The sequence below is a fragment of the Rhinoderma darwinii genome, chromosome 13, assembly GCF_050947455.1.
Source record: "Rhinoderma darwinii isolate aRhiDar2 chromosome 13, aRhiDar2.hap1, whole genome shotgun sequence".
In the NCBI taxonomy this organism is placed as follows: Eukaryota; Metazoa; Chordata; class Amphibia; order Anura; family Rhinodermatidae; genus Rhinoderma; species Rhinoderma darwinii.
In genome coordinates, this window is record NC_134699.1 from 67,290,667 (window position 1) to 67,579,024 (window position 288,358).

The 288,358-nt window shown below is 43.4% G+C and overlaps 1 protein-coding gene and 1 long non-coding RNA gene across 7 annotated transcripts; one reads left to right on the forward strand and one right to left on the reverse strand.

Annotated features, from left to right (window-relative positions):
* Positions 1 to 18,676: 18,676 nt before the first annotated feature.
* LOC142665474 (uncharacterized) lies at positions 18,677 to 173,989 on the reverse strand. 5 transcript variants are annotated; one of them, XR_012851512.1, is made up of 6 exons: positions 173,905 to 173,989; positions 133,230 to 133,307; positions 119,842 to 120,045; positions 41,043 to 41,171; positions 20,998 to 21,113; positions 18,677 to 19,664 (listed from the first exon to the last, which is right to left on the reverse strand). It is a non-coding gene; the product is annotated as an uncharacterized LOC142665474 (long non-coding RNA). The 5 variants fall into 5 exon arrangements; XR_012851513.1 differs by lacking the exons at positions 18,677 to 19,664; positions 20,998 to 21,113 and adding an exon at positions 29,583 to 29,669; XR_012851510.1 differs by lacking the exons at positions 18,677 to 19,664; positions 20,998 to 21,113; positions 41,043 to 41,171 and adding an exon at positions 58,412 to 58,537.
* On the forward strand, positions 66,393 to 91,648 carry TRIM16 (tripartite motif containing 16). Of its 2 annotated transcripts, XM_075845177.1 has the most exons (7): positions 66,393 to 67,096; positions 73,130 to 73,225; positions 75,870 to 76,103; positions 76,508 to 76,679; positions 84,702 to 84,758; positions 85,513 to 85,608; positions 90,511 to 91,648. In XM_075845177.1, exons 1-7 carry the CDS (start codon positions 66,581 to 66,583, stop codon positions 91,275 to 91,277), a joined length of 1,938 nt encoding a protein of 645 aa, XP_075701292.1. In that variant the 5' UTR covers positions 66,393 to 66,580; the 3' UTR covers positions 91,278 to 91,648. The 2 variants fall into 2 exon arrangements, with proteins under 2 accessions (XP_075701292.1, XP_075701293.1); XM_075845178.1 differs by lacking the exon at positions 84,702 to 84,758.
* Positions 173,990 to 288,358: the final 114,369 nt, after the last annotated feature.

Here is a 288,358-nt window from a genome sequence, read left to right on the forward strand (position 1 = left end):
ATATTTAGACAATGTTTTAAATAGGCTCTCTCTACTATTGGTCTTTTTCTTTAGTACTGAGTGGATTATATGTACTCACTGCTACAAATAAATTACTATCTCGGTATCCTCTACTACTGTTTACAGAGACGCACTACACTGGGAACTTTTAGACAAAACTTTTTGACACAAGTGTTTTGTTAGCCTTGTTACATTGCTCTAGGGACATGACTTAGAACATATATGTTTTGATAAACCTCTTTTTGGGAAATTTTCCCGATGAATGTGACCAATAAAAACTTTATTAATTAAAGTAGCTTTGTGGCCCCATACTGTCTCCCACCTTGGAGATATGCAGTTTTTGGGTTTGTAGTCTTTTTTAATAATGTATGTTTGTATTTGTTCAATAAAATTTGCAATTTTTCTATACTTTGTGCTTCTTGTTTAAATAGTCTTGACTCCTTTTCTCGTGTATTTAGTATATGATGTTTGGAGTTTCTATTTCCATTATTGGGGAGCTGGGAATTTTCGCACTTGCTGGTAGCTCAACCCATATGACATTGTAGTCCCATGAGACATTTGTTTATCATAACCACCCTAGATGCCAGGTATACTCATATTATCACGCTCTCTAAGCCACTCTAGATCACCAGGGGTATTAATATTAACCCCTAGCCCACCATTGATATTGTTTATTAAATCCCTACACTACAAGGGTGTTATGATGAACCCTATAGATATATTGCAGGGGTCATTGTAGCTTCTGGCAATGGGTCCAAACTAAATGATCAAACCTCCCCGGTACATGTCCTATCCAGTTTTATCTACATCTACATAAGGATCAAAGAACTGATAGAGAAGTGCGATTCTATTCCTTACTTATGCATAGATGATCTCGTAAGGTGTTTAGGACCGAATAGTTTCCTGAATGTCAGTCCAAATATTACCACCTAGACCATCAGGGATGTCATTATTAACCCCTAGACCATCCCAATTATTACCCAACCAGTGGACCTTCAAGGATATAGACCAACATGACTGACCACTCAAGGAATAAGGATGGCAATAGATCTAATGGATTATGAAGGAAGGGCACAATCCATTGAACTATCATCTATGGTCAATCGTTTCAGGTACAGGGTGCTACATTAATGAGTCACCAGAGAGCAGTAGTGGCGGAGATATTTCTGAACTTGAGTCCCAGGTCTTTTAAAATACCCTTGTATATAGTTCATCGAAGCTATATGCAGTATAATCTCTTGAAGCTCCACAAAAGTGTTGGTTCACTAGAGTCAGCATTTTCTCTTGACCTCAGGTGGTCTGCAAACTTTAGTCCGTTTCCCAGTATTTTCTTCTTTATTGCTTGTCCATTGTTCTACGTCCGCAGGAGTTATCTGTAAGTTGATTTTCCATGTCAAGAATATACAGTAACCGTTGGCTACTGCTGAACACAAAAGCAACAAATTGATGTCTTCTCGCAGCAGATGGAGCCGACGTGAGGTTACTCTCGGCAATGGAAGTGGAATGCAAGATCGCAAATGAGCCGTTTTCCAGAGAAAATGAGTCAATGTGGGGAAAAGAAAATGGCATGTAATAAATCAGATTGTCTGACCGTTGAGGTGATGTGGTTGAATGCCGGGGAATATTGTGCCTTTATTTTGAAATTTATTCTAGATCATGAGAAAAGGGATCAAAGTACATGAAAAAATGGAACAAGAGTTCAACTCAAAAATAGTTACTAAAAGTATTAAAATGAATAAACAACAAGGGAATCGTTGAATTTGAATGTTTAATGTCTCGGATCAAAGTTTTCCCAGTCAACTGTCTCTATAGGATTGAGGTTGTGTATTTTATGACACATTCGAACTATGTGCCAAGCAACATAAAAATTCACTTCATTTCAGGCAAATGTAAAATATTTTGTATGGCTACCGTCCCGAAAGGCAGAAGTGCTCAATGAGTATGTAGGAAGATGGAGATGTGAAGAACTTATCTAGAGCTGCCCCATCAATCAGGAAATCTTTCTCCCAACTGTTTTGGCTGGTAGTTATCCCCCATATCCCCCATGAATATGCATATTCAGCATGGATGTTGGGTTGAGAACTACCAGAAGGTATATATGACAGGCCCTTTAATGGACATGGCACATGCGAAACCTTTTTTTCAGCTTATCAGCAAAATAGGTTTATGGACTGGGCACGGAGCAAACAATTGTGTAAATGAATACATTCGACATGTGCCACTGGTGTGAATATTTCTGTGTGATACAGGATTAAGATGGATCCTACACAGGGGAATAATTTGATCAGGGCGTGACGAGCATTAATATGAGAAACCGAACACATCTTGTATTTACACAACGGGTTGAGCGCTCAATAGGTTTTGTGCCGACACTGACAAATGCCTCTCCTTAACCCTTCACTAAAGGAGTCATACATTTTTGGAAAACATTACTATTTTTGCTGTACTAATAACCCCTTAATTATATATCTTTAGTATATTGTGCTACGTTGTACAACATTTACCACTCACCTCAGTATAAACACACTCATTCAACTGCAAATTTGTCAATTTACCCTCCCATCCAGTGTCAAGGCCACCCTCAACCTTCCCACAATCCTTTAGAAGAAATAAATCAAAGATTTCCCTAGACCCCACATTGCTAGCTGAATTCACAATCTTGTTCCCTTCAGGGTCAAACAGACCAGTTACTCACTTGGCGGAGGTTGAAGGATCAACAGCCGAGGTGCCCTATGTGCTGCTCTTTCAACCTATGCACATGGTGTTGCCCAGTGATGGACTCCCACCTGAAGCTTTCCACTCCACTTATGTGCAGTCGGCCATGGTGATAGTCTCAGTTTAGGGACTTGAGGTGGTCTCAATCTAACCTTGGTTGCTCATGAATGCTATAGAATAGGAGTAGAACCAAGGCAATAATTCCATATCATACCACATTATATAATGTATTTACAGTTGTATTGTTGGTCTTGTAGATATTGTCTACGTTCCATAGATGAGGATTAATGTGTCAGATATTTACAATCTCACATGTGATCTGACCTCATACACCTGAGTGATTCTCATTCTGGATACTGTGGAAGGAAAATATCCTACAATATGTTGAGGTCATTAGAGACCAGGCTCCGGTTTTGCTGTGGATATAAGGAGGGAGGTTATCTTTCTTTACTATACATACAGACTGGTCATCCTAGCACCTTTCACCTTAGATAGATAGCACTGACATGTAGGTGGTTGTCAAAGCTGGAACTGAAAATAATTGCAGTCCCGGTCCTTCCACCTCACGGGAACAATGCAATATGGATGCAACCCTTGACAACACTTTAAGGTTGTCATGACTACTAGCCAAGGTTCTGGGTGGCCCTGGTTTGAGATGCAGAGCCAATCTCATTTCTCTGTCTGCAGCCTATCAGAGCCAAGAGTGGAGTGTTTGAATCTGTTCAGTTTTCTCATTGTTGCTTGTGATTTTCTTATGTATGCATGTGTCTGATCAAGCTCCTCGTTACTCCCTGTATGACCCTGACTATTTGGACTTTTAGTATCTGCTGGTTTTGTACTGTGCTTGCGGATTACCCCTCTGGCTTGTCTGGTTATCCGTTCTGGTATTGCCAGCAGTTGCACTTGCTGTCCAACACCTTATTCTGTAGAAGCAACCTGGGTTCTTGCAGGCAAATCCAACCTGCCTTGCGGTGAGCTCCAGTGAAGACTATAGGAGTAGCCTTAGACTCTCTGACCAGAGTGGTGACGGACTTGAGGTAGCAAGCTTTACCTGCGATTCACCTGCACGCTTAATCAAGACAGTCTCCAGCTGCCTTTGGGGAATTGCTCGTATACCAATCCCATAAACGTACACTCTGGGGAATTGCTCAAGTAGTGATTCCATGACAATACGAGACTACAAGCATATTAAAGGAGCACTAAACCAGGAGTCTATCTACAGAAAGTGAAATGCAAGCAATTGATCCTTGTTATCAGGCTGACTGTAGTGTACTACAATAGGAGAAGTGACAGAAGGTCCAGAAAAATTCCTGCCCCCCATAATCACCACTATGTCACATACAGCCAGTGCAGCAGCCCCTCTCATAATGCTGCTCATCTTCCATCTTTAGATTTTGTGATTCTCTTTTAGGACACCCTACACGTTCTGACTGTGCCGGACAATAGGACGCTCCTATATACAGAAATCACGTCTTCGAAATGTAAACCAACATTTGATAGCAGTGAAAAGAAAACATGAAAACATCACAAGCGCCTTTGTTGTATGTAATCTGCCGTTGTAACGTGGTGATGGCATGAAACAGAAAAGTCCCTTGTTCCTTATGTTGCCCCTTTAACAAAAGTTGCAGAGGACAGCTTAGTGGGAACACTTGTAGGGTATTAAGTCACCATTCAAAGGGAGGAAACTAAGAGAAACCAGAGGATTTGATGTCGCAGGGAGTCAATGACACTTTAACTTCTCTCCATCTGTTTCAGCGACGCTTCAAAAAGTCACCGGATACTAAACAATTTGCGATTTTAGCTTGTATACAGTAATACTCTAATGAGAGTCTATTTGTATGGGATGTGGGTGTTAAATGACCACATGCAGAAATAAATACTACTTTTGGAGGATAGAAATACACAAATGATTGCGTAATAATATTTCCAACCACTCAATAGTCGAAATAGTCATAATTGGCTACAAGGGACATCTTTAATATACAGTTGCCAGAAAAAAAGTTAGTGAACCCTAGAATTCCATAACCTGATGATCCCGTTTAACAGCAATCACCTCCTCCAAATATTTACTTTGAGGAGGAATTTTGGACAATTACTTCCAGCAAACATGTTTCAGTTCATCAGTATTTCTGGGTCGTCTTGTGTGAACAGTCCTCTTCAGGTAATGCCACAGCATCTCAATAGGGTTAAAGGGATTGTCCAGTTTGGGAGCGGTCTTTCATACTGATGACTTATTAACAGGATAGGTCATCAGGATATGATCGGTGGGGGTCCGACACAGGGCCGGGCTTAGGGGTGTGCGACCTGTGCCATTGCACAGAGCGCATCACTCCAGCAGGTGGAAGGGGGCTCTGCGCTGGCTGCCTTCCCCTGCTTGTTTCAGAAGCTCCCGGGCTCAGCAACTCAGCAGCCGCCTTTCTGCCCGGGCACTTCTTTACTCAGTAGCGTCCCTACCGCTGTAGCAGCCATAGCTGCTGCTAGCGACGACACCAGGCATGAGGGTGCCCGTGCCATCCATCGGCGCCGCTAGCGTCCGCTGTGGCTGCTACAGCGGTAGCGACACCACTATAGCAGAGCAGGGAGGTATCTTTCTGCTCTGCTATCTACTAGCGCCACTGTAGCTCCCTGAAGGAGCAGAATCCCCGTGTGGCCGGGGATTCCGCTCCTGGACGGAGCGCATGATGTCTCTGTCCATATACGGACAGTGACATCAGGGGCAACTCCTGAAGAGAAATTCCCCATCCGCAGCGTTGCCGAGGATTCCACTCCAGGAGAAGCCCTTGACGTCACTGTCCATAAATGGACAAAGACGTCATGGGCTTCTCCTGGAGTGGAATCCCCGACGCTGTGACCAGAGATTCCACTCCAGGAGAAGCCAGTGACGTCACTGTCCATATATGGACACAGACGACAGAGGCTTCTTCTGGAATGGAATCCCCGGTCACAGCGGGAGTTGGACAGAGACATCAAGCGGAGCGCCCCAGGAGCGGAATCACCTGCCACACGGGGATTCCGCTCCTTTAGGGAGCTACAGTGGCACTATCTACAGGAAGGGTGTGCTATCTACAAGGGGGCTGTGGGCTGTGTGGCACTACCTACAAGGGGGTCTGTGTGGCACTACCTACAAGGGGGTCTGTGCGGCACTACATACAAGGGGGTCTGTGCGGCACTACCTACAAGGGGGGCTGTGCGGCACTACATACAAGGGAGCGGTTTGGCACTACCGACAAGGGGGCTGTGTGGCACTACCTACAGGGGGCTGTGTGGTACTAGCTACAGAGGGCTGTGTGGCACTAGCTACAGAGGGCTATGTGTCACTACCTACAAGCGGGCTATGTGGCACTATCTACAGGGGAAATCTGAGTTGGGGGCTGATGGTCATTGATGGTCTACAATGGGGAGGTGGGGGGCTGTATGGCACAATCTATAGGGGGGCACTATCTACAAGGGGGGGGCTGTGTGTGGCAGCCATGGGAGGGGACATTATACTCTGTAGGGGTACTACAAGGGGTATAATACTGTGGGGGCACAATTAGAGGACAAAATACTGTGTCCTTGAAGGAGTTATAATATATTATATTATTAAATATTAATATTATTATACGGTATGTGGAGCACGAAAAGGGCATTATACGGTGTGGGGGTACTGTATAGGGCATTATACTGTGGGGGAATTATACTTTTTTTATGGGGCATTTTTTTTTATCATGGGCGTGGGGCACCGAAAGATAATTTGCATGGGGTGCCATCTATCCTAAGGCCGGCCCTGGTCCGACACCCGGACCGTGCACCGATCAGCTGTTCCGGCTGCCTCCGGCACCGGAAGTTATGTAGTGTTTAGTGCCGGAAGTAGATGGCTCCGGTCACTGTATAGTTGCTGCGCTGGGTTACTGCAGCTCTGCTCCTATTCACTTGAATAGTTCTGCAGCACGACCGCTGTACAGTGGTCGGAGCTATCTGCTTTCAGCACCAACCGTGCTGCCCGGAGGCAGCTGATTGGTGTGGAGTCTGGGTGTCGAACCCGCACCAATCATATACTAATGAACTATCCTGTGGATAGGTCATCCGTATAAAAAAAAAGCCTCGTGCCCAGACAACCACTTTAAGGTAAGAACTGTGAATTGGCCATTCCAAAACATATTTTAATATTTTTTGTATTTTTATATTTTTACTGTTATTAGTTTAGTTAGAATGTGTTTGTTTTATAAATGCGACAGATTACGTTTTATTAGTAATCAATGCAGAAATCCAGGTAATTTCTACTTTTCTTGCTAACTTCAGTCTTAAGCTGGCCATACACATTAGAGAACTTTCTTCCGGCTGACGGCTTTCTTTCTCGACTCCCCCACAAATATGCATGCTTACATAGGCCAGTTTGGTCCATCCCAGCGAATCGTTTGACTGACTTTCATCTAATGTCTACGACCGGCTTTAAATGACTTCTCACATCATACACAACACCTTTTATGTTGAGTCTGCGGGAGCGATCAGCCGATCGACGCGGGTCCGGCTCCCGACATTTCCAGCAAACAGCCGATTTTGCCAGGAGCAGCCTTCTCTGCCTAGACATTTTCCCCACAGCGACCAGATAAATAACCGTCTATGTAATACATGATGGCTTTAATCCACCAGAATGCGCTCTCTGGCTCAGAGGGGGGGGGGGGGGGTTCCAAGCAGAGGACCCTACTTTATGATGTCCAAATGGCCTAATACGGCATTTTGACAAGATTTGTCTTCATGGCAAAACTCCTTTATGTTTATAAGCTGGACAATGTTATGTCTGACAGCTATCATCCCCAACTCCCACAAGCAGAATGGGGAATATTAGGACTATAGCAGAAGAGTAATAACTGGCTGCCGAATGCTTTTGTTGTGTGCATTCATTGGAAAACAATCGAATCGTCTCGGTTGCAATCCAAGCTGTCAATCACCGATTCTCTTGACATCCCCATAGACATGAGATTATTGGTGGAACCCTCCGAAATGGTCAGGACCCATCAAGAAAACCTCATGTCTATGGCCAGTGCTCATTGTAAACCATAACATGATCTATACTCTATGACCATACAACAATAATCTGAACATATCTTGTAGACAACAGTAATACATAAAACTCACGTACATGGATTATATCGTTACCCATCATGTATAGGGTGTAATACTTTGCCCTATAGTGTCAAAGCATGGCCCACACCACAATACGTCACTTCTTGCCTAAAGGGAGACTAAGATTATAACTAAATCACATTGAGTTTTGTTAATATTACATGTCTTCTGAGTAATAAAACGTTGAGTAGATGAAAGAGACGTCCTCCTGAGAAGTGGAGGAGGCTCCGGAGAGATCTCAGCTGCTCTTTCCTCTGACTTACAATACAGACATTGACTCCTCATTTGCTACAAGCTCTTATCACAATGAGGTGGGCTGTGATGACCATATCTTGAAAGCCCAGGGGATTTAAGAGAGAATGTGTGGTATAAACAATTCTGACTGCAAGGTTCTTTATACTAAGAAAATATTGGGTGTAGTATTTACGGAAAATGTTCTACAAATATCTGGGTGGATAATTGCTCTCGTACCTCATGCACATGTCAAGCCATAAGCCCGGAGACTGTATGGCGGCATGGTTTGGTATTATGGCCATGTGCAACGATGTGGTGCCTCTATGGGCAAAGCTGTAGCTAGTTTGCTGCCCCCGCACTGTATCTATATAACCTGGCCAAGGCAAACTGATTTGTTGGTGCTCCCTCTGGCACGCAGCACACGGGGGTATTGCCCGATAGCACTTCCTAACTATGCCTCTGCCTTGAAGCGCCATCTTTTCACCTAGAGGCAATGAAAAAACCTGCATGATACAGTATGAGATGGAACATAGGAATCGTTAAAATGATCCTTGAAAAAAAACCAACCCCTATGTATGTCTCAGTATGAAATCGTAGGCACACAGATTAACAATATGACATTATAGAAGTCTTTGGGTGCCATATTACAAATCCATAGTGCGCTGTGTGTATGAGGCCCTTAGCGGGTCAAACATGTAGAGATTTCCTCCGTTCAACTAGAATTCGTAGGGTCCCATAGCAATCTGGGATAATGAATAATAGATCCATATATAAAAACACCCACATAGTAGCGCTAACACAAAAATGAAGGATGTTCTGAGCGGACTCACTGGGCACTATAGTATATAGTTATGCCTCCGATCAGAGGAGTCTTCCAAATTTCTTCTTTATACCTAAAGCTATTTTGCAAAGTGAATTTTTACAATACTGCCTTTTCCTGGGTCCTCCTGGGTAAAACCGGGCACGACATAAAAGACAGCTGGCTGATCATTTGGCTGATCGCCCTTCCTTGACATAAACATGCCCCCTGTATGGAGGGAGATAGAGAAGTAACAATATAATCAGGCGGATATAACCCAATCTACCCTGTCCTACTCCTGATGGCTGACGTTGGGGGAGAATCGGGTTACCTCCATCGACATGAGTTTGTTGGTGGATTTTCTCGACATCAGTCTTCTCAGGAGAATTCGGTAGGGATTGTTACTTCCCTTACCCTTAGGAAAGGATAATTCTCCTAGCTTGGTAAAAGTAAAAGTGCCTGGGTGGGACTTCATAATCTATATGACAGATCTCTGCTTGCAACTTTATCTAGAAACATGTCATTTTCAGTAACCACTCAGAACTCTTTCCCCGTATTTATGAACCTTTATCCTATAGACCAGTCTGTGTTTTAACGTCAATGATCCTTCAGCGCCTGGAATTATTTTACATTCAACCCAAAATGCCACAAGTATTAAAATAGAGAAAACCGAAAGAAAACGGTGACAGAAATGCTACCCTGTTCTTGTGGTTTTGGTAAAGTTGGTATTTCATAGAAACCCTATTTAGAAAAAGGAAATGATGGGTTGTTGAAATAGACCGTCTAAATTTAGGTAAAAGAAAATAAAAAAATCATCAACCTTTGTGATGGGAGAGAGAAAACAGACAGCTGTCATCTCTGCAGATGAGGTCAGGACGTTCACAACCACCCAGGGTCATACAGAGAGGTCAAGTACCAGGGACCCTCTGGCACCGGAGCCAAGGTACACCCCCTATAGCTACCCCCCATGAGTGGAGGGGACCCTCAGACAATTATGTTGCTGGACGCCAAACGAGGGTGAAAAATATCCAGGTTTGAAGGCTATGGTAGCCTGTAGGTTTAGAAGTAAGATGGCCACACATGTCAACCAACTAAAGGTATTAGAGGTGGTTCTCAAACCTTCATACATTATTCCATGTCTGGATATTATTTCATGTCCAATGGCGAATGTAAAAGAATTGACCTAAAGAAAGTTCTTGTATTTAACGAGTTTATGTATTCAAAATAATCAGTCAATGCTACAAATGGGGCAGGACCTTCTAAGGGTGCGAAGATGGATTTTGAAAAAAATATTTGTTTATGTGTTTTACAACAAAATATTTAATTGTGAGGTATAGGGGGTGCAGACACAGCAGTCACACCTGGGCCCTAATGCCTCAGGGGGCCCCTGTGCCACATAAGAGGACACCAGTATTATAAATGGCACATGGCGGGTGCGGGCCGTGTTACAGATTTCACATGCTGGGCCGCCTCTGATGAGAACTGTTACATTGTTGCAACAATGTAACAAAACAATGACAGAGGACGGGAGTGACTACTTTCTTTTCAGAAGAGACTGTTCAGGGAAAAACTTTTACAAATGGCTTCTCCCTATGAAAGGTAAACATAATAAGTCATAAAAATATAAGGAATTAATATGATATTGTATGGGAGAGGATACTGATGAATTAAAGAAAATCTGAACTTCTCTTTTAAAGGGGTTGTCCATGATTAGGATTTCTTCATGTCCACAGGTGTTATTGCAAATCTGTCCTATTCACTTCAATGGACCCGAGCTGCAATACCAGACACAACCCATGGACAGGTGTGGCGCTGTTTCAGGCAGACAGCAGCCATGTTTTTGTAATCCTGTACACGTCTTCTGGGCAATGATTTTTTTTATTGGCTTTTGCGGTGAATATTTAGGTTTGTAGTATTTGTATATTGGTCAGCTAATCAGTGACAACATATAAGAACGAAAAGAAAAATAAATGCCTTGCGCTTGCCCTGTGACTATGTTTCTCTAGGTCTGTCTTGAAGGAAGTGGTTGGAGAATTTGCCTTATTGTCCTGACTCATGAGTACTAATGACTGTTGTTTTTTTTAGGTTACTATACAGGTTATGGCCTACAAAAATATCACAGCCCCCACTACTCTGCAAACAACAGATAAAAGAGTCAAACAGGGGTCACTGCCAAAAACAGAGTTTATATCTGCCAGCCTCCCATACACTATTCAGCTGACTTCTCTTCCTCCCGACGTCCCCATACCTATAAAAGGGGAGAGGGGAAAAAGCTTCTACCAGATACGTCTTATCTCCCGCCCAACAATGGATTGGGCATGTTGAAACCCAACGTGCATGATTGTTCTTTACCCCGACATCTGCTGCCGGGGGAGAGGCCGCCACCGTACACATTATTTTGTTAGCCATTCCCACAGAATTCGACTGGTTTCGTCCGACTGCCTTGTCCATCGGCATCTTTACATTCCCTGCTTTTTTGTTGCTGCTTAATTAAGAGAATAGGCAAGCTGAGTAATGCCTCATGAACACAACCGTTGTGCCACTCGGGCCGTTTTCAACGGCACCCGATAGTCTTCACGGACCCATTCACTTTAGCGGGTGAATCGGGTCCGTGAAAAATGGTCCGAGTCTCCGATCCGAGGAAAGTTATAACATGTCCTATCTCTCCTTGGATCACTGACGGTACTCGGACGGCGCACACGGTCGCGTGCATGAGGCGTAACAACCCTGTTCTCATCTAATCAACGAAATTATGTGTCTATAGAATTCCGCAAAATCTAAAAAAAGAAATTCCTCATTTATAATAAGTACAGAAATATCCGCACTGCGGTGTACGGAGAGCGACTGTATATGGATGGAGATATCTTTTTACCTAGTTATCCCAGGATATGGGCGTTGCGGATGCATCACTGCGTGACTAAGCCATTCACCAACCCCAGCCTTAATCTCAGACCTACTTGGGCACCACCAGTCGGGGGATCTACAGATGTCATCTGGAAGACCACTCATGACCTGCCCGGGATCCTGTATAGGGAAGGTCTGTCCCTGTGTGCCATGATTAATTCTACATACAAGTTTCCAGGCGGGAAAAAAATTAACTCGAATTGACCTAAATTAAAAAAAATCACGTAACTTTCATTTCCTATGTATGCACGGTGACCAGAACGCAGTCACATGACCATGAAGGGCTTGAATCGACAGACTTTCCCACGACCTGATCTCCATTGTAGAATAACGTCTTCCTAAGTCCTGATGTGATTTTGCTCTGTATCCAGACACAGCGTTTACCCTCCTGGGGTTAAGCAAGCATTGGATGAGGTTATATGTACATTTTCTCACTCCCTTTCATGCAAATTCTGCGGATTTCATATTCATTGAGATTTCTGCATTGTCACAAGAGATGTGCGGCCCTTCCAATATTTTCTTTGGCTCGGGTTCGCAGCCCTTAGGCCGCTGTTGCAGAAATTTCTCACTGCTGGGCCCATTCCCGTGTCGGATTAAGGGGCGGATAAGAGGAGAGGTACGACTGATTTACACATCGTTTCTTATGCAGTCAGGGTGAGACAACTGGAGGGCGTCCAATGTAGGGCTATGGAGATAAAGCAGCAGCCGTGAGACCTGGATGTTGTATCTCATTGTTACCTTGCCCCTGGCACTCAGACAATTACTACAATGTCCTGCGCCAAGGCAATGCGTCCTTCAAGACGACCAAGAAAAGTTGGTCCAACTCCCATATTCCCAGGTATCTACAGACTAAAGGAAACACATGAGCGAAGGAGAAGGAATCGATTCAGTGGGATAAACTGGGATTATGGGATATAGAATCTCAAGGATCAATATTAAAGAAGCTTTTCATTTCCTCAGGGGTAAATCCATCAATCTTGAAAATGATAATAATAAGGTTCAGAATGTAATTACACGGGGATGTGATATAAAGAGTAATGGTTGCATTTTATCCAGCCATACAGAGAGGACCCCATAATAAAACTCAAACAGGGCCCCTTCAAGGTGCTGGAGCGGGTTTACGACACCACTACCCCTATCATCCCAGAAGCAGCCATTGCATGTTCACCTCCACTTCCTAGTCCTAGCATTAGGTTTGGTTACGTCGAGGTTTCAATTCATAGGAAAGGGTGCTGCCCCCACATCCATGTATCCTTCACAGGTGGGACCTTAAAAACATGAATTTGCTATAGGACTACCTATTCCAAAGACTTCAATGCTAGCAAACAAGGTAGGGGGGAATAGGCACAAGGGGCATCGAAAGGGGATGCAAACAAGTACCAGGCCCTTCTACCCTGGTCGGCAGTCTCTTTTCCTCTACATATGGTCGGAGTCCCCTCCGACCATATATAGTCTCCTCCTCCTTTCCTCTTCATATGGTCGGAGTCCCATCTGACCATATGTAGTCTCCTCCTCCTTTCCTCTACATATGGTGGGAGGCCATTCCACCCTGGTCGGAGTCTCCTTTCCTCTACATATGCACCTGGTGGAGCTCTATATAGCTATTTGGGGCAAAGTTAGTAAGGAACATGAGTCTTTTCCGAGGTTGGGAGTGGGACATCTTTCTTACATGAACAGAAGTAAAGATGGTAGTCAGGATTTGTTTACAGTCTGTAGAGACAGAATACCTGGTGTCTTAGGCCACAAACATCAATATATCCACATCCAATTCAAGCCAAAGCTGACCCTAAATAAATATGTGCTCCCCATTTATACTAACAAACAGAGCCCTTTAGCAAAGGACTGGGTGAATGTGGCCTTGTGTCTTGTGCCTCGTACCTCACTAAGAGCCTCAAATATTTATGGGTAAAAGGTAAAATCTTAAGATGGCTCTATAACAATCTGCACATTGAAGTTTTTGATCATGGAATCTTTTTCCTTGGCAGTCAAGGGTTAAAGTTTCTTAATATCCAGTCTTGGAAATATCAGCGTTTCGAGGAGACCATGACATGAAATCTATGGGGTCAACCACAAATCCACAGCAAAAAGAACATCACCAAGGGGAGCAGGAAATGAGAGCCCAGCTTGTCTCCAAGTTCCCACAGAAATCTCTGATGACCCCATAATGTTTCCTGCTTATTTGACACGTCACTTTTAATGATGGATTGTTCTGATTATTACTAGAATTTATCCTATTTTTATACAAATATCTTAGATGAAATGATACTCTATAGAAGTCAGATGGATAGAAATGTGTTCTTAAGAACGACCGGTTGAAATGGTAAAAAAAACAAAAAACAAAAACAACTTACTTCATGTTATTGTTAGAGACCCGGAGGAGGTAAATATGAGCCCAGCCCCCCCCCCCCCCCCCCCCGAGTAGTTACCAAATAATTTCCAATTGTTACCCAGATAATGGTGACATGTGGCCCCCAAAATAATGATACCCTACATTACCCAACTAATATTGCCAAACATTTCCCAAATAATAGTGCCATACAATCATTATATACTACTACTCCACAGTGCCCAAATAATAGTGCCATACAGTCCCAAATAATACTCAGCATTACTCAAATAATAGTGCCAATCATTGCCCAAATAACAGAGCCATATTATTCTCAAGTAATACTACAATGCCCAAATAATACCTTATATGAGCCAAATATTTGTGCCATACAATAACAATCCAATCATGTGAGTGGTTATATAACAGTGCCCTTATTATAGTGCCCGCCACACTGCCCTTATAATAGTGCCAGCCAGTGCCCTTATAATAGTGCCTGCCACAGTGCCCTTATAATAGTGCCTGCCACAGTGCCCTTATCAGAGTACCTGCCACACTGCCCTTATAAGAGTACCTGCCACACTGCCCTTATAAGAGTACCTGTCACACTGCCCTTATCAGAGTACCTGCCACACTGCCCTTATAATATTACCTGCCACAGTGCCCTTATAATAGTGCCTGCCACAGTGCCCTTATAAGGGTGCCGGCCACACTGCCCTTATAAGAGTACCGGCCACACTGCCCTTATAAGAGTACCGGCCACACTGCCCTTATAAGAGTACCTGCCACACTGCCCTTATAATAGCGCCTGCCACACTGCCCTTATAAAAGTACCTGCCACACTGCCCTTATAATATTACCTTCCACAGTGCCCTTATAATAGTACCTGCCACAGTGCCCTTATAATAGTACCTGCCACAGTGCCCACCTAACTACAAATTAGACATAACTAAATTATTCTTGTATGATGTTTTGTTCACTCACCAGAGCTGAGAAATAGTCAGCCAGATAAAACAGTTTACTCGCCAGTTTGTCTAGACGCGGCGCACAATAATAAAGTCTTAATAAAGTTGGCTCCTTACTATGGGACTGTATTAAATAATACTGAATCCTATATACTATTTATTACACTCCACACAGGAATAAAAGAAAGAGGTGAGGATCAGGGGGATCAGTCCTGACTGGAATTTATTACAAATGTTTTCTTCTTTTCTATGACTACATTTTAGGGTATCTGTATTATGGTCACCAGTGTGTATTTGGATCATACCTGTTGGTCTTCAGGAGGTTACAGTACATAGGGGACATAGGGCCTCATAGTAAACGTCGCCCTCACATGATGCTGACGCATTCTGCTATAATCCCCCATCTTGGGAGTCGGGACCGGAGGGCTTGGCACGACTCATGTGCTTGTACCCTCATTTCCAACCAATGGAAATCTGGTACATCACTTAAGGGGGTGATATGCCACTAAACATGCCGCCATAATAGTCAAATAGGTGAATGTTTGGACAGCTGGGACCCCTACTGATCTGTAGAACAAGGTGCCGGATCTCGATTCCTGGTGGTACTTGGCATGTGCGATCTCAAAGTTTTTAGGGCTCGAATAAGAATGAAATTATAAAACTACATTAATTAGGTTTACCTGCCCTGGACACTGTAGCATGTTTGGGTCATTGGGGTCATTGGGGTCAGTGTAGAGACAGGTCTTCTGGCCAGCTTCAGTTGGCGCTGCTAGGTAATGGTACCTTGCCCAGTTATATTTCTCAGGGATGACTGGCAAGGCTTGTGGTTGCACACAGTGTTTGTTTGGAGAGGGTGGGCCTCAGGGATGTGAGACCACAGGATCTGCGGAGTATGACCATGTTGTCTATCAAGGTGTGCTTATTTACATACAAAGTACTTTCTATAAGGAACAATCAAATAATCGGCTACGTTTTGTTTGAGAGCCTCAGTATGAAGCTTAGCTTTGCTATTCTCCCAAGACTCCAATGTAGACGTGACAAAAACGTTCCCACCGCTTCTAATAATCACAGATCAAGGAATAAACCCAGGTACATCTGCAGGGAACGTCTCCATGAGAAGGTTCGAAACTCTCACTGGGACATGTCGAAAGACGGCATGCACACGTGGTTCAATATATAGCAACTATCACCCCCAATCTCAATCCATATAGGTTTATTATTGTGCAATCAAACTTCAGGGTAATAATGCCACCATTTCACCCTTTGACGTCTGCATTTTCAACCTGAGAATTGCAGAAGAATATGGCAATTCTAGAAAAAATGTTGTGTGCCAGATTATTTTACTGCCATCCTACACAAATCATCTCTCATAGGGCAGGACTAGGGTCTGCGGGCAGCCCCCTTTATTTCTTTGAGGGGCGATTGAGGAAAATAAGAGTTGTACTGCTATATTTCTGCCCAACATCAAATGATAAAGCCAAACAGTGCCAAATTTCAGTACCATACAGTGCCTACTAAATACAGCGCCTACTAAATACAGCCATATAGTTCCTATAGACTAGTACCATACAGTTCCCCAATAATACTGCTATATAGTGCCTACACAACAGTGCTATATATTTCCCATGTTATACTGCCATATAGTGCCTACATAGTAGTGCCATACAGTGGCTACACAACACTGCCATATAGTGCCTTGATAGGTGGGCCATACAGTCCGCACATAAAACGGACATATGGGGGGTTAAAAATCAGTGCCATACAGTATCCACATAATAATACCATATAGTGCCTAAACAGGAGTGCCATACAGTTAACATATACTGACATAATGCCGACATAGGAGTGTCATACAGTGCCTAAATAATACTGCTATATAATGCATAAATAGGACGGCTATACAGTATCCACCTAACACTGACATATAGTGCCTTATTAGGAGGGCCATAAGATGCACACATAATACTGACATGTGGCGGCTTAAAAGTAGTGCCATAGAGTTTCCATATAATACTGCCATATAGTGCCTTCACAGTAGTGAGATACAGTGCCCACATAATACTGCCATATAGTGTCTAAACAGGAGTACGTACAGTGCCCACATAATACTGCCATATAGTGACTAAGCAGGAGTGTCATACAGTGCCCACATAATAGTACTATATAATGCATAAATAGGAGGGCTATACAGCATCCACATAACACTGACATCGAGTGCCTTAATGGGAGTGCCATACAGTGCCCACATAATACTGCCATATAGTGACTTCACAGTAGTGCCATACTGTGCCCACACAATACTGCCATATAGTGCCTAAACAGGAGTGCCATACAGTGCCCACATAATACTGCCATATAGTGTCTAAACAGGAGTGCCATACAGTGCCCATATAGTGTCTAAACAGGAGTGCCGTAAAGTGCACACATAATACTGACATATAGTGCCTACAGATTAGTAACATACAGTTCTCACATAATACTGACATATAGTGCCTACAGAGTAGTACCATACAGTGCACACATAATATGGACATAGAGTGCCATACAGTGCCCAAATACTACTACTCTATAATGCATAAATAAGAGGGCTATACAGTGTCCAAATAACACTGCCATATAGTGCTTACATAGGAGTGCCATACATTGCCTAAATAATAATACTATACAGTCTCATGGCCAGCACCATTATATAGGGAGGTATTGTAGAGTGTGGTGTATCTGGTAGGGATTGGATGGTGGAGGCTCCAGAGCAGGTGCCCTTGCTGCCTATAAACAAAGGCCCTGATACCATCTACTTTAAACCTTTATTAGCTGTGAAAAGAAAATAAATATAACATATGGGCTGTTCCAATGTATCATTACTAAAATAAATATTCCTTGTATACTTCGCCTTACTTATACATGCCCTGCATCACATGCGTCACTGATATTCTCACGCTGCCAGTCAGTAGGGATGTCGGAGCGGAGTGCGGGTGATTCAGTAGCTTGTAATACAGCATGTATAATCGAGTAAATTTGCTTAATTCAGGAGGAGTCCGGCTTTGTGTATATTGGCTTCACGTGGGTATTACTTTAGAAAAATGTCTGCAAAAAGTAAACTGAACAGTGTCAGCGGTGTGCCAATCAGATGCACTTGTCTGCCAGGGTGTTTAATTTAAAGGGAAATAACCAAGCTTAAAAGGGCTGTTTGCTTTAAATAATGTGTTTTTGTACGATGGGTTCCCCCAACAAGAAGTTGTTCACAGGTTATCCCGCTGCTGGGACTCCCAGCGATCAGACGTAAATCGGTGCAGCAATCCAGCATAAAGTGTTCAGTTTCCCTGCAGCGCCACCCCAGGAGAAATGAAGCATGACACCGTTCCCATTGAAATCAATGTAATGCATGAACATGCTGGGTTCTAGATAAGGAGTTACTCTCTGCTCCGGCTAATAAATGAGGGTCCCAAATGAGAACTCCCCCTCCCCATATATTTACTCCTTAAAGGGCTTGTCCAGGCACAGACCAATTTTTCATACGGATGACCTATACGCTGGATAGGTCATCAATATGTAATCGTGGGGGTTCGATACCCGGATCTCGCACCGATCAGCTGCTCCGGCTGCCTCCAAACACAGGATATCCGTACCGGAAGCAGACCGGCTCATGGGGTTAACGTGCTTTGGGCTCACGGGGGGTCACCGGAGTCTGAATTAGCTGAAAGACGATGTAACAATTCAAATAAAAACTCTTGTGCGTTCATTGCAATATGAAATAAAATTGTTATCTGGGTGAGATCTTTTCTTTCATTATTCAAGTTTTTTTTAATATGTTCTACAGGATAGAAACTGCAAAATCAAAACTCTACAGACTATAGGGAGACTGATACTAAACAGCTCGTGTTAAGATGACCACCCTTTTCCATGTGATCTATTGGGGCATATGGACATCATAGATGGGGGTCCCTTGTATGGGATATTCCTTTAGAAGTCAGAGGGGGAGCAGCTGTTACCTAGCACTGGGGAAGAAGTTCTGTGTTATACCACATTACCCTGCAGCGGCTGCAGATTCTCCCAGGAATCATAGCCAATTGTCAGGGGTCTCAGGATCCGAACCCCTGGAAAAAAAAATAGTAATACAAATTATGTTTACCTCTACACACCAAGTGTCATCATTGTATAGTCCCCCCAAGTGTCAGTGTATCATTGCCTTGTCCCCCAAGTGTCAGTGTATCATTGCCTTGTCCCCCAAGTATCAGTGTATCATTGTCCTGTACCCCCAAGTGTCAGTGTATCATTGTCCTGTACCCCCAAGTTTCATTGTATCATTGTCCTGAACCCCCAAGTGTCAGTGTGTCATCACAGATTCCTAATCCCATTGAAGGGCCTGACCTCCAGGTTACACCTCGGTTGTGAAGAATCATGAAGTCATTATCTCGACATCTGTAGAGTAAATCCTGTTGGTTTCTGCGGTGTCAGGCATTATTGGCTTTGTTGAGGTCTCTTATCAGATGGTTATGGAATGTCTGGTTTACACATTCATCATTTGTCTTTAGTTCTCGGTCTTCCCCGGCACTATACATCAATGATCCGCCACTGGTGTCCAGCTCAGTATCACCTGCTCCACCTGTTAGATTGCCTGGTAATAGGAGCACTGAGAAGTCAGACAATATCCCCTATGAATACCATTTTATAGATCAGTGGTTTCCAGCACTATCTGACATCCTGAGTCTGGGCATGTTGGGAGTTGTAGTTTTCAACAGCAGCAGGTTGAAGATCGCTGTCATATATAGATGATCACGTCACATGATTGTTAGCTGACATACCCAGGGGTCAAGAGCTACAAGCCTAACCTCTCTACACCCTCTTCTGCGCCACTACAGGAGAAATAAAGTATTACACATGCATGGATCTGCCAGGTCCTCCAGAGAAAGAGATGCACTTTGTAGGACTTCCTACTATAAATACTATAATAGGATACTAGAAAATGGGTTTCCTACACTAAACAACCCCTTCAATCATTACGTACCCCTAGTATATAGCGTAATGTTTATAAGTTATGCCTTTAATACTTTCTGTTCATGCCATATAGGGTTTACATTCTAAGTAGGCATTGTGCCAGCATCAGACTCATACATCAAAGAAAGAAAAGAACCACAGGACAAAAAATTGCTATATGTGCAAATTCCACAGGAATAAAAAAAAACTACTTTTCTTTGTGTTACTGATCTTTTACCATGACCCTCCTATGGGATTAGGTTCTGCAAGGCAATTTCTAAATTCAAAGGGCTGCGGTCATACAGGACAAGCCACGGAGCTCTCTGAGGTCAGACTAGGACAGGACTTGGCTCAGCAAAGGACGTGCCCTTCACACCTATCACATAATCAGTCTCATTGTGTTACAGTTAAAGATCGTGTGATGTTAACACTGGAGCTGGAAAAGCCAAAGAAAAACTGATTTTTCTAAATTTTAGATTTAATGCAATCAACATGCATTTAATTTTTTTAGGTATGAAATCGTTGTATGGAATAGCGTTGTCTATTACGCGGAGTCACGCAAAAAAGTATACCGTGCCATATATGTTTTTCTAACATGGGAGCCTATGGGTGATGCATGCCATATAGTGACATGCATCATCCATAGGCTCCCATGTTTAACATTCTTATACCACGCACCATAGGTTTAACGTATACGTCATGAGCTTTTCATTATATATGTTAAACAGATGCCATTATATTCCTATGGATCCCTACTGTATACGTCAAATGTATCCCATAAAGTTTGTGTGATGGGTGCCACTGTTCACAATCTACGTTTACGTTGGGAGCTTTTCCTTTCTGTGTGGGGAAACAAATTGGTGGATTTCTACTTCCTAGCACTTGTATTTGGATTTTACTTTAAAGGCTGATGTACACAAATACCATTGTACTTACAGTGGAAAAAGGTCCCATAGCAGAAATTATAAACTGACCCTTAACTGGTGCCCGGGGTGTAAGTAGACTTCACAGGGCCCCATAGCAGGATGGGATGGGCAGTAGTGTCAGATCTTTTGCTTACAGTCTGTTTTTTTGAATGGGTCCAATGCATCTGAAATTAAAACGGAAGCGACTTGTGTTAACAGCTCCTAGGCAAACATATGGATCACCAAGGTAACAGACAACAAACAACCCCTGTGTAGTCATAGTCTTTCTCATCTGTTCCCTATTTCTTGCGAGATGGTAGAGAACAGATGGAAGAGAGCATAACGGCAGGATCAGACTACACAGGGGTTGTTTATAGTCTGTTACCATGCAGATGAATAGAAGCTGTAAATACAAAACAATATGACATTTTTAAATTAAGACCATTTACAAAGTTGCTTTTTCATTTCAAATGAATTGAACTCATAAAAGAAATTGGTTGCGAAGGTGGACATAGCCTTTCTACCAGGGTTCTCAAGCGATGGACACGCGATGTCAGGGTCTTCCCCAGAGCGGAGTCCCGGGCAGAGCGCTAGCGTAGGCTGGGGATTGCACTCCTAATGGAACTCCTAACATCTACTGGGGGCGTCTGTGGCACTATCTACAGAGGGCACCGTGGCAGCATCTACAGAGGGCACCGTGGCAGCATCTACAGAGGGCACCGTGGCAGCATCTACAGAGGGCACCGTGGCAGCATCTACAGAGGGCACCGTGGCAGCATCTACAGAGGGCACCGTGGCAGCATCTACAGAGGGCACCGTGGCAGCATCTACAGAGCGCTCCGTGGCAGCATCTACAGAGGGCTCCGTGGCAGCATCTACAGAGGGCTCCGTGGCAGCATCTACAGAGGGCTCCGTGGCAGCATCTACAGAGAGCTCCGTGGCAGCATCTACAAAGGGCACCGTGGCAGCATCTACAGAGGGCACCGTGGCAGCATCTACAGAGGGCCCCGTGGCAGCATCTACAGAGGGCCCCGTGGCAGCATCTACAGAGGGCACCGTGGCAGCATCTACAGAGGGCACCGTGGCAGCATCTACAGAGGGCACCGTGGCAGCATCTACAGAGGGCTCCGTGGCAGCATCTACAGAGGGCTCCGTGGCAGCATCTACAGAGGGCTCCGTGGCAGCATCTACAGAGGGCACTGTGGCACGATCTAAAAAGGGGCTGCCTAATTTTGACATTTGCGTGTCTGCCAAACGCTGCCAACTGAGCTGCATTTAGTGACACTTAAACTGTAAAAATGGATTGTTGAAATAAGCACGTGGAGAAATCTTGCAAATTTCCGGTAAGTTTAAACCTAGCGCTATTATTATAGTAATGTAGTATTATAGTAACGTAGTATTGTTATAGTAATGTAGTATGATAGTAACATAGTGTTATAGTATTTCAAATAACGAATTAATTAACAATAATTTTGTAATGTATCAAATTTGAAAGTAATGCGGCCCGTCAACTTCACATTTTTTCTATATGTGGCCCACTTACCCGGCCGAGTTTGAGACCCCTGCTTTATACAGAAGATTTAATACTACTTCCAATCCCATTTTGCCATGGAGCCTTGTGAACTCTATTAACACCCTGTGCTACTTTTAAAATTTTGCTATGGGACCTTCTTTATTGTAATGTACAATTTTGTTTGTGTACATTACTGACTTTTTTTTGTAACTTCACAAACCTGGACATAAAACACAATGCAGACCATCTAGAGAAGACCCTGCTTTCCTTCATACTGCCCTTCCACTATAAATTAGTCCCACACCGGTCATCTCAACACTGTTTGACCTAAACAAGCCTCAAAAGCAGATCCAGACGTTCTACTCCTTGGAAGCATGGATCCTTTGAAGTTTTTTAAGAGCTCACCAACCGACACACACATTATAATGTGTGTGTGTGTGTGTCAGTGGCGGATTATCATATGGGCGTTTCGGGCGGCCGCCCGGGGCCCGAGGCTTCCAGGGGGCCCATGGCAGCCCGAAACGCACATTATCTCGTAAATCTATTCAGCGCGCTAGCGCTGCTAACGGCCGAAGATGGGGAGGAGCAGGGAATTCGCCGGGATCCAGGGGTAGGACACGCCTCCCTGACAGTGCGGGCCGCCGCCATTGAGTAACAGAACAGCGACGGACGGCTGTTCTGTTACTCCAAAGCAGCAAGAGAAGAGCCGGCGGGCGGTCACCGGCGCTGAGGTCAGTACAGGATTATCCTCCTGCCCAACTGGTTCCCGACCGCTGGCTGTATTTTTACGGCCAGCGGTCAGGGACGGGTGCTTAAAACCCGAGCCATAGACTTTCTACGGCTCGGGTTTTAACTTGCTGCCCGCGCGATCGGGCAGCTGAATGTCGGGTCTCCGGCTGTCAGTGACTGCCGGGGACCCTGAGGAGAAGACAGAAGCAGCTTTCGCTGCTTCTGTCTTCTCCGATGTCTTCTTACACAGCGTTCAATGAACGCTGTGTACAGGAATAGAGACAGCAGCAGCGGCGCTGTCTCTATTCCTCCCGGTGATCATGTGACAGGTCACATGATCGCCGGGTGCCGTTAGTGGCAGACTGTTGCTGGGTCTTACTAGACCCAGCACAGCCCTATTAGTGACAATCGTCACTGTGAGAGGGCTGATTTCCCCTGTAACTGGGGCTGCTGTGCAGCTCCAGTTACAGTGGAAAAACATGGTGTAAAACAAAGAGAAAGTAGATATAAGGTTCCCCAAAGGTCTTTTTTGACCTTTGAGGATCAGAACATAGTAATAAAAAATAGTAAAGTGCAAAAAAAAAAAATAATAATAAATACACATAAAATACCCACCCCAAAAAAAACGTCCCCCCCCCGCCAATCATTGTTGTAACGCTAGCGCTGACCCAATTACCCTAATATAGACATGTAATATATTAAAATTTACGGTAGACAATGACGATCACAGATAAAAGGTCTATTTTAGGGTAAAACAATGTTATTACCAAAAAAAAATAGCTGAAACGTAAAAAAGCTTCTTTTTTTACTATTATTTTCAAACTTTATGAATAAAAATTCTAAAATGGCAAAAAATGTGTGCATAAAAACGATAAAAAACGAAACCTGCATTGTCTACGGAAAAAACGTCGCAAAAATAACGTCGGTTTTATTTTTTTTTAATAAAAATGTGTGTTTGGTGCAACTTTGTAATTACGTTTTATTAAAAAATATTTTCACTTTTTGAGATACAGCTGCTTTGTATCCTGTATCCGTCAGGTCAGCAGGACTGACGGGATCAGTGAAACGGGCCCTGCGCTAAATTATAATCTTAGATGTGATAGATTTGAGGTGGATCCTGCGTGTCACTGATCCCGTCAGTCCTGCTGACCTGACGGATACAGGATACAAAGCAGCCGTATCTCAAAAAGTAAAAATATTTTTTAATAAAATCAATCAATCACACTGATACACAGACATACTATATATATATATATAATTATAATATAAAGTTTTTAAATGTGTACATAACCTTGTGGCACTATATACAAGGGGGAGCGCTGTGTGGCACTATATACAAGGGGGAGCTCTGTGTGGCACTATATACAAGGGGGAGCGCTGTGTGACACTATATACAAGGGGGAGCGCTGTGAGGCACTATATACAAGGGGGAGCGCTGTGAGGCACTATATACAAGGGTGAGCGCTGTGAGGCACTATATACAAGGGGGAGCGCTGTGAGGCACTATATACAAGGGGGAGCGCTGTGAGGCACTATATACAAGGGGGAGCGCTGTGAGGCACTATATACAAGGGGGAGCGCTGTGAGGCACTATATACAAGGGGGAGCGCTGTGAGGCACTATATACAAGGGGGAGCGCTGTGAGGCAAGGGGGGGCTGTGTAGTGCTATCCACCGTGGTATGTGTGTGGCGCTCTTTATAGGGGGGGCTTTTTGGTGCTATTTACAAGAGGGGGAGGGCTGTGTGGCGCTCTCTACAGGGGGGCTGTATGGCACTATCTATAGGGGGCTGTGTGTAACGCTCTCTACGAGGGGGATGTGTGATATATAGAGGGGGCTGTGTATGGCGATATCTATGGGGGTGTGTAATATCTACAGGGGCTGTGTGTGGCACTATGTACAGGGGGCTGTGTGTATGGTGTTTTACAGTGTGTGGTATTATATTCAGGCGCGCAGTGTTTGGTGCTATTATATTTAGGGGTACACTATGTGGCACCATGATAACTTTATTTTCGTTTATAGGTGTGGAAATGTTGGAAAAGTGAGGAGACGTCTAAGTGGCAAATTCTGCAGAAATGAGTCATGGCCGGGAGAAGTCGTCATGAGCGCTGGACCGGATGGAGAAGAAAAAAGGAAAAAAACTACTAGAATCTGAGACGTCGTCACCTGTGAGTCACTAGATTTATAGAGAATCTGTCACCTCTCCTGACATGTTTATTATAGGAAATCCTTGTATTTCACAAAAAGTCTTTCTGCGGTCCAGGACTGATAGACAATTCCCCTTGTCAGAAGGTTGTGTCCCTGCACAGTGTGATCCTGTCAGTATGTAGGGACACCGCGCTGTGACAAGGGGAATCGTAACACTGTTAATGCTTGCCCAAAAAGGTAGTGTTAAAAATAGTTACGGTGAGGAAGGGGGGCCCAAGTTTGGGTAACAGCCCAGGGCCCATGGTCTACTTAATCCGCCACTGGTGTGTGTGTGTGTGTGTGTGTGTGTGTATGTGTGTGTCTGTGTGTATCCTTATCCAGAGCATCCTATTAATCAACATGCTCGTCTGTCTCTGGACTGATAACATGGAGCAGCCCATTAGGGACCAAGATAATGAGTGAGGGGATAATTCAGATGGAAACACAAAACAGCAGCTAAAGCCTAACCTCCCCCTGTCAGCCGCCCTGACATAAGCATCAGCCGCCACGTTCCAGGCCCTGGAAGGAGGTTACAAGGTTGTAAAACAGATTTTGCTAATAATCTGTTAGTGGAATATTTCTGGATCATTCAATGAGCCGACGTCACAAGCCTTGTCAGATCACGTCCATGCGCTATCACCACGGGACGTCATCACTCATCAGTCACCTGCGCTGTTTACGTGTCCCAGCTTCACAATAGAGCGTGGAAAGTGCGGTCGGGTGAAATCAGGGTTAACGCAAAGCAAGAATATTTTTTTTTACTTTAATGTGGAGAGGACAGCTCCTGAATGATTGAATTAAAGGAAACTCACTATTATATAATGTATTTACCGTCTACTTGGCAAACAATGGGAGAAGCTGGGCAAAACCGGACAAAGATAATATTAATTGAGTGAGGAGAGTGGACTGGCCGACTATGGAGTTTCCCCCGAAATATGATGTATAAAGTGGAGCAACCGATTTGGAAACAGTTGAAGTGAAGGAGGACAACCCCTTAAATAATGGTGTCAGAGTATAAAATTTAATAAAGTCTCTTAATATTTACTGTCCACAAGAGGCGATTTTCCAATAAATCTTGAAGCAAACAAGTCTAGAGGGCGTGTCCATCTTTGAATGAGTCTATGTAGTGAAGCTTGTAGACTTGCTCAGAGGAGGCTTTTCGGTTGTATAGATTTCTTATTTTGGAATTTTGTAGGGTACGAGGATCTAGTCATACATTATTATTTTTTGTTATGGCAGGAAGGAGGGGAAGGGGACAAGTGAGCCCTAATCTACCCACCGCCCTGTCCCTGCCTACTTGCAACGACCCGCCCTAGGCGACGGGGTACAACTGGGCGGCGGTCCCTACGCTGACTAAGTGCAAGGGAATACAAACAGGGAACAAGCAAGGGAAGGGGCAGTAGCCCACGGAACACCGTGAGGAAACCAGAGTGGTGAACGAGCCAGTCAGGATCAGGATGTCACGAAGTATACGAACGCAGAGCAAGGAGCAGGAAGCAAGCCGGGGGCAGAGCGAAGCAGGATAAGCGGAAGCTGTAGCAAGGCTGAAGCAAGGCAGAAGCAGGCTGGAGCAAGGCTGTAGCCGGGCCAGGAAACCAGGAAGAATCACAAGCAATGAGGAAGAGAAAACGGCAGGTATAAATGGACAGGGGGCGGAGCTAACTCCGACTGACCAGGCCGCGATAGGCTCTCCCACTCCTGAGCCTGCCACCCTGATTGGTGGGAGCCGGAGTCAGTCTAAGAGGTCCGGCCTCAGGTGTCGATTGATTAATCCTGGGAGTATCCACAGACGTAGTGCCTGGCAGATCCTTTACAGTTTTGGTCCGAAAAGATGCCACAAAACTCAGTTTATTTCTTTCTTAAGGGAATGTAAAAACAAATCCTTTGTATAGAGTATCTTTTGTATATAAATATTTAAAACATGTCTGTTAGGCTATGTTCACACGGGGTATTTTGCCGAGTTTTTTGACGCGGAAACCGCGTCGCAAAACTCGGCAGAAACGGCCCGAGAACGCCTCCCATTGATTTCAATAGGAGGCGTCGGCGTCTTTTTCCCGCGAGCAGTAAAACTGCCTCGCGGGAAAAAGAAGCGACATGCCCTATCTTCGGGCGCTTCCGCCTCCGACCTCCCATTGACTTCAATGGGAGGCAGGAGAAAGCGTATTTCTCGCTGTTTTATGCCCGCGGCGCTCAATGACCGCGGGCGAAAAACGGCGCGATAATTGCCGCGAAAATCGGCGTGCAGGGAGAGGAATATCTGCCTCAAAGTTCCAAACGGAATTTTGAGGCAGATATTCCTCCCCCAAAATACTCCGTGTGAACAAAGCTTTACATTTCCCACCATGAATACTGTAACCCAAAGCTTGTCAAAAAGAGACATGCAAAGAGACCATAATACATTACTCTATAGGAAATTATTATGAGTAACTGGGTGATGTAGATTCTTTAAAGCGGTTGCCCGCTTTGTACATTCACTTCTCATTACAGGGGTCCCTCTATATTAAAGAGGCTCTGTCACCAGATTTTGCAACCCCTATCTCCTATTGCAGCAGATTTGCGCTGCAATGTAGATAAGAGTAAAGTTTTTTGTTTTTTTTAAATGAGCATTTTTGGCCAAGTTATGACCATTTTTATATTTATGCAAATGAGGCTTGCTAAAGTACAACTGCGCGTGTTTACAGTAAAAGTACAACTGGGCGTGTATTATGTGCGTACATCGGGGCGTTTTTACTTCTTTTACTAGCTGGGCGTTGTGAATGGAAGTGTATGATGCTGACGAATCAGCATCATCCACTTCTCTTCATTACCACCCAGTTTCTGGCAGTGCATCAGCGTTTGCAGGTAAGTAGCTACATCGACTTACCTGCAAACGCTGATGCTGCTGCAGAATCAAATGTAGCCTCTGGTGCCGATGTGTCCTCGCTGGTCCGACACGATGCAGGACCTGGGGCAGGAAGTGAGTGACGTCACAGCGTGATCTCTCGAGAACACGCTGTGTCTGCACTGCCAGAAGCTGGGTGGTAACGAAGAGAAGTGGATGATGCTGATTCGTCAGCATCATACACTTCCATTCACAACGCCCAGCTAGTAAAAGAAGTAAAAACGCCCCGATGTACGCACATAATACACGCCCAGTTGTACACACACAATACACGCCCAGATGTACGCACATAATACACGCCCAGTTGTACATAACTTTAAACACGCCCAGTTGTACTTTAGAAAGCCTCATTTGATTAAATATAAAAATGGTTATAACTTGGCCAAAAATGCTCGTTTTAAAAAAAACAAAAACGTTACTGTAATCTACATTGCAGCGCCGATCTGCTGCAATAGGAGATAGGGGTGCAAAATCTGGTGACAGAGCCTCTTTAAGCTGATCACAAAGTGTCCTCCTGCTAAGACCCCCAGCGATCAGCTGTAATCTGTGGGGAAACCTGGCCGTAAGTGCTCAATTTCTCTACAGTGCCACCACAGGAGAAATTACGTATTACACAGTGTTCATTCTAGAAATGGTAGTTCATGTCTTGTTGAGGAGGAAGGTCCTGGCAGGCCAGTACTTAGCTATTTCCTATAACAAGGTCTTCAGAAATCAGTGGTGCTCTTAGCTAGGAACCAAACCCTTAAAAACACAGTTTAGACCCAGGATTTTCTCATATCAGTATTATTATAAACCCTATAACACTCACCCTGTGCTTTTATTTATCAGAGGAGGTCTACTTTAAATAGAATTTCTACCCAGAATAGATTTATACACAGATGCAATAAAAATTCATGTATAAATTTAGCATTAGGGCAATTCAAAATCTCTTCTCTTAGATGGGGCAGGTTTTACGGTTTGGTTGGGGTCATGTTCAGAGCAGCAGTTGTCCCTCTTTATCACCTATTTGGGGGGAGGGGTGGAGACTCCCATTGCAATTAACAGGTAACGATGTTCTGTACATTATGTGTTGGGATTTACATTTTTAGAAGTATGACAGTTTGTAGGACTACTGGGTGATTAAATGCCTATGAATTATAATGGAGGTGTGCCGGTCTAGTCTAATATCATCAGAAATATAATTTGTATGAGTAACTCTTAAGTATTTCATATAGGACACAGCTGGAAACCGGCCCGGGATCCTTGAGTTTCTGCCTAGACATGAGCAGATCCATGTGTCTCCACTTAGACGACATAATACAGAATTTTTTGTTATGATGTACATGCGTCTCTCACTTACAATGCAGTTTATTTAGTCCGGGAGATAATCCTTGTAGCAAAACCGGATTTTCACATCCAAGACATCTTGGAATTTATAAAGTTTCAGGTTATCCTAGTAAAAAAAGAAAAAAAAAAACTGTGCCGAAACTCTTTTAATGAATCATAAACAGGTAGGACGGGTTGTGAAGAAGTCTTTGTCACTCACTCATTATCTTCTGGATGTTACCCAGGATAAGAAGGAGAAAATCCTTTATAATGCTCTCCAAGCTAAATACAAAAATTTGCTGTCAGGCCGGGGTAACGCCCTCCTGCTAGAAGGATAATTGTTATGTTTTATGGCTCTCGATTTTACAAGACTTGGAAAGCAGCAATAATAATCCAATTTTTTTTATTTTCAGTAACGTGGAATTAAAGATACGATATATTTAGAACACTAAAATTGGTGCACCTTACCCCACCCTGTGGGACACAGATTTATTAAGGCTCAGAGGTCTACACCTAAATTTTAAAGGGGTTGTCCACTTTTGAGCATCTCGTTTTCCCATCGAACAACGGTATTCTGCAGGGGAACCTAGGAGTATGTGTTCCTGCAGTGCCCCCACAGGGAAAATGAAGTATTACACAGTTACTATTAAGATTAATTGTATAAAGTAACATGTCGGGTCCTCCAGAGAAAGACGTTCTATGTAGCTGTTCTCTGTTCCAGTTAATTGACGGAGGTCCTAAATAATAAAGGTTTTATGTAAATAAAGCTTAATAACTGTGTTAATGGAAAGTTCCACAACTTTCTAATAGACTGGGGGGTTATTAATCTTTCGGTGTCAGTTTTCTGGCGTGGAAAAGTCGCAAAGGGCCCAAAAAAAGTGGCAATTTGCGGGGTAAATGGCGACTTAGGGCATTTTACGCTGCCATCACAACTTTTGAAAAAGGCGGCATGGCTTAACAAAAAGGGTCCACCCACTAACATCTTGAAAAATGTGTCGAATTTGAATATAAAAGTATACCAGAAAGTTGTAGAATTATTCATTTACACCATGTTTACCCCCCCCTTTTTTTTTTTTTTTTTTACATAAAACCCCTTTCGCTCAAAAAGCCCTAATAGAATGTTTTCTAAAAACAAAAATATGATTAATATAGAAATATAGTAAACACTAATTTGAGCACTGCCAGTAATCCGGACCCCTTCTCAGGCCTCAGTGCTGTGCCATAGAGCTGGAGTCCTGAGCCAACCTGGTTGCTGTGGACACATTCCTTGTCAACCCATACAAAGTCTGTCGTTGTTAGGCAATACATTCATACCAACCAGTCACACATATTCAGATGTTCTACTTTGTCTGTGTGCCGACAGTGGAGAAGAGCAGCCAGGTAGCAGTCATACCGTACCATTCCCCATTTCAGTCGGCATTAGTAATCAGATTTTTTTTTCCAAAGAAATAAATTCAGATGGAGAAATCAGCAGCCTGTGCTTCCTAATCTCAACTAGATTGAATGTGAATGACTTCTAAGGCTCAGAATTAATAATGGATTGAGATGATATCACAAGGGTGAGTGGGAGGATTCACTAGAGAGCCATGAGGGCAGCGTCAGACTGGGGGTCCTAGGGCCCACCAGGGTAGATGATCCTAAGGTCCCCCCTTCATCTATATAAAACATGTACACATTCTCTTGTAATTTCATTGTAATCTTTATTGTTATCATTGTACATACGGGACAGATCATCCCTAAGGAATAACAGGTTACTTGTGAATTAGCCCATAAGAAATAGACCCTAGTGGTAAGTGATTGGCTCGAAAGTCACCTCCAAATATCTACAGCTGGATCATTGGGGCCCATTATTATTATGTCAAAGCCCCCTAGGGAGTTCCTCCAGGTACACTGGTGGGCCAGTCCAACCCTGCATGGCTCTATGATGGCCACCTAGCGGAATACTCCGGTACCCTGGTGGGCCAGTCCAACCCTGCATGGCTCTATGATGGCCACCTAGGGAGGATCCTTCGGTAGGCCAGTCCAACCCTGCATGGCTCTTTGATGGGCACGTAGGGGAATCCCCCGGTACCCTGGTGGGCCAGTCCAACCCTGCATGTCTCTATGATGGGCCCTTTGCCTTTATCAAATCAGCAAGAGGCCCAAATAATGTTCTTGCTCTTTGTATCCGCCCCTAAGGAGCCGGTTTAATAAGAAGTTCATGGAAATGTGAAAAACCCCATTTAAAATTATTTTCCTAGTCCTTGTGAGCAGCTCTACATCTATGCAGTACATTGACCTATGAATTTAATAACTCATAATGTATGTTCTTCAGAGATGAGTAATTATCACAGGTACAGCCAAGGCGTTGTCTTTTTCTGCACCCAGTACAACTGCGGTTGTAGTCTTACACACCAAGGTGAGAGGGGAGTCATAGTGACATATCCTTTCACGACACTTTTACAACCCACATGCTATGAGCTGACAATACTCTACATTTACAGGAAACCTTTAGTCTTCTGCTTTATAAGGGAGAAATAAAGCTGTGTTGACTTATCATTTGTCACTTATATAGGGCGGACAGCGCTGCACAGCAGATGATGCCTCGGACGCAATGAAACCTACAACACCCATTCTGCAAGCCGTCAGTGGGTATATGAGCCACTACTATAAGTAACGAGTCCATTGCAAACACAGAAGTGCAAGAGTGACTGTTAAAGGGGTTTGCGGTTTTATTTAATCACTTTCTATATCAATTTATTACCAGCTCATCTGCTGCAAATGCCACATCCATTTACTTGCATCTGCTTCAGTTCAGTAGTGGTGCTAGTTCGGTGGCGGGTGGCGGGTATTGTGTTGTGCCACCTCCATACGTACATACTCTTACTTGCTTTGTTTATGGCCATCAAATACTGAGGTGTTCTTTTTTATGATTTAAGATCTCCTATTTTATTAAGTGGGGGAGCCCTACATGTATGAGGAATGGGGTCAACTTAAACTGTACCCCATGTCCCTTTAAAGAGGACCTGTCACAAGGTCATATAAGTTGTACTGGTTTACTGATCTGAATAGCGACGTCTTCCACATTCCAGCGCTGTTTTTTGTTTTTCCCTGGACCCCGCCCCCCGTTCCAGAGATGTTGTGTTGGCTCTCTCTATGCTAATTTGCTGCAGTTAGCCAACAGGGCGTGTACTACCTACCCTCATGGTGCCTCGTCCTGATTGGTCAGCATCAAAGGCAGGCAAGCTAGCTCCACCCCGTTGGCTAACTACAGCAAATTAGCTTAGACGGAGCCAACACAACAGTGGGCCGTATCTCTGGAGCTGGAGGGTCCAGGAAAAAAAATAACCCAGCACTAGAATCAGGGAAACAGCCCTATTCAGATTGGTAAACCAGTTTTACTTATATGACCTAGTGACAGGTCCGCTTTAAAGGTAACCATAGCAGTGGAGGGGTCCTCCTATATGTACCATTGCCCGGTTGCGCTTAGACATCACTGCCTTAAATGGAGTGTTCTTTCCTATGGAAAAGGGAGCACTCTACCTATAGGAAGCAGGGATACACCTATTACAAATAAGGATAGAGTCCTCTGCTATCCTATACTAGCCATAGCACCTGGAGGATCTGCCTCTATGGTATTTATGCCCATATTCTCCTTAGATATCACTGCCTTAAATACATTGATGTGATTTTTCCTAGGTAATGAGATGCTGTACACCCATGGGAAGCAGCCAGAATGGGGTAACAACGAGGTGTCCCTTTTAAGTACACATAGCAGCTGAAGGTTGGTGTGGTACCTGTAATAGGTCTCGCCACGATCCAGCACCACCCTAATGCTTGTGACTGTCGCGTGGGGTCTCGGACGTCACAATGACGTCACGCAGTGGCAGACTTTAAAAAGATCGGCCTGGATACTTTTGCATGTGGACTAAGGTACATTCTAAGTTGTTTGCAAATTTTGAGTTTCGGAGTCAGCAGTATTCATTGTGATATATTTATCTCTCCAGCTGATCTCTTGTGGGTTTTATCCTACTGTACTATATGCTATAGATCTTTATATCTTGGACTTTGAATATTTAACTTATCTAGCAAATGGAATTTAACATACTTTTTAATTAATAAATAATTTTGTATTCATTTTTTAATTTGTTCTACCTAGAGTGTGCTGGTTGTGTCCAATTATCTTTTTTGTTTTGTTTTTTGACATTCTAAGTTAGTTAACCTGCATTTTGACCCTCGCTCTGGCCCGGACCTTAGCCCTCCCTCTGGATTTTGTCTTTGTTGCCAGACACTTGTAGTTTGATCTTCTGGTTTCGACTCCTGGTCTATTTAGGTCTTTGTCTCTGGTTTTCCGCATCCTTACTGCTCTCCTGGTGACGATCCCTGGCTTTCCTACACACCCGATGCCAATAGGTGACTATTCTGGGGATCACACCAGGGACAATGACCGGGAAAGACCAAAACCCCCTGTGGATGTTCTACGGTGAAGAACGGGAGATACATTAGACTCCGCACCTCAGTTGAGCCATCATCCAACATGACTGTGTACTGAAGTGATCCCACCGCTGCCACCAAGGACAACTCTTCAGAAGTTGAGATGCTCTTTGGAAGTTGTGGATGATTGGTAAATCAGTAGATCGACTCAAGTAAAGGATCTAGATGGCTGACGATCCTGACACTTAGCCAAAAGTTTTCCCCTTTGATCAGTGACTCTAGAGGTATGATATTCCTGACTGCGGGACACTTTCTATACATACAGAAATTCCACCTATTGTATACAGAGGTATTTTCCTGACCGCCATCACAAGAGCATGCTGCGTCCGCAGATTAAACTTTTTTTTCCCTCTTATCCCGACCCGGCTTTCAAACAAGGTCTCTTTTCATCAGTTCTCTAACAGGATAGAAAAATCAATAACAGGCTGAATAGGAGAGCGGGATTAAAAAGATTCTTTGCTCTGTTTTCCCACAGCTTGGATTCTGACTGATTTGTGGCTGTGGATTTTAGAATATGACTTAACCCCTTTGTGATCTGGACAGACTGAGATTCAGGCGTATAGATAGCGCTTAATAAAATGGGGTTAGGACTGAGATTGTATTGGAAGCTGTGACCCAGCAAAAAGTTAGGAAACTTTTCCTAAATGGTCACGGAGGTCTGGGCTATGCGGAAACTTTGGATGTTGTGTTTATAGGAAAGTATTGTGTCCAAGGGTGTACAGGCCAGGCAGCTGCTATGGGGTCCTTGAGATAAAGGGGTCCCGCTCACTGTTCCCCCTTTCCTATGCACTGTGTGAACCTGAACAGGACTCCCTCACAGCAACATTGGCGAACAAGTGACGGAGATAGAGACAGAAGTTCATGACACCCTTTCCTCCTACATGGGATGAGAAGAGGTTAAAAGGTTTTAGGGCTCTTGCACACGACCGAGTGTCACTCGGGCCGTTTTCACAGACCCATTCACTTCACTGGGTGACTCTCCGATCAGTGAAAAGATAGGACACGTCCTATCTTTCCACGGATCACGGATGGGATTCGGGCGGCACACACAGTCGTGTGCAAGAGTCTTTGGACACCATGAACGCCAGGGGGCCATCTTGTTTTTTGTGTTGGAGCCACCTTTGAAAAAACATGCACCGACATGGAGTCTCCCAATGGGTACAACTTAATGTGGTCACGGCAGAGGATCTCATAGAAGTTGCAACCGGCAGCAGTCACATGAAAGTCGCACCCAAGTCATGCAACATTCGCCATTGGAGTGGCATCAAGGTGTTTGACCCACTGCCAGAAACTGTAGTCGTAGTCAGGCAGTGTAAGTAGTCAGAGGTGTATTTAGTGCTTCCATTTTAAAACCTTCATCTGAAAAACGAACATGCAAAGAAATCCCTCTCAGTGTGGACAACCTGTTGCTCTCATCTCGACACCATATCAGCTCCAGGAATCTATTTTTCTTAACCCTAGTCCATATTTATGGGACTTGCCTTCTTTCTGGAGTTCCAGGACAATAACACATTGACACTTATGATCCTAAGTGATCGTGGCTGCCTTAGACGCAAGTAAGGTTAGGGTTACAGGGTCACCTTTTATTGGAAATGTCATGGACCTATCGTGGGGGTAATTGTGACGAATGTTGCGGTTATACCACCCAGTTAATGCATATTCTTTACAGCATTAATACAGACACAAACATCTCTAGATGACCGACCTTTACGTTGGATGGTGCCCTGTGCAGTACTTTCCGCATACGGTCTTTGGTCATACATTATTGTGCCCATATCACAGAACCGTATGTTCACCAAATAACACTTCCATACGGTTGCCTAAATAAGTGCCGCCACCTCTATACACTGCAAAATGGGAAAAAAAACTGGACATTGCCTGAGTAATAGTGCCACGCAATGCCCAAGTAAAGGGCACCCTGCACTGCTCAAATACCAACATACTGTCACCAAATAAGAGCTCTATGCGTGATCTAATAAGAGAGCAATACAAGGAATATTAAGATAGGTGGTGGTCGCAAGCGTCCCTAAGGTGCCCCCTTCAGCAGAGGCAGTGACATACCCCATGCGACCACACGGTATTATCATATAGAGCCCAAATGGCCACAAAAAGAAAATGGACATGCTCCCATTTTATATAGTGCTGTAGGCAGATGCCTGGTTTTCCTGTAAAGTATATATGGTCATGGCAGTGGTATATCATAGAAGCAGCTATAGGGCCTATATCTGGGTTGAGGAGGGGAGGGGGTTAGGACTGGAAGTAACGCACCTGTCTCTATAGAGTAAATTCCTATTCCTATTTACTACTGTAATCAGGAGAGGGTGACGCCAGGTCTCATCCAGAGTCCCAGGACCCGCAGTGCTTGGATAGTGGATGTATAACCAGCGCCACCATGTGGGCATATTTTGGTTTATTAATGAGGGTACCACAAATTTTGCCTTAATCTGTACCAGGATCCCTTAATTTATAGAACTGCTGTTCTCCGATGTGGGTCTCTCTACAGATAACAGCGCCACATGCGACTGTAACCTCTGCACTTATAGTCAACGATGAGAGCAGGTGGAGCAGACCTATGTAACTTTAAGACCTATTTTCCTGAAACAATCAAATCCTTTTTTATGTACAGAGCGAGAACGTTTTGTGTCCTCAGAGAAAATAAAAAAATACAGATTTCACATAAGCCATTTATCTCCTCATATGACCTTTCCTTAGAAGTACGCTCCTGTAGATTGGATTATAGGATTCTGCTCATTGGTTTCTTATGTAACAGGGAGAAAAGCTCCTCGGTAACAAGCCGCCCCTATGGTGTGCAATAATCAGCTACTTATAGAAGTTCTGGAGCCCTGTCTGGGGGTTACTTTAGGTCTTTAAGAAAAAAAAATTAGTGGGTATGCAGCGCCCTCTGGTGTTAGAGTTAGGAATTAAAAGCCGTTTTAATTTGGTTTATTTAGATAGCTCAAATATTTTGTTATTTTCAAGGTCTCTGCTTGCTGTCAGTGAATGGGAAAATTCCTACATACAAGGGGCTGAAAACCAGTCCTGATCATGTTCAACTGACCGCAAGGATCATTACAAGAGAGGAATCTGATACACTAACGACCCGAGTACCAGTGGTCCGTTCCACACGAAATTTTTGGCAAAATCACGTGACAAAAATATTCTCAATGCTGGAGCAAAATTAATTCTAATGGTTGACTTACCTTCACTTATCTTGTACTGATCTTGAGTTGCGCCTTGAATTATACCAGAGGTCACCAACCTGTGGCTCTCCAGTTTGTGTGAAACTACAACTTCCAGCATGCCCTGACAGCCGGTTAATTTAAGGGCATGCTGGGAGTTACAATTAGAGTATAAAAAGCTTGGGGGTGCAAGTTCTGGGTGTCCAGGCCATCTGGGCCAGTGGCGCCAGTTCATGAGTGACAGATGAGGCAACCTGTGCAACCGCCCTGAGCACGGATTAGTCTGCTGATTTCCTGTTAGCTCTCAGGCTGCAGATCCCATGGCCCTCTCCTGGTTCAGTGTTGCCACAAAGCATGTTCTGCAGTGAAGAAGTGATTTATTGGAGCTGAGGTGGGTGTGGCTGTCAACAAAGTATTGACAAATTCCAATAGGCAGCCAGTAGAATTGTGAATGCAGCTCTGGATGTGACTCTAGATTAGTACAGGATAGCACAGACTTTTTTTCACATGTACATTTACATTGTAGAGAAGAAGTGATGCACCTGTCGTCCAGCGCAGTGTTAACTTTTCTATATGTTGATAATACAGCTGCGTTGCACATTATAACAGACTTTTATAGCCTGTAATATCATTTCTCTGGGACCAGCACATTTTTTGCTGTGTTGTTTTATTCTATCCCTTTTCATTTGTCTGCGGCGGCCAAAAATAACAACGTCGTTCCACTTCTGTCTGTGAAGTTCTGATCTGGTTCCACCCTTGGCTCCAAAACAAGCCACAAGTGTAAAGATCTCCAGTCTTACCCAGCGAGGACCTCGTAATTACAGGGGTCGTCATGAGACTTATTAAGCAATTGTGCAGGAATGGACAGACAGTGCTCTCCCCGGGAAACATGAGAGGTCCAGCAAGAGGGGAGTAGAGTAATATAGAGACATAGCGAGCTTATATACAGGGCACAGGTACATACAACCATTCATAGTCGTTTAACTCCTTCTATGCTTAAGATGTGCATGATATTACTCCAGAATGTAACCGTCCTGTCATTCTTTGATATCAATAACAGATATGACAATCCATGGAGTGTAGTTATCGGACACACATAGTACAGTATTATACTCCAGAGCTGTACTCACTATTCTGCTGGTGGAGTCACTGTGTACATACATTACATTATTTATCCTGTACTGATCTTGAGTTACATCCTGTATTATACTCCGGAGCTGCACTCACTATTCTGCTGGTGGTCCCTGTGTACATACATTACATTATTTATCCTGTACTGATCTTGAGTTACATCATGTATTATACTCCAGAGCTGCACTCACTATTCTGCTGGTGGAGTCACTGTGTACATACATTACATTACTTATCCTGTACTGATCCTGAGTTACATCCTGTATTATACTCCAGACAGAGCTGCACTCACTATTCTGCTGGTGGAGTCACTGTGTACATACATTACATTACTTATCCTGTACTGATCCTGAGTTACATCCTGTATTATACTACAGAGCTGCACTCACTATTCTGCTGGTGGAGTCAGTGTACATACATTACTTATCCTGTACTGATCCTGAGTTATATCCTGTATTATACTCCAGAGCTGCACTCACTATTCTTCTGGTGAAGTCACAGTGTACATACATTACATTACTTATCCTGTGCTGATCCTGAGTTACATCCTGTATTATACTCCAGAGCTGCACTCACTATTCTGCTGGTGGAGTCACTGTGTACATACATTACTTATCCTGTACTGATCCTGAGTTATATCCTGTATTATACTCCAGAGCAGCACTCACTATTCTGCTGGTGGAGTCACTGTGTACATACATTACTTATCCTGTACTGATCCTGAGTTACGTCCTGTATTATACTCCAGAGCTGCACTCACTATTCTGCTGGTGGAGTCACTGTGTATATACATTACATTACTTATCCTGTACTGATCCTGAGTTACATCCTATATTATACTCCAGAGCTGCAGTCATTATTCTGTTGGTGGAGTCACTGTGTACATACATTGCTTATCCTGTACTGATCCTGAGTTACATCCTGTATTATACTCCAGAGCTGCACTCACTATTCTGCTGGTGGAGTCACTGTGTACATACATTACATTACTTATCCTGTACTGATCCTGAGTTACATCCTGTATTATACTCCAGAGCTGCACTCACTATTCTGCTGGTGGAGTCACTGTGTACATACATTACTTATCCTGTACTGATCCTGAGTTACGTCCTGTATTATACTCCAGAGCTGCACTCACTATTCTGCTGGTGGAGTCACTGTGTATATACATTACATTACTTATCCTGTACTGATCCTGAGTTACATCCTATATTATACTCCAGAGCTGCAGTTATTATTCTGTTGGTGGAGTCACTGTGTACATACATTGCTTATCCTGTGCTGATCCTGAGTTACATCCTGCATTATACTCCAGAGCTGCACTCACTATTCTGCTGGTGCAGTCACTGTGTACATACATTACTTATCCTGTACTGATCCTGAGTTACGTCCTGTATTATACTCCAGAGCTGCACTCACTATTCTGCTGGTGGAGTCACTGTGTATATACATTACATTACTTATCCTGTACTGATCCTGAGTTACATCCTATATTATACTCCAGAGCTGCAGTCATTATTCTGTTGGTGGAGTCACTGTGTACATACATTGCTTATCCTGTGCTGATCCTGAGTTACATCCTGCATTATACTCCAGAGCTGCACTCACTATTCTGCTGGTGGAGTCACTGTGTACATACATTACTTATCCTGTACTGATCCTGAGTTACATCCTGTATTATACTCCAGAGCTGCACTCACTATTCTGCTGGTGGAGTCACCGTGTACATACATTACTTATCATGCACTTTAAACCCGCCCCTTGGTTTAGACACCTGTCAACACTAAAAAGAGACAGATGATATAATGTTACAAAACAAGCCAAGTTAAATTGCCCATCGTCATGTAAATATTCAGTAATAGTGATTTAAAGGGGTTTTCTATGACTGGATTTACCAAATGAATTATACTGGAAAGTTTATTATTGTTTGATTTTAAAACAATTACTGCAAAAAAATAAAAAAAACCTTTGAGCTAAAAAACCTATATCTGTAAGTGGTTTCAAAATAGTAGATAAAAGACAAAAAAGCTCCTCTGATCCCACCGTGTGCACGGAGTGAATACAGGCCCACTGCAAACCCCTCAGATGGCAGGTATAGGTGCGCGCGCTGGGTGTGCCAAGTCTCACCGTAATGCCACACGCAGCGATAATGCCACCTGAGCCTGAACAAAGATAAATCCCATGTTTTTGGAGCCGTTTTTCATTGACTATTGAAAAATAGCTCCAAAAATGGCCGTAAAAATGCAGCGAAAAACGCGAGTTGCTCAAAAAACGTCTGAAAATCAGGAGCTGTTTTCCCTTGAAAACAGCTCCGTATTTGCGTGTGAACATACCCTTAATCTCAGTAATTTCAGTATCCAGTCTTGACAGTCCTCTGTGAGGTAAAGAACTTGCTGCTGACGTGTAGCAAAGCCACAGTTGTGAGAAGTATGAGGTCTGAACACGTATTCCAGCTTTTGAACTAAAACATGAATGCTCTGATTCACTTACAACAAGCAGAGATGTTGAACATGATAAGGAGATAAAAATCCAAAGTATATAAAAAAAAAGTTTCAGAACTTTTTATAGTACAAGGACTGTAAAATTTACATAAAAGTAAAGGAAATCTTTAAAGGGGGTTGTTCATTTAAAAGAGACCCTGGGGAAAATTATTGTTATACAGGAGGGTCCGCCACTTAATAATGAGGAGAGTCAGTGCAAATGAAATATAAACCCACCGGAAACATCTTCTAATCACTATGGGTCCCAGCAGTCTGGAGGGAGCAGTCCCGGGTGTATAAACCCTCTGATGTCGCAATTTTACTGCCATCTTCTAAATCAAGATTTTTTTCCCCTTTATTTTTCACCTGTTGAATTAAAAAAAAGAGAAAATGTCACAAACTCCATAAAACAATCAATCAAGGCACAGCATGCTGCATTACTCCAAAAAAGTGTTTGGATGTCTCCTTTAAAGCCCCTCCCCCCACCAATTCACATCACACTGACTTTGTAGAGTTGTAAGGCTTTACCTACGATAACTTGGATGTTGTCAGCAAATTTCAGTACAGAGGGATTATCATTACTCAGCCCAACTGACTGCCCGACATTAAAGAGAATCTGCGCAAATCTCTCATCCTTCTTTATGTTTTACTTTGATCTTTGTCTTAATCAAAGTGTTCTGTCTAATCAGTATGACACCTGTCAAATATACAACCCCCCCCGAATTATATAATGACTGCACCACGTGTCCGCCAACAAGATATAAATAATAGATGAAATATTGTTACCTAATAGAAGCATGAGCAACTAACAGACAAAGATAAACGCTGGACCATATATATTCTTACTTGTATATAGGAGCAGTTTTATAGTAGTTATATTCTTACTTGTATATAGGGGACAGTATTATAGTAGTTATATTCTTGTATATAGGGGGCAGTATTACAGTAGTTATATTCTTGTATATAGGGGCAGTATTATAGTAGTTATATTCTTGTATATAGGGGGCAGTATTACAGTAGCTATATTCTTGTATATAGGGGCAGTATTATAATAGTTATATTCTTGTATATAGGGGGCAGTATTATAGTAGTTATATTCTTGTATATAGGGGCAGTATTATAGTAGTTATATTCTTGTATATAGGGGCAGTATTATAGTAGTTATATTCTTGTATATAGGGGCAGTATTATAGTAGTTATATTCTTGTATATAGGAGCAGTTTTATAGTAGTTATATTCTTGTATACAGGGGCAGTATTATAGTAGTTATATTCTTGTATATAGAAGCATTATTATAGTAGTTATATTCTTACTCGTATATAGGGGGCAGTATTATAGTAGTTATATTCTTGTATACAGGGGCAGTATTATAGTAGTTATATTCTTGTATATAGGAGCAGTATTATAGTAGTTATATTCTTACTCGTATATAGGGGGCAGTATTATAGTAGTTATATTCTTGTATATAGGGGCAGTATTATAGTAGTTATATTCTTGTATATAGGGGCAGTATTATAGTAGTTATATTCTTGTATATAGGAGCAGTATTATAGTAGTTATATTCTTGTATATAGGGGCAGTATTATAGTAGTTATATTCTTGTATATAGGGGCAGTATTATAGTAGTTATATTCTTGTATATAGGAGCAGTATTATAGTAGTTATATTCTTGTATATAAGGGGCAGTATTATAGTAGTTATATTCTTGTATATAGAAGCAGTATTATAGTGGTTATATTCTTGTATATAGGAGCAGTATTATAGTAGTTATATTCTTGTATATAGGGGCAGTATTATAGTAGTTATATTCTTGTATATAGAAGCAGTATTATAGTAGTTATATTCTTGTATATAGGGACAGTATTATAGTAGTTATATTCTTGTATATAGGGGGCAGTATTATAGTAGTTATATTCTTGTATATAGGGGAAGTATTATAGTAGATATATTCTTGTATATAGGAGCAGTATTATAGTAGTTATATTCTTGTATATAGGGTCAGTATTATAGTAGTTATATTCTTCTATATAGGAGCAGTATTATAGTAGTTATATTCTTGTATATAGGGGCAGTATTATAGTAGTTATATTCTTGTATATAGGAGCAGTATTATAGTAGTTATATTCTTCTATATAGGGGCAGTATTATAGTAGTTATATTCTTACTTGTATATAGGGGGCAGTATTATAGTAGTTATATTCTTGTATATAGGGGCAGTATTATAGTAGTTATATTCTTGTATATAGGGGCAGTATTATAGTAGTTATATTCTTGTATATAGGAGCAGTATTATAGTAGTTATATTCTTGTATATAGGGGCAGTATTATAGTCGTTATATTCTTGTATATAGGAGGCAGTATTATAGTAGAAATATTCTTGTATATAGGGACAGTATTATAGTAGTTATATTCTTGTATATAGGGGCTGTATTATAGTAGTTATATTCTTGTATATAGGGGCAGTATTATAGTCGTTATATTCTTGTATATAGGGGGCAGTATTATAGTAGTTATATTCTTGTATATAGGGACAGTATTATAGTAGTTATATTCTTGTATATGGGGCAGTATTATAGTAGTTATATTCTTGTATATAGGAGCAGTATTATAGTAGTTATATTCTTGTATATAGGGGCAGTATTATAGTAGTTATATTCTTGTATATAGGAGCAGTATTATAGTAGTTATATTCTTCTATATAGGGGCAGTATTATAGTAGTTATATTCTTACTTGTATATAGGGGGCAGTATTATAGTAGTTATATTCTTGTATATAGGGGCAGTATTATAGTAGTTATATTCTTGTATATAGGGGCAGTATTATAGTAGTTATATTCTTGTATATAGGAGCAGTATTATAGTAGTTATATTCTTGTATATAGGGGCAGTATTATAGTAGTTAGTAGTTATATTCTTGTATATAGGAGCAGTATTATAGTAGTTATATTCTTGTATATAGGGGCAGTATTATAGTAGTTATATTCTTGTATATAGGAGCAGTATTATAGTAGTTATATTCTTGTATATAGGAGCAGTATTATAGTGGTTATATTCTTGTATATAGGAGCAGTATTATAGTAGTTATATTCTTGTATATAGGGGGCAGTATTATAGTAGTTATATTCTTGTATATAGGGGCAGTATTATAGTAGTTATATTCTTGTATATAGGAGCAGTATTATAGTAGTTATATTCTTGTATATAGTGGCAGTATTATAGTAGTTATATTCTTGTATATAAGGGGCAGTATTATAGTAGTTATATTCTTGTATATAGAAGCAGTATTATAGTAGTTATATTCTTGTATATAGGGACAGTATTATAGTAGTTATATTCTTGTATATAGGGAGCAGTATTATAGTAGTTATATTCTTGTATATAGGGGCAGTATTATAGTAGTTATATTCTTGTATATAGGAGCAGTATTATAGTAGTTATATTCTTGTATATAGGGGCAGTATTATAGTAGTTATATTCTTGTATATAGGAGCAGTATTATAGTAGTTATATTCTTGTATATAGGGGCAGTATTATAGTAGTTATATTCTTGTATATAGGGGCAGTATTATAGTAGTTATATTCTTGTATATAGGAGGCAGTATTATAGTAGTTATATTCTTGTATATAGGGGCAGTATAATAGTAGTTATATTCTTGTATATAGGAGCAGTATTATAGTAGTTATATTCTTGTATATAGGGGCAGTATTATAGTAGTTATATTCTTGTATATAGGAGCAGTATTATAGTAGTTATATTCTTGTATATAGGGGGCAGTATTATAGTAGTTATATTCTTGTATATAGGAGCAGTATTATAGTAGTTATATTCTTGTATATAGGAGCAGTATTATAGTAGTTATATTCTTGTATATAGGAGCAGTATTATAGTAGTTATATTCTTGTATATAGGAGCAGTATTATAGTAGTTATATTCTTGTATATAGGAGCAGTATTATAGTAGTTATATTCTTGTATATAGGAGCAGTATTATAGTAGTTATATTCTTGTATATAGGAGAAGTATTATAGTAGTTATATTCTTGTATATAGGAGCAGTATTATAGTAGTTATATTCTTGTATATAGGGGGCAGTATTATAGTAGTTATATTCTTGTATATAGGAGCAGTATTATAGTAGTTATATTCTTGTATATAGGGGCAGTATTACAGTAGTTATATTCTTGTATATAGGAGGCAGTATTATAGTAGTTATATTCTTGTACATAGGAGCAGTATTAGAGTAGTTATATTCTTGTATATAGGGAGCAGTATTATAATAGTTATATTCCTGTATATAGGGGCAGTTTTATAGTAGTTATATTCTTGTATATAAGAGCAGTATTATAGTAGTTATATTCTTGTATATAGGGACAGTATTATAGTAGTTATATTCTTGTATATAGGGAGCAGTATTATAGTAGTTATATTCTTGTATATAGGAGGCAGTATTATAGTAGTTATATTCTTGTATATAAGAGCAGTATTATAGTAGTTATATTCTTGTATATAGGAGGCAGTATTATAGTAGTTATATTCTTGTATATAGGGACAGTATTATAGTAGTTATATTCTTGTATATAGGGGCAGTATTATAGTAGTTATATTCTTGTATATAGGAGGCAGTATTATAGTAGTTATATTCTTGTATATAGGGGCAGTATTATAGTAGTTATATTCTTGTATATAGGAGCAGTATTATAGTAGTTATATTCTTGTATATAGGGGCAGTATTATAGTAGTTATATTCTTGTATATAGGAGCAGTATTATAGTAGTTATATTCTTGTATATAGGGGGCAGTATTATAGTAGTTATATTCTTGTATATAGGAGCAGTATTATAGTAGTTATATTCTTGTATATAGGAGCAGTATTATAGTAGTTATATTCTTGTATATAGGAGCAGTATTATAGTAGTTATATTCTTGTATATAGGAGCAGTATTATAGTAGTTATATTCTTGTATATAGGAGCAGTATTATAGTAGTTATATTCTTGTATATAGGAGCAGTATTATAGTAGTTATATTCTTGTATATAGGAGAAGTATTATAGTAGTTATATTCTTGTATATAGGAGCAGTATTATAGTAGTTATATTCTTGTATATAGGAGCAGTATTATAGTAGTTATATTCTTGTATATAGGAGCAGTATTATAGTAGTTATATTCTTGTATATAGGAGCAGTATTATAGTAGTTATATTCTTGTATACAGGGGCAGTATTATAGTAGTTATATTCTTGTATATAGGGGGCAGTATTATAGTAGTTATATTCTTGTATATAGGAGCAGTATTATAGTAGTTATATGCCTGTATATAGGAGCAGTATTATAGTAGTTATATTCTTGTATATAGGGGGCAGTATTATAGTAGTTATATTCTTGTATATAGGAGCAGTATTATAGTAGTTATATTCTTGTATATAGGGGCAGTATTACAGTAGTTATATTCTTGTATATAGGAGGCAGTATTATAGTAGTTATATTCTTGTACATAGGAGCAGTATTAGAGTAGTTATATTCTTGTATATAGGGAGCAGTATTATAATAGTTATATTCCTGTATATAGGGGCAGTTTTATAGTAGTTATATTCTTGTATATAAGAGCAGTATTATAGTAGTTATATTCTTGTATATAGGGACAGTATTATAGTAGTTATATTCTTGTATATAGGGAGCAGTATTATAGTAGTTATATTCTTGTATATAGGGGCAGTATTATAGTAGTTATATTCTTGTATATAGGAGCAGTATTATAGTAGTTATATTCTTGTATATAGGAGCAGTATTATAGTAGTTATATTCTTGTATATAGGAGCAGTATTATAGTAGTTATATTCTTGTATATAGGGGGCAGTATTATAGTAGTTATATTCTTGTATATAGGAGAAGTATTATAGTAGTTATATTCTTGTATATAGGAGGCAGTATTATAGTAGTTATATTTTTGTATATAGGGACAGTATTATAGTAGTTATATTCTTGTATATAGGGAGCAGTATTATAGTAGTTATATTCTTGTATATAGGGGCAGTATTATAGTAGTTATATTCTTGTATATAGGAGCAGTATTATAGTAGTTATATTCTTGTATATAGGGGCAGTATTATAGTAATTATATTCTTGTATATAGGAGCATTATTATAGTAGTTATATTCTTGTATTTAGGGGCAGTATTATAGTCGTTATATTCTTGTATATAGGTGGCAGTATTATAGTAGTTATATTCTTGTATATGGGGGGCAGTATTATATTAGTTATATTCTTGTATATAGGAGCAGTATTATAGTAGTTATATTCTTGTATATAGGAGCAGTATTATAGCAGTTATATTCTTGTATATAGGGGCAGTATTATAGTAGTTATATTCTTGTATATAGGAGCAGTATTATATTAGTTATATTCTTGTATATAGGAGCAGTATTATAGTAGTTATATTCTTGTATATAGGAGCAGTATTATAGCAGTTATATTCTTGTATATAGGAGGCAGTATTATAGTAGTTATATTCTTGTATATAGGAGGCAGTATTATAGTAGTTATAGTCTTGTATATAGGAGGCAGTATTAGGGCATGCCCAGACGTGGCGGAGTTCTGCATACACTGTCCGCATCAATGCCGCACAGAATCTGCGTTGCAGATTCTGTTGCGGCTCTGCTTAAAATGGGCATTAAATTGATGCGGACTAGACATTGCGTATTGAGGGGAAGAGGGCTTCCGTTCTCTCTATTAGTGCAGGATAGAGAGAAGGGACAGCCCTTTCCCTAGTAAAAGTAAAAAGAAATACATACTTACCCGGCAATTGTCTTGGTGACGCGTCCCTCTTTCGCCATCCAGCCCGACCTCCCTGGATGACGCGGCAGTCCATGTGACCGCTGCAGCCTGTGATTGGCCTGTGATTGGCTGCAGCCGTCACTTGGACTGAAACGTCATCCTGGGAGGCCGGACTGGAGGAAGAAGCAGGGAGTTATCGATAATTATGACTTCTATTTTTTATACAGGTTGATGTATATTGTGATCGGAAGTCACTGTCCAGGGTGCTGAAACAGTTACTGCCGATCGCTTAACTCTTTCAGCACCCTGGACAGTGACTATTTACTGACGTCGCCTAGCAACGCTCCCGTAATTACGGGTGCACACACGTAGTCATCCGTAATTACGGGAGCCCCATTGACTTCCTCAGTCTGGCTGTAGACCTAGAAATACATAGGTCCAGCCAGAATGAAGAAATGTCATGTTAGTAAAACCAATACGCTCCGCAGCACACATAACATCTACATAACATCTGCGGACTTCATTGCGGAATTTTGACTCTCCATTGAAGTCAATGGAGAAATTCCGCAATGAGTCCGCAACAAGTCCGCTACACGTCCGCAACAACCATTGTATGCTGCGGACACCAAATTCCGCACCGCAGCCTATGCTCCGCAGCGGAATTGTCCGCAACGTGTAAACGAACGCTACTAAAAAGCTGTGGAAGGCAATGGAGAAACGGGGTCCGCTGCGGATTTCCAGAGCAATTCCGCCACGTCTGGTCATGCCCTAATAGTAGTTATATTCTTGTATATAGGGGCAGTATTAGAGTAGTTATATTCTTGTATATAGGGGGCAGTATTATAGTAGTTATATTCTTGTATATAGGGGCAGTATTATAGTAGTTATATTCTTGTATATAGGGGCAGTATTATAGTAGTTATATTCTTGTATATAGGGGGCAGTATTATAGTAGTTATATTCTTGTATATAGGGGCAGTATTATAGTAGTTATATTCTTGTATATAGGGGCAGTATTATAGTAGTTATATTCTTGTATATAGGAGCAGTATTATAGTAGTTATATTCTTGTATATAAGGGGCAGTATTATAGTAGTTATATTCTTGTATATAGGAGCTGTATTATAGTAGTTATATTCTTGTATATAGGAGCAGTATTATAGTAGTTATATTCTTGTATATTGGAGCAGTATTATAGTAGTTATATTCTTGTATATAGGAGCAGTATTATAGTAGTTATATTCTTGTATATAAGAGCAGTAATATAGTAGTTATATTCTTGTATATAGGGGCAGTATTATAGTAGTTATATTCTTGTATATAGGGGCAGTATTATAGTAGTTATATTCTTGTATATAGGAGCAGTATTATAGTAGTTATATTCTTGTATATAGGGAGCAGTATTATAGTAGTTATATTCTTGTATATAGGGGGCAGTATTATAGTAGTTATATTCTTGTATATAGGAGCAGTATTATAGTAGTTATATTCTTGTATATAGGGGGCAGTATTATAGTAGTTATATTCTTTTATATAGGAGCAGTATTATACTAGTTATATTCCTGTATATAGGAGCAGTATTATACTAGTTATATTCTTGTATATAGGAGGCAGTATTATAGTAGTTATATTCTTGTATATAGGGACAGTATTATAGTAGTTATATTCTTGTATAGAGGAGCAGTATTATAGTAGTTATATTCTTGTATATAGGAGCAGTATTATAGTAGTTATATGCTTGTATATAGGAGCAGTATTATAGTAGTTATATTCTTGTATATAGGGGGCAGTATTATTGTAGTTATATTCTTGTATATAGGAGCAGTATTATAGTAGTTATATTCTTGTATATAGGGGCAGTATTAGAGTAGTTATATTCTTGTATTTAGGGGGCAGTATTATAGTAGTTATATACTTGTATATAGGGGCAGTATTATAGTAGTTATATTCTTGTATATGGGGGCAGTATTATAGTAGTTATATTCTTTTATATAGGGGCAGTATTATAGTAGTTATATTCTTGTATATAGGGGCAGTATTAGAGTAGTTATATTCTTGTATTTAGGGGGCAGTATTATAGTAGTTATATACTTGTATATAGGGGCAGTATTATAGTAGTTATATTCTTGTATATAGGGGCAGTATTATAGTAGTTATATTCTTGCATATAGGGAGCAGTATTATAGTAGTTATATTATTGTATATAGGGGGCAGTAATATTTTCGTTATGTTCTTGTATATAGGGGGAAGTATTATAGTAGTTATATTCTTGTATATAGGGGGCAGTATTATAGTAGTTATATTCTTGTATATAGGGGCAGTATTATAGTAGTCATATTCTTGTATATAGGGGTAGTATTATAGTAGTTATATTCTTGCATATAGGGAGCAGTATTATAGTAGTTATATTCTTGTATATAGGGGGCAGTAATATTTTCGTTATGTTCTTGTATATAGGGGGCAGTAATATATTAGTTATATTCATGTATATAGGGGACAGTAATATATTAGTTATATTCTTGTATATAGGGGACAGTGATATATTAGTTATATTCTTGTATATAGGGGGCAGTATTATAGTAGTTATATTCTTGTATATAGGGGCAGTATTATAGTAGTTATATTCTTGTACACAGGGGGCAGTGTTATATTCGTTTTATTCTTGTACATAGGTGGCAGTATTATAGTAGTTATATTCTTGTATATAGGGGGCAGTATTATAGTAGTTATATTCTTGTATATAAGGGCAGTATTATAGTAGTTATATTCTTGTATATAGGGGGCAGTATTATAGTAGTTATATTCTTGTATATAGGGGGCAGTATTATAGTAGTTATATTCTTGTACATAGGTGGCAGTATTATAGTAGTTATATTCTTGTATATAAGGGCAGTATTATAGTAGTTATATTCTTGTATATAGGGGGTAGTATTATAGTAGTTATATTCTTGTATATAGGGGGCAGTATTATAGTAGTTATATTGTAAAGGATCGGCCAGGCACAACTTCTGTGTATACTCCCATAGGTAATCAGTCTGCACCTGAGTCTATGTCTCTGAGACTGTCTCCTTCTTCCACCACTCAGGATGGCAGGCTTAGGAGTGGGAGAGCCTATCGCAGCCTGGCCAGACGGAGCTAGCTCCCGCCCTCTGTCTATTTATACCTGCCTTTCCTGTTCCTCCTTTGCTTGTGATTCTTCGCGTGTGGTTTCCTGGCCCAGCTACAGCTTCTGACTATTTGATCCTGCTCCATACTGACCCTGGCTTTCTGACTACTCTCCTGCTCTGCGTTTGGTACCTCGTTCACTCCTGGTTTGACTCGGCTCGTTCACCACTCTTGTGGCTCACGGTGTTGCCGTGGGCAACTGCCCCATTTCCCTTAGCTTTGTGTACCCTTGTCTGTTTGTCTCGTGCACTTACTGAGCGTAAGGACCGCCGCCCAGTTGTACCCCATCGCCTAGGGCGGGTCGTTGCAAGTAGGCAGGGACAGAGTGGCGGGTAGATTAGGGCTCACTTGTCCATTTCCCTACCCCCATCATTACATATATTCTTGTATATAGGGGGAAGTATTATAGTAGTTATATTCTTGTATATAGGGGGCAGTATTATATTAGTTATAGTCTTGTATATAGGGGGCAGTAATATATTAGTTATATTCTTGTATATAGGGGACAGTATTATAGTAGTTATATTCTTGTATATAGGGGGAAGTATTATAGTAGTTATATTCTTGTACACAGGGGGCAGTGTTATATTAGTTCTATTCTTGTACATAGGTGGCAGTATTATAATAATTGTAGTCTCGTTCATAGGGTTCAGTTGTATAGTAGTTATATTTCTCCCCCACTCTTTTCTTTTACATACACATTACTCTGGGAAATGAGCTCCTGCCAGGAAAAATGTAACATAAATTTGAGTATCATTCTGGTGCATGATGGGAGTGATTCTCTTGTTACAGCACATGCTGATGGGGGCAAGGTTTCACCAAATTCTCAGATTATGTGTGTCTTTAGCTTAGTAAACTATAGAACAGACAGAATTTAAAGCACTAACTGCATTAAAATAAAAACAAACAATTTCTGGAAACTTTTTTATATTATATTGTGGTGGTAGAATACTTAGATTTTAATTCTTCGGGCGTAGAAACAGATATGAACTGGAAAATGTCTGAACTGCATAGTATTTCAAACCTATATGACTAACAAAAACAAAAACATTTACAAGCCTGAATAATAAATCAGGATCATGTGTTTAATGTCAGGTAAATTACTCTAATTACACTGGACTTAATACAGACTCAGACTGAGACCGCCATGGGTCCCTTGGGCATGGATTAGTGAGGTCACAGTTTCTGGCAGGATGTCACTTAATTTTGAAACACTCAGTGATCGATTTGCTGATTGTCATAAACTGTCAGTGGAAAACAAATTAATTTACTACTTGAAGTCCACAGAGGGTTCTTTGGCTAGTAGGGGTATGTGTACGTGCCCATAGCTGTACTCCTCAATTGCTCAACCACTCAGTCACTATTACTAACAATTTCTATAGTTATTGTATGGTTGATAGTAATCAGCGCAGTATATTAACCCCCTTTGGACTGATTCTGTGACTGTCAGTCAACGATCTTGTGCCAGACAGTTTATGAAAAGCCGCATAGCCATTGCCTTCTAATAGGTGATATTTTTGCCATAGATCCTGAATTCACGGTTTTACTTGTTATTTTTTATCTGGTAACTACATCTATTCCTAGGTAACAATTATGTGGCCGACATCTGATAATAAGTGCAATAGCTTTAATGGTCCTTTCTTGTTTTTCATCAATTTACTCTTATTAAAGCGGCTCCACCGAGGCCTCCTGTTATTATCATAAGACGTGATCAGACTTTATAAAAGTTTTGCTTCTCAGAAAAGGTTCCGGTGTGTAAACTTAACCTTCCAGTCATAATCACAGTCATTTATCTCATGAGTGGCCAAAGATTACAATGACTTAATATGAAATAAAAATAAAAATCTGTACATTGGACAGTTTCATAATTCATGAAATAAAGGAGTGAAGAGTTCATTGAAGAGTTCATTGTGTGCTCCTATACTAAAGAGAAATCTTACCTATATATGAGGAAACTGCATAAATAGCAATGAGCTCATACAGAGTCGAATATGAGAATTTCTGCAATCACTGACTGGTGTGTGGGTTTAAATGATGATAGAGGGGATAGATAGAACCACTAATGCAGTACATGTATAATCATTACGGATAAGTTTGTGCCCCCCCCTGTTCTGTAATACGGGCATGCTCTCACATTATTAGGACACCCGGGAAATGTTGGGAGTTTCACGACAATTGTTTATCATAAGATTATCCAAAGTACAATCTCATCATCTGCTTCTGATTATCCCAACGCTTCATGTCCGCAAATCACATTGTGGTCTGAAATCGGAGCCTCCTCGTGTTTTTCCAGCCCCCGTTCCAGGACGCGAGTCATCCGTGAAAAATGATCGTGGCCCGTCTTATAATTAAAGGGAACCTGTATGTCAGAAGCACACAGTAGCTTCTGCCATACGTACAGATGAGCCAACATCTTCACATCACATCACAGCACTAGGTGCATTCTGCTAGGACATGTAGGACTCTCAGAAGTTTGTACAGCCGTTTCGGCTTTGGACCGAAAGTCAAAATTTTACTTTTTGGCTGGTGTTAACCCCGTCCATCTTATTTACTTGAACTACTAGTCAGCAGGGGTGGATAAAGACGGCAGAGGGACGCATGGAAGAACTTGGTATGGGCCCCTTGCTCTTAGAGGGGTCACCGAAAGTGAGGTTATATTGCTAGGATACACCAACACTTAGCGATCGGTGGGGGTCCAACTGCCGGGACCAAGCGAGCGGAGCTGAAATGACTCGCAGATCCTCTTTAAGCCTCTCTAGTAATCCACCAGTATTTGTGAGCCATAAAAATCATTAAATCATTATCTTTCATACAGTAGGAGGCCGTTTTTAGGGTGACAGTAGGCTACTGTGCACAAGACATGTCTGATGAGGTCTGACCCTAAAGAAGACGCCATGACTACTATTGTCAACACATCACCTAGCAACAGCGTCATTTTAGAAGCGGCCTTTTCAGGCATGAGCCCTTTATATTGTATGGTTGAAACTTCAGGTTTATAATGTGAAATCTTTGTTTCATGCTCTTATAGTGACCTCTAGTGGACACAGCCGGTATTGGATTTTAAAAAATGGAACATCTAAATAATCCTCCATATAATCCCCCACCTCTTCCATGGTGTAACCCTATGCCGAGCGGACCGTAGTGCCCCCCCCCCTATAACACAGCCTGCCACAGCGCCCCCCCATAACACAGCCTGCCACAGCACCCCCATAACACAGCCTGCCAAAGCACCCCCATTACACTGCCTGCCACCTGAATATTCACATTACACTGCCTGCCACAGCGCCCCCATAACACAGCCTGCCACCATATTCACATAACACATACCTCCCAACCATCCCGGATTCTGGGTGGTGTCCCGCTGTCCTGGGCTCCCAGTGGTATGTCCCAGTGGCAACTGTATCTGCATCCTTAGGACGCAGATTCAGTTGAATCCAAAGCTGAATCAAGAAACCGTCCGCCGCGAGCCACTCTGCACCGATAGGCGCGATCAGCGGCGTAGCTAAAGGCTCATGGGCCCCGATGCAAAAGTTCTTATTGGCCCCCCCCTGCAAACTTCTCATGGCCGACGGTCCGCAGCTTTCAGCTGCATCGCTGGGTCTCCTAAGTGATCCAACAATGCAGCACTAGCAGCGGGGGCGTCACTAAGGACTTAAAATGTCAGGGGAAATAGCCCCAATACATATGTGTCTCCCAGAAAAAAATGTGTGTGTGTGTATAGGAGACAGCAAATCTATAGCACTACGACCCTATCAACTATGGATAGGATACATTGGCTCAGCCGACAGTATCACACATGATAGGATTAGATACAGCAGCTCAGCAGACAGTATCACACCTGTTAGGATTAGATACACATGCTCAGCAGACAGTATCACACATGATAGGATTAGATACACATGCTCAGTAGACAGTATCACACATGATAGGATTAGATACACATGCTCAGTAGACAGTATCACACATGATAGGATTAGATACAGCGGCTCAGCAGACAGTATCACACATGATAGGATTATATACACAAGCTCAGCAGACGGTATCACACATGATGGGATTAGATACACAAGCTCAGCAGACGGTATCACACATGATGGGATTAGATACAGCGGCTCAGCAGACGGTATCACACATGATGGGATTAGATACAGCGGCTCAGCAGACAGTATCACACATGATAGGATTAGATACAGCAGCTCAGCAGACAGTATCACATATGATAGGATTAGATACAGTGGCTCAGCAGACAGTATCACACATGATAGGATTAGATACAGTGGCTCAGCAGACAGTATCACACATGATAGGATTAGATATAAGGCCCAGAAGACAGTATCACACATGATAGGATTAGATACACAGCTCAGCAGACAGTATCACACATAATAGGATTAGATACAGCAGCTCAGCAGACAGTATTACACATGATAGGATTAGATACAGTGGCTCAGCAGACAGTATCACACATGATAGGATTAGATACAGCAGCTAGTATCACAAATGATAGGATTAGATACAGCAGATCAGTATCACACATGATGGGATTAGATACAGCGGCTCAGCAGACAGTATCACACATGATGGGATTAGATACACAGCTCAGCAGACAGTATCACACATGATGGGATTAGATACACATACCTCCCAACTTTTGAATTCGGAAAAGAGGGACATTTTAAGCCACGCCCCTAACCACGCAAAATATTCCGCATAAACACATCAAATCACGGCCAGATCCTTCTGCAAATAACGCGCGCACATTCTCACTGCGGATCTCTGGACTGTCTGGATATCACAGATATTATGGATCCGGTTATGTCGTCTTTGTGTTATTTTTCCTATCTTGGGTATAACATTTGCTCAATCACGGCGGCAGCAGCTGCAGGACAAACCAAAAGGCTGAGAACAATGAAAGTCAAGAGGGAGACCCTGTGGTGGATGTCTTTTCAATTGACAGGTAGCAGAGTTACATGATGGGGATTTTTTTTTCCCAGTTGTGTAACTCTGCTACCGATCAATGGAAAAATCATCCACCAGAGCCCCCCTGTAGATAGCTCCACACACAGCCCCCCTGTACTTAGCGCCACACACAGCCCCCCTGTACATAGTGCCAGACACAGCCCCCCTGTACATAGCGCCAGACACAGCCCCCCTGTAGATAGCTCCACGCACAGCCCCCTGTACATAGCTCCACACACAGCCCCCCTGTACATAGCTCCACACACAGCCCCCCTGTACATAGCTCCACACACAGCCCCCCTGTACATAGCTCCACACACACAGCCCCCCTGAACATAGCTCCACACTCAGCCCCCCTGTACATAGCTCCACACACAGCCCCCCTGTACATAGCTCCACACACAGCCCCCCTGTACATAGCTCCACACACAGCCCCCCTGTACATAGCTCCACACACACAGCCCCCCTGTACATAGCTCCACACTCAGCCCCCCTGTAGATAGCGCCACACTCAGCCCCCCTGTAGATAGCTCCACACACAGCCCCCTGTAGATAGTGCCAGACACAGCCCCCCTGTACATAGCGCCAGATACAGCCCCCTGTAGATAGCGCCACACAGTCCCCCTGTAGGTGCCACATTGCCGCCAGAGCGGTAGAGGTAGGCTTTATTCACACGACAGGGTCCGAGTGTCGGCCAATAAAAACAGTCGTTTTGGGACGTTTTTCCTGGGTGTTTTGCATCCGTTTCGATTCTGTTCCGGGCCGTGTTGCTGTTTTTAATGGCCGATTTGGACCCGTTTTGCATCCGTTTTTTTTCCCTGTCCGTTTTAAAATCAGATGAATTTCAATTAAATTTGTTGCCACACACAGCCCTCTGTAGATAATGCCACAGCCCCCCTGGTAGGTAATGCCACACAGCCCCCTGTAGGTTGCACCCATCCCCCCCCCCCTTCCAGGAGAAGTCACTGACTTCAATGTCCATATCTTCTCCTGGAGAGGAATCCCCGGCCACAGGGTCGGAGATTCCGCTTCAGAAGTGAGTGACATCACTGTGTCCATATATGGACAGTGTAGTCACTCACTCCTCCTGTAGCGGAATCCCCAATCCCCGGCCGGGGATTGGGGATTCAGACTCCTACAGGGAGCAAAAAAAGACCCTCCTCCTCCTCACATGCACTCTGCGCTGTGAGGAAGAGAGAGAGCGCGAGCGACGGAAGACACGGCCGTCACTCGGGACACGTCACTCACCGTCAGGAGTCTTGCAGCGTCGTTCTCACTGGTGTCGATGCCGGTCCGGGAGTGAACCAGTCCAGTCACCTGACCGGTGAGGTCAGGTGACTGGACTGGTCCACTCACGGGCCGCCATCGATCCCAGTGAGAACACCGCCGCAAGACTCCTGCTTTCTTCTGATCGCTGCTGCAGTCAGCAGCTCTCAGCTGTTCTGATGCAGCGCCCAGCGGGACAGTTACAGACCGCCCGGGACGGCGGGACAGCGGTGAGAAACCGGGACTGTCCCGCCGCATCCGGGACGGTTGGGAGGTATTGATACACAGCTCAACATACAGTATCACACATAATAGGAATAGATACACAGCTCAGCAGTCAGTATTACACATGATAGGATTAGCGATAGGGCCCAGCAGACAGTATCACACATGATGGGATTAGATACAGTAGCTCAGCAGACAGTATCACACATAATTGGATTAGATATAGGGCCCAACAGACAGTATCACACATGATCGGATTAGATACATTGGCTCAGCAGACAGTATCAAACATGATAGGATTAGATACAGTGGCTCAGCAGACAGTATCACACATGATTGGATTAGATACAGTGGCTCAGCTCGCTGACATTGCGGCTCCAGCGCTGGACCCAGGAAAGCTAAGGCTGGTTTCACACAACCTATTTTCAGCCGTAATGGAGGCGTTTTACGCCTCGAATTACGTCTGAAAAAACGGCTCCAATACGTCGGCAAACATCTGCCCATTACTTTCAATGGGCTTTACGATGTTCTGTGCCGACGACCTGTCATTTTACGCGTCGCTGTCAAAAGACGGCGCGTAAAAATACAGCCTCGTCAAAAGAAGTGCAGGACACTTCTTGGGACGTAATTGGAGCCGTTTTTCATTGACTCCAATGAAGAACAGCTCCAAATTACGTCCGAAAAAGACGCAGTGAAAAACGCGAGTACATGGCATTACGTCTGAAATTCAGGAGCTGATTTCTCCTGAAAACAGCTCCGTAATTTCAGACGTAATTGCAGTTATTGGGTGCACATACCCTAAGAATAATAATTTTGCTTCTTTATGTGTTACTAATTATTTTTGTGTGTTTGTGTTTTTTTACAAGTTTGGTTGTTGGACTACTTCGGATAAAATGGTTAATGGGGGTCGTTCTTTCCAAATATTTTTTATTTTATTTTTATTTTTCATGACCAGCCAGATACAATAAAGCAGCAGCAGCCTAGCATCACCAGGGTATGAAGGGCCACTGTTTCTGGCCTGTCCGTGCCTGATATTACCAGCCTGCGGCCGCCCCATTGCCCGACCATCACTACAGTGGAGTGGAGTACAGTGGAGTACAGTGGAGCCTCTGCACCGGCTAATACTAAGCCCCGCCTTAGCAATGGATACTGTCAATCAGCCGGCGGCCATTACTAAGACGGTAGTAATATAGTTAAAAAAAAACAAAAAAACAAAGACATAGAAAAAATATTTTATTGAAAGAAAAAAAAACCCGCACAACCCTCATTAACCATTTTATTGATAATAAAAAAAAAAAGCCGTCATCGAAGTAGTCCTGGAATCCGCCGTAGTCCAACGACCGGACCTGTAAGAAAACACACAAAAAACTATTAGTAACACGTGTTAGGCTTAGATACAGGGCCCATGTGGTATACTGTTTGTAGGACCCTGTATCTAAGCCTACCACACAGGGCCCAGCAGACAGCATCACACAATCTGTGATCCTGTCTCATGGGCCCTCTAAGCCTGCTACATCGTAGGCTTAACCCCTTCCCGACATCCGCCGTATATATACGGGCTGAGTCCGCTCCATAGAGCGAGTGTGTCGGCTGTGTGTTACAGCCGACCCTTCCAGGTTACGAGCGGGATCGCGCTTTAGCGCGATCCCGCTTGTTTAACCCGTTAAATGCAGCGTTCAATAGAGATCGCGGCATTTAAATTACTAAAAACAGGGGGGCGACCCCTTGTAACGTCTCAACGCCCCCTCCCCGCGTCAGACCCCCAGGCAGCCGTGTGAACCAACGGGGGGGCGCCGAAGTCCCCCAGGTCCGCCATCTTGGTACTCCTATGAAGCTCTGCCTTCGGCAGGGCTTCATAGGAGACTGTCAGAATCACGATATACTGCAATACATTAGTATTGCAGTATATCGTGCAAGCGATCTAACGGTCGCTGGTTGAAGTCCCCTAGGGGGACTAATAAAAAAATGTAAAAATGAGTTAAATAAAGTTTTGTTTTTTTTTGTGTAAAAAAATAAATAAAATTAAAAGTTCAAAAAACCCCCCTTTTCCCATTTCCCCCCTAGAGCATAGTAAAAAATTAAATAAATAAACATAATTGGTATCGCCACGTCCGTAAAAGTCTGAACTATCACAATATATCATTATTTAACCCGCACCGTGAACGCCGTAAAAAAAAAAAAAATTGTAAACGCCAGAATCTCTATTTTTTGTTCACCTAATCCCCCACAAAATGAAATAAAAAGTCATCAAACCATCACATTTACACCCAAAATGGTATTATTAAAAACTACAGCTTATCCCTCAAAAAATAAGCCCTCATACCACTTAATCGACGGAAAAATAAAGACGTTACGGCTCTCGGAATTTGGCGAAACAAAATAAATTTTCTTTTTTACACTTCGGTTTTTACTTGTAAAAGTAGTAAAATATAGAAAAAGCTACACATATTTGGTATCGGCGTAATCGTATTGACCCATAGAATAAAATGAATATGTTGTTTTAATTGTACAGTGAATTCCGTAAAAATGGCGCGCAAAAAACCATGGCGGAATCGCTGTTTTTTTCATTTTCTACCCCACCAATAATTTTTTTCCCGTTTCCTAGTACATTATACGGCAAAATAAATGGTGCTACGAAAAACTACAACTTATCCCGCAAAAATCAAACCCTCATAGGACTATATCGACGGAAAAATAAAGGCGTTATGGCCTTTGGAAGGTGGGGAGGGAAAACGAAAATCTGAAAAAGGGCTGCGGCGTGAAAGGGTTAAAGGGGTTGTCCAGTCCCTAAACATTGATGGCCTATCCTCAGGATAGGCCATCAATAGCTGATGTGTCGGGGTCCGTCTGCTTCCCCTTCATTTCCCCTACTCGCTCACACTGTGAATCGCCGACACCGATTCACAGTGTGACCGGAATGAAGGGGAAGCAGCTCTCGTACGAGTGCTGCGGCCCCTTCAAAACAGCTGATTGGCGGGGTCTGACTCCCGGGAGCCGGCCAATCAGCTTCAGCAGACAGGGACATTAATCTTACCAGGAAGGTAAGTACGGTCTGTTACTACAGTAACAGGGGCCCGCGGCACTATAGTAACTTTTTATTGATTTGGTGAGGGGGGCCGCGGGCCCCCTGGCTTCGGGTCCCGGTCGCAATTGCGACCGCTGCGACCCGTATAGCTGCGCCACTGGCCACGATACAGTGACGTCATCGTGCCGGTCTGCGCCGGGCCACTCAGTACAGAGCGGAGGAGCAGAGGGATCTCCTCCACTCGTCGTGGGAATGGGGCTACGTAAGTGTTTCTTTTATTAGTACTATGGGGCATTATACTGTGTAGGGGCAGCGGTCAGGAATTATACTGTATGGGATCAACTAAGGAGGCATTATCCACAAGGGAGAGAAGAAAACGTGGAGCGCACATCCACTTACTCTACTGCGGCTCAGCAACATATAAATAACGTACAAACAGGAGGTAAACATTGGGATCAGACTGTATGAGCCACTCGTCACTTCACAGCAACCTCTTTCAAGTGGGCCCCTACCAAGTGTAGTATCCCATGGCAACCAATGCCGCTGCAACACCGCACCCGCAGAGGGAGCAACCCAGGAGACGCAGCACCCATGCTGCCAGTCTATCTCCCCCCCCCTCCGACCACCAGAAAAAAGTGACCAGAGGAAACCGCTCACCTCTCCATGTAGTCTCAGTGGCCAAACTGAGGACAAATAGGCCGAAAACCTTCTGCAGTTCTCTGCTAGTTATAAACACCTGGGTGGAGTGCTGGGACCAGAACAAGAGACAGAATATATATATCCACGGGGAAAGGAGAAAACCTGGAGCGCACATCCACCCGCTATACTTCATCTACTGCAGCTCAGCAAAATAATGTACCAACAGGAGGTCGGTTCTTAGTAAACATTGTGACCAAACTGTATAAGCCACTTGTCAGGGGGCATTATACTGTATGGGGGCATTATACTGTATGGGGGCATTATACTGTATGGGGGCAGCTATGGGGGCATTGTACTGTGTGGGCTGAACCAGGTGTGTATGGGCGGGGATTGGGTGGGATTAGAGGCGTGGCTTAACAGAAATAAAAATTGCCCCTCTTTGCAATACTTGAAAGTTGGGAGGTATGTAACAGAGCCTGCCGACATTTCCATAACACAGCCTGCCACATCTCCCCCGTAACACAGCCTGCCGACATTTCCATAACACAGCCTGCCACATCTCCCCCGTAACACAGCCTGCCGACATTTCCATAACACAGCCTGCCACATCTCCCCCGTAACACAGCCTGCCGACATTTCCATAACACAGCCTGCCACATCTCCCCCGTAACACAGCCTGCCACATCTCCCCCGTAACACAGCCTGCCACATCTCCCCCGTAACACAGCCTGCCACATCTCCCCCGTAACACAGCCTGCCACATCTCCCCCGTAACACAGCCTGCCACATCTCCCCCGTAACACAGCCTGCCACATCTCCCCCGTAACACAGCCTGCCACATCTCCCCCGTAACACAGCCTGCCACATCTCCCCCGTAACACAGCCTGCCGACATTTCCATAACACAGCCTGCCACATCTCCCCCGTAACACAGCCTGCCACATCTCCCCCGTAACACAGCCTGCCACATCTCCCCCGTAACACAGCCTGCCACATCTCCCCCGTAACACAGCCTGCCACATCTCCCCCGTAACACAGCCTGCCACATCTCCCCCGTAACATAGCCTGCCACATCTCCCCCGTAACACAGCCTGCCACATCTCCCCCGTAACATAGCCTGCCACATCTCCCCCATAACACAGCCTGCCACATCTCCCCCGTAACACAGCCTGCCACATCTCCCCCGTAACACAGCCTGCCACATCTCCCCCGTAACATAGCCTGCCACATCTCCCCCGTAACATAGCCTGCCACAACTCCCCCATAACACAGCCTGCCACATCTCCCCCGTAACACAGCCTGCCACATCTCCCCCGTAACACAGCCTGCCACATCTCCCCCGTAACATAGCCTGCCACATCTCCCCCGTAACATAGCCTGCCACAACTCCCCCATAACACAGCCTGCCACATCTCCCCCGTAACATAGCCTGCCACAACTCCCCCATAACACAGCCTGCCACAACTCCCCCATAACACAGCCTGCCACATCTCCCCCGTAACATAGCCTGCCACAACTCCCCCGTACCCATAGCCTGCCACAACTCCCCCATAACACAGCCTGCCACAACTCCCCCATAACACAGCCTGCCACAGTACTTGCATAGCACAGCCTGCCACCATGTTCACATAAAACAGTCTGCCACCATGTTCACATAACACATTCTGCCACAGTGCCCCCATAACACAGTCTGCCACAGTGCCTCCCTAACACAGCCTGTCACCATGTTCACATAACACAGCCTGCCCCAGTACCTCCATAAGACAGACTACCTTTATAACACAGCCTGCCATCATGTTCACATAACACAGCCTGCCACAGTGCCTCCATAACACAGCCTGCCACAGTGCCTCCATAACACAGCCTGCTCTAGTACCTCCATAAGACAGACTACCACAAATCACCTATATAACACAGCCTGCCACCCTGTCTCTATAAGGCCCTGTTCACACTTATTTTCAGTCAGAAAAAATCTGCTTCAGAATTCCTTCCTGCCTGCACTTTTTTGCCGTGGTTTTAGCGACGTTTTTGACTGTGTTTTTCGGCCATGGCCATTGAAGCTAATACAAGGACCGCGGGTAAAAAATACGGCAAGAAAGGACATGCAGCTTTTTTTTCCGCGAGGGGACCAGAAGCCTCCCGGGAAAAAAAATGCAATGGGGGGCGATTTCTGCATTTTTTTGGCACTAATTCTGACGCGGTTTCCACATCAAAATCAGCGCCAAAAAAATCCAGTGTGAACAGGGCCTAACAGCAGCACCACTAGTGGGTTACATAGGAGTCGCAAATCAGGCAACAGCATCTGGTACTAACATTTGTTCAATTAAGGTCTAAACGATTTCTGGATCATTGGATGTCGGACTAAAAGAATTATTATTTATAAATATAATAATGTGATTCACGGACAATACGCCATCTCTAGAAAGTCATGCAGAAATAATCGTCATCATAACAGGATGTCCTAGAATATGTGACATTATTGTGGACAGGAAGCGCGGAGAGAACAGGGACGGGCGGCCGCTGGAATTCCTACAAGTCATTGTTTTATATCAGAGAAGTGACTTCTGACTAAGCTGAGGCAAATTCTTCATGTTAAAGGGGAAGGACCCTCATATCCATTGTACATGACCTCTACAGCCGCACATAGACCGGCAGCTGATATTTAGGATTTATGACCCGCGGCTGGGCTGGGGTCTCATTGTTGTCTTATCTTTAACCACGCGTTGGTACCACTGGAGACATCTTGCAATCTGCGCACCAACTTGAATTAGTAACATCATGTGTTTGGCCGTGGCAGCCGGCTACTCGTATGAACGGACACCAGCACTCCATAGAAGTACATAGAAATTGTGGTTGACCATCGCAGTGTTGCACAATATTTTCACAACCGCTTCATCCTTTGTATATCTAGATGTATACCTGCCTTGTCCCAAATACAGAAAACGGCCCTATAACAACAGACAGGGTCCCCCAATAACAACATGCAGAGTGCTGCTGTAACGCTTCCATCTTTAGTGCCGCCATGAATAATGCCAGCCAGAGTGACCCCATGAATGGTGCCAGCCAGAGTACCCCCATGCATAGTGCCAGCCAGAGTACCCTCATGAATAATGCCAGCCAGAGGGACCCCATGAATGGTGCCAGCCAGAGTACCCCCATGAATAGTGCCAGCCAGAGTAGCCCCATGAATAGTGCCAGCCATAGTGCCGCTATATGCCAGCCAGAGTGCCCCCATGAATGGTGCAAGCCAGAGTACCCCCATGCATAGTGCCAGCCAGAGTACCCCCATGAATAATGCCAGCCACAGGGACCCAATGAATAATGCCAGCCAGAGTACCCCCATGAATAGTGCCAGCCATAGTAGCCCCATGAATAGTGCCAGCCATAGTGCAGCTATGATATGACAGCCAGAGTGCCCCCATGAATAGTGCTAGCCAGAGTGCCCCCATAAAATTCCAGCCAGAGTGCCCCCATGAATAGTGTCAGCTAGAGTGCCCCCATGAATAATGCCAGCAAGAGTGCCCCCATGAATAGTATCAGCCAGAATGCCCCCATGAATAATGTCAGCCAGAGTGCCCCCATGAATTGCGCAAGTCAGAGTGCCCCCATGAATAATGCCAGCCAGAGTGCCCCATGAATAGTGCCAGCCAGAGTACCCCCATGAATAGTGACAACCAGAGTGCCACAATGAATAATGCCAGCCAGAGGGACCCCATGAATAGTGCCAGTCAGAAAGTGAAATCAGAGCAGCCACGGTAGATAATCAGTGGATCGACCACTACTCCTTGTGTTCAGAGTCCCAGCTTTGCGGGACGCTTGCTCATTATTTTGCAGGTCCAGGAGGTCTCCCCTTACCGCGAGAAACTCCAGGATAATCTGGGAGGGTTGGCAAGTATAATACTAGGTCAGGGGTGGGCATACCACTAGTGCAGCCTATACAACAGAATATGGGCCCTGTAGAGAAGGGCACCCGCCAGCACCCTTAGGCTATGTTCACACGGCTTATTTTCAGCCGTTTTTCAGGCCGTAAGCCCCCCTTGAAAAACGTCTGAAAATACGGGGGCTGAAAGCCTCCAAACATCTGCCCGTTGACTTCAATGGGAAAAACGGGGTTCCGTTCCCACGGGCGTTTTTTACACGGCCGCGTAAAAAAACGCCTCGTAAAAAGTACATTTCACATCTTGAGCAGTTTTTGGAGACGTTTTTCATTGACTCAATAGAAAAACAGCTCCAAAAACAGCTGTAAAAAACGCTGCATAAAGCGCTAGTTGCTTAAAAAACGGCTGAAAATCAGGGGCTGTTTTCCCTTGAAAACAGCTCCGTATTTTCAGCCATTTTTTGTTAAGCGTGTGAACGTTTAAAGGCTTAAAGGGGCTGTCAAGGATTAGAAAAATATGTCTGCTTTCTTCCTAAACAGCGCCACACCTGTCCATGGGCTGTGTGTGGTATTGCAGCTCAAATCCATTCACTTCAAGCTGCAATACCAGACACAACCCATGGGCAGCTGTGGCCCTGAGCAACCCATTTATGTTGAAACTCTTGGGCAAACGCCAAATGTAAAAAAGAATACCCAGAAAACATCCAGAGAATACCCAATTTTAGTCAGGCCCCGATCCCTTCTAGACCTATTTACGGGTCAATACTGCAAAAATGATAGTTGGGAGATATGATGTGTGTATATCGTATGTGTATACATTGATATAGATGGGGTATTGTTTCCACACAAGATCCTTATGACATCACTGAATGGAAAAAAAATCAGAAGGGACATGATGTCATCAGAATCTCTCAGTAGTGCAGCCTTAGGCTTTGGGCCTCAAACGTAATTTATTTTTATCTACAATAAATACATGATTACCACCTGTTCTGGATTGACCTGGTAGGACTGACCATTAGCCTGGGCTTCCAAATTTTTGTCACATCTCAATCCTCCAGCTTCATTCAGGGCAAGAGAGACACCTGAGGTGCACGTTGCACAAATCCTTCCTTCTCCACTGACTCATCTCACATTTTTAATAGGATATCATTTTTATTACTCAGTTTGCAAAACATTTTTGAGGAAACGTTCAGCCATAGTAATAAAAACCTTCAGACACTCAAAAATTCAAACTGATACATTAAACTTCCACTGATACATTGTAACAAACATGTATTCAGTTTCCAAACATCACCCGGACTGTATACAAATATATCCAATGAGAAAAAAAATAGGTCTGTACTGGTTTTCAGGTTCTGAATGTAAATAAGAATGTTTCAATTCACTGATGGCAAGCAGAGATCATGAGAATTGGAAACACGAAGTAGATTAGAAAGTTTCAGAACTTTTCACCATGCAGTGATTAGGCTTTACAGACATAATAAAAATGGACAAGTCCATTAATTTTAGGAATGTTCCACTTTCCAATCTACCCAGGGTCCGTATCTCTGAAGGGTAATAAGAAATCTGTAAATACTGAGAATAATCTTGGGCATGTTCATAGGGCAGACCAGATGATGTCAGCATTGTCCACGTCCTTGTTTCTGCAAATCGACACATAACTAAAATTCACACGCAGTTTGTTTGCCCAAGGAATGAATGACTAGAAGGAAGGATCATCTGCTCGCTCTCCGTCGTTTCTGGCACACAAGCGGTTAAACATTTCTGGCTGGGTTACTCAGTCAGGTGTGGCCCTGTGTAAACCTGATATACAGAAAAGTTAGCAATTTGAGCTGGTAGCTTCTTGAACATGGCCGACACAGAAGTGAATTCCAAGCTGGTGTCCAAATGCCAAAGCTGCGTAGAAATCTCATCCATGGTCCACGACGAGAAGGCTAAGGTGGCCAAAACGGCTAAGAGCCACTCTGTAGCAGAGCTGGGATCGCTGAGAGTCACTGCTCCTGCAGCTGGAGAGTCCGGAAGAGTCAATGATCCTTCCCCGCAGAAAAGTGAGGAGCCTGCGGGTGATGAGGTCTGCTGTGACTTCTGTTTGGAGACCAGGGTCAAGGCTGTGAAGACCTGTCTTACGTGCATGGTCAACTACTGCACTACCCACCTCAGACCCCACCTGGATAACCCCAAGCTGCACTCTCATCAGCTGGTGCCCCCCGTCAGTGATGCCGCCATGAGATTCTGCATCTTCCATAATAAACCCTTGGAGTGGTTCTGTAAAGAACACTTGATGTGTATCTGTGAGGAATGTGCCACGGGGGACCACAAAGACGACAACCCAATCTCTTGTGCGAAAGCCAGAAAGTTGGTGGAGGTAAGACGTGTCATAGGAGGGTTTCTTGTAGATACATGTACTGCTAATATCCTTCATAGCTGACACATTGCATGTTCCTCTCTAGTCCTCTGAATATGCCGCAGTCTTCGTATTGACAATGTAATCGCCCCGAGTGACAAATGTGGAGTGCTACTCCTTAAAGGGGTAGTCTGGGTTAGACAACGCCGTATCATTTTGTGGGTCCCAGTTCCAAAATGCAGATCAGGAATGGGCATGTCTTTCTATTGGAAGTTCCCCTTTAACATCTCCAGCCCTGGCCGAGTCTAGAAAGTGTCGCTGGAACATGGCGAGATCCGCACCGTTCCTTTAGAAGAGGCAACATTTTTGTTATCTTCTTTTCCAGAGGGGAAGAGCAGATGAGTGATGTCACTGCAACCCGCGTGATGTCACTGCATCCCGCGTGATGTCCTCACTAGAAGTGTTTTTTTTTTTAATGTCATGTCAATAAGATATCTATCAATGTGTTATTATTAGGTATCCAAACACTGGAACCCCCACTAATACCTGGAATAAATAGGGCTGTGTTACAATAGGTACAGCAACTTGAGTTAGTGTGTAACATTTTAGAAGCCTGAGCAAGTGTGTACATGATGTGTACTGGTGACTACACCCCGACATGATGATGCTTGTTCTAATCATCACTGTTAGGCCAGGTTCCCATGGGTTGGATACACTGCGTAAAAACTATGCAGCGTAACCGACCTGTGAACCGCAGCACATTCCGTCCGAAAAACCGCACCACAATGTGGTTTTTCAGACAGAATTTCTATTGCAGTGAGCAGCATAGAAATCTAAAAAAAAAAACATACCTAGGCCATTGCCATGGTGACGCGTCCCTCCGTGGCTGTCCGGCCTCTCTGGCTAATGCAACAGCCCATGTGACCACTGCAGCCTGTGGTCACATGGGAAGGTCCACTGCTGAAAACAGCGGTAAAAAAACCCTATACTTACCCGTAGTCATGCCGACGCGTCCCTCTGACATCCTTCAACCCGGCCTCCTGGGATGACCTTTCATCCCATGTGGCCACTGCAGCCTGTGATTTGATACAGCGATCCCATTGGATTAAATGTCACCCCAGGAGGCCGGACTGGAGTAGGAAGCAGGAAGTTCTGGGTATGTTCTGTGTTGCGATTCCGCCGCAAACGTCGCAACACTGGGCTTTCTGTTGCAGGTTTTGCAACCCCATGAAATTCAAAGGGGAAAACCCGCAAAAGAAAAGCAACGCAATGCAGCATAAATTGACACTCTGCGGATTTAAATTCCAATTTATTAACTTGCACAGAATTCCGTAGCCCTAAGGTGCAGTCACACACAGCAGATTTTGTTGCAGAAATTTCTGGGCCTGAAAATCCGTTCGATTCATCCAAATAGAGCTTGCCATAATCCATACGCCTGCTGCGGACACAACCCCATTCAGATGAAAGGAATTCAATTTCAGTCCCCGAAATCTCTGCAACAAACTCTGCCGCATGTGACTGCACTCTTTACATCTATAACTACAAACTCAGTGATGTCGGTCACCTAGTTATAAAAGCCCATGGTCTCTATATAGTGCCAGTGAATTCAAGGGAAACATCACTCACAACTGAAAATCACTATAATACTGCCCCCCATATACATGAATATAACTACTATAATACTGCCCCCTATATACAAGAATATAACTATTATAATACTGCTCCTATATACAAGAATATAACTACTATAATACTGCCCCCTATATACAAGAGTATAACTACTATAATACTGCTCCTATATACAAGAATATAATTACTATAATACTGCTCCTATATACAAGAATATAACTACTATAATACTGCCTCCTATATACAAGAATATAACTACTATAATACTGCCCCTATATACAAGAATATAACTACTATAATACTGCCCTCTATATACAAGAATATAACTACTATAATACTGCCCTTATATACAAGAATATAACTACTATAATACTGCCCCCTATATACAAGAATATAACTACTATAATACTACCCCTATATACAAGAATATAACTACTATAATATTGCCCCTATATACAAGAATATAACTACTATAATACTGCCCCCTATATACAAGAATATAACTACTATAATACTGCTCCCTATATACAAGAATATAACTACTATAATACTGCCTCCTATATACAAGACTATAACTACTATAATACTGCCTCCTATATACAAGAATATAACTACTATAATACTGCCTCCTATATACAAGACTATAACTACTATAATACTGCCTCCTATATACAAGAATATAACTACTATAATACTGCTCCTATATACAAGAATATAACTACTATAATACTGCCCCTATATACAAGAATATAACTACTATAATACTGCCCCTATATACAAGAATATAACTACTATAATACTGCCCCTATATACAAGAATATAACTACTATAATACTGCCCCTATATACAAGAATATAACTACTATAATACTGCTCCCTATATACAAGAATATAACTACTATAATACTGCCCCCTATATACAAGAATATAACTACTATAATACTGCCCCCTATATACAAGAATATAACTACTATAATACTGCCCCATTATACAAGAATATAATTACCATAATACTGCCCCCTATATACAAGCGTATAACTACTATAATACTGCTCCTATATACAAGAATATAACTACTATAATACTGCCCCCTATATACAAGAATATAACTACTATAATACTGCCCCTATATACAAGAATATAACTACTATAATACTGCTCTTATATACAAGAATATAACGAATATAATACTGCCCCTATATACAAGAATATAACTACTATAATACTGCCCCCTATATACAAGAATATAACTACTATAATACTGCTCCTATATACAAGAATATAACTACTATAATACTGCCCCTATATACAAGAATATAACTACTATAATACTGCCCCTATATACAAGAATATAACTACTATAATACTGCCTCCTATATACAAGAATATAACTACTATAATACTGCCCCTATATACAAGAATATAACTACTATAATACTGCACCTATATACAAGAATATAACTACTATAATACTGCTCCTATATACAAGAATATAAATACTATAATACTACTCCTATATACAAGAATATAACTACCATAATACTGCCCCTATGTACAAGTATATAACTACTATAATCCTGCCCCTATATACAAGAATATAACTACTATAATACTGCCCCTATATACAAGAATATAACTACTATAATACTACTCCTACATACAAGAATATAACTACTATAATACTGCCCCCTATATACAAGAATATAACTACTATAATACTGCTCCTACATACAAGAATATAACTACTATAGTACTGCTCCTACATACAAGAATATAACTACTATAATACTGCCTCCTATATACAAGAATATAACTACTATAATACTGCCTCCTATATACAAGAATATAACTACTATAATACTGCCCCTATATATAAGAATATAACTACTATAATACTGCCCCTATATACAAGAATATAACTACTATAATACTGCCCCTATATACAAGAATGTAACTACTATAATACTGCCCCTATATACAAGAATATAACTACTATAATACTGCCCCTATATACAAGAATATAACTACTATAATACTGCTCCTATATACAAGAATATAACTACTATAATACTGCCCCCTATATACAAGAATATTACTACTATAATACTGCTCCTATATACAAGAATATAACTACTATAATACTACCTTCTATATACAAGAATATAACTACTATAATACTGCCTCCTATATACAAGAATATAACTACTATAATACTGCCCCCTATATACAAGAATATAACTACTATAATACTGCTCCTATATACAAGAATATAACTACTATAATACTGCTCCTATATACAAGAATATAACTACTATAATATTGCCCCCTATATACAAGAATATAACTACTAGAATACTGCTACTATATACAAGAATGTAACTACTATAATACTGCTCCTATATACAAGAATATAACTACTATATTACTGCCCCTATATACAAGAATATAACCACTATAATACTGCCCCCTATATACAAGAATATAACTACTATAATACTGCCCCCTATGGACAAAAATATGGACCTGAATGAGTCAAATAATTTTTATCTTCCGGTTAGTGAATTAGCACATTGTTATTTGGCTTGCTATGTCATATAAACAAATGCGATTAAAACAAAGTAATTTGCGTTGCGCTCAGAACACTATAAACTATGAGACGCACAGGTCGGTTTTGGCTATAACCTCAGATGATCGTGTGGTGTATGACTATGTTGGGTGACTGCACCTATTTAAGTGAGCAGTACTGCAGCCTTGAGACATCAGCACAATTGATAAGATGTTGCTCTCTGCTCGTTGCCATATGTCCTTGTGTCTTTAGTCACTGACTATAAATATACTCTCCTGCTGTAAACCAAATATCTAGTTTACAGATGAATGCAGATACTTTTTTTTTTTTTTTGTCATTCCAAAATTCAGTTTTCTTGGCCCACAAGTGTGGGTCCATCATGCACTGCGGTGGAGCATTGTTTTTCCAGTTTGTGCGGCCATGTCACAAACTGAATGATACAAAATAAAATCCTGAATGACCCCTTTAAGGTTTTGTTTTGCACACTGTAAACAATAATTTGTCAGTCTGTGATATGTAATATTGCGTGTTCCCGCTGATAATACGGGTGCAAGAACCAGATGAGCTTGTTCCTTGTGATGAGTGATTTATCCTATGTTAATGACAATATTTGTTGTGTATTGACTGTTGGCACATAGTTTTGTGTGTAGATTTTGTATATCCAATGGAGCGTACCACTGCAAAATTGTCAAGTGTTTCCTCTACCACTCAGAGGTGTAAAATTGGCCAACGTTTAGTGCCAAAGAAGGGGATTGCTATTACTTCAGGGGCGGACATACCCTATGTACAATCTGCGGAGGGACCCACTGCCATCCTAAAAGCAGCCGGCAGATTGCTACTGTCTATTAGGTTGGAGGTAAGAGACTGAGCTAGTTGATGATCTGACTGACAATTATTGGGGAATTGTTAGAGAGATATAAGGGGGTGCTTTACGATGAGTTATTGAAGAGCAAGTGGCCCATATACATTTCTTGCACAGGGAGGGATCCTCTGCAGTCTCTGTCCACTCCTGACCAGTTTTATGGGGTCAAGTGGCAAGACACAAAAGAAATGTGCCCCATTCTGTAGAGTGAACTTACCAGTGACCACCAAACCAACCCAAAAAATGGCACCATCAGTGTTATAAACTTTTTAATGGAGCAGCAGGGTTCATCCTCGACCGCTAGGGTCATGCGGTTGGGGTTCCCCTGTTCTAGCCATCACTAGGGATCCCAGTAGTAGGGGGGGCCCCCACCAATGTAACATTTTATCCCTGATCCAGTGGATATGTGATCAATGCTTATGGCTGGAATACCCCTTTAATTCACACTGAGTTGGAACATCCATTGTCCTTTCGTAAAAAAGAACGCATTCGAGAACAAGGTAGTAGGGAGACATTGAAGAATATTTCCCTTTTCTTTCTGGGATTTGAAAAAACAATTGACGGGAGAATAGATCTCAACACCGTGTGAAATAAGAACCAGCTGGAGAAAGTCTGACTAGAGAAGCACAGCGGCAGCAGGGCGTAAGGCTTGGCATGCTCCATGGATACAACCACACCCTGACGGTCAAACTGAAAAATGATATCTCATTAATAACAGGGCCGAGTTGCGTACAATAAACACACAAAATAAAAGGTGTGGCTGTGACGACTACTTTGCATATTCATGAGATGAACGTGTATAAATGAGGATGGTGGAACTCATGAACGTGGCATGGGTGTTATGTGATGCATTTTCTAAAACTGCATATATTTTTTACATTTTCTGCTTCTTTATGTCAAGTCTTTTTATGTAGAGCTCTGTAAAGGTTAGAAATCCTCCAGTGGAAACTTTCATGTATTTACCAATGAATAACGCATCTCCTATTTTATCCCTTCAGGCAGAAGTTCAAGAGATGGTCACAGACTACGACTTTAAGCTGAAATGTGCCGAGAATGCCATTGTCAAGCTGGAGGCAAACACCACATCTATACAGGTAGTAGAACCACCATCATTCAAGAAGATGAGCGGACGACCAATGTACTCAATTTGGGGGACCCAGCCAAAAATACCTGAGTTGCCGAAGCAAAACTTCGGCACAATAAGTGGTGATCATGGACCACCACCCTCAGAGTGATCACCCTTCGGTATGGTAATCAATACGGTTACAACTTGCCGACCATCTCCTAGAGAAAGAGTGATGGTCCATAGTATACGGTGACCTAATAAAATTATATTGACTTCTCCACAGTCAGATACGGTGTTCAACTCCACCACCTATTGTGGGTTGGATGTTTGGCAAAGTTTGGTATTTTTGGAGCTGTTCTGGTTCTCCGATTTTGGTAAATGAGACTTCTTTACCTCAGTCGCTTGGGTTTATACATAATGATCTGAATATTTCGGGGCAGACGGACATCTACAGTGGAGGAAATAAGTATTTGATCCCTTGCTGATTTTGTAAGTTTGCCCACTGTCAAAGTCATGAACAGTCTAGAATTTTTAGGCTAGGTTAATCTTACCAGTGAGAGATAGATTATATATATAAAAAAAAAAGAAGAAAATCACATAGTCAAAATGATATATATTTATTTGCATTGTGCACAGAGAAATAAGTATTTGATCCCCTACCAACCATTAAGAGTTCAGCCTCCTCCAGACCAGTTACACGCTCCAAATCAACTTGGTGCCTGCATTATAGACAGCTCTTACATGGTCACCTGTATAAAAGACTCCTGTCCACAGACTCAATTAATCAGTCTGACTCTAACCTCTACAACATGGGCAAGACCAAAGAGCTTTCTAAGGATGTCAGGGACAAGATCATAGACCTGCACAAGGCTGGAATGGGCTACAAAACCATAAGTAAGACGCTGGGTGCGAAGGAGACAACTGTTGGTGCAATAGTAAGAAAATGGAAGACATACAAAATGACTGTCAATCGACATCGATCTGGGGCTCCATGCAAAATCTCACCTCGTGGGGTATCCTTGATCCTGAGGAAGGTGAGAGCTCAGCCGAAAACTACACGGGGGGAACTTGTTAATGATCTCAAGGCAGCTGGGACCACAGTCACCAAGAAAACCATTGGTAACACATTACGCCGTAATGGATTAAAATCCTGCAGTGCCGCAAGGTCCCCCTGCTCAAGAAGGCACATGTACAGGCCCATCTGAAGTTTGCAAATGAACATCTGGATGATTCTGAGAGTGATTGGGAGAAGGCGCTGTGGTCAGATGAAACTAAAATTGAGCTCTTTGACATTAACTCTACTCGCTGTGTTTGGAGGAAGAGAAATGCTGCCTATGACCCAAAGAACACCGTCCCCACTGTCAAGTATGGAGGGGGAAACATTATGTTTTGGGGGTGTTTCTCTGCTAAGGGCACAGGACTACTTCACCGCATCAATGGGAGAATGGATGGAGCCATGTACCGTCAAATCCTGAGTGACAACCTCCTTCCCTCCACGAGGACATTAAAAATGGCTCGTGGCTGGGTCTTCCAGCACGACAATGACCCGAAGCATACAGCCAAGGCAACAAAGGAGTGGCTCAAAAAGAAGCACATTAAGGTCATGGAGTGGCCTAGCCAGTCTCCAGGGCTTAATCCCATCGAAAACTTATGGAGGGAGCTGAAGATCCGAGTTGCCAAGCGACAGCCTCGAAATCTTAATGATTTACAGATGATCTGCAAAGAGGAGTGGGCCAAAATTCCATCTAACATGTGTGCAAACCTCATCAACTACAAAAAACGTCTGACTGCTGTGCTTGCCAACAAGGGTTTTGCCACCAAGTATTAAGTCTTGTTTGCCAAAGGGATCAATTACTTATTTCTCTGTGCACAATGCAAATAAATATATATAATTTTGACAATGTGATTTTCTGTTTTTTTTATATATATAATCTATCTCTCACTGGTAAAATTAACCTAGCCTAAAAATTCTAGACTGTTCATGTCTTTGACAGTGGGCAAACTTACAAAATCAGCAAGGGATCAAATGCTTATTTCCTTCACTGTATCAGTATGTTGTTGACATGGAAGCTCTAGTTTCTCCCTACAATCCTTTTTACGTCCGAAATGCCCTCGCATGTTCTGGAGTTTTCCTGTGCAATACCGATGTGTCTGTTAATTTATATAAAGCTCAATCAAATTTTTGGAGATCATATCTCCTGATTTGTACCAGTATTGGTGGTGGGCACTAGTTTCTGCTTTACAAGTAGGACAACTTCATACAGATCTGCCTTGATTCTTATGAATTCTTGTCATATAGATCCGTAATATGGCACCCGTCAAAATCTATGGGCCCATATTGTACCTCTGACTTCATATGGACACATACTAAGATTTCTTTTGTCATGACTTTATACATGGCATGTTCTATCACTTGGCATAGGCTATTACGCAGGTGGTGGAGAAGCCAGGGTCATATGGACCGTAATGTCATGGGCAGTGCTGGCATGGAGCTGTTGTCCTTTTACTATAGCATTACCAAAAGACTAGAGTCCATATCAGGACAAGTAGCAGATATTAGTTGTAGTCATTGAACATTTGCAGACACCTTGGAGATGCAATAGATAAAGTTCATCAGATGTTGGTGACGTCTGGTAGAGTCTTTCTTTCTTTTTTCTCTTGTGTATTCGCAGAACTCTGTTGCGGAAGCCAAACGAGCCACGGATCTTCAATTTGAAGAACTTCAAAATGCAGTCAAGAAGGCACATTGTAAAGTGCTAGAGTTCCTGGAGCAACGAGAGAAAGCCGCCGTTAACCAGTCCAATGGTATTCAGACCCACCTCGAGCAGAAATACAACGAACTGAGGAAGATTAAAGCCAAGGTGGAGGGGATTGCAAATCACACGAGTGAGTTCTGCTTCCTCCAGGTATGAGGTGCTACCATGCAATGAACACAAATTTTGATAGGGAACGGAACACAAAATTACAATTGTCATATGCCAATATGGCCACTAATCGGAGGCGGGGATAGACAGCAGAGCGCCCCTGTACAAGAAGAGTATACAGGGCCATTGTTCTCTATATAAAGTATGTGATTTCTAACCAGAATAGCCTACAAATGACTTTGTAAAATAATTCTCATTGCCACCTTGTGGTCAATGGTGGTATTACATATTTTTTTTTTTTGGCATATTTAGGGGATTTTGTCTATACAGAGAAGACACCAGATTCATGTCATGGTGCTGGTAGTTTTGGTCAATTTAGACATTTAGTTTTACGTGAAATTCTTACAACCTCTAGAAATGCCACCTGTTGTCTGTAATTTCTGCAGGAATATTGTGAATTTAAGAAGGCCACAGGAGACGACACCCTCCCCAGCGTTTACATCGGACTTGTAGACAAGTTGTCGGGGATCAGGAAGGTGGTGAGAGATTCAACCCAAAAAGTTATTAAAGACCTGCAGACGTCGTACACGGATGATCTTCAGGAGTTTGCGAAGGAAGGTAAGTCTCCTGACGTGGTCATATATGGAGACGAGGAGCATTTTGATTTAATGTTATATTAAATCTTCAATAAACCCTAAGCCTAGATATAACATTGACTAACTTTGCAGAATTTTACTTATGTATTTTACTCCATTCACATCCAGAGCTGCAGTCACTATTCTGTTTGCGGCCACTTCTTCCAATATACTCACAGAAATAACCAAATAGTTTAGTTATAAATGCATTGCACTGTGGGAGATGTGTTGCTTCTACGATTGTACAGTACCTGGTGTTCACACTATGTCCCCCACCACGCACTGTATATAGATTCTGAATAAAAAGGTGGTGGGGGGAGGAGAATTGATCGATAAAGCTGAGGTCATGAAACCTGGAGAATTGGAACAGGACTTCTACGTTTAGTATCCTCACCAAGCCCAGAGCTATTGTATTCAGTTAGGTGAAGGTACCCTTTAAATCCGTAAGTCAAAATTTTTATTTCTAAATCAACAAATACAAAGTGGTATAAACTAAGAACACGAGGTGCAAACACTTCAGGAGAGCAAATATTTAAACTGGTATTTAAATAATTCCTTTTACAACCTTGAAAACAAACATGAGGAAAACCAGGCGGAGAGACTCTGCTTAAAGTGGTTGTCCAGATTAAACCATTATTTATACACTTTATTAACTCCTTCCCTAATAGAGGGGGGTCCTTTGTTTAGGATCCTCATCTCTTGGTCAGAGTGGAGAGCGGTTACATAGTGTCTCTGGAGGACCTGTCCTGTATTGCATTGCTATGATTGACACTGTGTAATACTTAGTTTCTCCTGTGGTGGCACTGCAGGGAAACTGAACTCTGATTGCCAGGTTTCCCCACAGATCACAGCTGATCACTTGGGGTCCCGGCATGAGGACACTTTGTGATCAGCTTATTGTTATGGGACCCTTCTAACAAGTAGGGATTGTCCATAGCGGAGATCCCTTTTAAGTCACAAGTGAAGATGGCTCCTAAGAACAGACATCCACACTTAAAGGGGCGCACCCCTTGGCAGGTGTAAATAGTCCTGTCAGTCAGCATAGACTCATTATGATGGCAAAAGTTAAAATTTCAATGTGACATTCTAAAGGACAACTCCGCTTCCGAACAAACTCTGTAGTCAAAATGTATAATTTTGAGGAGCCCTGTCTATAATTTGACTTTATTATGATTTTTGAGTTGTCATGTTTTCTTCTCAATGCACATTCAGAGCTGCAGTCAGAATGGTGCTGATGCATTGTGGGAGTTCAGGAGAAAGTTACACATAAGTTTACATGTTTGACAGCGGGCTGATGCTAAACTGTTGTCTGTTTCCAAGGGCAACCAGCAAAAGTTTGAATGTATCTATGTACCAATAGAGCAAATGACACAAAATAACAGGAAACGAGAGCCATTAAAATATTGTCCACAAACCGTTTTTTAAACCTCCGCCCTCCTGTAATCCATGCCTGTTTATGCTCAAAACTTGCACAGACGACTACGAATAAATCGGCGAACATGCACGAGCTTTAACCCCTTCCCTCTTTAGCCACTTTTGACCTTCCTGACCAAGCCTCATTTTTCAAATCTGACATGTTTCACTTTATGTGGTAATAACGTCGGAATGCTTGTACCTATCCAAGCGATTCTGAGATTGTTTTCTCGTGACACATTGGACTTTATGTTACTGGCAAAATTTGCCCGATACATTCAGTATTTAATTGTGAAAAACACCAAAATATAGTGAAAAATTGCAAAAAATAGCATTTTTATCAATTTAAATGTATCTGCTTGTAAGACAGGCAGTTATAACACACAAAATTGTTGCTAATTAACATCCCCCATGTGTCTACTTTAGTTTGGCATCGTTTTTTGAACATCCTTTTATTTTTCTAGGACGTTACAAGGCTTAGAACTTTAGCAGCAATTTCTCACATTTTCAAGAAAATTTCAAAAGGCTATTTTTACAGGGGCCAGTTCAGTTCTGAAGTGGCTTTGAGGGCCTTATATATTAGAAACCCCCAAAAAGTCACCCCATTTTAAAAACTGCACCCCTCAAAGTATTCAAAACAGCATTCAGAAAGTGTTTTAACCCTTTAGACGTTTCACAGGAATGAAAGCAATATAGAGGGGAAATTTATAAATTTCGTTTTTTTTTGCAGAAATTCATTTTGAATCCATTTTTTGTGTAACACAGAAAGTTTCACCAGAAAAATGCAACTCAATATTTATTGCCCAGATTCTGCAGTTTTTAGAAATATCCCACATGTCGCCCTAGCGTGCTTATGGACTGAAACACAGGCCTCCGAAGCAAAGGAGCACCTTGAGGATTTTGGGGCCTTGTTTTTATTACAATATATTTTAGGCACCATATCCGGTTTGAAGGACTCTTGCGGTGCCAAAACAGTGGAAACCGCCCACAAGTGACCCCATTTTGGAAATTACACCCCTTGAGGAAATTATCTAGGGGTATAGTGAGCATTTTGACCCCACAGGTTTTTTGCAGAAATTATTGGAAGTAGGATGTGAAAATGAAAATCTACATTTTTCACAATAAAACGTAGGTTTAGCTCATTTTTTTTTCATTTCCACAAGGACTAAAAGAGAAAAAGCACCACAACATTTGTAGAGCAGTTTGTCCCGAGTAAAACAGTACCCCACATTTGATCATAGACTGCTGTTTGGACACATGGCAGGGCTTAGAAGGGAAGGAACCCCATTTGGCTTTTGGAGCTCAAATTTAGCAGGAATGGTTTGCGGAGGCCATGTCACATTTGCAAAGCCCCTGAGGGCACAAAACAGTGGAAACCCCCCACAAGTGACCCCATTTTGGAAACTACACCCCTTGAGGAAATTATCTAGGGGTATAGTGAGCATTTTGACCCCACAGATTTTTTGCAGAAATTATTGGAAGTAGGATGTGAAAAATGAAAATCTACATTTTTCCCAATAAAACGTAGGTTTAGCTAATTTTTTTTCATTTTCACAAGGTCTAAAAGAGAAAAAGCACCACAACATTTGTAGAGCAGTTTGTCCCGAGTAAAACAGTACCCCACATTTGATCATAGACTGCTGTTTGGACACACGGCAGGGCTTAGAAGTGAAGGAACCCCATTTGGCTTTTGGAGCTCAAATTTAGCAGGAATGGTTTGCGGATGCCATGTCGCATTTGCAAAGCCCCTGAGGGCACAAAACAGTGGAAACCCCCAACAAGTGACCCCATTTTGGAAACTACACCCCTTGAGGAAATTATCTAGGGGTATAGTGAGCATTTTGACCCCACAAATTTTTTGCAGAAATTATTGGAAGTAGGATGTGAAAATGAAAATCTACATTTTTCCCAATAAAACGTAGGTTTAGCTCATTTTTTTTCATTTCCACAAGGACTAAAAGAGAAAAAGCACCACAACATTTGTAGAGCAGTTTGTCCCGAGTAAAACAGTACCCCACATTTGATCATAGACTGCTGTTTGGACACACGGCAGGGCTTAGAAGGGAAGGAACCCCATTTGGCTTTTGGAGCTCAAATTTAGCAGGAATGGTTTGCGGATGCCATGTCGCATTTGCAAAGCCCCTGAGGGCACAAAACAGTGGAAACCCCCCACAAGTGACCCCATTTTGGAAACTACACCCCTTGAGGAAATTATCTAGGGGTATAGTGAGCATTTTGACCCCACAAATTTTTTGCAGAAATTATTGGAAGTAGGATGTGAAAATGAAAATCTACATTTTTCCCAATAAAACGTAGGTTTAGCTCATTTTTTTTCATTTCCACAAGGACTAAAAGAGAAAAAGCACCACAACATTTGTAGAGCAGTTTGTCCCGAGTAAAACAGTACCCCACATTTGATCATAGACTGCTGTTTGGACACACGGCAGGGCTTAGAAGGGAAGGAACCCCATTTGGCTTTTGGAGCTCAAATTTAGCAGGAATGGTTTGCGGAGGCCATGTCGCATTTGCAAAGCCCCTGAGGGCACAAAACAGTGGAAACCCCCCACAAGTGACCCCATTTTGGAAACTACACCCCTTGAGTAAATTATCTAGGGGTATAGTGAGCATTTTGACCCCACAGGCTTTTTGCAGAATTTATTGGAAGTAGGCCGTGAAAATGAAAATGTAAATTTTAACCAATAAAACGTAGGTTTAGCAAAATTTTTTTTCATTCCCACAAGGACTAAAGGAGAAAAAGCACCACAACATTTGTAGAGCAGTTTATCCTGAGTAAAACAGTACCCCACATGTGGTCATAAACGGCTGTTTGGACACACGGCAGGGCTCAGAAGGGAAAGAACACCATTTGGAGTTCAAATGTAACTGGAATGGTTTGCGGTGGCCATGTCGCATTTGCAAAGCCCCTGAGGGGTCAAAACAGTAGAACCCCCCCACAAGTGACCCCATTTTGGAAACTACACCCCTTGAGTAAATTATCTAGGGGTATAGTGAGCATTTTGACCCCACAGGCTTTTTGCAGAATTTATTGGAAGTAGGCCGTGAAAATGAAAATGTAAATTTTAACCAATAAAACGTAGGTTTAGCAAAATTTTTTTTCATTCCCACAAGGACTAAAGGAGAAAAAGCACCACAACATTTGTAGAGCAGTTTATCCTGAGTAAAACAGTACCCCACATGTGGTCATAAACGGCTGTTTGGACACACGGCAGGGCTCAGAAGGGAAAGAACACCATTTGGAGTTCAAATGTAACTGGAATGGTTTGCGGTGGCCATGTCGCATTTGCAAAGCCCCTGAGGGGTCAAAACAGTGGAAACCCCCCACAAGTGACCCCATTTTGGAAACTACACCCCTTGAGTAAATTATCTAGGGGTATAGTGAGCATTTAAAAAAATGTTTCAATTAAAATCCATGGATGTGTGATAAACTTTGAAGCACTCTTTTATGCACAGGCCAGGTTTGTCGGGACAGGTTTCACAATGATAAGTTGTGTCTCGTCTTCTCCCTCTGTTGTAACACACTTTACACCTTTTTTGGCTCCTTCCCTTTTTACCAGTGGGGGGGATTTCGCCAGGAAAGTGTTGCCCTGGTACAATACGTGGACCATCGCTTCTAGAAGTACTGGGGCTCTCCCCTTCCTGGTCCCCAAATACAAGGGCCTTGATAACCGCTTCTTGAAACTGAAGGAATGTCCCTGTCCGGCCTGCACATCGGTATAGCACGTAAGCGTTATACAATGCCATCTGTACCACGTGCACGGCCTGCTTTTTGTACCACGTCTTTGTTTTACGCATGGCACTGTACGGCTTCAGTACTTGATCAGAGAGATCAACACCTCCCATGTACTTATTGTAGCCGAGGATGCAGTCTGGCTTGGGGGTCATTGTGGTGCTACCTCGGACAGGGACAGGGGTGATGCCACTACCGTGTATTGTGGTCAACATAAGGACGTCCCTCTTGTCCTTATACTTGACCAGCAACAAGTTATCGCTGTGTAGTGCCCTGCTTTCTCCTTTTCTTAGGGGTTGCCCAATCAGATTTTTAGAGAGGCCTCTCTGGTTTTTGCGCCCGGTGCCGCATGCTACAGTACTTCTGGTGGAGAGGCATTTAAATAGTGGGATGCTGGTATAGAAGTTATCCACGTAAAGGTGATAACCCTGGTCCAGCAGTGGGTGCATCAAGTCCCACACTATTTTTCCACTAACTCCCAGGACAGGGGGGCATTCTGGAGGTTCTATCCTGGTGTCCTTCCCTTCATAAACCCGAAACCTGTAGGTGTACCCTGAGCTGCTCTCGCACAGCTTGTACATTTTAATTCCATACCTCGCCCTCTTGCTTGGCAGGTATTGGCGGAATTTTAGTCTCCCCTTAAAATGTACAAGGGACTCGTCTATTGCTATGTTCTTTTCGGGGGTGTACACTTCCTGAAATTTGGTGCAGAAATAATCAATCATTGGCCTGATTTTGAATAGGCGGTCGTATGTGGGGTCATCACGGGGCGGGCACTGTGCATTATCATTATAATGCAAAAATTTCAGAATAATTTCAAATCGTGCCCGGGTCATTGCCATGTGGTATAATGGGGTGCTGTATAAAATGTCCGCACTCCAGTATTGCCTAATCTCTGGTTTTTTTACTAGGCCCATATGTAGGACAAGGCCCCAAAATTTCATCATCTCCGCTGCCTCTATGGGGGTCCACCTAGCAAATGATGACGTGGGGTTTTGGGCTAAAAATTGTTGGGCATATAAATTTGTTTGGGCCGCCATTACATTAACAAAATCCTCAGTGAAAAACAGATTGAAATAGTGAATTTCTGCGAGGCCTACAGTCTCAAATAGAATTCCAGAGCTCCCTGTGAAATCTGGAATGTGAGGCTCATAATTATCAGGGGGTGGGTTCCACAGGGTATCGCTCATTTGGGGGGTTGCCTCAGCTGATGTCCTGGGGCGTCTTTGCGGGGGTTCCTCATCACTGGATGAGGATGATGAGGTCAAGATGAATGGGGCAATTTCCTCTTCTCCCTCGCTGGCCGATTCAGTGTCAGAGGCCAGGATGGCGTATGCCTCCTCAGCGGAGTAGAGCCTTTGAGATGATTGGGCCATTTTTATTAGGGGGGTATGTAGTGCTTCAACACGTGTAATACTCTTTATAGAGGTGGTTTTGTATGTTGTGCTTTTACACGTGTAATATGAAATTTATAGGAAAAAAAAAAGAAAAAGAAGAGAAGAATAAGAAAAATTTAGGAGAAAGAAATTTATTGAACGTTCAATATAGAACTGTAAAAAAAACTGAGCTACAACTGTGTCGCTACGCTATCAGAAATTTAGTGAACAAATTTCAGTTAAAAAAAACTGAATGTATGTCACTAAATGGACGCTGACTATAAGATGTAAATTTATACTAAAACTGTCGCTACGCTATCAAAAATTTAGTGAACAAACTTCAGTTAAAAAAACTGAATGTCCGTCACTAAACGGACGCTGACTATAACGCTATAAATTTATACTAACTGTCGCTACGCTATCAAAAATTTAGTGAACGAACTTCAGTTAAAAAAAAACTGAATGTCCGTCACTAAACGGACGCTGACTATAACGCTATAAATTTATACTAACTGTCGCTACGCTATCAAAAATTTAGTGAACGAACTTCAGTTAAAAAAAACTGAATGTCCGTCACTAAACGGACGCTGACTATAACGCTATAAATTTATACTAACTGTCGCTACGCTATCAAAAATTTAGTGAACGAACTTCAGTTAAAAAAAAACTGAATGTCCGTCACTAAACGGACGCTGACTATAACGCTATAAATTTATACTAACTGTCGCTACGCTATCAAAAATTTAGTGAACGAACTTCAGTTAAAAAAAACTGAATGTCCGTCACTAAACGGACGCTGACTATAACGCTATAAATTTATACTAACTGTCGCTACGCTATCAAAAATTTAGTGAACGAACTAAATGTCCGTCACTAAATGGACGCTAACTATAAGAAGTCAATTTATTCAAACTGTATAAAAAATATATAGCTAGAACTTCTGCTATATATCTTTTTTTACAAAACGGACGTCAGTAAACGTCCGCTACTCTAATGCTAGTCTTTTTTTTTTACAGTTTTATAAAATGAAGAAAAAAAGGCCAAAAAAAAACCTGCGTAAACAAATTACCACTGAGGCTGATTATTAGACTCAGCACTCAGTAGCCGCAGGGCGCACGCAAAAAAAAGGTGCAGTAATAAAAAAGGCCAAAAAATAAAAAAAATTACCACGGATGCTGATCAGTGATGGCGGTCACTGATCAGCACTCAGTGGCCGCAGGGCGCACACAGGGAGGTGCAAAATACAAAAAAAAAGGAAGTCCTGTGCCAAAAATTGGCGGTCAGTGATGGCGGTCACTGATCCGCACTCGGCGGCCGCAGGACGTAAAAAGGGAAAGATGGGGAGGGTGGGATGGGGGGGGAGGGTACAGGGATAAGAAGTTTAGGAAAAAAAACAAGTGCTGCTGCTAAAAAAAAAAAAAATCAGCAGCAGCACAGTTGATGATGATGACGGTTCACTCTTCTGCAGGAAGCAGTCGGATGAAGACGTCACAGCAGGATCGCAGCACAGAAGGCCTCAGATTCGGTAAGTTGGCTTCACAGACGGTCACACCAGCTCTGCTCACCGTTCCTAACCGGAATGAGGTGGGCAGGGCTGGTGTAGGGTGTTTCAAACACCCGCCATGGCTGCGATTGGTCGGTCGGTGCTGACCGACCAACCATAGCGATCTGGGGGCTGGCATCACCGCCATTTTTTACATGGAACATGGTAGTCATTGGTGCTGTCCTAGACAGCACCAATCACCACCATATCACTGTGCCCTGTGGCACAGTGATTGGCAAAAGCCGCAAACAGCCGCAATTGGCCGGTCTGAATTGAACGGCCAATGGCGGCGATCGCCGATGCGGGGGGGAGGCGACACCCCCCTGGGCATCGTGTACAGATGTCCTGCTGTTATGAACAGCAGCCATCTTTACTTTAAAACTTTTATTTTTGATACGGTAACCCCTTCTGCATTTGACGTACATGTACGGCAAGATGCGGGAAGTCAATGCTTTCCATGACGTACATGTACGGCAAATGTCGGGAAGGGGTTAATACTGATATTATTTACAGGAAGTCCTGCATACATTAAAGGGACACAGCGGGCAAAACTATTATACCAACTGCAGGGTCTGAGAATGTGGGGCATGTTCCTGTTTCTAAAGAACACCAAAAGAAAGAATCCTGTGCCCTGCCCCTCAGGCCCAGGACTAGTCATAATGCAATGTATCAGTATTATATGAAGTGTTCCTTTAAGATACTTTTTTCACACTTTTTTTATTTTATTTTTTTGCAGAGAATGTAGGGATAAAGACCATGGTATCTGCAATCGTTTCAAAGAACCACAAAATAACTGCTCCGGACCCCTCAACTAGACAGGACTTTCTGAAATGTAAGTGTGCTGTAGTCTAAGGACCATTGATGTGTTGTACCCAGGGTGTGCGACCTGCCCATGCAGACAGGGGCCACAGATGGCCTGACACCCACCAACAATCTTATTATTATTATTATTTGCATACTAGTTTTATTACATTACTTTATGTATAAAGCTGTTTTTGAGCGCTGTATGTTGGGATCTTAATGAATAAAACCGTTCACGCCCCTGAGTTTCCCATGTCCGTGTAGGAGATGAGGTGACATTTCGACTGCCTTGTTGGGACCCCCGACCTATATGTTCACCCCTGATGAATAAGGGTCTTATTTGATTTCCCCCACGGAGTCTAACCTATTTGTAGCAGAAATTTTCACCGGCCGTGTAATTTCATCCTCCCAGCTGTATGTAGGTCACCCTGTCCTCTTATCGTGATCTGTACACAAGGTTCTCTGAGACGCAGTCACCGGTGATAATTGACATTTAATATACTTGCTTTACACAGCTCCTCTGTTGGTTTTACAACCTCATAAAACGGCGCTGATGCGGTTTCTGTGTGTTTAGCTCTGAATGAACACTCCATACATTCTCACTGACAGCATGCAGCCCGCACTGACGGAGGACAATGCAAAAGATTTCATGACCTGGGGGTGTTGTCTGCTATGGCGGAGGGTCACCTGATTGGACCTTCCTCAGAAAGGCCTCTAATCCTGGAGGAGCACTGGCATCCAGTACATTAGAGGGACACCCAGGGCTGGTTTTAGGCAAAGTGTGGCCCTCGACAAAGTTAAAAGTGGGGTCATAAATGCTGAATTAGGGCCTGTTCACATCTGCATCGGCGTTCCATTGATGGCTTCCGTCAGACTTTTCTGTCAGGGGAACCCATGAACGCAAACCAAACTGAAACCATAGCTTTACAATTGCATTACCACTGATTTCAATGGTAATGTTTCCGTTGCAAATTGTTTCTGTTTGTCTCCGTTCCGTAAGGTTTACGTTTTTTGGGCGGAAACCATAGTGCAGTGGACTGAGAAATACTCCCATACTATTACTGAATAATACCACCACACCATAACCACATAGTGACTGAATAATACCCCCATAGTGTTACTGAATAATACCCCCACACCATAACCACATAGTGACTGAATAATACCCCCATACTGTTACTGAATAATACCGCCACACCATACCACCATACTGTTACTGAATAATACCGCCACACTATAACCACATAGTGACTGAATAATACCCCCATACTGTTACTGAATAATACCACCACACCATAACCACATAGTGACTGAATAATACCCCCATACTGTTACTGAATAATACCGCCACACCATAACCACATAGTGACTGAATAATACCCCCATACTGTTACTGAATAATACCCCCACACCATAACCACATAGTGACTGAATAATACCCCCATACTGTTACTGAATAATACCGCCACACCATAACCACATAATGACTGAATAATACCCCCGTACTGTTACTGAATAATACCCCCACACCATAACCACATAGTCACTGAATAATACCCCATACTGTTACCGAATAATACCCCCATACTGTTACTGAATAATACCGCCACACCATAACCACATAGTGACTGAATAATACCCTCATACTGTTACTGAATAATACCAACACACCATAACCACATAGTGACTGAATAATACCCCCATACTGTTACTGAATAATACCGCCACACCATACCACCATACTGTTACTGAATAATACCTCCACACCATAACCACATAGTGACTGAGTAATACCCTCATACTGTTACTGAATAATACCAACACACCATAACCACATAGTGACTGAATAATACCCCCATACTGTTACTGAATAATACCACCACACCATAACCACATAGTGACTGAATAATACCACCATACTGTTACTGAATAATACCGCCACACCATAACCACATAGTGACTGAATAATACCCCCATACTGTTACGGAATAATACCGCCACACCATAACCACATAGTGACTGAATAATACTACTGTACTGTTACTGAATAATACCAACACACCATAACCACATAGTGACTGAATAATACCCTCATACTGTTACTGAATAATACCAACACACCATAACCACATAGTGACTGAATAATACCCCCATACTGTTACTGAATAATACCGCCACACCATAACCACATAGTGACTGAATAATTCCCCCATACTGTTACTGATTAATACTGCCACACCATAACCACATAGTGACTGAATAATACCACCATACTGTTACTGAATAATACCACCACACCATGACCACATAGTGACTGAATAATACCCCCATACTGTTACTGAATAATACCGCCACACCATAACCACATAGTGACTGAATAATACCCCCATACAGTTACTGAATAATACCGCCACACCATAATCACATAGTGACTGAATAATACCCCATACTGTTACTGAATAATACCTCCACACCATAACCACATAGTGACTGAATAATACCCCCATACTGTTACGGAATAATACCACCACACCATAACCACATAGTGACTGAATAATACCCCCATACTGTTACTGAATAATACCGCCACACCATTCCCACAGTAACTGAATAATACACAAGTGCCCCATCATTAATCGTGCCCCCTGTAGATAGTGCCACAGTGCCCCCACTTAATATAGTGCCACACAGCCAGCTCGCCTTGTAGATAGTGCTACACAGCAATCCCCCCCTGTATATTGCCACCCAGCCCTCCCCAAAAAATATTGTACTTACCTTGCCCCTTTCCCGCGATGGATGGAGTTCTGCACAGGCTCCGGTCGGGACACATGCGCAGACCAGCGTGATGCAGTGACGCCGGCCTGTGCAGGGTGTCTCCCCAGCGCCTAACGTGGCCTGCAGCCTATAGTATTCATTTGTATCTGCATCCTGAAGACGCAGATACACGTGAATGTGGCTGTCGCTAGCGCCAGTGCCCCCTTCCGGGGTTAGCGATGCCACCGAGCATGAGGGGGCCTGTGCCGCCTGGCCCATAAATGTTATGGGCCGGGCGGCGTGGGCTTCCTCAGGCCCCATAGCAGCCGCGGGCACGGGGCCCTGAGAGGATGGGGGTCATGGGCAATTGCCTAATTTGCCCCCCTCCCTAACGCCAGGTTACGTTAACACAGGGCACCTGCTGAGTCGTTCTCCTGGTAAGAAGAGTTTATTGCGGAGGGTAAATGACCTTGGACTAGACCAGCCTTCGACTGGGTTCACACGTAGAATAAACGCACAACGGAATTCTGTACGGAAATGCTGCAGCATTTACAGTAGCAGCAAAGTGTATGAGATTTAGTACATTTCATGCCCACGCTGCGGAAAAAAAGCAGCGTAAATGTTAATAAATTGATCTGCAGTGCGGAATTTAATTCCACAGCATGTCAATTTATGCTTCGTTTTTGTTAATTTTCCGTTGCCCTTTTCCCCCATTGAATTCAATGGGGTTGAAAAACCCCCAACAGAAAACCAAGTGTTGCGACTTTTGTGGCGTATTCGCAGCAATTACGCCGCAAAAATCGCAACTGCGGAAAAAACATACCCAGAACGCTCTTCTCCTTCCTGAAGTCCGGTCTCCTGGGATGACCTTGCATCCTATGTGACCGCTGCAACCAATCACAGGCTGCAGCGGTCACATGGGCTGCAGCGTCATCCAAAGAGGCCGTCCCGGACTGCAATGGAGGGACGCGTCCATAACATTGACCTATGTAAGTATGAGCGTTTTTTGTCGCAGTGGAAATTCCGTTTGAAAAAATGTTGCACAATAATTATGGAAAACCTAATTTTTGTGTTGCTGCTTTCTGAAGTCCATAATCGTATTTTTTTTTTCTTTCATCTACGTAGCCATATTAGGGCTTGTTTTCTGCGGGATTAGTTGTATTGTTTTATTGGTACCGTCTTGAGGCACATATAATTTAGTGATTTCTCTTTTTCTTTATTATCTTTTTTTAGGGGGATGCAAAAATAGACAATTTCCACGTTCAGAGCGCAGTCCACGTCCAGTGCAGTACTATTACATCCCTGGACATCAAGGGGTTAAAACGAATGTCCACCGTTAAACAGCATGTTGTCTATAGGTCCAAAATTCTGTGCTGCTTCATTTCTTAGTATGTCTTTATGATGTTTGGAGCTCCCCCTTTTCTAGTGTAGAGCTGCAAATCACCTTCATAAGCTTAGAATAGAATAATAAAACTCTGCCTGCAGCTGCCACAAGAGGGAGTATGCGCATTATTATTGAGCTTAATTTGTAACCGTATGCAGCTCCCTCTAGTGGTGGTTGCGGGAAGCCAGAATGTTATATTTTCAATCTGTTTATACAGGGGATTTGGAGCTCTGTAACAAAAAAATGGCACCCTGACTACTCTAAATTTATATTAAGAAATTATGCAACAGAACTTGGACCTTATTTGTATTGAAAAAAACCAAAATGCTGTTTAAGGGGGACTTTTACTTTAAGGGGATTCAATAATAAGTAGAAATGAGGGAATCCGTGTTAATGCAGTTTTATAACATATAAATCTAGCTACATAAAAATGAAGCTCCACCTTTCAACAGCGCGGCATACTATCGCCACATGGCACCCTATGGGCACCCTAGCATATTGGATATGGTCAATAGACCTGTTGATTCATGTATTATTAATCATCAGATATATATATATATATATATATATATATATATATATATATGTGTAATAATGATCAGGGCGGTCCTAGGTATTTACACAAGCCATAGTGATCTAAAATCCATCAGCAACAACTAGCCTGCTTGTTTCCAGTCGACAGGTATGACTTGGGCAGCCCAATGATTTCCAGATCGTAGAACAATGACTGACTGGTTGTCATGAGTTATATAAAACTTTCTGTTTTTTTTATATTTCATGTTTTTGTGAATATAGATAAATCCAACGTTACCCTGGACCCGGTGACCGCTCACTGCTTCCTGAGGTTATTGCAGCACAACCGTAAAGTGAACAACGCATCCCCGTGGCAACAGTCTTACCCAGAACACCCAGAAAGGTTCGAGCACTGGCGTCAGGTTCTTAGTGATGAAAGCTTTTATATGGGTCGCCACTACTTCGAGGTCGACTTCAAAGGTGAAGTCATCTACATTGGCGTGACCTACAAGTGTATCGACCGGAAAGGGACCGAAAGCAACAGCACCATAACTGGCAATGATTTCTCATGGACACTCAAGTGGAATGGTAAAGAATTTTCGGCCTGGCACAGCGATGTGGAGACTGCGCTCAAGACAGACAAGTTTTCAAGGATTGGTGTCTATATAAATTACCAGAGAGGCACGGTGGCATTTTATGGGGTCAAGGACACCATTGCCCTCCTACACAGGTTTGAGGGAACCTTTTCGGAACCCCTTTATGCCGCCTTTTGGCTTCCCAAAAAGGAAAGTTCAGTCACCATACTTAGTCCAGACGACATGACCCAAACTGTGCCGAGCATGGACACCAAGGTGTTGACCGGCGCTCCCAAGGAGATTGTCATGTTGACTACTACGAAGACGGAAGTCTTGGTCAATACCACAATTCAGACCATCAAGGTGGAGACAAGTAGCAGTCAAGAGGCCACTGATTCTGTCACGTCTTCTGTTGTGGAGTCCAATGGAGAATCGGAGGCAGGCCACCCCATCACTAAAGTCACCATGGTTTAACATCGTGCATCAGTACTTGGTCTGGAACTTTCCAGGTTCTCCTAGTGAAGAACGTTTTCATGATTTAGGTTGAACTTTAGCAATGAAAATGTAAATCTCCAGAACCACGACCACCACATATATAACCGAATGCTTCCCCGTAACAATTCCGTATAGTATTACCTGCACAATTATTAGAGAACTTCTGGTGACGAGGTGTGAAATGCGACAACTGTTTTTGTGAGCCAGAAATGTGCCCAGATAAGTTGTTCCCCCCCCCCCCCCCTACCTGGCTGCTAGTACAGAATACATTACATAGGAGACAGGAGTATTCTTTATGAAGATAGTTCTCTCACATAGTGTTATCTTACAATAAATAGCATTTCTGATAACTGGCGTCCTAAAGGGACCTGCAATGGCTTATTTGGTTATTTTACAGGTGGTTATCACTGTGGATATCGGGTGTAAATCCGACCAGGGGAATGTTCTCCCAGTGTAGGCAAGGGTTTCATCCACGTTCTACGTTTTCCCTCCCACACTTCAACAAATGCAGAGGATTAAACTGCTTTCCTATTAACTTGTATCCAGTAGCCCTATATATGTTTCTATCTTCTGTAGTACCACATATTGCCACAAGGTGGCAATATAAAGTCTGCTATTACGCAACACCCGGTGACTTGCTGCATATAGGGTAGTTCACACTTTCTGCACCGTATTTCATAGTGGATAATCTGCAGCGTAATACAGTAGCAACAGCGTGTGTGAGATTTGAACAAACACGCTGCGTAAAAAAAAAAACGCTGAAAAAACGTTAATCAAATTGACGTGTGGTGCGTTTTTAAAAAAAAAATCCACAGCATAAATTGACATTTCGCTGGTTTTCTCTCGAGTTTTTTTTTCCCAGAGGATTCAATGGGAGGTAAAACCTGCAACAACTAGCAAATATTGCGATTTTTTTGCAGCGGAAAAGCTGCAATTCCGCCGCAAAAATTGTGACAAAAAAAAAAAAAGATCATACTTACCCAGATTGCTACACTTCTCCGTCCAGTCCGGCCTCCAGGGATGACGTTTCATCCCATGTGATCGCTGAAACCAATCACAGGCTGCGGTGGTCACATAGGATGAAACGTCATCCCAGGAGGCCGGCTTGCAGGATGTCAGAAGGACGCGTTGCCGTGACTATGCGTACTACCACATTTCAGAAGTGCGGCTGAGTTCTTACGTTTGATTGGGGTCTCCTTTGTTGTGTATGTCATGTGACGTCAGGACCCCGAAACATAAGATGTTACCATTGTGATCCTAAAAAAAACGTTCCTACTACTGCTGCTTCTATGTGAATGGCGACTTTTTTGCAGTTTCCACATAAACTTCTAAACCATTGGAGATGAATTTACATAACCATGTCAATCATCTGCGAAAAACCCCCCAAAACCTCCTTATTTCAATGTCACAGTCTATGTGGTTTGCAGATTTCGCTTCAGAACTTGCGCACGTCCGCAGTCCCAGAGTGGTGATCCTCTTTATTACCCACGTTTAATGTGAACGGTTCTGTCTGCTCGTTTTCTGACACAAAAGTAGAATTTATACCAAATCTCCCTGGAAAATCTGTGACATTTCGACTCTGAAATGCCAAGTGTTCCGCTGAGCTTTCCCTGATTCTTCTCCGCGTTCGAGAGGAAATTGCAGCTCATTTCTTCTTGATTAGCTGAGTAATTGTTATGTGCAAACGCAGCTACTTGTGATCTAAAGGCGGCACGTAATGAAATGAAGCCGCTTAGCTGGTAATAGGCTGCAGACGGTGCTTGCCCAAATGGTTGAAATTATCGCCATTCGGTAAATTTGTTACAATGTAATAATGCTACGCGGAGCTTGTCACCGATATTACCTCTTACTGCAGATTTACTAACATGATAGCGGCACAGTGCTCAAATCCAATCTATTATTATTAATAATCAATAGTCAGGCACACATTCTACTACATAGGGGGCAGTATTATAGTAGTTATATTCTTGTATATAGGAGCAGTATTATAGTAGTTATATTCTTGTATATAGGAGCAGTATTATAGTAGTTATATTCTTATATATAGGAGCATTATTATAGTAGTTATATTCTTGTATATAGAGGCAGTATTATAGTAGTTATATTCTTCTATATAGGAGGTAGTATTATAGTAGTTATATTCTTGTATATAGGGGCAGTATTATAGTAGTTATATTGTATATAGGAGCAGTATTATAGTAGTTATATTCTTCTATATAGGAGGTAGTATTATAGTAGTTATATTCTTGTATATAGGAGCAGTATTATAGTAGTTATATTCTTGTATATAGGAGCAGTATTATAGTAGTTATATTCTTGTATATAGGAGCAGTATTATAGTAGTTATATTCTTGTATATAGGGGGAGTATTATAGTAGTTATATTCTTGTATATAGGGGCAGTATTATAGTAGTTATATTCTTATATATAGGAGCATTATTATAGTAGTTATATTCTTGTATATAGAGGCAGTATTATAGTAGTTATATTCTTCTATATAGGAGGTAGTATTATAGTAGTTATATTCTTGTATATAGGGGCAGTATTATAGTAGTTATATTGTATATAGGAGCAGTATTATAGTAGTTATATTCTTCTATATAGGAGGTAGTATTATAGTAGTTATATTATTGTATATAGGAGCAGTATTATAGTAGTTATATTCTTGTATAAAGGGGCAGTATTATAGTAGTTATATTCTTGTAGATAGGGGGCAGTATTATAGTAGTTATATTCTTGTATATAAGAGGCAGTATTATAGTAGTTATATTCTTGTATATAGGGAGCAGTATTATAGTAGTTATATTCTTGTATATAGGAGGTAGTATTATAGTAGTTATATTCTTGTATATAGGGAGCAGTATTATAGTAGTTATATTCTTGTATATAGGGGACAGTATTATAGTAGTTATATTCTTGTATATAGGAGCAGTATTATAGTAGTTATATTCTTCTATATAGGAGGTAGTATTATAGTAGTTATATTCTTGTATATAGGGAGCAGTATTATAGTAGTTATATTCTTGTATATAGGGGACAGTATTATAGTAGTTATATTCTTGCATGTAGGAGCAGTATTATAGTAGTTATATTCTTGTATATAGGAGCAGTATTATAGTAGTTATATTCTTGCATGTAGGAGCAGTATTATAGTAGTTATATTCTTGTATATAGGAGCAGTATTATAGTAGTTATATTCTTGTTTATAGGGGCAGTATTATATTAGTTATATTCTTGTACAGAGTGGGCAGTATTATAGTAGTTATATTCTTGTATATAGGGGCTGTATTATAGTCGTTATATTCTTGTATATAGGGGCAGTATTATAGTAGTTCTATTCTTGTCCATAGGAGAGGATAGACGTGTGCTTGTGAGCTCCCTGTTAGGACTATGCATGGCTTCTGACCCAGGTGGAGGGGAGGGGTCCTGGGCTGATGATCCTGGGAAAGCCCAGAGTCTGGAGTTTGGCCTGCAGCATGGAGATGGTGGAGGTGATGATCTGGAAATGGTGGCTGGTGAGTCAACTGAATCTCATGATGTTGGTGAATTGTGCACAAAAATGACAAAGAAAAATATCTTTAAAATGGAAATGCAAGTTCGCAAATTGAGAACTGAAATTAACCAAGAGACTGATCCAAAGGCAAAGCTGATGAAATGTGAGTGTCTGGATGTTTGCACACGTGAGCTGGTGATATTGAAGGAGAGATTGCAGAAAGAATCATGCACAGTACCCAAAATAAAGAACTGGGCAATTGAGAACAAAAGGGAGACCAGAGCCCAAACTGTGAAGAGAAAAAATATCATTGTAAAAAAAGACACTGACTATAAGACTGTGTATAATATTGTGGAGCAGGGAAACCCTGGAAGATATGAGTGTACGGTGGCTGGAGGATCACATCTCTCATCATGTGTGGGGTCTGTGCAATCAGCCAACACAAATGCTGCTAAAGCTGCAGAGAAATGTGTGCCAGCTGGCGAGGGGTTAACTGCAGTAGACTCTATGTGCAGTACAGATGAAGTGAATGCGAGTGGCACTCCTGGGAGTGAGCAAGAAAGTGCCTCATGTCCTGATATTATAAGTGAGACCTCGCTCAGCGCGGTGATTGACAGTCTGATATCTGATGAACCAGCGGCACAGGCTGAGGCGGACATTGCAGACCCTGTTCTGGAGGTTCAGCCGCCCGCAGTGTCAGTGAATGGAGTGCAGGTTACACAGCGATCAGGAGCAGACACAGGAGGATCTGCAGTACAATCAGCTGAGGAGAGGTCCAGTCCTGACCCACCTGCTGACAGACCTCAGTACAGGGGACTGTTCTCCAGCGTCACAAGACCGACTAACCCGACACCTCAGAGGAGGAACGCGGTCAGAATCAGGTACTCAGGACCAGAGGAAAACCTCCCCTCCAGACTCCACATTGGGAAAGTTTTATTGAAGGAGTTTATGAAGTTTAAAGCTTCTGAGGTGTTCGCTCTGATCCACGTTCCCTCCAGCAGGAATTATGACATCAGTTTCAAGCTGCAATATAGTCTAGACTTGTTCTGGAGTATTTATAATGATACAAAGGAGCACACGATGTGGGAGCATCTACATGTCATCCAGCTGACTAAACCCCAGGTAGTCACCGCCACCGTCCTGTTCCAGTCTGAGGTGGTGGCTCTGGCAGATTTGCAGCACTGGTTGAGCAGATATTGTGAGGTGAAGAGACTGCCAACAAAGATCTATGATGAGGAGGAGATCTGGAATGGAGGATATTCTGTCAAGATCCAGCTGGTTCAGGAGAATGGAGTGACCAGACATCTGCCGCACTCATTCTACCTGGGCTCGGAGAGAGGCGTATGTTACTACCCTGGTCAACCGCGACTGTGCCATAGATGTGGGGGCAGACACATGGCATTCAACTGTTCCCGTATTAAGTGCTCACTATGTGGTCAGTTTGGGCATGTGAAGGATGATTGTACAGGACCTGTCATCTGTAACCTGTGCTTAGGACCTGGATATACATTCCGGGAGTGTCCGCATGCAGAACATAATAAAGAGGAGACCTTTAAAGAAGCCATGGAGGAAGAGCAGGAGGAAGTCTCCATATGTGTAGATACAACCCCAGAACCTGGAAGTCCCAGCGATGATGTAAGCCGAAGTACCAGAGACCCTGCTCCAGAGACTAATGTCCCATCTGTGGATGCTGCACAAGTGTCACCAGCCACTGAAAATAGAGGTCATGCTAAAAGCAAAATATCCACTCACTCTGTCACCAAACATCTGCCCGACACCAGTAAGGAACCAGCTGATCCAGCCGCAGCGACCAGTAAAAAACCAGCTGATCCAGCCGCAGCGACCAGTAAAAAACCAGCTGATCCAGCCGCAGCGACCAGTAAAAAACCAGCTGATCCAGCCGCAGCGACCAGTATCGATGAGGAGGGATTTCAGACGGTTAAAAGGAGAAGTAAAACAGATGATTCTTCAAGGAAAAAAATCACTGCTGCAAAGAAATCACCGGAGTCTCCAGTGCTGGCGATAACTGGGGGACGTTACTGTGCGCTGGGAGAAGATGACCAGGAAGAAGAAGCAGAGATGGAGCAAGTCTCCTCACACATCCCAGATGACGAACCTCAGGATGAAGACGCTGACCCCCCAATGTCCACCAAAAGATGGGGTGTAACGGGACATAGCAGTGGAAGAAGGAAAAAAAGTAGGAAAGACATGTAACCAGGATGAGGCTGAAAATCACCTCTATTAATGTGAACAGTGTGAAGAATAGGATCAGGCGGCAGGCGATATTCCAGCGTCTGTCTGACGACAAAACCAATGTCATCTTTATACAAGAGACTTATCTACAGAGTAATGTCCCTGCTGTGTCCCTGCAGTCACCACATCTATTGGGACAGAAGCTCTTTGCTGCTGTATGGAGACTTCTACCCCGAACTCCGTTTATATCATAGAGGTTTACTATATGCCATAAATGTGGTGACCGTGTACCATCTGTGGTGTGCGCGATGCTGCCCGGTCACCAATAAAGAAGAACTCTCCTGTAATACTGTCTAGAATAATATCATTAAAAATAGTTGAAACAATCTATACTGGAGCAATATTCATATATTATGGTTTGTTTAATTATTGTGATGTTATTAAGAGACATACGTTTATTTTCTTTATCTGTTATCAGTGTATTGCAAAGGTATTGTAGTAATTTTGTTGCAAGTTTTCAAATAAAAAAGATAATTATAGGAGTTATATTCTTGTATATAGGGGGCAGTATTATAGTAGTTATATTGTATATAGGGGGCAGTATTATAGGAGTTATATTGTATATAGGGGGCAGTATTATAGTAGTTATATTCTTGTATATAGGGGGCAGTATTATAGTAGTTATATTCTTGTATATAGGGGGCAGTATTATAGTAGTTATAATATTGTATATAGGAGCAGTATTATAGTAGTTATATTCTTGTATATAGGGGCAGTATTATAGTAGTAATATTCTTGTATATAGTAGCAGTATTATAGTAGTTATATTCTTGTATATTGGGTCAGTATTATAGTAGTTATATTCTTGTATATAGGGGCATTATTATAGTAGTTATATTCTTGTATATAGGAGCAGTATTATAGTAATATTCTTGTATATAGGAGCAGTATTATAGTAGTTATATTCTTGTATATAGGGGCATTATTATAGTAGTTATATTCTTGTATATAGGAGCAGTATTATAGTAGTTATATTCTTGTATATAGGAGCAGTATTATAGTAGTTATATTCTTGTATATAGGGTGCAGTATTATAGTAGTTATATTCTTGTATATAGGAGCAGTATTATAGTAGTTATATTCTTGTATATAGGAGCAGTATTATAGTAGTTATATTCTTGTATATAGGAGCAGTATTATAGTAGTTATATTCTTGTATATAGGGGCAGTATTATAGTAGTTATATTCTTGTATATAGGAGGCAGTATTATAGTAGTTATATTCTTGTATATAGGAGGCAGTATTATAGTAGTTATATTCTTGTATATAGGGTGCAGTATTATAGTAGTTATATTCTTGTATATAGGGGGCAGTATTCTAGTAGTTATATTCTTGTATATAGGAGCAGTATTATAGTAGTTATATTCTTGTATATAGGAGGCAGTATTATAGTACTTATATTCTTGTATATAGGAGGCAGTATTATAGTAGTTGTATTCCTGTATATAGGGGGCAGTATTATAGTAGTTATATTATTGTATATAGGGGCAGTATTATAGTAGTTATATTCTTGTATATAGGGGGCAGTATTATAGTAGTTATATTCTTGTATATAGGGGCAGTATTATAGTAGTTATATTCTTGTATATAGGAGGCAGTATTATAGTAGTTATATTCTTGTATATAGGAGGCAGTATTATAGTAGTTATATTCTTGTATATAGGGTGCAGTATTATAGTAGTTATATTCTTGTATATAGGGGGCAGTATTCTAGTAGTTATATTCTTGTATATAGGAGCAGTATTATAGTAGTTATATTCTTGTATATAGGAGGCAGTATTATAGTACTTATATTCTTGTATATAGGAGGCAGTATTATAGTAGTTGTATTCCTGTATATAGGGGGCAGTATTATAGTAGTTATATTATTGTATATAGGGGCAGTATTATAGTAGTTATATTCTTGTATATAGGGGGCAGTATTATAGTAGTTATATTCTTGTATATAGGGGCAGTATTATAGTAGTTATATTCTTGTATATAGGAGGCAGTATTATAGTAGTTATATTCTTGTATATAGGAGGCAGTATTATAGTAGTTATATTCTTGTATATAGGGTGCAGTATTATAGTAGTTATATTCTTGTATATAGGAGGCAGTATTATAGTAGTTATATTCTTGTATATAGGAGCAGTATTATAGTAGTTATATTCTTGTATATAGGAGCAGTATTATAGTAGTTATATACTATTCATTTATTATTTCTTACTACACATCCCATGCACCACACACCACTCCCCTCAAGACTAGTGGGAGTGGCTAGTATTATTTAAAGCACCTGCTCGCCCTTTCATCAGCATTTCTGGCCTGGCTGTGTCTATTTGTAAGTATGGCCTTTTTCGGTGTTTTTGTATATGTCCCTGTGTTTTTATCGGTTCTGTTTGTGCATCAGGAACGTTCTGTTCCAGTTTAGGATTTAGGGACTCGCAAGTCTGGGGATCCTTGTCGTGGATTGCGAGCTTGCGTCCTTTTGGCCAAAATGATTACCAATACCCCAGGTATTTTTCATTATTATATATATTCGCTTCTCTTGGACACAGCCGGGTCTTTGATGCTGGGAGAGCATGGTGTGTTGTTGTTTGGCATAGCAAGCAGGGTAGCCCGCTCTATGAATTATCAAGGCGTCACAAATAGGCTTCTACCTGGCTATACACGTTGTGCCTCATGACGTACACACTATCCCTCCATGTTTCACTCACTTGCACCCCATTATCCATTTATTTCTATTGAGGCACTTCATTTATTACTGCCCCCTATATTTCACTTATAGTATTACACTTGCACACACACTATTCATTTATTATTTCTTACTACACATCCCATGCACCACACACCACTCCCCTCAAGACTAGTGGGAGTGGCTAGTATTATTTAAAGCACCTGCTCGCCCTTTCATCAGCATTTCTGGCCTGGCTGTGTCTATTTGTAAGTATGGCCTTTTTCGGTGTTTTTTTTTTTTTTTTTTTTAGTTATATTCTTGTATATAGGGTGCAGTATTATAGTAGTTATATTCTTGTATATAGGAGCAGTATTATAGTAGTTATATTCTTGTATATAGGGGCAGTATTATAGTAGTTATATTCTTGTATATAGGAGGCAGTATTATAGTAGTTATATTCTTGTATATAGGAGGCAGTATTATAGTAGTTATATTCTTGTATATAGGGTGCAGTATTATAGTAGTTATATTCTTGTATATAGGAGCAGTATTATAGTAGTTATATTCTTGTATATAGGGGGCAGTATTATAGTAGTTATATTCTTGTAGATAGGAGCAGTATTATAGTAGTTATATTCTTGTATATAGGAGCAGTATTATAGTAGTTATATTCTTGTGTATAGGGGGCAGTATTATAGTAGTTATATTCTTGTATATAGGGGGCAGTATTATAGTAGTTATATTCTTGTATATAGGAGCAGTATTATAGTAGTTATATTCTTATATATAGGGGCAGTATTATAGTAGTTATATTCTTGTATATAGGGGGCAGTATTCTAGTAGTTATATTCTTGTATATAGGAGCAGTATTATAGTAGTTATATTCTTGTATATAGGAGGCAGTATTATAGTACTTATATTCTTGTATATAGGAGGCAGTATTATAGTAGTTGTATTCCTGTATATAGGGGGCAGTATTATAGTAGTTATATTATTGTATATAGGGGCAGTATTATAGTAGTTATATTCTTGTATATAGGGGGCAGTATTATAGTAGTTATATTCTTGTATATAGGGGCAGTATTATAGTAGTTATATTCTTGTATATAGGAGGCAGTATTATAGTAGTTATATTCTTGTATATAGGAGGCAGTATTATAGTAGTTATATTCTTGTATATAGGGTGCAGTATTATAGTAGTTATATTCTTGTATATAGGGGGCAGTATTATAGTAGTTATATTCTTGTATATAGGAGCAGTATTACAGTAGTTATATTCTTGTATATAGGAGGCAGTATTATAGTAGTTATATTCTTGTATATAGGAGGCAGTATTATAGTAGTTATATTGTATATAGGGGCAGTATTATAGTAGTTATATTCTTGTATATAGGGGGCAGTATTATAGTAGTTGTATTCCTGTTTATAGGGGGCAGTATTATAGTAGTTTTGTATAGTTTGCGCTGTCTGTCTCTCTCAAATCCACACTGTCTAAAGTTATATTTTTACCAGTATCAGGAAATACTCTCGCTGATGTTTTTCTTTTCGTATGCGCCATTGAGAGTTTAGTGTTATAGTATAAAAATATATGTCTTGAATCTTTCCCTTGACGTTTTTCTATAGTGAATTATAGGGAGAGAAAAAGGCCTCACCCAAATCTGGTATAAAGCTCAATTTGGGATGACCTTTCCCCGGCCGGTGCCTGTCTTCCATCATTGCGAGGAGTGCAGCTGTTACAGGACAAGTTGCTTTTCCTAAATCCCAGCCTTCGAGATATCAATTTAAGGGCTGATGTCATTTTTCTGTAGATCAGCAGTGACCGATGAACTGAGTTTATACGCGCAGATTCAAATAGGACTGCGGCATTCCCCATTTGACGTCCTGTAGCTGAAATAAGACTGGCGGGACTATGATCATATTCTATTCGTAACACTCAGGGGGAGATTTCACATTTAAGATCTTAGTATCAATTCTTGTCTCTTTCACGTAATTACAGGCGCCTGGAAGGTCTGACGAAACTGGCAGTAGAAAAAGTCAGATGGACGTTGGGGAGAACTTCAAACGCGACGTCTAAGGGCGACTGCAGATAAATGCGTCTTGAATCATTGCTATGAAATTGTCCAATAGTTCAATGCTGTTAATGATGTCACTTTTTGGTTTGATAAGTATAGAAAATAGTCCTTGGGGGAGGGCAAAGCATGTACTGCGAGGGATTTCCAAATGTCAATGATATAATGCGTGTACGTTGCAGACATGGAGTTTTGGAGTAAGGTGATCTCATGGTTTATGGCGAATGGATTAATTTGTCAGTAATGATCACGTGTGAATTGATTTACAGAAACAAGAGTTGATAGAGGGTTGAAATGTAGCTCAAATTCAGGAGAACAATTACTATATATCCCATGTTGACTGCACAATGACTTCATGTTATATGTCAGCTATAGGAGGTCAAAAGCACCCTTGCCACATGAGAAGATGCAGGAATTATAAATGTCACATTGTAGGTGGGGGCGCTGTTACAGATTTTGCACTGGGGGCCCAGGTACTTCAAGTAATACCTCTGTCCCCGGGGTCTTCACGGGAAGTCCAAGCATAGTACCTGGTCCTTCCTGGGGCTTGATGTATGGTTGAAATGTAACCTGGCTTAAGGACAACTTTCTCTGTAGTCCCTGAGTTAAAGGGGTTGTCCAGTCCCTAAAAATTGATGGATTAATAGATGGTCGATCGGGGTCTGACTCCCGGGATCCCCGCTGATCAGCTGTTTTAAGGGGTCGTAGCGTTCGTATTTCCTCCTTCATTCTGATCACTGCTCACTCTGTGAAGCGCTGACACAGCAGTAGCGGCGGTTCACCGTATTACAACCTTCTCCCATTGAAGTGAATGGGAGAAGGATTTAATACGGTGACCCGCCACTACAAGTGGGTCCGCGATTCACAGTGTGAGCAGTGACTGGAAAACAGCTGACAGGTAGTCGGACCCCAAACGATCAAATATTGATGGCCTGTTCTGAGGATAGGCCATCAATTGTTAGGGACTGGACAATCCCTTTAACTGTGAAGATACAGTATATATCATACCCAGGGTCTTTAGAGAAGACCTTGCATATGATCAGGACCCTTGATGTAGGGTAACAGCCTTCCACATAGGTCTTGTGTGAGCTGCGAATACATGCCATACACTAGTCCTTCTCAATGAATTAAAATATAATCAAAAAGTTAATTTATTTCAGTAATTCAATTCAAAAAGTTAAACTCATATATTGTATAGACTCATTACACAGAGGGATCTATTTCCAGCATTTTTATTTCATTTAATGGTGATGATTATGGTAAGGGTATGTTCACACGCAGTGTTTTCAGGCGTATTTCGGGGCGTTTAAGCCTGAAAAAACGGAAGCTGAACGCCTACAAACATCTGCCCATTGAAATCAATGGGAAAAACAGCATTTAGTTCATACGGGGCGTCTTTTTACATCGCTGTTTTAAAAAACGAAGCGTAAAAAGACGCTTCGTAAAAAGAAATGCATGTCATTTCTTGAGGCTTTTTTGGAGCAGATTTTCCATTGAACACTATGAAAAACACCTCAAAAGAAGCTCCAAATTAAGGCCAAGTTCACAAACAGTATTTTGACACGTTTTTTGACACGGAGACCGCGCCCAAAAACTCGTCAAAAATGGCCCGAAAATGCCTCCTGTTGATTTCAATGGGAGGCGGGGGCGGTTTTCTCTCCGCGAGCGGTAAAAAAACCGCCTCGCGGGAGAAAGAAGCGACATGCCCTATCTTTGGGCGTTTCCGCCTCTGACCTCCAATTGACTTCAATGGGAGGCAGAGAAAGCGTATTTCGTGGCGTTTTATGCCCGCAGCGCTCAATGGCGAAAATCGGCGTGCAGGGAGAGGAAAATCTGCCTCAAACTTCCCAACGGAATTTTGAGGCAGAAATTCCGCTTGCAAAATACTCAGTGTGAACATAGCCTGAAAGACGCCTGAAAATCAGAGGCTGTCATCTCTGAAAACAGCTCCGTAATTTCAGACGGTTTTTGATAAGCGTGTGAACATACCCTAACAGTAAATGGAAATCCAAAATTTAGTGTCTCAGAAAATTAGAATAATATATAAACCCAATTTCAAAAATTATTTTAAATACTGAAATGTTGTCCTACTGAAAAGTCTGTCCAGTATCTGCCCTCAATACTTGGTCCGGGTTCCGACTCTGCAGGAATTACTGCATCAATGCGACGTGACATGGAGGCGATCAGCCTGTGGCACTGCTGAGGTGTTATCAATGCGGCGTAGCATGGAGGCGATCAGCCTGTGGCACTGCTGAGGTGTTATCAATGCAGCGTGGCATGGAGGGGATCAGCCTGTGGCACTGCTGAGGTGTTATCAATGCGGCGTGGCATGGAGGTGATCAGCCTGTGGCACTGCTGAGGTGTTACCAATGCGGCGTGGCATGGAGGTGATCAGTCTGTGGCACTGCTGAGGTGTTATCAATGCGGCATGGAGATGATCAGCCTGTGGCACTGCTGAGGTGTTATCAATGCGGCATGGAGGGGATCAGCCTGTGGCACTGCTGAGGTGTTATCAATGTGGCGTGGCATAGGGGTGATCAGCCTGTGGCACTGCTGAGGTGCTACCAATGCGGCGTGGCATGGAGGTGATCAGTCTGTGGCACTGCTGAGGTGTTATCAATGTGGCGTGGTATAGGGGTGATCAGCCTGTGGCACTGCTGAGGTGTTATCAATGCAGCGTGGCATGGAGGGGATCAGCCTGTGGCACTGCTGAGGTGTTATCAATGCGGCGTGGCATGGAGGTGATCAGCCTGTGGCACTGCTGAGGTGTTACCAATGCGGCGTGGCATGGAGGTGATCAGTCTGTGGCACTGCTGAGGTGTTATCAATGCGGCGTGGCACGGAGGTGATTAGCCTGTGGCACTGCTGAGGTGTTATCAATGCGGCCTGGCTTGGAGGGGATCAGCCTGTGGCACTGCTGAGGTGTTACCAATGTGGCATGGAGGTGATCGGCCTGTGGCACTGCTGAGGTGTTATCAATGTGGCGTGGCATAGGGGTGATCAGCCTGTGGCACTGCTGAGGTGTTACCAATGCGGCGTGGCATGGAGGTGATCAGCCTATGGCACTGCTGAGGTGTTATCAATGCGGCCTGGCATGGAGGCGATCAGCCTGTGGCACTGCTGAGGTGTTACCAATACGGCGTGGCATGGAGGTGATCAGCCTATGGCACTGCTGAGGTGTTATCAATGCAGCGTGGCATGGAGGTGATCAGCCTGTGGCACTGCTGAGGTGTTACCAATGCGGCGTGGCATGGAGGTGATCAGCCTGTGGCACTGCTGAGGTGTTACCAATGCGGCGTGGCATGGAGGTGATCAGCCTGTGGCACTGCTGAGGTGTTACCAATGCGGCGTGGCATGGAGGCGATCAGCCTGTGGCACTGCTGAGGTGTTATCAATGCGGCATGGAGATGATCAGCCTGTGGCACTGCTGAGGTGTTATCAATGCGGCATGGAGGGGATCAGCCTGTGGCACTGCTGAGGTGTTATCAATGTGGCGTGGCATAGGGGTGATCAGCCTGTGGCACTGCTGAGGTGCTACCAATGCGGCGTGGCATGGAGGTGATCAGTCTGTGGCACTGCTGAGGTGTTATCAATGTGGCGTGGTATAGGGGTGATCAGCCTGTGGCACTGCTGAGGTGTTACCAATGCGGCGTGGCATGGAGGCGATCAGCCTGTGGCACTGCTGAGGTGTTATCAATGCGGCATGGAGATGATCAGCCTGTGGCACTGCTGAGGTGTTATGGAAGCCCAGGTTGCTTTGATATCGGCCTTCAGCTTGTCTGCATTGTTGGGTCTGGTGTCTCTCATGTTCCTCTTGACAATACCCTTTAGAGTCTCTATAGGGTTTAAGTCAGGTGAGTTTGCTGGCCAATCAGGCGCAGTGATACTGTGGTTATTACACCAGGTATTGGTACTTTCGGCAGTGTGGGCAGGTGCCAAGTCCTGCTGGAAAATGAAATCCGCATCTCCATAAAGCTTCTCAGCAGAGGGAGACTGCGCTGACTCTGGACTTGATATAACACAGTGGACCAACACCGCTGCTCAGTGTCCAAAGTCCTGTTTTCAGATGAAAGTAAATTTTGCATTTCATTTGGGAAGGTCCTATAGTTTGGAGGAAGAGTGGAGAGGCGTCAATCCAAGTTGCTTGTGATCCAGTGTGAAGTTTCCACAATCCGTGATGGTTTGAGGGACATGTCAACTGCTTGTGCAGTAATTCATGCAGAGTCCTGACCAAGCATTGAGGGCAGATATTGTACATACTTTTCAGTATGCCAACATTTCGGTATTAAAAATAATTTTTGAAATTGGGATTATATAATATTCTAATTTTCTGACGCACTAAATTTTGGGTTTTCATTAACTGTTCCCATAATCAACATTAAAAGAGTTTAACTTTTTTAATCAAATTACTGTAATAAATAAACTTTTTGATGATATTCTAATTCATTGAGAAGGATGAGTTTATTGTATTTATGTCTACATGCTGCACAACAGATGCTGTTTAAAAAAAGTCCACTAGGTGGCGCCCTTACTCTGTTGAGGAATTCTCGGGGGGGGACGGGGGGGACAATGTCTTTGTTTTAATGAACGCCTGAAGGCACAGAGCCCAGGACTAAACATCTCAGCACCTCACATCCCCAACATCAATTCCAAATGATGTGACATCAGTCCCAAAACATTACTGTGAATTTCCATACTCCCACCTGGCATTTAACTCCTAACACCTCCTGTCACGCAGCCAAAGGCCATTCACATGCGGCGCTCTCCTCACCGTTCATTGCTGGTGACTTTATACAGGATTCCCCGGGAAAGTCACACTTCATTCCTTCACTGGTGACATTGCTAGGAAACGTGCTGAGAACCATGTATCACACAACCGTAACATTATCGTAACTTATCCCACATGATAGGATTAGATACACTGGCTCAGCAGACAGTATCACACATGATAGGCTTAGATAAACAGCACAGTAGACAGTATCACACACGATAGGCTTAGATTCAGCAGACAGTATCACACACGACAGGATTAGATACAGCAGCTCAGTAGACAGTATCGCACATCATACGCTTAGATTCAGCAGTCAGTATCACACTATAGGATAAGATACAGCAGCTCAGCAGACAGTATCACACACAATAGGCTTAGATTCAGCAGACAGTATCACACACGACAGGATTAGATACAGCAGCTCAGTAGACAGTATCACACACGATAGGCTTAGATAAACAGCTCAGCAGACAGTATCACACACGATAGGCTTAGATAAACAGCTCAGCAGACAGTATCACACACAATAGGCTTAGATACAGAAGCTCAGAAGACAGTATCACACATGATAGGATTAGGTACAGCAGCTCAGGACTTAACTACTATAATACTGCCCCCTATGCACAAGAATATAGATCTTGCATTACAGCCCCCTATGAAATGTGAGAGGCTAGTACAATGTTCATATGTGCGTGGTGTTTCTGTATCTGGTCTATCCCAGGTGCCCCAGGACACCACCGCCTCTTCTGAGATTCTTACTAGCGAGTGACAAATGACATTACTGGACTTTACAGACCTGGTGAGATGTAAGGTAATTAGAAGCTGGTTCTGGAGGACGATGGTAATAGGACGCTGGGCATGTTAGTGATTAGATGCAAGACTCTGGCTGGTTGTCTCCTTCACTCTTAGGGTATGTTCACATGGCCTATTTACGGACGTAAATCGGGCGTTTTTGCCCCGAATTACGCCCGGAAATAGCGCCTCAATATCGCTGACAAACATCTGCCCATTGAAAGCAATGGGCAGACGTTTGTCTGTTCACACGAGGCGGATATTTACGCGCCGCTGTCAAATGACGGCGCGTAAATAGACGCCCGCGTCAAAGAAGTGACCTGTCACTTCTTTTGCCGTAATTGGAGCCGTTATTCATTGACTCCAATGAATAGCAGCGCCAATTACGCCCGTAATTGACGCAGCGTTCAAGCGCCTGCACATGCCGTTACGGCTGAAATTACGGGGATGTTTTCAGGCTGAAACGTTCCCGTAATTTCAGCCGTAACGGACGCCCTCGTGTGAACATACCCTTACAGTACGGGACAATTGTCCTGCAGCGAGGCAGGGACTCCTAGCATCGTACATCACTATGATGCTAGGAGCCCGGCCCCCTGCAGTGTGTTCGGTCCGGGTCTTCCGGCCGAAATACGTTCCGTAAATTACGGACGTAACATGGTCGTGTGAACCCAGCCTAATGTGCACACACACTAATTACGTCCGTAATTGACGGACATATTTCGGCCGCAAGTAGTGGACCGAACTCAGTGCAGGGAGCCGGGCTCCTAGCATCATACTTATGTACGATGCTAGGAGTCCCTGCCTCTCCGTGGAACTACTGTCCCGTACTGAAAACATGATTACAGTATGGGACAGTTGTCCTGCAGCGAGGCAGGGACTCCTAGCATCGTATATAACTATGATGCTAGGAGCCCGGCTCCCTGCACTGTGTTCGGTGCGGTACTTGCGGCCGAAATATGTCCGTAAATTACGGACGTAATTAGTGTGTGTGCACATACCCTTACATAGAATACTGTAGATGAAGGATATGAAATAAATGCTGGATGATTGGATGGAAACATACGGTAATATAATACAGAGGAGGCTCGGGTTGAATATCATCTCTTGGACAAGTTAATTGGGATGCACATGCTGTAAAGAATTTTGTGTATTAATTTCCATATATAGTTTTTTGACCATCTCCAGACATAGAGGTGCTTTAAGGAGTTTATTATAAATGTTAAATGTTATATTATAAAAATATCTGCGGGTTGGACTTGAGCTCTGTGCAAGTGGGACTTGAGCTCTGTGCGGGTTGGACTTGAGCTCTGTGCAAGTGGGACTTGAGCTCTGTGCGGGTTGGACTTGAGCTCTGTGCGGGTTGGACTTGAGCTCTGTGCGGGTTGGACTTGAGCTCTGTGCGGGTTGGACTTGAGCTCTGTGCGGGTTGGACTTGAGCTCTGTGCGGGTTGGACTTGAGCTCTGTGCGGGTTGGACTTGAGCTCTGTGCGGGTTGGACTTGAGCTCTGTGCGGGTTGGACTTGAGCTCTGTGCAAGTGGGACTTGAGCTCTGTGCAAGTGGGACTTGAGCTCTGTGTGGGTTGGACTTGAGCTCTGTGTGGGTTGGACTTGAGGTCCGTGTGGGTTGGACTTGAGGTCCGTGTGGGTGCAACTTGAGCTTGGTGTGGGTGGGACTTGAGCTCGGTGTGGATGGGACTTCAGCTCTGTGTGGGTTGGACTTCAGCTCTGTGCGCGTGGGACTTCAGTTCTGTGTGGGTTGTACTTCAGCTCTGTGCGCGTGGGACTTCAGTTCTGTGTGGGTTGTACTTCAGCTCTGTGTGGGTGGGACTTGTGATCTGTGTGGGTGGGACTTGAGCTCCGTGTGGGATGGATTTCAGCTCTGTGTAGGTTGGTCTTGAGCTTTGTGTGGGTTGAACTTCAGCTCTGTGTAGGTGGGGCTTCAGCTCTGTGTAGGTGGGGCTTCAGCTCTGTGCGGATTGGACTTCAGCGCTTTGTGGGTTGGACCATCAGCTCTGTGTGGGTTGGACCATCAGCTCTTTGTGGGTGGGACTGAGAAGACCTATAAGATATACCATTCTATTGAATACTAGACAAAATTGTTTAAATTCTCATATGTCTGTCCTAAAGTGGAGAAACAGTGCAGATCTGGAATAAAATGTACATTAGTAATATTTATACCTCTGTGATTAGTCTAATAAACTCTTACTAGACCGGATGTAACCCCTTTAACCTTCTGCATTATAACTTAAAGTTGTTTTTATATATATATATATATATATATATATATATATATATATATATATCAATAGGATAGGTCATAAACAGGGGTATTACTATAGAGGGTGCTGAGGTTACAGCTTCACCTGGGCCCTGGTGTCTTAGGAGGCCCAACAGCTCCTCTGCTTTATAGGACATGGTATGTGATGTTTGGGGGAACCTGTTACAGATTTTGCATTGGGGTCCAGGAGCTTAAATTTCTGGTCATAAAATATAGATTTGTGATGTCTGTGAACTACAACCACTATGAACCACCTCAGAAGTGGTAAATTTCCTTCCTTCGCCATCTGTCCCCGTTTCCAATAATCACTGGAAGTGGATACAGCGCAATTTATTTTCCCTCAAGTCGAATTAGGTCTTGCGCTTCCGACAACGATTACGTTGGAAGCCTTAGCCCGGTTCATGGGCCTGACTGCTGAAATGTCAATGGCTTCCTCGCACTCACCGCACTGCGCTGCCTCACAATGAACAATCGGTGCTTGCAGAACTGGAAAAATAAAACGTGTTTTCTTATGCGTACAGGGGCCGACCGTAGGGAGCTGCGTTCATATACTTAACCCCAAGACTTCAATGGGGTCTACACCTGGAAAATTGTTTTAGTGAATGTATTCCGTCCCACACTAGATCATCAATTATTCTTTCAGCAGAAACATCTGGACCAGGAGGCTGAATTATGGGCTAATATTAAACACAGGAGTTTCCTCTAGAATCGCATATTTGGTACTGTTGATTATTTCAGACCAGTGGGTTCGCCAGCTGTATGGTCTTGGTGATTCATGTTAAAAAACAGGTTGGATGGAAACCATGGATGGAATCTGAGGTTCTACTAGAAATTATTGCTTTGAATAATGTTTTGTTTCATTATGGCTGAGCATCAAAATGTGTCTCAGGACCATAGATTCCGGGTGCAAAAACGACACGGCCCCTATGCATGGAGGACTCATAGCCCCCTATTATACTGCTATTTTAATGGTCACTTCATTAAAAAGGTTCCCCAGCTAAGCAACCCCTGTCCAGATTTCCTATTAGGTGGGACCTTTCTGGACCCCCTCCATGAGCAAGGAGGTCATAGTGGGCCATTCTGCAGACTCGGCGCCACCATATATTACATGTTTACCCATTTATTTGAATGGGCAACATGTAATACTACATTTTAACTGAGAGACCACACAGCAATATCAGCTAATCTCAAAGATGGCATTATTCTGAGAAGGGGTTGTCCATTTAAAGATCCTATGCAGTCTGATGTCATCTAGCATGATGTCATAGGTGGTATACCGGGTATAGCTTTAATGCAACTAATTAAAGTAGCTTCACGTTTCACGAGTGGTCTAGTCATCATTTACCACAAATGTTTCACAGCTGTAGTGGGGGTGGAACCTGTACAGCTGCATAAGGGCCCAGTAGGCAAGGGGGCCCATACCACCTCAAAAGCAGCCTACAGCTTCCTGCTGTCTATATGATGCCATGTAAGAGACAGAGATGTGAATACTTTCCTGTGTGATATGTATGTTCTTGTATTTCCTGTGTGATATGTATGTTCTTGTATTTCCTGTGTGATATGTAGTTCTTGTATTTCCTGTGTGATATGTATGTTCTTGTATTTCCTGTGTGATATGTTCTTGTATTTCCTGTGTGATATGTATGTTCTTGTATTTCCTGTGTGATATGTATGTTCTTGTATTTCCTGTGTGATATGTTCTTGTACTTTCCTGCGTGGTATGGATGTTCTTGTATTTCCTGTGTGATATGTATGTTCTTGTATTTCCTGTGTGATATGTTCTTGTATTTCCTGTGTGATATGTATGTTCTTGTATTTCCTGTGTGATATGTATGTTCTTGTATTTCCTGTGTGATATGTTCTTGTACTTTCCTGCGTGATATGGATGTTCTTGTATTTCCTGTGTGATATGTATGTTCTTGTATTTCCTGTGTGATATGTTCTTGTACTTTCCTGCGTGATATGGATGTTCCTGTATTTCCTGTGTGATATGTAGTTCTTGTATTTCCTGTGTGATATGTATGTTCTTGTATTTCCTGTGTGATATGTAGTTCTTGTATTTCCTGTGTGATATGTATGTTCTTGTATTTCCTGTGTGATATGTTCTTGTACTTTCCTGCCTGATATGTATGTTCTTGTATTTCCTGTGTGATATGTATGTTCTTGTATTTCCTGCCTGATATGTATGTTCTTGTATTTCCTGTGTTATATGTATGTTCTTGTATTTCCTGTGTGATATGTAGTTCTTGTATTTCCTGTGTGATATGTATGTTCTTGTATTTCCAGTGTGATATGTAGTTCTTGTATTTCCTGTGTGATATGTATGTTCTTGTACTTTCCTGTGTGATATGTATGTTCTTGTACTTTCCTGCCTGATATGTATGTTCTTGTATTTCCTGTGTGATATGTATGTTCTTGTATTTCCTGTGTGATATGTAGTTCTTGTATTTCCTGTGTGATATGTAGTTCTTGTATTTCCTGTGTGATATGTATGTTCTTGTATTTCCAGTGTGATATGTATGTTCTTGTACTTTCCTGTGTGATATGTATGTTCTTGTACTTTCCTGTGTGATATGTAGTTCTTGTATTTCCTGCGTGATATGGATGTTCTTGTATTTCCTGTGTGATATGGATGTTCTTGTATTTCCTGTGTGATATGTATGTTCTTGTATTTCCTGTGTGATATGTAGTTCTTGTATTTCCTGTGTGATATGTTCTTGTATTTCCTGTGTGATATGTATGTTCTTGTATTTCCTGTGTGATATGTATGTAGTTCTTGTATTTCCTGTGTGATATGTTCTTGTATTTCCTGTGTGATATGTATGTTCTTGTATTTCCTGTGTGATATGTATGCTCTTGTATTTCCTGTGTGATATGTATGTTCTTGTATTTTCCAGTGTGATATGTATGTTCTTGTATTTCCTGTGTGATATGTAAGTTCTTGTATTTCCTGTGTGATACGTAGTTCTTGTACTTTCCTGTGTGATATGTATGTTCTTGTATTTCCTGTGTGATATGTAGTTCTTGTACTTTCCTGTGTGATATGTATGTTCTTGTATTTCCCTGTGTGATATGTATGTTCTTGTATTTTCCTGTGTGATATGTAGTTCTTGTATTTCCTGTGTGATATGTATGTTCTTGTACTTTCCTGTGTGATATGTATGTTCTTGTATTTCCTGTGTGATATGTAGTTCTTGTATTTCCTGTGTGATATGTATGTTCTTGTATTTTCCTGTGTGATATGTATGTAGTTCTTGTATTTCCAGTGTGATATGTATGTTCTTGTACTTTCCTGTGTGATATGTAGTTCTTGTATTTCCTGTGTGATATGTATGTTCTTGTACTTTCCTGTGTGATATGTATGTTCTTGTACTTTCCTGTGTGATATGTATGTTCTTGTACTTTCCTGTGTGATATGTATGTTCTTGTATTTCCTGTGTGATATGTAGTTCTTGTATTTCCTGTGTGATATGTTCTTGTATTTCCTGTGTGATATGTATGTTCTTGTATTTCCTGTGTGATATGTATGTTCTTGTATTTCCTGTGTGATATGTAGTTCTTGTATTTCCTGTGTGATATGTATGTTCTTGTACTTTCCTGCGTGATATGGATGTTCTTGTATTCCCTGTGTGATATGTATGTTCTTGTATTTCCCTGTGTGATATGTAGTTCTTGTATTTCCTGTGTGATATGTAGTTCTTGTATTTCCTGTGTGATATGTATGTTCTTGTACTTTCCTGTGTGATATGTATGTTCTTGTATTTCCTGTGTGATATGTAGTTCTTGTATTTCCTGTGTGATATGTATGTTCTTGTATTTTCCTGTGTGATATGTATGTAGTTCTTGTATTTCCAGTGTGATATGTATGTTCTTGTACTTTCCTGTGTGATATGTATGTTCTTGTATTTCCTGTGTGATATGTAGTTCTTGTATTTCCTGTGTGATATGTAGTTCTTGTATTTCCTGTGTGATATGTATGTTCTTGTACTTTCCTGTGTGATATGTATGTTCTTGTACTTTCCTGTGTGATATGTATGTTCTTGTATTTCCTGTGTGATATGTATGTTCTTGTATTTCCTGTGTGATATGCTCTTGTATTTCCTGTGTGATATGTATGTTCTTGTATTTTCCAGTGTGATATGTATGTTCTTGTATTTCCTGTGTGATATGTAAGTTCTTGTATTTCCTGTGTGATACGTAGTTCTTGTACTTTCCTGTGTGATACGTAGTTCTTGTATTTCCTGTGTGATATGTATGTTCTTGTATTTCCTGTGTGATATGTAGTTCTTGTACTTTCCTGTGTGATATGTATGTTCTTGTATTTCCCTGTGTGATATGTATGTTCTTGTATTTTCCTGTGTGATATGTAGTTCTTGTATTTCCTGTGTGATATGTAGTTCTTGTATTTCCTGTGTGATATGTAGTTCTTGTATTTCCTGTGTGATATGTATGTTCTTGTACTTTCCTGTGTGATATGTAGTTCTTGTATTTCCTGTGTGATATGTAGTTCTTGTATTTCCTGTGTGATATGTATGTTCTTGTACTTTCCTGTGTGATATGTATGTTCTTGTATTTCCTGTGTGATATGTAGTTCTTGTATTTCCTGTGTGATATGTATGTTCTTGTACTTTCCTGTGTGATATGTATGTTCTTGTATTTCCAGTGTGATATGTATGTTCTTGTACTTTCCTGTGTGATATGTATGTTCTTGTACTTTCCTGTGTGATATGTGTGTTCTTGTATTTCCTGTGTGATATGTATGTTCTTGTATTTCCTGTGTGATATGTATGTTCTTGTATTTTCCAGTGTGATATGTATGTTCTTGTATTTCCTGTGTGATATGTAAGTTCTTGTATTTCCTGTGTGATACGTAGTTCTTGTACTTTCCTGTGTGATACGTAGTTCTTGTATTTCCTGTGTGATATGTATGTTCTTGTATTTCCTGTGTGATATGTAGTTCTTGTACTTTCCTGTGTGATATGTATGTTCTTGTATTTCCCTGTGTGATATGTAGTTCTTGTATTTCCTGTGTGATATGTAGTTCTTGTATTTCCTGTGTGATATGTATGTTCTTGTACTTTCCTGTGTGATATGTATGTTCTTGTATTTCCTGTGTGATATGTAGTTCTTGTATTTCCTGTGTGATATGTATGTTCTTGTATTTTCCTGTGTGATATGTATGTAGTTCTTGTATTTCCAGTGTGATATGTATGTTCTTGTACTTTCCTGTGTGATATGTATGTTCTTGTATTTCCTGTGTGATATGTATGTTCTTGTATTTCCTGTGTGATATGTATGTTCTTGTATTTCCTGTGTGATATGTATGTTCTTGTACTTTCCTGTGTGATATGTAGTTCTTGTACTTTCCTGTGTGATATGTATGTTCTTGTATTTCCCTGTGTGATATGTAGTTCTTGTATTTCCTGTGTGATATGTAGTTCTTGTATTTCCTGTGTGATATGTAGTTCTTGTATTTCCTGTGTGATATGTATGTTCTTGTACTTTCCTGTGTGATATGTATGTTCTTGTATTTCCTGTGTGATATGTAGTTCTTGTATTTCCTGTGTGATATGTTCTTGTATTTCCTGTGTGATATGTATGTTCTTGTATTTCCTGTGTGATATGTATGTTCTTGTATTTCCTGTGTGATATGTATGTTCTTGTATTTCCTGTGTGATATGTAGTTCTTGTATTTCCTGTGTGATATGTATGTTCTTGTACTTTCCTGCGTGATATGGATGTTCTTGTATTTCCTGTGTGATATGTATGTTCTTGTATTTCCTGTGTGATATGTATGTTCTTGTATTTCCTGTGTGATATGTTCTTGTACTTTCCTGCCTGATATGTATGTTCTTGTATTTCCTGTGTGATATGTATGTTCTTGTATTTCCTGTGTGATATGTATGTTCTTGTATTTCCCTGTGTGATATGTATGTTCTTGTATTTCCTGTGTGATATGTTCTTGTACTTTCCTGCCTGATATGTATGTTCTTGTATTTCCTGTGTGATATGTATGTTCTTGTATTTCCTGTGTGATATGTATGTTCTTGTATTTCCTGTGTGATATGTATGTTCTTGTATTTCCTGTGTGATATGTAGTTCTTGTATTTCCTGTGTGATATGTATGTTCTTGTATTTCCTGTGTGATATGTATGTTCTTGTATTTCCTGTGTGATATGTATGTTCTTGTATTTCCTGTGTGATATGTTCTTGTACTTTCCTGCCTGATATGTATGTTCTTGTATTTCCTGTGTGATATGTAGTTCTTGTATTTCCTGTGTGATATGTATGTTCTTGTATTTCCTGTGTGATATGTATGTTCTTGTATTTCCTGTGTGATATGTATGTTCTTGTATTTCCTGTGTGATATGTTCTTGTACTTTCCTGCCTGATATGTATGTTCTTGTATTTCCTGTGTGATATGTAGTTCTTGTATTTCCTGTGTGATATGTATGTTCTTGTATTTCCTGTGTGATATGTATGTTCTTGTATTTCCTGTGTGATATGTATGTTCTTGTATTTCCTGTGTGATATGTATGTTCTTGTATTTCCTGTGTGATATGTTCTTGTACTTTCCTGCCTGATATGTATGTTCTTGTATTTCCTGTGTGATATGTAGTTCTTGTATTTCCCTGTGTGATATGTATGTTCTTGTATTTCCTGTGTGATATGTATGTTCTTGTATTTCCTGTGTGATATGTATGTTCTTGTATTTCCTGTGTGATATGTAGTTCTTGTATTTCCTGTGTGATATGTTCTTGTACTTTCCTGTGTGATATGTATGTTCTTGTACTTTCCTGTGTGATATGTATGTTCTTGTATTTCCTGTGTGATATGTAGTTCTTGTATTTCCTGTGTGATATGTATGTTCTTGTACTTTCCTGTGTGATATGTAGTTCTTGTATTTCCTGTGTGATACGTAGTTCTTGTATTTCCTGTGTGATATGTATGTTCTTGTATTTCCTGTGTGATATGTATGTTCTTGTATTTCCTGTGTGATATGTATGTTCTTGTATTTCCTGTGTGATATGTATGTTCTTGTACTTTCCTGTGTGATATGTATGTTCTTGTATTTCCTGTGTGATATGTATGTTCTTGTATTTCCTGTGTGATATGTATGTTCTTGTATTTCCTGTGTGATATGTATGTTCTTGTATTTCCTGTGTGATATGTAGTTCTTGTATTTCCTGTGTGATATGTAGTTCTTGTATTTCCTGTGTGATATGTAGTTCTTGTATTTCCTGTGTGATATGTATGTTCTTGTATTTCCAGTGTGATATGTATGTTCTTGTACTTTCCTGTGTGATATGTATGTTCTTGTACTTTCCTGTGTGATATGTATGTTCTTGTATTTCCTGTGTGATATGTATGTTCTTGTATTTTCCAGTGTGATATGTATGTTCTTGTATTTTCCTGTGTGATATGTAAGTTCTTGTATTTCCTGTGTGATACGTAGTTCTTGTACTTTCCTGTGTGATACGTAGTTCTTGTATTTCCTGTGTGATATGTATGTTCTTGTATTTCCCTGTGTGATATGTATGTTCTTGTATTTTCCTGTGTGATATGTAGTTCTTGTATTTCCTGTGTGATATGTAGTTCTTGTATTTCCTGTGTGATATGTATGTTCTTGTACTTTCCTGTGTGATATGTATGTTCTTGTATTTCCTGTGTGATATGTAGTTCTTGTATTTCCTGTGTGATATGTATGTTCTTGTATTTTCCTGTGTGATATGTATGTAGTTCTTGTATTTCCAGTGTGATATGTATGTTCTTGTACTTTCCTGTGTGATATGTATGTTCTTGTATTTCCTGTGTGATATGTAGTTCTTGTATTTCCTGTGTGATATGTAGTTCTTGTATTTCCTGTGTGATATGTATGTTCTTGTACTTTCCTGTGTGATATGTATGTTCTTGTACTTTCCTGTGTGATATGTATGTTCTTGTACTTTCCTGTGTGATATGTATGTTCTTGTATTTCCTGTGTGATATGTAGTTCTTGTATTTCCTGTGTGATATGTTCTTGTATTTCCTGTGTTATATGTATGTTCTTGTATTTCCTGTGTGATATGTATGTTCTTGTATTTCCTGTGTGATATGTATGTTCTTGTATTTCCTGTGTGATATGTAGTTCTTGTATTTCCTGTGTGATATGTATGTTCTTGTACTTTCCTGCGTGATATGGATGTTCTTGTATTTCCTGTGTGATATGTATGTTCTTGTATTTCCTGTGTGATATGTATGTTCTTGTATTTCCTGTGTGATATGTTCTTGTACTTTCCTGCCTGATATGTATGTTCTTGTATTTCCTGTGTGATATGTAGTTCTTGTATTTCCCTGTGTGATATGTATGTTCCTGTATTTCCTGTGTGATATGTATGTTCTTGTATTTCCTGTGTGATATGTATGTTCTTGTATTTCCTGTGTGATATGTAGTTCTTGTACTTTCCTGTGTGATATGTATGTTCTTGTACTTTCCTGCCTGATATGTATGTTCTTGTATTTCCTGTGTGATATGTATGTTCTTGTATTTCCTGTGTGATATGTATGTTCTTGTATTTCCTGTGTGATATGTAGTTCTTGTATTTCCTGTGTGATATGTATGCTCTTGTATTTCCTGTGTGATATGTATGTTCTTGTATTTCCTGTGTGATATGTATGTTCTTATATTTCCTGTGTGATATGTTCTTGTACTTTCCTGCCTGATATGTATGTTCTTGTATTTCCTGTGTGATATGTAGTTCTTGTATTTCCTGTGTGATATGTATGTTCTTGTATTTCCTGTGTGATATGTATGTTCTTGTATTTCCTGTGTGATATGTATGTTCTTGTATTTCCTGTGTGATATGTTCTTGTACTTTCCTGCCTGATATGTATGTTCTTGTATTTCCTGTGTGATATGTAGTTCTTGTATTTCCTGTGTGATATGTATGTTCTTGTATTTCCTGTGTGATATGTATGTTCTTGTATTTCCTGTGTGATATGTATGTTCTTGTATTTCCTGTGTGATATGTATGTTCTTGTACTTTCCTGTGTGATATGTATGTTCTTGTATTTCCCTGTATGATATGTATGTTCTTGTATTTCCTGTGTGATATGTATGTTCTTGTATTTCCTGTGTGATATGTATGTTCTTGTATTTCCTGTGTGATATGTATGTTCTTGTACTTTCCTGTGTGATATGTATGTTCTTGTATTTCCCTGTATGATATGTATGTTCTTGTATTTCCAGTGTGATATGTATGTTCTTGTATTTCCTGCCTGATATGTATGTTCTTGTATTTCCTGCCTGATATGTATGTTCTTGTACTTTCCCTGTGTGATATGTATGTTCTTGTACTTTCCTGTGTGATATGTATGTTCTTGTATTTCCCTGTGTGATATGTATGTTCTTGTATTTCCTGTGTGATATGTATGTTCTTGTATTTCCCTGTGTGATATGTATGTTCTTGTATTTCCTGTGTGATATGTTCTTGTACTTTCCTGCCTGATATGTATGTTCTTGTATTTCCTGTATGATATGTATGTTCTTGTATTTCCTGTGTGATATGTATGTTCTTGTATTTCCCTGTGTGATATGTATGTTCTTGTATTTCCTGTGTGATATGTTCTTGTACTTTCCTGCCTGATATGTATGTTCTTGTACTTTCCTGCCTGATATTTATGTACTCTCCCGTGTAATAATAATTCACTTGTTGCACGAGGAGAGGTGAAATGGTTATAATTTACTATGACATAACATAGTCAACCCAGGGAATATAAATCACAGTCGTAAACTTGCAGTGCTTGTCCTATGTGAGCACACAGCAGTTACTGGGATAACACACCAGGAATACATGCAGCGACGTTTATTTCCCTTTCCATAAAACATATAAAATAATTTATTATACGTCAGTTATAAAAGACAACGCCTTACCGCAAAGCATCATGTGTACAGATACTGATCGTGACTTACCTCAGCTGGTTTAGTATCAGACGTATTTGTGAAATTACGCACACAATATGCAGGCTTAACAATAACAAAAAAGATGGGGACGCCTTTTTCACTCTCCACTTTTGAATATATGGTGTAGTCAGAGGAAAAGATGTCGGCCGAACGAGAATTTGGCCTCCTTGAAATTATGGGAAACTTTTCCACCTACTGGCGGCTCAGCACCAGAAGTAGAATTATTTTTTTTGTTTTTTTATTAAAAGTGAAACGCTACAACAACAGGAAAAAATATATACTGACCTAATACTCCCGGCTCCAGTGCTTAGGACCAGCGACCATCTTCTTAAGCAGAATGATAATGTAGAAGAGGATCATGCTGGTCAAGCTTCAGGGTGGTCACCTCGGGTGATGAGGACTTAGGTGGACAGAGGCTTTAGGGAGTCTGAAGGAATATACGTACAATAAGAAACTCCAGAGATGCTAATGGCAGCAGAAGAAAAATTCCTAGGAAATAAAAGAAAGATAAAAATGACATCTTTTATGAAACCAGAGACATTTTTTATCTCTACAATTTTTTGGTGTTGCTTTCCTTGAGATGAGGATTGGACTGGAGGCCGGACTGTAAACCAGAATTGGTAATAAATAGTAATATTGTCATGTCCGCTTATAGGTGATACATATAATGGGTAATACTAAGTGATGACCACTTGGTGGCAGCAGACATCCAGCCTGTATGGATAAAAGGATGAATGACTGATGAAAGTTTACAGTAATGGATGTCTGTATATAGAGCGCCACATAAATACGGCTGCAGGTCTCTCATCATTTGTGAAGGATGACTCTCATTGTAAACCTGGACTGATGATTCCACTAATATATCAGCGCAGACGCCACTTATATTTCATGACGTTTATTGAATCTCACACAAGACAGATGCCTTGCGGTAATAATTTAGGATAGATTACATTAAACAGCTTGTTATTTTGTAGTGAATTGATAACCGGACACAGAAAGTTTTTGGATTTGATCACTATTTCTGTATATTTTTGCCGTAGGGCTTGTAATGGAATAATCAGCTATAGGGGGTCATACCGTCCAATGTTCTGAAATTAAAAATGGGTATAACCCCCATTATCAGTACCTGCCACAGACTATCTTTCCTTCATCTGGGGCACAGATCCAGTTTGCTGGCTAAGCCCTTCATCCCAAATACCCTCGACCATGGCAGAGTGACTTGTTGGCGCCCCGCTGGCACCCAACACCTACCAATCTTCCTTAGCTACACCCCTGCCTAGCAGTGTCAGATGCCCCTTCAGTGTATAACACAGATGCCCCCATAGCCACAGCTGCCTCCGTCAATTCCTGACACAGCTGCCCCATCGTGCCAGCCACATATGTCTCTATAGTGCCAGCCACATATGTCTCTATAGTGCCAGCCACATATGTCTCTATAGTGCCAGCCACATATGTCTCTATAGTGCCAGCCACATATGTCTCTATAGTGCCAGGCACAAAAGACCCCCTAGAATGCCGGCCACAGATGTCCCCCAGCAACATCCCCATAGAAAATCCTCGATATTGTGGGAAGTATTGTATCTGTGCGCCGATGCTGATACGCTGGACCCGCCGATTTTGGCAGGAGCGGCCGACTATCTAATAAGCATATGTGCCTCCGTACTCTGGCCCAACAGATGATGCGGGAGGACAGAAGAAACGACATGTTAAACTTCAAGGTCCAATCCTTTTGTTCTCAGGGGAGATAAGACACCACCAGAGGTTTATGGCAGCGACTTATGGCCCTTTTACACGGGTCACTGATCGGGCAAATGAGCAATCATACAAATGCTTGTTTACGATCATTGCTATGTGTACAAAGGGCAACGATCAGCTGCTCGTAAATCGGGTGATCGGCTCATTTATTCCGGCCAAAACATGTCCGCTAGTCGGCAGCACATGCTGGAAATGTATGTGGGCGAGCAATCGTAGAAGTGATCGCTCATCCCCACACATTACCGATCATAGCTCCTTGCGAAAGAAGCAAACGAGCGCCGATCAACAAGCTGTCTCGTCGATCAGCGCTCATTTGCACGGCCCACTTAAAAGGACCATTACCCCCTCTTCCCATTGCAATGAAATGCACGCTTAGCTATACCAAGCGCGGAGCTCCTTAGGAATAGTTGTTCGGCCGACAGCTATTGAAAGCGTTTGGCCACCTTGGGAGTTGTAGTTTAACCACAGAGGTCGCAGAGGAGTCACAGGTTGGAGACCACCGCCTCCGGATCGCAGCGGCGTGTTTTTCTAGCTCTCCGCACTCGATGGCGTCCCTGACTATCCTGTGTGAAGGGGTGTGCGGGGACCAGTAGGGGACATATTTGACATATAGAAGGTTTACGCTTCACATTAGTCCACCACAGAAGTTTATTCTACAATTTCATTACTAGAGACCTGGAAAGCTATGAGTGCTTGTAAGTCTCCTGCTGTTTACCTGTCACACGCTACAGACAGGTGACTGATAAGCTCCAGTGAATAATAAAGTTACTGTAATGGGATTTGCCGCCGAGTCCTCCATGATGGACAGATGCTTCATGATCCCTTCCCCCTCCTGATATATCCAGATCTACTATACACATGTCCGCAGCCTGAGGATTATCTATCACACCGATGTCTCCATCCTCCTAACATATTACCACACAGTCCTATATATTTCTGTGACACATGAAACACGTTCACTCTTCTGATCATCATCCGCTGAAGCTTTCAATCATCTATTAGTTGGTCTTGTGGGTCTTTATGAGGGGTTCACCATTTATAACCCAGAGAATAAGGTTTTGCATATAAGGATTTTGCTAGAAATAGACATTTATGGCTTATCGATGGGACTGTTGGGGGTGTAATGGAGAGATGCCCCCACACATTTATGGTATATCCGGTCAGCTACGGCTGGACCCACCATAGTAGAAGAGGATCCTCTGCTTCTAACACAATAATGGGCCCGAGAAGGAGACACTTTACCCCATTTTTTTTCTAGGGACCATTGTTATTGGTTTCATTTACAAATAGCAGCGTAGTTTAGGATGTAATTATATGAGGGTATCTATATGTTTTGTATAGATTGACCATAGACCCTCAGAATTGGGAACTTTATTCGGCCCAAGGAGTCCCAGTCCAACTCTGCAGTCTGCCACGGGAAGCCACCATCAAAGGAAGAGGAAGATCGAAGGAGAGATGTACCGTGGACTGGGGTTTCGGCATGCAAGGTGTTAATCGGGGATCCAGAGCCCTTATGGACAATCAAGACACAAGTAGTCCGGACAGAACTGAGTTTATCAGGTTTTCAAGGAATTTTGCTTTAAGAATTGAACAGATTGTGCGGCTACAACCAATAAAATCTGCTTGATGGTTCAGAACGCTTATCTTTTACGTTTACAGATTTTTTTCCAGTTTTATTTTGCCATTGCCCGCGAAAAATACATATGGGGCAAGGGTGGCAATCCCATAGGTCTAAACAGACTACGGGTGCTTTTCATGGGCAGATTGCTGGCCGGTAATGAGCGTTGATCGATGATATAGGAGGTCGATCGCCGATTGTTTATCATGATCGAGAGTATGGGGACGAATGATAATTCATAGGATCGGTCGTCCCCACACATTTGCATCGTGTCAGCAGCACATCCGCTGTTTACTAGAGACCATTTGTTTGGCTGTACAAAAGATCCATTCAGCCGATGAACGAGAGTTCGCTTGTTTGTTGTCTGATCGCTGCCCTGTTTATAGGGTATGATGCTTGTTCGTCCGATCATTTGCCTCTGTAAAAGGGCCTTTATGTTGTGGGTCCTGAGAGTTGAGATGGCCCGGGGGGCACCAGACCTCCCAGACCACTATTGTAAAGGTGGTCAGAAAAATGAGCACTGATCGAGGATCCAGCACGCCGATCATTCACAAGGAGCGATTATTAATGTATGGAGATGAATGATCGTTGATACGGTGGTAACCGCTTCACTCCCGCTTCACTCCCCTAGACTACCAGGGATATTAACCGCTTCACTCCCCTAGACTACCAGGGTTATTAACCGCTTCACTCCCCTAGACTACCAGGGTTATTAACAGCTTCACTCCCCTAGACTATCAGGGATATTAACTGCTTCCCTCCCCTAGACTACCAGGGTTATTAACCACTTCACTCCTCTAGACTACCAGGGATAGTAACAGCTTTACTGCTCTAGACTATCAGGGATATTAACCGCTTCACTCCCCTAGACTGCCAGGGTTATTAATCCCTCCACTACCCTAGACTACCAGGGATAGTAACCGCTTCACTCCCCTAGACTACCAGGGATATTAACCACTTCACTCCCCTAGACTACCAGGGTTATTAACCGCTCCACTACCCTAGACTACCAGGGATAGTAACCCCTTCACTCCCCTAGACTACCAGGGATATTAACCGCTTCACTCCCCTAGACTACCAGAGATATTAACCGCTTCACTCGCCTAGAACATCAGGGATATTAAAGAGGTTTTCCAGCCACTAAAAATTGATGGCCCATCCTTAGGATAGACCATCAGTAGCTGATGGGTCGGTGTCCGACTTTCGGGCCCCCCGCCGATCACCTGTTTTGAAGGGGCCGCTGTACTCCTAAGAACGATGCTGCCCCTTCATTTCTTCTTGCTCACTGTGACTCGTTTATACACATTTCGCGGCGATTCACAGGTTTTGCCGCCTTCTCTCCCATTCACTTCAATGGGATAAGGCTGAAATACCTGTGAATCGCCGCTAACTGTGTGTGAACGACTCACTGTGAGCAAGAGGCTATTGATGGTCTTTCCTGACGATAGGCCATCAACTTTTAGTGGCTGGAAAACCCCTTTAACCGCTTCATTCCTCTAGACTACCAGGGATTTTCACATTAACTTCTTTACTCCCCTAGATCAACTAGGATAAGACACCTAAGCCACACTAGACCACCAGGAATATTATAAACCCTAAAGCAGACCATACACATAAATAACCTGTTTTGTGCCCCATAAGCATGTGCGCTCTACGGGATTTTTGGGCGGCCGTGGATGCATATGTATGATTTTCCCCAAAAAAGCATACCCATTCCAAAAACATCACAGCACTAATCGGATCGGGACCAAATTATCCTGCCTATGTCCTGCTTAGGAAACAGAGGTACGATAAAATATTTAGGCACTGCTTAACACAAATACAGAACCTAACTACATAGGGTCTAAGCCCGTGGCACGTGTAAGGGGCTAGATTCAGAATACCTAACTCCATATTGTTGGATTTACAAATTAATTTACCAAAGGATATGCCGCCCCATAAACTTCATTGAATTGGCGGCTTTGCCCATAAATTTGAGAATAGTTTTATTTTTCAATTCTTCAATCCTTTAATGTCCCCCGAGTGTTAGTGTAGGATCGCTCTTCCCATTAATACACAAGGCAGGTATTATGAAGTGCCTATGAAGTATATATAAGCGCTATTATTTTGACCCTTCACAGGTAGCTGACAGATTTATGGGTGAAATTAAGGCGGCATAATCTGTTTAAAAGATTCTTTAGCTCTGCAGTTCAGTGAGCACACACGGGAACGAAAAAAAAATAATTCCGCTTAAGGCGGCAGTAAAAGGCGCAGCACACAAAATGGCCATTTGTGCATTTTATATTCCCAGGCTAATTGCAAGGTAAGTTTGATGTACTTTGTTGGTTGAAATATAACTCCGGTTTATGGAAGCCATAAAGCCTTGTCATCTGAGAGGAACCTGGAGGGCGACGTGAATCACTTTGCATAATTGCTATTTCTTACCGCATTAGGTGGCGTATTTCACACAAATCTGACGTGTTACTTTATATGAACCACGTTGCGACTGAGGGGGTCTCGCTCGGGGCAGGGTTGGGGGTCGAGGAGGGCAGAATAATAGAGAGAAAGTTTCACTCTTTTTCTTTATTCCAACTTTTGCAACATGTGTCTATAAGTACTGATGTAGCAGAGCTGAAATTGTTGGTTCGCTGTTTCATTTCAGTTGAGATAACGCAGTGGGTTTAACTGCAGTCCTATGTAATATTACAGGCGACATGTTGCCATATCATAATAAGTTTTACTGAATGACACACTCAGCACTGATACATTTGTATATATATATTTTCCTTACACAAGCCCAAGTATATACAAAATCAAGGGGAGAACAGACAGATGGATTGGAACGCAAGACCTCCATGCGACAGTGTTAGCCACTGAGCTATCGCTGCAATAAATTCTCCCCCATCTGTCCTATATTATTCATGAGATTACAGATACAACGGGCGTTTCTGGGTTTTTGTGTTTCCCGGTATCGCCCTTCTGTCTAAATCCGATGGCCCGTTAGACGTGAGACTCCGTATCCCAATAACATACAGCGCAGAAGTTGGATCATCCTGACAAATACCATTTGCCTTAATTCCTTTATTAGAACCTCACACAAAGCCGGTATCTTATACATCATCTCCGTCTTCACCCGAGTTGGCCTCGATTAACAGCAGCGCCATTCAGGAACACGGAGGCTGGATTTGCAGTCATCACTATGTCCTAACAAGCGAACCGGAGATTTTAATGAGTTAAGTATAAACACGTGTCGAAAAATTCTGTAATGTACAATAACTAATTCCACATTTGCAAGAGAAAGCCATCGCGCATCACAATGTAAAGGATGTGTAAAAAATGGGAATCTGTAAGATGTCCTAATAAAATGAAAGTAGGGGGCGCAATTGCAACATGGGGGCTTGAATACAATGCAGCTAAGGTGCCCAGAACGTCAGTGACTTCCGTGATGACCAGTCCGAAGTGTTGGGAGCCAGACCGGCTCCATGATTATTTGGGTGCCTAAGTGTCACCACGGACCAGCACTGATTGCTGAATTGAAGGGCTCAACAAAAGGCTTAACCCCTTGAAGTCCAAGCCATTTTTCGCTTTTTCATTTTCGCTTTTTTTCTCCCCAACTCTCAAAACCATAACTTTTTTATTTTTCCATCGACATAGCTGTATTAGGGCTTGTTTTTTTTTTGCAAGATGAGTTGTGGTTTTTATTGTATCATTTATTATACTGGGAAATTGAAAGAAAATTTTTTGTGGGGTGAAATTGGAAAAAAAACTGCGATTCCTTCATTGTTTTTTGGGTTCCGTTTTTACGTTGTTCACTGTGCGGAAAAAATGATAACTTAACTTTATTCTGCAGATCAATCCGATTACGGCAATACCAAATTTCTATAATTTTTTTTATATAATGTACTAATTTTACAAAGAAAAACTATTTAAAAAAAAAGGTAATTTTTTGTGTGGCCATATTCTGACAGCCATATATTTTTCACTTTACCGGCAGTGTGAGGACTTGTTTTTCGAGGGGCAAACTGTCGTTTTGGGGTATATACAAGTTTTTCCATTTCATTTGGGTGTTAAGGTGCCGAAAAAAGAATCAATTATGTTTTGTTTTTCCTGCGATTACCGTGCGGGATAAATATTGTTATCTTGTAATAGCTCAGACATTTTTGGACGTGGCGATACCAGTTATGTTTATTTTTACATTACTTTAGGGAAAAAAAGGGAAACTTTTTTTTTTTTTTTTTTTTTTACTTTTGATATTTTACGTTTTTTTGTGCTATTTAAAAAAGTGTTTTTTTCATTTCTTTTAGTCCCTCTAGAGGGCTTGAACAAGTGATCGTTTGATCGCTGATCTATCGCTGGTACAATACCCTGGAATACCAATGTATTCGAGTGTACTGTATTTTTATTGACCAGAGGCAGGACTTAATAGGGGTCTTCTTTAGGCACCCAAGCTGCCATGACAACCATCGACACTCCTCGATCATGTCGCAGGAAAGGGGAGTGATGCGGTGAAAGAGGGCCGCCCTTCTTTCTATTGGTTAGATGCTGTAGCCTTACACAACCCAAACATTACAATAAACAGGATGGGTCTTCGCCTTACCAAAGGTAAATTCTGATCTTGTAAGCCCCTCGGACTACACCCCATAATCCCTAACCTACTTGCGTTCCTGCCGTTGCGCCCACTTTACACCTTCCACAGGTGAGACAATATGTCGCCTGCTCGGCCCCCAGACATTTACCCCATCCTAGTCCCTACTACTTGTTCTAAGGGACGCCTGGCCCCCCTTATGGCTTCTTGGGACAATTGTACGACCCCGTTTGTTGCTCATTAGACTCTGTGGTTGTAAATGAGTTAAAAACGCCAAGCTAACATGACCGTAGGTGCTATATCTGGGATCCAGCTTCAAGTTTACAGTATTGGTCCAGCATCAGGACAATTGGCTTCCTGTCCGCACACATTGCCGGTTGCTTGACATAGGGATTCAATTATGAAGTAGTAGACAGAAGGATACAGATAAGAACGACATTATATCATATTCACTATGAAGTCATGGACTTGGCCGCATTACAGGAGTCTGGTTGTTGAAAGCCTTTCATGTGGCTTGTTGTGGAAGGCTCCTCAAACACACGACAGACCGGCGGTTACAGAGACCCTATTGCCGGGCTGCTTGATGGGTGGCAATGTTCATTACAGGGAATGGGGAGAGAACAAAAAGTCAAAAAGACAATTATGTTCTCAAACCACCCCAGTTACCAAGATCAGATACTAAGACCTTTCACACTGATATAATACGAGCTCGGTATGTACGGACGCTCGCAATGGGACATTTTTTAGGTCGGACTCTAAACAGGGCAGTGGCAATGCAGATGTAAGAATTGTGGTCTAGAACCTGCTACGGCTATAAAATTCAGATTATCCGGTGTGCTAGATAATTGGAAATTCTGGATTATCAGATGTATATGTTCAGACAGAATGTGTGATGTTAAAATGTACTTCCTCAGTGACCTTCTGTATTTGTATCTGAGCAGGGGGTAGAGAGGTAGCAGCCGTATCTGGGCCAAACGCCCCTTTTCCACATGACACTGAAAATTCTCCTGATCTGCTATTGCCGGGTTTTCAGCCTATTTTACGTCACATGCCAGACTAGCAGGATTTTGACATCCCTGGATGCCAAATTAATGGAGTTTAAAGGGTAGCTAAACATTTGGCAAACTTCTGACATGTCATAGTGACATGTTAGTGCTCGGACCCCCACTAAACCTAACTTCTGAGACCTCCACCAATCACTAGAATGAAGCAGCTGAAGCTCTCGTGTGATCGCTCAGCAGCTTCGTGTCTGTTCGGCTTTTTCCGGAAAGCCGATGTATCGGGGTACGGGCTCGTAGGCTTTCTATTGAGTCCGTACACCGTAAACCGAACAAACACGAAGCCCCTGAGCGCTCACACCAACGCTTCAGCCGCTTCGTTCTAGCGATTGGTGGGGGTCTCAGTGCTCGGACCCCCACCAATCCAAACTTCTGACATGTCAGATGTTTGTCAAACGTTTAGCTACACTTTAAAGATTATGATTGCTTTTGAAAAGGAAAGTTAGAAACGGGCACCTTTAGGGTATGTCCACACAGGTCAGATATGCTGCGTAAAAGTACACTGTTTATTTAACCTACAACCCGCAGGGAATTCAGGCTGGAAAACCGCACCAAATTGTGGTGCAGATTTTCGGCCAGAATCGCCACTGCAAAAAAGGACAATGCGTACATTTACTGTTGCAATAGCGACACCTCCTGTGATGACGCTGCTACCCATGTGACCACCTCAGCCTGCGATTGGCTGCAGCAGTCACATGGAGGCCAGCAGCATGGAAAACAGCTGGGGGAACAAGAAGGCGTCGCTATGACAACGCCAGGGGGTAACGGGGGCTAACGGAGCCTCCAATGTAGATGTGAACGAGGCCTGATAACATCTCATCCTGGGACAGGAGAATCTGAAAAAAACACCTTTTTCGTGTTTAAATTTAATTGAAACAAGTCTTTACGTGCCCCCTGGCGTTGTCGTAACGATGGCTGATTGTCTCCATGCTACTGGACTCCTGGGATGACATTTTATCCCATGTGACTGCTGCAGCCAATCACAGGCTGCAGCAGTCACATGGACTGCAGCGTTATCAGAGCAGGCTGGACTGCACGGACACCAGAGGGATGTGTCGCTATGGCAATGCTAGTGACTAAGTATTCGTTTATATTTCTGTTCTTCTTTCCGCATCGGCGATTCTGGCCAAAAATCTGCACCACAATTTGGTGCGATCTTTCGGCAGGAATTCCCTACGGGTTCTAGGTCAGATTCGCCGTGTACTTACCCTTGTGAACATTCCCATAAAACAAAATAAATTCGATGTTATAAAATATTAATCTGTTTTACAAAACTGGGGCAGATATATTAATACTGCGCAAAAGTTACACAGGATAAAATGTATCACAATGACACGCTGTAGTAGAAATTTGGCGCATCATGCTAGACACGTTAGACACTACCTTACGCCTAATGCACACGACCGTGTGTGCCGCCCGTGTCCCGTCCGTGATCCGTGGAAAGATAGGACATCTATCCATGGAACGCAGAGTCGGGTCCGTTTTCATGGACCGGAATCACCCCCTAAAGTGAATGGGTCAGTGAAAACTATCGCATGCCACTCGGATGCCGTGAAAAACAACCCGAGTGGATTTACAGTTTTTAATCTGTAATTACGGATAATCTGCAGACCCATTCATTTCTATAGGCCATGGATGTGTGTCCGGGCCGTAGAATTGATCCGCGAAATATAGAACAGGTCCGATTTTGCACGTGTCCATAGACTTCTATGGGCGAGTTCGTGCCGCAATTGCGGACAGCTACAGATGTGTAATTGCGGAAGCGTTGCTATGCGATGGCAGGGGATGCCCCCAAGAAAGTGGCGCCTGGATGATTATGTGACATTTTCAAGTGGTTGGGACATGTTGGTGACATCATTTGCAATCTCCCTTCTTTTTTTTTTTTGGAAGATCCGTAAATACGGATGCACTACGGACCGTATTTGCGGACAGCGTGCCAGATATGCGATGACTTGAGGATGACTTAGGATCACAGTAAAAAAACACTATGGTCGTGTTCATAAGGCCTAACACCGATATTTTTACTATTTTGAGGCTCACAATTTCTTAGAGGCAGGGAACCATCAAAGGTAAAAAGTTCCAATAAGGCGGAAACTTATTTTTGGAATATCTGTGATTCCGCGTGCTATTATTATGCTGCGTGCCGATCAATAACAGGCGTGCAAGATCCCAAGCGTAAAATGCAGCAGAATTTTTTTTTTATATCTGTCTACCGTGAATTGCATTAACACCTGCTGGAAAGTGTGAGGTTTGTTAGGTATGGAAAACACTGGTAGACGGAGGGCCCGACTGGCTGGATTTATGGGGTGAGAGGTCATATATTTAGTTGAAGTGGAGGTATAATACAGCTATATGGTGACAGTATGGAGGCGAACATCCCCAGCACACGTCAGTGTATAGACACACAACGACATAGCCGGGCAGGAGACTGTGATGGTCAGCGGACAAATTACACACGATGAGGGGCGAGTAGAAGAAGGTTCCTCTGGGGAACAGATTGAGAGGGGATCTTGAGACTCCTGCATTAGTTTAATGGGGTTTTCTTGGGATTGTTGGGGGGATCTCACAGCTGCGTACATTCCAGATGACAGCAGTTTTTCACATAACAGCCATTGGCGTGCCATTACCTAGAATTTATAACATGGGTTTTGAACATGATGCTTTTTTTATGGATAAATGTAAGCTAACAATTACCTAATGGTGAGCAGTAAAATCATTGCCTCACATACTTTAAGGTAGCATTTTTATTTCATTGTTCCGCATAATTTGCTAACATTTTTAAGTTTCCAGGAACAGTGTATCTAAGCCTCTTATGCTCTACTTATTGGGGGTGCAGAGCTTCATGTCGCACCTGGACCCCGATGACACCAGTACTATAAATGACATGTGATAATTTGGGGTGGGGGCTGTTATAGGGTTCGCTCTGGGGCTTAAAGTTATGCCTCTGCTCTCAGGTGGGATACTATCAGCTGTATCTAAGCTTTTCATATGTAACACTGTCTACTGAATCAATTTATCACGCCTACCATGTATGATACAATTTACTAATCCTGTGTATCTAAGCTTCTAGTGTGTGATGCTGTCTGATAAGCTGATGTATCTAAGCCCCTCATATGTGATACTGTTTGCTAAGCTGCAGTATCTAATCTTATAATGTGGGATACAATCTGCTCAGCTGGTGAATCTAATCCTATCATGTGTGATACTATCTGCTGAGTCAGCGTATCTAAGTCTATCATATGTGATACTGTTTGCTGAGGTGGTGTATCTAAGCCCATCGTGAGTGATAATGTCTGCGGAGTTGATGTATCTAAGCCTATCATGTGTGGTACTATCTGTTAAATTGATGTATCTAAGCCCATCGTGTGTGATACAATCTTCTGAGCAGGTGTATCTAAGCCCATCAAGTGTAATACTGTCAGCTGAGCAGATGTATCTAAGCTCATCATGTGTAATACTGTTTGCTAAGTTGATGTATCTAAGCCCCATCATGTGGGATACTGTCTACTAAGTTGGTATATTGAAGCTTATCATGTGTGATACGGTCTGCTGAATTAGTGTATCTAAGCCCATTATGTATGATATTGTCTGCTGAGTTGGTGTATCTAAGCCTATCATGTCTGATACTATTTGCTGAGCTGGTGTATCCAAGTGCTTCATGTGTGATACTGTCTTCTAAGTTAGTGTATCTAAGCCCACCATGTGTGATACTGTCTGCTGAGTTAGTGTATATGAGCCCATCATATGTGATACTGTCTGCTAAGTTAGTGTATCTAAGCCCACCATGTGTGATACTGCCTTCTGAGCAGGTGTATCTATGCCCATCATGTGTAATACTGTCTGCTGAGTTGTTGTATCTAAGCCCCATCATGTGGGATACTGTCTACTAAGTTGGTGTATTGAGGCTTATCATGTGTGATACGGTCTGCTGAGTTAGGTGTATCTAAGCCCATCATGTGTAATACTGTCTGCTGAGTTGGTGTACATAAGCCTCATTATGTGTGATATTGTCTGCTTAGTTGGTGTATCCAAACCAATCATGTGTGATACTGTCTACTAAGTCGGTGTATCTAAGCTTATCATGTGTGATACTAAATGTCGCAGTAAGTATGAGAGAGCAGAATACTTGCTGCATAGTAATAGACCTGTCACAGAATATATGAAGTCCTGCCCCACGGTGCCAGCGTACGCCATTTCACCCGCCTACAACTTGTCTACAACCATCGGACATCGCTGCTGTAGCGCAAACATTTTGCAAAAGTGGCCAAACTTTCCTCTGCTGGTGAAGACAATGTCTCCGGCCCCCACATGCCAGAGGTCCCTGTGCTGCTTGATCCCGTAGAAATAAATGAATGTCCCTTTAAGGGGAAAAAAACCTTCTACCCCGAGGACCAGCAGACATTGTACGCACTTGCTCCTTAGTTTTGTAAAAACTAAAAATGGTTTTAAGAGAGGCCCAGAAGTGTAAAATAATGTCTGGGAAATGTGAGCTGTATCTGAACCTGGAGGAGACACTGATCCTATTGTACGTACCACGGGGGAGAAAATAATTGAATTCTTGAGGTGCGTGTCGACCTTCTTGAGCACTGGAAAAGGATTTGAGCGTTTTCCAGGCCTGAGTGGCGGAGTCTGATAATGGAAGCTTTTATATCAGGCTACCAACGTAAGTGACACTCACCCAACACCGCACATCGCAGCCTGAAGGATCAGGAGACTCTGCAGGTAAACACACGGGGACATCGCCAGACAGGACGCCCTGAAAAATACAGAAAAATACACATATAAGTCCATGAGTCGTGTTTTCAGTCATTACTTATATCTGATATCAGAAAAAATCAATATGGCCACAACATCATTACAGCTCTATATAATGTACGGGTTGGTGGGGTTATTATGGTCGCCCGGTGTCTGTATATATATATATAATGTACGGGTTGGTGGGGTTATTATGGCCGCCCGGTGTCTGTATATATATAATGTACAGGTTGGTGGTGTTATTACGGTCGCCCGGTGTCTGTATATATATATAATGTACAGGTTGGTGGGGTTATTATGGTCGCCCGGTGTCTGTATATATATATATATATATAATGTACGGGTTGGTGGGGTTATTATGGTCGCCCGGTGTCTGTATATATATATATATATATAATGTACGGGTTGGTGGAGTTATTATGGTCGCCCGGTGTCTGTATATATATAATGTACGGGTTGGTGGGGTTATTATGGTCGCCCGGTGTCTGTATATATATATAATGTACGGGTTGGTGGGGTTATTATGGTCGCCCGATGTCTGTATATATATAATGTACGGGTTGGTGGAGTTATTATGGTCGCCCGGTGTCTGTATATATATAATGTACAGGTTGGTGAGGTTATTATGGTCGCCCGGTGTCTGTATATATATAATGTACGGGTTGGTGGGGTTATTATGGTCGCCCGGTGTCTGTATATATATAATGTACGGGTTGGTGGGGTTATTATGGTCGCCCGGTGTCTGTATATATATAATGTACGGGTTGGTGGGGTTATTATGGTCGCCCGGTGTCTGTATATATATAATGTACGGGTTGGTGGGGTTATTATGGTCGCCCGGTGTCTGTATATATATAATGTACGGGTTGGTGGGGTTATTATGGTCGCCCGGTGTCTGTATATATATAATGTACAGGTTGGTGGGGTTATTATGGTCGCCCGGTGTCTGTATATATATATAATGTACGGGTTGGTGGAGTTATTACGGTCGCCCGGTGTATGTATATATATAATGTACGGGTTGGTGGGGTTATTATGGTCGCCCGGTGTCTGTATATATATAATGTACGGGTTGGTGGGGTTATTATGGCCGCCCGGTGTCTGTATATATATAATGTACGGGTTGGTGGGGTTATTATGGTCGCCCGGTGTCTGTATATATATATAATGTACAGGTTGGTGGGGTTATTATGGTCGCCCGGTGTCTGTATATATATAATGTACGGGTTGGTGGGGTTATTATGGTCGCCCGGTGTCTGTATATATATAATGTACGGGTTGGTGGGGTTATTATGGTCGCCCGGTGTCTGTATATATATATATATATAATGTACAGGTTGGTGGGGTTATTATGGTCGCCCGGTGTCTGTATATATATATAATGTACAGGGTTGGTGGGGTTATTATGGTCGCCCGGTGTCCGTATATATATAATGTACGGGTTGGTGGGGTTATTATGGTCGCCCGGTGTCTGTATATATATAATGTACGGGTTGGTGGGGTTATTATGGTCGCCCGGTGTCTGTATATATATAATGTACAGGTTGGTGGGGTTATTATGGTCGCCCGGTGTCTGTATATATATAATGTACGGGTTGGTGAGGTTATTATGGTCGCCCGGTGTCTGTATATATATAATGTATGGGTTGGTGGAGTTATTATGGTCGCAAGTGTCTGTATATATATAATGTACGGGTTGGTGGGGTTATTATGGTTGCCCGGTGTCTGTATATATATAATGTACAGGTTGGTGGAGTTATTATGGTCGCCCGGTGTCTGTATATATATAATGTACGTGTTGGTGGGGTTATTATGGTCGCCCGGTGTCTGTATATATATAATGTACAGGTTGGTGGGGTTATTACGGTCGCCCGGTGTCTGTATATATATATATAATGTACGGGTTGGTGGGGTTATTATGGTCGCCCGGTGTCTGTATATATATATAATGTACGGGTTGGTGGGGTTATTATGGTCGCCCGGTGTCTGTATATATATATAATGTACGGGTTGGTGGGGTTATTATGGCCGCCCGGTGTCTGTATATATATATATAATGTACGGGTTGGTGGGGTTATTATGGTCGCCCGGTGTCTGTATATATATATAATGTACGGGTTGGTGGGGTTATTATGGTCGCCCGGTGTCTGTATATATATATAATGTACGGGTTGGTGGGGTTATTATGGTCGCCCGGTGTCTGTATATATATATAATGTACGGGTTGGTGGGGTTATTATGGTCGCCCGGTGTCTGTATATATATAATGTACGGGTTGGTGGGGTTATTATGGTCGCCCGGTGTCCGTATATATATAATGTACGGGTTGGTGGGGTTATTATGGTCGCCCGGTGTCTGTATATATATAATGTACGGGTTGGTGGGGTTATTATGGTCGCCCGGTGTCTGTATATATATAATGTACAGGTTGGTGGGGTTATTATGGTCGCCCGGTGTCTGTATATATATAATGTACGGGTTGGTGGGGTTATTATGGTCGCCCGGTGTCTGTATATATATAATGTACAGGTTGGTGGGGTTATTATGGTCGCCCGGTGTCTGTATATATATAATGTACGGGTTGGTGGGGTTATTATGGCCGCCCGGTGTCTGTATATATATATAATGTACGGGTTGGTGGGGTTATTATGGTCGCCCGGTGTCTGTATATATATAATGTACGGGTTGGTGGGGTTATTATGGTCACCCGGTGTCTGTATATATATATAATGTACGGGTTGGTGGGGTTATTATGGTCGCCCGGTGTCTGTATATATATAATATACGGGTTGGTGGGGTTATTATGGCCGCCCGGTGTCTGTATATATATATAATGTACAGGTTGGTGAGGTTATTATGGTCGCCCGGTGTCTGTATATATATAATGTACGGTTGGTGAGGTTATTATGGCTGCCCGGTGTCTGTATATATATAATGTACAGGTTGGTGGGGTTATTATGGTCGCCCGGTGTCTGTATATATATATAATGTACAGGGTTGGTGGGGTTATTATGGTCGCCCGGTGTCTGTATATATATAATGTACAGGTTGGTGGGGTTATTATGGTCGCCCGGTGTCTGTATATATATAATGTACGGGTTGGTGGGGTTATTATGGTCGCCCGGTGTCTGTATATATATAATGTACGGGTTGGTGAGGTTATTATGGTTGCCCGGTGTCTGTATATATATAATGTACAGGTTGGTGGGGTTATTATGGTCGCCCGGTGTCTGTATATATATAATGTACGGGTTGGTGGGGTTATTATGGTCGCCCGGTGTCTGTATATATATAATGTACAGGTTGGTGGGGTTATTATGGTCGCCCGGTGTCTGTATATATATAATGTACAGGTTGGTGGGGTTATTATGGTCGCCCGGTGTCTGTATATATATAATGTACGGGTTGGTGAGGTTATTATGGTCGCCCGGTGTCTGTATATATATAATGTACGGGTTGGTGAGGTTATTATGGTCGCCCGGTGTCTGTATATATATAATGTACGGGTTGGTGAGGTTATTATGGTTGCCCGGTGTCTGTATATATATAATGTACGGGTTGGTGGGGTTATTATGGTCGCCCGGTGTCTGTATATATATAATGTACGGGTTGGTGGGGTTATTATGGTCGCCCGGTGTCTGTATATATATAATGTACGGGTTGGTGAGGTTATTATGGTTGCCCGGTGTCTGTATATATATAATGTACGGGTTGGTGAGGTTATTATGGTTGCCCGGTGTCTGTATATATATAATGTACAGGTTGGTGGGGTTATTATGGTCGCCCGGTGTCTGTATATATATAATGTACGGGTTGGTGGGGTTATTATGGTCGCCCGGTGTCTGTATATATATATAATGTACGGGTTGGTGGGGTTATTATGGTCGCACGGTGTCTGTATATATATAATGTACAGGTTGGTGAGGTTATTATGGTCGCCCGGTGTCTGTATATATATAATGTACAGGTTGGTGGGGTTATTATGGTCGCCCGGTGTCTGTATATATATATAATGTACGGGTTGGTGAGGTTATTATGGCCGCCCGGTGTCTGTATATATATAATGTACGGGTTGGTGGGGTTATTATGGTCGCCCGGTGTCTGTATATATATAATGTACAGGTTGGTGGGGTTATTATGGTCGCCCGGTGTCTGTATATATATAATGTACGGGTTGGTGGGGTTATTATGGTCGCCCGGTGTCTGTATATATATATAATGTACAGGTTGGTGAGGTTATTATGGTCGCCCGGTGTCTGTATATATATAATGTACGGTTGGTGAGGTTATTATGGCTGCCCGGTGTCTGTATATATATAATGTACAGGTTGGTGGGGTTATTATGGTCGCCCGGTGTCTGTATATATATATAATGTACAGGGTTGGTGGGGTTATTATGGTCGCCCGGTGTCTGTATATATATAATGTACAGGTTGGTGGGGTTATTATGGTCGCCCGGTGTCTGTATATATATAATGTACGGGTTGGTGGGGTTATTATGGTCGCCCGGTGTCTGTATATATATAATGTACGGGTTGGTGAGGTTATTATGGTTGCCCGGTGTCTGTATATATATAATGTACAGGTTGGTGGGGTTATTATGGTCGCCCGGTGTCTGTATATATATAATGTACGGGTTGGTGGGGTTATTATGGTCGCCCGGTGTCTGTATATATATAATGTACGGGTTGGTGAGGTTATTATGGTTGCCCGGTGTCTGTATATATATAATGTACGGGTTGGTGAGGTTATTATGGTCGCCCGGTGTCTGTATATATATAATGTACGGGTTGGTGGGGTTATTATGGTCGCCCGGTGTCTGTATATATATATAATGTACGGGTTGGTGGGGTTATTATGGTCGCACGGTGTCTGTATATATATAATGTACAGGTTGGTGAGGTTATTATGGTCGCCCGGTGTCTGTATATATATAATGTACAGGTTGGTGGGGTTATTATGGTCGCCCGGTGTCTGTATATATATATAATGTACGGGTTGGTGAGGTTATTATGGCCGCCCGGTGTCTGTATATATATAATGTACGGGTTGGTGGGGTTATTATGGTCGCCCGGTGTCTGTATATATATAATGTACAGGTTGGTGGGGTTATTATGGTCGCCCGGTGTCTGTATATATATAATGTACAGGTTGGTGGGGTTATTACGGTCGCCCGGTGTCTGTATATATATAATGTACGGGTTGGTGAGGTTATTATGGTCGCCCGGTGTCTGTATATATATAATGTACGGGTTGGTGGGGTTATTATGGTCGCCCGGTGTCTGTATATATATATAATGTACAGGTTGGTGGGGTTATTATGGTCGCCCGGTGTCTGTATATATATAATGTACGGGTTGGTGAGGTTATTATGGTCGCCCGGTGTCTGTATATATATAATGTACGGGTTGGTGGGGTTATTATGGTCGCCCGGTGTCTGTATATATATAATGTACGGGTTGGTGAGGTTATTATGGTCGCCCGGTGTCTGTATATATATAATGTACGGGTTGGTGGGGTTATTATGGCCGCCCGGTGTCTGTATATATATAATGTACGGGTTGGTGGGGTTATTATGGCCGCCCGGTGTCTGTATATATATAATGTACGGGTTGGTGGGGTTATTATGGTCGCCCGGTGTCTGTATATATATATATAATGTACGGGTTGGTGGGGTTATTATGGTCGCCCGGTGTCTGTATATATATAATGTACGGGTTGGTGGGGTTATTATGGTCGCCCGGTGTCTGTATATATATATAATGTACGGGTTGGTGGGGTTATTATGGTCGCCCGGTGTCTGTATATATATAATGTACGGGTTGGTGGGGTTATTATGTTCGCCCGGTGTCTGTATATATATATATAATGTACAGGTTGGTGGGGTTATTATGGTCGCCCGGTGTCTGTATATATATAATGTACGGGTTGGTGGGGTTATTATGGTCGCCCGGTGTCTGTATATATATAATGTACGGGTTGGTGAGGTTATTATGGTCGCCCGGTGTCTGTATATATATAATGTACAGGTTGGTGAGGTTATTATGGTCGCCCGGTGTCTGTATATATATATAATGTACGGTTGGTGGGGTTATTATGGTCGCCCGGTGTCTGTATATATATAATGTACGGGTTGGTGGGGATATTATGGTCGCCCGGTGTCTGTATATATATATAATGTACGGGTTGGTGGGGTTATTATGGTCGCCCGGTGTCTGTATATATATAATGTACGGGTTGGTGGGGATATTATGGTCGCCCGGTGTCTGTATATATATATAATGTACAGGTTGGTGGGTTATTATGGTCGCCCGGTGTCTGTATATATATAATGTACGGGTTGGTGGGGTTATTATGGTCGCCCGGTGTCTGTATATATATATAATGTACGGGTTGGTGGGGTTATTATGGTCGCCCGGTGTCTGTATATATATAATGTACGGGTTGGTGGGGTTATTATGGTCGCCCGGTGTCTGTATATATATAATGTACGGGTTGGTGGGGTTATTATGGTCGCCCGGTGTCTGTATATATATAATGTACAGGTTGGTGGGGTTATTATGGTCGCCCGGTGTCTGTATATATATAATGTACAGGTTGGTGGGGTTATTACGGTCGCCCGGTGTCTGTATATATATAATGTACGGGTTGGTGAGGTTATTATGGTCGCCCGCTGTCTGTATATATATAATGTACGGGTTGGTGGGGTTATTATGGTCGCCCGGTGTCTGTATATATATAATGTACAGGTTGGTGGGGTTATTATGGTCGCCCCGTGTCTGTATATATATATAATGTACGGGTTGGTGAGGTTATTATGGTCGCCCGGTGTCTGTATATATATATATAATGTACGGGTTGGTGAGGTTATTATGGTCGCCCGGTGTCTGTATATATATATAATGTACGGGTTGGTGAGGTTATTATGGTCGCCCGGTGTCTGTATATATATAATGTACGGTTGGTGGGGTTATTATGGTCGCCCGGTGTCTGTATATATATATAATGTACGGGTTGGTGGGGTTATTATGGTCGCCCGGTGTCTGTATATATATAATGTACGGGTTGGTGAGGTTATTATGGTCGCCCGGTGTCTGTATATATATAATGTACGGGTTGGTGGGGTTATTATGGTCGCCCGGTGTCTGTATATATATATAATGTACGGGTTGGTGGAGTTATTATGGTCGCCCGGTGTCTGTATATATATAATGTACGGGTTGGTGGGGTTATTACGGTCGCCCGGTGTCTGTATATATATAATGTACAGGTTGGTGGGGTTATTATGGTCGCCCGGTGTCTGTATATATATAATGTACGGGTTGGTGGAGTTATTATGGTCGCCCGGTGTCTGTATATATATATAATGTACGGGTTGGTGGGGTTATTATGGTCGCCCGGTGTCTGTATATATATAATGTACGGGTTGGTGGGGTTATTATGGTCGCCCGGTGTCTGTATATATATAATGTACAGGTTGGTGGGGTTATTATGGTCGCCCGGTGTCTGTATATATATAATGTACAGGTTGGTGGGGTTATTATGGTCGCCCGGTGTCTGTATATATATAATGTACGGGTTGGTGAGGTTATTATGGTCGCCCGGTGTCTGTATATATATAATGTACAGGTTGGTGGGGTTATTATGGTCGCCCGGTGTCTGTATATATATAATGTACGGGTTGGTGGGGTTATTATGGTCGCCCGGTGTCTGTATATATATAATGTACGGGTTGGTGAGGTTATTATGGTCGCCCGGTGTCTGTATATATATAATGTACGGGTTGGTGGGGTTATTATGGTCGCCCGGTGTCTGTATATATATAATGTACGGGTTGGTGGAGTTATTATGGTCGCCCGGTGTCTGTATATATATAATGTACGGGTTGGTGGGGTTATTACGGTCGCCCGGTGTCTGTATATATATAATGTACAGGTTGGTGGGGTTATTATGGTCGCCCGGTGTCTGTATATATATAATGTACGGGTTGGTGGGGTTATTATGGTCGCCCGATGTCTGTATATATATAATGTACGGGTTGGTGGAGTTATTATGGTCGCCCGGTGTCTGTATATATATAATGTACGGGTTGGTGGGGTTATTATGGTCGCCCGGTGTCTGTATATATATATATAATGTACGGGTTGGTGGGGTTATTATGGCCGCCCGGTGTCTGTATATATATAATGTACGGGTTGGTGGGGTTATTATGGTCGCCCGGTGTCTGTATATATATAATGTACGGGTTGGTGGGGTTATTATGGTCGCCCGGTGTCTGTATATATATAATGTACGGGTTGGTGGGGTTATTATGGTCGCCCGGTGTCTGTATATATATATATAATGTACGGGTTGGTGGGGTTATTATGGTCGCCCGGTGTCTGTATATATATAATGTACAGGTTGGTGGGGTTATTATGGTCGCCCGGTGTCTGTATATATATAATGTACGGGTTGGTGGGGTTATTATGGTCGCCCGGTGTCTGTATATATATAATGTACGGGTTGGTGGGGTTATTATGGTCGCCCGGTGTCTGTATATATATAATGTACGGGTTGGTGGGGTTATTATGGTCGCCCGGTGTCTGTATATATATAATGTACAGGTTGGTGGGGTTATTATGGTCGCCCGGTGTCTGTATATATATAATGTACAGGTTGGTGGGGTTATTATGGTCGCCCGGTGTCTGTATATATATAATGTACGGGTTGGTGAGGTTATTATGGTCGCCCGGTGTCTGTATATATATAATGTACAGGTTGGTGGGGTTATTATGGTCGCCCGGTGTCTGTATATATATATAATGTACGGGTTGGTGAGGTTATTATGGTCGCCCGGTGTCTGTATATATATAATGTACGGTTGGTGGGTTATTATGGTCGCCCGGTGTCCGTATATATATAATGTACGGGTTGGTGAGGTTATTATGGTCGCCCGGTGTCTGTATATATATAATGTACAGGTTGGTGTGGTTATTATGGCCGCCCGGTGTCTGTATATATATAATGTACGGGTTGGTGGGGTTATTATGGCCGCCCGGTGTCTGTATATATATAATGTACAGGTTGGTGGGGTTATTATGGTCGCCCGGTGTCTGTATATATATATAATGTACGGGTTGGTGGGGTTATTATGGTCGCCCGGTGTCTGTATATATATAATGTACGGGTTGGTGGGGATATTATGGTCGCCCGGTGTCTGTATATATATAATGTACGGGTTGGTGGAGTTATTATGGTCGCCCGGTGTCTGTATATATATATAATGTACGGGTTGGTGGGGTTATTACGGTCGCCCGGTGTCTGTATATATATAATGTACGGTTGGTGAGGTTATTATGGCTGCCCGGTGTCTGTATATATATAATGTACGGGTTGGTGGGGTTATTATGGTCGCCCGGTGTCTGTATATATATAATGTACAGGTTGGTGGGGTTATTATGGTCGCCCGGTGTCTGTATATATATAATGTACAGGTTGGTGGGGTTATTATGTTCGCCCGGTGTCTGTATATATATAATGTACGGGTTGGTGGGGTTATTATGGTCGCCCGGTGTCTGTATATATATAATGTACGGGTTGGTGGGGTTATTATGGTCGCCCGGTGTCTGTATATATATAATGTACGGGTTGGTGGGGTTATTATGGTCGCCCGGTGTCTGTATATATATAATGTACGTGTTGGTGGGGTTATTATGGTCGCCCGGTGTCTGTATATATATAATGTACAGGTTGGTGGGGTTATTATGGTCGCCCGGTGTCTGTATATATATAATGTACGGGTTGGTGGGGTTATTATGGTCGCCCGGTGTCTGTATATATATAATGTACGGGTTGGTGAGGTTATTATGGTCGCCCGGTGTCTGTATATATATAATGTACGGGTTGGTGAGGTTATTATGGTCGCCCGGTGTCTGTATATATATATAATGTACGGGTTGGTGGGGTTATTATGGTCGCCCGGTGTCTGTGTATATATATATATATATATATATATATATATATATATAATGTACGGGTTGGTGGGGTTATTATGGTCGCCCGGTGTCTGTATATATATATAATGTACAGGTTGGTGAGGTTATTATGGTCGCCCGGTGTCTGTATATATATAATGTACGGGTTGGTGGAGTTATTATGGTCGCCCGGTGTCTGTATATATATAATGTACGGGTTGGTGGGGTTATTACGGTCGCCCGGTGTCTGTATATATATATAATGTACAGGTTGGTGAGGTTATTATGGTCGCCCGGTGTCTGTATATATATAATGTACGGGTTGGTGGAGTTATTATGGCCGCCCGGTGTCTGTATATATATAATGTACAGGTTGGTGGGGTTATTATGGTCGCCCGGTGTCTGTATATATATATAATGTACGGGTTGGTGGGGTTATTATGGTCGCCCGGTGTCTGTATATATATAATGTACGGGTTGGTGGGGTTATTATGGTCGCCCGGTGTCTGTATATATATAATGTACGGGTTGGTGAGGTTATTATGGTCGCCCGGTGTCTGTATATATATAATGTACGGGTTGGTGAGGTTATTATTTTCGCCCGGTGTCTGTATATATATAATGTACAGGTTGGTGAGGTTATTATGGTCGCCCGGTGTCTGTATATATATATATATATGGTCGCCCGGTGTCTGTATATATATAATGTACAGGTTGGTGAGGTTATTATGGTCGCCCGGTGTCTGTATATATATATAATGTACGGGTTGGTGGAGTTATTATGGTCGCCCGGTGTCTGTATATATATAATGTACAGGTTGGTGAGGTTATTATGGTCGCCCGGTGTCTGTATATATATATAATGTACGGGTTGGTGGGGTTATTATGGTCGCCCGGTGTCTGTATATATATAATGTACGGGTTGGTGAGGTTATTATGGTCGCCCGGTGTCTGTATATATATAATGTACAGGTTGGTGGAGTTATTATGGTCGCCCGGTGTCTGTATATATATAATGTATAGGTTGGTGGGGTTATTATGGCCGCCCGGTGTCTGTATATATATAATGTACAGGTTGGTGGGGTTATTATGGTCGCCCGGTGTCTGTATATATATAATGTATGGGTTGGTGGGGTTATTATGGCCGCCCGGTGTATGTATATATATAATGTACGGGTTGGTGGGTTATTATGGCCGCCCGGTGTCTGTATATATATAATGTACGGGTTGGTGGAGTTATTATGGCCGCCCGGTGTCTGTATATATATAATGTACAGGTTGGTGGGGTTATTATGGTCGCCCGGTGTCTGTATATATATATAATGTACGGGTTGGTGGGGTTATTATGGTCGCCCGGTGTCTGTATATATATAATGTACGGGTTGGTGGGGATATTATGGTCGCCCGGTGTCTGTATATATATAATGTACGGGTTGGTGGAGTTATTATGGTCGCCCGGTGTCTGTATATATATATAATGTACGGGTTGGTGAGGTTATTATGGTCGCCCGGTGTCTGTATATATATATAATGTACAGGTTGGTGGGGTTATTATGGTCGCCCGGTGTCTGTATATATATAATGTACAGGTTGGTGGGGTTATTATGTTCGCCCGGTGTCTGTATATATATAATGTACGGGTTGGTGGGGTTATTATGGTCGCCCGGTGTCTGTATATATATAATGTACGGGTTGGTGGGGTTATTATGGTCGCCCGGTGTCTGTATATATATAATGTACGGGTTGGTGGGGTTATTATGGTCGCCCGGTGTCTGTATATATATAATGTACGTGTTGGTGGGGTTATTATGGTCGCCCGGTGTCTGTATATATATAATGTACAGGTTGGTGGGGTTATTATGGTCGCCCGGTGTCTGTATATATATAATGTACGGGTTGGTGGGGTTATTATGGTTGCCCGGTGTCTGTATATATATAATGTACAGGTTGGTGGGGTTATTATGGTCGCCCGGTGTCTGTATATATATAATGTACGGGTTGGTGAGGTTATTATGGTCGCCCGGTGTATGTATATATATAATGTACGGGTTGGTGGGGTTATTATGGTCGCCCGGTGTCTGTATATATATAATGTACGGGTTGGTGAGGTTATTATGGTCGCCCGGTGTCTGTATATATATAATGTACGGGTTGGTGAGGTTATTATGGTCGCCCGGTGTCTGTATATATATATAATGTACGGGTTGGTGGGGTTATTATGGTCGCCCGGTGTCTGTATATATATAATGTACGGGTTGGTGGGGTTATTATGGTCGCCCGGTGTCTGTATATATATATAATGTACAGGTTGGTGAGGTTATTATGGTCGCCCGGTGTCTGTATATATATAATGTACGGGTTGGTGGAGTTATTATGGTCGCCCGGTGTCTGTATATATATAATGTACGGGTTGGTGGGGTTATTACGGTCGCCCGGTGTCTGTATATATATATAATGTACAGGTTGGTGAGGTTATTATGGTCGCCCGGTGTCTGTATATATATAATGTACGGGTTGGTGGAGTTATTATGGCCGCCCGGTGTCTGTATATATATAATGTACAGGTTGGTGGGGTTATTATGGTCGCCCGGTGTCTGTATATATATATAATGTACGGGTTGGTGGGGTTATTATGGTCGCCCGGTGTCTGTATATATATAATGTACGGGTTGGTGGGGTTATTATGGTCGCCCGGTGTCTGTATATATATAATGTACGGGTTGGTGAGGTTATTATGGTCGCCCGGTGTCTGTATATATATAATGTACGGGTTGGTGAGGTTATTATTTTCGCCCGGTGTCTGTATATATATAATGTACAGGTTGGTGAGGTTATTATGGTCGCCCGGTGTCTGTATATATATATATATATATATATATAATGTACAGGTTGGTGAGGTTATTATGGTCGCCCGGTGTCTGTATATATATATAATGTACGGGTTGGTGGAGTTATTATGGTCGCCCGGTGTCTGTATATATATAATGTACAGGTTGGTGAGGTTATTATGGTCGCCCGGTGTCTGTATATATATATAATGTACGGGTTGGTGGGGTTATTATGGTCGCCCGGTGTCTGTATATATATAATGTACGGGTTGGTGAGGTTATTATGGTCGCCCGGTGTCTGTATATATATAATGTACAGGTTGGTGGAGTTATTATGGTCGCCCGGTGTCTGTATATATATAATGTATAGGTTGGTGGGGTTATTATGGCCGCCCGGTGTCTGTATATATATAATGTACAGGTTGGTGGGGTTATTATGGTCGCCCGGTGTCTGTATATATATAATGTATGGGTTGGTGGGGTTATTATGGCCGCCCGGTGTATGTATATATATAATGTACGGGTTGGTGGGTTATTATGGCCGCCCGGTGTCTGTATATATATAATGTACGGGTTGGTGGAGTTATTATGGTCGCCCGGTGTCTGTATATATATAATGTACAGGTTGGTGGGGTTATTATGGTCGCCCGGTGTCTGTATATATATAATGTACGGGTTGGTGGGGTTATTATTGTCGCCCGGTGTCTGTATATATATATAATGTACGGGTTGGTGGGGTTATTATGGTCGCCCGGTGTCTGTATATATATAATGTACGGGTTGGTGGGGTTATTATGGTCGCCCGGTGTCTGTATATATATAATGTATGGGTTGGTGGGGTTATTATGGTCGCCCGGTGTCTGTATATATATATATAATGTACGGGTTGGTGGGTTATTATGGTCGCCCGGTGTCTGTATATATATATAATGTACGGGTTGGTGGGGTTATTATGGTCGCCCGGTGTCTGTATATATATAATGTACGGGTTGGTGGGGTTATTACGGTCGCCCGGTGTCTGTATATATATAATGTACGGTTGGTGGGGTTATTATGGTCGCCCGGTGTCTGTATATATATAATGTACGGGTTGGTGAGGTTATTATGGTCGCCCGGTGTCTGTATATATATATAATGTACGGGTTGGTGGGGTTATTATGGTCGCCCGGTGTCTGTATATATATAATGTACGGGTTGGTGAGGTTATTATGGTCGCCCGGTGTCTGTATATATATATAATGTACGGGTTGGTGAGGTTATTATGGTCGCCCGGTGTCTGTATATATATATAATGTACGGGTTGGTGGGGTTATTATGGTCGCCCGGTGTCTGTATATATATAATGTACGGGTTGGTGGGGTTATTATGGCCGCCCGGTGTCTGTATATATATATAATGTACGGGTTGGTGGGGTTATTATGGTCGCCCGGTGTCTGTATATATATAATGTACAGGTTGGTGGGGTTATTATGGTCGCCCGGTGTCTGTATATATATAATGTACGGGTTGGTGGGGTTATTATGGTCGCCCGGTGTCTGTATATATATAATGTACGGGTTGGTGGGGTTATTATGGTCGCCCGGTGTCTGTATATATATATAATGTACAGGTTGGTGGGGTTATTATGGTCGCCCGGTGTCTGTATATATATAATGTACGGGTTGGTGGGGTTATTATGGTCGCCCGGTGTCTGTATATATATAATGTACGGGTTGGTGGGGTTATTATGGTCGCCCGGTGTCTGTATATATATAATGTACGGGTTGGTGGGGTTATTACGGTCGCCCGGTGTCTGTATATATATAATGTACGGTTGGTGGGGTTATTATGGTCGCCCGGTGTCTGTATATATATAATGTACGGGTTGGTGGGGTTATTATGGTCGCCCGGTGTCTGTATATATATAATGTACAGGTTGGTGGGGTTATTATGGTCGCCCGGTGTCTGTATATATATATAATGTACGGGTTGGTGGGGTTATTATGGTCGCACGGTGTCTGTATATATATAATGTACAGGTTGGTGAGGTTATTATGGTCGCCCGGTGTCTGTATATATATAATGTACGGGTTGGTGGAGTTATTATGGTCGCCCGGTGTCTGTATATATATATAATGTACGGGTTGGTGAGGTTATTATGGTCGCCCGGTGTCTGTATATATATAATGTACAGGTTGGTGGGGTTATTATGTTCGCCCGGTGTCTGTATATATATAATGTACAGGTTGGTGGGGTTATTATGGTCGCCCGGTGTCTGTATATATATAATGTACAGGTTGGTGGGGTTATTATGTTCGCCCGGTGTCTGTATATATATAATGTACGGGTTGGTGGGGTTATTATGGTCGCCCGGTGTCTGCATATATATAATGTACGGGTTGGTGGGGTTATTATGGTCGCCCGGTGTCTGTATATATATAATGTACGGGTTGGTGGGGTTATTATGGTCGCCCGGTGTCTGTATATATATAATGTACGTGTTGGTGGGGTTATTATGGTCGCCCGGTGTCTGTATATATATAATGTACAGGTTGGTGGGGTTATTATGGTCGCCCGGTGTCTGTATATATATAATGTACGGGTTGGTGGGGTTATTATGGTCGCCCGGTGTCTGTATATATATAATGTACGGGTTGGTGAGGTTATTATGGTCGCCCGGTGTCTGTATATATATAATGTACGGGTTGGTGAGGTTATTATGGTCGCCCGGTGTCTGTATATATATATAATGTACGGGTTGGTGGGGTTATTATGGTCGCCCGGTGTCTGTGTATATATATATATATATATATATATATATATATAATGTACGGGTTGGTGGGGTTATTATGGTCGCCCGGTGTCTGTATATATATATAATGTACAGGTTGGTGAGGTTATTATGGTCGCCCGGTGTCTGTATATATATAATGTACGGGTTGGTGGAGTTATTATGGTCGCCCGGTGTCTGTATATATATAATGTACGGGTTGGTGGGGTTATTACGGTCGCCCGGTGTCTGTATATATATATAATGTACAGGTTGGTGAGGTTATTATGGTCGCCCGGTGTCTGTATATATATAATGTACGGGTTGGTGGAGTTATTATGGCCGCCCGGTGTCTGTATATATATAATGTACGGGTTGGTGAGGTTATTATGGTCGCCCGGTGTCTGTATATATATAATGTACAGGTTGGTGGAGTTATTATGGTCGCCCGGTGTCTGTATATATATAATGTATAGGTTGGTGGGGTTATTATGGCCGCCCGGTGTCTGTATATATATAATGTACAGGTTGGTGGGGTTATTATGGTCGCCCGGTGTCTGTATATATATAATGTATGGGTTGGTGGGGTTATTATGGCCGCCCGGTGTATGTATATATATAATGTACGGGTTGGTGGGTTATTATGGCCGCCCGGTGTCTGTATATATATAATGTACGGGTTGGTGGAGTTATTATGGTCGCCCGGTGTCTGTATATATATAATGTACAGGTTGTTGGGGTTATTATGGTCGCCCGGTGTCTGTATATATATAATGTACGGGTTGGTGGGGTTATTATTGTCGCCCGGTGTCTGTATATATATATAATGTACGGGTTGGTGGGGTTATTATGGTCGCCCGGTGTCTGTATATATATAATGTACGGGTTGGTGGGGTTATTATGGTCGCCCGGTGTCTGTATATATATAATGTATGGGTTGGTGGGGTTATTATGGTCGCCCGGTGTCTGTATATATATATATAATGTACGGGTTGGTGGGTTATTATGGTCGCCCGGTGTCTGTATATATATATAATGTACGGGTTGGTGGGGTTATTATGGTCGCCCGGTGTCTGTATATATATAATGTACGGGTTGGTGGGGTTATTACGGTCGCCCGGTGTCTGTATATATATAATGTACGGTTGGTGGGGTTATTATGGTCGCCCGGTGTCTGTATATATATAATGTACGGGTTGGTGAGGTTATTATGGTCGCCCGGTGTCTGTATATATATATAATGTACGGGTTGGTGGGGTTATTATGGTCGCCCGGTGTCTGTATATATATAATGTACGGGTTGGTGAGGTTATTATGGTCGCCCGGTGTCTGTATATATATATAATGTACGGGTTGGTGAGGTTATTATGGTCGCCCGGTGTCTGTATATATATATAATGTACGGGTTGGTGGGGTTATTATGGTCGCCCGGTGTCTGTATATATATAATGTACGGGTTGGTGAGGTTATTATGGTCGCCCGGTGTCTGTATATATATAATGTACGGGTTGGTGGGGTTATTACGGTCGCCCGGTGTCTGTATATATATAATGTACGGTTGGTGGGGTTATTATGGTCGCCCGGTGTCTGTATATATATAATGTACGGGTTGGTGGGGTTATTATGGTCGCCCGGTGTCTGTATATATATAATGTACGGGTTGGTGGGGTTATTATGGTCGCCCGGTGTCTGTATATATATAATGTACAGGTTGGTGGGGTTATTATGGCTGCCCGGTGTCTGTATATATATAATGTACGGGTTGGTGGGGTTATTATGGTCGCCCGGTGTCTGTATATATATATAATGTACGGGTTGGTGAGGTTATTATGGCCGCCCGGTGTCTGTATATATATAATGTACAGGTTGGTGGGGTTATTATGGTCGCCCGGTGTCTGTATATATATAATGTACGGGTTGGTGGGGTTATTATGGTCGCCCGGTGTCTGTATATATATAATGTACGGGTTGGTGAGGTTATTATGGTCGCCCGGTGTCTGTATATATATAATGTACGGGTTGGTGGGGTTATTATGGTCGCCCGGTGTCTGTATATATATAATGTACGGGTTGGTGAGGTTATTATGGTCGCCCGGTGTCTGTATATATATAATGTACGGGTTGGTGAGGTTATTATGGTCGCCCGGTGTCTGTATATATATATAATGTACGGGTTGGTGGGGTTATTATGGTCGCCCGGTGTCTGTATATATATAATGTACAGGTTGGTGGGGTTATTATGGTCGCCCGGTGTCTGTATATATATATAATGTACGGGTTGGTGGGGTTATTATGGCCGCCCGGTGTCTGTATATATATAATGTACGGGTTGGTGGGGTTATTATGGTCGCCCGGTGTCTGTATATATATAATATACGGGTTGGTGGGGTTATTATGGTCGCCCGGTGTCTGTATATATATAATGTACAGGTTGGTGGGGTTATTATGGTCGCCCGGTGTCTGTATATATATAATGTACGGGTTGGTGGGGTTATTATGGTCGCCCGGTGTCTGTATATATATAATGTACGGGTTGGTGGGGTTATTATGGTCGCCCGGTGTCGGTATATATATAATGTACGGGTTGGTGGGGTTATTATGGTCGCCCGGTGTCTGTATATATATATAATGTACAGGTTGGTGGAGTTATTATGGTCGCCCGGTGTCTGTATATATATATATAATGTACGGGTTGGTGAGGTTATTATGGTCGCCCGGTGTCTGTATATATATATAATGTACGGGTTGGTGGGGTTATTATGGTCGCCCGGTGTCTGTATATATATATAATGTACAGGTTGGTGGGGTTATTATGGTCGCCCGGTGTCTGTGTATATATATATATAATGTACGGGTTGGTGGGGTTATTATGGCCGCCCGGTGTCTGTATATATATAATGTACGGGTTGGTGGGGTTATTATGGCCGCCCGGTGTCTGTATATATATATAATGTACGGTTGGTGGGGTTATTATGGTCGCCCGGTGTCTGTATATATATAATGTACGGGTTGGTGGGGTTATTATGGTCGCCCGGTGTCTGTATATATATAATGTACGGGTTGGTGGGGTTATTATGGTCGCCCGGTGTCTGTATATATATAATGTATGGGTTGGTGGGGTTATTATGGTCGCCCGGTGTCTGTATATATATATATATATAATGTACGGGTTGGTGGGGTTATTATGGTCGCCCGGTGTCTGTATATATATAATGTACAGGTTGGTGGGGTTATTATGGTCGCCCGGTGTCTGTATATATATAATGTACAGGTTGGTGGGGTTATTATGGTCGCCCGGTGTCTGTATATATATAATGTACAGGTTGGTGGGGTTATTATGGTCGCCCGGTGTCTGTATATATATAATGTACAGGGTTGGTGGGGTTATTATGGTCGCCCGGTGTCTGTATATATATAATGTACAGGTTGGTGGGGTTATTATGGTCGCCCGGTGTCTGTATATATATAATGTACGGGTTGGTGGGGTTATTATGGTCGCCCGGTGTCTGTATATATATAATGTACAGGTTGGTGGGGTTATTATGGTCGCCCGGTGTCTGTATATATATAATGTACGGGTTGGTGGGGTTATTATGGTCGCCCGGTGTCTGTATATATATAATGTACAGGTTGGTGGGGTTATTATGGTCGCCCGGTGTCTGTATATATATAATGTACGGGTTGGTGAGGTTATTATGGTCGCCCGGTGTCTGTATATATATATAATGTACGGGTTGGTGGGGTTATTATGGTCGCCCGGTGTCTGTATATATATAATGTACAGGTTGGTGGGGTTATTATGGTCGCCCGGTGTCTGTATATATATATAATGTACGGGTTGGTGGGGTTATTATGGCCGCCCGGTGTCTGTATATATATAATGTACGGGTTGGTGGGGTTATTATGGTCGCCCGGTGTCTGTATATATATAATATACGGGTTGGTGGGGTTATTATGGTCGCCCGGTGTCTGTATATATATAATGTACAGGTTGGTGGGGTTATTATGGTCGCCCGGTGTCTGTATATATATAATGTACGGGTTGGTGGGGTTATTATGGTCGCCCGGTGTCTGTATATATATAATGTACGGGTTGGTGGGGTTATTATGGTCGCCCGGTGTCGGTATATATATAATGTACGGGTTGGTGGGGTTATTATGGTCGCCCGGTGTCTGTATATATATATAATGTACAGGTTGGTGGAGTTATTATGGTCGCCCGGTGTCTGTATATATATATATAATGTACGGGTTGGTGAGGTTATTATGGTCGCCCGGTGTCTGTATATATATATAATGTACGGGTTGGTGGGGTTATTATGGTCGCCCGGTGTCTGTATATATATATAATGTACAGGTTGGTGGGGTTATTATGGTCGCCCGGTGTCTGTGTATATATATATATAATGTACGGGTTGGTGGGGTTATTATGGCCGCCCGGTGTCTGTATATATATAATGTACGGGTTGGTGGGGTTATTATGGCCACCCGGTGTCTGTATATATATATAATGTACGGTTGGTGGGGTTATTATGGTCGCCCGGTGTCTGTATATATATAATGTACGGGTTGGTGGGGTTATTATGGTCGCCCGGTGTCTGTATATATATAATGTACGGGTTGGTGGGGTTATTATGGTCGCCCGGTGTCTGTATATATATAATGTATGGGTTGGTGGGGTTATTATGGTCGCCCGGTGTCTGTATATATATATATATATAATGTACGGGTTGGTGGGGTTATTATGGTCGCCCGGTGTCTGTATATATATAATGTACAGGTTGGTGGGGTTATTATGGTCGCCCGGTGTCTGTATATATATAATGTACAGGTTGGTGGGGTTATTATGGTCGCCCGGTGTCTGTATATATATAATGTACAGGTTGGTGGGGTTATTATGGTCGCCCGGTGTCTGTATATATATAATGTACAGGGTTGGTGGGGTTATTATGGTCGCCCGGTGTCTGTATATATATAATGTACAGGTTGTGGGGGTTATTATGGTCGCCCGGTGTCTGTATATATATAATGTACGGGTTGGTGGGGTTATTATGGTCGCCCGGTGTCTGTATATATATAATGTACGGGTTGGTGGGGTTATTATGGTCGCCCGGTGTCTGTATATATATAATGTACAGGTTGGTGGGGTTATTATGGTCGCCCGGTGTCTGTATATATATAATGTACGGGTTGGTGGGGTTATTATGGTCGCCCGGTGTCTGTATATATATAATGTACAGGTTGGTGGGGTTATTATGGTCGCCCGGTGTCTGTATATATATAATGTACAGGTTGGTGGGGTTATTATGGTCGCCCGGTGTCTGTATATATATAATGTACGGGTTGGTGGGGTTATTATGGTCGCCCGGTGTCTGTATATATATAATGTACAGGTTGGTGGGGTTATTATGGTCGCCCGGTGTCTGTATATATATAATGTACGGTTGGTGGGGTTATTATGGTCGCCCGGTGTCTGTATATATATAATGTACGGGTTGGTGGGGTTATTATGGTCGCCCGGTGTCTGTATATATATATAATGTACAGGTTGGTGGTGTTATTATGGTCGCCCGGTGTCTGTATATATATAATGTACAGGTTGGTGGGGTTATTATGGTCGCCCGGTGTCTGTATATATATAATGTACGGGTTGGTGGGGTTATTATGGTCGCCCGGTGTCTGTATATATATAATGTACAGGTTGGTGGGGTTATTATGGCCGCCCGGTGTCTGTATATATATAATGTACGGGTTGGTGGGGTTATTATGGTCGCCCGGTGTCTGTATATATATAATGTACGGGTTGGTGGGGTTATTATGGTCGCCCGGTGTCTGTATATATATATAATGTACAGGTTGGTGGGGTTATTATGGTCGCCCGGTGTCTGTATATATATAATGTACGGGTTGGTGGGGTTATTATGGTCGCCCGGTGTCTGTATATATATAATGTACGGGTTGGTGGGGTTATTATGGTCGCCCGGTGTCTGTATATATATAATGTACAGGTTGGTGGGGTTATTATGGTCGCCCGGTGTCTGTATATATATAATGTACAGGTTGGTGGGGTTATTATGGTCGCCCGGTGTCTGTATATATATAATGTACGGGTTGGTGGGGTTATTATGGTCGCCCGGTGTCTGTATATATATAATGTACGGGTTGGTGGGGTTATTATGGTCGCCCGGTGTCTGTATATATATAATGTACGGGTTGGTGGGGTTATTACGGTCGCCCGGTGTCTGTATATATATAATGTACGGGTTGGTGGGGTTATTATGGTCGCCCGGTGTCTGTATATATATATAATGTACAGGTTGGTGGGGTTATTATGGTCGCCCGGTGTCTGTATATATATAATGTACGGGTTGGTGGGGTTATTATGGCCGCCCGGTGTCTGTATATATATATAATGTACGGGTTGGTGGGGTTATTATGGCCGCCCGGTGTCTGTATATATATAATGTACAGGTTGGTGGGGTTATTATGGTCGCCCGGTGTCTGTATATATATAATGTACGGGTTGGTGGGGTTATTATGGTCGCCCGGTGTCTGTATATATATATATAATGTACGGGTTGGTGAGGTTATTATGGTCGCCCGGTGTCTGTATATATATATAATGTACAGGTTGGTGGAGTTATTATGGTCGCCCGGTGTCTGTATATATATATAATGTACAGGTTGGTGGAGTTATTATGGTCGCCCGGTGTCTGTATATATATATATAATGTACGGGTTGGTGAGGTTATTATGGTCGCCCGGTGTCTGTATATATATATAATGTACGGGTTGGTGGGGTTATTATGGTCGCCCGGTGTCTGTATATATATATAATGTACAGGTTGGTGGGGTTATTATGGTCGCCCGGTGTCTGTGTATATATATATATAATGTACGGGTTGGTGGGGTTATTATGGCCGCCCGGTGTCTGTATATATATAATGTACGGGTTGGTGGGGTTATTATGGCCGCCCGGTGTCTGTATATATATATAATGTACGGTTGGTGGGGTTATTATGGTCGCCCGGTGTCTGTATATATATAATGTACGGGTTGGTGGGGTTATTATGGTCGCCCGGTGTCTGTATATATATAATGTACGGGTTGGTGGGGTTATTATGGTCGCCCGGTGTCGGTATATATATAATGTACGGGTTGGTGGGGTTATTATGGTCGCCCGGTGTCTGTATATATATAATGTACGGGTTGGTGGGGTTATTATGGTCGCCCGGTGTCTGTATATATATAATGTACAGGTTGGTGGGGTTATTATGGTCGCCCGGTGTCTGTATATATATAATGTACGGGTTGGTGGGGTTATTATGGTCGCCCGGTGTCTGTATATATATATATAATGTACGGGTTGGTGAGGTTATTATGGTCGCCCGGTGTCTGTATATATATATAATGTACAGGTTGGTGGAGTTATTATGGTCGCCCGGTGTCTGTATATATATATAATGTACAGGTTGGTGGAGTTATTATGGTCGCCCGGTGTCTGTATATATATATATAATGTACGGGTTGGTGAGGTTATTATGGTCGCCCGGTGTCTGTATATATATATAATGTACGGGTTGGTGGGGTTATTATGGTCGCCCGGTGTCTGTATATATATAATGTACGGGTTGGTGAGGTTATTATGGTCGCCCGGTGTCTGTATATATATATAATGTACGGGTTGGTGGGGTTATTACGGTCGCCCGGTGTCTGTATATATATAATGTACGGGTTGGTGGGGTTATTATGGCCGCCCGGTGTCTGTATATATATAATGTACGGGTTGGTGGGGTTATTATGGCCGCCCGGTGTCTGTATATATATATAATGTACAGGTTGGTGAGGTTATTATGGTCGCCCGGTGTCTGTATATATATAATGTACAGGTTGGTGGGGTTATTATGGTCGCCCGGTGTCTGTATATATATAATGTACGGGTTGGTGGGGTTATTATGGTCGCCCGGTGTCTGTATATATATATAATGTACAGGTTGGTGGAGTTATTATGGTCGCCCGGTGTCTGTATATATATAATGTACGGGTTGGTGAGGTTATTATGGTCGCCCGGTGTCTGTATATATATATAATGTACGGGTTGGTGGGGTTATTATGGTCGCCCGGTGTCGGTATATATATAATGTACAGGTTGGTGGGGTTATTATGGTCGCCCGGTGTCTGTATATATATAATGTACAGGTTGGTGGGGTTATTATGGTCGCCCGGTGTCTGTATATATATAATGTACGGGTTGGTGGGGTTATTATGGTCGCCCGGTGTCTGTATATATATATATAATGTACAGGTTGGTGGGGTTATTATGGTCGCCCGGTGTCTGTATATATATATAATGTACGGGTTGGTGAGGTTATTATGGTCGCCCGGTGTCTGTATATATATAATGTACAGGTTGGTGGGGTTATTATGGTCGCCCGGTGTCTGTATATATATAATGTACGGGTTGGTGGGGTTATTATGGTCGCCCGGTGTCTGTATATATATAATGTACGGGTTGGTGGGGTTATTATGGTCGCCCGGTGTCTGTATATATATATATAATGTACAGGTTGGTGGGGTTATTATGGTCGCCCGGTGTCTGTATATATATATAATGTACGGGTTGGTGAGGTTATTATGGTCGCCCGGTGTCTGTATATATATAATGTACAGGTTGGTGGGGTTATTATGGTCGCCCGGTGTCTGTATATATATAATGTACGGGTTGGTGGGGTTATTATGGTCGCCCGGTGTCTGTATATATATAATGTACGGGTTGGTGGGGTTATTATGGCCGCCCGGTGTCTGTATATATATATAATGTACGGGTTGGTGGGGTTATTATGGCCGCCCGGTGTCTGTATATATATAATGTACGGGTTGGTGGGGTTATTATGGTCGCCCGGTGTCAGTATATATATAATGTATGGGTTGGTGGGGTTATTATGGTCGCCCGGTGTCTGTATATATATAATGTACGGGTTGGTGTGGTTATTATGGTCGCCCGGTGTCTGTATATATATAATGTACGGGTCGGTGTGGTTATTATGGTCGCCCGGTGTCTGTATATATATAATGTACGGGTTGGTGTGGTTATTATGGTCGCCCGGTGTCTGTGTATATATATAATGTACGGGTTGGTGGGGTTATTATGGCCGCCCGGTGTCTGTATATATATAATGTACAGGTTGGTGGGGTTATTATGGTCGCCCGGTGTCTGTATATATATATAATGTACGGGTTGGTGGGGTTATTATGGTCGCCCGGTGTCTGTATATATATAATGTACGGTTGGTGGGTTATTATGGTCGCCCGGTGTCTGTATATATATAATGTACGGGTTGGTGGGGTTATTATGGTCGCCCGGTGTCTGTATATATATAATGTACGGGTTGGTGGGGTTATTATGGTCGCCCGGTGTCTGTATATATATAATGTACGGGTTGGTGAGGTTATTATGGCCGCCCGGTGTCTGTATATATATAATGTACAGGTTGGTGGGGTTATTATGGTCGCCCGGTGTCTGTATATATATAATGTACGGGTTGGTGGGGTTATTATGGTCGCCCGGTGTCTGTATATATATAATGTATGGGTTGGTGGGGTTATTATGGTCGCCCGGTGTCTGTATATATATAATGTACGGGTTGGTGGGGTTATTATGGTCGCCCGGTGTCTGTATATATATATATATAATGTACGGGTTGGTGGGGTTATTATGGTCGCCCGGTGTCTGTATATATATAATGTACGGGTTGGTGAGGTTATTATGGTCGCCCGGTGTCTGTATATATATAATGTACGGGTTGGTGGGGTTATTATGGTCGCCCGGTGTCTGTATATATATAATGTATGGGTTGGTGGGGTTATTATGGTCGCCCGGTGTCTGTATATATATAATGTACGGGTTGGTGGGGTTATTATGGTCGCCCGGTGTCTGTATATATATAATGTACGGGTTGGTGGGGTTATTATGGTCGCCCGGTGTCTGTATATATATAATGTACGGGTTGGTGGGGTTATTATGGTCGCCCGGTGTCTGTATATATATAATGTACGGGTTGGTGGGGTTATTATGGTCGCCCGGTGTCTGTATATATATATATAATGTACAGGGTTGGTGGGGTTATTATGGCCGCCCGGTGTCTGTATATATATAATGTACAGGGTTGGTGGGGTTATTATGGTCGCCCGGTGTCTGTATATATATAATGTACGGGTTGGTGGGGTTATTATGGTCGCCCGGTGTCTGTATATATATAATGTACGGGTTGGTGGGGTTATTATGGTCGCCCGGTGTCTGTATATATATAATGTACGGGTTGGTGGAGTTATTATGGTCGCCCGGTGTCTGTATATATATAATGTACGGGTTGGTGAGGTTATTATGGTCGCCCGGTGTCTGTATATATATATATAATGTACAGCGTTGGTGGGGTTATTATGGTCGCCCGGTGTCTGTATATATATAATGTATGGGTTGGTGGGGTTATTATGGTCGCCCGGTGTCTGTATATATATAATGTACGGGTTGGTGAGGTTATTATGGTCGCCCGGTGTCTGTATATATATATATAATGTACAGGTTGGTGGGGTTATTATGGCCGCCCGGTGTCTGTATATATATAATGTACAGGGTTGGTGGGGTTATTCTGGTCGCCCGGTGTCTGTATATATATAATGTACGGTTGGTGGGGTTATTATGGTCGCCCGGTGTCTGTATATATATAATGTATGGGTTGGTGGGGTTATTATGGTCGCCCGGTGTCTGTATATATATAATGTATGGGTTGGTGGGGTTATTATGGTCGCCCGGTGTCTGTATATATATAATGTACAGGTTGGTGGGGTTATTATGGTCGCCCGGTGTCTGTATATATATAATGTACAGGTTGGTGGGGTTATTATGGTCGCCCGGTGTCTGTATATATATAATGTACGGGTTGGTGGGGTTATTATGGTCGCCCGGTGTCTGTATATATATAATGTACGGATGGTGGGGTTATTATGGTCGCCCGGTGTCTGTATATATATAATGTACGGGTTGGTGGGGTTATTATGGTCGCCCGGTGTCTGTATATATATAATGTACAGGGTTGGTGGGGTTATTATGGTCGCCCGGTGTCCGTATATATATAATGTATGGGTTGGTGGGGTTATTATGGTCGCCCGGTGTCTGTATATATATAATGTATGGGTTGGTGGGGTTATTATGGTCGCCCGGTGTCTGTATATATATAATGTACAGGTTGGTGGGGTTATTATGGTCGCCCGGTGTCTGTATATATATAATGTACGGATGGTGGGGTTATTATGGTCGCCCGGTGTCTGTATATATATAATGTACGGGTTGGTGGGGTTATTATGGTCGCCCGGTGTCTGTATATATATAATGTACAGGTTGGTGGGGTTATTATGGTCGCCCGGTGTCTGTATATATATAATGTACGGGTTGGTGGGGTTATTATGGTCGCCCGGTGTCTGTATATATATAATGTACAGGTTGGTGGGGTTATTATGGTCGCCCGGTGTCTGTATATATATAATATACGGGTTGGTGGGGTTATTATGGTCGCCCGGTGTCTGTATATATATAATGTACGGGTTGGTGGGGTTATTATGGCCGCCCGGTGTCTGTATATATATAATGTACGGGTTGGTGGGGTTATTATTGTCGCCCGGTGTCTGTATATATATATAATGTACGGGTTGGTGGGGTTATTATGGTCGCCCGGTGTCTGTGTATATATATATATATATATATATATATATATAATGTACAGGTTGGTGGGGTTATTATGGTCGCCCGGTGTCTGTATATATATAATGTACGGGTTGGTGGGGTTATTATGGCCGCCCGGTGTCTGTATATATATAATGTACGGGTTGGTGGGGTTATTATGGTCGCCCGGTGTCTGTATATATATAATGTACGGGTTGGTGGGGTTATTATGGTCGCCCGGTGTCTGTATATATATAATGTACGGGTTGGTGGGGTTATTATGGCCGCCCGGTGTCTGTATATATATAATGTACGGGTTGGTGGGGTTATTATGGCCGCCCGGTGTCTGTATATATATATAATGTACGGGTTGGTGGGGTTATTATGGTCGCCCGGTGTCTGTGTATATATATATATATATATATATATATATATATATATAATGTACAGGTTGGTGGGGTTATTATGGTCGCCCGGTGTCTGTATATATATAATGTACAGGTTGGTGGGGTTATTATGGTCGCCCGGTGTCTGTATATATATATATATAATGTACAGGTTGGTGAGGTTATTATGGTCGCCCGGTGTCTGTATATATATATAATGTACGGGTTGGTGGGGTTATTATGGTCGCCCGGTGTCTGTATATATATAATGTACGGGTTGGTGGGGTTATTATGGTCGCCCGGTGTCTGTATATATATAATGTATGGGTTGGTGGGGTTATTATGGTCGCCCGGTGTCTGTATATATATAATGTACGGGTTGGTGGGGATATTATGGTCGCCCGGTGTCTGTATATATATAATGTACGGGTTGGTGGGGTTATTATGGTCGCCCGGTGTCTGTATATATATAATGTACGGGTTGGTGGGGTTATTATGGTCGCCCGGTGTCTGTATATATATAATGTACGGGTTGGTGGGGTTATTATGGCCGCCCGGTGTCTGTATATATATAATGTACAGGGTTGGTGGGGTTATTATGGTCGCCCGGTGTCTGTATATATATAATGTACGGTTGGTGGGGTTATTATGGTCGCCCGGTGTCTGTATATATATATAATGTACAGGGTTGGTGGGGTTATTATGGTCGCCCGGTGTCCGTATATATATAATGTATGGGTTGGTGGGGTTATTATGGTCGCCCGGTGTCTGTATATATATAATGTACAGGTTGGTGGGGTTATTATGGTCGCCCGGTGTCTGTATATATATATAATGTACGGGTTGGTGGGGTTATTATGGTCGCCCGGTGTCTGTATATATATAATGTACGGGTTGGTGGGGTTATTATGGTCGCCCGGTGTCTGTATATATATAATGTACGGGTTGGTGAGGTTATTATGGTCGCCCGGTGTCTGTATATATATAATGTACGGGTTGGTGGGGTTATTATGGCCGCCCGGTGTCTGTATATATATAATGTACGGGTTGGTGGGGTTATTATGGTCGCCCGGTGTCTGTATATATATAATGTACAGGTTGGTGGGGTTATTATGGTCGCCCGGTGTCTGTATATATATATAATGTACGGTTGGTGGGGTTATTATGGTCGCCCGGTGTCTGTATATATATATAATGTACAGGGTTGGTGGGGTTATTATGGTCGCCCGGTGTCTGTATATATATAATGTATGGGTTGGTGGGGTTATTATGGTCGCCCGGTGTCTGTATATATATAATGTACGGGTTGGTGGGGTTATTATGGCCGCCCGGTGTCTGTATATATATAATGTACAGGTTGGTGGGGTTATTATGGTCGCCCGGTGTCTGTATATATATATAATGTACAGGTTGGTGGGGTTATTATGGTCGCCCGGTGTCTGTATATATATAATGTACAGGGTTGGTGGGGTTATTATGGTCGCCCGGTGTCTGTATATATATAATGTACAGGTTGGTGAGGTTATTATGGTCGCCCGGTGTCTGTATATATATATATAATGTACGGGTTGGTGGGGTTATTATGGTCGCCCGGTGTCTGTATATATATATAATGTACGGGTTGGTGGGGTTATTATGTTCGCCCGGTGTCTGTATATATATATATAATGTACGGGTTGGTGGGGTTATTATGGTCGCCCGGTGTCTGTATATATATAATGTACGGGTTGGTGGGGTTATTATGGTCGCCCGGTGTTTGTATATATATAATGTATGGGTTGGTGGGGTTATTATGGTCGCCCGGTGTCTGTATATATATAATGTACGGGTTGGTGGGGTTATTATGGTCGCCCGGTGTCTGTATATATATAATGTACGGGTTGGTGGGGTTATTATGGTCGCCCGGTGTCTGTATATATATAATGTACGGGTTGGTGGGGTTATTATGGTCGCCCGGTGTCTGTATATATATAATGTACAGGTTGGTGGAGTTATTATGGTCGCCCGGTGTCTGTATATATATATAATGTACAGGTTGGTGGAGTTATTATGGTCGCAAGTGTCTGTATATATATAATGTACGGGTTGGTGGGGTTATTATGGTCGCCCGGTGTCTGTATATATATAATGTATGGGTTGGTGGGGTTATTATGGTCGCCCGGTGTCTGTATATATATAATGTACGGGTTGGTGGGGTTATTATGGTCGCCCGGTGTCTGTATATATATAATGTACGGGTTGGTGGGGTTATTATGGTCGCCCGGTGTCTGTATATATATAATGTACGGGTTGGTGGGGTTATTATGGTCGCCCGGTGTCTGTATATATATAATGTACGGGTTGGTGGGGTTATTATGGCCGCCCGGTGTCTGTATATATATAATGTACAGGGTTGGTGGGGTTATTATGGTCGCCCGGTGTCCGTATATATATAATGTATGGGTTGGTGGGGTTATTATGGTCGCCCGGTGTCTGTATATATATAATGTACGGGTTGGTGGGGTTATTATGGCCGCCCGGTGTCTGTATATATATAATGTACAGGTTGGTGGGGTTATTATGGTCGCCCGGTGTCTGTATATATATAATGTACAGGTTGGTGGGGTTATTATGGTCGCCCGGTGTCTGTATATATATATAATGTACAGGTTGGTGGGGTTATTATGGTCGCCCGGTGTCTGTATATATATAATGTACGTGTTGGTGGGGTTATTATGGTCGCCCGGTGTCTGTATATATATAATGTACAGGTTGGTGGGGTTATTATGGTCGCCCGGTGTCTGTATATATATAATGTACGTGTTGGTGGGGTTATTATGGTCGCCCGGTGTCTGTATATATATAATGTACAGGTTGGTGGGGTTATTATGGTCGCCCGGTGTCTGTATATATATAATGTACGGGTTGGTGGGGTTATTATGGTCGCCCGGTGTCTGTATATATATAATGTACGGGTTGGTGGGGTTATTATGGCTGCCCGGTGTCTGTATATATATAATGTACAGGTTGGTAGGGTTATTATGGTCGCCCGGTGTCTGTATATATATAATGTACGGTTGGTGGGGTTATTATGGTCGCCCGGTGTCTGTATATATATAATGTACGTGTTGGTGGGGTTATTATGGTCGCCCGGTGTCTGTATATATATAATGTACGGGTTGGTGGGGTTATTATGGTCGCCCGGTGTCTGTATATATATAATGTACAGGTTGGTGGGGTTATTATGGTCGCCCGGTGTCTGTATATATATAATGTACGGGTTGGTGGGGTTATTATGGTCGCCCGGTGTCTGTATATATATAATGTACGGGTTGGTGGGGTTATTATGGTCGCCCGGTGTCTGTATATATATATATAATGTACGGGTTGGTGGGGTTATTATGGTCGCCCGGTGTCTGTATATATATAATGTACGGGTTGGTGGGGTTATTATGGTCGCCCGGTGTCTGTATATATATAATGTACAGGTTGGTGGGGTTATTATGGTCGCCCGGTGTCTGTATATATATATATAATGTACAGGTTGGTGGGGTTATTATGGTCGCCCGGTGTCTGTATATATATATAATGTACGGGTTGGTGGGGTTATTATGGTCGCCCGGTGTCTGTATATATATAATGTACGGGTTGGTGGGGTTATTATGGTCGCCCGGTGTCTGTATATATATAATGTACGGGTTGGTGGGGTTATTATGGTCGCCCGGTGTCTGTATATATATAATGTACAGGTTGGTGGGGTTATTATGGTCGCCCGGTGTCTGTATATATATAATGTACAGGTTGGTGGGGTTATTATGGTCGCCCGGTGTCTGTATATATATAATGTACGGGTTGGTGGGGTTATTATGGTTGCCCGGTGTCTGTATATATATAATGTACGGGTTGGTGGGGTTATTATGGTCGCCCGGTGTCTGTATATATATAATGTACGGGTTGGTGGGGTTATTATGGTCGCCCGGTGTCTGTATATATATAATGTACGGGTTGGTGGGGTTATTATGTTCGCCCGGTGTCTGTATATATATAATGTACGGGTTGGTGGGGTTATTATGGTCGCCCGGTGTCTGTATATATATAATGTACGGGTTGGTGGGGTTATTATGGTCGCCCGGTGTCTGTATATATATAATGTACGGGTTGGTGGGGTTATTATGGTCGCCCGGTGTCTGTATATATATAATGTACGGGTTGGTGGGGTTATTATGGTCGCCCGGTGTCTGTATATATATAATGTACAGGTTGGTGGGGTTATTATGGTCGCCCGGTGTCTGTATATATATAATGTACGGGTTGGTGGGGTTATTATGGTCGCCCGGTGTCTGTATATATATAATGTACAGGTTGGTGGAGTTATTATGGTCGCCCGGTGTCTGTATATATATAATGTACGGGTTGGTGGAGTTATTATGGCCGCCCGGTGTCTGTATATATATATAATGTACAGGTTGGTGAGGTTATTATGGCCGCCCGGTGTCTGTATATATATAATGTACGGGTTGGTGGGGTTATTATGGTCGCCCGGTGTCTGTATATATATATAATGTACGGGTTGGTGGGGTTATTATGGTCGCCCGGTGTCTGTATATATATAATGTACGGGTTGGTGGGGTTATTATGGTCGCCCGGTGTCTGTATATATATAATGTACGGGTTGGTGGAGTTATTATGGTCGCCCGGTGTCTGTATATATATAATGTACGGGTTGGTGGGGTTATTATGGTCGCCCGGTGTCTGTATATATATAATGTACGTGTTGGTGGGGTTATTATGGTCGCCCGGTGTCTGTATATATATAATGTACAGGTTGGTGGAGTTATTATGGTCGCCCGGTGTCTGTATATATATAATGTACGGGTTGGTGGAGTTATTATGGTCGCCCGGTGTCTGTATATATATAATGTACGGGTTGGTGGGGTTATTATGGTCGCCCGGTGTCTGTATATATATAATGTACGGGTTGGTGGGGTTATTATGGTCGCCCGGTGTCTGTATATATATATAATGTACAGGTTGGTGGGGTTATTATGGTCGCCCGGTGTCTGTATATATATATAATGTACAGGTTGGTGGGGTTATTATGGCCGCCCGGTGTCTGTATATATATAATGTACGGGTTGGTGGAGTTATTATGGTCGCCCGGTGTCTGTATATATATATAATGTACGGGTTGGTGGGGTTATTATGGTCGCCCGGTGTCTGTATATATATAATGTACGGGTTGTTGGGGTTATTATGGTCGCCCGGTGTCTGTATATATATAATGTACAGGTTGGTGGGGTTATTATGGTCGCCCGGTGTCTGTATATATATAATGTACGGGTTGGTGGGGTTATTATGGTCGCCCGGTGTCTGTATATATATAATGTACGGGTTGGTGAGGTTATTATGGTCGCCCGGTGTCTGTATATATATAATGTACAGGTTGGTGGGGTTATTATGGTCGCCCGGTGTCTGTATATATATAATGTACGGGTTGGTGGGGTTATTATGGTCGCCCGGTGTCTGTATATATATATAATGTACGGGTTGGTGGGGTTATTATGGTCGCCCGGTGTCTGTATATATATAATGTACGGGTTGGTGGGGTTATTATGGCCGCCCGGTGTCTGTATATATATAATGTACAGGTTGGTGGGGTTATTATGGTCGCCCGGTGTCTGTATATATATATAATGTACGGGTTGGTGGAGTTATTATGGTCGCCCGGTGTCTGTATATATATAATGTACGGGTTGGTGGAGTTATTATGGTCGCCCGGTGTCTGTATATATATAATGTACGGGTTGGTGAGGTTATTATGGTCGCCCGGTGTCTGTATATATATAATGTACGGTTGGTGGGGTTATTATGGTCGCCCGGTGTCTGTATATATATATAATGTACGGGTTGGTGAGGTTATTATGGTCGCCCGGTGTCTGTATATATATAATGTACGGGTTGGTGGGGTTATTATGGTCGCCCGGTGTCTGTATATATATAATGTACGGGTTGGTGGGGTTATTATGGTCGCCCGGTGTCTGTATATATATAATGTACGGGTTGGTGGGGTTATTATGGTCGCCCGGTGTCTGTATATATATAATGTACGGGTTGGTAGGGTTATTATGGTCGCCCGGTGTCTGTATATATATATATATAATGTACGGGTTGGTGGGGTTATTATGGTCGCCCGGTGTCTGTATATATATAATGTACGGGTTGGTGGGGTTATTATGGTCGCCCGGTGTCTGTATATATATAATGTACGGGTTGGTGGGGTTATTATGGCCGCCCGGTGTCTGTATATATATAATGTACGGTTGGTGGGGTTATTATGGTCACCCGGTGTCTGTATATATATAATGTACGGGTTGGTGGGGTTATTATGGTCGCCCGGTGTCTGTATATATATATATAATGTACGGGTTGGTGGGGTTATTATGGTCGCCCGGTGTCTGTATATATATAATGTACGGGTTGGTGGGGTTATTACGGTCGCCCGGTGTCTGTATATATATAATGTACGGGTTGGTGGAGTTATTATGGTCGCCCGGTGTCTGTATATATATAATGTACGGGTTGGTGAGGTTATTATGGTCGCCCGGTGTCTGTATATATATAATGTACAGGTTGGTGGGGTTATTATGGTCGCCCGGTGTCTGTATATATATAATGTACAGGTTGGTGGGGTTATTATGGCCGCCCGGTGTCTGTATATATATATATATAATGTACAGGTTGGTGGGGTTATTATGGCCGCCCGGTGTCTGTATATATATATAATGTACGGGTTGGTGGGGTTATTATGGTCGCCCGGTGTCTGTATATATATATATAATGTACAGGTTGGTGGGGTTATTATGGTCGCCCGGTGTCTGTATATATATAATGTACAGGTTGGTGGGGTTATTATGGTCGCCCGGTGTCTGTATATATATAATGTACAGGTTGGTGGGGTTATTATGGTCGCCCGGTGTCTGTATATATATAATGTACGGGTTGGTGGGGTTATTATGGCCGCCCGGTGTCTGTATATATATATAATGTACGGGTTGGTGGGGTTATTATGGCCGCCCGGTGTCTGTATATATATATATAATGTACGGGTTGGTGGGGTTATTATGGCCGCCCGGTGTCTGTATATATATATAATGTACAGGTTGGTGGGGTTATTATGGTCGCCCGGTGTCTGTATATATATATAATGTACGGGTTGGTGGGGTTATTATGGCCGCCCGGTGTCTGTATATATATATAATGTACGGGTTGGTGGGGTTATTATGGTCGCCCGGTGTCTGTATATATATAATGTACGTGTTGGTGGGGTTATTATGGTCGCCCGGTGTCTGTATATATATAATGTACGGGTTGGTGGGGTTATTATGGTCGCCCGGTGTCTCTATATATATAATGTACGGGTTGGTGGGGTTATTATGGTCGCCCGGTGTCTGTATATATATATAATGTACAGGTTGGTGGGGTTATTATGGTCGCCCGGTGTCTGTATATATATAATGTACGGGTTGGTGGGGTTATTATGGTCGCCCGGTGTCTGTATATATATAATGTACAGGTTGGTGGGGTTATTATGGTCGCCCGGTGTCTGTATATATATAATGTACAGGTTGGTGGAGTTATTATGGTCGCCCGGTGTCTGTATATATATAATGTACGGGTTGGTGGGGTTATTATGGTCGCCCGGTGTCTGTATATATATAATGTACAGGTTGGTGGGGTTATTATGGTCGCCCGGTGTCTGTATATATATAATGTACAGGTTGGTGGGGTTATTATGGTCGCCCGGTGTCTGTATATATATAATGTACAGGTTGGTGGGGTTATTATGGTCGCCCGGTGTCTGTATAAATATAATGTACAGGTTGGTGAGGTTATTATGGTCGCCCGGTGTCTGTATATATATAATGTACGGGTTGGTGGGGTTATTATGGTCGCCCGGTGTCTGTATATATATATAATGTACAGGGTTGGTGGGGTTATTATGGTCGCCCGGTGTCCGTATATATATAATGTACGGGTCGGTGGGGTTATTATGGTCGCCCGGTGTCTGTATATATATAATGTACAGGTTGGTGGGGTTATTATGGTCGCCCGGTGTCTGTATATATATAATGTACAGGTTGGTGGGGTTATTATGGTCGCCCGGTGTCTGTATATATATATATAATGTACAGGGTTGGTGGGGTTATTATGGTCGCCCGGTGTCTGTATATATATAATGTACAGGTTGGTGGGGTTATTATGGTCGCCCGGTGTCTGTATATATATAATGTACAGGTTGGTGGGGTTATTATGGTCGCCCGGTGTCTGTATATATATAATGTACGGTTGGTGGGGTTATTATGGTCGCCCGGTGTCTGTATATATATAATGTACAGGTTGGTGGGGTTATTATGGTCGCCCGGTGTCTGTATATATATAATGTACAGGTTGGTGGGGTTATTATGGTCGCCCGGTGTCTGTATATATATAATGTACGGTTGGTGGGGTTATTATGGTCGCCCGGTGTCTGTATATATATAATGTACAGGTTGGTGAGGTTATTATGGTCGCCCGGTGTCTGTATATATATAATGTACGGGTTGGTGGGGTTATTATGGTCGCCCGGTGTCTGTATATATATATAATGTACGGGTTGGTGGGGTTATTATGGTCGCCCGGTGTCTGTATATATATATAATGTACAGGGTTGGTGGGGTTATTATGGTCGCCCGGTGTCCGTATATATATAATGTACGGGTCGGTGGGGTTATTATGGTCGCCCGGTGTCTGTATATATATATAATGTACGGGTTGGTGGGGTTATTATGGTCGCCCGGTGTCTGTATATATATAATGTAAGGGTTGGTGGGGTTATTACGGTCGCCCGGTGTCTGTATATATATAATGTACGGGTTGGTGGGTTATTATGGTCGCCCGGTGTCTGTATATATATAATGTACGGGTTGGTGGGGTTATTATGGTCGCCCGGTGTCTGTATATATATAATGTATGGGTTGGTGGGGTTATTATGGTCGCCCGGTGTCTGTATATATATAATGTACGGGTTGGTGGGGTTATTATGGTTGCCCGGTGTCTGTATATATATAATGTACGGGTTGGTGGGGTTATTATGGTCGCCCGGTGTCTGTATATATATAATGTACGGGTTGGTGGGGTTATTATGGTCGCCCGGTGTCTGTATATATATAATGTACAGGTTGGTGGGGTTATTATGGTCGCCCGGTGTCTGTATATATATAATGTACGGGTTGGTGGGGTTATTATGGTCGCCCGGTGTCTGTATATATATAATGTACAGGTTGGTGGGGTTATTATGGTCGCCCGGTGTCTGTATATATATAATGTACGGGTTGGTGGGGTTATTATGGTCGCCCGGTGTCTGTATATATATAATGTACAGGTTGGTGGGGTTATTATGGTCGCCCGGTGTCTGTATATATATAATGTACGGGTTGGTGAGGTTATTATGGTCGCCCGGTGTCTGTATATATATAATGTACGGGTTGGTGGGGTTATTATGGTTGCCCGGTGTCTGTATATATATAATGTACAGGTTGGTGGGGTTATTATGGTCGCCCGGTGTCTGTATATATATAATGTACGGGTTGGTGAGGTTATTATGGTCGCCCGGTGTCTGTATATATATATAATGTACGGGTTGGTGGGGTTATTACGGTCGCCCGGTGTCTGTATATATATAATGTACGGGTTGGTGGGGTTATTATGGTCGCCCGGTGTCTGTATATATATAATGTACAGGTTGGTGAGGTTATTATGGTCGCCCGGTGTCTGTATATATATATAATGTACGGGTTGGTGGGGTTATTATGGTCGCCCGGTGTCTGTATATATATATATATATAATGTACGGGTTGGTGGGGTTATTATGGTCGCCCGGTGTCTGTATATATATAATGTACGGGTTGGTGGGGTTATTATGGTCGCCCGGTGTCTGTATATATATAATGTACGGGTTGGTGGGGTTATTATGGTCGCCCGGTGTCTGTATATATATAATGTACGGGTTGGTGGGGTTATTATTGTCGCCCGGTGTCTGTATATATATATATATAATGTACGGGTTGGTGGGGTTATTATGGTCGCCCGGTGTCTGTATATATATAATGTACGGGTTGGTGGGGTTATTATTGTCGCCCGGTGTCTGTATATATATATATATAATGTACGGGTTGGTGGGGTTATTATGGTCGCCCGGTGTCTGTATATATATAATGTACGGGTTGGTGGGGTTATTATGGCCGCCCGGTGTCTGTATATATATAATGTACGGGTTGGTGGGGTTATTATGGTCGCCCGGTGTCTGTATATATATAATGTACGGGTTGGTGGGGTTATTATGGTCGCCCGGTGTCTGTATATATATAATGTACGGGTTGGTGGGGTTATTATGGTCGCCCGGTGTCTGTATATATATAATGTACGGGTTGGTGGGGTTATTATGGTCGCCCGGTGTCTGTATATATATAATGTACGGGTTGGTGAGGTTATTATGGTCGCCCGGTGTCTGTATATATATAATGTACGGGTTGGTGGGGTTATTATGGTCGCCCGGTGTCTGTATATATATAATGTACGGTTGGTGGGGTTATTATGGTCGCCCGGTGTCTGTATATATATAATGTACGAGTTGGTGGGGTTATTATGGTCGCCCGGTGTCTGTATATATATAATGTACGGGTTGGTGGGGTTATTATGGTCGCCCGGTGTCTGTATATATATAATGTACGGGTTGGTGGGGTTATTATGGTCGCCCGGTGTCTGTATATATATAATGTACGGGTTGGTGGAGTTATTATGGCCGCCCGGTGTCTGTATATATATAATGTACGGGTTGGTGGGGTTATTATGGTCGCCCGGTGTCTCTATATATATAATGTACAGGTTGGTGGGGTTATTATGGTCGCCCGGTGTCTGTATATATATAATGTACGGGTTGGTGGGGTTATTATGGTCGCCCGGTGTCTGTATATATATAATGTACAGGTTGGTGGGGTTATTATGGCCGCCCGGTGTCTGTATATATATAATGTACGGGTTGGTGGGGTTATTATGGTCGCCCGGTGTCTGTATATATATAATGTACGGGTTGGTGGGGTTATTATGGTCGCCCGATGTCTGTATATATATAATGTACGGGTTGGTGGGGTTATTACGGTCGCCCGGTGTCTGTATATATATAATGTACAGGTTGGTGGGGTTATTATGGTCGCCCGGTGTCTGTATATATATAATGTACAGGTTGGTGGGGTTATTATGGTCGCCCGGTGTCTGTATATATATAATGTACAGGTTGGTGGGGTTATTATGGTCGCCCGATGTCTGTATATATATAATGTACGGGTTGGTGGGGTTATTATGGTCGCCCGGTGTCTGTATATATATATAATGTACAGGTTGGTGGGGTTATTATGGTCGCCCGGTGTCTGTATATATATAATGTACGGGTTGGTGGGGTTATTATGGTTGCCCGGTGTCTGTATATATATAATGTACGGGTTGGTGGGGTTATTATGGTCGCCCGGTGTCTGTATATATATAATGTACAGGTTGGTGGGGTTATTATGGTCGCCCGGTGTCTGTATATATATATAATGTACAGGTTGGTGGGGTTATTATGGTCGCCCGGTGTCTGTATATATATAATGTACAGGTTGGTGGGGTTATTATGGTCGCCCGGTGTCTGTATATATATAATGTACGGGTTGGTGGGGTTATTATGGTCGCCCGGTGTCTGTATATATATAATGTACGGGTTGGTGGGGTTATTATGGTCGCCCGATGTCTGTATATATATAATGTACGGGTTGGTGGGGTTATTATGGCCGCCCGGTGTCTGTATATATATAATGTACGGGTTGGTGGGGTTATTATGGTCGCCCGGTGTCTGTATATATATAATGTACGGGTTGGTGAGGTTATTATGGTCGCCCGGTGTCTGTATATATATAATGTACAGGTTGGTGGGGTTATTATGGTCGCCCGGTGTCTGTATATATATAATGTATGGGTTGGTGAGGTTATTATGGTCGCCCGGTGTCTGTATATATATAATGTACAGGTTGGTGGGGTTATTATGGTTGCCCGGTGTCTGTATATATATAATGTACGGGTTGGTGAGGTTATTATGGTCGCCCGGTGTCTGTATATATATATAATGTACAGGTTGGTGGGGTTATTATGGTCGCCCGGTGTCTGTATATATATATAATGTACAGGTTGGTGGGGTTATTATGGTCGCCCGGTGTCTGTATATATATAATGTACAGGGTTGGTGGGGTTATTATGGTCGCCCGGTGTCTGTATATATATAATGTACAGGTTGGTGGGGTTATTATGGTCGCCCGGTGTCTGTATATATATAATGTACGGGTTGGTGGGGTTATTATGGTCGCCCGGTGTCTGTATATATATAATGTACGGGTTGGTGAGGTTATTATGGTCGCCCGGTGTCTGTATATATATATAATGTACGGGTTGGTGGGGTTATTATGGTCGCCCGGTGTCGGTATATATATAATGTACAGGTTGGTGGGGTTATTATGGTCGCCCGGTGTCTGTATATATATAATGTACGGGTTGGTGGGGTTATTACGGTCGCCCGGTGTCTGTATATATATAATGTACGGGTTGGTGGGGTTATTATGGTCGCCCGGTGTCTGTATATATATAATGTACGGGTTGGTGGGGTTATTATGGTCGCCCGGTGTCTGTATATATATAATGTACGGGTTGGTGAGGTTATTATGGTTGCCCGGTGTCTGTATATATATAATGTACGGGTTGGTGGGGTTATTACGGTCGCCCGGTGTCTGTATATATATAATGTACGGGTTGGTGGGTTATTATGGCCGCCCGGTGTATTTTTCCCTCTCATGTCTGGTGGTTATTCCTCCTCTCATTATGTTGTATCTTCTCTTCGCTTTTCCTCACACTTTTTACCTCAGAATTGCTCCTGTTTTGTGTCTTTTCTCTCACAATCCTCCTGACAGGACTGACGTCCATTGTGCTCCCTCCTCTATCTCATTCTCCTCAGCACTGACTCCACCCCTTCCCTCCTGCCACTCATATGCATGAAGCCTCCTGATTGGTCAGGGGTTGAGCACAGTCAGTATCTGCAGTGTCTTCCCTCAGTACAGTCCTGTGCTGCCACCATCTTTGTCTGTTACATATCAATCTAATGATGAGCCCCTAGAAGAGCAGCATCCGCTGGGGGACTCCTGTGCATTACATGGACTGATCATTGATTTTAACCCTTTCACGCCGCAGCCCTTTTTCAGATTTTCATTTTCGTTTTTCCCTCCCCACCTTCCAAAGGCCATAACGCCTTTATTTTTCTGTCGTTATAGTACTATGGGGGCTTGATTTTTGCAGGACGAGTTGTAGTTTTTCGTAGCACCATTTATTTTTCCCTATAATGTACTAGGAAACGGGAAAAAAATTATTGGTGGGGTAGAAAATGAAAAAAACTGCGATTCCGCCATAGTTTTTTCCGCGCCATTTTTACGGAATTCACTGTACAATTAAAACAACATATTCATTTTATTCTATGGGTCAATACGATTACGCCGATACCAAATATGTGTAGCTTTTTCTATATTTTACTACTTTTACAAGTAAAAACCTAAGTGTAAAAAAGAAAATTTATTTTGTTTCGCCAAATTCCGAGAGCCGTAACGTCTTTATTTTTCCGTCGATTAAGTGGTATGAGGGCTTATTTTTTGCGGGATAAGCTGTAGTTTTTAATAATACCATTTTGGTGTAAATGTAACGGTTTGATCACTTTTTATTTCATTTTTTGTGGGAGATAAGGTGAACAAAAAATAGAGATTCTGGCGTTTACAATTTATTTATTTTTTTACGGCGTTCACCGTGCGGGTTAAATAATGATATATTGTGATAGTTCAGACTTTTACGGACGCGGCGATACCAATTATGTTTATTTATTAATTTTTTACTATGCTCTAGGGGGGAAATGGGAAAAGGTTTTTTTTTTTAACTTTTAATTTTTTTCTTTTTTTTACACAAAAAAAACAACTTTATTTAACTCATTTTTACATTTTTTATTAGTCCCCCTAGGGGACTTCAACCAGCGACCGTTAGATCGCTTGCACGATATACTGCAATACTAATGTATTGCAGTATATCGTGATTCTGACAGTCTTCTATGAAGCCCTGCCGGAGGCAGAGCTTCATAGGAGTACCAAGATTGCGGACCTGGGGGACTTCGTCAGACCCCCAGGCAGCCGTGTGAACCAACGGCTCCCCCCGATCTCGCCGCGGGGGTGCAGTTGAGACGTTACAGGGGGTCGCCCCCCTGTTTTTAGTAATTTAAATGCTGCGATCTCTATTGAACGCGGCATTTAACGGGTTAAACAAGCGGGATCGCGCTAAAGCGCGATCCCGCTCGTAACCCGGAAGTGTCGGCTGTAACACACAGCCGACACACTCGCTCTATGGAGCGGACTCAGCCCGTGAGCCCGCTCCATATTCCCCCACCCGGCGTGCGCCATATATATACGGCGGATGTCGGGAAGGGGTTAATTGTCACTGTGTAAATATACATCCCAACAGTCCAGGATCCGGCGGGACAGTCCCGGGCGGTCTGCAAAATGTCCCGCTGGGCGCTGCATCAAAACAGCTGATCGCACTATGTACATGGGGTGTGTGTGACGCTATCTACAGGGTGCTGTGTGTGGAGCTATCTACAGGGGGCTGTGTGTGGCGCTAGCTACAGGGGGGCTGTGTGTGGCGCTATCTATAGGGGGGCTGTGTGTGGAGCTCTCTACTGGGGGCTGTGTGTGGCGCTATCTACAGGGGAGCTGTGTGTGGAGCTATCTACAGGGGGCTGTGTGTGGCGCTATCTACAGGGGAGCTGTGTGTGACGCTATCTACAGGGTGCTGTGTGTGGAGCTATCTACAGGGGGCTGTGTGTGGCGCTAGCTACAGGGGGGCTGTGTGTGGCGCTATCTATAGGGGGGTTGTGTGTGGAGCTCTCTACTGGGGGCTGTGTGTGGCGCTATCTACTGGGGGGCTGTGTGTGGCAATATCTACAGGGGGCTGTGTGTGGAGCTATCTACTGGGGGGCTGTGTGTGGAACTATCTACAGGGGGTCTGTGTGTGGAGCTATCTACAGGGCGCTGTGTGTGGAGCAATCTACAGGGGGGCTATGTGTGGCGCTATGTACAGGGGGACTGTGTGTGGCGCTATGTACAGGGGGGCTGTATCTGGTGCTATGAACAGAAGAGCTGTGTGTGGAGCAATCTACAGGGGGGCTGTATCTGGTGCCATGTACAGGGGGGCTGTGTCTGGCGCTATGTATAGGGGGGCTGTATCTGGCGCTATCGACAGGGCAAGAAGATGTATAACTTATACCAGCTGTGCATATATAATTATATACAGAAGATACCCAGGTTATACCAGCATGCTGCATAACATTATATACAAGAAGATGTATAACTTACACCAGCTGTACATATATAATTATATACAGAAGATGCCCAGGTTATACCAGCTGTACATATATAATTATATACAGGAGATACCAGGTTATACCAGCATGCTCCATATCACTATATACAAGAAGATGTATAACTTATACCAGCTGTACATAAATAATTATATACAGAATATGCCCAGGTTATACCAGCATGCTCCATATCACTATATACAAGAAGATGTATAACTTATACCAGCTGTGTATCTATAATTATATACAGGAGATACCCAGGTTATACCAGCATGCTCCATATCATTATATACAGGAAGATGTATAACTTATACCAGCTGTACATATATAATTATATACAGAAGATTCCCAGGTTATACCAGCATGCTCCATATTACTATATACAAGAAGATATATAACTAATACCAGCTGTGCATATATAATTATATACACAGAACTGATAAAAACAAGGGGACATATACGAAAACACCGAAAAAGGCCATACTTACAAATGGACACAGCCAGGTCAGAAACGCTGATGAAGGAGTGAGCAGGTGCTTTAAATAATTATAGCCACTCCCACTAGTCTTGAGGGGAGTGGTGTGTGTGGTGCATGGGATGTGTAGTTAGAAATAATAAATGAATAGTGTGTGTGCAAGTGTAATACTATAAGTGAAATATAGGGGGCAGTAATGAGTGAAGTGCCTCAATAGAAATAAATGGATAATGGGGTGCAAGTGTGTGAAACATGGAGGGATAGTGTGTACGTCATGAGGCACAATGTGTATAGCCAGGCTGAAGCCTATTTGTGACGCCTTGATAGTTCATAGAGCGGGCTACCCTGCTTGCTATGCCAAACAACAGCACACCATGCTCTCCCAGCATCAAAGACCCGGCTGTGTCCAAGAGAAGCGAATATAAGTAGTAATGAAAAATACCTGCGGTATTAGTAATCATTTTGGCCAAAAGGACGCAAGCTCGCAATCCACGACAAGGATCCCCAGACTTGCAAGTCCCTAACTCCTTAAATGGAACAGAATGTTCCTGATGCACAAACAGAACCGATAAAAACAAGGGGACATATACGAAAACACCGAAAGGCCATACTTACAAATGGACACAGCCAGGTCAGAAACGCTGATGAAGGAGTGAGCAGGTGCTTTAAATAATAATAGCCACTCCCACTGGTCTTGAGGGGAGTGGTGTGTGTGGTGCATGGGATGTGTAGTAAGAAATAATAAATGAATAGTGTGTGTGCAAGTGTAATACTATAAGTGAAATATAGGGGGCAGTAATGAGTGAAGTGCCTCAATAGAAATAAATGGATAATGGGGTGCAAGTGTGTGAAACATGGAGGGATAGTGTGTACGTCATGAGGCACAACGTGTATAGCCAGGCTGAAGCCTATTTGTGACGTCTTGATAGTTCATAGAGCGGGCTACCCTGCTTGCTATGCCAAACAACAACACACCATGCTCTCCCAGCATCAAAGACCCGGCTGTGTCCAAGAGAAGCGAATATAAGTAGTAATGAAAAATACCTGGGGTATTAGTAATCATTTTGGCCAAAAGGACGCAAGCTCGCAATCCACGACAAGGATCCCCAGACTTGCAAGTCCCTAACTCCTTAAATGGAACAGAATGTTCCTGATGCACAAACAGAACCGATAAAAACAAGGGGACATATACGAAAACACTGAAAAAGGCCATACTTACAAATGGACACAGCCAGGTCAGAAACACTGATGAAGGAGTGAGCAGGTGCTTTACATAATAATAGCCACTCCCACTAGTCTTGAGGGGAGTGGTGTGTGTGGTGCATGGGATGTGTAGTAAGAAATAATAAATGAATAGTGTGTGTGCAAGTGTAATACTATAAGTGAAATATAGGGGGCAGTAATGAGTGAAGTGCCTCAATAGAAATAAATGGATAATGGGGTGCAAGTGTGTGAAACATGGAGGGATAGTGTGTACGTCATGAGGCACAACGTGTATAGCCAGGTAGAAGCCTATTTGTGACGCCTTGATAGTTCATAGAGCGGGCTATCCTGCTTGCTATGCCAAACAACAACACACCATGCTCTCCCAGCATCAAAGACCCGGCTGTGTCCAAGAGAAGCGAATATAAGTAGTAATGAAAAATACCTGGGGTATTAGTAATCATTTTGGCCAAAAGGACGCAAGCTCGCAATCCACGACAAGGATCCCCAGACTTGCAAGTCCCTAACTCCTTAAATGGAACAGAATGTTCCTGATGCACAAACAGAACCGATAAAAACAAGGGGACATATATACAAAAACACCGAAAAAGGCCATACTTACAAATGGACACAGCCAGGTCAAAAACGCTGATGGAGTGAGCAAATGCTTTAAATAATAATAGCCACTCCCACTGGTCTTGAGGGGAGTGGTGTGTGTGGTGCATGGGATGTGTAGTAAGAAATAATAAATGAATAGTGTGTGTGCAAGTGTAATACTATAAGTGAAATATAGGGGGCAGTAATGAGTGAAGTGCCTCAATAGAAATAAATGGATAATGGGGTGCAAGTGTGTGAAACATGGAGGGATAGTGTGTACGTCATGAGGCACAATGTGTATAGCCAGGCTGAAGCCTATTTGTGACGCCTTGATAGTTCATAGAGCGGGCTACCCTGCTTGCTATGCCAAACAACAACACACCATGCTCTCCCAGCATCAAAGACCCGGCTGTGTCCAAGAGAAGCGAATATAAGTAGTAATGAAAAATACCTGGGGTATTAGTAATCATTTTGGCCAAAAGGACGCAAGCTCGCAATCCACGACAAGGATCCCCAGACTTGCAAGTCCCTAACTCCTTAAATGGAACAGAATGTTCCTGATGCACAAACAGAACCGATAAAAACAAGGGGACATATATACGAAAACACCGAAAAAGGCCATACTTACAAATGGACACAGCCAGGTCAGAAACGCTGATTAAGGAGTGAGCAGGTGCTTTAAATAATAATAGCCACTCCCACTGGTCTTGAGGGGAGTGGTGTGTGTGGTGCATGGGATGTGTAGTAAGAAATAATAAATTAATAGTGTGTGTGCAAGTGTAATACTATAAGTGAAATATAGGGGGCAGTAATGAGTGAAGTGCCTCAATAGAAATAAATGGATAATGGGGTGCAAGTGTGTGAAACATGAAGGGATAGTGTGTACGTCATGAGGCACAACGTGTATAACCAGGTAGAAGCCTATTTGTGACGCCTTGATAGTTCATAGAGCGGGCTACCCTGCTTGCTATGCCAAACAACAACACACCATGCTCTCCCAGCATCAAAGACCCGGCTGTGTCCAAGAGAAGCGAATATAAGTAGTAAAGAAGAGGCTGGACGGCAGCACGGAGGGCTTAACGGGAAGCCTCCATGACTGCCACAGGAGGGACAGCCAATAGGGGAAGAGAGGGTTAGTTGAGGCAGGGAGAGGGAGGAGATGGAGTGGGGAGGAGCCGGGGGTGTTTCTGTTCTTCCCGCTGTTTTCGGCATTGAGCCGGAAGCAGCGGGAGGAGCAGCAAGTAAAATAATCAGCTCCCCTGCTCCGGCTTACCTGATGGGCCCGTCTTCGCGCCGAGCCCGGCGCTCTGTGTCGGCGGCCCGCAGGATCACTGCCCCTGCTCCGATAAAGCAGGGGGTGTCAGGGGAGCGGCGGTAGATCAGGCTAGGTCACCCCGCCGCTCCCGGAGGTCCCGCCACCTGTCGGGGGAGTCCGGATGTGGCCCCCGCGGGCCCGCGTTGCGAGGGGAGCCCTTAGGGACGCTGCAGGCCAGGCTGCTGGGAAGGGCGCCTCCTCCCAGGGCCTGCGTCCTGGCAGGAATCCCCATCCGCGACGGAGCTCGGCGGTTAACAGGGAGTCGCAGGCCGGGCTCCCTGTCACACTTCCACAATCAGAGGCAGTTTTTCGGCATGCAGTCCACGGCCGCCCCGCATGGTGATGTTCCGGCCAGGGGGCAGGCTTCTTCAAGAGCATCGGTGAGGACGTCAAGATCGGCGACGACGACGCGGCAACAGGTTCGGTCGGGAATCTGGGTCCCTGAGGTCGGGCGGCAGGTTGTCGGCTCATCTGCCAGCGTGCCTGGATCCCTTGTGCGGAGATGTCGGTGCGAGTACCAATCGGCAGCAAGAGAGGATCTGGAAGATGGGGGAGCTGGATGAGTCGCAACGCGGTCAGAATTTTCCGGCTCGCGGGAACACAGCGCCTGGGCAGCCTGGTGAGTGTATAACTCTTACTCTACCGTATTCAGCAATTTTCATGTCGGGTGTTGGGGGTGGGGGCAGCGAGCGCGGAAGTATCGGCGGGCGGTGGCGCGATGCATAACAGTTTTAGTGGGTTGTTTGCGCGAGTTGGTCGGGCGATTGAATAGGGCAGCGGCGCCTGTAGTTCCAGCGGGGTCCCCGGGGGAGGTCCGTGACCGGATTTGGAGGACAATGTACGTGGTAATTTTCTTTTCTGCCGCTTGCTAAAGTCATTTTGGAATGGCAAGCGGGATGAAAGTAAGAAGGGGGAAGAGGAACGTCGGCGGTATAGGCTTATCCCGCAGACGTTCGTCAATTGGTCCCAAGTTTTGTTATTTGGCAAGCGTGATCGGAGGAAAGGTGCCAAAAAAATTGCTCGGCGTTGTTTTATTATTGGTATGCTATCGGGTTGGCCTATCGGGCGTACGGGGGGAAGGTAGATTGTTCAGGGGCATTGTACGGTGTACGTCGCTACCAAAAACATGGCAGTCTCCACTTCTCGGTGTTGTCTTTTTGTCCTATAGGTTGACTGGCCTCTATCCTCTTTTGTTAGGCTTGGTTGCGGTCCGGTCGGCGATCAGGGGATCAAAAAGTATATTGCGCGGTGGTTACGAGTTGCGGCCCGGTTAAGCAGTCCTTTCCCGGGAGCGTGGGCAAGGTGGTCAGTCTAGTCAGTCCGGACAGGGCTTTGGGTCAAAGTTGGGGTTCTGATGGCAATTTCACGATGGCCGATGTAAGTTTGGTGCCACGTGTAGATTTGAGCGTGTCTGTGCGGAGCGCAACGGGTCCTTGCAGTGGGCCGGAAAAGGCATGCGAAAGGTAGGCGGCTGGGCCCTCAATCTTCTGCCGTTGGTCCAGGGGCGGCGCCGGTGAGGGTGAAAAGGATTGCCCGGTATCTAAGTGAGTGTCCGGATAGGGGTGCAGCTAGGATAATTTACGAAAGGTTTTGAGTGGTTTTTGTTATCCCTCCTCCTCCACACGAGGTTCCGGTTACCCGTCACAACCTTGAATCGGCTTATTTGCACTCGGCGGTCGGCTCGGGTAAACTTTGGAAGGAAGTGTCGTTGGGTCGCGGTCCGGGCCGGTTGCTGATAGAGAATCTAGTGGTATTCCCCTTTGGGTTTTGGGCCAAAGCGGGGCCTCATAAATTCCGGCTGATTCAGCATTTGCTTTCCCAGGGGATAGTACGTGAATGAGGGGATAGATAACGACTTATGCTCGGTTGTTTACGGGTCATTCGACACAGCGGTGCATTAGTGCGGTAGGCGGGGCCCGGGTCGGTGGTGGCAAAAAACTGACCGCTAGGCAGCGTTCCGGTTGCTGCCTGTACATCCAGAGAGCCAACGGTTGTTGGGTTGGCTTCCGGAACGGGGGGTTTTATGTCGATAGGTGGCTTCCAATGGGATGCTCTCGGTCTGGCGCATGCTTTGAAGCAGTTAGTAGTTTCGTGGAATGGGTGACGAAGGGCATAGCTGGGGTGGATTTATTAATACATTAGCTTGATGAGTTCGTGCGTCGGCTCTAGCGGTTCCCCTGTTTGCGGTAACGCATTGTATTCATTGCAGAAAGTTGCGACGGATTTTGGAATCCCTCTGGCGCCTGGTACAACCGGGGGCCCGGTTTCTACCATTTGTTTTAAGGGATCGAAATGCATTCAGTCGCAATTTAGGGCAGGCTTCCTGAAGGAAAGAAATTATTGCCATTGCGGCAGGAGGTGAAGCGGGCTTGACGATTGAAGAAGATCATTTTGCGTGATCTCCAGTAGCGGCTGGGGAAGTTGAGATTTGCCTGTCAGATTATGCGAAGGGGTAGAATTTTAGTAGGCGATTGGCGGCAGCAATGGCGGGTATCCTGGCATCCCGCTATTTTTTGGCAGGATTGGTTTGGATCACAAGGTTGATCTGCAGGTCGGGGATGCGTTCCTAGGACAATATAACGATAGATCGCTGTGGATGCACCGGTAAATGATATGGGCAAGTTGGAGCTGTTGACTGATGCGGCGGGGCCGGTGGCTTTGGCGCATAGGCAGAAGGTCAATGGTGTGCGGGGAACTGGCCGGATAGCTGGTTGACCAGGGTCTTACGCGGAATATGGCCCGTTTTGAGCTCTCCTCAGGGTGGTTGTGGTGACCATTTGGGGGGGGACAGGCCCAGGGATAAAAGGTTCGGTCCCACTGCAATGATATGGGGGTGGGTTAGCAATTAACAACTTATCAGCTTCGTCTCCACCTGTGGTTTCAGTTTTGTGTCATCTAGTTTTGGTGGCTTGTCTTAAACACGCGGGTTGTTGCGCTGCAGGTATCAGGGGTTTCCAATTGTATTGCTGATGCTCTTTCTCGCTCGCAGGGGGATCGATTTCGCAAATTGGCACCGGCAGTGGAGCTGTTCGGTTTGGTTTGCCCGGAGCATGTCTGGGATCGGGTTTTTCGATACCGGGCAACGGTTGATGGGGCGGTCGCTGGCTAGGGTGACTTGTAGCACTTGTTCGGCTTGCTGGCAGCAGCGGGAAGAGCGGGCAAGAGTTGGGGTAACATCAATACGGAAAAGGACCGGTTGGTAGCATGGTTGTACTGGGGGACGTTGGGGAGGTGGTGGGGGGGTCGCCTTGGGGGTATGCGTCCCCCAAAAAAGGTACATGGTTTGAAGACTTCATAGGGGTTATCCCTTTGAAGTGGTCTTCTGGTGGTTGTAGCCATCTGCGGAGGTGAGCGGGGCCTCCGAGCTGGTTCACGGCTGGAGGTAAGGTTGGTGGTGGTTGCAGATGGCTAACTCGAGGTAAAGTGATCTAAAAAGTTTTTCCCTGGCAAAGGGGAGTAGTTTGTTGCTGGTGGGGCGTTTTGATTTAAATCACGGGGTTTCCACGATGTTTCCAGGAGGTGTCCAAGATGTGACCCAGATGTGGGTCTGTGGGGGGATAGACTAGAGTTGTTTGCGGCGGTCCAAGACTCATCAAGTGGGTCAGTAGGGTTCTGCCCTTCCGGGGTCGGCGATGTGTCCGGTTGCTTTTATGGTGGGTTTCAGCCATGCGGTGGGGTGCCGGAGTCGCCATTACTCCGTCATGAGAATGGCTCGATTTTGTCCGAGTATCAAGTTGGTGCTAGATGTTAAAAATGCTTACGTGCGCCCCATTTGTTGGGTGTGGGTAATGGTGTTTTGTTTGTTTTCATATGAGGTGCTTGTTTCTTTTTAGATCATCGCCCTTGTTTAGGGGGGGCTTTTGGGACAATCTTTGGGCACTGGGGGATGTCTGGGGGTGCGCCCGTTTCGGGAGTTGGTGCGGGAAATTAAGTGCAATTTATTGTGTGATGGGCATCTTATCCTCACCTAGTGATTGTGTGGTCGGACATAGTTCCAAGCAAGATTTGGCGTTTAGCGAGATCAGCCGAGAAGGTGAACAAAGCCCGCAGTTAGGTAAACCGGGCGGTGTCACGTTTTGTTGCCAAGAACGGGGGCATTTGTGTTTGTCACATGGACCTGGAGTCAGGAGTCGGGAATTATTGGAGGGGTGAGGGGGTACATTTGACCGAGGTTGGAATTGATCCTGGCTTTAGCAGACGGAATTGAGAGGGCGGTGGTGGTTGGAGGGACTCACAGGCTTAAGGTGGTCAAGGCCTGTTTCGCTGTGGCAGGGGGAGTCCTTGAGGTTGGTCTGTACAAAATGGTGGGGGGGTCGCATCGGGGGTATGCGTCCCCCAAAACGGTAGATAATTTGAAGACTTCATAGGGTGTTATCCCTTTGAAGTGGTCTTCTGGTGGAAGGTATATCACTTGAAGGCTTCATCGGGTGTTATCCCTTTGAAGTGGTCTTCAGGTGGAAGGTATATCATTTGAAGACTTCATCGGGTGTTATGCCTTTGAAGTGGTCTTCTGGTGGTTGGAGCCATCTGCAGAGGTGAGCGGTGCCTCCGAGCTGGAGGTAAAGAGTTGGTGGTGGTTTGCAGATGGCTAACTTAAAGGAAATCCGGTGTTAAAAGGGCTTCAAGGACTTCCCCTGCTCTGTTAAGTGTTAATAATGTTGATTGTTATTTATGATTCTGACCCATGTTGGGTCATGGAATTATAGGAGGAATTCTCTGGTCGAATTCCTAAGGGAGTTATCCGAATGTTTCGGATTAAATTGCATTAAAAATAATGACAGTTAATAAACGGCTGCTGTGGCCATTTCACATCCAACCTCGGTTGTCACGTGTCTTAATGGGAAGGGAAAGGGGAATAAAAGGTTAACAGGATCAATCAGCATGGGACTCTACTTAGGCCAGTCAAGAAGAGGCTGGACGGCAGCACGGAGGGCTTAACGGGAAGCCTCCATGACTGCCATAGGAGGGACAGCCAATAGGGGAAGAGAGGGTTAGTTGAGGCAGGGAGAGGGAGGAGATGGAGTGGGGAGGAGCCGGGGGTGTTTCTGTTCTTCCCGCTGTTTTCGGCATTGAGCCGGAAGCAGCGGGAGGAGCAGCAAGTAAAATAATCAGCTCCCACCCTCCCGCCCTGAATTAGGTGGTAATTTTGGGGATCTGGATTGGTTGGTGGGTTTGTCTATTGTATCGTGCTTTTGAGGTATGCTTATGTAACTTGTGTTTTCTTTTATTTCTTTTGAGCAGGTCCGGGTGTCATGGCAGCTGGCGGGGGGAGTCCTTGAGGTTGGTCAGTACAAAATGGTGGAGGGGTCTCATCGGGGGTATGCGTCCCCCAAAACGGTAGATCATTTGAAGACTTCATAGGGTGTTATCCCTTTGAAGTGGTCTTCTGGTGGAAGGTATATCACTTGAAGGCTTCATCGGGGGTTATTCCTTTGAAGTGGTCTTCTGGTGGAAGGTATATCATTTGAAGACTTCATCGGGTGTTATCCCTTTGAAGTGGTCTTCTGGTGGTTGGAGCCATCTGCAGAGGTGAGCGGTGCCTCCGAGCTGGTTTACGGCTGGAGGTAAAGAGTTGGTGGTGGTTTGCAGATGGCTAACTTAAAGGAAATCCGGTGTTAAAAGGGCTTCAAGGACTTCCCCTGCTCTGTTAAGTTTTAATAATGTTGATTGTTATTTATGATTCTGACCCATGTTGGGTCATGGAATTATAGGAGGAATTCTCTGGTCGAATTCCTAAGGGAGTTATCCGAATGTTTCGGATTAAATTGCATTAAAAATAATGACAGTTAATAAACGGCTGCTGTGGCCATTTCACATCCAACCTCGGTGTGTCTTTATGGGAAGGGAAAGGGGAATAAAAGGTTAACAGGATCAATCAGCACGGGACTCTACTTAGGCCAGTCATGAAAAATACCTGGGGTATTAGTAATCATTTTGGCCAAAAGGACGCAAGCTCGCAATCCACGACAAGGATCCCCAGACTTGCAAGTCCCTAACTCCTTAAATGGAACAGAATGTTCCTGATGCACAGACAGAACCGATAAAAACAAGGGGACATATACGAAAACACCGAAAAAGGCCATACTTACAAATGGACACAGCCAGGTCAGAAACGCTGATGGAGTGAGCAGGTGCTTTAAATAATAATAGCCACTCCCACTGGTCTTGAGGGGAGCGGTGTGTGTGGTGCATGGGATGTGTAGTAAGAAATAATAAATGAATAGTGTGTGTGCAAGTGTAATACTATAAGTGAAATATAGGGGGCAGTAATGAGTGAAGTGCCTCAATAGAAATAAATGGATAATGGGGTGCAAGTGTGTGAAACATGGAGGGATAGTGTGTACGTCATGAGGCACAACGTGTATAGCCAGGTAGAAGCCTATTTGTGACGCCTTGATAGTTCATAGAGCGGGCTACCCTGCTTGCTATGCCAAACAACAGCACACCATGCTCTCCCAGCATCAAAGACCCGGCTGTGTCCAAGAGAAGCGAATATAAGTAGTAATGAAAAATACCTGGGGTATTAGTAATCATTTTGGCCAAAAGGACGCAAGCTCGCAATCCACGACAAGGATCCCCAGACTTGCAAGTCCCTAACTCCTTAAATGGAACAGAATGTTCCTGATGCACAAACAGAACCGATAAAAACAAGGGGACATATACGAAAACACCGAAAGGCCATACTTACAAATGGACACAGCCAGGTCAGAAACGCTGATGAAGGAGTGAGCAGGTGCTTTAAATAATAATAGCCACTCCCACTGGTCTTGAGGGGAGTGGTGTGTGTGGTGCATGGGATGTGTAGTAAGAAATAATAAATGAATAGTGTGTGTGCAAGTGTAATACTATAAGTGAAATATAGGGGGCAGTAATGAGTGAAGTGCCTCAATAGAAATAAATGGATAATGGGGTGCAAGTGTGTGAAACATGGAGGGATAGTGTGTACGTCATGAGGCACAACGTGTATAGCCAGGCTGAAGCCTATGTGTGACGCCTTGATAGTTCATAGAGCGGGCTACCCTGCTTGCTATGCCAAACAACAACACACCATGCTCTCCCAGCATCAAAGACCCGGCTGTGTCCAAGAGAAGCGAATATAAGTAGTAATGAAAAATACCTGCGGTATTAGTAATCATTTTGGCCAAAAGGACGCAAGCTCGCAATCCACGACAAGGATCCCCAGACTTGCAAGTCCCTAACTCCTTAAATGGAACAGAATGTTCCTAATGCACAAACAGAACCGATAAAATTTACAAGGGGACATATACGAAAACACCGAAAGGCCATACTTACAAATGGACACAGCCAGGTCAGAAACGCTGATGAAGGAGTAAGCAGGTGCTTTAAATAATAATAGCCACTCCCACTGGTCTTGAGGGGAGTGGTGTGTGTGGTACATGGGATGTGTAGTAAGAAATAATAAATGAATAGTGTGTGTGCAAGTGTAATACTATAAGTGAAATATATGGGGCAGTAATGAGTGAAGTGCCTCAATAGAAATAAATGGATAATGGGGTGCAAGTGTGTGAAACATGGAGGGATAGTGTGTACGTCATGAGGCACAACGTGTATAGCCAGGTAGAAGCCTATTTGTGACGCCTTGATAGTTCATAGAGCGGGCTACCCTGCTTGCTATGCCAAACAACAGCACACCATGCTCTCCCAGCATCAAAGACCCGGCTGTGTCCAAGAGAAGCGAATATAAGTAGTAATGAAAAATACCTGGGGTATTAGTAATCATTTTGGCCAAAAGGACGCAAGCTCGCAATCCACGACAAGGATCCCCAGACTTGCAAGTCCCTAACTCCTTAAATGGAACAGAATGTTCCTGATGCACAAACAGAACCGATAAAAACAAGGGGACATATACGAAAACACCGAAAGGCCATACTTACAAATGGACACAGCCAGGTCAGAAACGCTGATGAAGGAGTGAGCAGGTGCTTTAAATAATAATAGCCACTCCCACTGGTCTTGAGGGGAGTGGTGTGTGTGGTGCATGGGATGTGTAGTAAGAAATAATAAATGAGTGTGTGTGCAAGTGTAATACTATAAGTGAAATATAGGGGGCAGTAATGAGTGAAGTGCCTCAATAGAAATAAATGGATAATGGGGTGCAAGTGTGTGAAACATGGAGGGATAGTGTGTACGTCATGAGGCACAACGTGTATAGCCAGGCTGAAGCCTATGTGTGACGCCTTGATAGTTCATAGAGCGGGCTACCCTGCTTGCTATGCCAAACAACAACACACCATGCTCTCCCAGCATCAAAGACCCGGCTGTGTCCAAGAGAAGCGAATATAAGTAGTAATGAAAAATACCTGGGGTATTAGTAATCATTTTGGCCAAAAAGGACGCAAGCTCGCAATCCACGACAAGGATCCCCAGACTTGCAAGTCCCTAACTCCTTAAATGGAACAGAATGTTCCTGATGCACAAACAGAACCGATAAAATTTACAAGGGGACATATACGAAAACACCGAAAGGCCATACTTACAAATGGACACAGCCAGGTCAGAAACGCTGATGAAGGAGTGAGCAGGTGCTTTAAATAATAATAGCCACTCCCACTGGTCTTGAGGGGAGTGGTGTGTGTGGGGCATGGGATGTGTAGTAAGAAATAATAAATGAATAGTGTGTGTGCAAGTGTAATACTATAAGTGAAATATAGGGGGCAGTAATGAGTGAAGTGCCTCAATAGAAATAAATGGATAATGGGGTGCAAGTGTGTGAAACATGGAGGGATAGTGTGTACGTCATGAGGCACAACGTGTATAGCCAGGCTGAAGCCTATGTGTGACGCCTTGATAGTTCATAGAGCGGGCTACCCTGCTTGCTATGCCAAACAACAACACACCATGCTCTCCCAGCATCAAAGACCCGGCTGTGTCCAAGAGAAGCGAATATAAGTAGTAATGAAAAATACCTGGGGTATTAGTAATCATTTTGGCCAAAAGGACGCAAGCTCGCAATCCACGACAAGGATCCCCAGACTTGCAAGTCCCTAACTCCTTAAATGGAACAGAATGTTCCTGATGCACAAACAGAACCGATAAAATTTACAAGGGGACATATACGAAAACACCGAAAGGCCATACTTACAAATGGACACAGCCAGGTCAGAAACGCTGATGAAGGAGTGAGCAGGTGCTTTAAATAATAATAGCCACTCCCACTGGTCTTGAGGGGAGTGGTGTGTGTGGTGCATGGGATGTGTAGTAAGAAATAATAAATGAATAGTGTGTGTGCAAGTGTAATACTATAAGTGAAATATAGGGGGCAGTAATGAGTGAAGTGCCTCAATAGAAATAAATGGATAATGGGGTGCAAGTGTGTGAAACATGGAGGGATAGTGTGTACGTCATGAGGCACAACGTGTATAGCCAGGCTGAAGCCTATTTGTGACGTCTTGATAGTTCATAGAGCGGGCTACCCTGCTTGCTATGCCAAACAACAACACACCATGCTCTCCCAGCATCAAAGACCCGGCTGTGTCCAAGAGAAGCGAATATAAGTAGTAATGAAAAATACCTGGGGTATTAGTAATAATTTTGGCCAAAAGGACGCAAGCTCGCAATCCACGACAAGGATCCCCAGACTTGCAAGTCCCTAACTCCTTAAATGGAACAGAATGTTCCTGATGCACAAACAGAACCGATAAAAACAAGGGGACATATACGAAAACACTGAAAAAGGCCATACTTACAAATGGACACAGCCAGGTCAGAAACGCTGATGAAGGAGTGAGCAGGTGCTTTACATAATAATAGCCACTCCCACTAGTCTTGAGGGGAGTGGTGTGTGTGGTGCATGGGATGTGTAGTAAGAAATAATAAATGAATAGTGTGTGTGCAAGTGTAATACTATAAGTGAAATATAGGGGGCAGTAATGAGTGAAGTGCCTCAATAGAAATAAATGGATAATGGGGTGCAAGTGTGTGAAACATGGAGGGATAGTGTGTACGTCATGAGGCACAACGTGTATAGCCAGGTAGAAGCCTATTTGTGACGCCTTGATAGTTCATAGAGCGGGCTACCCTGCTTGCTATGCCAAACAACAACACACCATGCTCTCCCAGCATCAAAGACCCGGCTGTGTCCAAGAGAAGCGAATATAAGTAGTAATGAAAAATACCTGGGGTATTAGTAATCATTTTGGCCAAAAGGACGCAAGCTCGCAATCCACGACAAGGATCCCCAGACTTGCAAGTACCTAACTCCTTAAATGGAACAGAATGTTCCTGATGCACAAACAGAACCGATAAAAACAAGGGGACATATATACGAAAACACCGAAAAAGGCCATACTTACAAATGGACACAGCCAGGTCAGAAACGCTGATGAAGGAGTGAGCAGGTGCTTTAAATAATAATAGCCACTCCCACTGGTCTTGAGGGGAGTGGTGTGTGTGGTGCATGGGATGTGTAGTAAGAAATAATAAATGAATAGTGTGTGTGCAAGTGTAATACTATAAGTGAAATATATGGGGCAGTAATGAGTGAAGTGCCTCAATAGAAATAAATGGATAATGGGGTGCAAGTGTGTGAAACATGGAGGGATAGTGTGTACGTCATGAGGCACAACGTGTATAGCCAGGTAGAAGCCTATTTGTGACGCCTTGATAGTTCATAGAGCGGGCTACCCTGCTTGCTATGCCAAACAACAACACACCATGCTCTCCCAGCATCAAAGACCCGGCTGTGTCCAAGAGAAGCGAATATAAGTAGTAATGAAAAATACCTGGGGTATTAGTAATCATTTTGGCCAAAAGGACGCAAGCTCGCAATCCACGACAAGGATCCCCAGACTTGCAAGTACCTAACTCCTTAAATGGAACAGAATGTTCCTGATGCACAAACAGAACCGATAAAAACAAGGGGACATATATACGAAAACACCGAAAAAGGCCATACTTACAAATGGACACAGCCAGGTCAGAAACGCTGATGAAGGAGTGAGCAGGTGCTTTAAATAATAATAGCCACTCCCACTGGTCTTGAGGGGAGTGGTGTGTGTGGTGCATGGGATGTGTAGTAAGAAATAATAAATGAATAGTGTGTGTGCAAGTGTAATACTATAAGTGAAATATATGGGGCAGTAATGAGTGAAGTGCCTCAATAGAAATAAATGGATAATGGGGTGCAAATGCGTGAAACATGGAGGGATAGTGTGTACGTCATGAGGCACAACGTGTATAGCCAGGCTGAAGCCTATTTGTGACGTCTTGATAGTTCATAAAGCGGGCTACACTGCTTGCTATGCCAAACAACAACACACCATGCTCTCCCAGCATCAAAGACCCGGCTGTGTCCAAGAGAAGCGAATATAAGTAGTAATGAAAAATACCTGCGGTATTAGTAATCATTTTGGCCAAAAGGACGCAAGCTCGCAATCCACGACAAGGATCCCCAGACTTGCAAGTCCCTAACTCCTTAAATGGAACAGAATGTTCCTGATGCACAAACAGAACCGATAAAAACAAGGGGACATATACGAAAACACCGAAAAAGGCCATACTTACAAATGGACACAGCCAGGTCAGAAACGCTGATGAAGGAGTGAGCAGGTGCTTTACATAATAATAGCCACTCCCACTAGTCTTGAGGGGAGTGGTGTGTGTGGTGCATGGGATGTGTAGTAAGAAATAATAAATGAATAGTGTGCGTGCACCATGCTCTCCCAGCATCAAAGACCCGGCTGTGTCCAAGAGAAGCGAATATAAGTAGTAAAGAAGAGGCTGGACGGCAGCACGGAGGGCTTAACGGGAAGCCTCCATGACTGCCACAGGAGGGACAGCCAATAGGGGAAGAGAGGGTTAGTTGAGGCAGGGAGAGGGAGGAGATGGAGTGGGGAGGAGCCGGGGGTGTTTCTGTTCTTCCCGATGTTTTCGGCATTGAGCCGGAAGCAGCGGGAGGAGCAGCAAGTAAAATAATCAGCTCCCCTGCTCCGGCTTACCTGACGGGCCCGTCTTCGCGCCGAGCCCGGCGCTCTGTGTCGGCGGCCCGCAGGGATGCGCTCCCCTCCCCCGCCCCTGTCTCAGACGCTGGTCACAGGGCGGTGGGGGTAGAGGTGAGGATCACTGCCCCTGCTCCGATAAAGCAGGGCGTGTCAGGGGAGCGGCGGTAGATCAGGCTAGGTCACCCCGCCGCTCCCGGAGGTCCCGCCACCTGTCGGGGGAGTCCGGATGTGGCCCCCGCGGGCCCGCGTTGCGAGGGGAGCCCTTAGGGACGCTGCAGGCCAGGCTGCTGGGAAGGGCGCCTCCTCCCAGGGCCTGCGTCCTGGCAGGAATCCCCATCCGCGACGGAGCTCGGCGGTTAACAGGGAGTCGCAGGCCGGGCTCCCTGTCACACTTCCACAATCAGAGGCAGTTTTTCGGCATGCAGTCCACGGCCGCCCCGCATGGTGATGTTCCGGCCAGGGGGCAGGCTTCTTCAAGAGCATCGGTGAGGACGTCAAGATCGGCGACGACGACGCGGCAACAGGTTCGGTCGGGAATCTGGGTCCCTGAGGTCGGGCGGCAGGTTGTCGGCTCATCTGCCAGCGTGCCTGGATCCCTTGTGCGGAGATGTGCGGAGATGTCGGTGCGAGTACCAATCGGCAGCAAGAGAGGATCTGGAAGATGGGGGAGCTGGATGAGTCGCAACGCGGTCAGAATTTTCCGGCTCGCGGGAACACAGCGCCTGGGCAGCCTGGTGAGTGTATAACTCTTACTCTACCGTATTCAGCAATTTTCATGTCGGGTGTTGGGGGTGGGGGCAGCGAGCGCGGAAGTATCGGCGGGCGGTGGCGCGATGCATAACAGTTTTAGTGGGTTGTTTGCGCGAGTTGGTCGGGCGATTGAATAGGGCAGCGGCGCCTGTAGTTCCAGCGGGGTCCCCGGGGGGAGGTCCGTGACCGGATTTGGAGGACAATGTACGTGGTAATTTTCTTTTCTGCCGCTTGCTAAAGTCATTTTGGAATGGCAAGCGGGATGAAAGTAAGAAGGGGGAAGAGGAACGTCGGCGGTATAGGCTTATCCCGCAGACGTTCGTCAATTGGTCCCAAGTTTTGTTATTTGGCAAGCGTGATCGGAGGAAAGGTGCCAAAAAATTGCTCGGCGTTGTTTTATTATTGGTATGCTATCGGGTTGGCCTATTGGGCGTACGGGGGGAAGGTAGATTGTTCAGGGGTATTGTACGGTGTACGTCGCTACCAAAAACATGGCAGTCTCCACTTCTCTGTGTTGTCTTTTTGTCCTATAGGTTGACTGGCCTCTATCCTCTTGTGTTAGGCTTGGTTGCGGTCCGGTCGGCGATCAGGGGATCAAAAAGGATATTGCGCGGTGGTTACGAGTTGCGGCCCGGTTAAGCAGTCCTTTCCCGGGAGCGTGGGCAAGGTGGTCAGTCTAGTCAGTCCGGACAGGGCTTTGGGTCAAAGTTGGGGTTCTGATGGCAATTTCACGATGGCCGATGTAAGTTTGGTGCCACGTGTAGATTTGAGCGTGTCTGTGCGGAGCGCAACGGGTCCTTGCAGTGGGCCGGAAAAGGCATGCGAAAGGTAGGCGGCTGGGCCCTCAATCTTCTGCCGTTGGTCCAGGGGCGGCGCCGGTGAGGGTGAAAAGGATTGCCCGGTATCTAAGTGAGTGTCCGGATAGGGGTGCAGCTAGGATAATTTACGAAAGGTTTTGAGTGGTTTTTGTTATCCCTCCTCCTCCACACGAGGTTCCGGTTACCCGTCACAACCTTGAATCGGCTTATTTGCACTCGGCGGTCGGCTCGGGTAAACTTTGGAAGGAAGTGTCGTTGGGTCGCGGTCCGGGCCGGTTGCTGATAGAGAATCTAGTGGTATTCCCCTTTGGGTTTTGGGCCAAAGCGGGGCCTCATAAATTCCGGCTGATTCAGCATTTGCTTTCCCAGGGGATAGTACGTGAATGAGGGGATAGATAACGACTTATGCTCGGTTGTTTACGGGTCATTCGACACAGCGGTGCATTAGTGCGGTAGGCGGGGCCCGGGTCGGTGGTGGCAAAAAACTGACCGCTAGGCAGCGTTCCGGTTGCTGCCTGTACATCCAGAGAGCCAACGGTTGTTGGGTTGGCTTCCGGAACGGGGGGTTTTATGTCGATAGGTGGCTTCCAATGGGATGCTCTCGGTCTGGCGCATGCTTTGAAGCAGTTAGTAGTTTCGTGGAATGGGTGACGAAGGGCATAGCTGGGGTGGATTTATTAATACATTAGCTTGATGAGTTCGTGCGTCGGCTCTAGCGGTTCCCCTGTTTGCAGTAACGCATTGTATTCATTGCAGAAAGTTGCGACGGATTTTGGAATCCCTCTGGCGCCTGGTACAACCGGGGGCCCGGTTTCTACCATTTGTTTTAAGGGATCGAAATGCATTCAGTCGCAATTTAGGGCAGGCTTCCTGAAGGAAAGAAATTATTGCCATTGCGGCAGGAGGTGAAGCGGGCTTGACGATTGAAGAAGATCATTTTGCGCGATCTCCAGTAGCGGCTGGGGAAGTTGAGATTTGCCTGTCAGATTATGCGAAGGGGTAGAATTTTAGTAGGCGATTGGCGGCAGCAATGGCGGGTATCCTGGCATCCCGCTATTTTTTGGCAGGATTGGTTTGGATCACAAGGTTGATCTGCAGGTCGGGGATGCGTTCCTAGGACAATATAACGATAGATCGCTGTGGATGCACCGGTAAATGATATGGGCAAGTTGGAGCTGTTGACTGATGCGGCGGGGCCGGTGGCTTTGGCGCATAGGCAGGAGGTCAATGGTGTGCGGGGAACTGGCCGGATAGCTGGTTGACCAGGGTCTTACGCGGAATATGGCCCGTTTTGAGCTCTCCTCAGGGTGGTTGTGGTGACCATTTGGGGGGGGGGACAGGCCCAGGGATAAAAGGTTCGGTCCCACTGCAATGATATGGGGGTGGGTTAGCAATTAACAACTTATCAGCTTCGTCTCCACCTGTGGTTTCAGTTTTGTGTCATCTAGTTTTGGTGGCTTGTCTTAAACACGCGGGTTGTTGCGCTGCAGGTATCAGGCGTTTCCAATTGTATTGCTGATGCTCTTTCTCGCTCGCAGGGGGATCGATTTCGCAAATTGGCACCGGCAGTGGAGCTGTTCGGTTTGGTTTGCCCGGAGCATGTCTGGGATCGGGTTTTTCGATACCGGGGAACGGTTGATGGGGCGGTCGCTGGCTAGGGTGACTTGTAGCACTTGTTCGGCTTGCTGGCAGCAGCGGGAAGAGCGGGCAAGAGTTGGGGTAACATCAATACGGAAAAGGACCGGTTGGTAGCATGGTTGTACTGGGGGATGTTGGGGAGGTGGTGGGGGGGTCGCCTTGGGGGTATGCGTCCCCCAAAAAAGGTACATGGTTTGAAGACTTCATAGGGGTTATCCCTTTGAAGTGGTCTTCTGGTGGTTGTAGCCATCTGCGGAGGTGAGCGGGGCCTCCGAGCTGGTTCACGGCTGGAGGTAAGGTTGGTGGTGGTTGCAGATGGCTAACTCGAGGTAAAGCGATCTAAAAAGTTTTTCCCTGGCAAAGGGGAGTAGTTTGTTGCTGGTGGGGCGTTTTGATTTAAATCACGGGGTTTCCACGATGTTTCCAGGAGGTGTCCAAGATGTGACCCAGATGTGGGTTTGTGGGGGGATAGACTAGAGTTGTTTGCGGCGGTCCAAGACTGATCAAGTGGGTCAGTAGGGTTCTGCCCTTCCGGGGTCGGCGATGTGTCCGGTTGCCTTTATGGTGGGTTTCAGCCATGCGGTGGGGTGCCGGAGTCGCCATTACTCCGTCATGAGAATGGCTCGATTTTGTCCGAGTATCAAGTTGGTGCTAGATGTTAAAAATGCTTACGTGCGCCCCATTTGTTGGGTGTGGGTAATGGTGTTTTGTTTGTTTTCATATGAGGTGCTTGTTTCTTTTTAGATCATCGCCCTTGTTTAGGGGGGGCTTTTGGGACAATCTTTGGGCACTGGGGGATGTCTGGGGGTGCGCCCGTTTCTGGAGTTGGTGCGGGAAATTAAGTGCAATTTAGTGTGTGATGGGCATCTTATCCTCACCTAGTGATTGTGTGGTCGGACATAGTTCCAAGGAAGATTTGGCGTTTAGCGAGATCAGCCGAGAAGGTGAACAAAGCCCGCAGTTAGGTAAACCGGGCGGTGTCACGTTTTGTTGCCAAGAACGGGGGCATTTGTGTTTGTCACATGGACCTGGAGTCAGGAGTCGGGAATTATTGGAGGGGTGAGGGGGTACATTTGACCGAGGTTGGAATTGATCCTGGCTTTAGCAGACGGAATTGAGAGGGCGGTGGTGGTTGGAGGGACTCACAGGCTTAAGGTGGTCAAGGCCTGTTTCGCTGTGGCAGGGGGAGTCCTTGAGGTTGGTCTGTACAAAATGGTGGGGGGGTCGCATCGGGGGTATGCGTCCCCCAAAACGGTAGATAATTTGAAGACTTCATAGGGTGTTATCCCTTTGAAGTGGTCTTCTGGTGGAAGGTATATCACTTGAAGGCTTCATCGGGTGTTATCCCTTTGAAGTGGTCTTCTGGTGGAAGGTATATCATTTGAAGACTTCATCGGGTGTTATGCCTTTGAAGTGGTCTTCTGGTGGTTGGAGCCATCTGCAGAGGTGAGCGGTGCCTCCGAGCTGGTTTACGGCTGGAGGTAAAGAGTTGGTGGTGGTTTGCAGATGGCTAACTTAAAGGAAATCCGGTGTTAAAAGGGCTTCAAGGACTTCCCCTGCTCTGTTAAGTGTTAATAATGTTGATTGTTATTTATGATTCTGACCCATGTTGGGTCATGGAATTATAGGAGGAATTCTCTGGTCGAATTCCTAAGGGAGTTATCCGAATGTTTCGGATTAAATTGCATTAAAAATAATGAGTTAATAAACGGCTGCTGTGGCCATTTCACATCCAACCTCGGTTGTCACGTGTCTTAATGGGAAGGGAAAGGGGAATAAAAGGTTAACAGGATCAATCAGCATGGGACTCTACTTAGGCCAGTCAAGAAGAGGCTGGACGGCAGCACGGAGGGCTTAACGGGAAGCCTCCATGACTGCCATAGGAGGGACAGCCAATAGGGGAAGAGAGGGTTAGTTGAGGCAGGGAGAGGGAGGAGATGGAGTGGGGAGGAGCCGGGGGTGTTTCTGTTCTTCCCGCTGTTTTCGGCATTGAGCCGGAAGCAGCGGGAGGAGCAGCAAGTAAAATAATCAGCTCCCACCCTCCCGCCCTGAATTAGGTGGTAATTTTGGGGATCTGGATTGGTTGGTGGGTTTGTCTATTGTATCGTGCTTTTGAGATATGCTTATGTAACTTGTGTTTTCTTTTATTTCTTTTGAGCAGGTCCGGGTGTCATGGCAGCTGGCGGGGGGAGTCCTTGAGGTTGGTCAGTACAAAATGGTGGAGGGGTCTCATCGGGGGTATGCGTCCCCCAAAACGGTAGATCATTTGAAGACTTCATAGGGTGTTATCCCTTTGAAGTGGTCTTCTGGTGGAAGGTATATCACTTGAAGGCTTCATCGGGTGTTATCCCTTTGAAGTGGTCTTCTGGTGGAAGGTATATCATTTGAAGACTTCATCGGGTGTTATCCCTTTGAAGTGGTCTTCTGGTGGTTGGAGCCATCTGCAGAGGTGAGCGGTGCCTCCGAGCTGGTTTACGGCTGGAGGTAAAGAGTTGGTGGTGGTTTGCAGATGGCTAACTTAAAGGAAATCCGGTGTTAAAAGGGCTTCAAGGACTTCCCCTGCTCTGTTAAGTTTTAATAATGTTGATTGTTATTTATGATTCTGACCCATGTTGGGTCATGGAATTATAGGAGGAATTCTCTGGTCGAATTCCTAAGGGAGTTATCCGAATGTTTCGGATTAAATTGCATTAAAAATAATGACAGTTAATAAACGGCTGCTGTGGCCATTTCACATCCAACCTCGGTTGTCACGTGTCTTTATGGGAAGGGAAAGGGGAATAAAAGGTTAACAGGATCAATCAGCACGGGACTCTACTTAGGCCAGTCATGAAAAATACCTGGGGTATTAGTAATCATTTTGGCCAAAAGGACGCAAGCTCGCAATCCACGACAAGGATCCCCAGACTTGCAAGTCCCTAACTCCTTAAATGGAACAGAATGTTCCTGATGCACAGACAGAACCGATAAAAACAAGGGGACATATACGAAAACACCGAAAAAGGCCATACTTACAAATGGACACAGCCAGGTCAGAAACGCTGATGGAGTGAGCAGGTGCTTTAAATAATAATAGCCACTCCCACTGGTCTTGAGGGGAGTGGTGTGTGTGGTGCATGGGATGTGTAGTAAGAAATAATAAATGAATAGTGTGTGTGCAAGTGTAATACTATAAGTGAAATATAGGGGGCAGTAATGAGTGAAGTGCCTCAATAGAAATAAATGGATAATGGGGTGCAAGTGTGTGAAACATGGAGGGATAGTGTGTACATCATGAGGCACAACGTGTATAGCCACGCAGAAGCCTATTTGTGACGCCTTGATAGTTCATAGAGCGGGCTACCCTGCTTGCTATGCCAAACAACAACACACCATGCTCTCCCAGCATCAAAGACCCGGCTGTGTCCAAGAGAAGCGAATATAAGTAGTAATGAAAAATACCTGGAGTATTAGTAATCATTTAGGCCAAAAGGACGCAAGCTCTCAATCCACGACAAGGATCCCCAGACTTGCAAGTCCCTAACTCCTTAAATGGAACAGAATGTTCCTGATGCAGAAACGGAACCGATAAAAACAAGGGGACATATACGAAAACACCGAATTATATACAGAAGATACCCAGGTTATACCAGCATGCTCCATATCACTATATACAATCAGATGTATAACTTATACCTGCTGTACATATATAATTATATACAGAAGATACCCAGGTTATACCAGCCTGCTCCATATCACTATATACAAGAAGATGTATAGCTTATACCAGCTGTACATATATAATTATATACAGAAGATACCCAGGTTATACCAGCATGCTCCATATCACTATATACAAGAAGATGTATAACTTACACCAGCTGTACATATATAATTATATAAAGGAGATACCCAGCTTATACCAGCATGCTCCATATCACTATATACAAGAAGATGTATAACTTATAGCAGCTGTACATATATAATTATATACAGAAGATACCCAGGTTATACCAGCATGCTCCATATCACTATATACAAGAAGATGTATAACTTATAGCAGCTGTACATATATAATTATATACAGAAGATACACAGGTTATACCAGCGTGCTCCATATCACTATATACAAGAAGATGTATAACGTATACCAGCTGTGTATATATAATTATATATAGAAGATGCCCAGGTTATAACAGCATGCGCCATATCACTATATACAAGAAGATGTATAACTTATACCAGCTGTGTATATATAATTATATATAGAAGATGCCTAGGTTATATCAGCATGCTCCACATCACTATATACAAGGAGATGTATAACTTATACCAGCTGTACATCTATAATTATATACAGAAGATGCCCAGGTTATACCAGCATGCTACATATTACTATATACAAGAAGATGTATAACTTATACCAGCTGTACATATATAATTATATACAGAAGATACCCAGGTTATACCAGCATGCTCCATATCACTGTATACAAGAAGATGTATAACTTATACCAGCTATACATATATAATTATATACAGAAGATACCCAGGTTATACCAGCATGCTCCATATCTCTATATACAAGAAGATGTATAACTTATACCAGCTGTACATATATAATTATATACAGAAGATACCCAGGTTATACCAGCATGCTCCATATCACTATATACAAGAAGATGTATAACTTATACCAGCCGTACATATATAATTATATACAGAAGATACCCAGTTTATACCAGCATGCTCCATATCTCTATATACAAGAAGATGTATAACTTATACCAGCTGTACATATATAATTATATACAGAAGATACCCAGGTTATACCAGCATCCTCCATATCATTATTTTAGTCGGTCCTGTTTAAACTACTTATTGACTGTCTCCATACATATGTATGGCACTTGGTTTCTAACTTTATTAAAATTACATTTTTTCCTCCTCTCGATTATGTTTTTTCTTCCTGGTTGGAGATTACAATATTAAAACACATGAAGATATTTTCATTAAACTGAACAAAGACAAACTGATATTTTTGATGGGTCCTAGGAGCTCCCGACTCCTTGTCTAGGGTAAAGTGTAAGAAAGAGAAACGAACATTAAAAAGGCGTCAACTCAATGGAAAAAAAATAATTTTTTGGACATTTTTCTGGATCGGATCCATTAGGGATTGAATACCGCACTTCATTTCACTGCTCAGTTTGAAATATCAATAAAATATTGTGAAGTTTATCATGAAATCAGTGCAAATATGGACATTTTTGAGGAAACATTAAAACTTCCTATTTGCTTAACTGTCAAAAATGTTCATAGGCGCAACCAATCATAACCGGGTCTACACAGCTCATCTTACTCTAATCACACTCATCCGTCCTGATGACCCCAGACTAGAGGCTACAGATTACCACCAAGACTACCTCAGTTGTCCTCTGTTATACAAAGTATTATAGTAGTTATATTCTTGTATATAGGATCAGTATTATAGTAGTTATATTCTTGTATATAGGGAGCAGTATTATAGTAGTTATATTCTTGTATATAGGAGCAGTATTATAGTAGTTATATTCTTATATTTAGGGAGCAGTATTATAGTAGTTATATTCTTGTATATAGGAGCAGTATTATAGTAGTTAAATTCTTGTATATAGGTGGCAGTATTATAGTAGTTATATTTTTGTACATAGGAGCAGTATTATAGTAGTTATAGTCTTGTATATAGGAGCAGTATTATAGTAGTTATATTCTTATATATAGGAGAAGTATTACAGTAGTTATATTCTTGTATATAGGGGGCAGTATTATAGTAGTTATATTCTTGTATATAGGGGGCAGTATTATAGTGGTTATATTCTTGTATATAGGATCAGTATTATAGTAGTTATATTCTTGTATATAGGAGCAATATTGTAATAGTTATATTCTTGTATATAGGATCAGTAGTATAGTAGTTATATTCTTGTATATAGGGGCAGTATTATAGTAGTAATATTGTTGTATATAGGAGCAGTATTATAGAATTATATTATTGTATATAGGGGCAGTATTATAGTAGTTATATTCTTGTACATAGGGGGCAGTATTATAGTAGTTATATTCTTGTATATAGGAGCAGTATTATAGTAGTTATATTCTTGTATATAGGGGCAGTATTATAGTAGTAATATTGTTGTATATAGGAGCAGTATTATAGTAATTATATTATTGTATATAGGGGCAGTATTATAGTAGTTATATTCTTGTACATAGGGGGCAGTATTATAGTAGTTATATTCTTGTATATAGGGGCAGTATTATAGTAGTTATATTCTGGTACATAGGAGGCAGTATTATAGTAATTATATTATTGTATGTATTTATGGTTTCCTGTGGCGAAATGTGATATCCCTCTATGAGGCTTTAGTGTATCTCATCCCCTTGTCCATCATGAAAACGTGTGGAGATAGTGGAGAATATATAATAAACCTGATGGACCTATAAATGCTATCTAGTTGGATGGACCATATTGCAGGTGTCATTACATTCCTCCTCTTGACATCACTTCTCGGTTTATAGTAGTTATAGTCTTGTATATTGGGGGCAGTATTATAGTAGTTATAGTCTTGTATATAGGAGCAGTATTATAGTAGTTATATTCTTGTATATAGGGGCAGTATTATATTAGTTATATTCTTGTATATAGGTGGCAGTATTATAGTAGTTATATTCTTGTATATAGGGAGCAGTATTATAGTAGTTATATTCTTGTATATAGGAGCAGTGTTATAGTAGTTATATTCTTGTATATAGGGGCAGTATTATAGTAGTTATACTCTTGTATATAGGAGGCAGTATTATAGTAGTTATATTCTTGTATATAGGGAGCAGTGTTATAGTAGTTATATTCTTGTATATATGGAGCAGTATTATATTAGTTATATTCTTGCATATAGGAGGCAGTATTATAGTAGTTATATTCTTGTATATAGGGGGCAGTATTGTAGTAGTTATATTCTTGTATATAATGGCAGTATTATAGTAGTTATATTCTTGTATATAGGGGCAGTATTATAGTAGTTATATTCTTGTATATAGGAGACAGTATTATAATAGTTATATTCTTGTATATAAGGGGCAGTATTATAGTAGTTATATTCTTGTATATAGAGGCAGTATTATAGTAGTTATATTCTTGTATATAGGGGCAGTATTATAGTAGTTATATTCTTGTATATAGGGGCAGTATTATAGTAGTTATATTCTTGTATATAGTGGCAGTATTATATTAGTTATATTCTTGTATATAGGGGCAGTATTATAGTAGTTATATTCTTGTATATAGGGGCAGTATTATAGTAGTTATATTCTTCTATATAGAGGGCAGTATTATATTAGTTATATTCTTGTATATAGGAGCAGTAATATAGTAGTTATAGTCTTGTATATAGGAGCAGTATTATAGTAGTTATATTCTTGTATATAGGAGCAGTATTATAGTAGTTATATTCTTGTATATAGGGGCAGTATTATAGTAGTTATATTCTTGTATATAGGAGCAGTATTATAGTAGTTATATTCTTGTAGATAGGGGCAGTATTATAGTAGTTATAGTCTTGTATATAGGGGAGTATTACAGTACTTATATTCTTGTATATAGGAGCAGTATTATAGTAGTTATATTCTTGTATATAGGAGCAGTATTATAGTAGTTATATTCTTGTATATAGGAGCAGTATTATAATAGTTATATTCTTGTATATTGGGGCAGTATTATAGTAGTTATATTCTTGTATATAGGGGCAGTATTATAGTATTATATTCTTGTATATAGGGGCAGTATTACAGTACTTATATTCTTGTATATGGGAGCAGTATTATAGTAGTTATATTCTTGTATATAGGAGCAGTATTATAGTAGTTATATTCTTGTATATAGGAGTAGTATTGTAGTAGTTATATTGTTGTATATAAGGGCTGTATTATAGTACAGTAGTTATAGTCTTGTATATTGGGGCAGTATTATAGTAGTTATATTCTTGTATATAGGAGCAGTATTATAGTAGTTATATTCTTGTATATAGGGGCAGTATTATAGTAGTTCTATTCTTGTATATAGGGGCAGTATTATAGTAGTTATATTCTTGTATATAGGAGCAGTATTATAGTAGTTATATTCTTGTATATAGGAGTAGTATTGTAGTACTTATATTCTTGTATAAAAGGGCTGTATTATAGTACAGTAGTTATAGTCTTTTATATTGGGGGCAGTATTATAGTAGTTATATTCTTATATATAGGAGCAGTATTATAGTAGTTATATTCTCTTATATAGGAGCAGTATTATAGTAGTTATATTCTGGTATATAGGAGCAGTATTATAGTAGTTATATTCTTGTATATAGGAGCAGTATTATCGTAGTTATATTCTTGTATATTGGGGCAGTATTATAATAGTTATATTCTTGTATATAGGAGCAGTATTATAGTAGTTATATTCTTGTATATAGGGGCAGTATTATAGTAGTTATAGTCTTGTATATAGGGGCAGTATTAAAGTACTTATATTCTTGTATATAGGAACAGTATTAGGGCGGGTTCACACATGGCGGAATTCCACTTAAATTCCGCTGCGGACACTCCGCAGCGTTAATCCGCAGCGGAGCCGTTTCTCCATTGACTTTCACTTTAAATTAGCAGTGTTCGTTTACACGATGCGTACAATTCCGCTGCGGAGCATAGGCTGCGGAGCGGAATTTGGTGTCCGCAGCATGCTCTGTCTGTTGCGGAGCAGTGGCGGACTCATGGCGGAATTTCTCCATTGACTTCAATGGAGACTCAAAGTTCCGCAATGAAGTCCGCAGCTGTCATGCACATGTCATGTGTGCTGCGGATACGTCTTGCTTTTTTAACTTGACATTTCTTCATTCTGGCTGGACCTATGTATTTCTAGGTCTACAGCCAGACTGAGGAAGTCAATGGGGCTCCCGTAATGACGGGAGCGTTGCTAGGAGACGTCTGTAAATAGTCACTGTCCAGGGTGCTGAAAGAGTTAAGCGATCGGCAGTAACTGTTTCTGCACCCGGGACAGTGACTACCGATCCCAATATACATGTATCTGTAAAAAAACATATAAGTTCATACTTACCGAGAACTCCCTGCGTCTGTCTCCAGTCCGGCCTCCCAGGATGACGTTTCAGTGTAAGTGACGGCTGCAGCCAATCACAGGCAAAGCACAGGCTGCAGCGGTCACATGGACTGGCGCGTCATCCAGGGAGGTCGGGCTGGATGCCGAAAGAGGGACGCGTCACCAAGACAACGGCCGGTAAGTATGAAAATCGTTTCCTTTCACTAGGGAAAGTGCTGTCCCTTCTCTCTATCCTGCACTGATAGGGAGAAGGGAAGCACTTTTCCCGCAGTCTGCAGCAGCTAGTCCGCATCAATGTACTGCACATTTTGTGCAGATCCGCTGCAGAATCTGCAACGCAGATTCTGTGCGGCATCGATGCGGACAGTTGCGGAGGAATTCCGCCATGTGTGGTCATGCCCTTATAGTAGTTATATTCTTGTATATAGGAGCAGTATTATAGTAGTTATATTCTTGTATATAGGAGCAGTATTATAGTAGTTATATTCTTATATATAGGAGCAGTATTACAGTAGTTATATTCTTCTATATAGGAGCAGTATTATAGTAGTTATATTCTTGTATATAGGGGGCAGTATTATAGTGGTTATATTCTTGTATATAGGAGTAGTATTGTAGTAGTTATATTCTTGTATATAGGAGCAGTATTATAGTAGTTATATTCTTGTATATAGGGGGCAGTATTATAGTAGTTATATTCTTATATATAGGGTGCAGTATTATAGTAGTTATATTCTTGTATATAGAGAGTAGTATTATAGTAGTTATATTCTTGTATATAGGATCAGTATTATAGTAGTTATATTCTTGTATATAGGGGGCAGTATTATAGTAGTTATATTCTTGTATATAGGGGGCAGTATTATAGTAGTTATATTCTTGTATATAGGAGCAGTATTATAGTAGTTATATTCTTGTATATTGGGGCAGTATTATAATAGTTATATTCTTGTATATAGGCGGACAGTATTATAGTAGTTATATTCTTGTATATACAGAGTAGTATTATATTAGTTATATTCTTATATATAGGAGAAGTATTACAGTAGTTATATTCTTGTATATAGGGGCAGTATTATAGTAGTTATATTCTTGTCCATAGGAGAGGATAGACGTGTGCTTGTGAGCTCCCTGTTAGGACTATGCATGGCTTCTGACCCAGGTGGAGGGGAGGGGTCCTGGGCTGATGATCCTGGGAAAGCCCAGAGTCTGGAGTTTGGCCTGCAGCATGGAGATGGTGGAGGTGATGATCTGGAAATGGTGGCTGGTGAGTCAACTGAATCTCATGATGTTGGTGAATTGTGCACAAAAATGACAAAGAAAAATATCTTTAAAATGGAAATGCAAGTTCGCAAATTGAGAACTGAAATTAACCAAGAGACTGATCCAAAGGCAAAGCTGATGAAATGTGAGTGTCTGGATGTTTGCACACGTGAGCTGGTTATATTGAAGGAGAGATTGCAGAAAGAATCATGCACAGTACCCAAAATAAAGAACTGGGCAATTGAGAACAAAAGGGAGACCAGAGCCCAAACTGTGAAGAGAAAAAATATAATTGCAAAAAAAGACACTGACTATAAGACTGTGTATAATATTGTGTAGCAGGGAAATCCTGGAAGATATGAGTGTGCAGTGGCTGGAGGATCACATCTCTCATCATGTGTGGGGTCTGTGGAATTAGCCAACACAAATGCTGCTAAAGCTGCAGAGAAATGTGTGCCAGCTGACGAGGGGTTAACTGCAGTAGACTCTATGTGCAGTACTGATGAAGTGAATGCGAGTGGCACTCCTGGGAGTGAGCAAGAAAGTGCCGCATATACTGACATTGTAAGTGAGACCTCGCTCACCGCGGTGATTGACAGTCTATCTGATGAACCAGCGGCACAGGTTGAGGCGGACATTGCAGACCCTGTTCTGGAGGTTCAGCCGCCCGCAGTGTCAGTGAATGGAGTGCAGGTTACACAGCGATCAGGAGCAGACACAGGAGGATCTGCAGTACAATCAGCTGAGGAGAGGTCCGGTCCTGACCCACCTGCTGACAGACCTCAGTACAGGAGACTGTTCTCCAGCGTCACAAGACTGACTAACGCCACACCTCAGAGGAGGAACGCGGTCAGAATCAGGTACTCAGGACCAGAGGAAAACCTCCCTTCCAGACTCCACATTGGGAAAGTTTTGTTGAAGGAGTTTATGAAGTTTAAAGCTTCTGAGGTGTTCGCTCTGATCCACGTTCCCTCCAGCAGGAATTATGACATCAGTTTCAAGCTGCAATATAGTGTAGACTTGTTCTGGAGTATTTATAATGATACAAAGGAGCATGCGATGTGGGAGCATCTACATGTCATCCAGCTGACTAAACCCCAGGTAGTCACTGCCACCGTCCTGTTCCAGTCTGAGGTGGTGGCTCTGGCAGATTTGCAGCACTGGTTGAGCAGATATTGTGATGTGAAGAGACTGCCAACAAAGATCTATGATGAGGAGGAGATCTGGAATGGAGGATATTCTGTCAAGATCCAGCTGGTTCAGGAGAATGGAGTGACCAGACATCTGCCGCACTCCTTCTACCTGGGCTCGGAGAGAGGCGTATGTTACTACCCTGGTCAACCGCGACTGTGCCATAGATGTGGGGGCAGACACCTGGCATTCAACTGTTCCCGTACTAAGTGCTCACTATGTGGTCAGTTTGGGCATGTGAAGGACGATTGTACAGGACCTGTCATCTGTAACCTGTGCTTAGGACCTGGACATACATTCCGGGAGTGTCCGCATGCAGAACATAATAAAGAGGAGACCTTTAAAGAAGCCATGGAGGAAGAGCAGGAGGATGTCTCCATATGTGTAGATACAACCCCAGAACCTGGAAACCCCAACGATGATGAGAGCCAAAGTACCAGAGATCGTGCTCCAGAGACGAATGTCCCATCTGTGGATGCTGCACAAGTGTCACCAGCCACTGAAAATAGAGGTCATGCTAAAAGTAAAATATCCAGTCACTCTGTCACCAAAACATCTAAACATCTGCCCAACACCAGTAAGGAACCAGCTGATCCAGCCGCAGCGACCAGTAAAAAACCAGCTAGGCCAGCCGCAGCGAACAGTAAGGAACCAGCTGATCCAGCCGCAGCGACCAGATAAAAACCAGCTGGGCCAGCCGCAGCGACCAGTAAAAAACCAGCTGATCCAGCCGCAGCAACCAGTATCGATGAGGAGGGATTTCAGACGGTTAAAAGGAGAAGTAAAACAGATGATTCTTCTAGGAAAAAAATCACTGCTGCAAAGAAATCACCGGAGTCTCCAGTGCTGGCGATAACTGGGGGACGTTACTGTGCGCTGGGGGAAGATAACCAGGAAGAAGAAGCAGAGATGGAGCAAGTCTCCTCACACAACCCAGATGACGAACCTCAGGATGAAGACGCTGACCCCCCAATGTCCACCAAAAGATGGGGTGTAACGGGACATAGCAGTGGAAGAAGGAAAAAAAGTAGGAAAGACATGTAACCAGGATGAGGCTGAAAATCACCTCCATCAATGTGAACAGTGTGAAGAATAGGAGCAGGCGGCAGGCGATATTCCAGCGTCTGTCTGACAACAAAACCAATGTCCTCTTTATACAAGAGACTTATCTACAGAGTAATGTCCCTGCTGTGTCCCTGCAGTCACCACATCTAGTGGGACAGTGAAACTCTTTGCTGCTGTATGGAGACTTCTACCCCGAACTCCGTTTATATCATAGAGGTTCACTATATGTCATAAATGTGGTGACCGTGTACCCTCTGTGGTGTGCGCGATGCTGCCCGGTCACCAATAAAGAAGAACTCTCCTGTAATACTGTCTAGAATAATATCATGGAAAATAGTTGAAACAATCTATACTGGTGCAATATTCATATATTATGGTTTGTTTAATGATTGTGATGTTATTAAGAGACATACGTTTATTTTCTTTATGTGTTATGAGTGTATTGCAAAGGTATTGTAATATTTTGTTGCAAGTTTTCAAATAAAAAAAGATAATTATAGTAGTTATATTCTTGTATATAGGGGGCAGTATTATAGTGGTTATATTCTTGTATATAGGAGCAGTATTATAGTAGTTATATTCTTGTATATAGGAGCAGTATTATAGTAGTTATATTCTTGTATATAGGATCAGTATTATAGTAGTTATATTCTTGTATATAGGGGCAATATTGTAATAGTTATATTCTTGTATATAGGATCAGTAGTATAGTAGTTATATTCTTGTATATAGGGGGCAGTATTATAGTAGTAATATTGTTGTATATAGGAGCAGTATTATAGTAATTATATTATTGTATATAGGGGCAGTGTTATAGTAGTTATATTCTTGTACATAGGGGGCAGTATTATAGTAGTTATATTCTTGTATATAGGAGCAGTATTATAGTAGTTATATTCTTGTATATAGGGGGCAGTATTATAGTAGTTATATTCTTGTATATAGGGGCAGTATTATAGTAGTTATATTCTTGTATATAGGGGGCAGTATTATAGTAGTTATATTCTTGTATATAGGGGGCAGTATTATAGTAGTTATATTCTTGTATATAGGGGCAGTATTATAGTAGTTATATTCTTGTATATAGGGGGCAGTATTATAGTAGTTATATTCTTGTACATAGGGGGCAGTATTATAGTAGTTATATTCTTGTATATAGGGGCAGTATTATAGTAGTTATATTCTTGTACATAGGGGGCAGTATTATAGTAATTATATTATTGTATGTATTTATGGTTTCCTGTGGCAAAATGTGATATCCCTCTATGAGGCTTTAGTGTATCTCATCCCCTTGTCCATCATGAAAACGTGTGGAGATAGTGGAGAATATATAATAAACCTAATGGACCTATAAATCCTATCTAGTTGTATGGACCATATTGCAGGTGTCATTACATCCCTCCTCTTGACATCACTTCTCGGTTTATCCAGCGTGTAAGTCAGGAATACGTAACTGAACGAACCATTTTCATTAATGTTAGACTTTATTATTTTAATTAACTTCTTGCTCCGTCCCCGGCAGTAATTATTATTTCATCAGATCAGTGCATCAGCAGACAAGACCTGGACAACCTTTCCTACCTCCAACAGATAGGTGTGTAAAAATTGACTTAATTAGCTTGTCAGGGTTGTGTTAATATATTTCGTTATTGGAGGAGGGGGGGGGGGTATTAGCCGCTTCAAGGTTAATTAAAATATATGGTGCGTTGGAAACAAGTCAAACATTGGTTCCTTTCCAGCACTTTTATTTGTGGTTCTCTCCAGGTGGAAAACACATATAATTATCTCTAAATTAATCAATTATATGTGGGTAAGACCGTTCCGTGTAATGTTCTGGGAGCAGAGTATCACATGTCGGTAAAGTGGGCCATTGGGGGCATTTACCGTTAAGTTTTATGTCTGTTGGAAACTTTTTCCATGTGTCTCACATTTTCTAAAAGGACATGACAAGACGGACGTGTCTTAGGAGGACTTAGAAGGTGTGTTTTTGGTCATTGAGAGTTAAAGTAAGCCTCCTGTCGTAGCATAGAGGATAATTACTCAGGTAACTATTGGTCACTGCCCAGATTAGCTTGACACTGATGCCAGCCCTGAGAGCAGCCACCTTGTAGGGTGAACCAGTAAATAGATGAGCCAGGAACTAGTGACATCACAGCTTGATATTGACTAAAAGTAAAGCTTCAACTCCCCTACTTCCTAACATAGAGATATTGCAATAAAATTTTTGCCTGCAGCTGCCACTAAAGGGTGTGCATTGCATAAAGATTTAATATGTATGCAGAGAGCTCCCTCTAGTGGTGGCTGCAAGCAAAAATTATTTATGGCTTTATAGGGAATTTTTCTAACCATACCAGCTCTTACCTGTGTCTTTTCTTTAGTAGGTGCAGCAGTGACAAACCTATCATAATGGTAGTGCCAGATGAAAACTTGTGAAGGCCCCAGGGTAAAAATGTAGCTGTTTTTTTTATTTTTTTGGCTACATTCAGATTAGCGTGTGCAACCTTGGACGTGAAAAACTGATGTTATTCACGTCCAAGGTGCACCCATGCGGGACACATTATCATGGATCCCCCCATAGACCAGAGCCTATGGAGGGATGCGTGAAAACGCAAGAAAATAGAACATGTCCTATTTTTCCACGGACTCTTCACACGCCCCGTTGAAACAACGGCGGTGTGAACGACGCCGTTGAAATAAATGTGTCCGTGTGACGGCCGGTGTTTTAACGGCAGTCACACGGACGAGTTACACACTCGTCTGAATGAGCCCTTAGGATAGGTTCACATAGTTCAGATTTGCTGTGGAAAACTCTGCAGTAAATCCGACCTATATTGTGCAGGGTATCCCGACGGAAAGTCTGCATCAAATCGTGTTTGATTTTGTGCAGATTTTCGGGCATATTTGATTCTGCACAAAGGGGTTAAAAAAACCAAAAACATACGCACTTCCCCATTTGCTCCAGTAGCGATTTGTTTTAGCTGCTATTGGCTGGTCTCTGTTGAGCCAGTCCCCTGTTATAACGTCTCATCCCATGTGACACTGTAATGGAAGGAGAGGCCATCCGGGAGAGCAGGAACGCATTGCTACTGGAGCGCCACCGAGGGGAGTAGTATGTTTGGGGTTTTTTTAAAGTGGAAAATGTTTTTTTTCTAGTTGCAATTTTTGCTGCAAAAATGTAGCTACTCTGCAGCAAAAAATGAAACATTTGTTGCAGACTTTTACTTCTCCATCGAAGTCAATGAGAAAAATCTGCAGCAAATGCGCAACGATTAAAAAATTGTGTAGAAAATCTCATCCACTTTGCTGCTACATGTGAACATAGCCTAAAACTGACATAAAACTGCTAAATATTAGTGCTATATGGTGCCAAAATAATTGCCATACAGTGGTAAGAATAACAGCACATTGCATAATAGCCGCGTAGGGTGAACTTACAGCAGTGCCATAAAGTGCCCAAATAATAACAATTAACTTAATAATATACCAGTATTCAAAAAGCTCTTAAGCTCCCTCTAGTGGCGGCTGCAGGTAGTCACAATTTTATCATTTAACTCTATAACTATGCAGAGGATTATGAGTTTTATATCCTAAAAAAAAAAAAAAGGAAATAAAAACGAGATAATTTTTTTCTTCACTTATGGCTCGTCTATTCTAGGGTGCAGGTTGAGTAAATCGAGGTGATTAGAATTTACTGTATCAATGTCTAGTGAAGAGAGTTGCGAGAAGCACTATCTTGATTTATGAACGAGGGGAAAAGACGTTGCACTACTCTTAAGATCTTCTCCGTCCCACAGAGACAACAATGCTTTTACCTCTACCGTAATAGCTGAAAGTGTTTTAAGTTCACGATGCTGTGATATATTTTGAAGGAGCTGCACTTAGGAGCGGGTTTAATGTGCTCTGAAGATAGTAATTAAGTTCCAGGAGGTGACGGTGCGGCCCTGGCTGGGAGTATGTCAAAAATGGCTTCTGCGTGGGCGAAAAAGAAAAACTTGGCTCTAAAAGTTTTGAAAAGTTAGTTGGTTACCATGTATGTTGTCCAAATAGAGACATAGCGTGAAGCTTGTGTGTCCATATGTAAAATCTCCATGTGCTATTTATAATACCGGTGCCGTCTTATGGGGCAAACAGGCTTTTAGGCTCAGGTGTGACTGCCACCTCTGCACCCTTATAGCCACTGTGTGTGCAAATATTCCAAAAATGAGTAAGTATGGGAACGAATCTATTGTCATGAAGACAACCCCTGTTCATATACCCTAGTAGGGCATTTGGAGGTCAGAGTGCCCCATGGATGTCTATTCATCTGAATGGCCACCATGTAATTGTACATATTCCTCCTGTCTGGTCGCTGCTTACTTTGGCAAAATCAGCTGTTTGTCGAAGGTGAACCCTTTTAACCATTGTCCCGTTGACTAGGCGCCTGCAGAGCTACATATCTAAGACTCTTTCATCTCATGCCAAAGAACCTGTATTTGAGTGGAAGAACTAAGCTATAACTAAGGTCTTGAAACACATAGGTGATTCTTTTCTGGTGGAGACTTTTTGGTCTTAAGAAACACATATACGGCAAAATATCATCATGCTGGTCAGATCAGGGCAAATCTTGCCATTCATGGGCAGCTCATAGAAGTGATAACTTTACCCATGTAGAGAAAGACATCTTCTCACCTTACATGCCCCTTAATTAACAAGAGACAAGCTCCACCACTCAAACACCTAAAGGCAAATAGTTACAAAAAGTTGCGCCAATGATACATCTCGGAAGTCAGATCTTGACTTTAAAGTCCTGGAACCCACATATTAAAATTCATCATATATCACAGCAGTCCGTTCACTTCTGAAAATGGTCCCACTTCATGTGTCAAGCAAAAACTGGAAATCAACCAATTTTTGGGGAAAAGCCTCGATTCTCCATCTAGTCAGTCTGCATAAAAATTGGGTGCCAAAATGAGATTCAACTTGTTAATTTCAAGCAACATGAGAGGAGACGTCCAAATATTTGGGCCTGATTAGAAGCCAGGAATCTGGAATGGAAGGAGAAACTCGAGAGTGCCCGGAACCGCCATGTCCTTGGCTAATTAGCAAGAACCGATCGGATTGTCTCTGCAAGCTTCATGTGACCGTTTCAACCACAAAGTCAGATCCCCAGATAGTAGACGAGGCAAGAAAAGGAAAAACAGACGTGATTAAAGACATGCACTTAACACACACACTAAGTATGTGCCAAACATGACTCCAACATGAGAACATTCGAGCGCTTTGATGAGGAGGAAAAGACTTCTCCTTATAAAAGAATCCCAATGCCGCTAAATCTTCGTAGGCATTTCTGAAATGTGTTGGCAGCAAGGACCAAGGAGATGATGAAAACCAGTAAGGAAACACTTAGTCATAAGTAAAAAAATTACAATTTAATGATATTCCTCCCGATTCTGGAAATGCAACCGTCTTGAAGAAGACTCCTCATTCCTACAATGTTCTGGAAGACATTATCTTGGTCTGGCTGGAGATTCCAAGAGGAAGCCAGAAACATCAGTTGTGATATTGTTTCTCGTTCATCTTAAGAAGCTCTGAACACGAGACCAATATCTTCAAGCTTTGAAGGCTCCAGAGCCAACTTGGTTCTTTCTCAGTAGTCAATCTCTACAGGACATCAGGAATCTTTACTGATCACAAGATTGGATTCTGACAAGTGTTGCTGGTTTATAGGATAAAGGGCTTTATCAAAGAGAAGATACACGTTTGTATATTCCGTGGCCCATACAGTGCCCATACAGTGCCCATACAGTGCCCACACCCGCACAATATTCTTTATCCAGTGTCATGTCTTTGAAGACCCAGTGGTATTAGTTCGGAGTATCTGGTAATTTAGTGGCATACAGTTCTTGGATACTATATGGCCATGTTATTTTAAAAAAATATGTATGTCACTGCTATTTGTGCGCTGCATGATTTTATTCAGGCATTGTGTAATGGCGACGGTGTAGCTATAGGGTGTGCACCCATGCCCTGTTGTCAAATAAGAAGGTACTAGTATTATAAATAGTACCTGGTAGGTGGGGGGGCCTGTTACAGATTTTGCATCGGGGCTTAGGAGCATATAGTCGCATTGTAAAGAGGCATTAAACGCTATATAACACTGTGTGGACACTAAATTATATTGATATTTGTATACTGCATGGCAGTATTTTTTGTACTCTGTATGACAATCTTATTTGTTCTCTGTATCGCAGTATTATTTGTACTCTGTATGACTGTATTATTTGTACACTGTATGACTGTCTTATTTGTACACTGTATGACAGTATTATTTGTACACTGTATGGCAGTAGTATTTGTACACTGTATGGCAGTATTATTTGTACTCTGTATGGCAGTATTATTTGTACACTGTATGGCAGTATTATTTGTACACTGTATGGCAGTATTATTTGTACACTGTATGATAGTCTTATTTGTACACTGTATGACAGTATTATTTGTACACTGTATGGCAGTATTATTTGTACTCTGTATGGCAGTATTATTTGTACTCTGTATGACAGTCTTATTTGTACACTGTATGACAGTCTTATTTGTACACTGTATGGCAGTATTATTTGTACACTGTATGACAGTATTATTTGTACTCTGTTTGGCAGTATTATGTGTACACTGTATGGCAATATTATTTGTACACTGTATGGCAGTATTATTTGTACAAGGTATGGCAGTATTATTTGTAGACTATATCGCAGTATTATTTGTAGACTATATGACAGTATTATTTGTACTCTGTATGACAGTATTATTTGTACACTGTATGGCAGTATTATTTGTACACTGTATGGCAGTATTATTTGTACTCTGTATGACAGTATTATTTGTACACTGTATGACAATATTATTTGTACACTGTATCGCAGTATTATTTGTACACTGTATCGCAGTATTATTTGTACACTGTATGGCAGTATTATTTGTACACTGTATGACAGTATTATTTGTACACTGTATGACAGTATTATTTGTACTCTGTATGGCAGTATTATTTGTACACTGTATGGCAGTATTATTTGTACTCTGTATGACTGTATTATTTGTACACTGTATGGCAGTATTATTTGTACACTGTATGGCAGTATTATTTGTACACTGTATGACAGTATTATTTGTACACTGTATGGCAGTATTATTTGTACACTGTATGACAGTATTATTTGTACACTGTATGACAGTATTATTTGTACTCTGTATGGCAGTATTATTTGTACACTGTATGGCAGTATTATTTGTACACTGTATGACAGTATTATTTGTACTCTGTATCGCAGTATTATGTGTACACTGTATGGCAGTATTATTTGTACACTGTATGGCAGTTTTATTTGGGCCCTGTATGGCAGTATTATTTGGACCCTGTATGGCAGTATTATTTGGGCCCTGTATGGCAGTATTATTTGTACACTGTATGGCAGTATTATTTGAGCCATGTATGGCAGTATTATTTGGACCCTGTATGGCAGTATTATTTGGGCCCTGTATGGCAGTATTACTTGGACCCTGTGTGGCAGTATTATTTGTACACTGTATGGCAGTAGTATATGTACTCTGTAGGACAGTATTATTTTGACACTATATGGCAGTAGTATATGTATTCTGTAGGACAGTATTATTTTGACACTATATGGCAGTATTATTTGGGCCCTGTATGGCAGTATTATTTGGACGCTGTATGGCAGTATTATTTGGACCCTATATGGCAGTATTATTTGGACCCTGTGTGGCAGTATTATTTAAACACTGTAATCCAGTCTCATTTCTATTTTCTATGGTTTTATTTGTACTCTTTAGGGCAGTAGTATATGTATTCTTTAGGGCAGTATTATTTGGACCCTGTATGGCAGTAGTATAAGTACTCTGCATGACAGTACTCTTTGCACACTTTGGCAATATTATTTGGGCATATTATGATGCTACTATTAGTTCATATCTTTCTGAGCAATTCTGTTTCCCTCCTTTCAAGTAAAGGAACGGGTGTCCTACCTGCGCAATGTTTCGGAGATCTTTGTCAGCCCTGGCATTTCCGAAGAGCAACTGTGACCCTAACGGCTGACATAACCTCAGCATCATGGCCGACCTTGGATACGTTCGACCAGTGTGGTCGCACAGGGCGCCAGCCGCCACCCTGCAAGAGGGGCGCCAGCGGGTGTGTGTATCCCCGCGCCGTTGCAACTACCAGCGGGGATACACACACTAACTGCAGTCGCCTTTCCACCCGGGCGCTTTTTAACTTAGTGGCCATAGCAGCTGCTAGCGGTGAAACCGGGTTTGAGGGCGGTGGCGCCGCTAGCAGCCGCTGCGGCTGCTACAGCGGTAGCAATGACGCTATAGCAGAGCAGGGAGGTATCTACTAGCGCCACTGTAGCTCCCTGAAGGAGCGGAATCCCCATGTGGCCGGGGATTCCGCTCCTGGAACGCTGCTTGATGTCTCTGTCCATATACGGACAGTGACATATGGGGAAACTCCTGAACCGGAATCCCCGGTCACAGCGTTGCAGACGCTATGACCGGGGATTCCACTCCAGGAGAAGCCAATGACGTCATGGACACAGACGACAGGAGCTTCTCCTGGAGTGGAATCGACGGTCATAGCGTCAGCAACGCTGTGGACGGGGATTCCGCTTCAGGAGTTTCCCCTGATGAAACTGTCCATATATGGACAGAGACATCAAGCTGCGCTCCAGGAGTGGAATCCCCGGCCACATGGGGATTCCGCTCCTTCAGGGAGCTACAGTGGCGCTATCTATACTGGAAGGGGTTGGGGGGATTCTATCTACAGGGGGGCTGTGAGCTGTATGGCACTACCTACAAAAAAGGACAACCGTGCAGGAGCACACAAAATACCCAGCTTTCCCAGCTATCAAATAAATGTGTGGAAATAAACTAAGATATAACTTTTATTTAATCTAGCTAAAAGGATTAATCCTTTAGCTAGACTAAATAAAAGTTATATCTTAGTTTATTTCCACACATTTATTTTATAGCTGGGAAAGCTGGGTATTTTGTGTGCTCCTGCACAGTTGTCCTTTTTTGAATGTCTATTGCCTGCCAGCTGTCAGGGTCATTTCGTGGTCCTTGCACTACAAGGAGGCTGCGGGCAGTGTGGCACTACCAACCAGGGGGTTGTGTGGCACTACCAACCAGGGGGCTGTGGACTGTGTGGCACAACCAACCAAGTGGCTGTGTGGCACTACCAACCAGTGGGCTGTGTGGCACTACCAACCAGGGGGCTGTGGGGCACTACCAACCAGGGGGCTGTGTGGCACTCCCTACCAGGGGGCTGTTTGGCACTCCCTACCAGGGGTCTTTGCGGCACTCCCTACCAGGGGTCTGTGCGGCACTCCCTACCAGGGGTCTGTGCGGCACTCCCTACCAGGGGGCTGTGCGGCACTCCATAGTAGGGGGCTGTGCGGCACTTCCTACCAGGGGTCTGCGCGGCACTCCCTACCAGGGGGCTGTGCGGCACTCCCTACCAGGGGGCTGTGCGGCACTCCATAGTAGGGGGCTGTGCGGCACTTCCTACCAGGGGGCTGTGTGGCACTCCCTACAGGGGGCTGTGTGGCGCTGTAGGGGGGCTGTGTGGCGCACTCTACAGAGGGCTGTGTGGCGCACTCTACAGGGGGCTGTGTGGCGCTGTCAGTTGCTGAAGGAATTTTGAGGCAGATTTTTTTTGCCTTACAAAAAACGTGTGTGAACAGATCCTACGAGTGTAGTGCTTGTTCTTAGCTGTTTTCTGTCTTTCTCAAAACAATTTTTGGTAGGGGGGCCCTGAGCAAATGTTATTTTTCCAGTGCTGCCTCGAGTCCGAAAAGGTTGGAAACTGTACTAGGCTACAGGGTCCCGTCATGGAGCAGCTCAGTTCGTCATGGGAACGGGGCCGAGGCGAGTACAATTTTTGCTTGGGGGCACTGTCTACAAGGGGGAGGTGGAGGACTGAATGGCACTGTCTACATGGGGGAGGTGGGGAGCTGCATGGCACTGTCTACAAGGGGGAGGTGGGGGACTGTATGGCACTGTCTACAAGGGGGAGGTGGGGGACTGTATGGCACTGTCTACAAGGGGGAGGTGGGGGACTGTATGGCACTGTCTACAAGGGGGTAGGTGGGGGGGGGCTGTATGGGACTGTTTACAAGGGGGAGGTGGGGGGCTGTATGGCACGATCTACAAAAAGGAGGTGGGGGATTATGGCACTGTCTACAGGGAGGCTATATGGCAAAATCTACAGGAGGGCACTATACTGTGTGGGGGCCACTAAGCGGACATTATACTGTGTGGGGGTACTACAGGTGGCATAATACTGTGGGCACAATTAGAGGACAAAATACTGTGTCCTTGAAGGGGTTGTAATATGTTATTAAATATTATTATTATTATACTGTATGGGGGCACTAAAGGGGCATTATAATTTTTTTATGGGGCATTTTTTTTAACGATGGGGTGGGGCGCCATCTATCCTAGGGCTCAGCATGACCACTGCTGAAAGATGGAGAGCGATGACTTTATTACCAAAAGGTTACTGGCACTTTATCTTTTTGGTTTGTATATGAAAGCAGTGTTCCTAACTTGCAGCTCTCCAGCTGTTGCACAACTCAGGGTATGCTGGGAGTAGTAGTTTGGGGAACACCGATGTACAGGAACGTATTCATGGAAGATTCCACATAGGTCCTCAGTCGAAGTTCTCAGTGTATTATCTGACGGTCCGACTCCGTAACTCGTTGTTTTTTATGCTATTAATATAAGAACTTCTTCAACTGAAGACTTTGTGATTTCTTGGGATAACTCCAAACTTTGGGGGGGTGGTCATACGTTTCTATCATCGTTTTCTGCTTATCTTTTCCGCTACGGATTATTATTTGCTCTTTAAAACCAAAATATTAGAGAGATGACACTTTCTTATCATTTTCTGCCTTTATGATTTTTTTTCTTGTGTTTCAGAGTTAAGAGGATTTTTACATCATCCTAACGAGTTTCTTTGAACTCACAATATGTATGTGAGCGGGAGAGGGAGGGGGAATCGCATGAGTTTGGTCTGACTTAACGCTCCCAAATATGATTAGTGTCAAACTGTGATATATCATTTTGTTATCTCTGGGCACCAGCTCTGGAGCATTTCTCTGGATCTAGGGCTCTGTATATTTATATAGCAGAGATTCAGCCTTTGAGGCCCGGCTCGTGTGCGTTCAGATCCTTTGCTGTCATGTCGCTTTAGTTGAAGCCTCTAAGATCTTGCAACGTTTGTGTTTTTTTTTATTTTCATATTTCGCTTTAATTTCAAAGTTACGATGACATCAATATGTGATCAAGAGCGGTTGTGTCTACTGATGGCACATGCAGCGTTTAACCTGTTCCGTATGTATGACGAGCGGGTGAGGGGTATAGACGTGATTATCGCTGGTGATAGACTGTGGGATTGATGCTGCGATTTATCGCTCATGGGGATTTATAATCCCGGATGTCAGAATGGAAGATAAGACTGGAACAATGTATAAGAGTAGAGGAGCGGGATGCTGCATCTTATATGTTTTTTTTTTGTTTTTTTTTAGCTTTTATTGTATTCATTGGTTTATTTTAGTGAAGCAAATCTTCAAAAATGGACAAACAAAAACACCCCTTATTACCCCAAAATACTGCTGCATTTATTTTATCTATCTATCTATCTATCTATCTATCTATCTATCTATCTCATATCTATCTATCTCATATCTATCTATCTCATATCTATGTATCTCATATCTATCTATCTCATATCTATCTATCTATCTATCTATCTCATATCTATCTATCTATCTCATATCTATCTATCTATCTATCTATCTATCTATCTATCTATCTATCTATCTATCTATCTATCTATCTATCTATCTATCTATCTATCTATCTATATATCTAATCTCAGTCTTCTTCTCTATCTATGTCACATAGAAAATCCAACTCCCATATCACTCATCTGCGGAGAAATATTTTTCCTATTGATTTTTCCCCGTCAATCCGGCTGAGTCTTTTAGAAAAGATGATAACAAACGTTTCATGCTGACATAAAGCAGCGTCCATATCTAACTTCAGCTGTGCTTTAAGATTTACAAATTCCATTAGATAAGACCTTGCAATTTTTGTATTCTTTCCTATAAATTACTAAACAAGTGTCTGCCATATATTTCAATGATAACCTGACCGGAAGAGTTTCTGGGAAAAAATGTCTTCTAGCCGTGGACTAACACAGCTTATAACCAGATATGATCAAGGTATGATAGCGATGTAATAAACACTGGTGATATCCGCCAATGGATCCTTACTTAAAAAAACAGTACAGTGATGGCTGATATAGTCATCAATGATAACTACTATAACACTGCCCCCTATGTACAAGAATATAACTAGTATACTACTGCCCCCTATATACAAGAATATAACTACTATAATACTGCCCCTATATACAAGAACATAACTACTATAGTACTGCCCCTATGTACAAGAATATAACTACTATAATACTGCCTCCTATATACAAGAATATAACTACTATAATACTGCCCACTATATACAAGAATATAACTACTATAACACTGCCCCCTATGTACAAGAATATAACTACTATAATACTGCCCCTATATACAAGAATATATCTACTATAATACTGCTCCTATATACAAGAATATAACTAGTATACTACTGCCCCCTATATACAAGAATATAACTACTATAATACTGCCCACTATATACAAGAATATAACTACTATAATACTGCCCCCTCTATACAAGAATATAACTACTATAATACTGCTCCTATATACAAGAATATAACTACTATAATACTGCCTCTATATACAAGAATATAACTACTATAATACTGCTCCTATATACAAGAATATAACTACTATAATACTGCCCCCTATACACAAGAATATAACTACTATAATACTGCCCCTATATACAAGAATATAACTACTATAATACTGCCCCTATATACAAGAATATAACTACTATAATACTGACCCCTATACACAAGAATATAACTACTATAATACTGCCCCCTATATACAAGAATATAACTACTATAATACTGCCCCCTATATACAAGAATATAACTACTATAATACTGCCTCCTATATACAAAAATATAACTACTAGAATACTGCCCCCTATATACAAGAATATAACTACTATAATACTGCCCCCTATATAGAAGAATATAACTACTATAATACTGCTCCTATATACAAGAATATAACACTATAATACTGCCCCCTATATACAAGAATATAACTACTATAATACTGCTCCTATATACAAGAATATAACTACTATAATACTGCTCCCTATATACAAGAATATAACTACTATAATACTGCCCCCTATATACAAGAATATAACTACTATAATACTGCCTCCTATATACAAGAATCTAACTACTATAATACTGCCTCCTATATACAAGAATATAACTACTATAATACTGCTCCTATATACAAGAATATAACTACTATAATACTGCCCCCTATATACAAGAATATAACTACTATAATTCTGCCCCCTATGTACAAGAATATAACTACTATAAGGGCGGGTTCACACATGGCGGAATTTCACTTAAATTCCGCTGCGGACACTCCGCAGCGTTAATCCGCAGCGGAGCCGTTTCTCCATTGACTTTCACTTTAATTTAGCAGTGTTCGTTTACACGATGCGTACAATTCCGCTGCGGAGCATAGGCTGCGGAGCGGAATTTGGTGTCCGCAGCATGCTCTGTCTGTTGCGGAGCAGTGGCGGACTGGTTGCGGACTCATGGCGGAATTTCTCCATTGACTTCAATGGAGAGTCAAAATTCCGCAATGAAGTCCGCAGATCTTATGTGTGCTGCGGAGCGTATTGTTTTTACTACCATGACATTTCTTCATTCTGGCTGGACCTATGTATTTCTAGGTCTACAGCCAGACTGAGGAAGTCAATGGGGCTCCCGTAATGACGGGAGCGTTGCTAGGAGACGTCTGTAAATAGTCACTGTCCAGGGTGCTGAAAGAGTTACGCGATCGGCAGTAACTGTTTCTGCACCCGGGACAGTGACTACCGATCTCAATATACATGTATCTGTAAAAAAAAATATAAGTTCATACTTACCGAGAACTCCCTGCGTCTGTCTCCAGTCCGGCCTCCCAGGATGACGTTTCAGTGTAAGTGACGGCTGCAGCCAATCACAGGCCAAGCACAGGCTGCAGCGGTCACATGGACTGGAGCGTCATCCAGGGAGGTCGGGCCGGATGCCGAAAGAGGGACGCGTCACCAAGACAACGGGCGGTAAGTATGAATTTCTTTGACTTTCACTAGGGAAAGTGCTGTCCCTTCTCTCTATCCTGCACTGAATAGGGAGAAGAGAAGCACTTTTCCTGCAGTCCGCAGCGGCCAGTCCGCATCAATTTTCTGCACATTTTGTGCAGATCCGCTGCAGAATCTGCAACGCAGATTCTGTGCGGCATTGATGCGGACAGTTGCGGAGGAATTCCGCCATGTGTGGTCATGCCCTAATACTGCCCCCTATATACAAGAATATAACTACTATAATACTGCCCCCTATATACAAGAATATAACTACTATAATACTGCTCCCTATATACAAGAATATAACTACTATAATACTGTTCCTATATACAAGAATATAACCACTATAATACTGCCCCTATATACAAGAATATATCTACTATAATACTGCTCCTATATACAAGAATATAACTAGTATACTACTGCCCCTATATACAAGAATATAACTACTATAATACTGCCCACTATATACAAGAATATAACTACTATAACACTGCCCCCTATGTACAAGAATATAACTACTATAATACTGCCCCCTATATACAAGAATATAACTACTATAATACTGCCCCCTATATACAAGAATATAACTACTATAATACTGCCCCCTATATACAAGAATATAACTACTATAATACTGCTCCTATATACAAGAATATAACTACTATAATACTGCCCCTATATACAAGAATATAACTATTATAATACTGCCCCCTATATACATGATTACAGTACGGGACAGTTGTCCTGCAGAGAGGTAGGGACTCCTAGCATCGTACATAACTATGATGCTAGGAGCCCGGCTCCCTGCAGTGTGTTCGGTCCGGGACTTCCGGCCGAAATACGTCCGTCCATTACGGACGTTAATGTGCTCGTGTGAACCCAGCCTAATACTGCCCCCTATATACAAGAATATAACTACTATAATACTGCTCCCTACATACAAGAATATAACTACTATAATACTGCCCCTGTATACAAGAATATAACTACTATAATACTGCCCCTATGTACAAGAATATAACTACTATAATACTGCCCCCTATATACAAGAATATAACTACTATAATACTGCCCCTATGTACAAGAATATAACTGCTATAATACTACTCCTATATACAAGACTATAACTACTATAATACTGCTCCCTATATACATGAATATACTGTAACTACTATAATACTTCTCCTATATACAAGAATATAACTACTATAATACTGCCCCTATATACAAGAATATAACTACTATAATACTGCCCTCTATGTACAAGAATATAACTACTATAATACTGACCCTATATACAAGAATATAACTACTATAATACTGCCTTCTATATACAAGAATATAACTACTACAATACTGCCCTCTATATACAAGAATATAACTACTATAATACTGCCCCTATATACAAGAATATAACTACTATAATACTGCTCCTATATACAAGAATATAACTACTATAATACTACCTTCTATATACAAGAATATAACTACTATAATACTGCCCCATATATACAAGAATATAACTACTATAATACTGCTCCTATATACAAGAATATAGCTACTATAATACTGCCTCCTATATAGAAGAATATAAATACTATAATATTGTCCCTATATACAAGAATATAACTACTATAATACTGCCCCCTATATATAAGAATATAACTACTATAATACTGCTCTCTATATCCAAGAATATAACTACTGTAATACTGCCCCCTATATACAAGAATATAATTACTATAATACTGCCTCCTATATACAAGAATATAACTGCTATAATACTGCCCCCTATATACAAGAATAGAACTACTATAATACTGCCCCCTATATACAAGAATATAACTAATATAATACTGCCCCTATATACAAGAATATAACTACTATAATACTGCTCCTATATACAAGAATATAATTACTATAATACTGCCCCCTATATACAAGAATAGAACTACTATAATCCTGCTCCCTATATACAAGAATATAACTACTATAATACTGCCCCTATATACAAGAATATAATTACTATAATACTGCCCCTTATATACAAGAATATAACTACTATAATACTGCCCCTACATACAAGAATATAACTACTATAATACTGCCCCTATATACAAGAATATAACTACTATAATACTGCCCCCTATACACAAGAATATAACTACTATAATACTGCCCCCTATATGCAAGAATATAACTAATATAATACTGCCCCTATATACAAGAATATAACTACTATAATACTGCTCCTATATACAAGAATATAATTACTATAATACTGCCCCCTATATACAAGAATAGAACTACTATAATACTGCTCCCTATATACAAGAATATAACTACTATAATACTGCCCCTATATACAAGAATATAATTACTATAATACTGCTCCTATATACAAGAATATAACTACTATAATACTGCCCCTATATACAAGAATATAACTACTATAATACTGCCCCTATATACAAGAATATAACTACTATAATACTGCTCCCTATATACAAGAATATAACTACTATAATACTGCCCCTATATACAAGAATATAACTACTATAATACTGCTCCCTATATACAAGAATATAACTACTATAATACTGCTCCTATATACAAGAATAGTATTAATCCATATGCTCATATACATAAATTCACACCCGTATATGGATGTACACTGTATATTATATGTGTGTATATTATTCCTTCTCCTGATTATTAGTGCTCGCAGCTTTACATTATCAGTGTTATTTGGTTCGTTCTTCGGCTGAATATCTTCAAAGAAGAAGCAGGATACAGAATCCTGATGATGGTAACAGCGCAGGACGGCAGATTATCTGTAAGGGAATTTTTCCGGGGTAATATTTTGCGTATACTTATATAGGTAAGGTCTTCCATGTGAACAACTGTGCTGGGCGGATAATGGGGGTTTCTTCATCCACATTTTGTAGAGCTTTTGACGTGTGCACCTTTAATGAGCCCAATATTCAGCACGGAAACTTCATTGACGTCAATGATTTATTATCTACCTAACGCGGGTTGTGTCAGTTCTTCAAATTATTATTTTACACTTTCCTACTCGTAAGAATAAACTTTTGAGATGCGGCAGAAATGTTTTCCTATATGATACACAGAAAGCAACAGCTAAGATATCTGCAGAGTGCCCCCCCACTAACAGAGTGTGCAGAGTGCCCCCCACTAACAGAGTGTGCAGAGTGCCCCCCACTAACAGAGTGTGCAGAGTGCCCCCCACTAACAGAGTGTGCAGAGTGCCCCCCACTAACAGAGTGTACAGAGTGCCCCCCACTAACAGAGTGTGCAGAGTGCCCCCCATAAACAGAGTGTGCAGAGTGCCCCCACTAACAGAGTGTGCAGAGTGCCCCCCACTAACAGAGTGTGCAGAGTGCCCCCCACTAACAGAGTGTGCAGAGTGCCCCCCACTAACAGAGTGTGCAGAGTGCCCCCCACTAACAGAGTGTGCAGAGTGCCCCCCACTAACAGAGTGTGCAGAGTGCCCCCCACTAACAGAGTGTGCAGAGTGCCCCCCACTAACAGAGTGTGCAGAGTGCCCCCCACTAACAGAGTGTGCAGAGTGCCCCCACTAACAGAGTGTGCAGAGTGCCCCCCATAAACAGAGTGTGCAGAGTGCCCCCCATAAACAGAGTGTGCAGAGTGCCCCCCCACTAACAGAGCGTGCAGAGTGCCCCCCACTAACAGAGTGTGCAGAGTGCCCTCCACTAACAGAGTGTGCAGAGTGTCCCCCCACTAACAGAGTGTGCAGAGTGCCCCCCACTAACAGAGTGTGCAGAGTGCCCCCCACTAACAGAGTGTGCAGAGTGCCCCCCACTAACAGAGTGTGCAGAGTGCCCCCCACTAACAGAGTGTGCAGAGTGCTCCCCACTAACAGAGTGTGCAGAGTGCCCCCCACTAACAGAGCGTGCAGAGTGCTCCCCACTAACAGAGTGTGCAGAGTGCCCCCCATAAACAGAGTGTGCAGAGAGCGCCCCATAAACAGAGTGTGCAGAGTGTGTAACTAGAAACAGAGCCAGCAGACTGCCCCTCATAAACAATACTGCCAGTAGAGTGCCACCAATAAATAATGCTGCCAGTATAGTGCCACCCATAAACAATGCTGCCAGTAGAGTGCCACAATAAACAATGCTGCCAGTAGAGTGCCTCCAATAAATAATATTGCCCATAGAGAACCACCTGTAAACAATACTGCCCACAGAGTGCCACCAATAAACAGTGCAGCAACGTACACTTGCATAAACAGTGAAAACAAGCGCCCTCCACATATAAAGTGCCAACAGAGTGCCCTAATAAACACTACCAGCAGTCTGCCCACATAAACGATACTGTTAAGAGTCTGCCCCTAATAAACAATACTATAAGCAGAGTGCTCATCACAGCGCCAGTAGGGCGCCTCCCTTCGTGCAGCCATAGAATTTAATAACATTTTTGCTGCCTCCAACTGCCACTAGAGGGAGCTCACTACACACTTATTTATACAACTCCTAACAGTCCCAAAGGGAGCGATATAAATACATATGCAGCAAGCGCCCTCTAGTGGTGGCTGCCATCAGCATTTTGTGGCATATTTGGAGTCTCGAGGGTAGAAAAGTTTGCTGCTAACTGACGTCTGATAGAGGGGGGAGATAAACTGTTGTCTGTTGCCAAGGGCAAACTGAGGAATTCTGACAGCAGCTCTGGATGTGAATAGAGAACCAACATGAAAAAACTGAAAATTGTACAAAAACAGTCAAATAAAGCAGCCACTAAATTTATAAAGATTTTACCATTCAGTTAGTCAGATCTTCTCTTGCATTTTGTTTAAAAATATTTTTTTCCCCCACACCGAGGCCTGCGGGCAGCAAATCACTCCAGATCGCCTCCGTCAATAAGTTGCTTTAAATTGCTTTCAATGTGAAATTGAATCCAGACAGGCTGTCAACTAGAATTACAGCACCTGACGCCGCGCCAACACTAAATTTGTTCTGTCCTTATTAACAATTGTTGGTGAATCCGGCATTAATCCAATCCCATTATTGTATTTAATAATGGGATCCTACAACTCAGGGTGGGGGAGGGGCAGGGATCAGGGTCCGTCATTTAGGCCCAACAATTGGTGCCAATTCATGAAGATCTGCAGCATTGAAAGGGTAGACACAGCGGACAGTCCCTTTAAATACTCCTTAAACACTCTGTGCTGCTAGTTTGCCTTCTCCTTCACTAACTATTATTTTATGCCCCTTGCACCCCATGTCCCACCTCGCCTCTTTATCTTCTGATATACCCTGAGGACCCTGATGTACCCGTCTGTGACCTACCAAGAGATCAACACACTCCGCTCTTAAAATACTCTGTGCTGCTATGGACCCTGTTTATTACATTATGTAACTGTCCATGACCTTCCACACATTAAACACACTTCTCTCTTGAAATAATCTGTGCTGCTGGGGACACTGCTTTTTTCACTATGTCACTGTTCATGACCCACAGATTAAACACACTTTTCTCTTGAAATACTCTGTGCTGCTGTGGACCCTACTCCTTCCACTATGTAACTATCCATGACCTCCCACAAATTAAACACACTTCTCTCTTGAAATACTCTGTGCTGCTGTGACCCTGCTCCTTCCATTACGTAGCTGTCTGTAACCTCCCACAAGATCGGCACACTCCTTTCTTGAAATACTCTGTGCTGCTGGGGATCCTGCTCCTTCCACTATGTATGACTGTGACCTCCCACAATATCCCTACACTCCCCTAAATACTCTGTGCTGCTGGGGACCTGCCTCCTACTATGTAACTATGACCTCCCACATGATCAGCACACTCCTCTCCTGAAATACTCTGTGCTACTGTACTATCCATGACCTGCCACAAATTAAACACACTTCTCTCTTGAAATACTCTGTGCTGCTAGAAATCCTGCTTCCTCCATTATGTAGTTGTCTGTGACCTCCCACAAGGTCCTCACGCTCCTCTCTTGAAATACTCTGTGCTGCTGTGGAACCTGCGTCTTCTACTATGTAACTGTGTGACCTCCCACAAGATAAGCACACTCCTCTCTTGAAATACTCTGTGCTGCTGGGACGCTGTTCCTTCCACTATGTAACTGTTTCTGAACTTACACAAAATCCCTACACTTCTTAATTGAAATACTCTGTGCTGCTGTGGACCCGGCTCCTTCTAATATGTAACTGTCTGTGACCTGCCACATGAGCAGCACACTCCTCTCTTGAAATACTCAGTGCTGCTAATGCTATAGACTCCGCTCCTACTATGTAGCTGTTTGTGACCTCCCACAGAATCTTTACATTTCTCTCTTGAAATACTCTGTGCTGCTGGGATCCTTCTCCTTCCACTATGTAACTGTCTGTGACCTCCCACAAAATCCCTACACTCCTCTCCTGAAATACTCTGTGCTACTGTGAACCCTACTCCTTCCACTATGTTGTTGTCTGTGGCCTCCTCACACCACTGCACTTATATATATATAGAATCTGACGTCCAGAATGTATATCGCCGTGCTGCTCGTTAGCGCTTTCACACCGTATTAGGGTATGTTCACATGCACTAATTACGGACGTAATTCGGGCGTTTTTGCCCCGAATTACGTCTGAAAATAGCGCCTCAATAGCGCTGACAAACATCTGCCCATTGAAAGCAATGGGCAGACGTTTGTCTGTTCACATGAGGCGTATATTTACGCGCCGCTGTCAAATGACGGCGCGTAAATAGACGCCCGCGTCAAAGAAGTGACCTGTCACTTCTTTGGCCGTAATTGGAGCCGTTATTCATTGACTCCAATGAATAGCAGCGCCAATTACATCCGTAATGGACGCGGCGTTCAAGCGCCTGCACATGCCGTTACGGCTGAAACTACGGGGATGTTTTCAGGCTGAAACATCCCCGTAAATTCATCCGTTACGGACGCCCTCGTGTGAACATACCCTTACACCTGTACTGGTCGTGTGATATTCTCTCCATGAAGACGGGAGACAGCGCCGCTTGTAGCGTCTTTACAATCCTCGTGCTCCTTCCTGACACTTCTCACCTTCTCTTATAAAGACACCTCACAAGTCCAGAGCTCGGCTGCACCTCCTGACACTTTCTTACCCAGAAATAATATTTATATTCTGTTTTTAACAACCATTTTGCAATTCCATAAACCACAGCACACCTCTGATTGGAAGGAACCCAGAACTCCGTTCATCCTGAGCCACCGGCTTCATGAATAGAATGCTAGGACTACAGTGAAGACTGACACTTACATATGAAGAACAGTGGGAGCCGTGAAACAGGAGAACTATGCAACTGTGAAGAACAAAGCTTGTTTATATGACATTCAGAGTCTGTGGAAAGCTGGGTGACAGCCTATATGGGTAGTGTTATGGCTGCCATTAGTGGTTGTCACCTGTGACGATACAACATCCAGCAACTAAAAAGCTTATGAATAGAATGCTAAAAAAGTATTTCCAAGTATTTCATATATATTTTTTTTTAATTTTAAGGAAAATGCATTAAAGAAATGAGTTGCATCATTATTACTCCAATCACATCCAGAGCTGCAGTCAACATTTCACTGCCTTCCTTTTTGAATCCACCTGAACAACTACAACACGTTAGCAGACATTGCACAGTATTCTGCACTATGGTATGCTGCATTGTGATATATATATATATATATATATATATATATATATATATATATACACACACATTTCTTTCTTTTTTGTATATAGTACCTGGGGTAAACATGACATCTCCCACAATGCAACACAAAAGAGCATGCGTTGTCTAGACAGACACCCAGCAGGGGGCTGCAGTGAGACGCAATAACGTAAAGCAGCATGAAAACAGATAACCTGCAGAATTCTGAATGCAGCTCTAGCTGTGATTGGAGTATAATAATTCACATAAATCGAGATCAGTACTGTATAGAAAAAAATTATATTATATATAGATTGTAAAGGGTAAAATTAGGTTTATTATGTCTATTGACTATGCGCACTGACATGAGACATTGGGTGTAGTACCGCTTCTGGCCACTGTAAGATGATGGCGCTGTTGTCCCAGTCCATTTGTAAATTGTATCACATATGGACATAGGATTGTATTTGGAAATGAGGCATGATAGGGAATGGAGTGGTAACGTTTTAGTGTACATTTCCTCTTCCATGCGGTGCGGGCAGCTCATAGCCTCATGGGTCAGTGAACGGGTCAGCACAGAGGATCTTCTAATGTTTCTCCAAAGTATGACAATTAATTAACACCTAACACTCCCATCATGTCACCGCACACATTCCAGTAATCCATGGGTCATTTATTTGAAATAGCACCAGTAGCACAATTTTCTTTCCTAGTTTGCTACAATGTATCAGTGCAGTTAAAATGTATCACAGTAGAGTCCAGACTGTTTAGCTTACGAAAGAGTGTCTATACAATTGTAACAAACCCTCAGCTGTGAGAAGTTGAGTTATTGACAATGGTGAGAAACTGAAATGTAAAGTATATTAGAAAGTTTTAGAACTTTTTATACAGTGATCACACTTTATAAAAAGATTAGAAAACATGGGTGTAGGGAATCAACCCAGAGATGAGGGGTGGTCCGTAGGGGGCGCCATTTTAGCCTTTACTATGGAACCCACTGATGAGGGGGCTACATATTTGCTACAGACCCCCATTCAGCAACATCATAGACGAGGGGCAATTATCTTGGGAAAATTCTTGGCCCTCTCGTATGCCTGACCTCAGAAAACATGGGAAGAACATACATCCTCCAGATGTTACTCCAGCCTAGAACATAAAGTATCCCTCCGATTTCTGCATTGTTCTAGACTGTTAAAGGGGAAGTTCACTTTTCAATCTCAGAGTCAGCCTGGACCATATGATACAATTTAAAGGGACATGAGCATGTTCTGTATATATGGAGGGTGGACGCTCAGAATCATCTCCTCTGGTGGGTCCAAGGAACCCCGGTCCAACACTAGCCACCAGCACTTAAAGGGGAATCTCACTCAGGGCCCATTAGTTTATGCACCTGCAGGATTAAATGTTTCATAAGGAAGCACCCCGAGATCACATCTTCGGGTGGTGTTTGTTTCTTTAGCCACATTCAGGTCTTGCATGTATTGATCGCTGTGAATGCAGCTCATTCTGAGAGTTGCATGCTGGGACATAAACATAATCAGGGTCTATGAGATCAGCCCCACATGACCAAGTTCACAACTTCTAAAGGAAATTGGTAACACTCAATATAACCTAAAGTATTAAAAGTGAACCTCCCCTTTAAGGGCTGATTTTTCTGCATTGCAAAATTCTGCAAAAACGTCCCCTTTTTTTCCCTATGGGATGAGATACGGTTGTAACTTTTTCTTCTTAAATTCCTGTCTGCCAGAGCGTTTCAAGGGGATGTTTTTATTAAGTGGAGGTGGCAAGACCCCTGACCTCTAAATTAGCATGTGTCAAGCAGCAACACTGAGGACATTGTAAGCCCCCCATATACCGGGGAGGATGGAGTGGTAATTATCTCTGGCATCTTTGGGTAATCGATTGGCACTCTAGAATGGTCTCCTGGCACAGTGGGGCATCTTCCTCTTACATTATAGAGTGCAGTGTTACTTTAATAGAACATATGGGAGAGACTAGTAAGGAGCGGCAGAGGAAAGGAGTGTGTGGGAATTATGGGATCAGTAAGTTCCTGCGCCTCCAAAAATCTCTCTCAATTTGTATTTTAGGAAATTATTTTGTAATAAAAAGTTTTGCAATTCTCTAATATACTTTGCCTTTCAATTCTTCATCATTTTCAAGATCTCTGCTTGCTGTTGGTGAATGGGGCCATTCTTGTTTACATCCAGAGGCTGAATAGATTAAATAGACATGACAGCTAAGAATCCAATCACAGACTAAACTGCTACATACACTGTGTGACCTCCTTGTACTACCTGTGATATCACCATCCATTCACTGACTGACCTGCTACATACACTGTGAGACCTTACTGCACTCTGTGACATCACCATCCAATCACACACTGGCCTGCTACATAAACTGTGACCTCATTCTCCTCACCATCCATTCACAGACAGACTTGCTACATATACTGTTTACCTCACTGCACTGCGTCTGTGACATCATTATTCAGTCACACACTCTGCTGCTACGTAGACTGTGTGACCTTACTGCACTCACTCTGTGACATCAACATCCAATCACACACTGGTCTGCTCAATAGACTGTGCGATCTTGCTGCACTCTGTGACATTATCATCCAATCACAGACTCACCTGATACATAGACCGCGACCTCATTGTAATAATTGTGGCATCATCATCCAATCACAGACTCACCTGATACATAGACCGTGACCTCATTGTAATAATTGTGACATCATCATCCAATCACAGACTCACCTGATACATAGACATAGATGGTGATGTCATTGTAGTAATTGTGACATCACCATCCAATCACAGACTGGTCTGCTTATTAGACTGTGTGACGTCACTGCACTCACCCTGTGACATCACCATCCAAGCATTAATTTTAATGATAAGTGAGACTGAGCATGGGCAGATAGTGCTGAGGTCTGAGCTATTAGGAGGGGGGCTGACCATTGTTACCCCTCCTAGGACCCCTTTTCTGTATGATGTGGCTGGTGTAGATCTTATGGTGGGTGGGACTCTGGAATATTACCATCTCTGCAGGGACATTGTATCAGGGGAAGCATGACCATGGGATTGCAGAGCTCGCCCCCTTCGAACCCTTTCACTTAACCTCCCCTTCAATACCATCCACCCCCTTTTCTACTTCATGGCCCTTCCTCTCTTCCATGCCACTCTCCCATCCCTAGTAAAACACACGAGACAGTGGGTTGGAAAATTTCGGCCACAGCAGCCATTTTATTAACAAATTTACATGAACATAAAACATAGCTTTATAAATAACATTACTAGGAAAGGGAAGTCCTTGGAACTTCAAAACTTTGGCGCCTAACTGCCCCCTGCCCCCAGCCGTCTCCCTACAGGCTCAGGGGCACCTTTCTAATCCGCAGTTGGCTTGCCAAGTATGTAAAACCACTCCCCGGGACACCACCCAGCAGGAGGCCAAAATACGCCCATATCCATGAGCAATTATGTACTTGTTAGGGACCATACCTCTGATGAATCCCCCACTTCAAATTACCACCAACTCCAAGGACCCCCCAATCCGCCACACGAGCATACTTAAACCACCTTTAAGTATGCGAGCCCCCACCATCCATCATTGCACGTTCAATCCCTTCCTGAATACGCAAAGCCCAGAGGTCAATGCCCACCGCATTCAGATGCACTCCGTCACCTAGCCAATATTTTCCTTGGCCATTCTCAAAATCATAGTGCCGGACAAAAAAAAACCCATTTTTTACCACAAAGCTGGAAACCGCCTGATTAACTTTCACCCGGGCCTTGTTTATACGCGCTACCGAACGCGCATTTCGCCATACACTCCGCGGTACAATTTCAGACCAAATCACCTTCACCTTCGGAAAACAGGCCCACAGCCAGAGAAGATCATACATAACATCCCGAATTAGCTCTCTAAACGTATGAGTGCCCAAATCGTTACCCCCCACATGAAGGACCAACAAATCAGGAACCCGATCCAACTGAGCATACCGATGAAAATCCGGCAAAACTCGACTCCACACCATGCCGAGCGTGCCCAGCCACCGTATCACCACCGATGACCTTTGGAACCCTAGTTGCCGAACATCAGCCCTTAAAGCCCCCCAGTGCACATACGAGTGTCCAAGTATCCACACAAGTGCAGGTGAGCCACCTGTAATAGAAGAATAACAAAGATGACACAACCCGGAAATAGAATTAAGAGATGAGGAATGAGGAACGACAAGAAAAAGAGAGAGGGGAGAGGGAGGGGAGGGGAGGGGAGGGGGGAGGGGGGGAGGGTATGAAGAAGAGAAAAAGAGCAAACAACCCCCATCCCGCCACAGCCATGATCACAAATCACCTAAACTGGAGACGCACGTAAGACTTATACCTCACAGAATCCCAACGACCTATGCGCTTCACCACCTCAGGCCCCAGACCCCATGATGCTGCTTCCGTAGCTGCCCCAATACGAAAAGAGTGTGGTGAGTAAATAGCCTTGTCCAAACCCAACTCCTCCTTAGGGTATGTGCACACACACTAATTACGTCCGTAATTGACGGACGTAATTCGGCCACAAGTCCCGGACCGAACACAGTGCAGGGAGCCGGGCTCCTAGCATCATAGTTATGTACGATGCTAGGAGTCCCTGCCTCTCCGTGGAACTACTGTCCCGTACTGAAAACACGATTACAGTACGGGACAGTTGTCCTGCAGAGAGGCAGGGACTCCTAGCATCGTACATAAGTATGATGCTAGGAGCCCGGCTCCCTGCACTGTGTTCGGTCCGGTACTTGCGGCCGAAATACGTCCGTCAATTACGGACGTAATTAGTGTGTGTGCACATACCCAAACACCTGCGGAAAACACCTGTGAACTGGCATCGCGACAAGAAGGAACCATCCTCATGACATAACAGCGGCTCCCCGCTACTCCTTTTTAGTGCGGAGTAACGCACAAAGCATCTCACCGGGCACATCCCTGCCCCCGCCACTGCCCCCAGCACCACCCGTTTACCTTTACCCCCCATATCCGTTTTTGACCGCCTCACCCAAAACTCCACTCTCTCCACACCTCCTAGTACATCTTCCGATTGCAAATCCCCCGCTCTCTTCTTGCTGGGGGCCACTAGCTCACCCACCCGTAAGGCCCCCAAAAACGCCCACGAAAAAGCCAACTGAAACAATGCTACTTCAAAAACCGAAAAACACACCCTCACCAATACGTCGCCTAACTGCTCCAAGAGCGCAAAAAAAACCGGGCGACGGCCGACCGGGCGCCCCGCCCCCTTTTTCCAAAACCCCTTCAAAGCCTGGACAATCAAGAAATCCTTCGTCAAGTCCGTCAACCCCCTTAGTTTAAAACCGAAGGCCAAAGCTGAAATAAAACGATTCACCTTAGACACCGACCAGCCCTCTACCGATATCTGACCCAGGAAACCCAATAAAGCTACCACCTGGTCCTCCAAAGACCCGACTTCGGGCAAACCTGCTAACCACGACACCCAGTCCTTCCACGCCTCGTCATACGCCAACCATGTACCAGGCGCTAGAGAGGACTTGATCAAACCTCCTGCTGCTCGCAAACCAAGTCCCAAAGCCGCTCCGGGAAAGCGACCCCTTCCAGATCCGCCTCCGGTGCAAACAGACGAAATCGCTCCCACTGTAGGCGAGAGAGAGAATCCGCAATGTCATTATGCACCCCCGGAACATGAACATCAACAATCCAAGCATTGAGTGACAAACATCGCAACACCAGACGACGCAACAGACTAACCACCGGGGGGGAAGACGCCGACATATTATTGATCGCCAACACCACCCCCATTTTATCGCAGTGGAACCACACCTTGCTATTTTGAAAACGCTCCCCCCAAATCTCCACCGCAACCACTATCGGGAAGAGTTCCAGAAGTACAAGATTACGAACCAGTCCCAAAGATACCCATTCACACGGCCACTGCCCAACGCACCATTGTCCTTTACAATATATACCGAACCCCACGCTACCGGAAGCATCTGTAAACAATTCCCATTGAACAATATCCACCACCGGCGAAATAAGTAACGACTTCCCATTATACAATTGTAAAAACTCCCTCAAAACTGCCAAATCGTCCTGCTGCTCCCGCGTCAGCCGCACAAAATGGTGAGGGGCTCTAACCCCCGCCGTCGCTGATGCCAATCTCCTACAAAAAACTCTGCCCGTGGGCATTATCCGGCAAGCGAAATGAAGGTTCCATAATAACGACTGCAAATTCCGCAGCTGAATCTTATGAAGCCGGCCAGTCCTGCTCATCTCCAGTCGCAGAGCATCCAGCTTATCACTAGGAAGTCGGAATTCCATTGCCACCGAATCCAGGGTAATGCCAAGAAAAACTATACAAGTGCTGGGCCCTTCAGTCTTCTCCGGGGATAACGGAACCCCAAAACGATGAGCGACCCACTGGATTGCCCCCAGCAAATTAGCGCACACCCCTGAACCTGATGGGCCCACACGCAGAAAGTCATCCAAATAATGGATGACCGACTCTAACCCCGCCACCTCGCGGATTACCCATTCCAGGAACGAACTGAACGCCTCAAAGTAAGCGCAAGATACAGAGCAACCCATTGGGAGACACCGATCCATATAGTAAGCCCCCTCCCAGTAACACCCTAACAGCCGCTGGCTGTCCGGGTGAACCGGGAGAAGCCGGAAAGCCGCCTCAATGTCGGTCTTAGCCATAAGGGCCCCAGCACCGTACCGTCGCACCCACTCGACCGCTGCGTCAAACGACGTGTATACCACCGAGCACAGCTCAGGGGCAATGCCATCATTGACGGACAACCCTCGCGGATGCGACAAGTGATGGATAAGCCGGAACTTATTTGGCTCTTTCTTCGGAACAACCCCTAGTGGCGATACCACCATGTCTGGTACGGGAAGAGACAAGAACGGACCCGCCATATGCCCTAACCACACCTCTTTACGCAACTTGTCCGACACCACCTCCGGATAATCCATCGCCGACTTCAAATTCCGTAAAGAAAAGGGGACCGCGTGATCCGGGGAAGGGATCACAAAACCAAACTGAAAACCACGCAACAACAACTCCCCTTTCTCCCTATCCGGGAACCTATTTAGGTACGGCTCCATCTCTTCCCACCTCACCTGAGTCAGACCCATGGCCACCACCACTCCCCACTTTGCCTTTACCTTTTTTGAAAAAATTTTCGGACCCGTGCGAAGTCCCGCCGCAGGAGGAACAAGAATGTTTGAACTTACATCCCGCCCCAAACTTGCATTGGCCGTCATTAAATTGCCAGCACAAGCCCAACCGCCCTCCTGTCCCTCCCCCCGATTGTCCCGAGGGGCCGGCCACCCCAGCCCCCCCTTGAAAGGACTGCCCGAACTTAGCCGGGGCCATCACCTTCAACCAGAGCCCAATGTCTTTATTGTCCCACCGAATGTTGGGACGAACCGCTTTCCTCTGACGAAACTGTTCGTCATACCGCAACCAAGTCTGACCACCATACGACCGATGCGCCTCACCTATAGCATCCATGTACCCGAAAAGGGCGGAACAATTTTCCGGCGCCTTTTCCCCTATAACACTCGCCAGAATGGCAAACGCCTGTAACCAGTTCACAAACGTCTGAGGGATTAAACGGTATCGACGCTTCTCCTCCTCCTCCTTTTTACTTTCCCACCTTTTACCCTTATCTAAGTAAAATTTTTCTAAGGGAAGAAGCGAGAAGATTTCGACGTGTTCATATTTCCAAATTTTCTCTTTTACTTCAGGCTTTAAATGTGCACCCAACAAACCCTCAAAACAAACGTACACTTCACCTTTTGCTTTATCATCTAACCTCACCCTATCCACATCCTTATCCTTGTCAGTCTGAACCGCAACCGTCACCCCCCCAACATCAGCCATGGGAACCACCCTCAGGGGGTGCGCTGCCTCTCCGACCCCCTCCGCTGCAGGGACCCACGCCGCGACCGGGGATGTAGCGGGCAACCTACCCCCTTCACAACACGCTAGCAACGCCTTTACACAGCCAAGCAATTCCTGCACATCTCCCCCCCCACTAACAGTAGACATCAACCCACTATTTTCAACATCTCTAACTGCCTCCCCCTGGGAACCCCCACCAACCCCTGGGGATCTAAATATAGCTGGAAACGTATGCAACGGTGAGAGTGACTCACCAGACTGCGTGGGCGCTGAGTTCCCACCAGCCGGGGCGACGGGACCTCCATGACGACCATCCTCCATTGGCACACTTCCGTCTGGACCTCGGAATCGCCACGCGTCGCCAGGGGCCGTCCCGACATCCGCTCTCCCTCCACTGCCTCCTCCACCATCCGCCTCTGCAGCACCACCGATTGTGGCCTGCGTGACCGACCAGGGACGTCATCCAGATAACAGGCGGGCCGCCCGAATGGTGCATCGCCAGATCGGCTCCCCGCAGCTCCACGAGGTGTCGACCTGGAGACGGGAGGCTGTCCCTCCAGCCTGGGATCCTGTCCTCCTCTCTCCGAAGGGCCCGACCGGCGACCGGGATTCCTCACGGACGGGGACCTCCGCCCCCTAGCGGTGGAAGCGGAAGCCCGGCCCGAAGGGTCCCTCAAGGGGTTCCCAAGCCTGCGCCGAGCCCTGGGTAAAGCGTCCGGGCTAAGGGGGGATGTTGTCTCCTCTGGCGATGCCTGCGTCCCGGCAGCACTCGTTCCCGCTGTCTCCTCTAGCCCTGCAGACAGCTCCTGCTCTGAGACCGCTGGACCTGTCCGCCCGAGCTCCTCCTCAAGCCAGGCCATACCCCGTTCTGCCACAGCCTGCCGCACTTGATCAATCAGGGCCTGCATCGCGCCTCAGGTCAGTCCCGTGTGACAAGGGCTAACCTGCTTTTTTGGGCGTGAATGGCGCGAACCTGGCACTCATCCTACCTATATGCCCTCGTTAACCTCGCCCCCTCCTAAACCCCCCCCCTTTTCCTTCCTCCCCCTCCACCATTTGAACTTTTAACCTCTTTCCTTCTCCCCTGCAACCCTGGTCATGTCTGCATCCCCCAATCATTTCATGTTGTGTCCGGCCATTTCTGGAGACGAATAGGAAAAGCATTAATAGGGGCATCACCGGGGCCACGCGGCCTTCTCATTTGTTCACCGCACAGATCCAGTTAGGAAACTGTCGATTAAAAAAACATTTAATGTTGGTCTCCAGTCTGAGTGGCCGGAGATCACAATGTTCTGAAGCTGCGGAAATGTAAAATAGTGAAATCAATTCATAATGGAACAACTCAGAAAGAATGTGTCATGTGGTGGCATCAATTATAAGTTGTAAAGAGAAGAATTTATAGCAGCACAGAGTATTAAAGCAGAGAGATGGGCTGATCTTGTGGGGGGGGGGGGTCACAAACTGAGAACAAAATAAAGAAGAGATTAGAGTCCCCAATAGAACAGAGTATTTCGGGGGACTAGTGTGCTGAACTTGTGCGAGGTCAAAGGCTGAGAGTCAGTGGCATAACTATTGCTGTAGCAGCCGTAGCGGCTACGGGGCTCGCGGCATGAGGGACCCGTGCTGCCCGCCGACACGGCCCCCCTCATGCCCGGTGGCATCGCTAACACTGGAGGGGGCCCCTGGTGCTAGCGACAGCCACATTCGCTTGTATCTGAAATTAATACTATAGACTGCAGGCCACGTTGGGCCTGCAGCATATAAGGAGCAGGGAAGACGCCCTGCGTAGGCCGGCATGTTGACGTCACTGCATCACACTGGTCTGCGCATGCGTCCCACCTGGAGGATGTGCAGCGCTCCGTCTGTCGCAGGAATGGGGCAAGGTAAGTACCAAAGACTTTTTGGGGGGGTTTGGGGCACTATACACAAGGGGAAGGGAGCTGGTTGGCACTATATACAAGGGGGGAGCAGGATGGCACTATATACAAGGGGGGGAGCAGGGTGGCACTATATACAAGGGAGGAGCAGGGCGGCACTACATACAAGGGGGAGCAGGGTGGCACCATATACAAGGGGGAGCAGGGTGGCACTATATACAAGGGGGGAGCAGGCTGGCACTATATACAAGGGGGGACCTGTGTGGCACTATATAAAAGGGGCCTATAGAGAAAAGAGGTCAAGTACGCTCAAGATAATATATGATAGAAAAAACTTCTTTATTAGCGGAAACACAAAAACAAGACAATGGAGTAATTCTCATCACAGTAGTATAATGAGGCAAATACAGGTGAAAAATAGATAATCTAGATCCTAGTACCAAACAAATATAGCCAGACACAAGAACTCCTGTTCTTGTGTCTGGCTATATTTGTTTGGTACTAGGATCTAGATTATCTATTTTTCACCTGTATTTGCCTCATTATACTACTGTGTGCTACCAATCATACTTACGGTTTACATGTTTCAGCACCAGTGTATGGTGTATCTTATATGTGAATTACTCCATTCATGGTTACTTTTAACACATCTTTACTTACACTGTTCATAACTCCTACATACCAGGCAATGGTGGTTCCAACTTAAAATCTATAACTTGCTTCCTATACCATTCATTTATGTGTTGTTACATATAGCCACATGCATCTAAGACTGTTTTTTAACAACAGTATTTAATCCCGGATCCTTGCTATTGATTTTTTACATTATGTTATATCATTAATATATGTACACCACATGGGCTGACGCCAACTTTACACTGTATGACTCATGTTTTAATTGTCTTGTTTTTGTGTTTCCGCTAATAAAGAAGTTTTTTCTATCATATATTATCTTGAGCGTACTTGACCTCTTTTCTCTATAGGTTTCTTAGTAATGCTATGGTCAGAGTACCAGGTCATATTGGGTTATATGTGTGTTCTCCTCATTCTATAGTTACAGCTATTTGTGTTACGTCAATGCTTATAGACACATAAAGACATATATTTTTGGAGTTCACACTAAAACTGCTCGTGTACATGTTGATTAACTATATAAAAGGGGGGGGGGGCTGTGTGGCACTATATACAAGAGGGGGCTGTATGGCACTATACAGGGGGGCCTGTGTTGCACTATATACAATGGGGGCTGTGTGGCACTATATACAAGAAGGGGCTGTGTGGCACTACATACAAAGTAGGGGGGCTGTGTGGCACTTTATACAAAGAAGGGGGGGGCTGTGTGGCACTATGTACAAGGGAGGGGGGCTGTGTGGCACTTTGTACAAGGGAGGGGGGCTGTGTAGCACTATATACAAGGGAGGGGGGCTGTGTGGCACTTTATATTAGGGAGTGAGGCTGTGTCACACTTTATATAAGGGAAGGGGGGCTGTGTGGCACGTTCTACAAGGGGGAGGTGGGGGTACTGTATACAAGTGGGGTGTGACACTGTCTACAGGCGGGCTGCATGGCACAATCTACAGGGGGCACTTATAGATATAAGGGGGGCTGCCTGTGGCTCCTAGGGGGTGGGGCACAGTCAAAAGTTTGCTATAGGTCCCAGTCTTTCCTAGTTACCCCCCTGACAGACACCCTGACATTTGGGGTACAGACACCCTGACACTTGGGGTACAGACACACTGACACTTGGGGTACAGGCATCCTGACACTTGGTGTACAGACACTTGGGGTACAGACACCCTGACACTTGGGGTACAGACACCCTGATACTACTCTAAACACATTCCTGGCTTGGTTGTCATCTTTCACGCTCACTCCAGCCACTGACGGGCAGCACTAACATTGTCCAGCCTTGTTACCCTCTGTAATACTGCCCCCTATATTGATAAAAATTTGAGTTTCATATTTGACTGCAGTTACTCTTTAACCCTTAGCATTCCCTTAGTGTCTGGGTGAGGATTACATGGCGGCGCTTCCTTTAGATGTCAGTATGATACAGCAACAGTAAATATTGAGGCTTCTACTGCTGAGTTGCTCGTGTCTTTGTACACCCCCGGTAATGTGGAGCAGCATTTGTATAAGAGACATGGAAGGCACTGCACACAATCCGCGCGGCATTGACGGCTCATCTGTTCTCAGCTATTCCCGCATGTCACACTCTGCTGCGTCTGAGCTGTCAATCAGGATTACCGCGGCCCGGTAACAACTCATGTGCCTTAAATAATTGAGATTCAACCCCCCCCCCCAAACTATTTACATATTGAGAAGATGAGTCCAAAGAGCTGAAATGAGATGATTTTCTTATATAATCTCAAAGGGTTTTAACCTGTTCATGTGCAGACTGGTGGATACGAGGGATCAGAGATAATGATCAACGTTCAGACGGCACTCGATTTCTTATACAGTCAATACAGGCACCTGACTAAGCCCAAAGCAGAATCTGTAACAGGGTCCCCACTTTGTGCCATTTCTAATGCTGGGGTCTTCTTATATGGGATAATAACCCTTAAACCCTCTCAAGCACAAGGGCCGGCTGCGACCACTACCCCCCCCCCACCTATAGCTACATTTCTGGAAAGCACAGACATGAGAACGTATTTGTTTTTTATGTAATTATCATGTACTGATCTTGAGTAAGATTATGTCTTATACTCCATTCACATCTAGAGCTGCCTTTAAATTTCTGCTAGTCTTCAGTTGTTCTCACACTCCAAGCTGCATTTACTATTCCGCTGGCTTACAAGATAAGTAATATTATGTGTGTACACAGTGACTCCACCAGCTGAATAGTGAGTGCAGCTCTGGAGTATAATACAGGATGTAATTCAGGATCAGTACAGGATAAGTAATGTAATGTATGTACACAGTGACTCCACCAGCAGAATAGTGAGTGCAGCTCTGGAGTATAATATAGGATGTAACTCAGGATCAGTACAGGATAAGTAATGTAATGTATGTACACAGTGACTACACCAGCAGACTAGTGAGTGCAGCTCTGGTGTATAATATAGGATGTAACTCAGGATCAGTACAGGATAAGTAATGTAATGTATCTACACAGTGACTCCACCAGCAGAATAGTGAGTACAGCTCCGGTTTATAATACAGGATAAGTAATGTATGTACACAGTGACTCCACCAGCAGAATAGTGAGTGCAGCTCTGGAGTGGGTGGAGTAGGACGTGTGGAGAGAGCTGCTGAGACTTCCGTGCAGGCCTTGGATCCAGGGACTTTCCTTATCCTATCTGCCCAGGCCTCATACCATCTGCCTGGGCTTGGAAAGTACCCTGAGGGGGGTTCCATCCTAGGATGGAGCCTCAGACCTCTACCTCCCGGAGCATGCCAGCGGGGGGTAGAGGGTCATCCCAGCTGGCTGGGAATATGCAAACGGTCGCGGGGGTGAGGAGATCATCTCGGGGCAAGGCTGTCCTGGCTCCCCCCGTGGCTGGAACCCTGGATAAGGGTATGGAGACGCGGTCCGGCATGGTGATAGAGGTGTTGTCGTCTGGAGAAGGACCAGCACTGTCCGGACATTTGGATGACGGTCGTGTGGAGGAATGGGGACAGCTGAGGACCGGAGAGACGGTGGAGAACTTCAGCTCCCGTCTGGCTATGCGGTTGGAGGAGTATCGGGACCTCAGGAAGTCGCTGCAACGGCTCCGTGCGGACTTGGCGGTCGCCAGAGGAAGAGCTGCAAAAGCCTCAGGAGGTAAGAGGTCCCGATACCTTTTAAATGTGAAATCCTTGTTGGAGGAAATAAAAGAAGTGGAAGAGAGACGTGAGGAGATTTTAGCAGGCGGAGGGGTGTTTGGAGAAAAGTTAAAAAACGAAGAGAGGTTTGCCGAGATGGCAGCACCTATAAAAATAGAAACTATGGAGGAAGACAGCAGAGCCCCAGACACAGCAAAGGAAAATGTGGTGGAGACAATGGAGCATGAAAATGTAAAGTCCAGAGAAGGCTCAGATTCTGAGGCACCCAGGAGCAGTGAGGAGGAGGAGGGTGGACTCACAGCTGGGAATAATCAGGAGTGTTTTGAAACTGACAGTGAGCGGCCTCCAGGATTACTCACTCAGATCCGTAATGTGGAGTCGCCGGTATCCTTCCAGGGATTTTGTTTCGGTGCGGAGTTACCCGCAGAGGAGGAAAAGGAAAAGAAAAAAAAATTTAAGAAGAAAAAAAAGGAAAAGGAAAAAAAATCTGATAAAGGTTCATTTAAACTTGTGTATACAGCAAGATCCTTCCTGTGCTCTGAACCAGATGAAAGTCAGGATCAGGGCGCAGGTCCCGCAAGACCCCCAACTCCAACCTCTGCAGTGGGGCTGGAGCGGGAATGCGGGGAGAGTGTTACGGGTCCGGCATTAGAACACGTGGTGGTCAAAATGGCGCCGGACGCCAACCCCTGCAAAGGGGGCGGTACTGGTGGCCTGGTGACGCCAGGGGGTGTGTCCCCGTGTCCGGTGAATGGCGAGCCCGGGAAACTGGTCTTTGATGCGAGTCAGGGGTCGGGAGAACGGGTAAACCAGAAACCGGATGTGGTGTCTGAAAGCCGGAAGTCTGTCGGTGTCGCAGTAAAGCCGTCAGACGTTCCGGACAAGGGCGGTCACAGAGGGGGCTCCGCCTCTGTTGGCCACTCCTCTGTGGGAGGGGGGAGTGGTCCGGAGGCGGCTCCAGTGACGTCAGTGGCTCCTTCGTCCGCATCGCTGAAAAGTGGTGTAGGTGAGAAGGGGGCTGCTGGCGTCGGGGGCGGCGGTGGCCCCTTTCCCAAAAATGTTCCGCGCATAGAACAGATGGAGGTTAATGAGGCGGAGGGCACAGCAGGGACACCGCTTATAACATCTGGTGGCGTCCCTGCAAAGGTGCCTGATGATGCGGAGACTGAAGCAGTGTCTAATCAAACAAAATGTACAGCAAAAATACATAACATAGAACCAGGCCTGGCCAGAAGGATGACTGCAGGGGGACCTGGTGGGTTAAATGAAAAAGTTGCGGCTGTGGATGTGGAAACTGCTGGGGGTATGCAGGTGTCTGTAAATAAAGTTGCTGGAGTGTTTGCTGGTAATGGGGTGTTGAGTGCTGTGTCTGTGGGTGGTGGGGATGGGGTATCAACCAGGGGCAATGGGCCTGGCGCTCCTCTTGCTGTGACATCCGGCAGGTCTTATGCTGGTGTGGCAGCGGGGGGACAGCGGGCCCACCCATCTTCATCCTCAAGGTCCGGGGACGGTAACTTGCAACAACGTCTCTTGGACGCTTTAAGAGAGGGAAAGCAAACCCTAACCATAGGGGGAGTGCAGAAGGACCTGTCTTTCTGGATAGACAGATATGGTCTAAATGCCTTCCGAGAGCAACGAGGAGATCAGTGGTCGCTCCCAACAGCCGGGCAGGCTGTAGCCAGGAGGAATGTGGTCCGTCTCCGGTGGCGTGGCAATGATGCGTGCCCTCCCAGAAAGAGGGTGGTGGAGCTGCTGCTGGGGATGGGCTTCAAGGCGAGTGACATCTTTGCCTTGATACATCCTCATGGCTCGGTCGAGTTTGACATCAGCTTTGTTCACCTAGGGGGCCTTGAGGTCTTCTGGGGGAACTACGAGCTGATGAAGGACGAGCCTGGCTGGCGAGACTTTGCTGCACAAGCAATTTCTCGCCAAAGTGGTCCCAAGAGAGTGACCGTTCTTACCCGTAATGAGTCACTCTCTTGTATTGATATCATGACCTGGTTGGGAAGGTACGGAGAGGTAGTAGAGATGCCACGGAAGAACATGGATGAGTTTGGCATCTGGTCAGGGGCCTGGACGTTCATGGTTAAACTAAAGCGTCTGGGACAGACGGTGTCCCACATACCATCGTCTGCTTTCCTGGGAAGAGATCGGATCCTTGTCTTCTACCAGGGGCAGCCGAAGTTGTGTCACCGGTGTGGCGACCCCTCACATTTGAGTGCAGGCTGCAAGGTGCAGAAGTGTGCTCATTGTGGGGGGATTGGTCATCTAGCCGCATCGTGCGACCGGATTCGCTGCAACCTGTGTGGTGACTTAGGTCACCCGTTCAGTCGGTGTCCTCGCTCTGTTGTCAATGCTTGTTCCAAACCTGCAGAGGATGAGAGGAGGGAGGCCTCCGTGGGTGAGGGTGCGGGCAGGGACGATGGGGCACAGGGGCAAGGGAAGAAAGCAAAGAAGGGTCCCCCTTCTCGCCAGAGAAGGGCGGAGAATCGAAGGAAGGAGAGGATTCAGAGGGCGCTCCAGGAAACTGGGACGACCTCTGATTCGGATCTGGATGACCCCCCTGAAGCTGATGCCCCTGGGGAGGCCGAATTGAACGAGGAGATGAGGAGGATCCAAAGGGAGCAGAGGGCTGAGGACTCTCAGTCCTCCCACTATGAAAGTGTGGGAGAGGAAGAGAGGACTCAGCCTACAGCAAAAGGGACACCGGGCAAAACCCAAGGGCCAAATACATCTGGCCCCGCCCTGGCCCAGGAAGGTAAATCCTGTACCCCCCTGGTGCGCTCTACTGATCGATACCATGCTCTTGTGGACGTTCCAGCCTCCCATACTAAGAGGGAGGGCATGGTAGGGCACCCCAGAGTCGTTGAGCCTCCCCTGCTGCAGGGGCCGTTGCCCCCAGAGGGGGAGGTTGACCCGGAACTTGGGGATGAAGATGGGAATAGGGTGGTGAGTATGGACTCCTCAGTTTGCAAGAAGCGAGGCAAAGAAGGGGGGTCCTCATCAGATAGAGGGGGGGGTGGGAAGAAGAAAGCCGTCTAACTCAAACATCCATGATGGCGGCACCCACTCCGTTGACGCTGGCATCAATTAACGTTGCCAGCATTAAGTCAGATAGGGCGAGATTTGCAGCCTTTGATTTTCTTGGCCGAGTTGAAGCCGACATTTTGTTTTTGCAGGAGACCAGGCTGTCACTTTTGGCAGACGTCGTTAAATCTAGGAGGGAGTGGCGACGCGGGCCCTCCTACTGGTCTCTTGCGGCTGAGCCCTATAGCGGAGTGGCGGTCCTTTTCACCGCACCGGTAACATGCCGACGGATGATTGAGTTAGAAATGGGGAGGTGCTTGATCTTAGATGTCCTCATGAGGGGACAGGAATTAAGACTAATCAATATATACGGACCCCAGAGCAAATGGGACCGTAAAAGTCTCTTCATGAGGATTAAGCCTTTCCTTTTTACAGGTCGACAAGTTATCTTTGGAGGGGACTTCAATACTGTCGTGAGGCCCCGAGATAGAGGAGGTTCCGGAGATAAAAAATTGACCTATGATAGTGTAGCATTAAAAAATATAGTTAGCGATGCTCGCCTGGTGGATATCCACATCAGGCATACCCCAGGCCACTCGGGTTTCACCTATCGTAGAGGTAGTTGTAGGTCTAGGATAGACAGGTTTTTTTTGAAGGAGGAAGCCATCTCTTCACCAGTGTCCGTTGTTGAGGTGGAGTTCTCTGATCACTGTATGATTATTTTCTCTTTGAACATTGCAGAGTCCCTCCAGATGGGAAGAGGTATATGGAGGCTGAATTCTACTCTCTTGGAAGAAGCGGAGATAAGACAGGACTTTGAGGATTTTCTTCAGAGCCAGGTACCTTTGTTGGATCTCAGTGGTACTAAGTCTGAGTGGTGGGAGTTGTTTAAAGTCCGGGTGGCAGGATTTTTCCGCAGGCTCTCGAGCCTCAGGTCCATGAGTAGGTACCGCCTATATCAGGAACTGAGGAGGAAACTCGAACATCTGGTCTCAACCGGGGGTAGTGGGGAGGAGATCTCCGTGGTGAAAGCTTTGCTCAGGAGGTGTCAGTATGATAGGCACACATCTTTAGTTCTTGAGAGGGATTTCGGGAGGTACCGCTCGCCCGACCCCTACAGGAACTGTAAGATGTCAGTGAGTCGTAAGGTTGTGACAGGACTGATTGATAGTACAGGATCTCTGAAGAGATCCAAATCAGGGATCTTGGAGGTCGTCAGATCCTTCTACTCGCACCTCTTGGGGAAGCAAGATCCAAACCGAGACGAGATGTCGGCTTTCCTGGCTGAAACCATCCCTGAGGCAGGGGTAGACCCCTCTCTCGGTGTTTTGATAGATTCGATCAAGGAAGAGGAAGTGGGATTGGCGATTGATGGGCTTGCCCTCAAAAAATCGCCAGGGCCGGATGGCTTAACATCCGAGTTTTATAAGACTTTTAAAGGAACCCTAGTTCCCCTCTTGACTGAGGTGTTTAATGAGTGCCTTTCCTCGGGTACTTTGCCAATGTCAATGAGGAGGTCGGCCTTGATCGTTTTATCGAAGGGTAAAGACTCGACCCGTATTGAGAATTGGCGTCCCATAGCGCTGCTCAATACGGACAGAAAGGTTCTCGCAAAGGTGCTGTTTAATCGGCTGGTGAAGTTTGCATCCCGGCTCCTTTCGCCGGTCCAGCATTGCTCTGTTCCAGGCCGCAGCACATTTAGTGCTGTCCTCAGTGTCAGAGAGGCAGTGGAGCAGGGAAATTCTGGTCGGTGGGAGGGGTACATCCTGTCCTTGGACCAGGCCAAGGCTTTTGACCGGGTGGACCACGAGTACCTCTGGTCGGTCCTTCTGAGGTACGGCCTACCGGGGGGGTTTGTCAATTGGCTACAGACCTTATACACTGGGGCTGAGACTTTTGCGCTGGTGAACGGTTGGGTTGGAACCCCCTTTGAGGTTGGGTCTGGTGTCCGCCAGGGTTGTCCCTTGAGCCCTTTGCTATATGCGTTCGCAATTGATCCTTTTCTTAAAAGGATCGATCGTGGGCCATTGGCGGGAGTCGGGGCCGGCCTGGAGGGGCCGGAGGCCACTCAGAGGGTGGTTGCGTACGCAGACGACGTCTCCATTTTTGTCTCCTCGAGAGGGGAAGCAGAGTGGGTGATGTCGGAAGTGGAGCGTTACTCATTGGCATCTGGGTCCAAGATCAACCGGGATAAGTGCAAAAGTCTCTGGCTGGGAGGAGGAGATCCTGGTTTTGATCTCCCGGACACCCTTCCAGAGCCTCAGGGGTCTGCTAAGATCTTAGGAGTCGAATTTGGCCCGGGTGATTACCCCAAGAAGAACTGGGAGGATAGGCTGAATCTAGTTGCCCAGAAGGTCGACCAATGGAAGGGTTGGTCCTTAACCCTGAGGGAAAGGGTTCACTTGGCCAAGGCCTACCTGGTGCCCATGTTGCTTTACCTGGGCAGTGTGTGCATCTTGCCAGAACCTCTCTGGACTCGGGTCTATAGCCTGTTCTTCCAGCTGTTATGGGGGAACAGGCTCAACCTAATCAAGAGGGAGGTTACTTACCTACCAAGGACACTAGGCGGGTTAGGTATGGTTAACCCGGTGGTGTTCCTAGTGAACACCTTTGTTAAGATCAACCTGGCAAACCTCTGGCAAGAGAGGGCTCCTTGGTGGATATCCTCCTGCAGGGGGTGGTTTCGGCCTTTCTTCCAGGAATGGGAGAGAGGAGGGCAAGTGAAAGACCTGCGTACACCTCACGGACATCTCCCGGCTTATGCCACCCTGGCGCTGAAGATTGTTCGCCGGTGGGGTCTGGAGGTGTGGGAGATCAGGACCATGTCGAGAAAATTTCTTGACAAGAGGGTCCTGATGACCCACTTCCAGAAGCCCCTGGCGCTCAAAGACTGCCCAAGTAGTGACCTCGGGGTGGGATTAAAACTTTTAAATTCAGCGAGGATTCCCCAGAAGTTTTGGGATCTGGCTTGGCGTTGCTTCCATGGGAGACTGTATGTGAGGGACAATCTAAAGTGCAGAAGCTCTGATGATCGGGATTGCCCCCGGGAGGAGTGTGGCGGAGTGCTGGAAAGCATGGAGCATTTCCTGCTTCATTGCCCTTTCAATACAGAGGTATACAAAAGGGTGGGAGCCTCCATTGGTTGGCCAGGCCTAACCAGCCTCTCCTATGCTGGGTGGGCCTATGGAGTGTTCGGAGACCTCGGTGGTAGGGACCATTGCACCTTGTTTCTAGTCAGTATAGTGGTCAGACACTTTATGTGGAATGCACGATGTCTAGTTTCTACCCAGAAGAAAATCCTCCTAGTGGATGAGGTTGTTAGCAATATCATGGGTGACCTGGTGAAGGTGCATTCTTTGGAGGTTGGCAGATTGGGAGCATCCAAAGCCTCTCGTCTTTGGAGGGGCTTTTCCTTTAGGGTGCCTTAATGTGTCTGCCTTCATGAGGGAGTGGGGGGGGGTCGTCACCGGTGCTCAACTGGAGGTGGGGGTCTGCGTTCCGCTGAGGCACCAAAAAAAAAAATATAGCGATAGGGCTCGGAATAAGGGAAAGGTGAGGGTCAGCATAGGGTCAGCTTTCAATAGGGTCAAGAAAGGGCTAGTAATAGGGTAAGGAGATAGGGCAAGCGATAGGGAGGGTGCAGCGGTGGACGTGGTACCTTGGCCTCTGGGGGGGTGCTGGGGGGGGCTTTCCCTTCTCTCTATCTGGTGATGGGCTAGGTAAGCACTGGAAGATTTTTGTTTTGTTTAGGATTGAAATGGCAGGAAAAAGGTTTACAAGCGACCGAACTTGGTGCTTTCGGGTACTGTGTATTTTGTATATGGTTTGGTATTTGGACAAGTTGGTGACGTGTATTGTATTATATTGTAGAAATGTTGTTAGAATAGGGATAGACTTAAGGGGGTTAATAGATAGGTTGGGAGGGGGTCGGGGGGGGGGGGTTTGCCTGACCCAGCCCCGGACTATGCGGACATGGGAGGACATGGGGCGGGGGGCTGGGCTGGGGTGTTGGGTGTGGTGGTTGGGGCCAGCATCTGGACTATGCGGACGTGAGAGGACATGAGGCGAGATGCTGGCTGGGGTGGTGGAGTTTAGGTAAGAAGGGTAAGGTTAGGGAAAGTCAGGATGTGTATAGTGTGTTTAAAAAAAAAAATTGGGATTAGTATTATTATATTTTGGATTGTTTTTGTTATTATTATTATTTTATTTGTTATCATTATTATGTTGTTTCTTTAGGCCCTTGGTTGACGCGGGTCGGGGGATTTTCTGTTAGTACTTTGGATGACGTTTATATGATGTTTGTATATATTCTAGTTATTGTTTAGCTTCGGATGAAGTGTAGATGTAAGTATATAAGAGTGGGGTGTATGTGGCCGGGTCTGGTATAGTTTTCTCTTCTCATATACAGAGATGTATATAAGAAAATTTGTTTATAAGAATTGGGTTGTGACTTTTTGGTTATATGGAATTAGTTATGTATTTGTTTTTCAGTTTATGTTTTGTAAATTTATATAAAATAAAGAGATACAGGATGTAACGCAGGATCAGTACAGGATAAGTAATGTGATGTATGTACACAGTGACTCCACCAGCAGAATAGTGAGTGCAGCTCTGGAGTACAATACAGGATCGGTACAGGATAAGTAATGTATGTACACAGTGACTCCAGCAGAATAATGAGTACAGCTCTGGAGTACAATACACAGGATGTAACTCAGGATCAGTACAGGATAAGTAATCTCATGTATGTACACAGTGACTCCACCAGCAGAATAGTCAGTGCAGCTCTGGAGTGGGTGGAGTAGGACGTGTGGAGAGAGCTGCTGAGACTTCCGTGCAGGCCTTGGATCCAGGGACTTTCCTTATCCTATCTGCCCAGGCCTCATACCATCTGCCTGGGCTTGGAAAGTACCCTGAGGGGGGTTCCATCCTAGGATGGAGCCTCAGACCTCTACCTCCCGGAGCATGCCAGCGGGGGGTAGAGGGTCATCCCAGCTGGCTGGGAATATGCAAACGGTCGCGGGGGTGAGGAGATCATCTCGGGGCAAGGCTATCCTGGCTCCCCCCGTGGCTGGAACCCTGGATAAGGGTATGGAGACGCGGTCTGGCATGGTGATAGAGGTGTTGTCGTCTGGAGAAGGACCAGCACTGTCCGGACATTTGGATGACGGTCGTGTGGAGGAATGGGGACAGCTGAGGACGGAAGAGACGGTGGAGAACTTCAGCTCCCGTCTGGCTATGCGGTTGGAGGAGTATCGGGACCTCAGGAAGTCGCTGCAACGGCTCCGTGCGGACTTGGCGGTCGCCAGAGGAAGGGCTGCAAAAGCCACAGGAGGTAAGAGGTCCCGATACCGTTTAAATGTGAAATCCTTGTTGGAGGAAATAAAAGAAGTGGAAGAGAGACGTGAGGAGATTTTAGCAGGCGGAGGGGTGTTTGGAGAAAAGTTAAAAAACGAAGAGAGGTTTGCCGAGATGGCAGCACCTATAAAAATAGAAAGCATGGAGGAAGATAGCAGAGCCCCAGACACAGCAAAGGAAAATGTGGTGGAGACAATGGAGAGTGAAAATGCAAAGTCCAGAGAAGGCACAGATTCTGAGGCACCCAGGAGCAGTGAGGAGGAGGAGGGTGGACTCACAGCTGGGAATAATCAGGAGTGTTTTGAAACTGACAGTGAGCGGCCTCCAGGATTACTCACTCAGATCCGTAATGTGGAGTCGCCGGTATCCTTCCAGGGATTTTGTTTTGGTGCGGAGTTACCCGCAGAGGAGGAAAAGGAAAAGAAAAAAAAATTTAAGAAGAAAAAAAAGGAAAAGGAAAAAAAATCTGCTAAAGGTTCATTTAAACTTGTGTATACAGCAAGATCCTTCCTGTGCTCTGAGCCAGATGAAAGTCAGGATCAGGGCGCAGGTCCCGCTAGACCCCCAGCTCAAGCCTCTGCAGTGGGGCTGGAGCGGGAATGCGGGGAGAGTGTTATGGGTCCGGCATTAGAACACGTGGTGGTCAAAATGGCGCCGGACGCCAACCCCTGCAAAGGGGGCGGTACTGGTGGCCTGGTGACACCAGGGGGTGTGTCCCCGTGTCCGGTGAATGGCGAGCCCGGGAAACTGGTCTTTGATGCGAGTCAGGGGTCGGGAGAACGGGTAAACCAGAAACCGGATGTGGTGTCTGATAAACCGAAAGTCTGTCGGTGTCGCAGTAAAGCCGTCAGACGTTCCGGACAAGGGCGGTCACAGAGGGGGCCCCGGCTCTGTTGGCCACTCCTCTGTGGGAGGGGGGAGTGGTCCGGCGCCGGAGGCGGCTCCAGTGACGTCAGTGGCTCCTTCGTCCGCATCGCTGAAAAGTGGTGTAGGCGAGAAGGGGGCTGCTGGCGTCGGGGGCGACGGTGGCCCCTTTCCCAAAAATGTTCCGTGCATAGAACAGATGGAGGTTAATGAGGCGGAGGGCACAGCAGGGACACCGCTTATAACATCTGGTGGCGTCCCTGCAAAGGTGCCTGATGATGCGGAGACTGAAGCAATGTCTACCCACACAAAATGTACAGAAAAAATACATAACATAGAACCAGGCCTGGCCAGAAGTATGACTGCAGGGGGACCTGGTGGGTTAAATGAAAAAGTTGCGGCTGTGGATGTGGAAACTGCTGGGGGTATGCAGGTGTCTGTAAATAAAGTTGCTGGAGTGTCTGCTGGTAATGGGGTGTTGAGTGCTGTGTCTGTGGGTGATGGGGATGGGGTATCAACCAGGGGCAATGGGCCTGGCGCTCCTCTTGCTGTGACATCCGGCAGGTCTTATGCTGGTGTGGCAGCGGGGGGACAGCGGGCCCACCCATCTTCATCCTCAAGGTCCGGGGACGGTAACTTGCAACGACGTCTCTTGGATGCTTTAAGAGAGGGAAAGCAAACCCTAACCATAGGGGGAGTGCAGAAGGACCTGTCTTTCTGGATAGACAGATATGGTCTAAATGCCTTCCGAGAGCAACGAGGAGATCAGTGGTCGCTCCCAACAGCCGGGCAGGCTGTAGCCAGGAGGAATGTGGTCCGTCTCCGGTGGCGTGGCAATGATGCGTGCCCTCCCAGAAAGAGGGTGGTGGAGCTGCTGCTGGGGATGGGCTTCAAGGCGAGTGACATCTTTGCCTTGATACATCCTCATGGCTCGGTCGAGTTTGACATCAGCTTTGTTCACCTAGGGGGCCTTGAGGTCTTCTGGGGGAACTACGAGCTGGTGAAGGACGAGCCTGGCTGGCGAGACTTTGCTGCACAAGCAATTTCTCGCCAAAGTGGTCCCAAGAGAGTGACCGTTCTTACCCGTAACGAGTCACTCTCTTGTATTGATATCATGACCTGGTTGGGAAGGTACGGAGAGGTAGTAGAGATGCCACGGAAGAACATGGATGAGTTTGGCATCTGGTCAGGGGCCTGGACGTTCATGGTTAAACTAAAGCGTCTGGGACAGACGGTGTCCCACATACCATCGTTTGCTTTCCTGGGAAGAGATCGGATCCTTGTCTTCTACCAGGGGCAGCCGAAGTTGTGTCACCGGTGTGGCGACCCCTCACATTTGAGTGCAGGCTGCAAGGTGCAGAAGTGTGCTCATTGTGGGGGGATTGGTCATCTAGCCGCATCGTGCGACCGGATTCGCTGCAACCTGTGTGGTGACTTAGGTCACCCGTTCAGTCGGTGTCCTCGCTCTGTTGTCAATGCTTGTTCCAAACCTGCGGAGGATGAAAGGAGGGAGGCCTCCGTGGGTGAGGGTGCGGGCAGGAACGATGGTGCACAGGGGCAAGGGAAGAATGCAAAGAAAAGTCCCCCTTCTCGCCAGAGAAGGGTGGAGAAGCGAAGAAAGGAGAGGATTTGGAGGGCGCTCCAGGAAACTGGGACGACCTCTGATTCGGATCTGGATGCCCCCCCTGAAGCTGATGCCCCTGGGGAGGCCGAATTGAACGGGGAGATGAGGAGGATCCAAAGGAAGCAGAGGGCTGGGGACTCTCAGTCCTCCCACTATGAAAGTGTGGGAGAGGAAGAGAGGACTCCGCCTACAGCAAAAGGGACACCGGGCAAAACCCAAGGGCCAAATACATCTGGCCCCGCCCTGGCCCAGGAAGGTAAATCCTGTACCCCCCTGGTGCGCTCTACTGATCGATACCATGCTCTCGTGGACATTCCAGCCTCTCATACTAAGAGGGAGGGCATGGTAGGGCACCCTAGAGTCGTTGAGCCTCCGCTGCTGCAGGGGCCGTTGCCCCCAGAGGGGGAGGTTGACCCGGAACTTGGAGATGAAGATGGGAATAGGGTGGTGAGTATGGACTCCTCAGTTTGCAAGAAGCGAGGCAAAGAAGGGGGGTCCTCATCAGATAGAGGGGGGGGGGTGGGAAGAAGAAAGCCGTCTAACTCAAACATCCATGATGGCGGCACCCACTCCGTTGACGCTGGCATCAATTAATGTTGCCAGCATTAAGTCAGATAGGGCGAGATTTGCAGCCTTTGATTTTCTTGGCCGAGTTGAAGCCGACATTTTGTTTTTGCAGGAGACCAGGCTGTCACTTTTGGCAGACGTTGTTAAATCTAGGAGGGAGTGGCGACGCGGGCCCTCCTACTGGTCTCTTGCGGCTGAGCCCTATAGCGGAGTGGCGGTCCTTTTCACCGCACCGGTAACATGCCGACGGATGATTGAGTTAGAAATGGGGAGGTGCTTGATCTTAGATGTCCTCATGAGGGGACAGGAATTAAGACTAATCAATATATACGGACCCCAGAGCAAATGGGACCGTAAAAGTCTCTTCATGAGGATTAAGCCTTTCCTTTTTTCAGGTCGACAAGTTATCTTTGGAGGGGACTTCAATACTGTCATGAGGCCCCGAGATAGAGGAGGTTCCGGAGATAAAAAATTGACCTATGATAGTGTAGCATTAAAAAATATAGTTAGCGATGCTCGCCTGGTGGATATCCACATCAGGCATACCCCAGGCCACTCGGGTTTCACCTATCGTAGAGGTAGTTGTAGGTCTAGGATAGACAGGTTTTTTTTGAAGGAGGAAGCCATCTCTTCACCAGTGTCCGTTGTTGAGGTGGAGTTCTCCGATCACTGTATGATTATTTTCTCTTTGAACATTGCAGAGTCCCTCCAGATGGGAAGAGGTATATGGAGGCTGAATTCTACTCTCTTGGAAGAAGCGGAGATAAGACAGGCCTTTGAGGATTTTCTTCAGAGCCAGGTACCTTTGTTGGATCTCAGTGGTACTAAGTCTGAGTGGTGGGAGTTGTTTAAAGTCCGGGTGGCAGGATTTTTCCTCAGGCTCTCAAGCCTCAGGTCCATGAGTAGGTACCGCCTATATCAGGAACTGAGGAGGAAACTCGAACATCTGGTCTCAACCGGGGGTAGTGGGGAGGAGATCTCCGTGGTGAAAGCTTTGCTCAGGAGGTGTCAGTATGATAGGCACACATCTTTAGTTCTTGAGAGGGATTTCGGGAAGTACCGCTTGCCCGACCCCTACAGGAACTGTAAGATGTCAGTGAGTCGTAAGGTTGTGACAGGACTGATTGATAGTACAGGATCTCTGAAGAGATCCAAATCAGGGATCTTGGAGGTCGTCAGATCCTTCTACTCGCACCTCTTGGGGAAGCAAGATCCAAACCGAGACGAGATGTCGGCTTTCCTGGCTGAAACCATCCCTGAGCCAGGGGTAGACCCCTCTCTCGGTGTTTTGATAGACTCGATCAAGGAAGAGGAAGTGGGATTGGCGATTGATGGGCTTGCCCTCAAAAAATCGCCAGGGCCGGATGGCTTAACATCCGAGTTTTATAAGACTTTTAAAGGAACCCTAGTTCCCCTCTTGACTGAGGTGTTTAATGAGTGCCTTTCCTCGGGTACTTTGCCAATGTCAATGAGGAGGTCGGCCTTGATTGTTTTATCGAAGGGTAAAGACTCGACCCGTATTGAGAATTGGCGTCCCATAGCGCTGCTCAATACGGACAGAAAGGTTCTCGCAAAGGTGCTGTTTAATCGGCTGGTGAAGTTTGCATCCCGGCTCCTTTCGCCGGTCCAGCATTGCTCTGTTCCAGGCCGCAGCACATTTAGTGCTGTCCTCAGTGTCAGAGAGGCAGTGGAGCAGGGAAATTCTGGTCGGTGGGAGGGGTACATCCTGTCCTTGGACCAGGCCAAGGCTTTTGACCGGGTGGACCACGAGTACCTCTGGTCGGTCCTTCTGAGGTACGGCCTACCGGGGGGGTTTGTCAATTGGCTACAGACCTTATACACTGGGGCTGAGACTTTTGCGCTGGTGAACGGTTGGGTGGGAACCCCCTTTGAGGTTGGGTCTGGTGTCCGCCAGGGTTGTCCCTTGAGCCCTTTGCTATATGCGTTCGCAATTGATCCTTTTCTTAAAAGGATCGATCGTGGGCCATTGGCGGGAGTCGGGGCCGGCCTGGAGGGGCCGGAGGCCACTCAGAGGGTGGTTGCGTACGCAGACGACGTCTCCATTTTTGTCTCCTCGAGAGGGGAGGCAGAGTGGGTGATGTCGGAAGTGGAGCGTTACTCATTGGCATCTGGGTCCAAGATCAACCGGGATAAGTGCAAAAGTCTCTGGCTGGGAGGAGGAGATCCTGGTTTTGATCTCCCGGACACCCTTCCAGAGCCTCAGGGGTCTGCTAAGATCTTAGGAGTCGAATTTGGCCCGGGTGATTACCCCAAGAAGAACTGGGAGGATAGGCTGAATCTAGTTGCCCAGAAAGTCGACCAATGGAAGGGTTGGTCCTTAACCCTGAGGGAAAGGGTTCACTTGGCCAAGGCCTACCTGGTGCCCATGTTGCTTTACCTGGGCAGTGTGTGCATCTTGCCAGAACCTCTCTGGACTCGGGTCTATAGCCTGTTCTTCCAGCTGTTATGGGGGAACAGGCTTAACCTAATCAAGAGGGAGGTTACTTACCTACCAAGGACACTAGGCGGGTTAGGTGTGGTTAACCCGGTGGTGTTCCTAGTGAACACCTTTGTTAAGATCAACCTGGCAAACCTCTGGCAAGAGAGGGCTCCTTGGTGGATATCCTCCTGCAGGGGGTGGTTTCGGCCTTTCTTCCTGGAATGGGAGAGAGGAGGGCAAGTGAAAGACCTGCGTACACCTCACGGACATCTCCCGGCTTATGCCACCCTGGCGCTGAAGATTGTTCGCCGGTGGGGTCTGGAGGTGTGGGAGATCAGGACCATGTCGAGAAAATTTCTTGACAGGAGGGTCCTGATGACCCACTTCCAGAAGCCCCTGGCGCTCAAAGACTGCCCAAGTAGTGACCTCGGGGTGGGATTAAAACTTTTAAATTCAGCGAGGATTCCCCAGTTGTTTTGGGATCTGGCTTGGCGTTGCTTCCATGGGAGACTGTATGTGAGGGGCAATCTAAAGTGCAGAAGCTCTGATGATCGGGATTGCCCCCGGGAGGAGTGCGGCGGAATGCTGGAAAGCATGGAGCATTTCCTGCTTCATTGCCCTTTCAATACAGAGGTATACAAAAGGGTGGGAGCCTCCATTTGTTGGCCAGGCCTAACCAGCCTCTCCTATGCTGGGTGGGCCTATGGAGTGTTCGGAGACCTCGGTGGTAGGGACCATTGCACCTTGTTTCTAGTCAGTATAGTGGTCAGGCACTTTATGTGGAATGCACGATGTCTAGTTTCTACCCAGAAGAAAATCCTCCTAGTGGATGAGGTTGTTAGCAATATCATGGGTGACCTGGTGAAGGTGCATTCTTTGGAGGTTGGCAGATTGGGAGCATCCAAAGCCTCTCGTCTTTGGAGGGGCTTTTCCTTTTGGGTGCCTTAATGAGTCTGCCTTCATGAGGGAGGGGGAGTCGTTACCGGTGCTCAACTGGAGGTGGGGGTCTGCGTTCCGCTGAGGCACCAATAAAAAAATATAGCGATAGGGCTCGGAATAAGGGAAAGGTGAGGGTCAGCATAGGGTCAGCTTTCAATAGGGTCAAGAAAGGGCTAGTAATAGGGTAAGGAGATAGGGCAAGCGATAGGGAGGGTGCAGCGGTGGACGTGGTACCTTGGCCTCTGGGGGGGAGCTGGGGGGGGGCTTTCCCTTCTCTCTATCTGGTGACGGGCTAGGTAAGCACTGCAAGATTTTTGTTTTGTTTAGGATTGAAATGGCAGGAAAAAGGTTTACAAGCGACCGAACTTGGTGCTTTCGGGTACGGTGTATTTTGTATATGGTTTGGTATTTGGACAAGTTGGTGATGTGTATTGTATTATATTGTAAAAATGTTGTTAGAATAGGGATAGACTTAAGGGGGTTAATAGATAGGTTGGGAGCGGGGTCGGTGGGGGGGGGGTTTGCCTGACCCAGCCCCGGACATGTGAGGACATGGGGCGGGGGGCTGGGCTGGGGTGTTGGGTGTGGTGGTGGGGGCCAGCATCTGGACTATGCGGACGTGAGAGGACATGAGGCGAGATGCTGGCTGGGGTGGTGGAGTTTAGGTAAGAAGGGTAAGGTTAGGGAAAGTCAGGATGTGTATAGTGTGATTAAAAAAAAAAAAAAAAGAAAAACATAAAAAAAAAAAAAAAATTGGGATTAGTATTATTATATTTTGGATTGTTTTTGTTATTATTATTATTATTATTTTATTTGCTATTATTATGTTGTTTGATTATTATCATCATTATTATGTTGTTTCTTTAGGCCCTTGGTTGACGCGGGTCGGGGGATTTTCTGTTAGTACTTTTGATTATGTTTATATGATGTTTGTATATATTCTAGTTATTGTTTAGCTTCGGATGAAGTGTAGATGTAAGTATATAAGAGTGGGGTGTATGTGGCCGGGTCTGGTATAGTTTTCTCTTCTCATATACAGAGATGTATATAAGAAAATTTGTTTATAAGAATTGGGTTGTGACTTTTTGGTTATATGGAATTAGTTATGTATTTGTTTTTCAGTTTGTTTTGTAAATTTATATAAAATAAAGAGATACAGGATATAACTCAGGACCAGTACAAACTCAGGACCAGTACAGGATAAGTAATGTAATGTATGTTCGCAGAGACTCCACCAGCAGAATAGTGAGTGCAGCTCTGGAGTATAATACAGGATGTAACTCAGGATCAGTACAGGATAAGTAATGTGATGTATGTACACAGTGACTCCACCAGCAGAATAGTGAGTGCAGCTCTGGAGTATAATACAGGATGTAACTCAGGATCAGTACAGGATAAGTAATGTAATGTATGTACACAGTGACTCCACCAGCAGAATAGTGAGTGCAGCTCTGGAGTATAATACAGGATGTAACTCAGGATCAGTACAGGATAAGTAATGTAATGTATGTACACAGTGACTCCACCAGCAGAATAGTGAGTGTAGCTCTGGAGTATAATACAGGATGTAACTCAGGATCAGTACAGGATAAGTAATTTAATGTATTGGCAACTCAAGAAACTCAACTCTTTATATAGATTAATTCTATATATGAACTGTACAAGGGTAATCCTTAATGGACATATCGTTTAAATAAATTATTGGACCTCCAAAAGTTATAAAAAGGTACACCCATACCTTAATAGAGAATGAGGCCATATATAGTGTACCTGCATAGGACATATCCATTGGAAACCTCAAAGGGAATATTCTATCTATATTTATTTTACTAATTAAAACCAGATACTGATACATAATCCTTTTATTGATCTATTCTTATTTTTTTATTGTAGATTTTTTTATTCTATTTTCTGTACATGATTATGGGGGCAGCCATCTTGCCTGAGTTGCTGTTAACAGCATTTAGAGATATGCTTTACAGAAGCCACATGGACCATAGGAAAGAATAGTCTGGAGCTGACATATTAACTTCTATGGGAGAGTTTTTTTTAGGCACGCTTTTTGCCCTCCGCAGAGGTCATTGTGCAGTGAGAAGTGAGAGGAGGGGAGTGGGGTCCATCACCTATTGTCAATGGTGGATCTTGTGTTATCTATATATAGGTGTTACCTGTTAGTGTAATCCTACATGTGATGATAATGAGATGACTCATTGACTTCTATTGGAGACCATAGTGGGCATGCTCTGTGACCTGTGCAGAGGTTATTATGCAGGGAGGGGGAGGAGAGGAACTGTTGCCATAGCCTATTGTCAATGGTGGATCCTCTGTTAACTATATAGAGGTGTTAATTGTCATTGTAATCCTGCCTGTGATAATTACTGATGAGAAGTGATCTCTACAGAACAGGAAGGATCAGTCTATTATGAATGGTGTATCCTATGTTATATATATGTGTTACCTGTCAGTGTAATCGTCCCTGTGATGATAATGAGATGATTGCTGAGCAGTGATCCATACAGAACAGGAAGTGTCAGTCTATTATGAATAGTGGATCCTGTGATATTTATATATAGGAGTTACCTGTCCGTGTAATCCTGCCTGTGATCATAATGAGATGACTGCTGAGAGGTGATCTCTACAGAACAGGAAGGATCAGTCTATTATAAATGGTGGAAACTGTGTTAGCTATATATAGGTGTTACCTGTTGGTATAATCCTGCCTGTAATCCCAATGAGATGACTGCTGAGAAGTGATCTCTACAGAAGAGGAAGGGTCAGTCTATTATGAATGGTGGATCCTGTGTTATTTATATAGGTGTTACCTGTCAGTGTAATCCTGCCTGTGATGATATTGAGGTGATTGCTGAGAAGTGATCTCTAAATAATAGGAAGAGTCAGTCTATTGAGAGCGTTAGTGGCCAAGGTGAAAACGGCAAGATTTTAGAATTATTATTTAATATAGATAATCACAAAGAAAATAAAGCAAAATAACCAATTCAAAAAATATATATGTTTAACATAAAAAACTTAATTTAAACAATAGGTCACTTTCTGATGACACACTCCCTTTAAGTGATCACATGGTCATAAGAGGCAAAAGTGAAGAATCCCTTTAAGGATTCAGACATATGACGTCAGATTGTATCTTTTATCTATAGCTAATATTTTTCTCTTGTATTACTGATAGCTACATTTTCTGATTACTCCGTCTTGCAGAGACCTGCGTCATCACTGCCGATCCCTCAATCTATCTCTCAGCGGTTATTTATTCAGAGTCCTAAGTGCCGCGCTTTGCGATTTAACCAAAATGAGATTTGTCTCCTCACGGATTTATCATTTGTATTAAAGTTTTATTTTCACCCTTCTCTGCTCAAACTTCACCGGGTCAAGTAACAGTATTTGTGTTTCTCTTAATTTATGGTAAGTACATTTCCAATTTGGGGGATTAATGGTTCGCATTACTCCGGGAAGTGACACCGGATCATATTTCTTGATCATTTTTCTAGCGAATTTGACCTAAGTAATAAGATTACATCATGAGTTATATGTTACATTATTCTAAGTACCTGGGGATTCAGAACAAAGAGGAGCAAGATCTAGAATCACAATGGCAGAAATTACAATATTACTCAATATCATTGCATTATGTTCTATGGACATCGCCTTGAAGACGGGTCCGCCATTGATTTAAATGGGAAATGATTATTGAAATATTTTGAATTGTAAATTAATAAAATAAAAAATATATATTTTGTGCTTTCTATTAGTATGCGACTGTACAAACAGGGATGACTCTCCCCAAAATCCCTAGTGTTACTATGAACCCTGTTAAGGCATCGAGTGCCAATCCAATAACTCAGAGAGATGAACATAGAGTAGAGTGGGCTCCATAGAATTCCTTGTTGACACCACCACCACAACCCCCAATCAAGGGCAAATACCACAACCCCCAATCAAGGGCATAAAGGGACGATTTCTTGTTTGACTCTTGTTTGATATTGAAGTGATTGCTGAGAAGTGATCTCTACAGAACAGGAAGGGTCAGTTTATTGAGAGCTTTAGCAGCCAAGGTGAAAACTACAAGATTTTAGGATTATTTTTTAATCTAGATAATGACACTCCATTCCCAATCCCTGCAGGGGAGAAGGGCGGGATTGCCTTCTGGCTGATTCTTCCCCCTTGTTTGCTATGGTTAAGGTGCCTAAGTAGGAGCTTGCTTAGGGTCTAATCGCACAAAGAAAACTAGGATATAATCAACAAGTGTTGAAATTCCCTATTTCCATAACCCACAGCAGTTTAGCTATGAAGTCTAGTATGGATGGGACAAGGCTAGGCAGGGCCAAGAACATAGGTTACAGTATAGAAGGGTGCAGACTGTGAAGGAGGATAAGAGGTTAAATATGACAACACCTTTCTAAAATTAAGCAGATGTAAAAAGTTAACACCAGCCATACTACACGACAGGAGGATATAGCATGGCTGAGGGTCCCGAGTGGTGGACCCCCCTCTATGATGTCCATATGCCCCAGGAAGACATATGGACAGGGGTTGTCTTGTTGAGTCCCAATGGGCCTAAATCGCGAGGTTTGTCATTAGGCCTTACAGCAACACATGATTGGTTGTTTAAGGAAATAACAAATAAAGTACATGGGCCCCTTTAAATTATGGAATCTGTAAGGTGCCCTAATAAAACGAAACAAAAATATGTAATAATAGCTAGTAAATGTCGACCCTCATGTGCGCTCACTTTGTGGCAGGAACCTATTTCTTAGAGTTTTTGTTCTTCTAAGAAGTCAATGAAATGGGAAATCCCACATATGAACACTCATGGCACTTTTGACTGAATGAGAGGGCACAGCCACCAAAGCAAAAATAAAATTTGCTTTTCTAGCCCTGTAACCCTGACCAAGGCGTATTGGTAATTCTCGGGCATCACCTAAATGTCAAGTATCCATAACACTGACATTTTCTATTACACACATCTTTTTGGAGGCTCTTGTCGAAATACAAGGAATGTTACCACCTCTCTACTCTTTGATGATGTGACTGGTGGAATATGATCTACACAAGAAGAAAACGTCACGGGAAGAATGTAAGTAACATCTGAACGAAAGATTAATTCTAAATTGTAGGATTTGATGTGATATTTTGTGGAGTGGAACTGGCTGGTGAATCTCTCCCGAGGCCGAATTTACATTACAGAAAAAGAAAAATACAAGTGAAAAAAATAAGGACTCGTATTATTGATACTTTTGGGTCGAATTGGGCGAGTGGACTACAATAGCAAAACATTACTCACTTCCTCTAGACTAATCTGGTGGATTCCTTGTCAATGGACCTGAAAAACGAAGAAACTATTGAATAATAATTATATATCCAGTATAGGCTGTAGCATTAGAAGGAGCTATAACAACCTTTTCTTCCATGACTATAGACTGGTTGTCACCTTTAACACAGTTTTGTTGATGGAGTATGGTGGATCTCATGAACATCTACTCAAAGTCAAAATGGCTGTCCATGTAAACCAAGAATAAAACATCAAATCCATGGGTTATTATCCATCTTGGAAGGAGATACGTCTTATGGTCAAAAGTTCCGAAATAGAAACCAAGATCGAATTTAGGACATTAGACACAATGGATTGAGGTTGACTAGACTTGATGAAGCTCCGGGAAGAAGACCATGGTTGAGATCATTGTCTTCTTTGGTAGACAACTTTATATCGAGAAAATAAGAAGCCATATCCTAGAGAAGAAGTCTTCCTGGAGAAGGAAACCAGTTGTAGAAGACTCATTCATAGATCTCAATACTTTAAGGGACAAAAGTCAAGACTGGAGATGAACAAATTGTCCCATCTGAGTTTTTACAATTCAAGAAATGATTCAGGATCTGCTCACTATTAGACATTCCATATGTTAGGCCAAACCTGACACAATAGGTTAAACCAGGGATTTAAACAAACAGGGCCTACTTTAAAAAAAAAAAAAACAACAACGTCACTCTTGACCCTAGCCTATTTTTGTAATTGCTGCCATTCACTTAAATACTGCAGTACAAGGCACAGCATATGGACGGTAGTGCCACTATTTTTTAGGAAAAGTTGTGGACCTTTTTTTCTATTCATGGACAACCCCTTTAATTTTCAATTAGACTTGATTTTAGACCGAAGTCTGAACTAAAACCATTAAAGGGGTTTTCCGGAAATTTTTTCATAATGGCCTACCCTTCGTATAGGCCATCAATATCAGATCAGTGGGGGTCTAACTACTGCAAACCCCGCTGATCAGCTGACTGAAGAGGCTCCAGCGTCACTCCCCGCAGCCTCTTCTGTATTTACCAAGCATGGCACCATACACATCCATAGTGGCTGTGCCTGGGATTGCAGCTCAGTCCCATTCACTTGAATGCGACCGGAACTGCAATCCCAGTCATAGCCACTCCAGATGTGTATGGCGCTGTGCCTGTAAACTGTGAAAAGGCTGTGGTGACGAATACCATGACCTCATCAATCAATCAATCAATTAATCAATCAATCAGCTGATCAGCAGGGGTGCCGGGAGTAGGACCTTCACAAATCTCAAATTAATTACCTATCCTATGGATAGGCCATCAATAATAAATGTCAGGACAACCCCTTTAATAAAGTGGACTATTGGGTCCTTTCATGGTAATTTTTTTAAAATATTCTATAGCGATGTGCAACTAAGCTCAAAAATGTTCCCTGTATTTTTGATATGTGTACAATGGTGGTCGGGTAAAAATGGAGATGATAAGAAATGGCAATGTTTTAATGGGTTGATACATATGTGACTGTCAAAGTTAAACATTTTTGCAAAAAAATTGGGGAGGGGGATTTGTCAATACACTGATACATTTTCAATGTCTTATGTGTCCTACTTTCCAGTGTTTCTGTCATAGATTGATGCTTGAGTCCCAGTGTTTATGTCATGGCGGACCTATCTGACACCTGGCAACATGCCCGAGGGAATGAACCCGAAGAGAAGGTCATAATGGGCATGAATCGGATACATGTGTTTGTATATATAAAAGTATTAAATGTTCATTCCGCCAATCCGACGTCTATCCATCGTTGGGGGGATCAGACCCCATGGAATAGAGAAACCGTGAAAGACGTAAATATTTCTTTTATTTCTGAAGAGAAAATAATGATTCGAAGTCAAGGAGCTTATTATCTGTCTCCATGATAAATGGCGCAGGAGACTTTTTGTTTATAGACTTATTATCAGAACGATCGACTTTTGTCTTTGTAACCACTAATGGCGTTTATTTGTCTAACGGGTAAAATATCTAAAGCAAATATAGAAAATTGAGTTTTTGCTACATTAACTTTTAAAAACACATCAATTCGCCGGGAACGTATACTGATCCCTGGGCCTGGCTGCAAAATTGAAGCACAAATAAACTATAAAAGCTAACAAAGGAAATTGATGGACTTGCTATATCTCTATGGAAAGAGCAAAAATGAGGAGAACATGTTTTTGATGTTCATCAAGGATATTAAATTACTTTAAAGAGTTTTTCGGGAATACACATTGATGACCCATCAGTGTGTGATTAGTGGGGGTCTGACCACCGGCACCCCTATCAATCCAAAAAACTCCAGAAGATTGAGCAATCACCACGGATCCTTTAATGTTTTTACAGGCACCTGTGCCTCAGCCCCGTTACCTGTCCTAGACCTGTTGATGGCTTAGGATAGGCCATCAATGTATGTTCCCAGAAAACTATCTTCACGAAACATTTTTTTTTTTTTTAGAAACAAGTACGGTAAGGGCAGGGAAAATGGGCTCAATGGGGAATTACTTAGAGGATACATTTTTTTTCATTGCCGTTCAGTCTATCATCAGCCAATATCAGATGCTCTTCGACCTTCAAGGCATGTTTATCTATTCAAAAGAGTCCTTTCTCAGATTGATCGATCGATGACTAGATCAGGAGACCTTCTCTATTAATTCAATATACCTTAACAGGTCATCTACAAAGTGTTTGTCCAAAGAGAACTACCCCTTTTATATGGATTTGGTGGGTCCTTCTTCTTCAACCTTCCTAATGAGGATTTCCACAAAAACATGACTGTGATGATTGAGGTCCATTAAGCCAGAAGACTGGGAAAGAAGTTTGGGTGATAAGGCCTGGTTCTACCACAACAAGGTTGTCATGCCAGGGGGTCAATTTTCCACAAACTATCACCATAAAGCTGGAGGAGCACATTTCTCCAGAATGTTATTGCTATCACTGGAATGAGTCGAAACCAAGAAAAAAGTCAGATACCAATATTCCTCCTTCACTACATTCGGGCAAGTAAGGTTCTCCACAGCAGATTTGATCCAAATGGTGAAGCGTGATTAAGAGAAATATTACCAGTACTTCAGAGTCCATTGGTGGCATGCTCGACTCATCAGTCCACATAGAGCCCAACAAAAATTTAATGTGCCGATGCTGCTGACAGAAGTAGTTGTAATCCTGTAGAGAGTGCAGACCCATTGCGTGAGCTTGTGGGACTACAACTTTACAGCTGAGCTTTTGTTGCCCCTAAATTTTTGTTACTAACAGTACTTCCTCAACCGGGGCACCAGTGCCATGCTTCAAGTGGCTGACCCATTGGAAATTAAATAGCTGCATGCTGCGTAGAAGGTGGATCCACCATGTTTTTGACATTTAATGTGCATGGTCCAAAAGTTGTCGTTTGACGACTACTGTCACCTACCCAAGCGTGGTTTCACCCTACCCCACCTTAACCACCATCCATGGTCTCATGGCTCAGTAAAGAATAGTCAAACCACATCCTCCCCTACCTTAAGGAGCACATACTTATGGGTTCCCTAAATTAATCAGCAGGAGCCCTTATGAAAATTGTAGTGACATCATGGAGCCGGCTACAATCTCCTCCTGATGACATCATATTTCCTATAATAGCATTCCTACATCCTGTGCCCCCATAAATAGAATATTGTTTTTATGCATTAACCAGGATATTTTTGCTTTTTCAGGCTCGTACGTCTCTAAAACCTGATAAAATGACAACTAGCAATTACTTATGATTAATTGCACAGGACTTTGTTTTCCCATGGGTCATTCCTGAGAGAACAATGTCGGGAAGGTTTTTCGGAAGAGTTTGTTTTTGTCTGTGGAGAAAGTTGTGTTATTTTTTAAATCTCTTGTCTCATTATATAGAGAATTGAGAAATGATAGACAGACCCGGAACGTAGCGAAGATTGTCAGATCCTGGGCCCAGTTTATTTATCAATACAAAAATATGTTTTATATTAGCTAATTTAATGAGCTTCGTTTAAAGAGGAAGTTTTAAACACAATTGATATTAGAGAGAGAGAGAGAGAGAGAGAGAGAGAGAGAGAGAGAGAGCAGTTATACGTCTTATTTATGTGCTGAAGACATTTATGCTATATGCTTTTCATTTTAAATGTATGCTCTATATATTATTTAGGCACTGTATTGTGGAATTATCTGGGCACTGAATGGAAAGGAGTAACCACTGTAATACATCCCCTTATATATAACAATATAACTACTATAATACTGCCCCTATATACAAGAATATATCTACTATACTACTGCCTCCTATATACAAGAATATAACTACTATAATACTGCCTCCTATATACAAGAATATAACTACTATAATACTGCCCCCTATGTACAAGAATATAACTACTATAATACCGCCCCTATATACAAGAATATATCTACTATACTACTGCCTCCTATATACAAGAATATAACTACTATAATACTGCCTCCTATATACAGGAATATAACTACTATAATACTGCCACTATATACAAGAATATATCTACTATACTACTGCCTCCTATATACAAGAATATAACTACTATAATACTGCCTCCTATATACAGGAATATAACTACTATAATACTGCCACTATATACAAGAATATAACTACTATAATACTGTCCCTATATACAAGAATATAACTACTATAATACTACCACTATATACAACAATATAACTACTATAATACTGCCCCCTATATACAAGAATATAACTACTATAATACTGCTCTCTATATACAGGAATATAACCACTATAATACTGCTCCCTATATACAAGAATATAACTACTATAATACTGCTCCTATATACAATAATATAAAGACTATAATACTGCTCCTATATACAAGAATACAACTACTATAATACTGCCCCCTATATTTAAGAATATAAATACTGTAATACTGCCTCCTATATACAAGAATATAACTACTATAATACTGCCTCCTATATAAAAGAATATAACTACTATAATACTGCTCCTATATACAAGAATATAACTATTATAATACTGCTCCCTATATACAAGAATATAACTTCTATAATACTGCCTCTATATAGAAGAATATAACTACTATAGTACTGCTCCTATATACAAGAATATAACTACTATAATACTGCTCCTATATACAAGAATATAACTACTATAATACTGCCCCTATATACAAGAATATAACTACTATAATACTGCCTCTATATAGAATATAACTACTATAGTACTGCTCCTATATACAAGAATATAACTACTATAATACTGCTCCTATATACAAGAATATAACTACTTTAATACTGCCTCTATATACAAGAATATAACTACTAAAATACTGCCCTTATATACAAGAATATAACTACTATAATACTGTCCCCCTATATACAAGAATACAACTACTATAATACTGCCCCTATATACAAGTATATAACTACTATAATACTGTATCCTATATACAAGAATAGAACTACTATAAAACTGCCCCTATATACAAGAATATAACTACTATAATACTGCTCCTATATACAAGAATATAACTACTATAATACTGCTCCCATATACAAGAATATAACTACTATAATACTGCCCCTATATACAAGAATATATCTACTATAATACTGCTTCTATATACAAGAATATAACTACTATAATACTGCTCCTATATACAAGAATATAACCACTATAATACTGCTCCCATATACAAGAATATAACTACTATAATACTACCCCCTATGTACAAGAATAGAACTACTATAATACTGTCCCTATATACAAGAATAGAACTACTATAATACTGTATCCTATATACAAGAATATAACTACTATAATACAGCCCCCTATATACAAGAATATAACTACTATAATACTGCCCCCTATATACAAGAATCTAACTACTATAATACTGCTCCTATATACAAGAATATAACTACTATAATACTGCCCCTATATACAAGAATATATCTACTATAATACTGCTTCTATATACAAGAATATAACTACTATAATACTGCTCCTATATACAAGAATATAACTACTATAATACGGCCACCTATATACAAGAATATAACTACTATAATACTGCCCCTATGTACAAGAATATAACTACTATAATACTGCTCCTATATACAAGAATATAACTACTATAATACTGCCCCCTATATACAAGAATATATCTACTATAATACTGCTTCTATATACAAGAATATAACTACTATAATACTGCTCCTATATACAAGAATATAACTACTATAATACGGCCACCTATATACAAGAATATAACTACTATAATACTGCCCCTATGTACAAGAATATAACTACTATAAGGCTGGGTTCACACGTGGCGGAATTTCACTTGAATTCCGCTGCGGACACTCTGCAGCGTTAATCCGCAGCGGAGCCGTTTCTCCATTGACTTCCACTTTAATTTAGCAGTGTTAGTTTAGACGATGCGTAAAATTCCGCTGCGGAGCATAGGCTGCGGAGCGGAATTTGGTGTCCGCAGCATGCTCTGTCTGTTGCGGAGCAGTGGCGGACTGGTTGCGGACTCATGGCGGAATTTCTCCATTGACTTCAATGGAGATTCTAATTTCCGCAATGAAGTCCGCAGCTGTCATGCACATGTTATGTGTGCTGCGGATGCGTTTTGCTTTTTTAACTTGACATTTCTTCATTCTGGCTGGACCTATGTATTTCTAGGTCTACAGCCAGACTGAGGAAGTCAATGGGGCTCCCGTAATGACGGGAGCGTTGCTAGGAGACGTCAGTAAATAGTCACTGTCCAGGGTGCTGAAAGAGTTAAGCGATCGGCAGTAACTGTTTCTGCACCCGGGACAGTGACTACCGATCCCAATATACAGCTACCTGTAAAAAAAATTGAAGTTCATACTTACCGAGAACTCCCTGCTTCTGTCTCCAGTCCGGCCTCCCAGGATGACGTTTCAGTCTAAGTGACGGCTGCAGCCAATCACAGGCCAATAACAGGCTGCAGCGGTCACATGGACTGCCGCGTCATCCAGGGAGGTCGGGCTGGATGCCGAAGGAGGGACCCGTCACCAAGACAACGGCCAGTAAGTATGAATTTCTTTGACTTTCACAAGGGAAAGTGCTGTCCCTTCTCTCTATCCTGCACTGATAGGGAGAAGGGAAGTACTTTTACCGCAGTCCGCAGCAGCTAGTCCGCATCAATTTACTGCACATTTTGGGCAGATCCGCAGCAGAATCTGCAACCAGATTCTGTGCGGCATTGATGCGGACAGTTGCGGAGGAAATCCGCCACGTGGGGGCATGCCCTAATACTGCCCCCTATATACAAGAATATAACTACTATATACTGTCCCCTATATACAAGAATATAACTACTATAATACTGCCCCTATATACAAGAATATAACTACTATAATACTGCCCCTATATACAAGAATATAACTACTATAATACTGCTCCTATATACAAGAATATAACTACTATAATACTAGCCCTATATACAAGAATATAACTACTATAATACTGCACCCTATATACAAGAATATAACTACTACAATACTGCCCCCTATATACAAGAATATAACTAGTATAATACTGTATTATAGTAATAAGAATGTAAGGTGAAGGTGTTTTTAAAGAGGATCTGGGGTTTACTCCACTGATATTTGGGGGACAGGACCATGAAATATAGCACTACTTCTTTAAGGCTCTGCTTTCTTTTGCAGTCCACATTTACGTACAATCTATAGTTCCTCTGAGTAGAATACGACACAATATATAGAAGGATGCTCAGTACTGGTATGTACATATACAGAGACCCCCTTAGGACCCTTTAAAAGAAAGATGCTTATAAGTGGCTTTATAGAGTTTTTGTAGAAGATGATGCCCGTCTGCAGAAGAGATTTACCCAGGCAGGGTATTAAATTGTAAGGAAATACCCTGTCTGAGGGGATTTTGTCCTGGTGTGATTTTATTGCTGTCTGGTTTCTCACCTTGGCGCTGACTTATTTGTCTCTTGGGGTCCAGGAAGCGTACGCCTGCCTCAGTCCTTGTTGAGTTGAACGACTGTTTTCCATCACCTCCTGCCAGAAGTTCTCCTATTCCCCAATCCCGAGGATCTCGGGGAAGCTTTTCACTAGACACCTTATAAATTCGACCTTATTGTGTATCGCCCATTTACCAGTCACCCGTCTATGGCTCGGAGAGCTGAGATTGCTTCTTCACACCCTTTGCTGGTCTATGCTGAATAGAGCCCCCTTCTCGTCTTAAGTGCCCGATTTTGAGAACTTGTTCTTTTAAGGGATTGGCGAGATGAAGAATGGAGTATTATGAGGTACTTATATAAAATGTATATTACAGATGAAACCATTCACATGCACAGGGGGCAAACAGCAATATGCCCCCCATATACCTATCTCACTTAGTTTTCCCTGCCCCCGCATAACTTTAATGGAACTATTATTTCTAATACTATGGGAAGTATTTTGAGGGGTTTTACTATTAGAAATACCAAAGATAAATTCTAGCCAAAGCCGAAATAGTAGCCCTTTCATAGTGTTTTTATGGGCCCCTGAACTGCACATTGTATAGGCCCTGTGGTCTTTGCATTCACAGTTACAGTATGGTTTCTACATTGTAGAAATTTGTGGTTGTCATACCAAGGACTATTCCAGAACAAAGCAGCACATTTTTGTTAGACTTCTCCCCCAGATGTGATTTACACACCTAGACCTTATCTCATGAATAAAACTCCTGTCCATATGCCCTACTAAGGTATTATGACATCATCGGGACGGGTACCTGCTCGACACCCCCCTATATGAGCCATAGTGGAGAGACACCCTGGAAGAGCAGCTCCCGCTCTGGCTTACTCAGGACTTCCATGCTTGGCCGCCATGTTATACAACATTTGCAATAGGTATGGTTGGCTGCCGCTCGCTCCCGCTCCACGGCGATCAGGTGATTACCCTGGTGGCTCCAATATGAAAGAGGTTTGGGATGATCTACACCTTTAACTAGGAGGTGCACACAGTCATGTGACAACTAAACTCCACCCACGTTGGCCAAAAATGACAGATAGAAATGATGCATGATGGGTCCTAACTAATGGTAAAAAAAAACTATGTATTTTACTTTCTAATATTTGAATACCCATTCGAGGGGCATCATCAGTGGCGTAACTACCGCCGTAGCAGCCGCTATTGCTGCTACAGCGCGATGCCACTGAACACTACGGCAGAGGTATCTCCCCGCTCTGCCATTTAACAAAAGACATGTATCCCCTATCCACAGGATATCCACAGGATAGGGGATACATGTGTGATCGCTGGCAGCGATAGGGAGAATGGGGGACTGAATGTCCCCTGAAGTTCTCCATCACAAACCTCGGACTTCCGGGGTCTGTGTCGGAAGCTCCGTAGAAATGAATGGAGCGCCGGACGCGCTTGTGCGAATGCGTGACCAGCGCTCCTTTCATTTTTATTGAGCTGCGCAGACGCCAGAAGTCAGAGGTTAGTCATGGAGAACTTCGGGGCTCCCTATCAATGCCAGCGATCACACATGTATCCCCTATCCTGTGGATAGGGGATACATGTCTTTTGTAGGACACGCTGTAGGTCACATTTTTTTGGGAGGGGGGACGCTGTATGGCATTCCCTACAGAGGGGGGGCTGTATGGTGTTCCCTACAGGGAGGGGGATGTATGTCGTTCCCTACAGGGGGGGGGCTGTATGGCGTTCCCTACAGGGGGGGGGGGTGTCTGTATGGCGTTCCTTACAGGGGGGGGTGTATGGAGTTCCCTACAGGGGGGGTGCTGTATGGCGCTCCCTACAGGGGGGGGGCTGTATGGCGTTCCCTACCGGGGGGGGCTGTATGGCGTTCTCTACAGGGGAGGGCGTTTGCGCCATACAGCCCCCTCTGTAGATAACACCATACAGCCCCCCCTGTAGAGAACGCCATACAGCCCCCTGTAGATAACGCCATACAGCCCCCCTGTAGAGAACGCCATACAGCCCCCCTGTAGAGAACGCCATACAGCCCCCCTGTAGAGAACGCCATACAGCCCCCTCTGTAGATAACGCCATAAGCCCCCTGTAGAGAACGCCATAAGCCCCCTGTAGAGAACGCCATACAGCCCCCTGTAGATAACGCCATACAGCCCCCCTGTAGATAACGCCATACAGCCCCCCCTGTAGATAACGTAATACAGCGCCCTCTGTAGATAACACCATACAGCCCCCTCTGTAGAGAACGCCATACAGCACCCCCTGTAGATAACGCCAGAGCCCACCCTGTAGATAACGCCATACAGACCCCCCCTGTAGATAACGCCATACAGCCCCCCTGTAGATAACGCCATACAGCCCCCTCTGTAGATAACGACACACAGCCCCCTCTGTAGATAGCGCCATACATCCCCCTGTAGATAACGCCATACAGCCCTCTTTGTAGATAACGCCATACAGCCCCCTTTGTAGATATCTACAAAGGGGGCTGTATGGCGTTATCTACAGGGGGATGTATGGCGCTATCTACAGGGGGATGTATGGCGCTATCTACAGAGGGGGCTGTGTGTCGTTATCTACAGAGGGGGCTGTATGGCGTTATCTACAGGGGGGCTGTATGGCGTTATCTACAGGGGGGCTGTATGGCGTTATCTACAGGGGGGGGCTGTAAAAAAGGCACTATCTACAAGGGGGGGTTGTTTGACACCCAGGGGAGGAAAGTTTGCTATGGGGCTCAGTCTTTCCTAGTTACGCCCCTGGGCATTATCTTCTGATCTTCCCAGGAATGCCCACAAAACCTCCCAGAAACATCCACTTTGGGGCACATTAGAATAGGCCCATTCCCTTTGACCCATTTTGCGGGACGAACCCCACAAAAATGTCCCGGTATGGTCATCAATGTAACATAACATGATGACAGGAGGTTTCCTTTATATTATTAACGGTGGGGGTCAGGACCCACTTGCTTGTTTCCAGAGGAGCAGCTTGAAGCTCCTGCACCCCCAATGAAAAATCTGTATCCGAGCCCCCCCCCTACCATGTGCCACTTATAATACTGGTGTCTTACGTGGCAGAGAGGCCTTTTTGAGTTTTTCAAGGTCAGATCCAGTGTCACATCGGATAAGGGGCATTATTACAGTCTGGTTGCCACTTATCTTTACACCATTGAAATAACAAAAATATTCATGACCTTACTAATGTGACTGTTACCTCTGCCCCCCTGCCTGCATGTAGTCTGTTTATAGTTTGTATTGCAGTATTATCTATCACCTCTAGATGCTATACAGAAAAGGGCTAGAGGGAGGGACATGAAGGAGCTGAGAGCAGGAAATGCAGGCAGTGTGTGGCATTGATGCCACGTGTGGTGCCAGGGGTACCTGCTGCATGCGTGCTGAGCAGCCGGTCCGCATGCAGTCGCCGGAAGAAGTAGCCGGTGAGTAAGAGGCAAGGTCTTAAAGCTTGTGAGCCGACAGCCACGTTGGCGCATCCGGACATGGTGGGAACTCCTATCGAGATTCCTAATCCTACATAGAAAACATCTAATCCACAAAGTCCTAGTGCAGATTTTGGATCCTTATCCTGCCCTGTAAATGAACATTATCTCTCTCCATCTTGCCAAGTGGGTTTGATGTCCGAGCTGTGCTGTGCTATCTGAGCCAGCCAGATATACTTCATCTAGTGCTCTCCCTCCCCTCTCACAGCATACAGTATCATATACGCAGAAAGACTGCAGCTGCATCCCCCTCCTCTCCCCTCCTTCCAGTCTGTATTACCCTAGATGGAATTTTTAGTGACCGAGGAGGCTTCCGGCCCATTTAAAAAGATCCTGCAGGCAGGAAAACGGGAACTACAGACTGCTGGAAGGTGAAGAAGATGTCACTGTCTCCTAATTATCATACTACAAGGTTTGTTTTTTCTAAACTCGTTTTATTGAACTCAAAGCTTATACAGGAGTATACACATTACACATGAAATGTCATTGAACAAAAATATTTTTTTCCCCCGATAAGTAATTTACAATTTACATCATAAAATATAACAATACATTAAACCCTCCTCCCGACCCATCCCCCATCCCTAATCCCTACAATAATTTATAGAGGAAACAAAAAACTCTTCACAAATTACTTACCCACATGAAAGTACAAAATCAGCGATAGAAGAACACATGGAATTCAGCGAACTAAGGGTCAAAGGTGAGGAGATCCACAAGCCCCAGGTCTTTTCAAACTTCCATATACATTTTCTATTACGATACACTACCTGTTCATAGGGTATAATATTATTAACTAAAGATTTCCATTGCTGCAAAGAAAATGGCGGCCTATCCGCCATCCAACGTATAGCAACTGCTTTTCTTGCCAGAAACAAGGACTTTCTCAGAAATATTCTGTCATAATGAGACCATCGCTCCTCTGGCAAAAGTCCCAACAAGCAAACCGCTGGGGTGACACCTATGACACTCAGTATGTGGCAAACGACCCATCCTGTTAAGCCTGATTGGGGTAAGATAGCACTGATGAATTATATACAATTGAGTCAACCTATTATTCACTGAAGGGGAAACATATATATGTGACTCCAAAGCTTCCGCCCAGTCCTCATACTACAAGATTTAATGTATTCACATGCACTACTGATGTATGCAAAAATTATAATACTAAGTATATATTAAAAAACATTGGCAATGTTCTGGATATTTCTACTCTGTCATGCCATAAGGCAAAGCCAATAAAAAATAAATGGAGGTCATGGTGCCTTTAAATGGACCCCTGATGTGTCTGGGAATTGTGGGCCCCCTATATGACATATTATATATATACTTGATTTTATAGTGTATTGCACCTGCGGTTTAGAATATCTCCGCAGTTCCTTGGCAGCGAAAGGGTTAATCAACTTCTTTAAAATACATGAAACGCACCAAGAATATTAAACATGTGTAAGAGGAATTCAGCTCAAAGTACAAAAAAGAAAAATGCTTAAGGTCAAATCTATGGCAAACCAATTTCCATAATTTTATCATTCATGACCTCCTGGGATATTAATAAATGGGCCGGCGTGGAGAAAGCCCAGTACATGATTTTCATCTTCTTGTGGCCTCTTTATTAAAAAAAAGTTAAAAAAACTAAATCTTTTCACGGGGCCGATTTGCCGCCCACACGGTCTAACAAAAGCCTTTAAGATGCAGTGAAGCCTCAGTGGTTGATATCAGATACCTCATTTATTTACCCAAGCGGTCTTGATTTCAGAGATCATAAAAACATATTTCTCAAAGTCGTATATTATTTCTGAAGGGAACCAGGTCTTAAGTTAACCAAACAATTTCTTATTTTTTTTTCCTTTTCTGCTCTTAAAGAAACAGACGGCCCCAGAGAAGAATAACTGCGGCTCTAACTTCTAATATTTTTTATATCACTATTATTGTTTTGTATTAATTGTACTATATATACTGTCATAATAAGCAATATCAAGGCCGTAGACACCATAGAGGCAACACTATACGGCCCCGGGAGAGGGGGCCCATTACAATTTTATCCCTTCCCATTTAGGAGGTATTGAAAACCTACAGATATACACTACCGTTCAAAAGTTTAGGGTCACTTAGAAATGTCCTTATTCTTGCAAGAAAAGCACAGTTTTTTTCAATGAAGATAACATTAAATTAATCAGAAATACACTCTATACATTGTTAATGTGGTAAATGACTATTCTAGCTGCAAACGTCTGGTTTTTAATGCAATATCTACATAGGTGTATAGAGGCCCATTTCCAGCAACCATCACTCCAGTGTTCTAATGGTACATTGTGTTTGCTAACTGTGTTAGAAGGCTAATGGATGATTAGAAAACACTTGAAAACCCTTGTGCAATTATGTTAGCACCGCTGTAAACAGTTTTGCTGTTTAGAGGAGCTATAAAACTGACCTTCCTTTGAGCTAGTTGAGAATCTGGAGAATTACATTTGTGGGTTCGATTAAACTCTCAAAATGGCTAGAAAAAGAGTGCTTTCATGTGAAACTCGACAGTCTATTCTTGTTCTTAGAAATGAAGGCTATTCCATGCGAGAAATTGCCAAGAAACTGAAGATTTCCTACAACGGTGTGTACTACTCCCTTCAGAGGACAGCACACACAGCCTCTAACCAGAGTAGAAGGAGAAGTGGGAGGCTCCGCTGCACAACTGAGCAACAAGACAAGTACATTAGAGTCTCTAGTTTGAGAAATAGACGCCTCACAGGTCCTCAACTGGCAGCTTCATTAAATAGTACCCGCAAAACGCCAGTGTCAACGTCTACAGTGAAGAGGCGACTCCGGGATGCTGGCCTTCAGGGCAGAGTGGCAAAGAAAAAGCCATATCTGAGACTGGCTAATAAAAGGAAAAGATTAATATGGGCAAAAGCACACAGACATTGGACAGAGGAAGATTGGAAAAAAGTGTTATGGACAGACAAATCGAAGTTTGAGGTGTTTGGATCACACAGAAGAACATTTGTGAGACGCAGAACAACTGAAAAGATGCTGGAAGAGTGCCTGACGCCATCTGTCAAGCATGGTGGAGGTAATGTGATGGTCTGGGGTTGCTTTGGTGCTGGTAAAGTGGGAGATTTGTACAAGGTAAAAGGGATTTTGAATAAGGAAGGCTATCACTCCATTTTGCAACGCCATGCCATACCCTGTGGACAGCGCTTGATTGGAGCCAATTTCATCCTACAACAGGACAATGACCCCAAGCACACCTCCAAATGATGCAAGAACTATTTAGGGAAGAAGCCGGCAGCTGGTATTCTATCTATAATGGAGTGGCCAGCGCAGTCACCAGATCTCAACCCCATAGAGCTGTTGTGGGAGCAGCTTGAACGTATGGTACGCAAGAAGTGCCCATCAAGCCAATCCAACTTGTGGGAGGGGCTTCTGGAAGCATGGGGTGAAATTTCTTCCGATTACCTCAGAAAATTAACAGCTAGAATGCCAAAGGTCTGCAATGCTGGAATTGCTGCAAATGGAGCATTCCAAGACGAAAGCAAAGTTTGAAGGAGAAAATTATTATTTAAAATGAAAATCATTATTTCTAACCTTGTCAATGTCTTGACTATATTTTCTAGTCATTTTGCAACTCATTTGATAAATATAAGTGTGAGTTTTCATGGAAAACAGAAAATTGTCTGGGTGACCCCAAACTTTTGAACGGTAGTGTATGTGGTTTTCGCAATTGCGGCAATATTAGCAAAAGGAAGTAGACATTAAGGCCATACATGGAAAAAAGGGGGCCTCATGGCAAAGATCAAGCTACGGTAAGCCCCCATTATAGTGGCAGGTTTTGCCACCTAGAACAGAGAGGGCCTGGTGTTTGTTACCCCCTCTATACACTTTGGGGTAGTTGCCCTGGCGGATTAAGTAGGCGCATAGGCCAGGTGCTGTTCCCCAAACTTGGGCCCCTTTTCTTCCCTGCCGCTCTGCCGTGCGTATAGTGAACACGACCTTTCTTTGCTAGCATTGACAAATGGGTGTTATGATTCCCCTTGTCAAAGGGCTGTGTCCCTACATACTGACAGTCTCCAACCATCAATGACAGCATCACCACTGTCTAGGGACACATCCTGCTGACAATGGGAATGGTAAAAGCAATGTGTCTATTAGTTCTGAGATACACAAAGACTTTATATGAAAAACAAGGATTTCCTATAACAGACATGTCAGGAGAGGGGACAGATCCTCTCTAAATCCAGTGACTCACAGGTAACGTCTTCTGTGATTTGAATTGTTCTGTTTTCTTTTCTCCATCTGACACAGACCGTTATAGCGACTTCTCCTTATGACTGCAGTTAACTGATGAGACATCTTTGACCTTCACTTCTGCAGCCATTTCCAGACTCTATAGAAACACAAAAATTCAGATATCAAACCCCCAAAATTGTCCCATACCCCGGACCAGATCCCTAAGCAAATTCAGTTCTCCAGACACACACATTAAAGGGGTTGTCCGAGCATGGACCAGTTTTTCATACTGATGACCTATCCACAGCCATCTGCTTTCGGCACAGACATCTGGTGCCTGGAAGCAGCCGGAGCAGCTCATCGGTATGGGGTGCGGGTGGCAGGCACCAACCGATCATATACTGATGACCTACACTGTGGACCTATACTGTGGATAGGTCATCTGTATGGAAAAACGTTACGTGTCCAGACAACCCCTTTAACTCTAATAAATTCAGACACCAGACCAGACTCTAGAATAAATAAAGACCCCAGATTTTCTAAACCATACCTCCCAACTGTCCAGGATTCAGCGGGATAGTCCTGGATTCCGGGCGGTGTCCCAGTGTACTGGCCAACCGGTGGTATGTCCCGCTGTCAACTATATCTGCATCCTCAAGACGCAGATACAATTGAACCCAATGCTGAAGCAGGGAACCGTCAGCTCCCTGCTTCAGCAATAGATCAGAGCCGAGGAGAGTCACTGTCGCTCAGGCCAGGGATTCTGCTCCTAGAGGGAACCCCTGACGTCACTGTCCATATATGGACTGTTTTCTTATTTTCTTCCCTTTTGCGGTTTTACATTTTTTTCACTACTTTTCATTTCTTTATCCTATTTACTTTCTTACAATATCGGGTATATCCTATTTGACCTTGTTTTGCATGAGCGTAACAGCCCATGGTAACGGTCTGATTCATGGATACCCTAGGAGTACTCAGTTGGCCCAAGGACTTAGTTGGCCCTAGCTAGTTCGGTGGTTACGTCCCTGGATAACATTAGCAGGTGGGGAAATCAGACCTATATGTGAGTAATAGGAGATACGATTACTATGGTCAACAACAACAACGAAAGTCTCTAACGCACCGGGATCGGTATACAAGTTCTAGAAACAGGAGCGTAGTCAGGTCCAGAAGTCGACAATTGAAGCCGCAAGACTCATTACTGCAGCGGCTGAAAAGGAGAAGAAACGGCGCTGAAGCATGGATCAGTAAGTATGTGACACCCATCCTGCTTTGAAGAGTCATATCAAGGCCAAAACATGTGTTATAGACAAATTTTTGTTTATCTCAGACTAGGACCCCTTACATCAATAGATCCGGACTAAGTATTTACTGAAACAAACGTGTCAGAAGAGCTGGGATGTCCTTTTTAAATAAGAATGGTGTAATGCTCCATTTTTCCTGCGGAGGTGCTGCAGGAAAATAAAACCCTTTCTGCCGGGTTCCTCTTTAGATTACAGCTGATCACTAGAGGTCCTAGCAGCAGGAAATCCTGGGATTAGTGTATTGTTAGGGGGCCCTACTAGAAAAAGGGATTGTCCAAAGTAGACAACCTCCTTAATGGTAATTCTGCATGGTGCCACATATGGGTCAACTCATTGGTTGTCTGTGGGTCTCATTGGTGCCCAGTGGTTGCTGTCTAGCCGGTGGTTGCATATTTGCCCTCTAGCTCTGCTTCATAGGACATCATGCCTATTCTATAGTGGAAAGCTTCCCTTTAAGTAAAAAGTGATCCTTCCAGCAGGCTACACATGTAAAAAGATAATAGTAAAAATGTCCGTTTTCTAAAGCGGTGATGGTAAAAATCACGGCGAACATTGTAAATTGGCGCATTAAACAACCGAACAGAACAGAAAACTGGAAACTCGAAATCTGCACAGAGGGAATATAAAAAAAAGAACTGATTGTCATATATAGTATTTCCCAGCCAGTGCTGCCACATGTGATATTGTGTTAACCCTTCTGTCACTGTCAGGTTCAGAAAGCAGATACCGCCAGAGGTGTGTAATTAAAGAGTTACATGTTCGGAGGTGTCGGCTGCCCGTTTATTGCCTCCTGTTCTCCTAAGAGGGGCTTACAATTTTATTTTTAACTTTCATTACTCCAATCGCTTATCTGATTCGCCAGCTCTGTCCTCGGAGACCTCCACAGTCCTGGTTACTACAAGGGTGTGAAAGGTTATTTAAATCGGTTGTCCAGGATTAGAAAAACATGGCTGTTTTCTTTCAAAAACAGCGCCACACTTATCCACAGGTTGTGTCTGGTAGTGCAGCTCAGCTTTATTGAAGTGAATGAGGCTGAGCTGCAATACCACTCACAACCAGTGGACAGTTGTGGCGCTGTTTTGGAAAGAATACAGCAAGCCACTGCTTGGCGACAGTACAGAACTTTATATGTTATACTCGCTGCCACTGTTCAGACCTGTTTTTATTAATGTATATTTTCTTTTATCTGGTTTAATTTTTGGCTCCACTTTTTTCACAATGATTTTTTGGCATGTGCTCCGAGGTAATTTCTCCAGAAATCCCAGGTCCTATAAGGAGAATTATTCCTCTATTTCTAAATGACAATCAGAGCAGCGTGCGCTGGGATTTTATTAGACCACACAATAAACTGTGCCTTTTACTTTGTTTTGTGTCCTGTGTGGCAGAAACTTTTTAATCAGTGTGTACAAGTACAAATGTGTGGTACCGGCGACGGAACTGGTGTATCTAAGTCTATCATGTGTGATACTGTCTGCTGAGCAGCGTATCTAACCATATTGTGTGTGTGATACCATTCACTGAGCTGGTGTATCTAATCCCATCATGTGTTATACTGTCTGCTGAGCTGTGTATCTAATCCCATCATGTGTGGTACGGTCTACTGAGCTGCTGTATCTAAGCCTATTATTAATGATATAGAGGATGGGATTAATAGCACTATTTCTATTTTTGCAGATGACACCGAGCTATGTAGTAATGTTCAGACTATGGAAGATGTTTGTGAATTGCAGGCAGATTTAAACAAACTAAGTGTTTGGGCGTCCACTTGGCAGATGAAGTTTAATGTAGATAAATGTAAAGTTATGCACCTGGGTACCAACAACCTGCATGCATCATATGTCCTAGGGGGCGCTACACTGGGGGAGTCACTTGTTGAGAAGGATCTGGGTGTAATAATCTGCAGGCATCATATGTCCTAGGGGGCGCTACACTGGGGGAGTCACTTGTAGAGAAGGATCTGGGTGTAATAACCTGCATGCATCATATGTCCTAGGGGAAGCTACACTGGCGGATTCACTTGTTGAGAAGGATCTGGGTGTACTTGTAAATCATAAACTCAATAACAGCATGCAGTGTCAATCAGCTGCTTCAAAGGCCAGCAGGATATTGTCGTGTATTAAAAGAGGCATGGACTCGCGGGACAGGGATGTAATATTACCACTTTACAAAGCATTAGTGAGGCCTCATCTAGAATATGCAGTTCAGTTCTGGGCTCCAGTTCATAGGAAGGATGCCCTGGAGTTGGAAAAATACAAAGAAGAGCAACGAAGCTAATAAGGGGCATGGAGAATTTAAGTTATGAGGAAAGATTGAAAGAATTAAACCTATTTAGCCTTGAAAAGAGAAGACTAAGGGGGGACATGATTAACTTATATAAATATATTAATGGCACATACAAAAAATATGGTGAAATCCTGTTCCATGTAAAACCCCCTCAAAAAAGGGGGCGCTCCCTCCGTCTGGAGAAAAAAAGGTTCAATCTGCAGAGGCGACAAGGCTTCTTTACCGTGAGAACGGTGAATCTATGGAATAGTCACCGCAGAAGCCGTCACAGCAGGGACAGGAGATGCTGCAAAAAAGGCTTAGATAATTTCCTAGAACAAAAAAGTATTAGCTCCTATGTGTAGAAATGTTTTACTTCCCCTTTCCCATCCCTTGGTTGAACTTGATGGACATGTGTCTTTTTTCAACCGTGCAAACTATGTAACTATGTAACTATGTAACTATGTAACTATGTAACTATGTAACTATGTAACTATATGTAACTATGTATGTGTGATACCGTCTGCTGAGCTGCTGTATCTAATTCTATCATGTGTGATACTGTCTGCTGTGCTGCGTATCTAACCATATTGTGTGTGATACCATTCACTGAGCTGGTGTATCTAATCCCATCATGTGTGATACCGTCTGCTGAGCTGTGTATCTAATCCTATTATGTGTGATACTATCAGCTGAGCTGGTGTATCTAATCCTTTCATGTGTGACAGTCTACTAAGCCAACCTATTATGTGTGATGCTGCATGCTGTTCTGATGTATCTAAGCTTATCATTCATGATACTGTCTGTTGAGTTGGTGTATCTAAGCCTAAAAAGTGCAATACTGTGCTACGAAGTCGTATCTAATCCTATCATGTGTGATACTGTCTGATGAGCTGGTGTATCTAAACCTATCATGTGGGATATTCTCTGCTAAACTATGTATCTAATCCTATCATGTTTGATACTGTCTGCTGAGCTGTATATCTAATCCTATCATGTGTGATACTGACTGTTATGCCTATCATGCGTGATACTGTCTGCTGAGCTGTGTATCTAATCCTATCATGTGTGATACTGACTGCTGAGATGTGTACCTAATCCTATCATGTGTGATACTGTCTCCTGAGCTGTGTATCTAATCCTATCATGTGTGATATTGTCTGCTGAGCTGTGTATCTAATCCTATCATGTGTGATACTGACTGTTATGCCTATCATGTGTGATACTGTCTGCTGAGCTGTATATCTCATCCTATCATGTGTGATACTGTCTGTTAATCTAGTGTATCTAAACCTTTTATGTGCGATACTGTCTGCAGAGCTGTGTATCTAATCTTATCATGTGTGCTACTCTGTTAAGCTGTGTATCTAAGCCAAACATGTGTAGAGTCTCAGAGAATCACACCACTACATTCCCCATCAGCTAATGTTACTGTAATCCTACTGTCACACTATCTATGGTCAATATTGGGCAGTGGGCACAGTCATAGTTTCCCTCTGGGATCCAGCATAGTGGGGGTTAATCACTCTCCGTCATTAGCGCTCCGGCTATATAATGATGTCATACACAGATCAGGACGGGAGATCAGGATAATCGGTGCTATTGACTGTACACCACGGGCGCTGTGTACGCCGGAGGTGAGGTACACGTCTAGACGCACGCTTAATCTTGTACTATATATAAGCCACACTTTACAGGAAACCATGGGATTTTCCATAAATTCTTACACCCTGGCCTCTTCTATGTAGAGAAGTAATGAGATTATATAGTTATATATTATGTATATAGCACAGACATATACCGCAGCGCTGTACACAGAACGCATCACTCACATCTGCCCCTGCCCTCAGATGGGTATATATACTGCCACAGTGCCAGGCCATGCCACAGCAATGGCAGAACTCAGCACTCAACCTCCCCTATGCATCAATTCTGTGACTGGTCCATGATAGATAGATAGATAGATAGATAGATAGATAGATAGATAGATAGATAGATAGATAGATAGATAGATAGATAGATAGATAGATAGATATGAGATAGATAGATATGAGATAGATAGATATGAGATAGATGGATAGATAGATATGCGATAGATATGCGATAGATATGCGATAGATAGATAGATAGATAGATAGATAGATAGATAGATAGATAGATAGATAGATATGCGATAGATAGATAGATAGATAGATAGATATGCGATTAGATAGATGGATAGATAGATAGATAGATAGATAGATAGATAGATAGATAGATAGATAGATAGATAGATAGATAGATAGATAGATAGATAGATATGAGATAGATAGATAGATAGATAGATAGATAGATATGAGATAGATAGATAGATAGATAGATAGATAGATAGATAGATAGATAGATATGGGATAGATAGATAGATAGATAGATAGATAGATAGATAGATAGATAGATAGATAGATAGATAGATAGATAGATAGATAGATAGATAGATAGATATGCGATTAGCTGGATAGATAGATAGATAGATAGATAGATAGATAGATAGATAGATAGATAGATAGATAGATAGATAGATAGATAGATAGATAGATAGATAGATATGCGATTAGCTGGATAGATAGATAGATAGATAGATAGATAGATAGATAGATAGATAGATAGATAGATAGATAGATAGATAGATAGATAGATAGATAGATAGATAGATAGATAGATAGATAGATAGATATGAGATAGATAGATATGAGATAGATAGATAGATAGATAGATATGCGATTAGATAGATAGATAGATAGATAGATAGATAGATAGATAGATAGATAGATAGATAGATAGATAGATATTAGATAGATAGATAGATAGATAGATATGAGATAGATAGATAGATATGAGATAGATAGATAGATATGCGATTAGATAGATAGATGGATGGATAGATAGATAGATAGATAGAGATAATATTGTTTTTCTCCTTGAACCTCAGTAACGCTCTTCTTGTGACTGTCCTGCAGAGCTGACAGTCTATAGATATTGTCATTGTACCTCGGACACGTGGTAGACATAGAATGACGTTTTTCATCGTGGTTTGCAGCACCTCGGGCAGGATGGAGCGGGGACATTTCCACTTGTGGTTTTATAAAACATTATACAGATCAGATTCTAACCACAGAGAACTAGTTTAATATTGGGCTGATTCTCCGGAGGAATCTCCTCGAAGTTGGATTTTAACTAAACCGCAACAGGGGCCAATTAGTGATGGTTTACGGTGCGCTGCCTGACACTCAGCACCTTGTAAACGTGATATTGAGTTTATGGGGTAGAGGGTTGTGGGAACGGAGCTAGGACCCGGCCACTGCGGTCTGGCTGGAGGATGGCGGCCGGCTAGTCAAACAGTGCTGAACAGTTATGAAAGGGCTTCCCAGGGACAACCTAAATAAAGTTTATTGAGGACAGCAAAATGGCGCCTAAATTTGGCCCATGTGCTCAAGGGTGTACGCACCAATAAGACCAATCATTTGGTCCTTGGAAAGAGGGGGCCAAGTCCTGTTTGGTCCTGTCCCCTCTTCTTTTCGGTGGCAAGAACCTGTGCACATCAAGGCGTGGAAAATTGGCGCGAGTCATGGAAAGGGGGTAGATGGGACAAGAAAGGCCATGCCCTTCTGTCCTGGGTGACAAAATCAGGGACCAGAATCAGGGACCTAGTTTGATCCTTGCTATGGGGCTTCTCCTCTTTTTATGTTGACCCCTACCTGGCTACAGATTGTTGAATTTTTTACACATTGATAAGGAGTGCCCACATCGCGGTCTATGACCATACCCTCTGGCACTTTCAACAAACATTATTTACATTGTCCCGAAGATTCTTCTCAAAAAGGTTGTCCAAGATTAGAAAAACATGGCTGCTATGGGTGTAACTAGATAAAGCTGGCCCCGTGCCGGGCCCAAAACAAACACCTCCCCGATCGGACTCCCCACATCAAACATTCACACACCGCTCTACTTCTCTTGTTCGAAGGGGGCCCGTCCCGGATTCCCTCAGGGTGCCACATCAGGCCCCAGAACACAAGGTCCGTACCACGCCACAGAAAAGGTCCTGCTGGTGTGCATTGTGTGCTGTGTCGCATACAATGTTCTGACGCTGCCCGGCATCAGGACCTTCTATGCGCCGCAGCACAGACCTTTAGTGCTGGCCCCTTAAATAGTAGCCTGTGGGGTTCTGGGGCGGGACCACTTCCCCTTTTGGCCCAGTCATGGTCGCTCTGTTAGGCCACTGAGGCTGCTTTTTTTCCCAAAAAAACAGCGCCACACCGTGTCTGAAGGTTATTTGTGGTATTGTAGCCCAGCTTCATTTACTACATTAATAGAGCTGAGCTGCAACACCAGACACAACCCGTGGACAGGTGCGGCGCTATTTGTGGATGAAAGCAGTCAAGTTTAATGGGCATCTTTCAGGGCCCTCGCTGAACAAGTGGGTCCAGTACGCATTTCATGCTTAGAGATGGCCCTGCCGGTATGGTCCCCTATCCAATGAAATTAATCGGAAGCCCTATGGTTGTCACGGTACGAGGTGTGAACCCACTGGGCCGTACCGCGTAGCGGGATGGCAGCTGGCCAAACCGGTAAGTACACAGTTCGATAGTTCAGCGAGAGTACCTGAGGCAATCGTAGGCAGTGGCGAGACGGGCACGTCCAGGACCAGGCGGCGGGAAGTCGTCCGGTGAGGCGTAGCAGGGCAGCGTAGGCTGTAGCACAGCACGGCAAGTAGCACAGCACGGCAGTAGCACTAGGTAGCACGGAAACAGGATACGGGATACAGGAGCAAGGTACACTGGGAGGCTGGAAGACACTGGGAGACCATAAGCAAGACGAACAATGGGAAAACTAACAACGCTCTGGCAAAGGGCAAGAGGGCAGAGCCCTTTTTATAGCCCAGGGCATCCTGGGCCAGATTGCAGGGTGCTGCAAAAACGCGCACACTGGCCCTTTAAGGCCGTGCACGCGCGGGCGCGCGCCCCCGCCGGAGACACACAGAATCCGGAAGTCAGTGCCGGCGCCTGCCTGGGGGACGACGCTGCAGGGAGGTAAGCTGTCCATGGCCACGGCCGTCGGGGTTAACGACCGAACGACGGGCCGTGGCCATAGACGTTACAATGGTCAAATCCTTCAAGTCCTTACTAGGTTTACCAGGCCCCATAGACATCCGGAACTGATAACAAATATGTCATGTTTTTGACCAGCTTTAGGTGATCAAACATGTTAGGACCAGTAGGAAGAAACCAAACCAGCCCGAAGAAGCCCATGCAAGCTGGTCAAGAATCTGAAAACTCTGTGTCAATATTTCCATCAGTCAGAGAGAACTTGAGCCATCTCCCATGCAGAATATCACATTAATAGTTTTCATCATCATTAGAATCTTTTTGAACTTGTAATATGATTGAGGCATGAGGCTCAAGATACCTCGGTGCTATCATCGACTCTAAAACAATCGCGAAGAACATAAACATCTGTCTATCCTGAATGTAAAACGACACTTTAAGGATATGACTTCTTTTTTTAGACTC

Excerpts from the sequence above, each read along its gene's own strand:
- TRIM16 (XM_075845177.1), top strand. The coding sequence starts at position 66,581 with ATGGCCGACACAGAAGTGAATTCCAAGCTGGTGTCCAAATGCCAAAGC. Across the intron at positions 73,226-75,869 it reads CAAACACCACATCTATACAG|AACTCTGTTGCGGAAGCCAA; the intron begins GTAGTAGAACCA and ends GTGTATTCGCAG. Across the intron at positions 85,609-90,510 it reads TAGACAGGACTTTCTGAAAT|ATAAATCCAACGTTACCCTG; the intron begins GTAAGTGTGCTG and ends TTGTGAATATAG.